At 32.6% G+C, this 288,358-nt stretch overlaps 2 protein-coding genes, 1 long non-coding RNA gene and 7 other non-coding genes across 10 annotated transcripts; 6 read left to right on the top strand and 4 right to left on the bottom strand.

The window, feature by feature from the left end:
* Nucleotides 1–51,197: 51,197 nt before the first annotated feature.
* LOC149900391 (uncharacterized) lies at nucleotides 51,198–52,322 on the top strand. Its single transcript, XM_090112845.1, has one exon. The coding sequence runs from the start codon at nucleotides 51,198–51,200 to the stop codon at nucleotides 52,317–52,319; it is 1,122 nt and encodes a 373-aa protein (XP_089968971.1). The 3' UTR covers nucleotides 52,320–52,322.
* A 13,814-nt stretch (nucleotides 52,323–66,136) lies between these two features.
* LOC149900382 (hemicentin-1-like) lies at nucleotides 66,137–231,344 on the top strand. The gene is made up of 8 exons (XM_090112835.1): nucleotides 66,137–66,328; nucleotides 133,431–133,608; nucleotides 217,630–217,775; nucleotides 221,049–221,259; nucleotides 225,625–225,666; nucleotides 228,018–228,135; nucleotides 229,280–229,467; nucleotides 231,196–231,344. Exons 2-8 carry the CDS (start codon nucleotides 133,536–133,538, stop codon nucleotides 231,303–231,305), a joined length of 888 nt encoding a protein of 295 aa, XP_089968961.1. The 5' UTR covers nucleotides 66,137–66,328; nucleotides 133,431–133,535; the 3' UTR covers nucleotides 231,306–231,344.
* Nucleotides 178,416–182,530, top strand: LOC149900390 (uncharacterized). Its single transcript, XR_016457778.1, has 2 exons — nucleotides 178,416–178,868; nucleotides 181,775–182,530. It is a non-coding gene; the product is annotated as an uncharacterized LOC149900390 (long non-coding RNA).
* TRNAS-GGA (transfer RNA serine (anticodon GGA)) lies at nucleotides 189,649–189,724 on the bottom strand. The gene has a single exon. It is a non-coding gene; the product is annotated as a tRNA-Ser (tRNA).
* On the bottom strand, nucleotides 189,958–190,033 carry TRNAS-GGA (transfer RNA serine (anticodon GGA)). Its single transcript has one exon. It is a non-coding gene; the product is annotated as a tRNA-Ser (tRNA).
* Nucleotides 190,267–190,342, bottom strand: TRNAS-GGA (transfer RNA serine (anticodon GGA)). Its single transcript has one exon. It is a non-coding gene; the product is annotated as a tRNA-Ser (tRNA).
* Nucleotides 190,576–190,651, bottom strand: TRNAS-GGA (transfer RNA serine (anticodon GGA)). The gene has a single exon. It is a non-coding gene; the product is annotated as a tRNA-Ser (tRNA).
* On the top strand, nucleotides 190,986–191,061 carry TRNAS-GGA (transfer RNA serine (anticodon GGA)). The gene has a single exon. It is a non-coding gene; the product is annotated as a tRNA-Ser (tRNA).
* Nucleotides 191,295–191,370, top strand: TRNAS-GGA (transfer RNA serine (anticodon GGA)). Its single transcript has one exon. It is a non-coding gene; the product is annotated as a tRNA-Ser (tRNA).
* TRNAS-GGA (transfer RNA serine (anticodon GGA)) lies at nucleotides 191,604–191,679 on the top strand. The gene has a single exon. It is a non-coding gene; the product is annotated as a tRNA-Ser (tRNA).
* Nucleotides 231,345–288,358: the final 57,014 nt, after the last annotated feature.

The raw sequence follows: 288,358 nt of genomic DNA, 5'->3' as shown, positions 1-288,358 counted from the left end.
GTACAATCCTGATTCAATATGTTTGTGAAATCTTTTGAAAACGAACATAACAACCATTGAAACATTGTGCTTGTTTTTAAACGGGCTGTTTAATAACAAGCAGCATGTTTCCTTATTTTAATACATTACGAAATAAACATTAACAAACTCATTATCTCGTCTCTTGTAAAACTAAACTGTAAACTTGTTAGTTGTCAGCAGCTCCTACACTACGGTCGGCTATAACGGTTAGTAGATGCGGAAGTTTGGTCATCGGCAAATTATTTAGACGTCATAAAACTTTCACTATATTCCACTTTACTGTGGCATCAGCATCTAAGCGATTCATCCACTTGCAGATAGAGAGATTAGGAAAATTATAATAAGTTATTTTTATTAGATGTTTGAATAAAAGGTTATGATAATTTCATTATTTTTGAAATTGTACTAAGGTAATTTCATTGACATTCTTGTCAAAGCATTAAATGAGAATCCGATTGGTATAAAAAATTTATACGAGAGCAACATACTAATAGTAAAAATGGAATAATTTCGTATCGTTTTGTCCGTGTTGTTTTTGTTCCTTGTGCATTTTAGTCAAATTCTCTTACGTTCTGTATCCTTTCTAAGTCATATTATAAACGTGAACGTTTGTGAAGAATGAAGATTTATGGATTGATGTTTTTTGCTCCTTAACGGAAAAACGGTTGATCTGTATGGAATTCGGTACTGATTAGAATATAATAATATGAATATGATTAGATTATGGTATAGATTGTGATACAAATACTACTTTTTACCCGGTACAACACGACTGAAATCTCGAGCTCTATCTGCTATTTACACAAATAACAAATGAAAGAGAGACTTTTGCACGCCTCATAAGCGAAGCGTTGAGGTGGGTACTACTGTCACTTCGCGCAAAACATCTGATTTTTCAAACTTAAAATGTCCTTATGTATTATACATTGCACTTGTAAGATAATACATACACACACATATTAAGAAAAAACACTATTTTTAACGTTCATGATATTTTTGATGTCATTTTTGTTATTTAAACTAGTTAAAAAACAGTTTAAAAAAGTTCTGTCTTGGACGTCCGTGTGTCTGTATGTGCGGATCCTTTTTCTTGTTAACACGATAGCGACCGAAATACTTTACTAATCGAGTCTTTTTTTTTCTCTTACGCTTGAGTATGCTCTGCAGGAATAGAACCCTTTCATTTTTCAGGGTCTGATTCGATGTGGTTTAATTGTTATTAAATAAACAAAAATAATAATTAATAAATATTTATTAAAAAAAAATTATGAGGCGTGCACTTTTGGATTTTCCAAATTATTCTGTATTCTTCCTTCCGTATGGTCTGTAATGTTGTTGAGCTACAGTGATGTTACATCTTGTTACAGCTATTTGCCAAATCTAAACATACGTGTTAGTTAACAATAAAACGCAATATGTAAAAAGAGTTTTTATCATTTAATACCTACGTTCCAACTTAATGAAAATGTGTGAAAAATCACTTTGTTCATTATAACGCCAGATTCACATGCCACTTTGAATAATGACTTTTATTAATAACAAAATGTCAATTTGACAAAATTAATTTGAGTAAAGGCCCAATGTGAGCGTTCCTATATCACGACGTGCCCAAATTAATTAAAAATCGGTTAATAAAAACAGTAAATTCTCGCCATATCGCATCGAGGCCCAATTATTGGGAACACGTTTCATTTTAATAAAGCAATTTAGAAAAAGGGTGATTTGCATCGGAATGAGAAGGGTAGGAAATATCGGAGCAGCCGAGAGCTCCAGATTCCTTCCCATTGTAAATTATATGTGAATTAGTATTATGTTGCGGCCAGCGGTTTGCGTTTGTGAAATTTTTAGTCTCTAATAAGCATTTTATTGCTTACGATTACGATACGAATGCGTGTAATATTACTCATATTATAAATGATATATTGATTTGGGACAGCGTTAGCTAAAGCAGTCTCTTTTCGGGTAAAGAAAAGTGATTATTTATTTAGGATTTGTGTAAAGACAACAGTGATCTTACATTCTTATTCTATCATGCTTCTAGAGTCTCAACTTGAATCTATTTGTGAATTGTGATGGACATTTAAGTGGCAAATAAAAGATGTAAAATGGCCGATATTCGTTACTAAATTGTGTTTATGATCTACTTCAGATCACAAAATACAATAGAAAGTATGTTTCTAATATTGTATTTAATACTACGTCTAAATGAAATTTACATAGAATAAGAAAAAAAATATTTAATCAAATCGTCATTAAACTGAAGGAGAATAAAATTGCTCTCTGGAATAATTTAAAAATAACCAAAGATAAATCATGCCTATGAAGCAATTAGAGGCATAAAGGATTTTAATTTTTAATATGATCCTTTGTTCAGTAGAAATAATGAAAAGGAATTCCATGAAAGTGTTGTAAATGAAATTTGGCCGCCAGCGATGTTTAATGAGAGCCGACAACAATATTGTTTAGTAGAATTTGATTAATTTGCGACCTGACTACAAATCATTTATATTTAACGTCTTCAACTTGGAAATTAATAAACACAAGCCAATATAATAACCTTTATTTTCATAGGCACAGAATATTTCCACTTGTTCTCTTATAAAATAAGTAGATGGGGCAAATAATGTGAGCCTGAGGGATGAAGGTTGCAGTGCGTTTTGAATTTGCGTATTTTCAATAATAATTTAAAATATATAATAATGAAAAACGTTTAACGATAGACTTAAGTTTTATTTGCTGCGTATTATTTATTTAGTTATTTGTTAATTATTACAAACGCGTCTCAAAAGACAATATCACTCTGATTCTAGCCTTTGTATCAAAACATCGTGGCGAATTAAATGCATCGAAATTTGAAACATAATAAATAATGCATGTTCCCAAATAAGATATTTGAATAATCGTTGGACTCGCACTCGCGTATCGAGAATTGCTTACAAAACGTGATTTCGGCTCGCAAATAATTCGATATTGCGCCGCGAAGCCTTCCAATAAAAACGATCCAGATAGGTTTAGTTCTCTCCATTTCGGTTGGGAGTCTAAATTGATCGTCATGTGACATTCGGGGCTTAGCGCCTCTGCTCTCTGCCCCCCTCCCTCCCCGCGCCCGTCCCGCGTCCCCCCCGCACGCCGCGCCACGCACCCCGCACCCTCCTGGCTATCGTAAAGCGAGATATGACCGAATCACCCGCTCCATTGCATAAGTTTCGCGTATAATTTCCGATCCCTTCCAAACTATAAAGCGACTTTGAAACTAGTGTTCGTAAGACGGTACGTCATTGGGAAGCGTACGAAAACAATCTATTTCATAAATTTATTGTAATTCAAGTAAAACTTAAGTAATTGGATTTGTTCGATGGCAATTCTAAAGTAATAAGTAATAATACACTTTCCCACTTTCAGGAGACTAATCTGAAAATATTGTGTTCCTAGATTTGCTCTATCATAGATGCAAAACTCTTTAAATATTTTGTTATACTCTTTACTAGTATCAAAAATATCTGTTTTACTTGGCAATTCAATTGTATAATCCGATTTATTTTAAATTCTAAAAATGATATTTACTTTTTCTAAACGCTTATTGAAGAAAAGCTAGCAGAAGCTTGTAAAAAGTAACTGAAGTGAACTTTCTGGCGCTTAGAAGTTGGCGAGTCTTAGCAAATTCATTTTTTGCTATCATCAATTTTCTTTATAGCCGTCCCAAGATACCTTCGTCGCAGCGGTCAATGTCCCAAATAATATATAAGTTTTAAAACTCTATAGTTGTTTTGTGCTTGCTTCGTTTGATAATAAACATAAAAATATAGAAAAAAATATTAATTTTATCTATAGAGTCTGCATGCATTTCAAACTGAATAAAATAAAATTATTACGTAGAGTCTTTCCGTACGAATTTGAGAGAGTTCAGTACAATTATCATCATTTTTGTTTTGCAGATGCAGTTTTGTTGAATGCATGTTTTTTTTTAATATTGCGTAGAAAAAAGAGACTTTTCGTACATTTAAACAATAAAATTATTAGATTTTATTACCTATTTCTGAATAGTCATCGAGAGCTTTTAGCTCGCAACATTTTTTTTTAGATTTTGATTAGAATATAATCAGATAAAAACTAAATATTAAAATAATATAATATAATCTACCAGAAATATAAGCTATATTGTACCTAAAGTTAAATTCATTTTACATAATATTTATCTAGATAAGATTTATCTTACCTAGATAGAGTCAAATATTTTATGGAAATTCTATAAAATGAACACAAATGCAACCAAAACAACCTGTCGCTTTTGTTTTTTTCTTTAGCCCCTTAATTAATCACCTGGTCAATGAGCCACAATTGTGTGATTCATTTTAGTACTAGAGTAAGAGGATGCAGAATGTAGACAACGCCTGTAGCTGGCTCGAAGCGAGCTGGTCCCGTGATCTCCGGCCGTCCCTCAGAACAATTTATTGTGTGCCATAATTTAAATTTTCCCTCTCAACTTGTTTTCATATTATCCAACAGGAATAAATTAGAACAAGGGCTTCCCCGCCCCGCGTTGTTGCCTTGTTTTATATCTTCATTCGGATTTTTGTTATTCCTTTAGTTGAGAACTTTTAGTTAATTATGGCGGTCTTATTTCCTGCATTTGTCTGCGATTCTTTTGTTTTTTATTGACTTGAGTTAATATGATATTAAGTTTAATAGTATTATAGATTTTAATTGAATTCAAATAATTCAAATTCAAATTGTCTTTATTTGAATTTGAATTTAATTGAAAGATACGATTACTTTTGACTGTTTTTATTAACATTACTTTTGAAGAAACCACCCATAGAAGCAGCTGCCTTTAATAAACCCCAAAACACATTGTCAAAGTGAAATAATAAGCGCGGATTGAATACACACATTGCATTTATAAGAATCATCTCGTACAACAAAATGGCGAGTGTTACCCAAATTTTATCTCATTAAATTTCCCGCTATAAAATAAGCACTGAGTTTTTATGCGGCCGACAAAATTAAGTGGAAATTTCATATTAAACTCGCTCCGAAAAGCCCGTTTAATTAATTTATCACATTTACTGTGCTTTCATGGCTTTCGACATTGAATGTCGCGATCCTTAAACTTTATGAGATATTTAAAAATAAACTATTTTAACGATTAATCGGCGTTTATCGTTTAATTATTTTTCTAAAAATAGTATAATATGCGGTACATTGATTAACATTTTAAAATTATGATTTATTGTGTTCAAAATAAAGTGTGTAAGAGCGTGTGTACCGAGCACATGTGTCACAAGTGAAACTTTTTTGGCATGATTCAAAGATACCATAATCTTACTCCATGACGTGACGGTATTGACGCGACCTTGAAATTTTACTCTCATCGCGCCTAAAGAAGTTTCACTTCAAAAGAAACGCCGAATAATTTTTGTAGTATAATTTTCCTATTAGAAAATATATAAATTTAGTTTTATCTGTTCTTTATATTCTGATGTTTTTGTTTTCGTTCCATTTTTTCGCTCAATGGGGATTTAAAGGTACTTCTCGCTTTTATTCAAGTGAGATGAAACGAACGTGGAAAGTAGAATATTTTGATATAACAAGGCGAATCAATTAACAGTTGCACTGTTGAAAATATCGGCGATACATCATTTAGCAGGAGCGATTATCTTCAAGTGTCATAAAACTGAACATGCTCACAATCAGTCTCCTGCCATTAAATAAAATGACATTGCACGGGATTCTCGCCTCTATCACCAAGGTATAAAGGTGGTATTGTTGGGGCAGTGGTATTATTATGCAGCAACAATTTGCGTCGCTCGAGGGCCGCTGATGGCGCACTCAGGTACTGTGATGACGCAAATGTAAATGGATGATAGTGCTTTTTTAATTCTTTCGATGTTACTGATGGTACGATCTGCACGTTGATCCGACTTCCAAAAGTGCCTTTATTATCATGCCAGCGTCGTGAAATCCTCTATAATATCATCTGTTTGGGTGGAATTTTATGTCTAAGAACGAAAAAGTACGCTAAAATTTGACATCCACCCACGAGCACTTGGCCATATTGCAGACATGTTACCATACAATGATAACAAATATGGGTCAATGTTCCTACGACATGTTACCGCATTCTATCAAAGTTTAATTGAATTTTGAAAAGAAAATTATGTAACTCGTTCACATAATATTGTGTCACATCTGCAATACTGGGTGTCCTAAGCCATGAATTGATTTTCATTGTTTAACCTTAGGGATTGGGTATATCTGAATTTGCTTATTTTGTCCCCGTGGTTCAAAAGTTATATCCCATTATACTATGGCGGAATAAATGTTGTACAGTAACATAACATTTATTATTTTACTGTTATAGGAAATTTATAGCGAGGAAGAATTGTTTTATTTATAAACAAACATTCATTTGTATTTAAATATAGGATTGACAATTTACGTTGTAGTTCAAATAATACAACTTCATTTTCCACTGCTTAAACGATACATACATGATATTATTTCATTCAGTTACACGACTCTGTACAATATAATAATTAAAACGTTATAGCCGTTGGCAAATTGGATGTTTCGCAGTTGCAGCTACAAAAAGTCTCAAATATTCGTCCATTTGTTTAGTGGTAAGTCGGGCATTACGGGAATGTTGCGAACTATTAAACTGCAGGTTTTAATGAGCGCATTCACTCAGCCTTCTATTGAGTCAATGGCAGAGCATGTACACCTCTTTGCGTAATGACGATGCATAATATGTGCTCTGCTCGATGCTTTATCTTCTGTTCAAAACCCAACTGTTTATTATTTTGCATATAATTCTTTAAATGTTACGAGGCTGTGGAGTGTGGAGGCCAGTTTTGGTGGGATAACTGCTGTAATTACAATATGGATAGGTCGGGGCTAAAGTAGAGTTAGTGTGCAATGTTATTTGAAGTGTATTTAAATCGAGCCCTGTTGGTATTTTGCAATGTATGTCAGGTACGAGATAAATTGTGTATGTGTACTTATTTAAAATAATACTTTATGATGTTTAAATTTATTAATTATGCGTGAAGTCGGTACTTTTTATGATCTCTTGTTCCTTGTATAAACTTCTCTACATCATTTATTGAACCCTCTTCATATTTTGGTTCCACGAAATTCGATTATCTTTATGTCAATTTATATAAAACAATGTTGATAACGCGGATACCGCTTCAAATATTGATATTAATTTTTAAAATAATCCAAACAAGCCAAAATTATCCTCGTTCTCAGAATTAATTAATAAATTTTATCACAATTCACGCAATGATTATGGCTACCGGGAAATATTTTAACATTTTGTTCATTATTCCAAAATTGTATAACAGTGACAAAATGCGCTGAACGCTCATAAACGTCTCCGGTAAAATAATTATTCGTAACCGTATTCTATTGGTATTTATTTTGATATATTAAATCCATAAGAGTAAGTGAGGCGTCGCATAAAACACTCGAGCCTCATTAGCGTGGCCATTACTCGGAGGGCTTCTCTATAATTATACTTGCCTGTACTAAGGTACCATGGGGGAATTATTAATGGAGCCCTATTTTTAGTTGTAAGGTGTGATGGGAGAAGTAGTCGATAACGCTTTCTGATGTACCTACAGGGGCTATCTTAATAATTCTCCTGATAGGTCAATTAAGATTAACCTTCTGCTTATTTTTTATCTCTTCGTAATAAATGATGAATCCATGAATTGAGAAAAATATTATGAACATCTGTTATTTATATGTAAGGTTCGTTGGCTATTAATCCGTAGAAGTGGACGATTTCGGTATTGCATTGATAGAAATAAAATTTTTGTTAAATACAAGACAAATTAAACAACATTGCGTATGTTATGTCCTCACTCTCCAAAATGGATGATAAAAATTTATGAATCTTAGGGTTTATACAGGGTGTCCCAAAAAGTAGTGATATACTGAAGCTGGGAGGTAGAGGACTTAGAGGGCTATCCGAATCACCCCCATGTGTGTTATGCGATTTTTCGTATTTTCGGAGTTATTACATTTTTTTCAATTTTTCATCTATCGCCGAGTACGATGAGATTTTTATTTATGGTGACGTGAATTATTGCGCTAGATGCTTGATTTTTTTTTGTGTGCTAAGCTGAAAGATAGGCCAATTCAGTATGGTAACATTTACTATCGTTAGATCTTCGAATGGAATAAAAAAAAGAATTAAATGCCAAGAAAGATAAAATTACCCAGTATGTTCATAACTTCAAGGGCCCATAAAAAAATAAAATCACATAAAAAAGGTTTTCCATTTGGCTTTTAAAAACTTGCTCTATCGATCAGGTAGCTACCCTAAAAATTTCATTTTATTATTCTGAAGGCTTCAATTGAAAAATTGAAATCTAAATGTGGTAAGTGCAAAATTTTTATTAACATGATGATCATTAAAACCAATAAATAGGTGTTTAAAATGAATTTTTTTTAAATAGCCCCGCTGTTGCTCAATGCAAGTGCGACATCACCGTAAAAAGTTGTCTTTTTAATGTCTGAATGCTCTTTTATCATATTTAATGGTTTCTTCTGCTACTATGAATTTCCGGATTATTTCGTCCAAATTGTGGCAGTCTCTCGTCTTTGTAGTATCCCCACGGAAAAAATTCAATAGGGTTATGTCCGGAGACCGTGGAGGCCAGGCTAAAGGGCAAAAATACCCTGAAAGATAGATTGGTCGTTGCAGCCTGCGCATGCGCCGGTGACGCCTGCTTTAAAGGCTGGCCTCCACGGTCCCTCGACCTAAACCCCATTGATTTGTTTCAATGGGGATACTAAAAAGACCTCGGCTACTTGAGAGAATGCCCCAATTTGGACGAAATAACCCGGAAATTCATAGTAGCAGAAGAAACCATTAAAAATGATAAAAAAGCATTCAGACATTTAAAAGACAACTTTTTACGGTGATGTTGCACTTGCACTGAGCAACAGCGGGGCTATTTAAAAAAATTCTGGTAATTAAACACCTATTTATTGGTTTTAATGATCATCTTGTTAATAAAAATTTTGCACTTACCACATTTAGATTTCAATTTTTCGATTGAAGCCTTCAGAATAATAAAATGAAATTTTTAGGGTAGCTACCTGATCGATAGAGCAAGTTTTTAAAAGCCAAATGGAAAACCTTTTTTATGTGATTTTATTTTTTTATGGGCCCTTGAAGTTATGAACATACTGGGTAATTTTATCTTTCTTGGCATTTAATTCTTTTTTTTATTCCATTCGAAGATCTAACGATAGTAAATGTTACCATACTGAATTGGCCTATTTTTCAGCTTAGCACACAAAAAAAATCAAGCATCTAGCGCAATAATTCACGTCACCATAAATAAAAATCTCATCGTACTCGGCGATAGATGAAAAATTGAAAAAAATGTAATAACTCTGAAAATACGAAAAATCGCATAACACACATGGGGGTGATTCGGATAGCCCTCTTGGTCCTCTACCTCCCAGCTTCCGTTCATCACTACTTTTTGGGACACCCTGTATGTATGTATGAAAGCTTAGGGTGTTCAATGATATAAAATTTACACAATCAAAATATAAAACCGTGTTTAAAAATAAAATAAAATATGGAATGTGGAACTGTGCAAGTCATAAATTACAGCATAAACTATACACCTCACTAGTTTCACTTACTTTTTGTTTTAATTTAAATAAATTCATTATTTCGACGTAATTCGATTCATTATTGTAAGCCGGTAATTTATTTTGGGCTTACCATTTTTGCTGAATGTCGGAAGAGTGGTTGAAAACCTCAAATTAATGGTATGTATAAAAAATAAGCAGTATTTTTTAAAGTATGCAGAAATATCCGTCCCATGCCAAAAATGTCTTTAATACACTTCACAATGAGCTTAAGAAAGTATTATGATTATAATTAAGTACCTACTCAATTAGTGCTAACTCTTTAAAACATTCCTACGAACTAACCAAATTATATTTTGTGAATATTAAAGACCAGATACATTAGCTATCTCATGTATATTTGGTTAATTCATGTTTTATAAACACAAAACGCTTTTTTATGTGTTTTGTTGACGTAATCTTTCATGTAAAACATTAAACTAGCTTAATAATAAGGTATCTAGAAGTTATATATTTTTTTTCATTTTTTGTAGAGCAAATATTATTGTTAAAAATTCATTTAACATCCATAGAAAATGTGTGTTTTGTTCATTTATTCATATCAGCTTCCTAGACATTGGTATCTTGCAACTTTCTTATCAAATGAAACTATTACGCAGTGGAGTAGGTAGACTCCCGCGCTTTTTGAGAATGGTTCGAACTAAGAGCGTTACATAATATTTGGAACTTAAAACTTAAGAGTGTTACCCACGTTACATTCTCCCAGGTGGGAAGCGATGTAGACAATCCCAAGAATTGCGGACGGGTTCGAAGGGCGCGCATTACGTGGCGTCAACACCCCGCAGGTGTCCCGAGCCCCGATCGCGCGGGATTGCTTGCGCTGATTTATGGCCCCGGGATACGGGGAAGGACTTGATTCGTAATGTTCTGTAGTTTCTATGGTTTCGGTTAGCCTTTTGTTATAGAAAGGAAACTTTAAAGATTCTGGTTTGTCAATCATTTATTTCAAATACAGATTTTGGCGTTAGGAAAAGATATATCATGAAGGATGTTAGGAAATTCAATTTCATGGTTAAGAAAGATAAAAAAACCTGCACACTGCTTTTATAGATTTTTTATGTATGCCTATTCAGATGGCATATTTAATACTACATATTATTACTACACCAAACATTGTTATTACTTTGTATAATTTGAAAATCGTTAATGCTAGATACAAAATACGATTAAGTAATCTAAAGTCTACCCCATGAAAGCGTGTCTTAACTACAACAATGCCGTTAGTGATTCCACTGTATCCAATCTCAGGCGATAATATTCTCCACACAGAAGCAGTGTTAGAACTCGATTGTAATAAACGTAGCAGTTATTTATGCATCAATTCGTTATTTGTGCTCTGTTTATTGGATCCGCGATGAACATTAACCTTGCTTTATTACTGCATTTTGCTCTACAAATGGCGTTAGATTTAAACTTCCGACCTCTGTGTAATTTGTTCTAGTGTTCGTTTATCTTGCATTTATTTATTGTCAAGGAGAGCGAATTTGGGAATATTTATTTTTGTTTCGTTTTTAGGTCAAGTTTTTTTTTCAGAAATTTTTACTACCTATTTGAATAGATATTGAATCATTTTTCTCTTACTAGGAGTACCTATATATTTAAAAGTTGAACGAGTGAAATAAAAAACAAAGCATACATAATTTACTTTATTAGATACAAACAAACAGCTATAAAAAGAAAAAATACAACGCAAAATATAAAAGAAGTAGACTGTTCCATAAAGATCACTTCAATTCGTCCGCAGATATACGAGAAGTTGAAAATTTACAACCTGAAAATAACTTTCCGAGTCAAAAATAGCCGACAAACCGAAGCTGTCTAATCTTCGGACTTTAGACCATCTCGCATTCCGCTAAGCTCACGTGCGAGTGGGGTCAATAGGGGTCAGGTGAATGGTCAGGCGCGAGGGGGGGTGCGGCCGGCCCGTGGGGGGAGGGGGGGGCGCTATTGAGATGAGTGACGACACACGACTTCGAGTGGGGACTTTACTTGAGAAATTCGAAGATCTTTAAAATGTGTATTGATTTTCAATTTTAGTGAAAAATGAAAAGAGGTTGGTGGAAAGTCGGATTTGTAGAAAATAATACTCGTAGAAGTTAAGAAATCCACTTTCTTTTGATACTATAACAAAACTATATTGTATTTTGTAGACACAATAATAATATAAGCTACAGATTAATACAACACGATCGTTAATTGACTTGATAACATCAAAAAGCTGAAGCTTTCACTGCGCTAATGCTATTTTCATTCTTACACGCTTTGCTATCTTAATTTTATCGCCATTTAAAATTAACTTCATTTCTAAAAACGTTTCCAAATAGCAATATCAATAGCTACATTAAACGTGCTTATCTAACTGTTACATAAAACAGCAATTAAAACTCGTTTTAATAACATTTTTGTTTATTCGCCCAATAGCTAGATTGTGATCATAATAGCGGCGCAAATCAAAATAATATTTGATGCGGCGGTCACACAGCAGCCTGATAGTGGGAATTATGAGGAACCGAATAATTGCTACTCGATTTACACTTTGATTACACTTGCACTCGGATAAATGCAAATATTAATTTAGTAGATTATTAGATGGAATTAGATATGGTAAATGGTTGAGATGAGGTTGAGATGAGCTCTAAAATAATACTTGCTCGTTAAATGTTTGTTAAACTTTACGCGATTAAATAAGTATTATTGAGTTTAAGTTTCTACGACATTTCTTAAAGAGAAATAGAAGAAGATAATGTAGCGAAATCATGTTTTTCATCTTACTTTATTGTATGTATTCCACAGTTTTATTTGGAGAAAAAAATTAGTATCTACATACTGGAATAAAATAATACCAAATTAGAATTGATAGAAAGAAAATTTGACTAGCAAACACGATATAGTGGGACGGTTACAAAGTTATCGCAGGTTTAATGTTATTACACCTACAAGAGTCGTCCCCTGGCAGCGGTGCGTGAACTTAATTGTGAACTAAGCGCAAATAAGCTGACAAAATGAATAGAACGCTGTGAAAATTGGATAAAAATTGCAACAACCGATTGCGAACAAAACGGTAGACTGCTTCTCCACTGTTAGCGACGCTATGAAACAGTTTACCAATTTCCCTGTTTTATACTTGACAGTGCAAATACAAATGTTAATATTTGATGATACTTATGCTAATGCTATTTAATATAATATAAATATTTGCTTTTAAGAACATATTCAGTGAAAAATCATAGCATATGTAAATAAAGCCGGAGAAAAGCGGAAGAAATGTGATGCTTTTGCTTTACCAGCGTGCGCTGACTAAACGGTTCGTTAAAATGAATATAATGTGTACTTAAAATATTGATCCTTTCAGTATTTCAAGACAATTTTAATGGAGTTACAATTGGTTCTTTCAATTGTTTCATTTGGTTGTGTAATAATAATTATCATCCAGTAATGTAAACACGGGTCGGCTATTTAATACATCTCGAGTTAGCCTAGTAAAGCGTATCTCCCAGTGGAAGCAGCGTCTCCATCGCGAAGGGATGCGCAGCTATGACAATTATTTCCGGTTTCCATTCCACTAGCTTCCCTCTAAAAGGCTCTCGAGCGTGAGCATCCACCTCGCATTACGCGAGTATCTAAAGATTTCATCAATACTTCGCACAATGTGTATCACAACATTTTCTTTCGAAGGCTTTGATGGAACGCTTAATTCCGCAACAGTGGATTGAGTTTTTAATGTTTAAGATTTACGCTTTCAATACATTATACCTAATATGAAGAATAGGATATAGGATATTAAATGTTTTATGTATTGGCATGTTTTTAATTACAATAACATTTTCTTCAATTCAATACTGGTAATTGAAATTTAAAACCTTATATTATTTTGTGTTAGTTTGTATTAATTAGCAATTCTATTCTAAAAATTTAGTAAATGTTTACTACCGTTTTATAAAAAAAAATAACTATTATTATTATAATATGTAAAAGTGAAATAATTGAGCATGAAATATCCTAAATATTTTATAAACACACAAAATACAATGGTCTTTGTTATTGGTTGTTTCGAAACGTGATACTCATAGTAACAGCTTATATAGAATATCCCAATTCCCCATGTAAACGCGTTTTATTATATCCATCGTATTTATTATTTTATTTCACGCAAGATTTAACGATTACATAACGAAAAACACCATTCTCTTTTACACCCGAATACACAAATGTCGTTGACACGTCATATAGCTGCGTGATATCCAATGAAATGCTAGGGATGACATCTTGAGGAACCATTTAATGTTGGCATGTTATATCACGCTTGTGACAAGGGAGTAAAGGCGATAATTGAATATTTTTAGGTCGCTTTAATATGGTAGTAGTTATAATGCAGCAAATGTAGCGTGGAGTTGTCGGTCAAGACGCATAATCCTTTTACCAGTGGTCGTGATAGTGGGCCAACATTTTGATTGTAAGAGCCGATAAAGCATTTTCATTTTCTATTTATTTGGTTTCCATCTTGGAAATATAATTTATGAATGGAATAATTTTAATTTAACTTAGATTTATCTTCAAAGTCGCGCTTTGAATCTTGCTTGGACTGAGGATTGATGCGATTAATAACGTTATATTTGTACGTTTTTTATTAATAAGATATAGCCTATAAGTGAATTTACGATAATATTAACGCTTTCTTTCAATGTTTAAACGAGTGTAATATTAAAGGACTTATACTTCATTGTAACAGAAACACCGCCCTTACATTACTCGCAGAATTACCAAAGAATATTTCATTGTGTCCATTAAGGTGCAGTGGCTATATCGTAACATTAATCATGCCGGGAATCGAATGGCGACCGTCGCACAAAGGAGTCATCCTTGAGCGGCAAGGGGACGAAGAAGTAGGATCCTTTGGATGTTCTCGAAATTTTTAGAACATTCTAGAGACTTCGAAGAAAATGAAAATTGGAAGGATGTATCATGCTTCAAGCATGTTTAGGTTAATATTATAATATACTAGTTACCTAGGATATTTACTACCTGATATCTGGTATGTCATTTTAGTGTAACAGATATTGATTTGAGCTAGTGAAATGTAGGGAATCTAATAATTTATACTGGTTGCTTAGGAAGTTTCAGTTGAGGAATAAATTTCTTAAGTTGTGCATTTCTCCGATTTTTGAACGAAGATATAAGCGTTTGAATTCAATATAGCTTGTTGTGAATTAAATTTCAAAAATCATATCAATAATTTCGAAACATTGGATCCATAGAATGTGGAATAAATTATAAGGATACGATTGGTTATATTCTGCTATATACAGTCCATTTCACCAACCGGCAAGGTCCAGTGGGTTATGACTCGAATAATCTAACTAGAATGCCGTAGCAAGCACAATCGAATACAATGCTACGAAGTTTCGTAGCGTGCTACGAACGAGCTACGTTTCATAGAAATATAGGCCGGATGAAATACAGTGATGTTAAATTTTTCAAAACAAAAAGCAGATTTCACAGCTTCTTAACGTGATTTACTTGATTAATATCTATGTGTCAAAATGAGAAATAAAGTAAATAAATACATGACAAAAAGTGTTAGATAGGCTATTATTGCATCTTTTAACATGTGGTGAAACTGATCTACTACTACAACATACTAATAAATTTATATTAGAGAGAGAATAGAAACATTCCGATGCCTTTTAAAAAAGCTTTCAATCTAAATAACAAAAGAACTGCAACCTGCGCAATGGTAAAGTTCCCTTCCTTGAAAAACGCAGGAAAACATCTGTTTTCTAAAATTCCTTGGAATGTAAGAAATTTCACGAAATCATTAGCATCACTTTAAAAATAAGATATTTAATTCCTGGTAAATTGATAATGGATCCTAGCTGATTCTTCTGATTTTTGTTTATTTTTCTAATTTACTTTAAGTAGATATTTGATATTATGAAGGCTAGTTTCTTGTTCTGATCGTACTTTATCTTAATATTTAAGCTTAACTAATTTTCCATGATGGTAATACGTCACGACGTTAAGGACGAAGGGTAATTGAATACAAGCATGACATGAAAGCAGTAATTAGGCATGCGGTATTGTGCGTAATTGCTCTAATAATGTTCATTGTGATTCAAGTGATAGTAGCACTTAAAAACAATTGTATGATTTTTTGTTAACATAATTTTAATAATGTTAGTTCATTTTATTTTATAAACAAAAGAAACGGAAAATACGTTATTATGTAACTGAATGTTATTTACATAGTGTTAAGTGTTTATGTACTAGTTCATTTTAAAGTGAATATTAATTATCATGTTTTTTTTTATTTATGCTTAAGCTAACAAAAGGTGCATAACTAGTTATTGGTGTGTTATCTATACTAATATTATAAAGAGGAAAGGTTTGTATGTATGTATGGTTTTCACGCATAAACTACTGGACCGATTTTGATGAAATTTGGCACAGATAATCTTTAGACCCTGAGAAAGAACATAGGCTACCTTTTATTGCGAAATATGTACCACGGGCGAAGCCGGGGCGGACCGCTAGTAAGTTATAATACTTGGTATATTTTTTATCAAGTAACATCCAAATTTCGTACATCCGGTATGGGTCGACAAAAAATAAATGACCCCTCAGCGGGGCGGGCTGATTTACGCGCACCTTGCTTTTTGTCGCCGGCACATAACGTCACATAACGCACATTGGACCGTTACTTCCAAGTTTAGTGATGCTGGAGTAATGTTGATACTTCATTATTATAATAATAATTATACTTTAAAATGCCTTTGTGAGTGATCGTAGGCAATGAGCTTTAATGATGTAACCTGCAATTTTTTCCATTGTAATTGAAATACCTATGAATATGTATTTAAATTTGTTAACATGAAAACGCTCTTACATAAATATTTGCAATTAGGTTACCTTTATAAGCGGCAGTGGTAATGCGGTGGCCGTGGCAAGTCGCTTTTCAGTATTTGGTAAAAAGCGCAAATGTTCATTGTTATGTTAGATAACTAAATAATATAATTACTAAACTTTTAAGTCGAATAGCGAGTAGAGTACATGAATAACTTATAGAACAATAGATGTAACTCTTTATTAATGTTATAGAACAAAAATAAACAAAAAATAAAATTGTGATGAAGAGGAAATGTTATGAAGAATGAGCTATTCAAAACAGACTTGTAACAGAAATGGAAATCAACATCTGACAACACTACGGTAAATATTGGCTGTAATACAAGAGTTTGTTCTGAGATGGAATGCTCGAAAGAAATATAATTTATAAAGAAGTTTTAACTCAATGTTTTGAAGCTGCTCTTTATTTGGATCTCTTGGATCTTCCGGATTCCAATAATTTTAAGAATTTACGGCGAGCGCCCAAAAATGCAAATCTGTTAATGGGTTTAAATATTTATGAGACATTTTATGTAACGGTTATGTTTTTTAATTTTTAAATGTTTTTAATGAACAGTGTTATACAAATGTGATCCATTAAATATGACAATAGATAAAGCGTATCCACAGTTTGCTCATTGGTAGTTGTAATAATAAATTTCAGATTAAATATTACTATATTCTCTTTAATTCAAAGTAAATTCAAAATCTATTCGTAGACCTATAATGACTATCTGGGAAAAAGTAAATTATACATAATTTCAATACAATCATTACCATAGAACATATTAAAACCAAAACCACAATATTTAAACTGATACATCATTCAGAAACAAAAAGCATTGATTGATTAAAATATGTAATCATTATTATTGTATCTAAAACAATGGACGCAAAGTTTTCAATTGTAAGGTTACAATGTTGAACAAATTACCGAGGCTTGAGTGGAAAGTAATTAAAAATATATAACCCATGTTAGCATTGACGCGGGTCCCCGGCGCATCACCTGCTCGATACAAAACACGATTACTCGTTACATTATCAATTAAATTTGTTTAATTACATTTCCCTAATGTGTGAAAGTGTAATTATATTGAGGGTATTTTCACTAGATGTTGTAGTGTTTATTTGTGTTTTGTGTTGTGTAACGTTGCAAAAGACATAGCAGCTCCTTTTTGTATAGTATAATCGATGGTTTGTTTCATCGTTTGCAAGAAGATGCTGCCTTGAAGATCTGCCAGTCTTGGTGATTAAACATTGCTATGATCTCAGGTAATATTATCTATCTCCAAACTTTGGCTCAATTTCTGTTACGTTTCTATGGTTACTCAATAATTTTTACTCGTTATTTATTGGACGAAGTATAAACAGAATTTATAAAGGAAAAATATCCTGATATAGTCCAATTTGTGACCCGTTGTCCTGACCGTCTCACACCTGTTCCGGGCTGCATTGAATTTAGTCAGCTATAACGGAGCCTTGCGTGCAGCTGTTATAAGGAAAATGGCCAAGTTTGGTGCACGGAATCTCAGGTGAATATATACTACACATAGCTGAGATTTAGGTCAAAATTATCCCTAAATAATTATTAGCAAAATTTCAACCAAAATTGCCATAGTCATACGCAGAAATGATTGAACCGTTTTCTCGTATTCAATTTTGTTGGTATATGTGCCAGTAAGCAGGAGCAGTCAGGACAGGCTCTACATAATACTTTTTTAAATTGACGATATATTCATAATAGACATATTCAACTTATTCGGCTGAAATTTTAATCCCACTAACAAATTCATAGAGACTTGTGAACTACACCAGAAAAGCTTATCCTCTGGGCTCTGACGCTATGGCGAGGAATTAATTTTATAACAAATCCAATAAAAAGCGTATTATCCTTAACATTAAGTGTAAAAGTTACGCTTTACGATATTTTAATATCTTTATACTGGTTTTGTTTATTATGACGACAGATTATAGCACTAAGACGCGAGTGAAGCTAACTTTGGACTAATCAGAGAGATTACGGCGAGTGAGCGCCTCAAACCGGAATTCGTAAGTACTTTACAGTTTGCGCCAGAAATATTTAAATTCTTCAGGTGTTTGTTTAGTCCATTGTGATGGTTTAAATTGCGACTTGTTTAGCATAACTTTTATGAGGATTACGATAGGACAAGTAAATCGGATTTTGAAGCTCTCAAAACTTATTGTCTTAATGCTGAATAATATTAAAATGTGAATTTACATAATATTAAGTGCTTCGTTTGTGTAGTTGTCGACTGTAAAGCTAGAGATGCTGTATTATAATATATACAGCATGTTAATGGCTTTTCCTAAATGTATAATAATACTTCCGAGGTAGTTATTCTATATGATTCATGACAATTGATTTTCCCCTGTCCTAGGAAAGTTCATGTGGAGTCAACAATTAAAATATATGTTTTACTGTTACTTAATGATTTATGCAAATGTTTAAATTATTATAAACTCAACAAATAATGTAGTCGGTAAGATTTATTCAACATACTCACCATCATTCAACATAAAAGCATCCATGCTGTCAATTACGCTACGCGCAAAGCAATACTTCTAAGTATTGCTATTTTCCTAAGCAATAGTATTGAAACTATACATATCCATGAGAAGCCGGTACTCCTTGAGGACAGATCCGCAGAAAGAGATCTTTCTCTGAAACATGCTCCAGCCCCACATCGACTAGGCGAGCTTACAACTGAAAATGATCGTCGATAATGAAACAAAATGCCCCACGTTCTCATAAGCCGACCGCTATAAGGCCCAATGAAGGTTTTATTTAATCCGTCAGTTATTAGCCCAAGTCAGGATAATTATCCCTCGTGAGGAAGTGGAATGACCTTTCAACCTGTAATGAGATTAACTATAGCTTTTATTCCTGAGATCGTTCGGCACGTGACGGTGTCTTTTACCGTGACCTACTTGTAAAGGTGGAAATAATGGCGTCATTGTATTTAAATTACTTAAATGTGTATGGGAGGATGTGAAGACTTTGTTTCGTTGCCCATAATGGGGTTCTTTACATTCAATTTTATTTTGGGATATTTAATTGTATTTGTTTGCAGTATTATTTTATTACACAATACATTTTATACACAAACTATAAAATAATACTACATACAAGCCCTTTATTCTTCATTTAATTTGGTGCTCGGCGTAAAACTTTATTTAGTATAGTAAATAGTTTAATAAGAAAAGTTAGTGTCGATATAGTTGGAGACTAGAAAAGCAATTAAAGTTAACAAATACAAAATATCACATTTAAGCATTCGCAGAAGGTTTATATTATCTACATGTTGTTTTTAACTAACAATTTGGAAATGAATCCTCCAATATAACAATTGAAGTGAAAAACAAATGTGACACAGTGCTCAGGTTCACTAACCACTACGCACATAGAGCTAGAGCATCGGAATTATGTAAATAATACAAAATAAATATGTTTTATGCAAAAAAAATTTGGAGCAAAAGCAATAGGCGAGCCGCTTGTCATACGAACAATGAAATCGTCGGAACTTTTTCCACGTTCCCGTAATTGCACTTTGAAGACGCTCCAATTCATTCAGAGACAACCCAATTAAGAAATGTTTATGCAAATGCCCTTTCAAGTATATATTTCCAAATATTAGCGCTCTAAGTATCGTCGAGGGTAAAAAAGGTTCAAATATCCATCCAATCTTAACGTTTTCGAAGGGACGATATTATGCTGGGGCACGGCTTCTTCCATTCTTAGTGATTTAATTTCCTCCCATATTACAAACATATTTTAGCATAATTTAAAGGAAATTGATCTTTGCAGCTTTATGAATAAGGCGGAGGTTGCGGCAGCGTGACGCGGGTATCGCTTAGGATTTGTTATTGACAGTAATACGCCAAGTTTCATGCTTGTATCATCGGCGAAGGGGTGAAATATTGGAGATTGCTTACTTAACGTGAAATGTTTCCATTTTTGAAGGTACGACATTGTGTACCTGCATTTTATAAATCTATTAAGTATATAGATTATTATTAAAAGAAGGTGAGTTAAGTTTTTTTTATTATCAAATTAATTTCATAGCGAGTAACGTCAAGAACGCTCTAAATAACATACTATATATGTACAATTATGTAATTATTTATTTATGCTTTCTAGAAAACATGTCAGAATATTTATATTTCACAAAAAAAATGTATGTAGGTAATGTTTACCGCCGTTTCACTTCAGTGTCTGGGTTGCCAAATATGGATTTATTGCGAAACTACCTATATAATACATATTTATTTCATGTAAATGACTTTTTCAATTCAACGTTACAAATGATACTAATAAATTTCAAATAAATAATATATCATCTTATTATAGAGGTATGGCTAAAAATAAGAATATGTAAGTAAATCAGGGCGTTGAAAATATTATGGAAATAATTTTGTTTACGTATGTTTTACAAATAGGTCGTCCAAATAATTTTCGTTGCCATAGCCTATCTTTATAGCATTTTTTACAGATGATCAAAGATAGTAGGCTTATGATATTCATAACCGATAGCTTCGATATAAAACAAAAACCAAATAGGTATGTATACTTTTTAATTCCAATAAAAATAGATTACATTAGACCTCTCCATAAACTAACTACGAATGCGTCGTTGTAATCAGGTATTTATTGCGTCCACAAAATTTTAATAAAACATATTTGTTTATATTTTAATCACAGACAGGTTTAATCACTTTATAATACACTTCTGTTGCTATAAATTATCGTTACAAATGATATTAATTAGCCGTTAATGAAAGGCTAAACGTGGGTTATTTAATTTGCGGCGGACGCGGTGAACGCTCTGCCGCTTAGTGTTAACAAAACATAACATTTTTAATTATTTACATGCAAACATTGACAATATGTTATAAAGTATCTATAAACATTAAATATTGTATTTTAAATAAATAAACGGTAACTGTGTGTATTTAATCTTATATTAATTAATAGTGAAATACGTAATCCAGTGTATTATATACGTTTTGTTTACGTCTCGGTTCTATTTGAAAACAATGCGTACTTGAAAACAAGACTAACGTACATATTGTGTCCCTAAAATTATACATGTCCAAAAATAGACGTATTATTATATTGCATTCGACCGCAAAATTTTGTCAATAACGTTTTTGACTGAGGGCATCGGTCAAAAACGTTTTTTGACTGAAATTTGCAGTCAAAAGTGGTTTCGATTGGTTTCACTATCTCTAGCTAAATTATTTGGCAACGCTTATAATACATGCATTTAAAAATATTAAAATTAGAGATATTTCAAAATTGTCACTTATATAGAGCTTCAAAAAGCGCAAATAAAATATTTTTCTTCTTCCCTATAGATTAGGTATATTCTCAACATTAACATGTAGATTTCCACGAGTCTCTCGTAATCCGGCTGAGCAACGGAGAGTAATGCGATAGTTTGTTAGTTTTCAATAGTCTTAAAACGATAAGTTGGTACGAGTCAGATGTAAGACACAATTAGAGGAGAAACAACAAGTTGCTCGCTGCAAGAGAATAATGGAGTGGAACGCGACTCAGCGGACGGGCCACGAAATGGGATCTACTTTTTAATTGATTAATTTCTTGTCATTTTTAACGCTTTTCTTAATAATTTTTAGTGACTACAAATTCTGAAAGAGATTTTAAGATTATTACCGATATAGAAACTAGTTTGCATTAATAGTCCTTATAAGAATTTAATCTTGATATTTTAGTGTTTCTTATATTATTCGAACATTATTAATTAGAATATTATTTAAAAGTTACATTTCAGTCAAAAGTAAGTACAATTAAGTACATAGTTATTGTATACAAGCAATCTTACATACTCATAAAACGATTACTACAGGTGCGGTCTACCTACATATCGCTGTATAGAGCTTGTACAGTAATCGCTCGTACAGATCTCTCGGTTCGTGGCATACAGTGAGCTTAAATACCACGTAGAGAGGTTCTGTAAGTGTGTTTGCGATGTTTTGTAAAACTTGCGTGTTGTGACGTCGAACCGCCGCGCGCCGCGTCTCAAGAGTTTTGCTCTATTTATGTATCGAAAAAAATGTTAACATTCTCTTCGTAATACATTATATGAAAATAATATTTGCTCCGATTTCGCTTGGCTTCAATTATAAGACAAGTACTCATTACTTGTAAATTAATTGATGTCTATGGAGTAAATTTTAGCTTTATGTTATTGAGTAATAAATATCCAACGATTAAATTAAAGCTATGTTCAAAGAACTCAGTATATATAAGAAGATTAATCTATAAATATTTCAATTAATTATGGATGAGTTATTAACTCAAAATTAAAACATTGAACAGAAAATAAGCCCTTCTATTTAGTTTCACCACTGCGCTACTATTGTACATAATATAAAAATAAATAAGTAATGAAAATTACTTAGGTACTTCTAATGAGATAACTAATACCTAACCAAATTTACATACACCTAAATTTGGTTTTAAATATATTTGAAAGGACTTTTTAAAAACATAGACTTAAATTCTACAGATTTTCAGGCAAAAATCTCACTTTAAAATTGAACATCTCTTAATCTGCGAGAGCTTATAACAAGCAAAGATGTATATAAAAATGCTGCTAACAGTTATGTTATTTGAAAAAAAAAAGTTCATATTGTGCTTTAAGAACATAAAAGAAGTGCATGTACATTGTACACCAATATTCGAAAGAAAAAATAACTTTTCCCCTGTGTTATTTAATACAAATCTTATAATATAAAAATGAATCGCAAAATGTGTTGGTAAGCGCATAACTCGAGAACGGCTGAACCGATTTCGATAATTCTTTCAAAATACACCACTTTAAAAAATTAATTCACATTATTCACTTAACTGTCATCAGACCGCCTAAATTTGAAACGATCTAAATACGCAGCGATGAAAAGTTTTCTCAAAAGTGCTTGAGAGCGCTGTAACAAAGCGAGTGTTCAAGTGAAACCGTTCCGTTTATTTCTAAGAGCTCTGATTAACCTTCCAGCGGTCGCGCGCGGTCTCTGAGTCCGCAACGAACTTGTTTTAGTCAATATACTGAAACTGTAAACAATAGACGCTTGCGCTTCCGTGATACCTTCGAGAGGGTGAGGTAGCACCTCTCAGTAGCCCTGTGACATTCGTCGCATGTACACGTGCTTTCTTATTTGTGTTTGCGGTCTCAGATTCCGCGAGCGACCGATTGTGTTCCAGAACAATCCAATGCTATTAAACCGAATCCGATATAAAATTTCTGAAAATGACCAAGGAGGATCGTCTTCAAACCAAGTTTTACGTGTCGCAGGTCGTTGTTACTATTGCGATAGGAAAAAGAACCGCAAAACAAAGTATAGTTGTTTCAAATGTGGAAAACACATGTGTCTAGAACATGTGATTGTTATATGCCGAGAATGTTCATTTCCAGTAGATATTATGGACACTAATGACGAATAGTTTATTATAGTTATTCTAAACAAAAATTAGTTGGTTTTAGGTAATTTTTCTTTATTTCATTTTATTATAATTTAGATTATTCTAGAACAAAACGTAAAATGATCTCAAAAATAGATGTCATTTTAGAGTTCCTATTACACAGTGCCAATTGATGATGAATGTGATTTATTTCTAAGATAATTATAGTCAAGTTTATAAGTTGTTAATTGTAAAAAAGAAAATTGCATTTTGTTTTGTATAATGTTGATTTTTATCGGTGATTTCCACCCAGAGTCAAAAATTTTGAGTTTTTATAGACCTTTGTTCTATTAAGTACAAATAAAAGAAGTAATGAGTAATTAAGTTGTTTTTATTTTATTTCACATGTTTAAGACCTCTTTTTAATCATGTGCTATACAATAAGTCGAAATATTCATTTGTTTTCCCAAACGAGACACTTAAATTTGCGGAATCACAGACCGCGCGCGACTGTTTGTGTTCGGCGCAAGGGTGCGACCGCTGAAAGGTTAACTCGAAAGCAGCAACAAAAGCGGTGTATCGGGGGCGCTTTTTGCGCTTGAAATGGCGCGGAAAGCCCACTATCGGCCCTCGTTCATCCAGGATGAATGAATGGAAATTTCGTGCACCGGCCCCCATCGAGGAAGCATTCCAGTGATACATTGCCCACTTTGTGTTTGGACGCCATTCTTTTCACCTGTAAAGTATCTTAAAGATATTTGTAAAATAAATTATTGCTGCTTGACTGCTTAAACGTGTTTTACTGCATCAGCCATCATCTGCATAATATAAATTATTTTATATGCCCTTCACATGTGTTTACATGAAAGGGTTAATAATTCTAAATAAAGACGAGAAATAATGATGAAAGTTTCTGAACCAATTATTAATATAGGCTAATTTCTGAATTTCTGTTGAATTTTAAGTCAATTAATTCTTTATAATCAATTAAACAAATTGTTTATTGAATGTATTCAACTAAATTGTAAGTATTTATTAATCTTCATTTTTCCTAAATAAATTCTTGACGTTTATAAGCATTACGCCGAGACCTTTGTCCAGCAGTGAACGTCCCACGGCTGAAATGACGACGATAAGCATTACGAGGAGCAATTTTAAATATTACCTAAGAGTGACACGATGTAATTTTAGAATACTAACACAATATCAATTAAAAAATTTGGCTGAAATAAAACGAAGTTTTTATAATAAAATTATGCATTTATTGTTAATAATATGCAGTTGTTACTGAAACTACTTCTCTATCAGGTTCACTCTTTTTAAAGAAAATTCTAAGTGATCTAAATACTTACAATTAGTTCAGACATGGGTATCATTCTCCATTACCCAGCAGTGTCGCGGGGTCGGAAGTCTTACATCCATCATGATCCATCAGACGTGTTTGCGTCACTACGCAAATTATGTGGACTTACGCATTACTAGGACCACTTGGCTGGTTTTGTTTTGTAAGAAGAAATATGGAATTGATACTGAAAAGCTGGTTTTAAGAAGCTGTGATAAGAAATTCTAGTAGTTACTGGTATGAAAAAAGTAGTACAATGCTTTCGATATTATTTTTCAGCTGAATATTTAAAAAAGTTAATTAACTATACAACGCGATTATTAAATTCAATTAAGGCTTTTAATTATTAAAATTAATTCATAGTACTTATCTATTATAACTTACAGGTACATTTGGATGTAGGTAACAAATTAAGAAAATGTGATTCTATAATATAATAAATTACATCTAGAATCACATTAGAAACACAATAGAAACATAATATTAATTTTATATTGGTGTCTTTTACCATTCTGGTTTTTGATCATATAATATTTTATAAAGTATTTTCAGACGTAATTTTTGATTTTCATTGGCTCCAAATTAAGTCAGTTCATTTTGATTATAATATTACTTCGCTTACAACATAATATTAAAAGCAGCCATAGTTTGAATATTTTAATAAGGATTGCTGTCGAGCTTAAATTTTCTTTGTGCATATATTCTGTTCCAAGGTAAATTTATAAAAGCAGAAGATATAACGACGTGGCGAATACGAGTAAGATTATTTACATGAACTAACCGCTTATTCCGGCTTCGCCCGAATTAAGACAGGTAAAAAATGTGGCCTACGTTGTTCGCTTATATAAAATATTATTTAATCAAATTTAGTTGCTTTTCAGTTCAGTTTCAGTTTTCATTCTTGAATCATAATAAATAACAAAATTCATAAGCTCTTATCAGTCTTATCAGTTAAAATAAAATGAATGAATGCTATCAATGCATCAAATAATAAATCAAATTACTTACTTTTATTTAAAATCAAATAACACAAAACAAAAACAAAAGCTGACATCCAGTGACATCGATACGTCTTATTTATGTATTTATGACTAATTGGTGTGGAAATTAAGATATATCTGACTTGGCAACGCGCTTCATTCCATTTCAAACCCAAAGCTCGTCACTTAAGGTATAATATCAAACGGAGTTATGCAAATGGGAGTCAAAGGTGACGTTACATTTTATGAGTTGTGTGTTGGAGAGGAAAATGTTTGTATGTTTGTTTGTTCGAGTGAGCCGAGCTGTAAACACGCTGTTATTTGTGTGCCGAGGAGCTTTCGCGTGGAAATAACAATAATGTTATGTTCAATAGGCACTTGGAAGAAATTTCCGTGTAATTTCATAAGCCTCGAAATATTTGATGAATATATTTTCGTGGGATTCTGTATGAGTGGTACGTATGTTGTGATATGAAAAAGAGTACTTAATAATAATATATACGTGTATATAATCATAATGAAGAGGCTGTGAATTGTTGCGTAACGCAATATTTATTATACAATTCAAAATTCTGGGAAATTAATAAATAAAATCAGTTCAATTTAATTTTGAAGGAAGTTTTAAATCCTAACGTATATATGAAATCATAAAAAATGAATAGGAAAATATAATGCTTTAAATTAAATTCCTGCACAAACTATCATGACCTATAAAAGCTCTAATCAAGCTTTTAAAATAGATTCTTAAATAGATAAAGGTTGTGCGTAGTTAGAAAGAGGAGTCAAGTGTCCTAAAAATAAACGTTAGCAAGGAGATTAGATAAGATATAATACGAATATAGGGATAAGTTTTGCCTTCCAATCATATCAAATAAGAAGTCTATTTTGTTTAATATGATATTCAAGTACAACTTAATAGGATATTTTCAATGAACATTATTTATTGAATAGTAAATTATTATGTAAGCATAAGGTTTTGTTGAGTAAAGTTTATACATTAGGTACCTATTTACCTATTAAAATTGTATCTCAGTGTCTATATACCCTGTACAAATATGATCACAAACATCTACCACAATATAAGTGAATTTAAAACTGTAAAGAACTAGCAACAAGCAGTATATCAACGAGAAACAGTATCTATAAGAGCTGATGGACAACACAGCGAGTGTTGACGGGTCGAGCGATACGACAATTTATGTCTACAATTGATGATCAACGCGTTTAATAGCAAATCCGTCACTTTGTACACGGGAGCGATTACCATGGCAACTGTAATGGCTCTTATTGTATACGGTGTGATGGGAAATGTTAACTATATGGTGGCAATATACAATAGGACTATGTCTAAATAAGTTAAAATATAAGCTTTATCTTACGACTATGATTATGATTACCAAACGAAAAAATTACTAAAAGTAGCCAAGAGAATATTGTTAAAGAGAAATTAAAATAAATTAATATATTTTATAAACGAATATTTCGATCGAACATAAGCTTGGTTATACACAAAACATAAAACAACAAAGAGAAATACGCTTTTATACTAAAAGGACCACAAGCTAATATATTAGGCAATCACTGCACCGGAGAGCTCACGCTGCAGTAAGAACAATTTGGTCGAGGACACTCATACAATATGCATACAAATCCGGTTCGATCCGGCTCAAGGTAATATCCTCCGAAGGGCCAAATTGGCAATCGTGTGGACGAAAATATACAGAGAATCCGCCAATGATAGGGGATATTTTATTCAATGAAACTTTGATAAGTAGCATTTTGTATTCGTTTTTGGCTTGGTTTAAGTTTTATTAAATTGGAAATGTCGTGGTCACAAATTAGCAGAGATTATTTATTAATATTGTGTGTCGTTTTTTATTCTGTGCTTATTTTCTCGCCAATATAATGTTAAACTAACAGTTCTAAATTTTCTTCTATTTATTCTAATTATCTTAAACAAGAACTTCAATTGTAATTTCAACGTTTGCGACTATTCAGTGATTAATGTGTCTTATGTTATTAACGAATTATTATTAAAAAAATGTTGATAATCAGCGAAGTCATTTATTTAGTTGATTAATTTAGTGATGTAGGTAGCATATAAAAAAAATAACATATAGCATAAAAATAAAATATAGCCTAATGCATGCCTCAATACAATGCATTAGGTTAATAAGCCCCAATTTGTTAAGAATAAAATTGTTAAGAAGCAGTTCGCATCGAGTACATTAGTCGTGCGGAGCGGGACAGGCCAGTTGCGAATAAATCCCGAATCTTGCTCTCAAAGCGCTCATTTTTAATCAAACGCAAGGCATGGGTGGTCGCGGTTTTAAGGCAATAACATTTTATAAATGTTGTGATTGTGGTCAAATATAAATCATTTAATATAATATTATTCAACCAGTCATGTATACCTACACTAGGTATGCGAGATATCTTTCTAACAATAAATATTTTCAAAATACACACGCTTTCATTACTTTACGATTGAAAGACAAATGCTTGCGTCTAACGTAGAATCAATTAAAACGGCCATGTTGCCGCGCCTCACGAAGAACTTATGATGAGCGGCTTTCGCGACGTTGCCGTGCTTCACGATGAAAACATGAAGAGCTGCTGACGCGACGTTGTCGTGCCGCACGTCGAACGCATGAAGAGTGGCTGATGCGACGTTACCGTGCCGCACGATGAAATCATGAAAAGCAGATGACGTGATATTGCCGCGCCGCACGCCATATAAATGAAAAGCGGCTCATGCGACATTGCCGCGCCGCACGCCGAATGCATGACGCGACGTTGCTGAAAAACGCAAGATGAGTGCGTACCCGCAAAATGCTAGATTCTTGCAATCTTTAATCGTGCGTATATTATGTGGTCTGTGTTCATTTCATATAACGTATTATTTACTTAAATATTATTAACTATTGCTATATCTTACAAATTGCGCCACAATCAGATGTCCGCTCGGAATATTAAGTCTCCATTGGAGCCAATAAGAGAAGCAAACAGCCTCCGTAAACCAGATTGCACTTTTGTGTGCTGCTTACATAATTCCCATTCATTCCGACTGTAATCATTATGATCGCGTTAACACCGGTTTATGGGACGCTGTTATTACAATCGTTTGTTGTACGCATTTGGGCATTTGTGGTTTGTGTCAAATGAAAAAACCTTTACGAAGTAACGATAATATGAGCATTGAATACGTAATGAAACATTGATAGTGATAATATTGTGATGAATCTATTGAATTTTTTTTTGTCCAAATTAAGCATTCAAGTTACAGTAGATCCAATTATTGTCCATTAACGTTGTTAACGTTTAATTGCGTGCCTAAAAGATAAAGAAGAACTTGTTACTAAGGTTTTTTCATTCTGAAACTTATTTCATGGTAGGTATTTTACTTAGCCACTAAAACCATACTCTGTATAAGTATAAATATATTTTGTTAATATTTATGTCTCGGTGTTTCTTTTTATTCGAGATAACTACAAATATGTACACAGATTTTATAATTTATGAACTACGAATATCTAACTTATCGCATCACAAAAGCATATTGTAAATAGGAACGCTATAACATAAATAGGAACAACCAAATTTATTCGACTGTCCTCAAAAGCATTGTACTCGTAAACCGTACTGCTTTTCATATAATAACTAAAATATAGCCACACTCGAAGTCACCTGAATGGCAAATAAAGTACTGGTATTTCTCGTTGTTTCTTGTTACTTAAAGTAAATCCGGTTTCTCAACTATCTCGGTTCCTTCCTTGAAGCAGGAACTCTCTTGGACCTGAATTTTAGAACATCTTCGTTTAGTAGACTGCTTAAAATATATTTGTATGGCGTATTTTATAGTTAAAAGAGCAAGTATAGAGTTTCTTGCTGGTTCTTATCTGTAGACACTGTTCTCCGAACCGGTGGTGAATGCTAAGAATAATATGTTACGCAAAACTTCTTCTAGAGGATAATTTTAATAAAAAAATATTACTAACAGACAATCATTTTGTTTAAAGCAACAAGGATTTCTACACTAATATTATAAAGAGGAAAACTTTGTTTGTTTGTTTGTTTGATTGTAATGAATAGGCTCATAAACTACTGGACCGATTTTAAAAATTCTTTCACCATTCGTAAGCTACATTATCCACGAGTAACATAGGCTAGGTTTTAAATTAAATTTAAATTAATTTATTTGCCAAAAAACATGGTATACATAGATGTTAACAATTGAGTTCCAGCATGTTCAGCCGTTATTAACAGCATGCAAATTATGTCACTTAATTATAAATCAAAATTTCATTTATTATTTTCATTATCATTACATTTACATTCAACAATCATTATTATCAAAGTCAATCAATCAAAGTCAAAATTTATATTTGAAGTATTCTGCCATTGCCATTTTATCCCGGAAATCCCACGGGAACGGGAACTATGCGGGTTTTTCTTTGAAAACGCGGGCGAAGCCGCAGGCGGAAAGCTAGTAATAAATAAATATAAAACCAACACTTCCCTGGGGCTATATATTATTTTGTATAACATATTTTTATTTTGTTGATGATATTGATATTGATACCTTTAATTTGGTTGATTTTACGAGTAACACACAATTCGATTGTATTTTATTTTTATGCATTCCATTTCCGTTAATTATTCAAAATGCATACGTGTTATTTGAAAGTAAATTTTAAATATCTGCTGCTGTGGTTACTTAAATAAATTAGTAGGTAATTGAGATTTTTTATGTACATATTAAAAATCACTTAGGACAAATAATATCATAATATATTTTAATTATTTTATGTCGCGATTAAAAACATAATAATATATCTATAAAATACATACATGTATATATATTATGTAGATATAATTTAATTTTAATGTTCCCAATAAGAGGGGAAAATTTTCCGCCGATCGAAAAGTAAATACAGACGCAGTAAACGAAGCAGAAACCCCATTTGTGACACCTCGGGCCCCGGCGACGCCTCCCAATAACTGCTGATATCAGATCATAATCCACCGACCACACTACCACGACCCTCACGTTGCTATCCCGCACCCCTCTCACGCCTTGAAACTAACGCGCAGCAAGCGGCAGGGTAGGTCTTGCTATTCTGGTTGCGGTGCCTTCAACTAGACCCGAGGGAGCATCAACGACCAACGTGATTGACCCGTCGCTTTCAAGCAAGGCCACTTCAAACGCCCGGCTGTCAGCGGCTGGCGCGGGGCGAGGGGGCTCTACCGCACTGGACGTCGATCCTTCTAGTATGGTCGAGGGACTTGTACGGATGTGATCCTTCGTGAGGATTGGATCCTGAGTTCATAATGAGTAAGAAATAAATACAGACGGTAATATCGTGTGTGTAAATATTTACTTTTATTCGCTGTTTATGATGACTGAGGAAGGTCCCAAGCGGTGGAGAGGTTAATCGACAGAAAAGATATTGTTTTGTGATATAAAGGCTCGTCTCGACGTCATTTTAATGAATTAAAAATGATCGGAAAAGTGACATTCAGATTTCAGTGATTTTTCATAGAAAATGCTATGAATTAATAAGGTTGCTTTTGCTTTGCATTTAATGACTAATTTATAAAAAGTTTTCTCGTCTCGTCGATCTGTTAATAAACAATGTTATTATAAGTGGAATAAATAATCATAATTGCAGAAAGAAATGCACATTACTTGAGTTTTATATGTTAAAACAACCTTCAAAACATATAATATATTAAAATGTCCTTTTCTTTATTATAAAACCTGATTTGGCAGAAGAAAATTGTTTCGAAGTGACCCAAAGTAAACTAAAAAATGTTATCACTAAATGAACCTGGATTGAAATATCAATAAATTTTACACATAGTATTTAAATCTCATCGCCTCCTATTATCAAAACTACTGATATCCTTCATCAACTATAACAATAATCAGCTTATCGAAACTAGTGCTCAAGAAGAATCCAAATATCCATATACCAAAGATATTCGTGCATTCACCAATATTGCGTGTCCATTTGCGCTTCCCGGGAGACTTGTATCTGATCACGTGTGAGATGGAATCGCCCGGAACTTTATTACCGATAAGGTTTCCTTGATTGGATTTCTAGATGCTATTGATCTTTTGGTTTGTTGCTAACTAATGGAGTACTAGTGCATTTTCATTATCAACGTAGCATTTACATCTTAACTTGTTACGTGTCTGTCTTTTTTAATTTTTAATAGTGCTTAAATAATTTGGAAAATCCAAAAGTGCACGCCTCATAATTTTTTTTTAATAAATATTTATTAATTATTATTTTTGTTTATTTAATAACAATTAAACCACATCGAATCAGACCCTGAAAAATGAAAGGGTTCTATTCCTGAGCATACTCAAGCGTAAGAGAAAAAAAAAGACTCGATTAGTAAAGTATTTCGGTCGCTATCGTGTTAACAAGAAAAAGGATCCGCACATACAGACACACGGACGTCCAAGACAGAACTTTTTTAAACTGTTTTTTAACTAGTTTAAATAACAAAAATGACATCAAAAATATCACGAACGTTAAAAATAGTGTTTTTTCTTAATATGTGTGTGTATGTGTTATCTTACAAGTGCAATGTATGATACATAAAGACATTTTAAGTTTGAAAAATCAGATGTTTTGCGCGAAGTGACAGTAGTACCCACCTCAACGCTTCGCTTATGAGGCGTGCAAATTGCAATACAGTGATGATTAAGACTGAAACTGATCCTAGTAGCAAGCTAAAAATCGCTTTTTATAATAATGATTCTATGATATTATCTTGTAGTACGAAAATAAATTAAAATTTAACCCCAAAACTGATAGAAATCAGCTTATTTGTTGTCACACACGAGCCCCTTACTTCTCCGATAATCGAACCCGAAAAGTTGAAATAAACATCACGGTACGACGATTACTTACAAATCTGTTTCAAACACTGCCTTAAGTTGAAATTAATGTTCAGAAGTTACAAAACTACAGAAAAAGCGGCTATAATTCCGAACGTAAAAATTGTAGGTGAAGGTAAGACGTACAGAAGTCGAAACAACTTTCTACCTACAACTATTTATTTATCGTACCCAAAGGCTTCCCGACTTAGTTTCCAAGTTTCCTCCGTTCCTACAGTAAACCCTACGCCATAGTGTTACGGCTGTAATTGCGTTGCAGTTGGTTCTCTGCACGGAGTTACCGACTCTCGCCTTTAGAAGTTACCTCAAAACACAAATAAACATATTTCCCGAATGAAGGTAGCGTCGTTAACGCTCGCTGATTCGTTATAAATATTCATTGTTTCAAACTTTCTTTGGGATAAACTTGCAAACTCTAGTATTTGTAGAGTTCTTGTTAAAATGTCATTCTTGAATACATTAATCATTTATTTAGATGAGATAATTGAATACAAAACTTGTGATGTTTTAGTTTCAAAATCGTTCGGTCGAAAAACGAGAATATTTAATGAACAAATTAAATGTCGAGTATAATATAGATACAGCGCTTGTGACCAGCCATGTGTTAAATTCAATTACTCCTCTATTTTAATTATAAACAGAATGTAAAAAGTAAATATTTCAAAACGCTCTCCTAACCTTTGTTATTTATTAAAAAGATCGTTCTGTAGACTATAGGTTAATGAAATTGCAAGGCAATTATGTGTTTGATGTTCTTTTTTAAAACCATATTTACACGTTGAAGGTAACTGCATCATAGCGTACTCAAAGTTTTGAATTATCAATAAAATTTTTAACGTTTCCCTACGTCGAATTATTACCTGATTCCATGGATCGTATTCCGCAACCAGTGTTCGTTCCCCAAGGTTGTATTTACTGATATTTGACATGTATAATACACATTGTATTGTGTGCTTCATGAAAAGGTATGTAAATAAACGAGCATTGATTAACTTGAAAAATGCGTTAACACAAACAAGTATCTGGTTTATTTGCGCCATTAACAACGCCATACTTGCGGTGGTCAGGTGTCAACGTGTGAGCGGAGATTAATTCCACGTCACTCGCAGAAAATGGCTAAATGTGCTAACGGATATTACACAATGTTTGCAGAAAAATTCCGACTTCATTTTAGAGGTAATGAATGGCCGAATACGTCTTTGTGGTCGTTGCTATGAATACGAGAAAGCTGTGCATTTCTACGAACAAAAGTACACGGAACGTGGTGTGTTATTGTAAAGACAATGACGGTAGTTTTGGAAAGTTGAATGTCAATTTTTTCTTAATCTTCACATTCCTCTTCTTCAAAATATTGTTAAAACAAGTGAATCCAGTTTAGTAAGACTAAATTATGCACTATTTTGTTTCACTAAACGTCTTCTCCTTTGTCTGATTTTCCTTCTCACTTTGTAGGCATTACCAATCAGTTGTTCAATAATGAAATAATTTTCGTTACTTTTCCAACCCCCGTGAAACTTGAAAATAATGTATATGCATTTTTATTTAAAAAATTCAAATCGTTCCCAAAGTTATCCTAACGGATAATAAGGTGGACAATAATGGCCAATAGTATATACTATCTCGCTCAAACTGGGTACATGGGAGCGAGATGCAGAACTGACACAGTCACACCTGGTATTCATTAAAGTCGTGTTAGAACGACACTACAAAAACCCGGAATATCGTATTCAGATTCTGTAAGATTTATCGCGTAATGCCTTTTGAATTACAGCTTCGTTACCATGGCAACGCGTTATTTATAGATCAATGGATAAAGGTAAATGGCAGGTCACCTGATGTTTCCATCACCCAAATGGAGCTATTGTTGAACTATAATATCACCCATAATTCTTATGAATCTAATAGTACGATTTCTATTTTTATAAACAGGTGATATGATAGATAAAATATCAATAGCCATTATTGTATACAATGACGGAACAAAACGTAGAGTAAGGGAGAGCCTAAGGGGAGAGCATTAATGTAGCTCTTTATTAATATATTAACAAACATAGCAATCACGCGTTGATTACGTCATTATCACATAAGTTTCGTAGAAATGAAAAAAAGTTCTCCATACACAATAGGAAGTAGCAATTTGGAACTAGTTCCGTGCGCATTTGGAACCAAATTCGGTCGCATTATTATAATCTAAGAGACTAACGAGACCTCAACTCTAAACACTTGCAGAGCGCACCTGCGTGCTGAGCTGACGAGCTCGCGCCACCTAATGCGATACTGCAGTGTGACCACAAGGTACAATTTACTGGGATAATTTTTATAAGTTTTTCGAATGTGTATCCAAGCATCCAAGAACGTAACCTCATGTTACGTTTACTGGGATAATATATTTAAAGCAAAAGTAAACATTATAACATCTATTTTGATTCAACGTGAACAGAAATTTATGTCTTGGTTTTGTACGAAGAAATTGTCTGCAAAATTACAAATAAAATAGTATATCTTTATCACACAAATAATTAAATACTTTTTTCATGAGGGCATTCCAGTTAATTCTTTTATGTTGAATTTTCAAATTATCTAAGACAAAACCATATTAGAAAACGAAGAGTTTTGTGGGAATGTTTCAAAAGTTTTATTTTTTTTTTATTTATTTATTTATTAAGGCTCATTAGCAGCTGTACATCGATGAAATTACATAAAAAATACACAAAAAACATAGAACATGATGGACAACCAATAAAAAATGAGCACTGCATGCACTATAAAAAATATGTTACAACACATTCAATACATTTCAAAATTATCAGTTAATAAATTATAAACAAGTACATACTTAAAAATTAATTCAATTCAAATTATCCACAATCTTAATTCGTAAAAAATAATAATCAACTACATAATAATTATAATTTAAAATAAGTAAAAAGCGAAACGTTACTTTAAAATACATCCTAAAACAGTCAAGTAAATTCATTTAAAACACAGAATTAAATTATTTTTTTAAACTTAGATAAAATACAATATCATAATATTAAAATTATGCGGTAGTATTAATTAAACACTGACATGGTTGATCGTAAGTAAGGTATTTTTAAAATTCCCAAATTTGTCAAAATGTATATCCAGTGTGTGATTTATTATTATTCGATTGTAATTTCTACATATCCGCGGTAAGGGAGAGAAGGAACCCAACTTGGTCCTCATGACGGGTACCGATAACAGAGGGATTGGTTTCCGTGGGAATTTACTAGGCGTTCGGAAGCCAATCAAGGAAAGCAGTTGAGGGCAGTCAATATTATTTCTAAGTAATTTGTATAAAAATAAAATATCAAAATTATCGCGCCTTCTCTCTAAAGATACCAAATTAAAATATTCCAGACGCTTCGAGTACGAAATTAGACTTTTACTTAAATTTTGACTATAGGCAAGGTGCCATATAAACCTTTTTTGAACCCGTTCTAATCTAAGTGAATGTGTAGCAAAGTGAGGGCGCCACACTACTGAGCAGTATTCTAAGACATTACGTACAAAGGTATTATAAAGAATAATTTTAGTCTTAGGACATTTGAATAATCTTGCGTTTCTGATTACGAACCCAAGCATTTGGTTGGCCTTTTTTACAACATTTTCAATGTGGGCTAAGAAAGTAAATTTTTGATCAAAAGTAACGCCCAAATCTTTGATACTTTCAACTCTGACTAATTCTTGATTGTTGGCGTAATACTTTGAGTTAATGCCAACATGTTTTCGTGAAAAAGTTATATAACAGCATTTTTCAATATTCAATTTCATGCCATTTGATTCACACCAAAATACAAGGCCATTCAAGTCCTGTTGAAGGAGAAAAGTGTCTTCGTCGTGAGTTATTACACGCATAAATTTTAAATACTTTGTTGTTTTTAAAATCCATTTCAAGTATCTGCTTAATTACTATCCACAAAAATAAATGTCCCGAAAAAACAAAAATCATGTAGCTCTAGTAGAGTCGTCTAGACTGGTGTAAAGCAGTTAGGTGTTCAGCGCAACATTACATCTTGTTTCCAACGTGTCTTGGAGCGAAATTTCGTCACACACGGCTAAAACACTCTATTTAATATTTAACTACGTGCTTTATGCGAACTGCGATGCTCGTTCCATTTCCTATTTCTCGAATTCTTGAACTACTACAGTTTAGTTTTGCATTCAACATCGCTTTGCGTATCTTCTAAAGTTACGATTTTAAACCGATTTTGTTTAGACATCTGCTTAGGGAATAGTTGATGGCAGATCTGATTTATGTTATTTATTAAACTGCGCCAATAATATTTGAAAATAATTCTGACGAACGACCAGCGATATTATTAGACGCTAGATTACATCCACGTATTTTCATTTTAATTGTTAAATGTCATTGTGCTGATAAAAGTTAAATGTCACAGAAAATCGATCATACCATTGCGGAAATTATTAAAACCGAAACAGAAACAAAATATATTACAATATTAAATTAAATAAGCATTTATTTTATGAGATAGTTGTTTTTGAGTTCGCAGATATGATATATTTTTAAGTTATACTTTCTTAAAACGTGATCTGATGAAAATATGATTTTTCGCTCAGGCACAGTTTATTATATGTACATAGTTGATAATGGGAATTGCAATCAAACATTTCTTCTTTATTAGTATATAGATGAGAGCTTTTCTCTCGAATTACCACTAGTAACGTCTCGAACATTCCAAATTTGTGATGTGCTGGAACGTAAAGTCAATTTAATTATTCTCGAAAGAGCAAGAGACGATACAGTGAAGTTCATTACACAAATGATTTAGTAGAATTCTAACCCTTTGGCGGCAAAAGTTTTAACCTAATTGCCTTTAGCTCTTCAACTTCTGGCTAATAGCTAACTGTAGAACCTAAGAAATCAGAGACTGTTTAACATTTTCTGTAATAAATTGACTTTCGGTTCCGTGAAGTTTTAAATCTTTTTAAGAAAGCGCTGGATGAAAAAAACTTAGTTTAAAAAAAAGTTAGTAGGTAAAGAGTGGTAAAATTATTTGTTTTTAAAAGCAACGTTGTAAAAGGCTATTTCTGTGAAACGCTTAATATTAAATTATTTATGAATACTGAGATTTCATGAAAATAATACTTACTGTTATAATTTTGTAATTTATAAACGCACACATTTCTTTATCAAAGATTGCGTTAAATTCGCACTGCGTAGATATTACAGAAAAATAGTAAGTTTTTCCTGTCTATATTTTTTCATATATCATTAGGTAATACTTTCTGAAAAAGTGCTGATCCGATCTGGATGATATTTAGTACATAAGCAGATTACCTTGAACCACACAAGTAGTACAGTCGAAAACTAAATCTAGTACAACACCGTTTTTTTCACAGTAAACGTAGTTGACCGTGGAGGCCACGGCGAGTGTAAATTACGGCAGCCGTCCGGAATAAACTGCTCAAAGTGTCAAACAAGCAAGTTTTGCACCTGGGGGCATACCGGGGCAACGCGGGGCACAGAGCGACAGGCGGTGTAAAGAACGTGATCTGGCGGGGACTTGAAAGTTCAATCTAGTCTACGTTTTACAAAAAAAGGGTAACGTATACGAGATCTTATAAGAATAATTAAGATAATTATAATGCTTTAGAATTAAAAATAACTTGATACAACGAATGAAACAGTGCAACGATTAATAATAGAACACAACATATTATAATATATTATGTGACACTTGAGTAAAAATGACATACTTATAACTGAAATAAATGAAAAAAAAGAACAGCGAAACCATCGAATAATATTTAAAAGGAAATAATTGCTAGAGCTAAGCTACACTTTGTTGCTAATCATAATATGCAATGCCGCATGCCATTATTGGTGATACACATGGATTACGACTGTCATCCGCTTTGAAACGCTCTAACAATGTAAATTACATCATAAATTATGTAAGTAAAGTATAAAATTTCTTAGAAATTTCATAATATTTGATGTCAACATTCCGAATATTCCATTATCCGCTCTCCGCCACTAAATTAAATCAAGATAAGGTTACTTAAAAACGTTTCAGTGGATAAACAAAAGTTGGGGCAGTCTTTATAAGATGGAAATTCGGTTTAAACTCTCACTAAACTTTAATTTAAACAACTTCACAATGTCTCGGTTATTATAATGAAACGTTTGTTTCACCTTAGCGTAGATTGAAAAGTTAAACAGTAATTGTGAACAGAATTGTTATTTGTGATTCCTTTATTGTTTGTGTCAGGTACATAGTCACCAAAATATAATTTCTTTTATTGTTAATCCGTATAAAAAGGTATCATAAAAATGTTATTAACAGTTCGGTCTCTAATATATATTTATACTTTACGCTGAAATATTAATTCTTTAGTCTATACTAATATTATAAAGCTGAAGAGTTTGTTTGTTTGTTTGAACGCGCTAATCTCAGGAACTACTGGCCCGATTTGAAAAATTATTTTGGTGTTAGATAGCCTATTTATCGAGAAAGGCTATATTATATCATCACGCGAAGACCTACATAAGCGGAGCCACGCGGGTTAAACCACGGGGCGCAGCTAGTTACTAATAAGTGAACATAATAGTTTGGAAATTCGTTTTACCTTTTATTTCTCTGACGTAGAATGTGGCAAGCTACATATTGTTAAAAAAAATAAACTTTAATGCTTAATGAAATATAATTAATGAAGACGTAAAAACAGTCTCACATTAAATGTTATCTAAATCTGTAATAGCAAAAATAGAGCAGATATGTGATAGTGTTATTTCCGTGTGAGGTTATAAGTTTGTTTATCAGATGCGACCGAAATCGGCCATTCATCTTGCGAATGACACTTTCATCTGAAGATTGTTAGATTTATATCGGCCGGTTCCACTGGGTTTGACATTCTTTTGTGCGGTGAGCTTCGACCATGTGAGATACGTTTTTGGAACGGGTTTTAATTTATTTTTAGAAAAGCGTTATAAGTGGTAAGATTAGCACGATATACACTAAGGGCCGATTTTTCAATGCTTGGATAAAAGTTATCCGTCCAATAAAGTATTACACGATAATATTAAAATGTCACGTAAACTGTCAAATACGGGCAATTAGAATACGTTTTTAGAATGGTAGTTTTATACATTATTCGACGAATAAGTTTTATCCAAGGATTGAAAAATCAGCCCTAAATTGCTATATTCGTTTTAATGAAATGTTTTTGTGAGATTAAGTTGCATAATTTTATGTTGTAATTCTGAAACTTATATAGTTTGAATTCTGTCAATATAAAATAAAAAGCTCTTCCTTGCATATTTCTAATAATACACTTGGTTTTCCGACTGGAGAGAATATCATCGACACTCTGGAATATTAAAAATAATAATTGCAAAACGAATTAATCCGTGTAAAGGGAAGTTAGTCAATAAGGAGAGGAATAAGCAAAGAGATGCACGGACGTGGTATTCAATAAACAACGCTTTTACGGGGAAGCCGAGTTATTCTGGAACTACGCTATTAACAACGACATTTACCTTAGCCTGTAGCTGCTGCTTTAGATTCGGTGATTACAAAATGGAAATTGTATATTAGTGCCCGTTATAGCAATGTATTTATATTATTTTTAAATAAATAGATGTATAATGTGTTTTTATGACGTATTGTCCAAATCTTTCTCTATTTTTTTAAGTCCACTCTGATGTATAATTAGTTTTGCTACTCATTTAAATGCTATACCAGAAAGAATGTAAAACTATTTCAACTAGTCGTTTGTTTTTAACCTACAGGAATTACGATTTTTCTAGATACAGGTATTATATATAATATTATAATCAGCCATTTCATTAAGACATGATTGCATAATAATTAAAATATTAGTAATATACAATTAAAAAATAAATGTTTTATCAGAATAAGCCCTCTCGTCGTCGAAGTTCGCTCATTAAAACGCATTTTTGTGTCGCGTCGGGATAAAACGAAGTCCCTCTTTGTCCCTCCGCTGGCCAAGATTAGTGGGACCACCGCAACACCCTTTGTGTTGCATGCTTCATATTGTATGGTATCGTGTATTGTATGGAACAATGTGTGTGTACCTATGGTGAAAAGATCGCTTGATTGTAATCTAGTAAGGTGTAGTTTTTATTTATGGTAGCCACTAACCCTGGTACGGCCCAGGCTAAAAATAGCAGCATGTGCACCGAGTAACATTGTTAAATTGTAAAGATACAAAAGTTTCCTTCTAATAATATTAGTTAAGATTAAGAATAGATGAATCTAGACTGTTAACATGATTGTAAATTGTATATCTCTATACGTGTTTGTTACGTAAACATCAACAAAATATGTTTAGATTATTGAATGTTTACATTATTAACCGGGAGATATTGACACAAAATTTCGAGTCATTTGTAACAGGATGGCGGTTCTACAGGGGTCTTAGTACGCAATGACAAAAAGAAAAATGATGGTGTGAACGCTGGTACCGGCGGCTTAGTCGCGTGGGCGTTAGTCGAACTCGTCGGAAAAATAGCGAAAGGTCAGTAACAATGCAATAAAGTGAATTAAATCGGTTTAATTTCCCGTAATATCTGTCTCTCCGGGCTGCCGACCGCGTGACGTCACATTTGGCAAGATTTGATTTATTCAATGTAACAAATATACAACTTGTATTGGGATAAGCTTGAAACAATTCCTATTTATGTAACACATTGAAAACAATAATATACAATTTTTGAAGTGAAAAATTCTTTAGCGGCGTTGAGCACTTTTTCTGTAATGGGTATAAAATCTTAAACTCGCGTCAGGACACGTTACCTGATCGAAAAAGCGTAAGACGGATACCATTCCAAAATATCAAACATGCTTAACGATAATAATCAAGTTTTCACTTCTGCCGGCACTCCCCCAGTGCAACCCGTCTTTTTTTCTACTCACTTTTATAACCTTCGTAATATAATATGTATTATTAAATTATGGTCGAAAAAAAGTGAATTGAGTTTTATTTTATTTATTTAACACTTTATTATACATATTATTATGAAATTGAAAAGTGAATACCAAATCTCCTCATACAGCTTTAATATGTATAATGGGGTTGCCTCATCACTTCAGAGTGATCTCTACCAGGAATTGAGCTTTATTAAAACCACTTTAATAATGTTATCTATTATTATGTAATTGCAAAACACTCATAGTTCGTTCTCCACAAAAGAAAAGATTTGTGTGGTTGTTGAATAGACTCGAAAACTACTGGACCGAATAGAAAAATTATTTCTCCAGCAGAAAGCTACGTTATTCATGAGTGATATAGACTACATTTTATTTTGTTTTTAGTCCTGTGTCAACACCGGCGGGGCCTGGATGAACGGTTATAAAACTGTTATGTTAGTCGTTTTTTAATATTTATAAAGGTTATTAATTGAAGAACTTGAAAATTCTACGAAACTGATTGAAATTTAAGCGTTGATAACAGTGTGTGTGTGTGTGAGTGTGTGAGTGTATGTTCGCAGAAATCCAATTATTTTCGTATTTCGTATCTTTTATTTTTCTGGTTACTTACCAAGGGTCCATGTATCGATCTGGTTGTCCAACTGCAACCCTATAAAGTTGTGATGATGGATGTGTATTTGTTACTCTTTCATGGAAAACCCTACCTTGTTTGTATGAAATTTTGGCCAAGATGTAGCGTATAATTTTAATACGCATCGCAACTGAAACCGCGGAATCGAGCCGAAGTCAGCTTGATTTTTTCGGAAGTTAGCTTTCTCTTTAAATAATAATAAAAAATAGATAATAAAAACTTAAAAAACACTCATTCATAGATAAGATAAAGTCATGAATTCACTGTTTTGTTTTTGTCAAATCTTTCCGTATAAAGTGTATAATCGAGTCTTAAGAAGTTAAAAACATACAGCTCAAGCTCATAAAAGCGAATTAAAAGAGATTCATAATAAAAACAAAGTAATTAATATCGCAAACAGATCTTTCACAACTCGTGCATCAATCATACGTTTGAAATTAAAAACTCGATTAAAATTGCATAATTAACTCTCCGTTTGTTGATAATTCGCGCGCGATCGGTTTCCAATTGACGTTTCACGGAATAAGTTTATGAAATAGTTCAATAGTTTTATTTCTATGAAAGCTTTATTATGAAAATAATGGATGTTAATGGAATACCTATGTGATTATGGTAGTGAATGTTTTTAAGAGACGCCATTTTATTTTAAAAATTGTGATAAATTAAAGTTTCCTTGTTAGGTAATGGATGCAAAATGCATAGAGGAAGATAATTACTATTGAGTCCATTAAAAAAAAACTTACATAAGACACCTTTACTTCAAAACAAATACTAAAGCATTATTTTCATCATCAACAAAGTATCACAAAAGCATACGAAAACTACTCCATTTCATACAGCATTATGTTAAACGCGTGGTCTGATCAAGACTTGTGTCTGCAGCATATTGTGCAACCACGCATGGCCGCTACACAAATCTGACGGGCACAATGTAAATCCGATCTGACAATTGCAACTAAAATAGGCGTGTATTTTCCACTAGAATACTGAGAGACACTTTTGATTGTATTGGTAGATTTAGATACATATAAAGCAATAATTGTGATCTTAATGATCATTGTATTTAAATATATATGATTAGTAGGTAGTTTTAAAGAATTTATGTAGAGGAGCGGCTCAACTAAGATTTTAAACTTCGCTTCGATCACATTCAGCATTTAGTCACAAAGTTCAGACGGCACTGGGTTGCCTCATTTCTTGTTATTGATAAGTACGTTTTTATAAAAGTATGAACTTTCTTAAAACCCTTTATTGTTTGTTAAATATGGTAACATAAGCTTTGCTTTGTATATATACTTTTAAAAGAGTGTGATAGGCACAGCGTTTTCTTTAAATGCTTTGTTTACATACACGTAATTTCTTATATCGAAAATGAGACAATTTTATGAAATTTGATTTTAAATATCTATAAGGGGTGAAGATTTTATAACCGAATAAACAAGCTTTATGCACCCCATCTTATAAATAACTTGACTCAACACCCCTGCATATTGAATAATCCGCAATTATTTAAATTGAAATGCGCTCAGTAATGCATTTCCTTAGATTGAGCAGTCAACGAGCGTGAAATACGGAGGGGTAGGGGGAGGGGGAGGTAATTATTTAAATTATGTTATAGAATCTTAGTTCAAAGCTTTCTTGTGTTCAATAACTCATGATTTCTATTTGTAATCGAAGGGGGCGCGGGCGGGGTAGATGGTTAAACAACCATCAACAAAAATAATTGTCAGTATATAAAAATATTTAATTACAAAATAAATTGGTTTAAAATGCTATTGATAATAACTAATCATAATTAATAAAGGGTTTTATGTAGCAGGCATTCTCCAGTTTTTACTCGTACAAAGCATCGATATTGAATATCCATTTCAACGAAGTACTTACAAAAGAACTTACCACACTCAAATCTATTCAACCATTCAGCAGCTCATACATACGTAAAACTAAAAGCGCCTCGCAGCTCGCTTTTTCGTGATGTTCTAATACAAAAGTCTATATTTATATTAACAATATCAATGTGCATGTTTGAATGTTAGTTACTTAATAACGCCAATAAAACAAGAGGAGAGTGAACAGGTACCTTCTAGGGAAGCGCGCTCCATCTTAGGCCACATCTCAGCTAAATATCAGGCGAGATCGTGGCCAAGCGCTCCCCTATTGCAGCGTAAAAAAAAACAGAGCGAGATTTTCTAAACCTAGGAAGTGGTAGGTATAGCTGTATGTTTATTGTAGCTTCCATATGGGAACACAATATTATGTCCTGAAATAAAACAATTTTATTTATTTATTTATTATTTATTTTTATTCGTGGCTTTAAAAACTACTACATGAATCGAAAGACACTACAAGCAGCTACTACAAATAGAATAAGTGTGACAATACGAGTTATTTCCTCAATAATACTTAAACAGTTCCCGAAAAAAGTGTATGAAAACTATCACATAAATATCGCTAACCATTATGAATGCGGTTCGATTCCCGCTAACGCGATAAAATATTCATTAGGCGTGACGTCACAAGCCTGCCAAATTCAATATGTCTCAATTTGATGCCCCACGGACGCGTGTGCCATTACAGGTACATTACTGAGTTCTGCTTTTATATGTATGTTGTATGGAAGGGTACATAATTTGTGTATGAAGTCTCGAACTCATAATTTATTCTAGAACGTAAAGCGAGAAGAAGAACTGAAAGAAACATGAATATTCATTTCAAAGAACTGCTTATTTTAACTTTCTTTACCGATCAAACAAAAATTTATATCTATATTCTAACATCAATGAACTTATTAGTGCAGTTCACAAACCACTGGAATTCAAAAAGAATATCTAAATTGGAAGCTACAGAGGTATCAAAGTATATCGTTAAAGAGTTTTCAGTTGGAGGCGATGTTAAAGGCCGGGATTAAAACTAGGCAGACGGAGTCGGATTATGCAGTAGTTATTAAATAACTTCGCGAGGACCAACTTTCGAAGCTATTCTAACTAATAGTCCGATCGTTTAAGATATTTTTAAATTGAAACGTCAATAATTTCGAATTCGAATTGCAGTTTTGAATATTAATTCTTCGTACTTTTATGTAGTTATTTTACGTTAACTTGCAAAGTTTTATAGTTTCACGGAATGAGTGGATTGAATATTGAATGAAACTGTTTCCAGTTTTAATTTATTTGCTGAAGTTTTTTGTGATTTATGTATTTTACAGGTTATCATATAAATTATTTTTTATAATATTGTGCTACCTCAAAACACAATTAAAAGAACTTTTGCTTGTTTTAATGCTTGTAACAAAAATGTTTGTTGATATAATATATTTTATATTGAAACGTTCTGGTACATATTGTTTTTGGTACCTATATCGCTTGGATTGATTTGCATGAAATGTATGGATAATAAACAAATTATAATATGAGCTACTTTTGATACGAGAACTACGCTATTTTTTGATATAAGAAATACTTGTATACAAGAACTACGCTTCTTTTGATACAAGAACTACGCTCCTTTCAATACAAGAACTACGCTAAAATAATTGTTCTTTTTGATACAAGAATTACGCGTTTCAATACAAGAATTACGCGCTTCAATACAAGAACGACGCTACTTTCGATACAAGAAATACGCTTTTTTTTTAATACAAGAAATACGCCACTTGCGATACAAGAACTACATTACTCGCAATACAATAAATACGCTATTTTCAATACCAAAAACTACACTACCTACTCTTGGTGTAAGTCCTACGCTTGTACAAAGCGTGAATGATTGGCTCATTCACTCAATAAATGTGTGAAGATGTATAAAACATATTGAAAACTTCAGTCTTTTTGGTAGCGTCGTTTAAAATCAAATTCATTATGCGTGCGGCACAAAAATATCTAAGTGAAAGCCATAGGACTACAGTTAAAGGGTGTATCCAATAACATATCGTTACACTACAAGGGCAGCAAACCTTTTAGCAAAATTGCATAATAACTTTATCTACGGATTGAGTGCTCTTTTTATGGACGCCGCCTCAGCATGTGAGCGTAATAGATAAAGTTTGTGAATTTTAAGTAAAAACCTTCATCTTCGTTAGCCTTTTCATTGTATATAAATTAATACTTTATAATCATCTAGACTCTAGGCTGTTATAATTAATACATTATTGAAAGAAAACAATTTTGTTTTTGCTTGATAAAAAAAAACCTTTTTTTTTTAAGGCTTTAATTTTAAAATTTGGAGGATGAGATGTTACGTGTAATAAAAAAAGAAAACTTATGATGATAGAGGAAGTATTTTTTTTTATTAAAATCAATCAGTATTTAGCTCTACGAAGTCCATATCTAGAGCCGAGTCGTCGCGCGTAGTCCTGAATGCAGATTCACAAAACGTGGAGTTTTATTGAATAAATTTTATTGCAAAGAGAGCACATGTCTAGGTCTAGGCTACATCTGTTCTCTTTGATACTAAACATAAAATCTAGACTTTAAAAAGCCAGTATAAATCGTATTGATTCCACTCGCTGTCTAAAAATATATTGGTTTTGTGTAAAGTCGTTTGCAATAGACTTTTATACAAAAAGGATTTTATTTTGGACGTTTTTACATTTTTATGTAAAAATAAGTGTGTTTTTTATTTATTATAACTGACATAGAAGAGCTTAAAAGCTTACGGCGCGGCTCAGGATTCAGAGATATAAACTTAAAAAAATATAGAATAAATTGAACTAAATCATATTTTATTTTTACAGTTTATTCAAGTAAATGAAAAGGTACTTAATTTGAATATTATATTTATGTTTATCTTTGTGAAAATAATTTTATTGAATAAACATTTTTTTCTCATAACATGGAAGCTTTATGGTAATAATAAATTAATTGTTTGTGGGCTTGTGATAATTAGGGCTTATATTTTTTTTTGTGATTATTCTGATCAATATAATTTTCAATGCTATCAAAACATATAAGCCCATGTGCTTACGAAAATAAATAATATCACAAAACTGCATTTAATGTAGCATCTAGTTAAAAATACATGAAGCGGTCAGAGTTATTAAATAAGTTCCAAGTCCACACTTATTTATCGGTATTTTATACAAGAACGACGCGTAATGTCGCCGTACAGCTCGCGCTATTTAGGGGCTTTGGGCATAGCATGATTTAATGTTAATTATATGGATAATATTGTGAGTTTAGAAAATTTTACCCTGTTTTATTTTCTCGTCTAGAGAACGCGGTGTTTGAGTGGCTTTTTGTGTATTTATTGGAATGTGGGGAATATAATAAATACAATACTTACTGGAAATTTTGTGGAAAATTATTAGAGAGTTAGCATCATCATCATCACCAGCATTTGTTTGTCCACTGCTCGACGAAAGCCACCTAGAGAGTTATAGGTACATTTATTTCAAAAATATTTCATTTCACTTTACAAAAATGTGTTAAGAAAATTACATGATTGACATTTCACGCGTTAAGCATTCGCGAGTCAATGCCAAGGTAGGTTAATAAGTAGGTAGAAATACCTATTATATCATATTTTAAACCTAATATTGCTAACTAAAAAAAAGTTATTTATATAGGTAGTAAATTATGCTAGAAATTTCATTAAAACACGCTTTATGTTTGTAAGCTCAATATTGCGAACATTTACATCGTCGTTACTTTAATTTGACCTCTGCGACACGGTAATATAACGCCAAATATCCTTAATTCGAGTCAGCTTAAAGCTGTCTAGTCTCCGTCTAGACAATACAGTTCGACAAAAAGTTAGCTACCACCAGTACATTTACATATTCAGTTTCAATACGTCTTTATGAGCGGTGGGGATAACGAGTTGCAATCGTATGTCGCCGTAAAATAGTGGGTTATAGTGAAGAGTGCATCGATATAATAGTTTAGTGCTATTTTGTTGCGAACATTGCATGTAATTCGAGCGATGTTAGAGAGAATGCTGGTTTGGTTTTGTTTTTCAGTTACACAGATTGTAACTGAAAATGCCCATGGCTTCCGTAATCGATAGTTAGGTATTGTTTAATCTTGTTTTTACGTTACTGTTATACTGTATTTATAATATTAAAAACATCAAGCAGTTAAGTTGAATATTCTACATCATTACGTAGATAAATATAATAATGTAAGAGTAATATACAACATTTATATTGTTATAATCGTTTACTGATTTTTATAATTTAAATTTAAGTTAAATACTTGTAATAATTTAATTTTAAAAGGTTTCAATGATCATGAATAATTACGAATATATAATTGATATGAAATATATTGTATTCTATTTGTTTAAGTACCTAATGTTCTGTGAAGTTTTTCTAGGATTTATAAACATTACACATTAATGTATGTTCAAATATTGTCCTATAATATAATGTTTTGACTAATACAAGTATTGCTCAATAGTCGAAATTCAACATTCTTACTCACTTACTCTTACAGATATCACTAGAGTTGCACTGCATGATTAATCGTAGATTTGATAAATCTGCATTGTGCTACGAAAACAAAGATATTGCAATATGTGAGGGAAACACTATAAAATATATACTGTTTGACGACACACTTAATGTAGATGTACTGTGCTTACAGTACGTATATATGTAGAATTGCACTGGCTCACCACTACACTCAATAGTGCGGGAACACGTCCATTCCAGTCCGGCATCGGCCGTCGACTGACTAATGACAGCTATAAGCTGTCCCCACCACTGGTGTACGTGAGACAATGTATATATCTATTTCATAGATACACTACATCCCTTCCTTTTTCAAAATTAATTAATTTTCGCTCCAAATAATCACATAATGAAAAATTATAGAATTATACAATTATCAAGTTATTAATCAATAATTCCCAATAGAACTTTGAAACCTAAGTTAATGAAGAACTCTTAAAATCAGAACATACTTATCAAACCTACTCGTTTGATACTTGATAAACTCATTCAATACTAGCTTCCACCCCTGCCCTTCCTTTTCAAAAAATTTTTTTTCTATTTTCAAACGAATATTGTATAGAAGTGTATAACATTATCCAACATTTTATAAACAGCGTCTGTCCTTCAAAATGATTAGACATTTTGTAGTATTCGACAGTTCAACAAAGGAGAATGACCACGGGTGGCATCGGCAAAATTTTAGTTGTGCCACGTATTCGCGATATTGTTAATTCCTATTTGCATTTACAATGATCATATGTATCAATGATCATATGTCTAAATAATACCGAATAAATAGAAATAAAAGTAAAAGTTTTTGTTTTGACACATATATCTATCTCTCTAGCAAGCATCCTGCGTCATATGTCATAGTATCTATTTGAAATGAATGTTGAATGAATGTGTTCGACGCATTGTTTGACGTTCTTTTGAAATAATGTTTATTACGATTCACTTTTCACATTTGTCTTGTAAATCAAAATATTACCTATGTAATAAATGTAAAACTTAACGTTCATCGTTAGTTTAAACTCGATAAATCATTTTTTTAAAGAAAACTTTAATCGTTTCTAAAAGTACCAACATCAAACTTCAAATTGAGCTATATTTCATCTTGACACAACAAGTTTGATTGCGATACCAAGTGCCATAGTCACTTGGGCAATCTCCTTTAGACAATTATAGAAAATATGACATTGTTATCTAAATTTACAAATTTTGGCTTGCTCAAAAAATAGTACAAAACTTATTATTGAACTTCATGTTTTTACTACCTAACATAAGTTTAAAGTATCTGCATATCTTCAAACTTATTAACTTTATTCTTATTCTTATTTTTTTTTTTTTTTTTTTTTTTTAATATCAGCAAATTTGTAAGTGGCCAAGATTCCGTACTGATGAGTGTACACCACCAAATTCAATGCTACATGTTTATATTGATTATTACTCAAACTGCAAATGTCTCAATGTTTAGGATTTGCGTTCTGAATTCTAAAGCTACACAATTACCTACTAAAAACGTGTTCAGTTTCTCCTTTAAAACAATTGACTTTATCTGACGATAATATTATTATGTATTATGTATGTAATGAAATAACATTTCATCCATATTCAAATTTGCCGCGCTTCGCGCGTTCATATGATTTTCGGATTGACGTAGCGGTAAGACAAAATGGCGAGAAAGGATTAAAGTATTGTGTGTTGGTGTGCAACAATGTGCAAGGGATATAATTGGGGATTTATTATTATATGTGGACTTTAAATGTCGTTTCTTTGTATTTTCAGGTGAGAATAGTTGTTGTAGTAACAAACTGCTTGTATTTTAAAATTGTGAAACTATTAAAATAAAAACTTTGTATTTTCAGAGAAACAAATTGGTTTTCATTGAAAATCCTCAATAATATATCTTATAAAACGACATTTAAGTTAATTAAAAGAAGATGGACCGATTGCAATTTGAGTTTACGATGATAGCTTCAAATGATGGCAAATCCAATGTGTTAGCCATAACCTCAATTACTACAGAAGAAGGAAAATGCTATGTCTTACCTGATGATCTGAAACCGGTCATTCACCATACATATATTGTTAAAATGAATACATTCTCGAAAATAAAAAACAGCATAAAGAAGAGGCATCAAAGCCGAAAAATTTGGATAAAATTAGATGAAGACCAAAAGAAAACATATACAGATGAGGAAGGTAATATGCAATTTTTGGATCAATACTTGGAAGAAATTAGCATCATACAACCAAAAGACAAAGATAGTAATTTACAAAATATATTAGAAAAATTAATTGAAACTACCACGAAGAAAGAAAATCAACATAACCTAAAACATGTCTCGGAGAAATTTATTATTGAAAAATTCACAAGTAAGAATTGTAATGCATTGCAATGGATAGAGAATTTTGAAAAAGAGTGTGACCGCTTCAGTATTACAAAAGATGAAACAAAAATTGAAATATTGAGATTGTTTTTAGAAAAATCTTGTTTGGATTGGTATAGCTCGATGGCCATCAAACTAACAGTAACTTCTGAATGGAAGGAATGGAAAAACAAGTTTTTGGAAACATTTAAAAACCAAGGATGGGACATGGTCACATATGCTTTTGCGTTCAAGTATAAAGAAGGATTATTAATTGATTATGCAATAAAAAAAGAACGACTCATACTAGACATAAACAAATCAGTAGACTCCAAAACAATAATAGATCTCATTGCAACAGGCTTACCCGGGTTTATCTTAAATAAATTAAACAGGGATGAACTCAACAACACTACTGATTTGTTCAACGAGATAAGAAAATATGAAGGTATGATGTACAAGAAAAACTCACCTATGGTAAGAAGTGCTACTTTTCTTCATAGAAATAAAATTAATGAGAAGAAGCCGTGTAAGACCTGTGAATCTTTAGACAAAGGAATAAGATACCATCCAGAAGAGTTGTGTTGGTTCAAGAAAAATAAAAATGAATCTGAAAGGGGTACCAAAGCCAGAACTGTGAACAATAATTCAATTATTGAAGTAGATATGAATACTAATAAAAAAAACGAGTAAGTACACCATTAATCAAAATCAAGCTTTTGTTAGAAAATAAAATAGAAGTAAGTGGAATTTATGATTCAGGCTCACAGATCTCTTTGATAAATTCAAGACTGATAAAAGTAAAAGAAGATAAAGATAATGTTAATGTTGCATATATGAAAACGGTTAATGGTGTGAAGAAAACAGATGGCTTGATAACAATTAAAATAAAAATATTTGATTTGGAAGAAGAAGTGGATGTATATGTTGTAGAAAATGAAGATTTTGATGATTTTATAATCGGATTGGATATGATACAGAAATTCAGACTAACTCAAAATGAGAACTTGCAGATAGAACAAAAGAAAATAGTAAATAAAAAAGACAGAATACCTAAAGAGAACGAAAATAAAAAAAAATATAAAAAGACTTTTGCAATAAACTTCAATGAACATATAGAAACAGAGGAATTTATAAGTATGATTGAACACTTAGATACTGAAAAGAAAATTGAGATAGAGAAAATTATAAAGGAATTTAAAACAATTTTTGCTAAAGACAAGTATGATATAGGATCAGTTAGAAATTATGAAGCTCACATAGACTTATTAGTCAATAAATACTGTAGTAAAAGACCATATAGATGTACAATAGAAGATAAATTAGAAATTGAAAAGCAAATATCCATGTTACTAAAGAATAATTTAATAGAAGAATCTTACAGTCCTTTCGCTGCTCCAGTGACAATGGCATTTAAAAAAGGTGACAATAAAAAATCCCGTTTATGCATAGATTTCAGAGAGTTGAACAAAATTGTTGTACCGCAAGCTCAACCTTTCCCATTAATAGATGATTTAATTATTAAAACTAGAAATTGTAAATATTTTACTACACTGGACATAAATTCAGCATTTTGGGCAATACCACTAAGGGTGGAAGATAGAAGTAAAACAGGATTTGTCACACAGGAGGGCCACTACCAGTGGACCTGCCTCCCTTTTGGCTTGAAAACATCACCAGCAATTTTCCAGAGAATTTTAAGCAATATTCTAAGAAAACACAATCTTACAGGATATGCAGTTAACTTCATTGACGATATTTTGATATACTCGTCCAACTTTGAAGAACATTTGAGACACATAAGAGATGTATTAGAGGCAATAATAAAAGAAGGCTTTAGATTGAAGTTGCAGAAGTGTACCTTCGCTTCAGACTCGGTAAAGTACCTAGGACATGTAATTCAGCACAATTCGGTAAGACCACTTAAAGACAATCTGATCTCAATAAAACATTTTCCAACCCCTAAGACACAAAAGAACATTAGACAATTTTTGGGTAAAATCAACTTCTACCACGAATACATACCAAGAAGCGCAATTATTTTAGACCCATTACATAATTTATTAAGAAAAAATGAAAAATTTGTGTGGTCAAAGAAGTGTGAAGAATCATTTAATCAAATAAAAAATTATTTAAGCTCTCAACCTGTGTTGGAAATATTTGATAATGACTTACCGATAAAAATTTTTACAGATGCATCTTTAGAGGGTATTGGGGCAATATTAAAACAGACACAACTAGACGGCAAAGACAAACCGGTGGCATATTTCTCAAAGAAACTGAATGAACCTCAAAAACGAAAAAAAGCTATATATTTGGAATGCCTTGCAATGAAAGAAGCGGTTAAGTATTGGCAACACTGGCTCATTGGAAAACAATTCACTATTTATTCTGACCACAAACCTCTAGAGAATATGAATATTAAATGCAGGACGGATGAAGAATTGGGAGACCTTACATATTACCTATCTCAGTATGATTTTACAATAAAATATATACCCGGCAAAGAAAATGTTGAAGCTGACTGTTTGAGTCGAAACCCAGTATTAGAATCAGAAGATAACAAAGAGGACCTATTGAAAATAGTTAATTTAATACAGATAAAAGATGTAATTGAAGATCAAGAGAAAAATGCAATAATAATAGAAAATAAACAAAATCTTATACACAAAAATGAAATATACTACAAAAAAATAAAGAAAGATGAAAAGATTATCCTCTCAGAAGAATTCAGTAAAGAACTTATTAAAAAGGTGCATGAAGATTTATGCCATATTGGTATCAGACAATTGCAGAAAAAGATAAGCCCTGTATATACAGCTAAAAATCTAACAAAAAATATATTAAATATTTGTAAAACATGTGAAATATGTATAAGAAATAAATCGAGATGTCAAGGAAAATTTGGACTAATGTCACAACTGGGACCAGCAACAAAACCGTTTGAGATAATGTCAATAGATACTATCGGTGGCTTTGGAGGATCTAGGTCAACAAAAAAATATTTACACCTTTTAGTAGACCACTACACCAGGTATGCATTTATTGTAACTTCTAAAACACAGAATGCAAGTGACTTTATTAAACTAACAAAGAAAGTACTCGAGACAGATGAGATTGGAATAATTCTAACAGATCAATACCCGGGCATCAACTCCAGAGAATTTAAACAATATTTACAGGAAAACAACATTACATTAATATTTACAGCAGTCAATACACCATTCTCGAATGGCTTGAACGAAAGATTAAATCAAACAATAGTCAATAAAATAAGATGCAGAATAAATGAGAAAAATAACAAGAAAACATGGACAACAGTAGCAAGAGAATGTATACAGAAATATAATGAAACGGAACACTCAGTTACAGGATTTGCACCAAAATACTTACTTGATGGTACAAATGTCACTATTCTACCAAACGAAATTAAAACAATACAAAAGGAAGACAAGTGGATTGCAGATAGAAGATTAGCATTAGAGAATACAATAAAATCCCACAATTACAACAAGAAAATATTTGACAGAAATAGAAAACCGCTAGAATTACAAATAGGGAGCGATGTATATGTGGAGAATGGAAACAGATTAAATAGAAAAAAATTAGACGAACTATTAATAGGCCCTTTCAAGATTTTGGAGAAAATATCAAACTCCATCTATAGGATTGACACCGGAAATAGAAAAACAGAATCAACACTATTTCACATAACTAAATTACAACCAGTAACAGCAGAATAATATGAAGATTACGTTTAGGATATAGATATATTATTTAGAATTTTCACTTTTGGGGGGGGAGATGTAATGAAATAACATTTCATCCATATTCAAATTTGCCGCGCTTCGCGCGTTCATATGATTTTCGGATTGACGTAGCGGTAAGACAAAATGGCGAGAAAGGATTAAAGTATTGTGTGTTGGTGTGCAACAATGTGCAAGGGATATAATTGGGGATTTATTATTATATGTGGACTTTAAATGTCGTTTCTTTGTATTTTCAGGTGAGAATAGTTGTTGTAGTAACAAACTGCTTGTATTTTAAAATTGTGAAACTATTAAAATAAAAACTTTGTATTTTCAGAGAAACAAATTGGTTTTCATTGAAAATCCTCAATAATATATCTTATATGTATACGCCAATAACCGTGCTATTTTTGTATTTTTTGTGTAAACAATCTAAATATGTATCTTAATCTTCAACAGACCCAAACATTCATGAGATCTAAGTACCTTTTGTTTGAATTCTAAATTACCTTAAACAATACAATAAATGAACAACCTTCAAAAACCAATTCAAGATACGTATTCTAACCATAGGATTTACGTTATGTCAGCTGCTTATCTAAACACGTAATTATCTGTTACATTTTATTATGAACTGCGTAAATAAGAAAGTATTAAAATATGCGAGTATTAAGTGTTTCGATTTACCTTCTATTCGATTAAATTAAACCTGCCTCTTTTTCATAGTCAATTAGGCACTGTACATCACGTTTTTTCATTAAGTATGCATTAAAGTCAAATGGAAATCACGCCTTAATCAAAAGTTACGAAAAACTTATTAAATCTCTTGATGCAACTATGTACTTAACGCATTACTTTTCATCTTTATTCAAGTAGTTATAAAGCTGTCTTTGCATAGCATGTCATTTCGATTTGTCAAGGGTAAGAGCGTATACGCATTATGCGGGTAACCGCATTGCGGGTAGCCGTCCGGCTGACCGCAAGCACAATTATGTACGCAACCGCAGACCGCACAGTGCGCATAGAAATGAATATTACGTACATAATTGTGCTTGCGGTCAGCCGGACGGCTACCCGCAATGCGGCTACCCGCATAGTGCGTATACGCTCTAAGATCTGTTGACTAGTACGTTGGTAGTCAAGAAATCAATTCAAAATAATTCGCAAATGGTTTTTCATTATAATATATGGACAAATGAATGTTTATCGTTTACGTTCAATTCAATGACTTTCGTTGCTAGTGTTAAACTTGCTAACTACAAAACCGTTAAGGTATATTTAAATTCATATTATCATCATTATTTGCGGAATGTAATTACAAAGATATTACCTATACAGGGTGTACCAAAAAGTAGTGATGAACGGAAGCTGAGAGGTAGAGGACCTAGAGGGCTATCCGAATCACCCCCATGTATGTAATGCGATTTTTCGTATTTTCGGAGTTATGACGATTTTTTCAATTTTTCACCTATCGCCGAGTACGATGATATTTTCACTCATGCTGACGTCAATGATTGCGGAAGATGCTTGATTTTTTTTGTGTGCTAAGCTGAAAGATAGGCCAATTCAGTATGGTAACATTAACTATCGTTAGATCTTTGAATGGAATAAAAAAAAGAATGAAATGGCAAGAAAGATAAAATTACCCAGTATGTTCACCACTTCAAGGGCCCGTAAAAAAATAAAATCACATAAAAAAAGTTTTCCGTTTGACTTTTAAAAACTTGCTCTATCTATCAGATAGCTACCCTGAAAATTTCATTTTATTATTCAGAAGGCTTCAATCGAAAAATTTGAATCTAAATGTGGTAAGTGCAAAAATTGAATTAACATGATGATCATTAAAACCAATAAATAGGTGTTTAATTACCAGAAATTTTTAAAATAACCCCGCTGTTGCTCAATGCAAGTGCGACATCACCGTAAAAAGTAGTCTTTTAAATGTCTGAATGCCCTTTTATCATTTTTAATGGTTTCTTCTGCTACTATGAATTTCCGGGTTATTTCGTCCAAATTGTGGCAGTCTCTCGTCTTTGTAGTATCCCCACGGAAAATAATCAATAGGGTTTATGTCCGGGGACCGTGCAGGCCAGGCTAAAGGGCCAAGATACCCTGAAAGATGGATTGGTCGTTGCAGCCTGCGCATGCGCCGGTGAAGCCTGCCTTAAAGCCTGGCCTCCACGGTCCCTCGACCTAAACCCCATTGATTTGTTTCAATGGGAATATTAAAAAGACTTCGGCTACTTGAGAGAATGCCACAATTTAGACGAAATAACCCGGAAATTCATAGTAACAGAAGAAACCATTAAAAATGATAAAAGGGCATTCAGACATTTAAAAGACAACTTTTTACGGTGATGTCGCACTTGCATTGAGCAACAGCGGGGTTATTTTAAAAATTTCTGGTAATTAAACACCTATTTATTGGTTTTAATGATCATCATGTTAATTCAATTTTTGCACTTACCACATTTAGATTTAAATTTTTCGATTGAAGCCTTCTGAATAATAAAATGAAATTTTCAGGGTAGCTATCTGATAGATAGAGCAAGTTTTTAAAAGTCAAACGGAAAAATTTTTTTATGTGATTTTATTTTTTTACGGGCCCTTGAAGTGGTGAACATACTGGGTAATTTTATCTTTCTTGCCATTTAATTATTTTTTTTATTCCATTCAAAGATCTAACGATAGTAAATGTTACCATACTGAATTGGCCTATCTTTCAGCTTAGCACACAAAAGAAATCAAGCATCTTCCGCAATCATTGACGTCAGCATGAGTGAAAATATCATCGTACTCGGCGATCGGTGAAAAATTGAAAAAATCGTCATAACTCCGAAAATACGAAAAATCGCATAACATACATGGGGGTGATTCGGATAGCCCTCTAGGTCCTCTAGCTCTCAGCTTCCGTTCATCACTACTTTTTGGTACACCCTGTATACAAGTTATAAGATTCTTAATCCTTCCACTCGTAGTTGAACGAGAAATTATTTATATTTTAAATTACATTAAACAATATTAGGTAGGTATGTCACTAGTGTTATTTCGATACATAACGAAATTACTCTTATAATATTATTATTGCAAATGCATGTCCAATATGATGTCAATAATTAATAAGTAAGTAAGTGAGTAAGTAATTTATCAACCCTGTTTGCAATATATTTATAGGTAGTTGTTTAAAACTGTCTGGTATTTATGAAGGTAGATTGTAATACTTCTAGAATTTAAACTATTTTTGCAGTATAAACTTTACACGTTGCTAATATAGTTTATTCTGATATTATCTGGTCATCATTTGAGTATTTATTCCTCCTTTTTTTCGTGCAATTAATAATATGAAAGACGTGCTTACGCCACAGGATTTATTTTTTTGAAATATGTATCATGAATTACTGATGTAGATCATCAGTAGGTTCCAAACTACGTGAAATACTAGTAATATCACACGAGATAATAATTATATAACTACGTCAAACGTTGGGTTAAATTTAATGTAATAAGATTTAACTACACACTGGTTTTGCACGTTACAACCTACAACAAAATCTGTTCAGTATTACCATCGCATCATTGTGAAGTTACTACAGTTTGAAAACTTATTTTATTTTCTAATTGCACACTCAATGTGAAATTATATTATCTACTGGCCGTTTTATGTGAATGATTGCAATACAGATTAGTTTGGTACCAGTCACCCAGTTATACGTCACCCTGGATTCCGATGAGCACCGGCTGGATGTGTTGACACGTTGCTCGACGTGGTAGCGGACACCAGGCATGGTGTCGCGGACACAGATGTGATGTCACGGTACCTAGGATATCGTGTTGCGTATCAACGAATGATACTCGATGCATGACGCTCGAAGCTCGACTCCTGCGGTGCACGACGCGATGACATGGCGTTCGAAGCGGTGGTGAGAGCGGCAGCGCCATCCATGCTGCGCAAAGTGAAGTTGCCGGCCTGCTGGCACTTGTCGACCTCGACAGTCGACACCTTACCATTGGCACCAACCAAAGAGTGACACGTAGAATTACTGTTGGATACATTTTCCCATTGAAAACGTTCGAATGTAAAGTAGCCTCGTCCCGATGGCACACTTCCCATTTAAGGAATGTCAATTTCTCCTATTCAAAGGAAATCCATACCTCCTTTTAAAAGGAAATCGATACCTCCTATTTAAAGGAAGTCCAGACCTAGGAAATCAATACCTCCTATTTAAGGGAAGTCACTACCTCCTATTTAAAGGAAGTCCATACCTCCTATTTATAGGGAATCAACACCTCCTATTTATAGGGAATCTATACCTCCTATTTATAGGGAATCAATACCTCCTATTCAAAGGAAGTCCCTACCTCCTATTTAAAGGAAGTCCCTACCTCCTATTTAAAGGAAGTCATCTTTCTTTCTTTCTTTCATACCTCCTATATATAGGGAATCAATACCTCCTATTCAAAGGAAGTCCCTACCTCCTATTTAAAGGAAGTCATCTTTCTTTCTTTCTTTCATACCTCCTATATATAGGGAATCAATACCTCCTATTCAAAGGAAGTCCCTACCTCCTATTTAAAGGAAGTCCATACTACCAATTTAATGGAAGTCCATACTTCCAATTTAATGGAAGTCAATACCTCCAATTTAATGGAAGTCCATCTATTTTCATTTCAAATAGAATATGAAATTCAAACGAGTTTACTCGTCGTCGTCGTTTCAGCCATGGAACGTCCACTGCTGGACGGCCTGCATCCAGTGACTCCCAGCCACTCGAACCAGGTCATCTGTCCATCTTGTGGGAGGTCGTCCCACGCTTAGCCGCCCAATTTACATGTAATGTCATAATAATATAAAATTATAACCATGGCGGTTGCGAGTCCATAATACTTTGTCACATCTTGGTACCTACAGGTTACTACAGGTTACCACTTGTATTTATATTGTGGCTTTTTATGCATTAAACAAACATGGATATATATTAATTTACCCAATCTATTTATAGTCTAACGACATTTTAAATATTTATTTCTAATTTCTAATTTAACGAAATTAGTTACAGATAAGTAGCAGTCGTGAAAACGTTAAGACACTTAAATAGTTTGCCACTTGAATAATATAATAAAACTAGGTGTGGCTAACACACAGTATTTTAGTGTATGCATTTTTATATATTACTCAAACAAGTATTTCAAATATTTTATTTCATATTATTTTATATTCGCATTTAACGAGTCGCAGTATAAGCGTTGTATGCGTTCTGCGGCTAAAATATTCATTAATGTGCGGGTAGTTCTAAAATGTTTCAATACAGTTTAATTCTGTTTAAATTTAAAATCGTTCGTTCTTATTCCTTGTCTATTTGTTTTTATCAGCATTTATTGTTTAATCTCTAATAAGTGTATTATGAATTCAGTGTGTACATAGTAAGTTTATACTTATTTTTTCTCCTTCTGAGTGGAACAAATAAGCGAAATTAAATAGTGAGTGAGTAATTATTTACCAACAACCTAAACACGGTACTGTTCATTAAATATCTATTATCACAGAAGCCTCTAAACTAGGTTTCCTCAATGTGAGTGTGTGACCATATAATTAACTCAAAATAACAAGAAGTTTAACCTCTCCTGATTACATTATATTATGCTCACAGGATGTCTTGAAAATAAATTACTTAAATTCAATAAATTATATTATATTATATTCAATAAATTATTCAAACCAAAATAACTGCGTATTCTAATTACTAGATTAAAATTCGAAAGATTTTATTTTTATTTTGTCGTTCTATTTTAACTTGTGAAGGATTTTGGATAAGATTGAAATTGCATTTGTATTTAATATGAACCAACGGACGTAACGGTTATTCTGTCTTTAACATTTCAAAATGAATTCTGGTATGTTACTACATACCCTCTCCCTTTTTTATTAAATTTCTTAAAACTTTTTATTGCACGCGTACTCTTTATAATATTGTAACACTGACCTTTTACCTCGTCGCCACTTTTACTGTGCTTACAGTACGTATATATGTAGAATTGCACTGGCTCACCACTACACTCAATAGTGCGGGAACACGTCCATTCCAGTCCGGCATCGGCCGTCGACTGACTAATGACAGCTATAAGCTGTCCCCACCACTGGTGTACGTGAGACAATGTATATATCTATTTCATAGATACACTACAGTAGAGATTTCAACTTTTACTATATTTAATACTTGCTTTCGATATTTTATAGCGTGACACCCCTATTTGCATTCTTTATATTTTCACTCACACAAAATTTTGTTTACTAACCAAAAAGTATTCCATGTCCTTTCGCAAAGTCTATCACTGTTCCAAATTTCATCAAAATTGGATCAATAGTTTCAGATAAGTGCTAAAAGCCAATAGAATTAGGTACTTACATTATTCCAGATTATTATTAAGTGTCTATAGCTGGTAGTATAAATAAAAAAATCTCAAAAACATAGCATTACACAATGAACAACCATAATGACTTATTACCATCAAACACAAGAAACACACGTGACGTTTGTCTAACTTGCCAACTTGCATCTGTTTGCGCCAACTCCCTTGAAGACCAACACACTCACTGTTTGCTCATTGGTTATGGTTCACTGAGTTGTTCAGGTAATTACATCATGTTAGATGTAGTTGTGTGTGTGCCTTTTGTACGGTTAAGTTGAATGAGAATTAATATAAATTGATGTAGAAAGTAGATGGATAATATGCGTAGTTCTGTCTTAGTATTTGAACTTATTTTAAAAGACAGATTTCAAGTAATTCTCGAAATAAATTGAAACTCAATAATTATGGACACAAGCGGGCGCCATCATTTTTAAAGTATAATAATATAGTAAATGATATTTCCAAATATTCATATTCCAAAGTCATAGTTCAAATCATTTATTCATACGGCTTCGGTTCACTTATGAACGTCAACCTTAAACTAAGTTTACAGCCGTGTTCGGAATCGCGCCGAGTTTTTAGCAAAAACTGTCAAGAAACTCCCGAGTATTTTTATTTATCTATATTCTACTAGTATAATATAATGCATATAGTACACACAATCAATATACAATATTGCTTAATATAAACGAAGTACTAGTATGAACACACAATTAATTTGTGTACTTATATTAAACAATTAATTATTGAAGTTAGATATTTTCTAAAAATCGTCTCTCAGTACTCCTCTAAACTCCCTGAGAAACCTTGATACCAAATCCCATTTCCTCGCTCAGAAGTTTCGGATGTGCGTTTTCCGTCAGTCAGTCAGTTACTCAGTAACGGGAGAGTTTTATGTATATTGATTTTCCAGAGCTTATTTGAAATCGTTGCCAATTACTGAAAAGCAAGTATTTAAACAATAGTAAATTAACACAATACGAATTAAATTTTCAGTCTATAAAAGTTTGAAGCCGGGATTACTTTTAATTAAACTAAGTAAACCAACTAAATGCAATAGTGATACAGTTGTTGAAGTTATAATGGGTGCAATGCAGGATTGCAGGGCTCGTAGTTTAGTGATCATCTCTGTAATTGTATGTTGTAAATTTTGATTGCGCATACTACATCAATTTCATCAATCTACATCAATTTAGTTTTGTTAGAAAAACTTAAAAAAAAAAAGGATTTTAAACGAAATAAAAAGGTTATGAAGTATGACGACAAATGGAAAAATCCGCTACAATACAATAACAAATTTTAGAAAATAGGAAAGACTCGAATCGAAATGTTCATTTTTTCTTTTCCATGTAATAATTTTAAAGTTCAAAGGACTATAATGCATTTACAAATTGTTTATCTGATTCAAAATTTTATTTATTTAGATTCATGAACTCTACGTAGGATTAAAATCATAAATAAAAGAAATATCGTACCGTATTTTGCTTTATAGTTTTACTCTACAAACCTTTACTTCTCATCGGTTTTGAATTGCATCATTTAAAAAGCGGAAAGCTTAGAGAAATTGTTTGGTTTCAAATGAAATAAACGTAAAATATGATCAGGCGTGCTGCGGCCAATTTGTATGAAGCCCACAATCGCTGCAACGGCTATTGTTGCGTAAAACTATATCCACTGATAGTTATCAATTTAGTTTTATTTCCATTTTCAAAGCTCCGCTGCTGTAAAAATGTATTACAGTTTTCGATATACGTGATTGGACGCGCTAATAGTTTTTAAGGCAGAGGCCAAGGGTCTAATGAACAGAACTCGGCTCATTGACTTCTAAATTTTGTGAAGGACATCTTATTTAATTTTTTTTGTAAGTAGCATGTAAGAAGCATGAAGTTAATTCAATTTCAATATTTTATAGATTATATAATGAATATTATATATTTTACATTATTTTAATGTAGATTTATTATTTTAAATATTTTGTTCGAAAAAAAATACTAAACTATTATAGCGCATTTCATCAATTATTCTCTGTACAAAATAAAATGAAGTAAAATTACAAAGTGAATAATTAATATGATTATTATCATTACTTTTAAAACAATGACTTTTAAATGATATAAAATTCGCAAACAATTTCTGCACTTCAAATCAGTTAAATCTCATCGAGTTTCACTTACGACAGAGTTAAAAAATAAATCGAACAATTTACTTTCAATCCGAGGCTGGATAATGCGATAAAATAGAATGGTCGGCACTAAACACGTATCACGTAGCGTGTAAACATACCACTTTTTATACGGGATTATGTGACGGTGCAGAATTCTCTAAATAGCTTAATTATAGCTTTAGGTGCTGCGTTCCCGTAAGAACTCCATTTGAGCGCAACCTCACGTTTGAGATATCGTGAAAGCGGTCAATGATTGTACCGAAATGGAAAAATTCGATATTAAGTCCAAAGGGCTAAGGTGAAACTATATTATTCATGACGCTTTTAATATTCATTGTATTTCTTAGTGTGTCTTAAAAATTGATGGACAGAAGTTATGCTGAACGCACTGCTGAATATTGGATGGAATAATAATATATTTCGTGCAAAAATAATGGCTTTAATCGTTTTGCTAATAGGTCCGAACAACTGAAATATAAAGCCTTGTCGTATATCTCATAAAATTGAGATTTTTATTCTTTACAGTTTTCTCTTTTTTGCATTTTTACATTTGAAATTAAATTGGCCAATCACCGCTCTTTAGCCGAAATCGAATGTTCACAATAGTCGTGACCCTCAATAAAAGCTATAAAATTTATATCTACTCTCAGTAGAGAGAATACGTAATGAGCATTAGGAACAAAAGCGTGAGGAAACGCCGATAACCGGTATAGGTGTGAATTGGGTCCGATATCACACTCAAAATTTAACTCTAAGAACATTACATAACGCTCAAACTCGAGAAAACTAATGTATTTCAAATGATGCAACTGTAGAGACAAGGAGAATTAAACTTAATTAGGACAAAATAAGGTCAAATTTGCCCTGAAGGCAAGTTGAAGTATCGAAGATAAGCTGCAAGCTGAGATATTAGTGTTGTGATGGTTTTCTTTGGACTGCAGTGGACCTTTTGTCGCTCCGATAGCTACGACGTAGCGCTACGCTGCTACGAGTTACGGCGTAGATAGCTTGAACAATTGTAGCTCTGATCCAGTTTTGTTTTGCCATTTGCTACTTTAGCATTCTTTTTCATACTGTTTTATATTCTCGATGCAATAAAGGTTTTACGTTATTTATTTAGTCTAAAATGATAATGAAATATTTTCGATTGCGTTAACCGCATTCGTATTTAACACGTGGATGTCGAAAAGTTTAATGGAAAGCTTTCAGAATTTGGTTTCGAATTTATAATATATTATTTGTATAAAACAAATTGAATTCCTGAACTGACATATTCATATTTCTATATTTCATATTATTATAATAATATAGTTCCGTAAAGGTTACTACGATTTATAATGTACTTTAGAACTGTTTAGTTGAAGAAAGGCTTAATGTCTCTTAGTTACAACATAACAATGGAGGATGCTGAGTTCGATTTCCACTTGAGATGAACAACAAAACGACTCAGTCAGGAAAGCCACAGGAGACTTATCATTTACTTATTATTATTATTGCACAAAATTACTAGTAGAACAGGTATAAAATACATTTTACTTTTTTTAAGATGAAAACTAGGTGATAGTGATAACAATATGTTTTGTGGTATATAAAAATCCTGATAAGTAAATGTAATGAAAAAGTCATTTCCACTTCACATAATCTGTTATATTGGCGATAATATAAAAATGGGCCTAGAGCCTTTCAAGTGCAAGTAAATACAGACGCGTTCTAATGATCGAAACTTGCGAAGTAAATAAAAAAGTTACGCGGAGCGGGCCCGGAATAATATGTGAAAATAAGAAAAAAATCTCTTTGAACTCCACCGTTTGATGTTCAAGTGTGTTGAGATGAGAAAAAATTCCTTCGATCTACCTCCGAACGAATTTACATAAGCATTCGATTCAAAACGTTATAAATTAGCTGGCGACGCTAACCGCTCCACGATCCGCGCATAACTCAGACTAACTACGTCGTTTGGTGCCGCACTGGCGTTAACTAACAACTGACACTTAGGACTTAAGGTGATCATTGGAGCTCACTGACAGGAAGAGGTTTCTGATTTGATTTTTTTTCGTGTGCCGAATCGCAGGAGAGGTGGGGGCCGGCCGGGTCCAGGCGTGCGCAGGCAGCAGTAGCTGGCCGACCGCCGCGCCGGACGGACGCGTTTACCCCGCAAGCCCGCCGCACAGCGCCATCCTTATCACCGCGACGAACGTATTATCAGTGATCTGTGAAACTAAAGTGATGTGATTCGTACAACTGTATTGTACTCGAGTAACTTGTGATAAAATTAAGTGCGGTTTAATCCGATAACTGAGTGTTGTGTCACGTGACGTCCTCGGGGACTCGGGAACGAGTAGTTTTTCTTGTTTGCAACTTGCCGATAGTTCATAGACTTAGTAAGTATACTTGACTTCAACTTACGAGAGCTCTCATTAAGAACATGTAAGAAGTTCTCGGCAATATCGACATCTGTCGAAGAGCCGATTTATAATAGTATAATTGTGTTTTTTTGTAATTTTTATTAACCCTTATATTGTAATGAACTCTACATAATTTTAATTGTACCATTTAAGGGTGCTGCATTATGAAATTTCGTAAGGAGTTCACGCTGTCACAGTGAATGTACGAATTAAATTACTGGAGGAAGTGGGCGAAACGATTTCAAGGGTCTATTTTATTAAGTTTCCTGTACTCACGACCAACTTTATTCTCTGGGACAGTTAATTATGGATATTATTATACAATAGAATGGCATTTATGTACAAATATACTTGTTTTGTATTTACAGAATAAAAATGAGTTGTAGGTAAATAAAAGTGATTTTATGCTTTGATGTTGATTCAGAGAAATAATAATCAATTAATGTTTTAATTGGTTCATTAACAAAGAATATCGCCGGCCAATTATCTCTTGAACCTGATTAACTCTTTCAACAATAATTTATATAAATCGTTAATATAATGGAATTTATATTTATAAAGTACTCTACTTATCTGTTTTATAACTGTATCATACATAAAGAAATCAAGGAAATAATAATATGTGCTCTATACAACGTAATATACAATATAGAGAAAACTCTACATTCCGTATGTTTTCTTATAAATTCACGTATCTGTATTATCTGATTAATTTATTAGATATCGATAATCTATAGGCATAATAGTAAGTATACAAGTCCTATTCAGACGATAATCAACATTTAACGTAACCAGAATAAATACATACTATATGCAGCGGTACCTACGACAATTCTTAGTCAATAGACCCTACGCTACCTAACCTATAAATGCTACGACATCTCCCAAACCTTACACACAGAATTATTAAAGTGGGCAGCCGATACATCGTTATATATAGTTGTTTAGTATATAGCGTATAAGTCAATAAGCCGAAAGAAAGCCAACAAGCGGTTTTGAGGCGAGATCTATCACGAGATTAATACTAAGAGCTTTTTGCTCCAGCCTCCGGACAGAGAGAGGATCGAAAGCTCTTTGCATGTGCGTGTGCTATTGATTACATTGTGTGTGTGTGTGTATGAACCACGTATGTACAAGGGAAGAGTTATTGAGACGAAATACTTTTAATGATATTTGATAGCTATTTGTTATCTTATTTCATCAGAAATGCTACATTTGTGTAGCTTTCTCGCTACACAATAATTAATGTACATGTATACTGTATAACAAAGGATACTGCGAATGTGATGAAACTTAATTATATTTGAACGCTTATAATCGTTAAAGAAATTTGAAATTTAGTCGAGCATTAATGTGAGATTTTTCATAACATAATACGGTAACTGTGATTCTATATACTTTTTATACATGCGTTATATAACCGTTGATATAAAGGATAAGTATCATTATTGAATGAAAATAATAATGAAAATAATAATGAAAATAATTGATTGCAGTAATAATCTTTTATTTTTAGTCTTAACCCAGCCTCATACGTGGAAAATGATAATTTTTGATTCCGCACCGAACTCCGGGTTTCACACACCCCTTGGGAACGGAACAAGATAAAATATAGCCTTGGTTTCAGGCGAGCTTACAACTTACACATTGAAATGCTTTTATCAATACAGCCATATAACAAGTGTGTTTGTGCGTGTTGGACAGCGTCTATGGCATGAGATGTCTTTGTATGAAATTCTTTTCTTCGTACCTTCATTTTTCAGTTAAGGAATTATTAAATGCATCTTTTTTTTCAGTAATAAAGGTTACCTTTTTTCAGTATCATTCGAAGCTATTATATTTTTAAGCGATTTTAAACGTTACGACATGAAAAGCAAGTTTCTATCTACGAGTATATGAAGGGACTCTACATGGACTCTACACAATATATATGTATAGAGCCTCGTTTATCTATGTGATTTACTAAGGCGCAATATATCTCAAAGCCTTAAGATTCACATAGTCATTGTATCTATATATATTGACCTTTTTACTTGTGTGTATTTGCTTTAATAACATACGTTTTGAAATTATATAAGTAAGAGAATTATTTGTAGCATTGACGTGTAATACGGAATACAAATCTACTTTAACCTTAATTATTCTGTACATGTTCTCAAGCAATAAAAGAAAGCAAATAAAACAAGTGATATTTAGACCGTTTAGGCAGTACCTCTAACAAAGACAGAAAACTTATTTGAAATTTTCATATAAATTTAATTTCCTCCATGTTCATTAAACAACTAAACTTTTCACTCCAGCCTCATTGCATCACGTAATTAAATCATCACATTAACTCACGTCTTGTGATGTCGGAACTCAAACTAAAACTCCGAAGATAGGCTTAAACGTATTCAGTTAAATTACTCGTATAATGTAGAACGAAGACGGTCTGTTTCTGGCCCACTGAGCTGATAATGTTGCGCGATGGAACACTTGCCTGTATTGGAACTTAAGTGATTACCCCGCCATGTGTAAAATGCCGAATTAGAGGGAATAATTAAAGGTAGATGTGGACGCTTTAAAGTCGCCGCGTTGTGAATTAACACATTGAAGTTATTGCTATTGTATTCCGTTCCATTGAGTGCGAATCGTTTGTTGGGTTTTGGTAAAGGTAACGTTTATGTGAACATACTTGCGTTATATAAGGTAAATTGTATACACAAATATGAAAAAGATAGGAAAATGTTTTCACAAATACTATATTATAGCATTCTTTCCTCTGCAATAATCTCAAGACTTAGATGGACATAATTATTGTTGAGATTTAACGCCTAAAAAAGGTTCTTTAAAAATAATTTTAAATGTGTAGTATATTTTTACAACTCTGTGCCATGTCGGCTGTTTTAATAAACTGTATTTTGATTTGGTTCAATTTTTTTTCCTCGCTCGGATTTTTGTAAATAACAAACATTTTTATTTTCATGTTATGGAATATCTTTGAAATAATTGAATCATCTTATTTATTAAAAGTATGAAGTATTTATATAATATGTTTTTATTAAAATGAATGTTTATTATTTGTACGATCATACGTACGATGTATTTTCGTATTGAAATAAAAATTTGAAAACATATTTTGGAATCGATTCAAATCCATCTGAATATACAATGAATGCGCAACTACCGAGTGAATGTGGTAGCCATTTTTATTTTCAAAGTAAAACTAAAAATAGTACTAAAAGACCCTGTACAACGGTATTTTACCTTTTCACCTTTTTACGGACTATTTTCCGATCACGGCTGCCGCAGTAAAGCAATATTGAGGGGAAGTATTCAAATGATACGGACGGTATATAAATGTGAGCGAAAATAACTATTTTTGGATAATTAAATACTTTTAGAGTACTAAATTAATGAATAAAAGGAATGAATACACAATCAAAAATAAATAAACAGTGGTTGTCTTCTATTGAAACGAAAACGAATGTATAAAAATTCCAAAGCTCTCTACCTCCTTTTAAGACGAAAGAATAATATATATAGGATAAGCCATTGAAAATATTTAGTAATTTTATCAATTCCAACTTAACTAGGTAACAGCCTGAAGTTTAGTTACCGTCCAGTTAGTTCATAATATTATCTTCGTTAACAATTAGGAAATTAGATATCAGCAGATAACTCCAATAAAATAGTAGTTCAGAATATTCAAGAGATACTGAGGTGTAAGACCGTTAAATTGGGATTTTACCCTGAAATTTAATATTTGTAGCAAAATGTAGTGTAATATTGTGCAAATTCATTTGATAAACCTAATTTTAAGTAATATTGTATTATTTTAAAATTGAAGTTATAAAACTGTAAGTGTAATATACGCAAATGACTTCACAGCGCGGATAATGATTACACTTTTATATTAATTTTCAATTAGAGGCACCGAGATTTTAATTAATTTATTTACCTTTTTGATTTTTATCCGTGTGAAATATTTTCACCGTTAAGGATAGATTTATCTATTTAAATATTTATTTTATTAACCTTTATGTTTTGCTTATTAGCATTACAGTAAATTGAAACTGTGTGTGTGTACCAAATATCAAATAAGAATTTAAATATAAACAATGTGAATTAAAAATATTAACTGTACAAATGAAAATGTAAATAACATTTTTAATTTAAAATTGAAAGCGATTTAAGGATTATCAACAGCACATCCTCGTAGCTTGATTTAAACCGTCAAAAAATGCATAATTTTTAAAATAGAAGTTCAATATTTATGTCAATTTAATCCATATCGTTTTATATTAATTGGACGTGAGCTTTTCAATATTTGCGATGCAGTAAAATTACTAGTGTTTTATTTCTTAGTATTTGAAACTTAATAAAAGTGTGTTAGTAAGTAAATAATACTTACGATCAATTAAACAGTAGCATTTAACAGTTTTAATGTATTTTAGTTCCAAGTGAATAATATAAATATGTATGTTGAGTTGTTTCTGCGCACTGTAATAGATATTTTATAAATAAAAATAGATTCATGTAAATGAAAAAAAAAATGCTTCATAATAATCTACTTAAAAAGAATGTTCGATCTATCACACTCGTACTGAAAAAGCTAAAAACGGGAAAATAGTAGATTTGACCCTCGACGTCCAGCGCACTCCATAAAGCACATTTGATCTTGAGCACGAATTGATAGAGTTGTATCGAATGATATTCGATCGCAATCCTTGCGAGTCGATGGCCACTCCATTCGGCTATGAAATATGGACGCTTGTCCTGATTTACAACCGTTCTGCTTGAAAAATGACGCCTCCATTGTACGAATACCGACCTAGGCCTTGCTTCAAAAGAATCCGTTTTTATTCAAATCGAATTGTAATGGATCGTTTCTTTTTATTACGATGTGTTTTGTACAATATAGTTTATGGATGGTTCTGGAGCTTCCATATTGTATGGAGTGCATTTCGCAGGAACTTTTTAGTTGTATGCGGAAGTTGTTTGAATTTTATTACCTGGTTAAATCGTTTTCGTGCGCGTAAAGAACATTGTTTCGCTAATCAGTTTTATTGTTCTGTAGATAATTGGTTAATGGTAGTTGTAGCATTGTACTGTTGGCGTTTTTTCTTTATTACAGGGTTATTGCAGCCAATACATGACCTGAACTATTTTGATGTAACATTATATTGTAGTTTTTGAGTTAACCCTTATGCTTATAAATCACTTCATAGCATAAGCAGGCCCTTTATCAAATTAATTAATTTTATTCAACTATACGTCTGCACACCATCAAAATTGATTGATCCCATCCCTACCTGATTAATTTCATATCTTTCCCATCTATTACACTAACAAAATATATTCTGTAGAAGAATACAGGCAAGCTTGTATTAATATGGATAACAATATACGAAACTTGTATAATCCGAAACTCAGAGTGGGGGCAAAATTTTTACTTTGTAAACATAGTGGTCTATCTGTCCCAGTCATAATTCATAACGGCACGCCTCTCGGTCTCCATAAATTACTAGGAGGGTTACTTCGATAGAATATCGACGGGGCACGTGACCACAATACGAATGAGCCTGATAGAAGTTGATCAAATTGTTACGTGGATACGCGTATGTCACGTTATTGTGTTGGGTATTATAATTGTTGTGCTTTTTGATTCCTCTTTCTGCTGTGTTAATGAGATTTGTTACTTTATTTTTGTTTCATGAAAATGACCTTAAAGCGTGAGATATGTTGACACGGGTGCTGTTTATCATCGCATGATACAACATGATTTTAATTAATTCATTTTTCTGTTATAGAATTGTTTAAATATTGGATGTCAATGCGTGCGCAGGTCCAAAAATTTTACCTTGTTACGGTGCTAAATGCACGAACACAAATGATCAACATACAAATGATCATACAAATGATCAAACGAACATAGAGCTAGAGCTAGAGCAAGAGCATTCTTGATCTTCTAATGTAAACGAAAACTAGGGTATTCAGTGTTGTTCAGTATTAGAAAGTTGCATATTATAATCTTTTCGAACGCACTATGAACAACGAAAGCATCGCGCCTGTTTACATTAAAATAATTTGATATAGAGCTAGAACACCCAGCACATTTGCCCGTTTGATCTAAATGCACCCTTACAGCATTATTTAAAGAAGGTTCTCGTTCATTTTCTGTGGAATGATTCTATACAAAAACATAATTCCAAATAGATTTCACATATATTTTTGTAAATCTGATGGCGAGTGCAGTTAAATATAAATTACGATCAATATCAAACGCATTCGCTACCCGTGACCACACCAGGGTTTAATAATCAGAGTTAACGAGTGGCACGGTCTAGCTTACGTCCAATTAAGGGTCTGTGCTGATCTGCGGCGAGGCAATGACTCCCGCGTACCTGTAGTGATAATCGAGCTATTGCATTGTACAACACTACTAGAGCGCGATTATAATTGTGCGTGGTTCTTGTATCAGATTCTTTTTTTTATATTGCGTGTGAAAGGCGGTTTGATTTGACATACTTATTGAAACATACTTCATACTTCTTTTTATAAAATTTTATTGAAAACAAAAGGTTTTTAGGTCACGTTTTATTACACGTTTTGCCGAGAAAGGTTAAGTTTTTCCCTTTAAATAACTCAGTATACATTTTCCAAGAGAATGCACAATTATAAGAGTAGGGACTTATTTTATGATAGTATTTTATTGAAAACGTAAAATATTTTATATTCAATTTACTGGAATTGTTACTTATAAGCTGTTACTTATAAGCTGAAGACGAGTCGCCAAGCGTCCGTGTTCCGACTCGATGAAGCTGATGTAGCCTTAGTGAAGACGGGTCGAGTCAGTTGCGCTTTGACAATCGGGACGATCTGACACACACTGATGTTGCTGCATCTGGTGCCTAGTCATGGAGGTTAGCGGGATCCGAGGCACGGTGCACCGCTGGCCGACCGCTGGTCAGTAGGGGGCCCAAGTAGCGTGCTAGCCACACGCGAAAGGCTGCCCCGCCAACCAGCGAAAAATCCCAAGTTGCGTCATAGTGCCGGTTGGCGACCGGATGAGAGGGCCCTATGGACAACTTGGGGGGGCTCGGGCGTCCCCGCAGTCTCCAGACTAGTCCCCAATAATGCGGCTACTAAGTGTGTGTCCCGGTCCTGATGTTAAGCGCCTCGACTCACTGCCGTCTTCATACCTACTTCACTCTCTTATCAATCGATCATGAAAAAGGCAAGATACAAGTATAAGGTTGCACAGCGGCAGCACTCCCTCTCGCTAAAAGTGGACCTAACCAACATCAGAGGTCTCCACTCTAATCTCGCTGCAGTCCACTTCCACCTTGAGACTAGCAAACCGTGTATCTTGTTCCTCACGGAGACGCAGATTAGATGTCCGTCTGACTTGGCGTACCTATCCTATCCCGGCTACACCCTGGAGCATAACTTTAAGGCTCGGTCAGGTGTGTGCGCGTACGTCCGAGATGACATCTGTTGTCGGCGTCTCCGACATCTTGAAGACCCCCATTTTTCCGTGCTATGGATGCTGGTGGACACAGGCCCAGAGAAACTTCTCTATGCCTGTGTCTACCGGGCGCACAGCGGAGACCAGGAGACGATCAGGCTCACAGAGTACCTTAGTGAGGTGGCGGATGCTGCTCAACACAAATACCCTTCCGCTCAGCTTGTGTTACTGGGGGATTTTAATGCCCACCACCAGGAGTGGCTATACCCATACCAGTGCACTGACCTGGCTGGGAGAGAGATGCGTAAACTCTCCATAGCATTAAATCTCACCCAGCTGGTTCAAGGAGCGACGCGGGTTCCTGATGTTGAGAGCCATACAGCCAATTGCTTGGACCTTCTGCTGACAACAGATCCAGACCGTTACTCGGTGGCGATTTCTTCGCCGCTTGGCAGCTCCGATCACTGTCTGGTGAAATCTGTATCTGTCTACTCGCCGCCCGATCCCAGTCCTAGGGGCTCTCGGCGCGTGTGGCGATACAAGTCAGCAGATTGGGATGAGATGCGCTCCTTCTTTGCGTCTTATCCCTGGCGACCGGTCTGCTTTTCTTCTGATGATCCTTCGACCTGCGCGGATGCTGTGACAGATGTGCTGCGACAGGGAATGGAGTATTTCATCCCATTCTCAGACGTAGCTATGTCCGGCAAAGCTCAACCCTGGTTCAGAGCCGACTGCAGACGCGCAGAAGCGCTAAAGCATGAAGCATACCTGGCTTGGGTTGATGCTCGACACCGCAAGGCCAAGGACGTGTCGGAAAAGAAGAAAGCCTTCAACCGAGCCGCCAAGTCCTGCAAAAAGGCTCTACGGAAAGCTCGATTTGACCATGTCAGCCGAATAGGGAACAAACTGGCTTCTTACCCCTCTGGTAGCAAAGCGTTTTGGTCCCTGGCTAAGACGGTTGAATCGAATTTCTGCCGCCCCTCACTTCCTCCACTGCTGAAACCGGATGGATCGCTGGCTCACACCGCCGTAGAGAAAGCGAACCTCTTTGCTTCTCTTTTCGCGGAAAATTCTCGTCTTGATCCTGCAAATGCGAAACCTCCCAGTCTACCTGGATGCGAGGTGAACATGCCCGAAATTCGCATCCGTCAGACTGAGGTTCTTAAAACGCTGCGGAATCTTGACGTGAATAAAGCCAGCGGCCCTGATGGAATTCCAGCCATAGTACTTAAAACCTGTGCGCCTGAACTTGCTCCTGTTCTGACACGCCTCTTTCGTCTCTCGATGACGACTGGAATAGTACCGAAATCTTGGAAACTTGCCAACGTGCAGCCCGTGCCCAAAAAAGGCAGTCGTGCCGACCCCTCCAACTATAGGCCAATTTCAGTCACGTCCATACTCTGTAAGACTATGGAACGTGTACTGAACAGCCGGCTCCTGGCACACCTAGAAGCGAATGACCTCCTCAGTGACCGTCAGTACGGGTTCCGCCGAAACCGGTCCACTGGGGATCTTCTAGCGTACGCCACCTACATCTGGAGCGAGGCCATCGAGAATCATGGTGAAGCACTTGCTGTCTCCCTTGATATCTCGAAGGCCTTTGATAGGGTCTGGCATGATAGTCTTATTGGCAAGCTTCCATCCTACGGTCTGCCTGCTGGTCTCTGCGCCTGGATCTCAGATTTTCTGAGAGACCGGTCGCTTCGGGTAGTCGTCGACGGCTGCTCGTCCGACCAAATGGCTATTAATGCCGGGGTCCCTCAGGGATCAGTTCTCTCCGCAACACTCTTCTTGCTACACATCAACGATCTGCTGAAACCCGGTATCTATGGGTACGCAGACGATAGCACTGTTGTGGAGAGATATGTATCCAGCGCGCGAACCAGTACGGCACAAATCCAGTCTCTACGAGAGTCGATGGTCGATCGCATGAACTTGTCCTTACAGGCGGTCTCCGATTGGGGCGATGCCAATCTGGTCAAGTTCAATGCGACTAAGACCCAGGCGTGTCTATTCTCCGCTAAACGGAGTCCATTCCACCTGACTCCGACTTTCCAGGGTGTATCCGTGCCGATAACCAACCACCTCGAGCTTCTTGGCATTACCCTGACGCCTACTCTGAACTTTGGTTCGTATATAGAATCCAAAGCCCAAGTAGCCTCAAAAAAGCTTGGAATTCTGGCGAAGGTGAGACAGTATTTCAGCCCGGGACAGCTGCTCAACCTTTATCAAGCACAAGTCCGATCGTGCATGGAGTACTGCTCTCACCTCTGGGACGGTTCCGCCAAGTACCAGCTGGAGGCGCTTGAGGCGATAGAGAGGCGTGCCAAGAGGCTAATAAACGACGATGAGCTAGTAGGCAAAAAACTCCAGAGCCTCGCCCACCGTCGCAGAGTGGCAAGTTTATCGGTATTTTATCGGATACACTTTGGTGAGTGCGCTGCGGAATTGCACGATTTAATTCCGCCATCCCCGTTTTTCCTTCGATCGTCGAGGCGCACAGACTCTAGGCATCGCCATATGGTGGATGTTCCATGTACCCGGACAAAGCGGTTCGGATCGACATTCTTCATCCGAACCGCGAGGGACTGGAACATGCTTCCTGAGTATGTGTTCCCCGACGAGTACAATATGGGGGTCTTCAAGCGAAGAGTGAACGGGTACCTTCTAGGGAAGCGCGCTCCATCATAGGCCACATCTCAGCTTACCATCAGGCGAGATCGTGGTCAAGCGCTTCCCTATCACACAATAAAAAAAAAAAAAAAAAAACTTATAATACAAACCTACATGCAAAATTTATAACATCCCATATAGAATCGGTTACAGCTTTTTATGCAGTATTGATTGAATCAACCTTTGTATATACGAGCGAAAAAAACGACTCAATTCATGGAAAGTGATGAACTATAAAACTTTAATCAAAAGATAGGTGTTACCGGCGTTTAAGGAAAGTATATTATATTTTCTTGTAACCATAATATCATATGTTCAGAAACATCTCACGAGGAAGCTCATACGTCAATCTCCAAAATGTTATTACGTCGAAATTTTGAAATAAAACACAAGCGAATATTGTATGAGTTGATATCCAGCGAGATGAGATCTCGGAAACTAAATTTCCTGTGCTCTGGATGCAATTTTATTGTTCCTTTGATTTTGTTATTTCTCGTTTCGTATTTCGATGTCTTTGAGTTTTCGAGCCTTTTGAAGACGTTCGCGATTTAAGCCTATTTCAAAATTTTTATAGCCTAGATCTCATTTGTTTGGTAAGGAAACGAAGAAATTGCTTCGATTGGAAACCTTTTAAAGTAACGTAATTGTGAAAGCAATTTTGAATATCTTTGAATTTTGAAGTCTTGTACAGTCTTTTCTCAATGTTCATCACTTGTATAGAAGTATGATCTATTGCGATTCGATTGGAATGATAACAGCAGATATTTTTAGAATAATATTTATATTGGCTGTTTTTATAGCTTTATTAAGTAATATCTGTATAGTTTTGCTATAAATATAACCTCGGCTATTTCTACTTAGTTTAAGAATACTTAAACTCAGTAGAAATAGCCGAGGTTATCGAAACATGTAACATTTAAAAATAACCCTTTTTTACAATTGTCGCCTAGCTGATTTTGAGTTGGTTACATTAATGTATCTTAGAATTATTAACAAACAGATAATAATTTTCTATCTACAAAAAGGATTCCTTATGTTAATATATTATCTACTTAATCCAATTTTGTACCTATTGATCTACAAACTTCTACCAATTACAATATGAAGGAACGTCCAGGTCGAACCCAGAAATGTTTTTTCAATACAGAACTCACATAAATACATTAGAAAGGTTTTTATAAAGAAAATATATGGAGTAATTGAGTTGGGCGTGTTTCAATGGACACAGCTGTGCGTCCAACGTTTATATTATGTTCTCGAAAGTTCTGCTCTCTTGGAAACTTTTCGTCACAATAGTATGATGTATATTATGTTCAAGGGACTTTATGTCATATAATAATTATAATATAGAGTCGATTTTCATACGATAGTCTTTTTGAATGATATTCTGGGAAAATGTGCGCAAAATGTTATTTTAAATAGCGCTCTACCATTACTCTACCTATTTTCGTTCTTGCTGATTAATTAAGGCACTAACTAACCAAATAAAAAAAAACTATAAAAGGAGTGTAATTAAAAAAGCATATTGCCATAATATGTCAAATATTAGATAGCAATACTGATGTATTGCTATCTAATATTTTTTTAACTAAAAGTAAATAATATCATCGCAACAAAACAACACAAAATCAAAAACATTCAACTTTAACATCACATTGGAAATCCCGTTACCCACAACAAACAACAGCTTACACAGAATTTATTGTGTTTTATTCAAATTTGCATACAGATGCGAAATCAATAGGAATCCAAACAATGACGCATAATCATATTTCTAGGTACACTTAGTAAATCACACACAGCATTTGTCCCGCGGGTTTGTCTGTTGCAATGGTTTGATCGATAGCAGTTGCGATCGTTGTTTAGGCACGAACGGATTTACTGGTTTGTATTTTATCGTGGAATTAATTTAATGTTGTGATGACTGTGATTCATGATTGTATGATTCTTTTTAATTTTCTTCGTATTGTATGTAGTGAAGTGATCAAGGAATATGGGAATTGACGTATATTATTATACTTATAGGTTTTTTTACTTGCTATTATTACAATTTGATCTGCGATGTGAAGAGGTAAAAAGTCCTACAATGTGGACCAAATAAAGAATAATATTATAATGGTAAGTTTGAAACAATAGCGTTTGCATAATAAATATACCCACATGTACAAATATACAGAGTGATGCAAAGATAAAAATCTAAAACTTGTACATTTTATAGAGCCACGCAAATTATTGATTTAAAAATGGCTAAAGGATAAAGGAAAATGCCAAATACAACTAACGAATACTTTTTATTAGTAAGTCGAAATAAAACTAGGCAATATTTAAAAAATATATATGAATAATGCTTTGAAAGCACACGGTTGACCTGTTTTGTATTCAAGTTACTAAAGGTAGTACTAATACGCCTCTTTGATAAAAAAATCGTTCAAATAGTAGGTAAAATTGGAATATTTCAATGGAAAGGCCTTACATTTTTTTTATATTCTTAAACACGCTTTTACGAATGCCACAGATTAATACACGTGCTACGTGGTATGAAAATTAAATTAAATAAAAAAAAATTGGTTGTCTGTAAAGTCGGTTTACTGACGATGGTTGAACGTGACAACGTCCGATTGTGCTTCTTTGTCGCTCGTTCCGCGCTCTCGCTTACACTTCAAGCCTATGGAACGCCTCAGAGCGAGGTAACGCCGCATGAGTCATGTTTTTTCGTGCGTGCAGCCGGCGCTATCGAATTATAAGACGTTGTCACGTCAAAAAACGATTTCAATCTGATGATAAATTTAAAGTAAGTATTTTTTTTTCATAAATTCATCAATTAAATAACTATTGGAACAAGAGAAGTGACTGCGTTTTATTTATGTAAATTAATCGTCAAAAATGCAGTTCCATTAATATGCAACAATACAAAATATAACATACTAGCGGTCCTCCCCGGCTTCGCCCGTGGTACATATTTCGCAATAAAAGCCTATGTTCTTTCTCAGGGTCTAAAGATTATCTGTGCCAAATTTCATCAAAATCGGTCCAGTAGTTTATGAGCCTATTCATTACAATCAAACAAATAAACAAAGTTTTCCTCTTTATAATATTAGTGTAGATTATAATGTTCATTAAACCTACAGCGCATATCGAAATGTATATGATTGAAGCTCAAAAAGCTTCAATTCCATAAAAACGCACAAAAATGTCACTACAATATATGATTAATAGTTAAATCCACGTCGAGTATCGTAAACCGTTATTCCATAATCTTTATGGTGATGACAGCAGTCAGGTATACCGGCAGTGAGCAGCGTAACGAGGGCTTGTCTTGCCAAACGACTTTTGGTTGGATTCCAGTACGGTTGCTAGATTTCCTCTGTTAAAAGATAACTGGATTCTGAATATGCTAGCTTTTTAGTATTTTAAATTCTTGTGTTATTAGAACTTTTGGCGTTGGATTTAGGATTTAGAAAGCTTCATTTTATTTGACTGTTCGAGTGAAAGTGTGCGTAGTTACGGATATTTCATATTACGTTAATTTTTATACATTTTTTTTATAGTTTAAGAGCCTAATCTTATATTAGTGTACCTTAAAATATATACTTTCTTATAAAATATTAAAGTAATGGAAAATCAATATTCAGAACGTGATTACGCAAATATAACGAAGTAGGTACACATAATATTCGAAGGTCAGAATACTTAAAGTTATTTACTTATTTCATGAAAAAGTCTACAAGAGCTTTTTATTATATTTTGCATACAATAAACGTTATGATATCCGTTATTATAGTGACAATGTTAAAATATCCAAAATTATTTTTGGTTTTCATCATTATATGCTTGTTTGATAACTACTATGCACCTTTAAATTTCGAAAATAAAAGCATTATCTTTATTTCTTACTGCTTAAAGTAGATTATGGTAATAATAAGTTTTTATTAAGTTTTTTTTTAATGTTTAATTATTAATTTATTAATTAATGTTGTACTAGAACTACAAGTACCATAGTGATAATAGTTATAGTAAGTACAAAAGGTCCGATATAAAAATAAGTTTAGTGTTTACCCAATCAGACATAAGTTTCCGAAATTGCAACGTGGATGACCAAAACCGCAACTAGACTGCGAACACAGCTCACTTGAAGCCTGTAGTCCGAACTAGTCAAAGGATAACTTCTAGGATTGTGCGGTTAACAGTATAGTTGTTAACTTTGACCAGTTAATCACGAATATTTATTTATTTATTTATTTATTTATTTCTGATTACTTGCAGCTATTCTTACAATAATTACATAATAATTGAACAATACGCCAATGAAAAGGAATTCCAATAATATATAATAATAATATTAATATGTATATTAATATTTTACATTTAAATTAAATATTTGATCAGCAGAATTATTTACATCGTACCTGTATGAAAAATACAACATCTCATAGTTTTCTTTAAGGAAAGAATGATGATAATAATTGATGATAACGACGAACGATTAGAAGTTGATAATATGAAGGTGACACGTAATATTGATTAAGAAACATTTTTTGAGTACCTAGTGCGTAATACATTCAATATGCATTAATAGAAAATAACCACCTCTCTCTACTGTTTAAATCTCCAGGATCCAAGTTTGTATCGATCGTCCCTATTATTATCAAACTCAACAACATACCATACATATTATAGTAGTTACACAAAGCTACAAACAAACGACAAACAAGACACCCAACACTAATCATCAATGCATATGATCTCAGCATTGACCCACAAACAAAAGGCAATTACGCCGGTATAATAATAAAGGAAATATCAACCCGTCAGTTTGTTCGCTAATCTCTGTCTGCGAAATGATGGATGGTGCGAACGACTGTTAAATAACCATTTTAGCTTCATGTAAATAAGTGTCGCCAACAGATGGCGCTGATTACGAATTCGTTTCTATTAGTATTATTCTGAATGCATAGTTATTCGGATTGACTCGTAGGTAATAAAATGTGAGTTATACTATCCTTAATCATATTATCATAAAGAGATTCTAACGTTCACTGTTCGAAGGGTTATCTTCGGAAGTACCTATCGACTGATCATGACAATTCTTTCACTTACAGACCGTTCACAGTTATTTTACCTCTGACAGATGACGTTTTATCATTTCTATGTTGGTTCATATGTTGGTTTTTTTATATATTAACTAGTAATATACTTCTTCCACTACTCTGAATCCTTTTCGGCATGATTGCAGAGGAGATAATCACGCACAATATAAAAAAAACCAACAGAGAAATGATAAAACGACATCTGTCAGAGGTAAAATAACTGTGAACGGTCTGTACAGAAAGCTACACTATTCAGATATGACTATTTTGCCAGTGTCAACCCGAGAGAATCTGAGACTAATATATTATTACAAAATTATGATATTGTTCTGTTTTCATTAATATGCAATTTTGTCGATTTCGTTTATTTGATTGTATCTCAAATATGCCATGTTAGTGAACTTAGCAGATCATTTTTAGCAGATCAAAAAAAAATGTGAGTTCTTATCGCGTGCAGTTGAGTTCTACAGTTCCTGATACTTTTTAGAAATAGTTCTGGCGTTTTTACCTTAAAAAACGACATTTGAAAAAATGATCTGCCAACTTCCCGTAGCAGATCATTTTTAGCAGATCAAAAAAAAATGTGAGTTCTTATCGCGTGCAGTTGAGTTCTACAGTTCCTGATACTTTTTAGAAATACTCGCGTAAAATGAAACACTAGAAAATTTATTTATGTCATATTTCATCACGCCGTAGAACCATGCCGTAGCATCATGCCGTAGCTTCATGCCGTAGCATCATGCCGTAGCATCATGCCGTAGCATCGCGCCGTAGCATTACGCCGTAGCATCACGCCGTAGCATCACGCCGTAGCATCACGCCGTAGCATCATGCCGTAGCATCATGCCGTAGCATCACGCCGTAGCGTCATACCGAATCATCATGCCGTAGCATCACGCCGTAGCATCATGCCGTAGCATCATGCCGTAGCATCACGCCGTAGCATCATACCGAATCATCATGCCGTAGCATCACACCGTAGCATCATGCCGTAGCATCACGCCGTAACACATGCCGTAGCATTACGCCGTAGCATCACGCCGTAGCATCACAGCGTAGCATCACGCCGTAGCATCACGTCGTAGCATCACGTCGTAGCATCACGTCGTAGCATCACGTCGTAGCATCACGTCTTAGCATTACGTCTTAGCATCACGTTAAGCCGGGTCCAGGTCGGGTTTTTTCAAATGTCGTTTGTTAAGGTAAAAACGCCAGAACTATTTCTAAAAAGTATCAGGAACTGTAGAACTCAACTGCACGCGATAGGAACTCACATTTTTTTTTTTGATCTGCTAAAAATGATCTGCAAAGTTCACTAACATAAATATGCCTTCCTATTTCTATGTTTTTAAAATACCTTTAATTGGCATACACTAGTCCACATATTCGATTTCACCAATACGCTCCTCAATCAAAATATTGTTTTATACGTATAATATAAATGCATCCAGCTTTCCGTGCAATTTATTCTTCGTGTTCTGCATCCTTTTTTAAAAATACATTTCATACGACTGGCCGTATCAACAATTTATTCCATAAATTCTTCTATACGTGAATCCCGGACAATCAATATGGTGAAGCGGCCTGTCAAAACACACCCGAATGTTGTTCAAAACAAACAAGGATTTCCATTATATTCCTTGCGAATTTTAATTGCCGTTGCCATGGAAACCAACCCATATTTGCGCCACATGGGTGTTGAATTTCTCTTTCTTGGAAAGAAATGAAAATTACGTGAAATGAATTCGGTAATTAATTTTCTGGAAAGTTTTTCATAAGCTTTTCATAAATAATGAAGTATAGTTCGTATGGTTGGGTATGGAATAAATGATATTGATTTTAAAGGTATAAAAGAAAGTCGTGTTATTTTAATTATTATTCCTCGTCATGAAATTTTTGAATTGAGAAAACGGCATATTACAATCTTAATACATTTTAACGATTAGTTGAATGTGTCCGCTTGCATTGAGATATTAATAACTACTTAAATATATTTTAAAACGTTCTTTGACCCGAGCGGCGCCCGGTCAAGTTGCTAGTTAATAATATTAATGGTAATCTGTTATTCACAGATAAAGAAGTAAAATTGGTCCAGACTTGGGTCTGCGCAAAGATAAGAGTTTCTTCGCTCAGATAAACCTCAAATTATTACGTAAATCTTACATTTAATATATTTTGTGTTTCAACATAAATGATGTTACGAATAGATATTAAGGGTTAATTAAACGGAGGCTAAATTATCATATTTTAATTTGCACATGCTTAATATAATATTTTTTGATTTAAAAATGTCCTGTGTATTTTATACAAGCCAGTTAACACATAATTTACACTTGTTTTAACCTTTATATTTACCTAGTAGCTATTCATTGGTTTGACCTGAGACAGCCTCTGCTAATACAGTTTAGTTTTCACAATCCTTTCTTCTATAATATTACCATCTTTCTTAATAAATTCATAAGATGTAAAACTTAACATAGTTTATAAGCCAACTGAACACCCCACAGTCTGTAAACTATTGAAGAGAGAAACTACCACATACTGCTATAGTAACCTTGAATTAATTGCTCATCTATTTTTCGAAATAAGAGCGGGTAATTTTTGAGTCTTCTTTATAATACCTGGAAGAGATGGCTCTGTAGCCATAAGGTCGCACATTTTGCAATTTATATGTATTCTATTTTATGTAATGTCTGTAATTTGGTGTGCACAATAAAGTTCTCATTCATTCATTCATTCATAATATCCGACTCTATTATTTTGCTCATTGTTTTAGTATTTTCATTTTAACCAATCATCAAAACACGTGGTTCGTTCAAAATTTTATTTTATTAATTTTACGTTCAAACATTCGTAATAATTTATGTCCAAAGTTATAAACATTTTTAGGACTTTAGTTAACGAATAAGGAAGTCCGTACGGAAGAAACTATAAAAACTTCAATCTACGTCCGCAATTGAACTAGTTATTGTTCTTTATTGGTTTAATTAAATACATGATCCAATTTTCCTCGTAATAAATAAACATGATTACTGTTTTACTCGTGACTTTCTTCGTTCCTGTTTAATTTTATTTTTTGCCATCCTGATTTGCACCCTCTATGTAAGCGTTTAATGCATTGGTTTACACAAAAAAGTAATTTTAATAGAAATTGTACTCGATTGAATTTATTATAAAATATTTGACTATTTAGGCTTGATACATAATATCAAAATCATCATAACTCATAACATAAAAATGCTTTTAAAAGCTGTAACGCTTTTCTCTCTAACTCTTAAATAACTCCATGTAGTTATATTATTACTAACTAAAAACGCACCAAGGCCACAGATCGTTGAAATTAAACTGGCCAACAAATAGAATATTAAATATTCAGTAGCATCGACACTAGGACAATAAACAAAAGAGCAATAACAATGTGACCTTATTTATGGCTGACGGCTCCTCGCATCCTTCCGCGAGTTTTGTCTATCCCTCTGAATTATGTAAACAAGGATACTTGCTAAGTTAAATAGGTTTTGTTAACGTCTATGTGACCTTTGCGTGTTGTTGTCACGGCGACGCCTATGGTGGTATGTCTCGCTATTTAATGACGTAAGAAACTTTTGAAAGTTTCCTAATATTGAATTAATTGCAGTGTAATAAATGACGATTTCTAGAAACAATTTTTTTGTTACTATAATACATACACGAGTAATATTGTAATCGTGTATGATTGCACTCTATCATACATAATATTCTTGTACAAACAATATCCTTTCAAATATTTCAAAGCTCTCCTTTAAGCGTTCAAAACCACAACTAAAACAAATGTGAAACTTAGGCACCCATGGTATGGTAAATATTAACATAATTATGTATACAAGCAAATATTATTGATAGTTTTGCTGGTATGTTGGAAAATCTATGAGGTAATTTGTTATTGACGAGAATCTGGAACACCTAATAATACGTCTTTCATCTATAGGCTCTAATCCTTAGCTATGGTTGATTAGCAACGTTCCGATAACACAATACATTTCTATAAATAGGCCACAACGATACGGTAATGGTACGTTAATAATTAAATTAATAATTATGAACACGTGTTTGACTGTGGAAATAACCGCTTTCTTGGTTCTGCGCTTGAGGAATACGTGTGTACAAGAGCTGAGAATTATGCTCTAAACTAAGTGAAACCGATTTTAAGCGCATATTATTATCCACAAAAAGATACAGGCTTCTTCTAGTTAGACGTGCACCTACATAGATGGCACACAAAAAAGAAACCGTTATGAAAACCAACAATTGAATTAAATCATTCAATTTTACACGCCTATATCGGACCTATAATATTATCAACAACAAGACCCGTATGAATTCAAAGCATACAGCGGTTGACAATCCCATTTAAAATTGATGCTAAACCATTGTAGATTTACTCTAAAACTATGTAACTATGTGGCTTTCAGAAGCCACAAGGAGTTGAAAATTAACCCTTGACTTCATTAGCGTCTTCCTTTTGTTAAGTTCTCGAAATTTCCGAAGCATTGCGAAGTCCCCGATTGTTTAGCGATAAATCAACTTGATAGAAGCATTCCGAATTTTCCGTAACTTAATTTGCAATTTATAATTGCCATTTTGCTTCTGTTATGTGGCTACGGCAATAAATTGGACTTTTAAGTGTTAATTATTGTGAAGCGAAATTTAATTTGTATTATTTTTATTTTACAGATTGAATGATAATTTTATGGTATTATGAAAATTAATGATGTAGTAAATAAAATTATATTTTTATTTATTTCATTGTAACATGGTCATCACATATACACCGAAAATGAATATATTATGTTTAAAAATGCATGGCAATTTTATATGAAGTAAAAGAAATATAAACTTTTCACACAATTATAAAGACTCAAATCTAGTAAATTTACAACCAAAATCAATTAAATAATGTGTAACAAATACACGTATGCATTTAAATCAAACCATTAAAACATCCATAAATCTAGAAGCATCACAATAACATAACAGAATACGAGCATCAACATAAGCAGAGCGTTCGGCTCTACAAAGGCGAACTATAAAAGTAAGTCCCACTAAGCGAACTTCATATGGAAAAAGTTGGGGACACTTTAGTAAATGTGCCGATTTCAACACCACTGGAGGGAATAACAAAAAAGTTTTGACTTATTACCCGCGTCGAGTTTGTAAACATGTTAGCGATGTTTTTACCGGTTTTTTGGGGCATCTAATTTGGAACCATTCAACCTAGTTTCTGTAACTGTTCCTGGTACAGTTTCCTAAGTAAATAGCCAAATTATTCCGCGATTGTCTTCCTAATGATATTATAACGGTGGGTTCGAGTTGCGTGGACGTGCAAGTTCTAATGTTTACTTCCAAATATGAGGAAATACAATTTACAATTTCAATTGAGGTTCTTAAATAATAGATGCGTTTTATGAAATTTACGTTAGAATATGAATGTAGGATATATTTATTAGTCATAAGATTGATTAAAAGCCAAAAATTTTTTTTTTAATCTGACATAGCTTAAAGTACCAATAACTAAGTGTGAATTACGACTAGCTAGTTTACAATCATAATAAATCTGACTCTAACCTAAAATCGTATTCCATCTATCCACAATTCCAGCATTATGTAAATTCAGAAATAACGAAGTCTCATAAAATGAAGATGATTATAAAAGCTAAGTAAAAATTGAACGAAAACGTAATCAATTTATCTGAAAATTAAAATCAAGGTTTTACAGCTCAGCCTTAATAGCTTAAATCTTAAAAAGGCAGTGTCCCCGCGAAGGGAGCGTTAAAAATGTTTTCATTTGTTCACGAAAGGTTCCCCTGCTAACTTCCGATGACGTCATTTATATTGTGCTAATCGACGCTAAGATTTCCAAGTCAGTATAAAGCTGCAAAGATAGACGCCTTCTGAATGTTCAGCCATGAATCTTTATGCCCTAGAGAGGTGTATTTGGGTGTACGATGTTAAAAATTGTTTGCTGTAATCATTTTGGAGTCTTACGTATTGTATGATTTGGGATGAGGTATTTGACACAACGATGTAATTTATTAGATTTGTATGGGTCTCGATAACTATAAAATTACATCTATCAATCTAATTTTATAGTTAGCGTATCGTCCATTGTTATGAAATATTTTTGTTCTTATCAAAAGAGCTTCCTTCGATAAAATGGTAATAATGACAAGTATTACTGTGCTAAACAGTTCTTAAAATATAGTCTTGATTAAAGTAAAATATTAAGTACTAGATTTCCGCCCGCGGCTTCGCCCGCGTTTTCAAAGGAAAACCCGCATAGTTCCCGTTCCCGTGGGATTTCCGGGATAAAACCTATCCTATGTGTTAATCCAAGTTACCCTCTATATGTGTGTAATCGGTTCAGTAGTTTTTACGTGAAAGAGTAACTAACATCCATACATCCATACATCCATATATCCAAACAAACTTTCGCCTTTATAATAGTATTAAGATATTAAGATAGTAATATTACAAAATTTACCGTGTAAATTTTCCGTAAAATAATAACAAACATCCATCATAATATCTTTACAAACTTTTATGCTTATAATAGTAATTTTAAGAAGAGGCAAAGTTTATTACTTTTTATACTGAATTTTATTTGTGAGAAAGCTGATGTAGTCTTCGTAAATACTAATTTGGTTTTAGGTCTGTTTATTGAAAACGTGATTATAATTTATATTACATTATAGAGGCTGAATATTTAGCAAAAAATATCACAACGTAGCAAATTCGGATATAGTCCTAAAATAACATTATCAATAAGAAAATCTTTATGTTCAGATGTATTTACTACTACTACGCAATATCGGTTCTTGTATGGCTAAAACTTTGTACACACAAATCAAGCTTAATAAAGAAAAAATATTGTAAGTTTCGTTTTGACGTAAAGATGTTCATTAATATTTGAAAATATAAATACATCGATAATGAGGCGGAATTTGCAAAGAAGCATTTTTTATTCCTGCTATTGTCCGATCCAGATAAAGCGATCATAAAATAAGGGGAAGTAATGCGAAGGTATCAAAATAATTTGTTTATATCTAAATATCGAAGACATTTGTCTCTCCGTCGTAGCCGTGTAGCGAATTTAGGTCAAATAATTAATGTAGGCATTCTGTGAAGCCGTGCTACAAATTACGTTGTCTACAAACTGCGTATTTTGGCTTTATTTACATGATCATGAATAATTTGTGCGCGCACGAAAGATTCCCTAATGGTTTGTTAGCTTTATTTTATAATTACTTAATAAAACATGCTAAAATATCATATTTATTCATTAGTGCTGAGGGCTTTCTGTTTTGAGGTTTAAATCAAACTTAAAGTTTTCGATTTTACATTTTGAAACATAGTCTAGACTTTAGATGTTCGTCACGTGCGTGAAAAATATAAAATTTATGAGTTAAAATTATGATTATGTAAATAAATATGGATTTTATAAATAACATGATGTTACTAAAGTATGGTAGCCTTATGTATAATATGTAATATAAGTGTTGATCATTAATAACATCTAAATACGTAAAAGAGCTACGCGACTGCTACGCGGGAGCTACGCAGTCTACGAGAATTTTAGTTATTGTTGTAGAAGCTGTAGACGTCGTAGATAATGTTAAATACCAACTAACAATGAAACTATATCATTTAAACGTATTCCTTAATGATAACAATAGCCAAATTAGAAACGTTAAATAACAGATATTATCGAAATAATATTTTCATTTAGTTTGGGACTCACTGTCGTTCATTAATTGTAAAACATGAAATGGATAAATAAATTTATTTCATTTCATTTCATAACTTCGTTATCTTTCTATAGGTAAGGAAGTTTCTAGCACTAAAACCTACCACGAATCATTTCTTAATATCCTCCAGAATATATCATACCTACTCATACCTAAATACGGATACCAAATCTCACATAGAACGAGTACATAGCTAATTAAGCACCATTCCACATGGAACTAGTGTCACCAGCACATATTGTATAGTATATAAGCTCGTGAGTAACAGATAACGATGACATGAGATCTGCATAAACAGCCTCCTAGCCTTCCGTATTGGGGACAAATCATTGGTTATTATAAGAAGTTATTTTAAGATATTGATAGAAACTGTTTAAACATGCTGGGGCTAATTACTGTTTGATAAAAAATATCTGCTTGTAAGATAGTGTTGCTTTCTTTTTAAATGAATGACTTTTTAAATAACTCGTACTAGTCATCCGTATTGCTCCTTCATTAAAATTTTGTTGATATTTTTCCTTTGCTTATTTGTTAAAGCCTACGTCGTTTTTAAGTACAAATTACTTCTTCAATAAATGACCATCGTTATTGGTTTTTCATTCAACAATAGAATTGTTTTTCAGCTGTATAAAACATTTAGATTACATAATGTTTGCAGTAACAAATAAGCAAGAACGACACAGCACGCTATCTTATATCGTCTTAATAAACATAAATCCAATGAATTTCAACAAAGTGAACTGTTTGGAGTGTGGCTTACCGAAGATTTGTAAGCGGCGCTAGATATAAATTGTGTACAACTCCGCCCCGCCCCGCCCTGTCTTTAGTGTTACGGAATTTGGAGCAAGCTATCGTCACTGTTCGTCGTGGGGTAATGATGATGCACTGGCTAGTTCTGTGTGGTAGCAGTTGTGAGTTCGATGTGCTTCGATTAATTGTTAGGTTGGTAGTTAGATGGTGGGTGGGTTAAGTAAGACTGGCAGTTGGCTATTGCTACTTATGTTAGTCATGGTACAATGATTATGCAATTGGTAGGAGATGTCAGTGCGATATGCGCTGTGAAAGTATGTGTATCTATAATATCTGGTAGGTAATTGGCTTGTAAATATGACGATAGAGCTGAACAAGAAATGCGAGGAGAAAAAAAAGGTGTGTTGTATAATAATTATTTTCACACATATTATGTTCATGAAGTAATTATAATTTAAGTATACATAATTATGTAGAACCTTCATAACACAATAAAGTGAAATATAATAATATTATAAAAGAAGAGATGATCATACGTTTGAGTTACAACTAATGAGTACTAAATCAACACTGCTTCGATACAATAATACTACTGAATCGAACAATTCAACTACGTCAATCGACAAAGTGATACGATAGACATTATCTGATGCGTCACTCGCGGAACTTAGTATTGAAAAGCTAATTAATTATCAAGATTTATTATCTCAAAGTATGTGTACGACGTATGACGAGCCCCACATTGTAGAGATAGTCAGATAATCGTAATTGATAGCTTCGCGGTTTAACAAAGACGAGTAAATAATTACGTACGATATATTGTGTTTAGTTCGTAATTATCTGGTTATTGTATCATGATCGTAGGTTGTAGTAATATTTGCGTGGGTTGAGGAATTACACACTGGCTTTGCTATGTATAGCTTTTAAGCCTTTTTGATAGAGCTTTTCCAGTGTTTATTTATATTATGTCCTTGACAAGCTTTCTTTCTATCATTCATATAACAGTGTTATTTATATATTAGATATATTTATAGTACCTTTCTCAATGTAAGTATTTTGGGGATCTTGAAGATTATTTTTACTCACATATTAAATCATATTATAATGTTATTTTTAAACATCAAACTATATTATTTGTAACTACACCTTTGGTTCTATTTAAACAACGAGATAGCAAATATTCCGATAAAAAGCACGCAAGCTTCAGCACGCATAAACAGAATTTCGCAGATCATTCGGGAAGAATTTATAATGAAATTAGGTTTCGCTTCGTTGTCAAGGCGTCACAAAGCCACAATTTGTTCGTAGAATAAAATTACATTCGCTGTAAATAACTGAAAATGGCGTGTCGCCCAATCTTGGCTGATAATTACTTTACGAGAATGGGGAATTTGTTTCTGCGATACGATTGTTCAAGCGGAAATTTCGGCGGCAAATTCTATTTTATTTACACAAAAAATATTTTAATTAGTGTGTGGGCCGTTTGAGTTGAGAAACGATCGCTATGTTCTATATAATATAATGTATTTTATTTTGTTGTTGGTGCTTCGTAATTTTCATCAATTTCGATATGTTTTGATCACGTTTTGATGTAAAAATAATCGAAGCAATTATTGTCTCAATATTTAATTTGTAGTTCCTCTTTGTTACGGTTTATTGATTTTATCGAGTATTGTACAATAACAATTACTTTTACAATGATATTATAGTAAATATATGTTTAAATTTCACAAATTAATTATCTGTTACAAAAAACATTGATGTACTTACCATTTGGTAATCATTTATCAAAAAATAATACTAATGTAAGTCATAAAATCTTAAAAAATGAATGAATAAAACTTACATAGAAGAATTACACAAAAGAATTAAAGAACAACATTTATTTTACAACATAAAAAAATGCAAAAAATAAATAAAATAGTAGCCACTAGCCGTGGTATATAAACAACGCAAAGAGCATGCCTGTATCTGACGTCAGCATAGCGATGACACGACCTCTGCTATCGAGATTCATCTGAACATTCGTGTTATCTCGTTTGTTTTGTGATAATTGTTGCTTTAGTAGGAATTGTGTACTCAGTGGAAATGTTTTCGGTACATTTTTGGTCACGTTATTTACGGAATAATGTGTTTGTGGTCATATCTTTGTAAATTTAATAAGAGTTATGTCACAAAATGATTATAAAATGTACGTTCAAATCTTCCACAAGCAAAGACAATAAATAAATTGTGTAGGAAACCATCCTTATACTCTAGAGGGCTCTATTAAATTTAATGTGACATGACATAGGCCGTGACTTGACCATAACCGACGGACAATTAAGACGCCTATGGTACCTCATTTGTCAAATTATGATAGGAAGTTATCGAGCTAAGTACCTTAAGATCGAGTGTTTGAAAACTTTATTTAGATTAATTTAGACGAATTTACTTATGCAAATAATTGCAAATAATTGGTAAGTAAAACATTATTATTTTAGTACCCAATGTGATTCTTTGTCTTTTTCGTTATTCCGAATTAAAAATAATACAACAGCAATTCAAATATCGTTTTATTGCACCTAATACTTAAAAAAACTATCAATATAATGACATAACTGTGTACATAACCCATATAACAACACACCTTTTTCCTCCCATCGACTGACTTAAAGTGTAAAGTTTAAAGTCGGTTACAGTCAGATCACGTGCGCTCCATACATCATAGCGGGGATGAGACACACGCGGTTCAGTTAAATTCATCTTTAAACCTTCGTATTTGTTACTCGTGTTCCACGTACGTTCAGATCGGGGCTTTAAGATGTAACTTTGTGTCAAATGAAGCATACTTGATTTGAGGAGGATTATAATTGCATTGTGGATGACTTTTAGCAATTACTTCAATGTGATAGAATCATATTATAATTATAGCAAGTATTTTTAACAATGATATCGAAAACCTTACTTGTTTTAAGTAAGTATAAAGAATAATTATATTTTAAAATTATTCGTTGCACATTATTAAATATTAGCGGTCCGCCCCGGCTTCGCCCGTGGTACATATTTCGCAATAAAAGGTAGCCTATGTTCTTTCTCAGGGTCTAAAGATTATCTGTGCCAAATTTCATCAAAATCGGTCCAGTAGTTTATGCGTGAAAACCATACATACATACAAAGCTTTCCTCTTTATAATATATTAGTATAGATAAATTTATGTAGAACGATATTTAAATAAGTGCAACGAATAGAATTATTACCAGGTACACCAGAAATTTTATTTATTTATTTATGTATGCTCTATTGCTCTAGATAAATTACAAATTGAGACTTAACCTAGGATACATTGTAACAAACGGCGGCCTTATCGCTAAAGAGCGATTTCTTCCAGGCAACCAGTTATTTTAACGTTAAATTATAATATAATGTCTTCATTCGTGTGGTTGATAGATAACAATCTGCTTATCGTAAGTTATTTCAAAGCTTCCAACTCTATCGTTAAGGTGATGAATTAATTTTTCTAACATTTACGGCCCTTTTTAAACCTTCGTAATTTTTATATTATTAAAGTTGTCGTGATGAAAATTCTTGACAAGAAAGTTCAATAGTAACACAATACGTCTACCGTTTTAGAAACATGATTCCATGATATTTTCTCGATAGAAAAAAAATACAAAGTTCTCATTGTTATTTTTTTATAATCTCTGGCATCTTCAAAATAACAAACGTAAAGTTACGACTTTTTGGATATTAACTATAAAACATACAACCCACTCCTTCGTAAGTACCTTTATTCAGTCAAAAATGTATGTTATCAACGTTCTACTGGTTTTATCGCATGATTCCATTTTTAGCAAAAAGCAACAAAGTGCAAAGAAATAAAAAATCATGGTGAACTTAGTGGAAGTATGGCGGACATAATATGGAACAGGAGCTCATTGGAGTAGTATTATATTTAAAAAAAATACGAAATAATTTCAAGAATTACATTTCTTAGAAGGTGGTAGATAAGTATGTTGTATAAAGAATTTGATGTTGATATTTATTTCATTTATACTTACTACACCTGTGCGGGAAATTGCTTAGTAATAAAACAGGTTTATATTCATATTTACATAGTAATGTGAGTTTTCATTTCGAAAAATTTTGTGTAAGTATATTAAATTGAGTTCCTGGGTGATCTGACATGAACCGATTTGGATGAATATTTGTGTGCACATTTCATTTTTGTGGGATGATTGGTTGATTCGCTTTCACATTAGCTAATATTATGTATTTTTGTTGTTAGAAAGTAAACTTAATTTAATGTTTATAATACATTATTATTGGTATAAATAAGCCAGTGTTCGTCTCACATTGCTGTACCTGCCTACCTACCCTACTAGGGCCTAACTTTGTTCTGGCTATTTTATTTTGATTATTTGTAATGAATAATTACAATTATAATAGAGTGCAAAAAATAAATACATGCGTCAATATATTTTGTGTTTTTTTTTAAACAATTTTTTTATTTAAAAAAATATCATTCCGACCGCGGCTTTGCCCGCGTGGAATTAGGTTATATCGTGAATCCTGTTTTATCCCACAGAAGTGTTCAGTTCGGATAAAAAGTATCCTATGTGTAAATCCAGGCAATTAGCTATATTTTATCAAAATTGGTAATGTAGTCTTGACGTGATTAAGTAACAACTAACAAAAAAATATACAAATTAACATCCAAAGTTTCGCATCAGTTTTACTGTATTAGTGATATCTTCCACTCTTGACTTTGACTGAGAAGAATTAGGGTTTATAACTTCTTTCAGAAATAGTACCTTTCATTTCTGGGCATGATGTAATATCTACGTCAGCATCAAATTCTATCTAAATCAATTCAGTAGTCCGCGTTATTGAGTACCATTTCATTTTTTCAGAGTAACAATATTTTTTGTTATTTTAAAGATTATTTATAACCTGTATTATTTTGTAATAAAGTAAACATTACGAAATAATAATAATTATTAATAATGTCTAAGTAGTTGTTGGAAAGAAGATTATTTGTTTATAAGCAAGAAAATAAAACCAATAAATCAACAATTGAATAAATGTATAACAATATTATAACTGTATGACGACTCCATACATGTTTGTCCCGAGTCGGCCAGCGGCAGCGCGGCGAGTTTGCAAGAATGACTTCGCGCACACCGGCGTTCGCGATAGCGAGCTAGACTCCGCCCGCCAAGCAGTGGATTTTTTTTTGTGTATCGTCTTAAATATGCACAAATCAAAACACATGAATTCCATATAAAATTTTACGTTCAACTAAGTTTCCACCACAAGTTAGTTTTCGTAAAATTCTTAGAACAAGATAGGATCGATATAACACAATAATATGTAATACACCTATATTTAAGTTATTGGAGATATTTAAAGCTAAGAACACGCCCCGACGCCACAAGTCACGAAGGTGGACGATTCATCATAAATTAACAATGCCGCCGTTTCTGCTAACTCGCCGTGATTTGTGCTTTCAAAGCTTTGATTTTTATCAAGAAATATCGTGTATTGTGGATTTCTTTATTAAATATACTTGTTACACGAATATGAACAAATCGGCAATTATTTTTTACTTTTATATTCCGAATATTTTCTTCATATAATGTATTCAATAATGTGCTATTTAGATTTATGTTATATATAAGAAAAATGTGTGCGACCTGCGTGCTAATACAACTATAAGTGACTATAACCCGTATTGTATTAATCTTCTATCTATACTATCTATAACAAAGCGGAATTCTTATTCAAATAAATATGAATTTCGAAAATCACAAGAACCAATAAAAATTCTAAACAACGACGTCGCAATCAAAAAATCCCTTACAAATTCATCACGCAACCATAAAGCCTTCAAATTAAAAAGACATGTATCCTCGGGCGGGTTCCAACGGTTTTTAACCCTCTAATTGCTTCATCGTTTCGTGATTACAATCTGCTCGAGTGTGGATAATGTAGCCATTAATGTATGTAGCAAGGAAATTACGCGGAAACTCACCACCTTATTTATTCATCCCCTTTTTAGGTGAATTATAATTTTAGTAGCGATTGTGAAAGAGATTGCGGGAGTTTGTAATGGGATTCGTGATGGATTGCTTCAATTTTGTACATTTTTTAGTGTTTGTTTGATTGTATGTATTACAGAAATATAACCAAACGGTGTAAATATCTAAATAGTTATTACAAAGTATTTTAATGCTAAACTTAACTGAGATAATTTAGTTAACTTGGTTATTACATTGTTCACAATCATTTGTGATTTAAGTGCCATATCACACTAGCGGATTGCGAGCGGTTTCAAAGCGGAGCGGGTGCGCAACGAATACGTTGCGGGCGCGCAACGAACACGCCGCGGTTGCGCAGCGAATTCGTTGCGGACGCGTCATTTTGTATACTCTCGCACAAAAGCCAGCCCTTCCGCCTTGCCTAACTTCCATTCAATATTTCCATCGTTTCTGTAGCACTCAATTTTTTAACCGTACTGTGGAAATGCACTTACTTAACAGTTAACTAAAGATGTAATAACAACTGGAGTTGTTAAAAAAAGGTGCTATAAAATTGAATTACTAGGACTTTTAGAATGTACCATACATTCCAAAAGTATGTAACGACTGACCAGTATAATCTCTCCCATAGCAACGTATGTTATAAAGAGATTTTGTGAACCTAATTATGAGCAAAGTGATAGTGAGTTGCTGGTTGCTTGATAAAATTTTCTATTCACTGCTATTTATCTAATAATAAGATAGCCCTGTTTTAGTTAAGGAGCTTTAACATTTATTTCACTAATGAACTTTCTTAATGAGCAATTAAGTTATCTGATTGCATTTCGACCAAGATTTAATAGATAAAACAATACCCTAAACATTAACATGTTATGAAACTCGTAAAAAATAATGATCTCATAATTATTATACTATCACAAGTTATAAGTAACAACCAGCACGGATTCCATTTTGTTAATGAGTGTACATGACTGCGACGTAAACGTTGCGCATCTGCCACGCGTCCGCAACGAATTCGCTGCGCAACCGCAACGTATTCGTTGCGCACCCGCTCCGCTTTGAAACCGCTCGCAATCCGCTAGTGTGATATGTCACTAAGAGATATTCGGCGTAAAGTTATATTCGATAAAAATTTCGTTGCAACAGCTCCAAGTCTACTTATAATTATTATAAATAACATTAACCCAATTTAAAAATTATTTAATTAATTTGTCCCTGTAAATTTTCATCAGAAGGAAGTCGATATTCTGTAGGTCTGAAGAAATCAATCAAATCGAATTGGGTCAGCCTAGTGCACTGAGGCTTCTCTATTAGAGCTATAGGCAATAGGCTATGGGCTGTAGCTGTGATAGCATGCGATGACAACTATAAAGGAAAACCTATATTGAAGATTACTCTGTAGTTGAATTATGTTTTCTGTATGCCCTTTGGATAGGAAAGAAAAATATGAGTAATTTTATTGAAGTCTTGATACATAATACCTATAATAATATAAAGTTTTAACGTTCTTAAGGTCACGACAGATGCGTAACTGCGTCCTCTTCCATGTATCGTCTAGTACAATCTTCAAAATTTCAATGCTACAAAAATGTGTTTAATTAATAACGTCTGGCCGTGCCAATTGTAGCATTATAAAATGAAGATAGAGCATAATACGCTAATTATTATAATAACTTATAACTAATAAAACTGAATAAACAATTAAATCATACACTTCAATATTTTTAACTTTAATTAACGCGTAAACTCAATAATTCAAGTACTTGAAAGCAATACGTAGTTAATTCGCAAAACCAGGATCCCATATTACGTTCTAATCCAATGAACGAAATTTACAATAGCGCCACTCGACCACCTGAAGTGGTGTGCTGAAATAATCAAATTATACAAACCCGCACAACATAATGTTATCTGTGCGATCGTATCACGAGTTGGTATATAATCACGTGCTTGTGTGTGCGTGCCATTAGTGATAGAGGTGGAACGCTCACAGATAACAGATGGGGAATATGCCATGAGCGATAGAGCAGTAGAGGGTTCAATTGTAAATAGTTGTTTGAAATTGATTTTATAATTGAAATGATCAATTAATGCAAAGCATTGAATCATTTCAAAGGTACATAGAGTTCTTAAGAGTTTCAAATTACGTTCTGACTCAAAAGTGTTGGCAACAATTTTGTCAACGGTTTAAATTCTAGTGTTTTATTAGCTAAAACATTCTCTATCTGTTTTAATTATCCTCATTATTAAGAACTAGACTTACCTATATTAAATATTTTTTTTTGGTTTTAAAGATTTGTATGACCTACAGCCTACTAAGTTATCTACTGACCTAAATCTTAGGCTCTATACAATACCATTCCCCGCTCCCGCCTCCACCTCACACCAAACGCTCCGCTCATCACACACGCACCAAGCGCTCAAAACATGGATTTTAGCGATATCAAACGGTAGGCAATTAGTATAGTTTGCGAGCGCTCTATTGCCAAATGATCTGCAAGTTACTACCGACCGGGTAACTGGGTAATGACAATGTAATAGTGATATTTATTGTGGATACCATGTGCGAATGCGTTGTTAATGTCGCTGGGTTCAATCAAAAGTTCATTACGGTACGGGTTTTAAGCGTTATAGTTCTTGGGTAGTGTTTTATAATGTATGAGGACGTGGGAAATATTAGACATAAATTAGATAGAGAAGGACGTTAGGTTTAAATACTTCACATAATTATTAATGCAATATGGAAGTATGAAGTAAGTTTTTCATTTTCATTAAAGTAGACCATAAGTCAGATGAAAGCTTTTGATTTTTTTTTCTTTTCGCTTTTATGTTATTGGTAATATGCTTTTCAACATTTCTGACATGACATTATACAAGAAAGTACTTTTCCTTTGATACTTGAGCATAAAACTGTAATTATTACGGTATTTAAGTATACTTGAGACTTGTTAATTGGGACGTTAATTCTAATTAATATCGAGTTAATTCTAATGAATATCAAGATCGAGAAATAAAACTACGAGTATTCATCTCATAGTCAATTTAGTTATTACATTTTTGGCCAAAATATTTCATTTCATTCTTATATTGGAGTGCAATCAGATTATAAAAAAAACACATTTTTTTCATACTATAATTGGAATGCATATTATTAAGTAACATTAAGATATACATAAAGATAAAAACTCATTATTAAACGAACAATGAACACAATTTACTCTGCAATAAATAGAATTTTTACGACTAAGTAGTTTTAAAATTTCCATACAACTTACATGCTTTCTCCATTAACTTAACTTGTTTAATTACTTTGATTCAAACTTTTCGGAGTTTCTCAATCCGTCCGGCTAAAGCGATCGTATTTTGTTATTCCAAAAACGTTCTCTGTGTATTTTTTAATTTTGTTTTTAAATATTCGCTGAATAAACATAACGCGTTTTGTTTTTCAAGAGGTAAAAATATAAGGAAAATGGTGCAGTGAAAAGCGAGGTTTAAGAGTGTAAGGGAAATTTAATTTTCATATAATTTAATTACGGGAGGGACAGGTGACACACATTTTGAGGAAAATTTTGTTAAACATTGACTTGGGAGTAATTTAAATTTGAGACAATGATCCTTTATCTATGAATAATAATACATTGCTCGAGGTTATAAATTACCTACCTTTTTCTGAAATCTTATCATAATTTGTTAATTCGTGAAATGGTTACAATTTAACAAGGTTTTCAACATCGTTAACATACAGTCTTTCTTCAAATGTTATAAATAAACAAATGCTGTACCTCTATAATTTAAACATTTAGGTATGAATGTCTAAACACTGAAATATTAACAAAAGTATAAGTAAATAACCACTAACGATACAAAAAGTAATTTATGTTAATAACTTGAAGCTGAATTTTTAACACACTAGCTTTCCCTTCCACGCTCTAATTTACTTAGATTGTGGAGATTTTATGATTCTAGCTTGTAATTTAATTACTTTACCGTATAACAAAAGCCTTATGTATGTTTTTTACATTTTCTGTGTGTTAATTGACATTTGTGATTAAAAAATAGTTTAAATGGATGCTTATAACAAATCAAATAATATTATTAGCTCGACATCCCATACTATATTTATTATAATATAATGTTATAATGCGATGTGTTATAACAGCTATGATCGTGTTTTCCAAGAAAATCTTAAATTTATTATTATTTATTAACGTGCTATCTGTGAAGTGGTAAACGTTTCAAAATATAACCTTCTATAGGTAACACACAAAAGAGCCTCTGAAAATCGAAATATTTTACGATTTTCAGTAACATATTGTATATTCCACATATTTAAATAACTTACCCTTTAATAACTTACCCTTTAACCACAATACACTAAAATATCTGACTCGTACACAGATTTTTCTAAGAATTTAAAGGAAAAATGGTATGGCTTTATCCGAAATCTGCGTCTAGTCTGTATGCAGACGTTCGCAATGATAAGCGAACCCTGGAGCAACCGCTTAGCTAAATGTTCACTGGAGCGAGACGGCGCGTGTGGGGGATATCAATATTGTATTTTGATAGTATTACTATATTTCATAGAATAATAACCTAATGCTGTAATTTAAAATGGTGAAACTGTATAATCCCGACAAATTATTATTGAGAAACTAATTGATTGCAGAACATAATATTATTTAACTATTCATTAAAAAGTCTTGATTAATATACACTTCATCGTTACATAATATCATTTCAATTTGTATTTCTTAACATTATTTTACTATAATTTATAAATGGACGTGAATTCCCATTTCCTTTGTGACGATCCTATTCTCAATTCTCTATTAGTAAAATTTCATTACAATATTAAAACAATGGTCGCAAAAAGTTGAAGCTTAAAGAAGCACACGTGTTCAAATGTAATTCATTTACGATTTACCTATTTCCAACGCCATAGTAAAAGAGAGCTACATAAAATGGAGTGTTCATAAAACAGCAATAACACATAGAAAGACCTTTCTGACTTGTTTATAAAAGAGCATGAATCGTAAATGTAAGGAAAAATAGCGTTGCTAGGTTAATAGTTGGACTTACACAAAGCCAAATGCAAATTAGCACAAAGTTTAATTTAAAATAACTCTTAACGAATACTAATCGTGTTTCTATTACGTGCACTAGCTCGACCCGCGGCTTCGACTGGTTAATGAAGTTAATTTTATTCACATGGTGTATTTTTCTTAATTTAATATGGAGATAAATGCAACTAGCGAAATGTATTTACTTGGCTGAAAAAAAGAACTATTATTGTAAGACTTGCTTTGCATCTTAACCAAATGCAATCCTTATGTACTAAGGGAATTTGTATTTTTGGAGCATTAAAATATTCAATAATATCCCTTTTAATATCTAAGGGCCCTAAGGGCCGATTTTTAAATGCTTGGTTAAAGTTTATCCGTCCAATAAATAGACTACAAGCCCGCATAGGACAAAAATATGGGTCAAATGAACCACCAGGGGACATATCTAGAACGATAGCAGAGCAAAAAATAATAAGATTCATCACTATGCCGTCACTTGTAAGCTGTCCAACTGAGTGCATATGAGAATTGAAAAGTACAGGTAGACTCGGTAAATTTTGGTCATATATTTTTGTACGGCATTCTTAACCATCGATAGATCCATTAAAAATAATAAGAAACCGCTCAGTGCCGTACAAAAATGGTGGTCCACCAAGTCGGAATTTTTATTTAATTTCCGAGAGTTACCGGGGGTAAATTTGGTCATTTGACCATGTACGGCATCTGTGTCATACTATTGCTATACTGCTTTTAATCCATTATTCCGCAACGCCGTACAAAAATCATGGGGACAAGGGGAAAAAATCGAGAGATGCAATCCCCTCTCTTTCCCCACTCCAGGGGGTCATTTGACTAAGTACGGCTTCGGTTCCAAAACATTATCTAGCACTCAAAAGTACTATTAAAAGCAATGCCGTCAAAAAATAATTGTTCTTTTAAATAAAATAAAAATTCTTTTAAATAAATAAATCATCTTAATTTCATCTAATTCTTGATATAAAGAGCTGTAAGGTCATTTGACCCTGTACGGGAACTTTTTTTTTAACATGATATTGTAAAATTCAATTGTTGTATAGTATTGCCGTTCAAAAGAAACCGTTCTAAAAAAAGTTATAGAGAAATGCAAAACCAGAAATTTTGTTAAAGTTTAAACATCGTAGATTAATGAAATATAATAGTTTTCTACACTTTATCCGTTGTTTTAAATAGTATTAACATAGATAAATTAGGAAAAAACGATGCCGTACATTTTTGTGCAGACCACATCTTTTAGGCTGATGAAAGCGACGAAAGCTACAATTTTAAGAGTGCTTTATGGCCATTTGATACAGTACGGCATTAACATATTTTTACCCAACTACGGCAAAGCAAAAGGAGGGTTATGGTTGTTTACAGGTCATGTATGTATGTTCATCTATTCCCTCGTAACTTCTAAACTACTTATCAGAATTCGACAAATGACATATCATTAGAAGCGTCTGAATTGTTCACTGGATAACCAACGACCAGCTAGCTAAAGGCTATATTGGGTTTCACAAAATCTAATGTGGCGTCCTCTAGTGGACAAAACATACAGAGTAAAAAAATAAAGTTAAGATAAATATGCAGTGTTTGGTATCATTTGAAAGCGCTTTACTTGTACATTTTGAATATGTATATATTACTAGCATTTGCTTGTGACTTTACCTGTATTCATGGACTGATTGCATATAATTCACATCTTTTTTATTAGTTCATCAATTTAACGGAGTCCATTCCACCTGACTCCGACTTTCCAAGGTGATAATTAACCACCTCGAGCTTCTTAATATTAATGTATATTTATATTTTATTATAAAAATATAAAGCAAACATTTCGTTATATGGATTTTTTTCTTTTTCAGATTTTTCCCCTTTGAACCAACGAAAATGTACGGCACATGAAAAAATATTATCTATGCATAAAATACTTTAAAAATAAATTTATTTCGTGTTGTGTCAAATGACCCCCTGGAGTGGGGAAAGAGAGGGGATTACAACTCTCGATTTTTTTCCCCTTGTCCCCATGATTTTTGTACGGCGTTGCGGAATAATGGATTAAAACCAGTATAGCAATAGTATGACACAGATGCCGTACATGGTCAAATGACCAAATTTACCCCCGGTAACTCTCGGAAATTAAATAAAAATTCCGACTTGGTGGACCACCATTTTTGTACGGCACTGAGCGGTTTCTTATTATTTTTAATGGATCTATCGATGGTTAAGAATGCCGTACAAAAATATATGACCAAAATTTACCGAGTCTACTTGTACTTTTCAATTCTCATCTGCACTCAGTTGGACAGCTTACAAGTGACGGCATAGTGATGAATCTTATTATTTTTTGCTCTGCTATCGATCTAGATATGTCCCCTGGTGGTTCATTTGACCCATATTTTTGTCCTATGCGGGCTTGTAGTCTAAAAGTATTACACGATAGTATAAAAATATCACTACGGTCAAATACGGGCAATTAGAATACGTTTTTAAAATGGTAGTTTTATACATTGTTCGACGAATAAGTTTTAACTAAGTATTGAAAAATCAGCCCTTAGATGAATAAATTTGAAAAATAGATGCATACTCTAAAAAATAACTTATGAATAGGACTACAATTAATTACCCCTAATTTTAAAAGCATTACCTGCAGTAAAAACCACATCACATGCTCTTCACAAAATATAAAATTTGAAAAGCGTTCATAACGCGCCAAGGAGCATGGTTAATAAGGAAAGATTTGCGTACAAGCCATTTAAACCCCATATTTCAACGTGTTAGCATATGGGGCAACAAATCACGAGCGTTTAGCGAACTTGGCCACTCTACCATGTAATGGAGGACCGCTCTTCGGCACACGCGACTGCCCACTGTATCTCGGATATTATATTATCCACGGGATTATAGGGCTTATGTTGAACGTATATATGATATGGAATTGCATGTGTGTTATTGCTTGATGATTTTGTTTTCATGTGTACATGTAATATTTCTGTGAGGCATGATCATGTTCGTTTCAATTGTGTATTAATGCTTGTAATTGTGTGTGTGTATGCTTGCGCTAATTATATTTAGCTCAATATAATCACGTGCAAGTCGCTCATATACATAGTACTAGCTTTCCGCCCGCGGCTTTGCCCACGTTTTCAAAGAAAAACCCACATAGTTTCCGTTCCCATGGGATTTCCAGGAAGTTACCCTCTAAGTATATGTGTTCTAAATTTCATTGTAATCGGTTCAGTAGTATTTGCGTGAAAGAGTAACAAACACACACATACACATTCTCATAAACTTTTGCATTTATAATATTAATAGGATATAGACTTTATGCTCAGGGCCTGTAGACAAAGTAACAATTACAAAACGATAACGAAGTTAGAAATCGCAAAAATGTATGGGATTGACATTAGATAGACCACGTGATCTAACGCGGCGTATGTCAATCCCATACATTTTTGCGATTTCTAACTTCGTTATCGTTTTGTAATTGTTACTTTGTCTAAGGCCCCAGGTTGTTCAATTATATTAAACTCAAACTCAAATAAAATACTATTAATTGAGATAGACAATAAATTTGGATCATTCCTTACAATAAGCGACTCCCAAGCCTCTATTATAATTTATGTACGTAAGTTAATTATTCAGTATTAAACAATTGCTATTAAAGACTGAGCATAAAATACATCTTAAAACTTACTTTAACAACTTTGTCCAGAATTATTGTTTTATTCGCAAAGTACATTAATGTACAGAGAAAAGTTTAGCTTACCAAAATCATGATATAATTCTAAATCATTTGACAATTTTAATTATAGCTTCAATTTAATAGAAAGTCGAAACAAAAGCCAGATTATCTAAAGCGCTGATATTTGCAATTAAACGGACTATAATAATTATTATCTAGTTTCATTATTAAGTATAACAAAAACACTATTTCTTGTTTCCTCACTAGATATAATTACATCAGGCTTAAGTTAAAAACGTTTCTTTCTCCAATTTAAAACAAGATCAAATAATCTATCACTATTAACCCGATTCAGTTTCACAATCAGTAAGTAAATAATGAAAAGTACTCGAATAAATTCATAATCTGTGTGGTTTCGCCGTCGGAATAACCGATATAATCCAAATCAGGATATCCCAACTATAGCCGGGTTTATTTTATTAAGTACAAACATTCATATCTCGCTCGTTAAACCCGAAATATTCGAGTTATTTCATTACCCGGCGGGAGCTAACGCGTCTGAATTCGGTAGCTTATAAATTGTGTGTCCCCGAAATTAAAGCAACTATCAGACAATCGGGATTATTTGAAATTAATAACCCCGGGAATTATGGAGGAGAATTACGAAGAACTATTCCTAGAATCTGATATTGGGAGGGATAATTGCTGGCTGGATTTGTCGCTCCGTCTTGGTTGTGCTTGGTATTTGGTGGTGACTTTCTGCGAAGGTGGACGGTGCGGTGATGAGATTTGATTGTGAAGTTTTGGTTGTTATCCATAATATTATCAGCTTCTAAAATGAAATAGAAAATCATTATTTAACTTTAAATTCTTCGAAATGACATAAGCACACGATATTAACAAAAATAAAGACACAATATACAGCTATAGTTCAACGACGTGATACAACAACAACCCTTCTTGTTAGAAAAACACTGTTAGAGTGTTGTATAATCGAAAGTGTAAAATAAAATAAAGTGGTACATCTCATCGCAATATTATTCAGTGAGACAAACGGTATTAATAAATAATCACTGTTCTTTATTAGTTTGATACAAATCCCTACTCAATGATAAAATACAAAACACTAATTAATAAAATATTTTATAAATAACGCGGGACAAACTCTATCTCTACAATATTATAATGATTTATCAGAGCCGTTATTAAGATTTTAAAAATAATCTCAAAACACAATTTGTTAGCATCACGTTCCACAAGAAAATGTCACCTTTATTAAAATCTCTCGCCATCAAATAATTTATCAACAAACGGCACTACACAAAAGCTCTCATAAAAATGTGCAGGCTTGTTACGCTGTTATATAAGAAACTCCTCATAATTCTCACAGAACTATCTGGAACTTTGCTGTACGCAAATATTTCATGCGCTGAAATTAGGTTAATTAAGATTTCCAGTAAGGCGGGGTAAAATAAACCTGATGCTTTAAAGCGCTTATGACGCTGTTTTGCTTTTGATCGATGGCGGGATTAATCAACGTTGTGCGGGCTTCGCGAACATGTGACATTGTCCTTTTGTGCCTTATTTTGTTTTACATGGCTTTAGTTAAAATTAACAAGTTAAACAGTTTAGGAAATTGATGAATATTGTACTTCGTATGTGGTTTTACTTCTCCTAGAATAAAGAACAGTGGATGGTGTTACATATAGTGTTTGGTGTAGGAATAATTTTTCATTGGAAATAGAAAAAAATAAGACTGAAGCTTAGATACAAAAAATGATAAATTAGGATTGAAATTTGATCAAATAATATACTGAACACGGACATAATGAAATAAGACTTTAAAATGCCTTCCCAGCGAGTTTGTTGACTATACTATATCCGCCTCTATCTACTTTCTATTTACTAGTACAAACATTAATTCACCTAAATTATGTATCTCGCTTATATAATAAGTGCTTACTTGTATATTTACAGTTTATATTATCTCATAAGTAATCAGAAAGGTCGAAATCGAAAGAAATCAGGTTTTCATCGATCCATTAATATTAAATTTCTCTCCTATTACACTTTGTTCTAATAAAACTGAAAGGCAGTAGACTATGAAGACAATATTATACTGTATTATAACTGAAGAGCACTCAGAGATTGAATTGCCTCCTAATAGGGAAACAATTTTCCAAATTACCTCAGTTATATTGTATGTTATCTATATTAACTTAAAATTTACCCATTTATATTAGTTTATACTTTATATTAGACCTCTAGAATGTGAACCTGACAAGGAAAAGTAATTAATAACACGCGGCGTATTCAACATTGTAAAATATAGTCGAAATTTAACTTTAGCAAATTGTTTGGGATCCCATTTTAACGGACTAAATTAGGACATCGCAGTGTTCCCATCCTTGAGATTTTTAATAAAATTTCCGTCCTTCGACCCCTATTAAAGCTCACTTCGTTAAAAACTTGGAAAAATATTACAAAGAAATCAGATATTCGAGAGCGTAAGGCTATAACGTTCTTGTGTTGTCTTTCAACAGTTTTTCTTAATAAATTGTTCTTTATAATTTGAGAGCGTTTACAATATAGATTATGAGAAACAATTTTAAGTACCTACTTAATAAATACGATATTATTATGCAGAGATTCTTGTATCTTAGTTGCATTTACGCCAGTCGATAATACTCTACATTAACGACACCTTAAAATACTGAAGACGAATTTGTTGTTTCCTAAATATTTTAGGTACGTTATTAGGTACGTAATTAGGTACGTTTTTACTTTTATCGTATTTTTTTTTCATTAAACATTGTTACTATTGTATAATAAATGTCTACAACAATAAAATTTATAATATTTTATTGTGAAGTAGCACGACTTGAAAAGACACTCGTACTTATCAAGATTGTGAGCCCGACACAAAATATAAAACATTTTATTAAATTTACGTGTATTCGGTAATTGTAACTGCGGAATAAAAACATCCAATTAAGAAGCCCATAGAGCTGTCCCACGAAGGGTCCTCGTCTGTTCTTGCATAAGTCTTCAATTCTCTTATTTATCCGCAAACCATCAAAGTTGAGAGAAACGGGCGGGTTTAATTAGTTCCCTGTCAATTTATTGCGTCTAGAAAACGTTTCCAATACAGGTGCTACGCTAATAAATCGTCATTTATTTACGGCACGCTTTATATGATTGTACTGTTTGTGGCTTCATTAAAACTTCGAGTGATGATGTTAAAGTGTGTTAAACTCAATACTATACTTTCTTAACAATACTTCAATATCTTGGAATGAATTTACTGCGCTTAACTTAAGTGTTAAGCGCGTCACACACGGTGAAGATACTATAATATTATTTTATCTTAAGATACTGTAATCACTACATAGTATAAAACAAAGTCGCTTTCCCTGTCCCTATGTCCCTATGTCCCTTTGTACGCTTAAATCTTTGAAACTACGCAACGGATTTTGATGCGGTTTTTTTTAATAGATAGAGTGATTCAAGAGGAAGGTTTATATGTATAATAAGATCCATTAAGTAGTGGAGAAGTACTGTTATTTTTGAGGTTTCTAATGTGATGTCGTAAAAAATTACATTTATTCCGCTTACATTGCAAACGCAGGCTGAACCCTACGAGTTTTATCAAAATAATGTACTAAGTATTATACACATTGAAAAGGTCTACAGAAAAGTCCGCGATGGTATATGTCTATCTCTTATGGATAACCCACAATAACTTTTTTTTGTCATTTACTTTTTACGACAAATAATGGCTAATTTTCGAAGCGATTTTAACCAATACAGCATTAATCCTTAACCAATTAAATACCATGGATACATTGTTCATTTAATATAGATCTATATGGCTCTTTACACCGTATGATTTAAGTGAATATTTTCGAAGATATTACAGATTTAAAAATTGCAGGACGTAGCGTTTGCGGCCGCCCGGCTATGTATTTTATACCCGTGCGATGCCGGAGGCCGGAGCGGGCCGCTATATTTTTATACCTATACAACGTTCACAATTTTTCTGTAGTGTATTTAGTATCAGCATTGCACCCGTGCGTAGCCGGGGCGGGTCGCTAGTATAAAATATAACAGTATCTTAAGATAAAATATTATAGTATCTTCACCGTGTGTGACGCGCTTTAATTCTATCAACATCCGTCCATATACTGGAATATAAAATAGACTGCGCTTTCTTAAACAGAGGTATAACTGAATTTTATTATCATTATTCATTGTAAAAAATATTACAAGGTCTGTTTAGGGCAAAACTGCTGCTTTATATTCGTGTGAGTAAAGGTGATACACACGACATAGTACTTTATAAATATTTGCGTGGGTAACCAAATTATGACGTGACATTTGACACGAAAAACTCCATGTATGTAATAAATCACCATCCATTAATTCAGCAAATAACAAATGTTATGGTTCAATTTTGGACTTTACTGCGTTGCCTTTTATTTCACTTTTGATTGGCCCGTTTCGCTCATATTAAGTTTGTATGTACGTTAAGAATTCACAGCTGTTTTGTTTGCGGCTAAAATTAAGGTTTCCCGTTCTGAAATATGAGCCACGAAGCCTTCGTCTTGATAACTTATTTAAGGCTGTAATAAGGTTTGACTTTTTCTCGTCTTTACGAGTCGTGCTCAATTTCTTTGTTTGCGTTTGTTCTGTTGTGAAGATAATTTAAGGATATTAAAACGAAACCCCGCGAAGGTTTTATTATTATTTTAATAAAATTTGTTAAAGGTTAGGTTCTTGCTTTATAGAAGAACTAAATTAAACAAAGTTAGTTTGTAGACGACGTTATTAAAATAACAAGCTTGAGTGAGCAAGTTTTATTTGAATGCTAAACGAGTCAGTTGTCGTTCGGTTGTGTACATAGCTAGCTTCACGGCTTTACTCCTTTAATAAAGAACATTCATTTTAAAGCATTTTTATATAAAAATAACTTTTTATTTGCTGATTTCCCAGAGTTTGAAAAGTAAAGCTCAGTAATTGTCTAAAGCTGGGTCACTGACTAGTGTGTATTAATTTATTTGCCCTATTGTGGTCCAATTTTAGTTTTAAATATTTAGTTCTTTTCATATTCAGCAACACATTCTTCCTCATTTATATCAAGAAGTATAATTTGCCTTTGCAAAGTTAAAGTTAAATTAACGACGTTACTTATGCTCTACCTACACTGCACGCGGTTACGAGTTGCCTGACCTATAATTCCTTATCTCTTGTAAAACCAAATATACTCCTAATTATAATAAAACCAGAAAAGCATCAACATGTTAAAAAATTCAAATAAATCATCATTTAGCAGTCACGCTTCGAACGCGTCACGTCGCCAAGTTCCGTACAATATTCGAAGGTAACAAACAAAAATTCAATTGCCTGTCGTTGTTCAAATATCAAGTACGGTCCCTTTCAATTAGGGGCTTAATTAGAAACCCCGGGTCCGTTTGGGTCTGAATTTTGGGTCCATTACGGGCCCTAATCCTATATTCTCGATTAGTACGCGTATTTTATGTATAGTTTATTTTAAAGTTGGTGGTTTTGGTAGTCGGCACGTATTGGGGTTTGAGGAGATCAGAGGAAATCAAATATTAGTAGAATACTAATGGTGCGTGGATTTTGTGACACGTAAAGACCTGTTATTTGTAGTGGTGTAGAGTTTTGTTAATAGAATAAATAAAAATTATTTATTGACTATTTTTAATACTTTGTCATAATGAAGTCACCGACTCTCAAACTAGATAAACACCTGCGTGTCAGGAGTCAGCACCCTCTTCCGTGGAATGTTCAGGAAATGCTTATGAAAGATAAACAAAAATAAAAATAGAAATAGTTTTATCTGCAAGTGTGTGTGTGTTTAGTTGTCAATAATGTTTAAGCCGTGTGTGTGTGCACTGCTGCATTTCATATAGGAAGTTGAATGAAACTTATATGTTACGAAAAAGAAGTATTTTTTCACCCACACATACACCCACGTATTTATCAAGGAGGATTGAATAAAATAGCCTACTTTTATTGAAACTCGTATTTGCATCTATTCTGGTCTCTATAAGATGAATAATACTATCTATTAATATTCCAATCAATAATTTATACCATGCTACCTAAGGGATATGGATTCTGCGAATATAAGTACCAAGAAACTGCCTTGAGTGCAATGACAAATTAAAATGGCTATGAAATTGGTGGTCGATCCTTGAGAGTTGATAATGCTTGTACATGATAACTTGATGAATTTATATTGTTCTTTGTGTAATATTATGCTTTAAAACATTAGAGCTGCCTCGAGAACAACAAAGAACAAGTCAATAGGGAAGAGTTCTTAGGAATGTCAAGAATCTTTTAACCTTAATGCGATGTTGATAAGATCCATTTTCGCATATTAAGCAATATTATATAATCGTAGTTTCCTTTGTATATTAAACATGAAGAAAAAATCTACTTACCTTTAATTTGTGAATAACAATATTTATATACGAGCTCATTTCATAGAATATTAGAGTATGTTCTTTCAAGAGTTTAGGAAAATACGCAAAGAAATAAACTGGAGTTTGCTCATGTTTAATCGAATGTAACCAACAATATGTTTATCTGTATGTACCCATTTGTGTATACCCAACCCAGCATGGTCTCGGATAAATGCGTACACGCTATTATAATATTTATTCCTTAGAGCCACGCATGGAAATCGCTTGTAATATTTAATAGGCTGTTAGATGCGTAGTACATAACACATCGCTTATTTTACAAGTATCGGGTAATGGATTTGGGGTTTACTTACATGAGAATGTATTGAAGGAATGTTATTTGATTAAAAATTCATATTTTTCTCTTTAATAATATATATAACTTAGCTGGTACTTGTAAGTTTACGGATTTATAAGCACCTATTTGACAATTTAGATGTTATGTAGAGTAAGGCAAATTATAGACAGTTTTGTTAAAATTGTGATTCAATTTATTAGGGTTAAATATATGTATTGTAAATTACTTTTGCTATACAACATAATATTATCAAATAATTTTTTTACGTAGTTTTGCCTTCCCATAAATATCAATTTAAGCTGAACAAATAATATCATTTTTATATTATGGCTATAGTATTGCCTTACCTTAACAGTATAGAAATAAAGAACCAATAAATAGAAAAACTTGAAGCCGTAATAACGAGTATTACACCATAGCAATAGGATGACGAAGCGTAGCTCTCGCGTCGCAAATAAACTACACTTTGTATCAGAACGGAAATTTAGGTCTATATTGCATCGTAGGCTCTGGTTATTAACATTCGAGGTTGGTGACAAAATTGCAAAGAACTTGTATTAAAGATACTGGCTTGACAATACCAGATAATTATAGTAGATACATACCAGCTACATATTATTATATAGTATACTAGCGGTCCGCCCCGGCTTCGCCCGTGGTACATATTTACGTTTTCTCTACATAAGAACCATCCTCGTACTTCAAGGAATATAATAAAAAAAGAATTATCGAAATCGGTTCAGCCGTTCTCGAGTTATGCGCTTACCAACACATTTTGCGATTCATTTTTATATATATAAGATATATTATATTTATGAAGATACAAAAGGCAATACTACAGGTATTGTCTTTTGTCATATTATCATTTTGATTATAAATATATAATTCGCCATATAGTGCGGTCAGGCTCGCGAAGCAATTGCTGCGTGAAGTAGCATGGCCAAGGTAACAGTCTACGCGCTTTATAACTACTTATAGTCAGTGTCGGTAAACTTGCTCGATTGCTTGAAATGTCGAATCAAATTTGTATCAAAGTTATCTTGGTACAATTTTTATCCAAAAATAAGAAAATTTATTTCGTTATTTTTTTTCAAAAATTGTCCTTTAATAACCTGCACGAATTCGGTATATAATTAAGCAATACATTCGCCCACACATTCGCCGAACGTCAATACAGTAATGGCCTCTCTAGATGAATCAATCATGCGTAATTTGACGTAACAAAAAGGAGTGACAAGCGCTGAGGCATTATGTTGATGAAAAGAACCCTTTATTGTGTAGACGCTTTGTTTTTCACACGTAAATACAATGTATATTATGTATCTAGTGTCAACATTTTGGGAAGGGTAATAAACATCTATCGATCTATATAAAATTTCGTGCCACGGTGTTTATATAATTTTACTTTGTAGTAAAGTACCTACATACTGTTAGGGAAACAAAGCAAAGTATAAAATTATGTTATTTTTACAAAATATAATAACGCAAGTCGATAAATTTCTATCAGATCAAAAAAGCCATATCGTTGATACAACCTTGTGTACTGCCACGTACATAGGCAAGTACCAAAGTATTATATTTTATAATTTTCATTTAAGTAGACCATAAATATACATTAAAATTTACACTCTTTACTTTGTCTTTAAAATGCTTGTGTTTAAAATTTTGCTTTATGCTTCATAATTTAATTTTCAACCTAGCTTCTAAATGAAATAATATAACATCCTATTACGACTGTAATAGTGTAATTACACACTAATACAATGCGACTAAACGTAATGATTTCACGTTAAAGGCACTTTGCATTAATATTATCCAAATTGTTCGCATATTGTGCAGCAGACATCCCGTTTCACAATCTATTTACGTTGGAAATTGGACCTTGCTCCCAATATATTTCCATACAAATGCATTAACACGAATATATTTTAACCGACTTTAAAACATGAGCATTGGAATTTGAGGTGTTGTGTTGTTTGGTTAAAATGTATAATAATATTATGTAATGCTATGACGTAGTTTTGAAAAATGATTTTTATGATGATTTTTTAATATTGTAAGTTTACGTAACTTTTTTCAGTCGTTTTACTTCGTTGGTTTAAAAAAACAAAGTATTAAAGTTAGCAAATTATATTAGTTTTACTATCTATTACACATTCTTAAGCTTTAGAAAACTTGTTCTTTGCTATGTAAATATTCTAAACAAATGTAACTTAAAGCCCCTTTCAAACTAGGTGCGCATGTTCTTCAATAAAAATAAATGAACGTCAATATAAAAGTTAAATTGTAATTCCCAACTCCTGAAAAAGAAAAATTAATTTACACCACTTCTTAAACAAAAATACTTATTTTCCTTAAAGATAACAAGGTCGTTTGTATGTCGCCAATCAAATCGAGTTTAAATCATAGAGCGTGTAAATTTAACGAGTCCCTTGTACTTGTGTCGTCTAATTGCGAATTTATCTGTGCCATTTATTTACGATTTTGTTCGATTGGAATTACAATGTTTTCTTAAAGGGCGGATTTTAATGGTGATACTTTTATTGGAGTTTTTATTTTGTTGTTGCGTGTTTAATTTAATTGGATTGTTTCTTTTTTAATGGACGCTAGATAAATAAATTGAAATATTTATTAATTAATCATTGTCTTTGTGACACAGTTGGTAGCAAACAAATATTACAGATTAATAAAGCAAGAGAAGAAAGAAAAACAAAGTAGGGTAATGAGATTACACTATTATAAACAAAATACTTTAAAATTACGAAATTAAACTTAATATGTAACAGCACTGGGCCGTACGGCCCTGTGCTGAATAATTTGTTGAAATGTTATGTTAATTTGTATGATTTACTATCTCGTATTAAGAGGACATATTTTGCTGTTGTATATATTCTGTAACTTCTAAAAATATCGTTTTTTTTTCAACAAACTATGCGCAATTTGTTCTGAATTAAATTTATATCTAGACCAAAGTTCAGCGATATTTGAACAGCCCTTTCTGCGTGAATGAATAGCAATCATTCATCCATCCATACATCTACATTTATACAAACTTTTATGTTCAAATGTAATTTCAAAAATGTAGACTATTATTACTTTATTAGCAAAAGCTCTATGGCATGTATCTATAAATACATAGATGTCTGTCAATATAATTATAATTCTCGTAAATCTAATATTCGCCCTTCATCCGTGCATACTGTATAAAACCATAACTTTAAAAGGTAGTTCACCCTTTCAAAGTGGAATGGCAGCAGTGTCGCCATAACGGACCCTTTGTCCCTGCGTGGCTCGATAGAGAGTGGATAATTGGACCCTAAGCCTTTTCTGGTCCAAGGGTATTGGAACTATCATTCTAGTCATAAATGTAGAGCAAACTTTTACCGGGTGGGTAAAAGAATGTGAACATTCACCATATTATCTCCCACACACACACACTCATTCATGGTAATTTGTGAGTGAAAACATTACAATATGGCTTGAGTACGATATTCTATTTTACGAATTATTATTCCTAGATATATAAATGACATTGAAGTTAAAATGACTGATAACCAGATTGGACATTGGAAAAATAGAGACACCAGATATAGAGTCACCAGATTTTTTTTGCGATTACAGAATATTCAGTAGGTATCTACCTAACTATATTTTGTATTGCCAAAATATTAGTCCGTTTTTGCCAATCTATAAAATTGTACAGTAGATCTGCAGTAAATTAACAAACGTAGAAACGTTGTTTTGAAAGTGGCTTTGAATAGCTTTATTAAAAAAACATTAGCAAATTAAAATTGTGCTGTGTGAATTTTTAGGCGATAAAATCCTATTTTTTCAACGGATTATAAGGGCTTGTTAATTCAGGTGTACCTACTTAGTAATATTAAATAAATACGAAGTACTGTAAATATTTTTGTGAGCACAGTATACGTAGTAGTTATTATTACATGAGGAGTATCATTTAAAGCTGTTACTTTAAAACACTAATTTATTTTACACTTCAACATCAAACTTATTCCAGGCAAACAAAAAAATGCTGTCAGTCTCACCCGTGCCTAAAACAAAAATTCCCCATGCATAACTATTAATACATTTTTCTGACGTCACTGTTCTCATCTACAGCGCGTCGAATGTTAATCCGTGCGGCAGATTATTTCAGTCGGATCCATTCGTGCGTGAAGACGCGTTATCGTCCGTATAAATATCAACACTCCTGTCTCTACGTACCTACGTCGAGAAAAAACGATTTGCGATCAGCCGCACGACCTGCTTCTGTGATGTGAATCAATGCTGGCACGATCAAATGTGATGTTTAGTTTTATGAACGGTATGGATTTATTGGGAATGGTGGAACATCTTATCTTATCTTATAATATATAAAATTCTCGTGTCACAATGTTAGTCTGCATTCTCCTCCGAAACGGGTGGACCGATTCTCATGAAATTTTCTGTGCATATCGGGTAAGTCTGAGAATCGGCCAACATCTATTTTTCATATGTACCACGGGCGAAGCCGGGGCGGACCGCTAGTTTTTTATAAGATACAATGGGAATACAAAAGAATATAGTCAAATGTATTACAAATTGACTCTACAATAAACTATTCGTTTGTGAATTTGTTTTTGTATGTCGGCTAATCGTCGTTTCTTATCATATTATAAACAAAAAAAATGTGTGCGTGTACACACGTAAGAAGTGAAACTTTTTTAAGACCATATTTTTCAAAAAATAATTTACTATATTTACGTCGAATCACGCGTGGTAGGGATAAGAAAAAGGTGGCGCGTAACGGAAAATGTCACGCGTAACGAAAAAATGTTACACTAATTTTTTTCTAACCCCGATAAAGAAGTTTCACTTCAATAATAATAATCAATAATAATGATACCATAATTAAAATAAAGAGCGTATGATCACATATTCCCACCAAAATGACATGCACCATAAAAATAAACTTCATACACGAGCATTAAAAGCGATTTAGAGCCCCAAGCTTCCGACGAAGTAAAATTTCTAAGCGTATTCAGAACATAACATAACTGTAACGTACAGCTGCAGCTGCATCTCGAGCGAACTTTATTCCTCCATTTTCCTGAATCTCGAATATTTTGGTTTCATACGCGATAAACGTTAATTGTAATCCTGGCACGTTTGTAAATAATTTTCAGAGTCAACGCTTTTAATTCCGTGGAAAATGGAGCGATACAAAAATCCGATGCAGCGGGCTAAGTATAGCCGCTGTGCTTAAGCCGGTTATAAAGAAGGATTAACAGATGTACGCGCCGAGCTTTTCTAGATTTCGCGAAAAATTATACGGATTTCAATTTTAAATAGAGTCCCGTGATCATTTTGCACTATTTCTTTAAGAGTGGAGTGGCCCTTGTGGAATTTTCTGAGGAGTTTACAAGATGGATGCTTCTTAACTTCATATTTCATAGATGTAGACGGTTGCTAGCTTATTTTTATTATTGAACATTCACAAAATTTTCAATTTATGCGATTTGTCTATGCGAAATATTATGCTGATAAACAATGTTTTAATTTACCGGCATAGCAACATACTTCGGGAGTTTAATGACCAAACGAGAGTTTAATGTATTTTAGAATCCATAGATATAATCTATCAAATTTAATTATTGTAGAAATAATATCTGAACTGCTATTATGCAGTTGTATTATGTATTAACATCACTTCCCACCAGGTCACATTCCCTATTCTTAACCATAAAACATCTAATACAAATTGAAAATTACAACCTAATTAATAAAACGAAACGTCCCGTAAAACAAAACATAAAACTTCAACCTGAACGTGAATCGAAATTAAGAATGGACTCACTAAACTAGCTTTATTTCCACCATAACTCTAGTAAGATTAAAGTTTTAAACATTTCGGCGTCGGGCGTCTTAATTCAACTCCTTTCATAAGATGTGATTTAGTGAGCCTTAGCACTATTTATCACTAAGTTGCGTACAGTTGGATTCCTGGGATACCGGCACCTAGGAATGAGCCAAGTTGTAAGTTACCGCCCTAATTATCACTTGAAATGTCCTTGATTTAAACATTTGTCTTGCGCTGAATCGTTTTATTGCCCCGTTTGTTTCAATATGAACGCTCTGTATTGTGTTCTGAAGTAATTAAGGTTTTGTTTTTGCGGAAGGAAAATACATTAATTTAGGAATAAGAGGAGCCATTTAATTTCGGTGGCAAGTATAAGGAAAATTTAAGTTTTATTGAGATTTATGTTTTCTAATGTTCAAATAATATCTTAGTTTCATACAGAATGTAAATTTCTGATTATAAAAAGACGCTTTTTAATATAAAAATTGTAATGATGTTGTCTAGACTGTAACATAAATTAGCGATGAATACGCTCATTAAAACTGAAAGTTTGTTTCATATTCTCTTAAAAACGGATAATCATAAACCTAAAAAGGGACAATATTAAAATATTTGGTGAATATTTTTCAGAAGGAAAATATAAAATGAAGATACGGCGGATAATAATTATAGGAGATAAAGAAGAGTCGGTCCTGTCATTACGTCACAAGCTATATTATAATATACCTCTCGTGTTTCATTCAACCTAAATATTCGTTTTTGTGAACCGCCGAGTTAATATTTATTGTTCTTTATCATATTTATACATAAATATAACTAGATTAGAAAATATAATGTATCTAGTTGCCGTCGACACCTATATTATGTTTATTTTCTTCAGTTAAAACTTATAACGGATTTTAATAATATGCATTTAATTATGATTACTCAGATTATTATGAGTATTGAGAGAGAATAAATAATTTTTATTAATAATTTGTGTGCAAACAGGCGTAGAGCATTCTTTCGTTGTTCTTAGTGCCTTCGAAACATGCAGAACATTGCATAGATACTCTATGCAATATTCTTATACTGAACAACACAATACGAGTTTTCGTTTACACTAAAAGATCAAGAAATAATGCTCTTGCTCCATGTTCGGTTGATTTAAAATTTTAAATGCACCATTTTATAAATTATAATAATGTTATCAAGAATAACAGTCATATCCAAAGAAAACAATGAAATATGGATTTGTACATCACAAAGAGCAATCAGTAAGCTATTACAAAGCTATTATGAACAATACAGTATTAATCCGTATTTAATTAAACACACGTTAGACGATCTAGATTCAATATGCTTTAGAATTATTGCCCCATACTAATAAAATGAATGTCTTGGAAGTAATAACAAATTTCAAATGATTTATGGATCGTGGCGAAGCGGACGTAATGGTTCTTTTTATTTAAATGCATATTAATTGGAATATTATTGTCTCTGAGGCTAATTTATTTTCCAATTTCAAAATATTCTCTATATAGAATAGAGTAAGTATGTATTCTACATAGAAAATAGTGCATCGTTAAAGAACTAAGGCATCAAAATAAGTGAGAAGTAATTAATACATTGAAGATGAAAATCGCTTTGGAAACGTTTTACATCGTAAAATATTAGGATATTACCATTAGGTAAGTAAATTCAAGATTATAAAAACGCATATTTTGCTGCCAACAGTAAACAATTCGTCTACATTTTAATTCAGCCTTCATAAGGTCCTAAATGAAAAATATGTATGTACGCTATGTTATGTAACACGCTTATAACATCCCTGGGTCGGTGTAAACCTCCCGAATTCCGCAAAGCACCCACGCTAGTGTAGCCGTGATGTTTTAACACACATTGTTAGATATTTTTATTACACTATGCGCACTATATCTTCGCACCTGTAAAATGAAATGTACTAGCTAGATGCCGGAAATATCTCGAGAAATATTTTTATGAGACTTCGCTAGAAAATGCTTAAAATGCTCTGAGAAAATGCAATACTTTCCGCTATGTGTGGCGCAGTTTCTAATCTTTCTGGGTTATACAGATGCGAGTTTGATGGATGTTACGTTCAAGTTTAACATTTTGAAACGATACTCACCGAAATATATTTATTTAGTACATTTTGTAAGAGGTTAAAGATGTATTTTTAGTACGTTGAAAATGTTGCTTCAAAACTTTGTCTCAAAGTAGAGTGGTAAAGTTTGTATAGTTTGCTTGACGCTTTGTCACGATATTACCTATGTGCATATAAATTTTCATTTGGTAAGTAATCGCTAATCAGTCCCTTCGTCCCGCTGCCCCCGCGTACCTTCCAATATCTTAAATGTTTTTCATTTCCGATTGCTATTTAGGAAATGTACATATAGATTTCCTGTGTAAGTATAAAATAATTTTTTTCACACATTTCCGTGCGATTTTAGGAATTACATACATTTCCTAGGAATTGTATACAATGACGGATTACATAAATTTCCGTTAACACATATAACATACAAGGCTAGCAGGTTGGATTGAAAGCTGATTGAAAGTAAAGAAAACAAATGATTTTCCTACCATTTTTATTTAAATTATAGTTACTCGTTTCAAGAGCTATAGAGAAGCTGTGGTACATTAAAGTGAACTAAGAAGACTAAATGCATTTCGCATTTATTCCACAGATAGATTTTCCAACTGATTACGCAATTATTCAGCTATACTTATCTCATTTTTTATTTTTTACTGAGCTTCACAGTTAGATCACCTTCAGCAAACCTACACAGATATAATATACATATACTAGAGAGCTGTCTGTGCCTGTGTGACCTGTGTCTACGGTCCCGTAAATTTTACGTATCGTACGGAAGCCATTACCCATATACATTATAAAATTAAGTACATAATATTATATCTATCCTCTGTTTTTCTTGCGATTCTCATAAAATATTCTTATTTTATTTACAAATTATAAACGTGAAACGTCATCACTCATCAATATCGGTTCACTGGTTTATGTGGTAAAGCGTAACAAATAAAATTACTTTCGTATATAATATTTTTAGAGATAGTACCAGGGTAATATATCTGCTGAATAATTATTTAACTCGGCCATTTTGCCGTAGTTTCAGTTTGCTTGCATTCTGTGGTGATAAAATTTACACCTTGTCTTAAATGTTGCCAGCGCATTATTTATATTTGCACTACAATAAAATGGACTCTTCACTCCAGTTTATATTTTGAGAAGTTTTACTGGTTTCAAAGTGTTGAAGTGTGTAAATTACAGAGAAAACGAATTGTTTAATGTTTTATGTATTATTGTTTTATTTTTATTGAAATATAATATTATATAACGAAATATTATTTCGCATCTAATTGGAAAATACCAAGTTAAATACCCGATAGGTATTTTCCGAATATTAACCGTAACTATTATCACTAAGCAAGAAAGCTATTAAAGTTATAATAGTTTTAAAAGAAAAGTCAATATTTATATGTACATGGATATCCAATAACTAATAACAATTTTCTGAAATATAATCACATTTGTATCTTCCCGATTCCTATGAAAAAATGAAAAAGAAAGAGATGGCGGACTAAAAACAAAACGAACAGGCCATAAACACAGAAGAAAATATAAAAGTGCTATCTAGAAATACCTAGATTAAGATAAACAAATACAGGTATACTATATTTTCAAGAAAACGGTACGTATTCTTAGTTTCATAAAATAACGCATTGGTCATTCAAGCCGGCTCTTAGCGCACAAATTCTAAGACGCTAAAATAGATTTAGCTTCAGCCTTTGATACCGTTAAGCTTGATATAAAACAAGCAGCTTGAAGACTGTGAATTTTATTAACTTGCCGGAATTTCTGAGACGGCTTCTTGACGAGCTTGTGCTTCTTAAGTAAACTATTTCATATTGAATTTGTACAAGATATATTGTAGTGAATATACGTCACTAGCGGTCCGACCCGGTTTTGCGTGTGGTACATTTATATAGCTTCAGCTTTTTTTATTAATGCAGATTATGTTTTATTCCTTTCGTGATTTGTAAACAAAATATATTTATGTTTTTAATTAGTAATAGAGATATATCACAATGGTAATTGCCTATTTATATAACATCGTAATATAAAATATTTTTCGTCGAAGTAAATAATACTATTTAAAATATCAGTGAATTAGTTTTATATCAATCCTAGTCATGCTTTGAACAATAAGGAAATGTACCATAATACTGTATTCTAGATGTGGTTCCTTATACAGAAAGATAAAACATGTTATCTAACTCACAAAATAATATAACATAGTAACAATAAAATTATTTATATTTGACGCAGAATATTTTGCGCAGGAAGAGAGAAATCAATTACTCATAATTCCTTCTTTCAAGGGATTGTGATGGAACATGTTTTGTTACATAGATAGATGATTCATTCTGTTAATAAGAGAGATATAATATAATATTTTATTCAAGTAAATTGAGACGATGTTATGTTAAAGAATAGATCTGAGCTAGCTCAATTTCTATTGCTACTATGTTGTTTAAATTTATACTTAACCAGCTGTGCCCCTATTCGTCTTTGTGTGATCGTATAAATATGTTAATGCCTTCCTCGTTAAATGAATTATCAAACAGTCATTTTTTGAAACGGCTCCGTGGTTACTGAGATTAGCGCGTTCAATCAAACAAACATACTAAGAAATTATTCGGCTTTATAATGTAAAGATTGATGATGAAGTATAGAAGAAAAGAATGAAGATGTATTTTAAATATAATATTAAAATTGACTAGACCATAACTGCATTTAAAAATATAAGCAACACTCTTTCACTTACCAACTTACCACAAACACGAGTTAGAGTATTTAAAATTGTATGAAATTTAAATAATATTTAAATTCGCACACACGAGGGAAGAGCTGAAGTTGTAGAGCACTCAACGCCGCTAATGGCGTCTTTTTAAAAGGAAACGAAAATAATAAATTATTGACATCAGCCTTTTGCGCCGCACCGCTATTTATTTTATGTTACCATAAAATTTTTACCGTCCGACCACGACACGACAGCGATAATTGATGAAGTGCTTTATAATTAATGTCCGTGGGTATAAAGTGCGAAAATTGCACGTTCCGGAGTGAGTATTATACAAAATCGTTATGATTTTAATAATCCGTTTAAGCTTATCGATATATGAATTTGAATTTACCACCCAGTTAAACCTTTGTTCGATTTAAAAGTAACAGTCACAATAAATTTATTGAGTGCAGTGCAAATAATTAAAATATTTTATTTTTATTTCAATAATCAATTATCATTTAGCTATCTTATGTTACATTTGTAACCTTTTTAAGTATTCAGAATGCTTTCTAAAATGAAACGAGCAACCATTTATGAACAATCATCATCGCTTAATCATCATCGTCTATTTTGACCATAGAAATCTAAATAACAAGACACATAGAAGTGCTATAATGTCATAATTCGTATGAAAACCGCTGTCGCCAAAATCAACACATTTAAACCGATAGCTAAACAGTACACACAAGTAAACTATGCCTTTTATTGGACAGCTTGATTTTAGTGAAAACTAACTTAAATATTAAATTAAGCTTTTTAATATGTATCCTAACGCACGAATTTACGGTTTATTTTAGAATAACATCCCTAAGCATATGAGACGTTTTGTTTATTTTTGCTCCAATACGCAAAAATTCGGCTTTTCTACAACAGAGGTTGTCAATTTTCAATAGATATAACTTTGAACATAAACTCATAGAAATAAGGTTGAAATTTGTGTTAAACGTGATAATAAGAATGGTCATGGTCATGTGGCATGGTAACCACCTGAGCGGCGACAATGTCACGCGCGCTTACCACTTCTATTGCCTTGTTATTTAGATTTCTATGATTTTGACTTTAGTGTAAAATAAACTTATTGATGATTTGATCTTGTTATTTCCCATGACGTACCTATGTTCATTATATAAATTATTTTAGCAATGAAGAAATGTTAAAGTAATAAAATAAATATAACATAATGACATCGCGATCGTCACGTAAAGAGAAAGCGGCACGAAATAGCTCAGAGTGGTCAATGAATCGGAAAGAAATGGTGAATGTGTGAAATGCTAATGGGTTCTGAGTCTCGCACGTGATTTATCGAAACATTTTATGTTTATTCTCGATATTTCATTTAACCAATATTTTATTAAAACAATGAAAACATCAAACTGCGCAGTTTCATTGGGTTATTGCAGAGTTTGTGGCAGATGCTGTCCTAGTTAACGGTTATGGGATTTATTAGATAATTATCATGGGATTAATGTGTTTTGAATACACTTGTCAGTATACATTATTTGAGTTTGTACTAACGTTTTATGCTATTGTTTTTACAGTTCAATTATTTTATAAAACCAAAACAGCAGGTTCAAATTTGTGGAAATGAAGTTTCAGAAATATTTAAACGAAGAAGACTATCGTTTATTAATTGTAATCTTCGAAGTTGGACACATGTGTATGAATTTAATTTTATAGGCAAAGCAATGAAAAATAAACCGTATCATGATATGTTGGTAAGATATTATATGCCCATAAATTATCCATTCCAGACCAATATTTACGCTCTCAACTAAAACAGGAACATGCAAGCCAACAGACCACGTTATCACTAAAAATAAACAAGACGCAGCGAAGTGCAAAAGTTGGAAATTCAAACATAACCACAAGCACACGACAGCGTGATTAAGGCTCCAGTTTCGAACTAACAAGAAACATTAACAGATACAATCTGTATGCGAGACGCAGACTCAGTAACACTACTTAAAACTACGTATCACTAATAGTGTAAACAATGTGGTCTTGCTCTGACGATCACAGGTGGGTATGTTGGTATTAAGATGCGAGTATGTTGGCCCAGGAACGGAGGTAAAGCTCGTGCAGTGTTTTAGAGATAGTTTAGATTATGTTTTTCAATTTCATTTAAGTATTGAACAAATTTTAGCATGTAAAATGTGAAGTTTTGTTAATGTATCTTCAATTTTTTGAAGATATAATCACTGAAAACTAATTTGAAGCTGAGTCTTTTTTATGGAATCGATTCCAAACAATCTTCCAATAATAGACGTTTCATAATAAGTTTTCTTTGCCATGGTATAATATCACGTGTATAATTATTGCGTTTAGCGTTATTTTACTTAATAAACAGAAATAGACTTTCTACTAAAATCACGCACCGTACCAAATATAATATGTAGGAAACAGTATGCATTAACCTTTACAAACCAGGCGAATGTAACTATTTCGGTCACAAAGGAAGCAGTGTATGATATAACAAGGGAGAAGAAGAGGCCCCATTACAGTGCCTTGTGGTACACTCTTTAATGAACGCGACGGACGTTTAGAGCTCTTAATTATAATGATTTTACCTTCCCACTTCTATTTGCAATGTCTTGTAACAACGTTCTTAAGCCATTATACTTGGACAAAGCTTTTAACTCTCGTCTATTTGCGGTGGTTTGCTCTGTATTATTTTAATGTCTGGCATTTAAGACAAAGCAACATTGAAGTATGGCTCGAGTACTGATTAAAATTTAAACGTATTTTAAAAATACTAGATGAATGGCTGTTGAATAAAGCAATCGCGAAATTAAAGAGCACTTCAAGTTCAAACAATAAAATAGAACAACCGATGAGGTGACCGAAATTGCACATTTCAAAGTGAATTTTGTTTGCGGACTTAATAAATTTGGGGAAAAAATGTGCGCTCTTGTGCCAAGTGGAGGGGGAGACGGAGTGGCGACGAACAATAATCGCACTTTGGCACGCGGCCGAAACCGGGGCCCAGCTTGTATTTGGGATAACAGTGTCTCTGTGATAGATGACGCTCACTTTACTATTGCTTCGGAATAAACTTTAGCTACACTTTTAACGCTGGAAAGGTTTTTAATCAAGATAGTTTCTTGGGCTTGCAATTTAATGTTGCATGATCTTTCAAATAAGCAAGTAAAAATATAATAATCGCCATAATCAACTAGTTATTATTTTCAGGCTGCGGGGATATTATCTATTATTATATTCCACATATTTTAAAACTGTTTATTATAAAAGTATATCATGAAGCACAAGTAAAACTATTATACGTAAGCATGAGGAAAAAAAAATTCTCATCAATAGCCAATATTTCAAGACTCTCAAAGAGACGTGGGTTAAATTTAACTATTCAAGAAATCACTCAGGGAAGATTAGTGAATACGCAGAAGCTATTTAATCAGCAAGCACTTGAAACTAATGGTAGTGCTCGAAGTACAAATGGAGCCCTTGGATAGTAATCGGGGAGATTAGGCCGATATCAAGAGGTCATCTGACGAATCTCGATTGCGGATCTCTGACATGTTCGCATAATGGATGACTGATGTGACATACCCGTGGATTGTGTGTTGGTTGGATTTAGTTGTGCGGTTTGGAAGAATGGGTGCTACGAATTGTGTTTGGTAGAATTATTGTTGTGTGTGTAAGCTAATAATGTTTTAATACGTTGTTAATTGTTGATACAAGTGGGAGTAGTTTTGGCCTGATGAATTACATAGGCTTTATTGAAAAATAACTTTGATTAAATATGCAAATCGGAATTTTTCATATGTGTTCCTTGTTAATAATGTTGCTTTACAACTTTAAATCGTTGTTGAGAATCTACTGAATTCGAACCCAGTGTCTTTTAAAGATCGTGCACTTACCACCTCTTTCGCGTCTTGATGATAATCTATCTGGAATTTTGTTTATTGTGTAGACATTATAAATATAAATATGAATAAACGCAGCTCTGATTACATTCCAGCATTTAATTACACAACATTATTTGAAATTCCATTAAAATAATTCACGTAAACTCAAACAAAATAGTGCAGGAGCGTAAAGGAAAATCTCTAAAAAGCAATGACACTCGACGAACTAGTCGCAATGTGCAGACCGTAACTATTTCATTACGAGTTCGCTCCACGGCTCTCACAGAAACCATTCAGTAGAATTCAATTCCCGCCGCGCATAAAATTTACTGCGACATCAAAGTAATGCCATTGTTTCGATGTAAACGTGATCTTTTTCGTTACTTCAATTAAACGAACTTCACTTATTAACGGTATCGACGTCTTTGAAACTCGGAGTCTGTGTGTGGTTTGTTCCGTAATTAATGTTCGCGATAATTACTTATGGATTGTTTGTATGTGATTATCTCCATATTCGGTAAATAGTTTGTGCTTGTAATTATAATGTTTAGCTTACTATTATTACCAATTTGCTAGATTGTGGTTTAATCTTACCTTAATAAATTATGGGTAAATACCGCATTGTGTTTCCAAAAATATGCCTTCAATGCTTTACGAGAAAAGCTTTTTTGTAGTCAATCAGGAAAAATGCGTCATTAAATAAAAATAGAAACGATGAAAATATCTACCGGAAAAGTACATAAAAATATTCAATAATTCAAGATAAGTTCTCGGCCTTTCAATAAAAGTTGGGAATCGCTTAGATGGGGATTCCTCCTTAATTACCACGTCCAGTTAAATTCAACTTATATAAAGGCTTATTAGGCAAAGATCTATCGAGTGATTAAGTAAAGTCCGTGGGGTTTGAATCCGATTACGGGGCAACTTCGGATCGAACTAATTTCGCTCCATTGAAGTATGAAGCCGGTTGCGTAAGCAGTTCGTTGAAGAATCGCGGCGATGCTTTAGTTCGCTAATTCTCCACGGTTTTGTTGTATACAAGGGGATATAGATGTGAACTAGTTTAGCAGTTGTAAAAAAATACGTCACATACTTAAAACAAAGTCGCTTTCCCTGATCTGTCTGTTCGTTACTATGCCTGCATGATCTTAAAAATTATGCAACGGATATTGATTCAGTATTTTTACTAGATAGATTGATGCAAGAGAAAAAGTTATATCCATAATATTACTATATTTATATATTGCATTTGCCGGTATAAAAGCCAGTACGGGTTGCTAGTAGGCATACTCTATATTATGCTTTATTTTAGATATAGCTTACGAGCTGATTTTTAAGACTTATGACTTATTTAATTAATTATTTTAAAATGTTTTCTGTGACTGTTGCTGGGAATGTAATACAGCGTACGAACATAATTAATGCAAGTTTAATAACTGTCTTCTTTGCTACGAATTAAATCTTGTTACGTTTCGAGAAATCCTATAACTTTCTGTCTTCAATTTTACATTCCACGAAATATTTTGTATCTATTTACGTACATAATATCAGTTAGAAATATTTCATATTCTAAATTTGAAGTATTGTTAAGGTCCGTCGAAATTAAAAAAAAAAAACAGAACGCAAAAATACTATAAAATCTACATTTCAAAAGTGATTTACTTTTCGTATGTTCATGAGAAGTTTAATAAACGTTATGTTAGACATAAGCTAACTATAATATGAATAAATTGAATTTAAAATCCGTTATCCAGTCTTAACTTCTTCAATTTACAATGATACATATTTGATAATATATTATATTGCTCGTATAAGTTATTCTGAAATCACATGTTACAGTATAACGTAGATATAATTGAAAAAGAGATCATTGATATAGAAAAAAAAAGTGAAATGGCTATGAATAGATGAATTTATCTACATACATTTTGAATCAATGAATAACTTCGGGGTTTATATTCTAACAATACTTGTAGTTCATTCATGGAATCAGAGTACCTACCTATATATATGTATATTACATTAGGTATGTAATATTTTTTTATTTATGTATTATTAATGAATTTATAATTGTTCCTGCCTCAACTAAGAACTTGTTTATAATTTGAGTAAATTTGTTTATAAATTTGTTTCGTTTTAGTATGCTTGAGTTCATTTCAGAGGTAGGCTTAGATAGACTGTCTATTTCATTTAGACCTCTTTTATTACAGTTAATTACTGTAATAGAAATTTACGAAGAACCTTTTAATGAATAAAAAATAATATTTTCATATAAATATACGTACTTATTCAATTTTTACAGCGCCTGAATGAAAATTCTATTTACGACTTGTATAACTTATGTAACGATCTGTACTTTATCAATTTGTAATAATGTTTTAACCGACTTCATACAAAATAAGGATTTCAATTAGACATGTGTTTTTATTACAATAATGTTGTTCTACGTAGTATATTCTTATGTACTAAATATGTGTTAATTCGTATGTAACTGGAACGCTCAAGATTTATAATTCAATCCAGTTTTAATACTAAGCAACTAAACGTACGACATCCCGTCAGCAAAATAAATGGGGCGTTCCCCGGGAAAGTAATTAATTCCGTTAATTTATCCTTGGAGGCCTCAAATTTCTTTTCAAAACGAACCCAATCCACTATGGAGCATCTCTGTAATCTCCCGAATTAAATTAACGTGACACAAAGAGCATCTGTCGAATTGTATTTCGTTTCTATTTCGGCGGTTTATTAGTCGGTTTGTTTGACAAATAAAGGTATCGGAAAGAACTGGACGAGCAGGCTGCACGTCCAGCATTAGCTGACCCCGCATCCTAATGCTACACCAAAGGAAAACGCTCGAACATTCGGTATACTTGTATTTTCCACAGGTCCAACTGCCTGGTACCGATATGCCGACAGCGATAAAGTAAATTGGGAACATTCGCTCCGTTCCTACCGGGATCTTTATAGCATCGATAATGTTATGGGCAGGTAATGCTCTGTTTCTGTATAAATGTGTTGATTATTGCTTTATGTACGTTTTATTTATATTTTTGTGTAAATTACGATTTGAGAAGGGAAAAGTGCTCGTGAAATTGTTTAGGGATACATCAATTGATAATTTTCTGACTAAGTTATGGAAATAAATTGTTTGAGAGCTTGCTGCGGCGGATTGTTGTATAGTAACAATGATTTTTTCTAATAGTTACAGAAATAAGTTTATAATAATTGCTATAATTTTGAGGTAGGTACATTTTTGTGTATTGTGTTATGCATTGGCTCTATACATATATTTATTTATATACATATTATATATATACATATTATATACATATATTTTTTTATGTATTAGCGGGCAAACGAGCTGGCGCGTCACCGGATTAATGCGATGATTGGCGCCGCCCATAATCACCCTCAAAACCTGTAGGGTTGCAGGTGTGTGGCCGGCCTTTTAGGGAAGAGTACGCTCTTTTGAAGTACCCTAAGTCGTATCTATCCGGAAATGCTGAGCTCGAGAGGTCGTTCCACAGAGGAGTGGTGCGCGGTAGAAAGTTACTCCTAAATCGCACAGTGGAAGAGCGCCAAGTATCCATATTTAACGTTATAATTATGTACTTTACAAAATACATTAATTCATTATTAATTGTTTTTCATTTTCAATAAATATTATAATTATATCATTTACAATGTTAATATAATACAGAACTTAATATACGAAATAAAAGGGCCATAAATAATGCACATTTAGCTTTATTATCGTGAATAAAGTTTCATTACAATTAGTCGGAATTGAAACAAATAATATCAAAGCTAATATGAAATTTGTATAATTCACTGGGATATAGGTAATTAAGTTGTAACGTATTGTGGCTTTTATAATGATATATGTAATGACCGCGTGTCGTTAAAATAGCATTTGGATGAACAAGTCTCTTGGTACCGAATTATTCCTAATTTATCGGCCTAATTTACACGATATTTTGGGTAATTAGTAATCAATTTATTTGCTATAAATTATATAGTATAATCATAACAGATAAGTAAATAGTGTGTAATTATTTTATGCACATATTATTTCATCAAAAATGTACGACGTATATACGTTTTCAGATTTCAACTTAGGTATATTTTAAGTAAAAAATTGATTTCTAATAACTTGAAAATCAATTGTATTAACATTGACGTAGAACTTTTAAGCCGTCTGGACATTACATGCTTAAAATAAAAAAGCCTTTTATAACTGAAAATTGGTATTTATTATCTGTAGCCATCTTTAGTTAGTTATAGAATCCATAAATGAACGTCAAAAATCTAGAGGAGATAATTAATTAAAACTTTATTCGAGCATGGTTTATTTACTCAAAATTTGCAATTCCCACTCTAAAATATATCTCTATAGCCGTTATTGGAAACAAAATAGCGCTCCATTATTTCCCAAAGACGTCGATACTACAAAACGCTTCTAAATACATACATAAATAACAGTGACGTAAGTGAATTAATACAAACGGTCCCAGTGAAGCCGTGAGTTGCAAGTTCCCATATTGTATTCAATGACCCAATTTGCCGCCATATTTCGCCTGTTATTATGCAAGGAGACAGATTTAAGTGGACAATTTGGGCGTGATAATCATGTTTTATGAGGTACAATGAAATAAAGGAAAAATTGTATAATTTGTGTTAAAATAGGCTTCTCAGCGTGTTTGTTATATTATGTTTGTGCTAAAAAAATCACAATTTTTAATCGTCCCAATACCTATTTTTCCTCTTTATAATGTTAGAAAAGATATACAATATGTTACAGGACGCTTTAAATTAATTTAGCAACAGACAAAATGGTTCTGTTTTTATTGATTTCGGTAAAAAATAAGGAGAGGGAAAGGAGGAAGCTTTTCAAAACAAAAGAAAATATAAAATTGATTTTTCTACCGAAAAATACGAAATACCCTATTTGTTTGTTAAACGTCGCTTTTTATGTATATTGTATTAGGGTAAGGTTGCTCAAGTCGTACCACGGCGTTAGTCGTACCCCACCAATATCTCGTCTCATACCATTGAATTGGGCCATCTAGTGTTGTTAACGTGAACTATTTAGTCGCGCGAGCAAGCGTAAACAAGCGGTCAGGCGGTCGGCTTCGTGCAGCGAAAATAATTCAAAAAATAAGTTTTTTATCACTTTTCATGTAAAATTAACGACTCATTCATAAGCTTTTTACGGCAGGAATGTTATCTTTATATTTTGTCTTTGTTTACAACGATTTTTAATGCTTATCTGTCAATCGTTTGGGCATACTCAAACAGGAGAAAATTTTTAGGTGGTGTTAGTAATTTTATTTTTCAACCTCAAAGATACCGCTGCTTAAGTCGTACCTGTTAAAAATTCTTAACTCGTACTTCTATTTAGGTCTAAGATTTTGTTATTCACTAAAATAATTACCAAATAATATGCTTAAGTTAATCTCAGACTGAATTATTTGTAATTTTAACTTACTTAAAATTGATCTCTTATTATTAAGAATTTTTCTATATAGTTTATTATATCTTCACTAAAGTGTATTTTCTAAGTACGACTTAGGCTGTATGTGGTACGAATTAGGCAACTAGGCGCCTTAATCGTACCGAAGGTATGTTTTTGAAAAACGTTAAAATATATATTTTAATATTAAGATTGTAAGTTTCTGTGATTTTTTAATAATATACAACTAAATAAAGATTCAGTAAATGTGGATTATTTTGTATTATTTCAATTGTCGTGAATATTATAGCATAATTTCCTTAGGGGGTACGACTTGAGCAACCTTACCCTACATAAACAAAACACAACGTCAGTGAACGGTCGGGCAATTAATAAAATACCGAGGAATGTTTGGAACAGCAGCACAATATTTTTAATTCCCATATTTACCTTTGTACGTCTCATTTGCAGTCAACAATTACGCTGCACCCAGTGCCATATTAAATTTCATTTTTGTTCATATTTTTAAACGTATTTTATTTATTTATTTTATTAAGGCTCATTAGCAGCTGTACATCGATTGTTTTACATAAAAAATACACAAAAAATATAGGACATGATGGACAACTAATAAAAAATGAGCACTGCATGCACTACAAAAATTAATTACATTAAAATAATAATAATAATATACACATTAAATACATTTTAACTTAATAAAATACATTTTAAAATAATCACTTGATAAAATTTAAATAACAATATAATAATCAAAATGAAATAAAATTAATTGAAATTTAAACAAATAAAATTAAAAAAGTTACTTATTTGAAGTATATCCATAGGTATGTATTTGTGTGAATGGTTCAAAATGATACAAAACATACAGAATTGTGTTATGTGGTTAATGTCGTACCTTATCAATTTTATAAAATAACTAGCTTTCCGCCCGCGGCTTCGCTCGTGTTTTCAAAGAAAAACCCGTTCCCGTAGGATTTCCGGGATAAAATCTATCCTATGTCCTTTCTCGGGTATCAAAAAATCTCTATACCAAATTTCATGCAAATTGGTTCAGTCGTTAAGGCGTGATTGAGTAACAGACAGATAGACAGAGTTACTTTCGCATTTATAATATTAGTATGGATTTGAACATGAATGTAATACTATTAACAAGATCGTTAGTATGTGTGTATTCGCAGTGATTGTGTTGATGTTTCAGTTTCCTCTAACTTAATATAGATTAAAATTTAGCATAGACAATAGATGTAAAAGCTGTCAATTTAAATGGAAGGCAAATAGAAGTGTGTCCGTAGAGAAAATAGAGCAATGAAACACATGTGCATTGTGCGATACATCTGGCCCAAAGGACACGGGATTTATCTTTATACATAATACAATAGAATGCAATCTTATTACAAGAGAAATATAGAAAACGCAATCTTATTACAAGGGAAATATAGATTTAAAAAGATACAATAAAACGTTTATTTGATTATGTATTTTATTATTATTCCTTATGATAGAGCTCTATGTTTTTCTAACATATAAAGATATTATTATGAATTTAATAATATTTTATTTTAAATTCAAATATTTATTATTAAATATTCAAATTCATGATAATGTTATGCAATTGATCCATATTTGTATAGGTAATTTTTGTATTATGATTTATTTTTAAGAAAAATATAAATATTTAATATAGTTTAATAATAATTACTTATATTTTTGTTACAGGTGCAAATACAGTGCAAATATAATGTGAGAATCATGGACGAGAAATCAAGAAGAGTGACAGAGAAGGGACGATATGGGATGAGAGAGTGCGAGTGAGTTGGCACGATGGCTACGAAGATGCTGCTCTCCTTACTGCTGCATTGCTTCTATGTGACCACCGCTTCGAGTCCCGGGACAGGTAAGTTATAGTATATTTAAGTTTTATAATAATATAGTATAACAAAGGTAATAATAATGAAAAAAAGGTATCGGATAAGCTTTTTGAACCTGTATTTTCATATAATTCGGTGTGATTAAGTATTTATTTAGTTTGTTTCATTAAAATTGGTATTTTAACGTTAGATAGATATATTGTAGATTTTGATTCATCTATAATAGTAATATAAAAAACTCTACAAAAAGCTCGCAGAATATTTATACCGTTAAATCACTCCATACTAGGTTGTATGTAGTAACCATCAATAAAAGGAATAAAATTTTCCAGAACCTTCAAAAAACTCACTTACCTAATATGGACGAATATCGAAGATATATCTAACAAAGCCAATACACTTACCATGTTTCAATATGTCAAGTGCATTCGGAGGGCACGCGTGTAGTTACCTCACATAACTTGGTTCAATCTTTTATTGTATTATTTTTTTCTTGCGTTGAAGTCGTAGCTGTTGGAGTAACTTTTCTTTCAAGTGTAAGTCCTCATGTTAATACTTAAATTATAATGTGAGTTATGGTAAAATATTCTACCTAATATTGATTATAGAATCTTCTGAAATAAATAGTTATAATATTTATGAGTACGACAGTTAGTTACCAGTCTTAGTTTATGGGATTGGAATCCCATAAACTGAATTGGAATTCACCTCGTCTTTTTGGAAGATATAGGAATATAAGAAGTCATTCACTATTCAATACAATGTAGAATAGACATTCAAATATAGGCTGACAAAGGGAATTTTCGCTTTATATGAAAGAACAAAAGAAACGCTCCGATCTGCATGTTACACAAGAAAGCGAATAAATACAATCCCCTACCCTTTAGCACACCGCTCATTTACAATAACATACATAATACATCGCATTTCACATAAAACAATTCCTCATTCGGAATCACGCTTAAATATTCCCTCTAAAACTGTGAAATTTATCCGCTAAGATAAAAGAGGGAATGGCGTATTTCCACATCCATTGCTGGTTTACTGCGCCGCACTGAAATACATTCGAAACGAGAACAGTGATTTAATATAAGACGTTGGATCGTATGTAAATAGTCGAATGTGTCGAGTCGTGCTTCCGCGACATGCTACAGGGTGCTAAGAGTTTGCAGTCTTGAATATATTTCGGCAAATAAGTTAGTGTCAAAGTTGTCGCGGTTTTGGTTACAGCTGCTGTGGTACTAACATGATTCAAGATGCCTGTTCCTAGTTTAATATAATTACTTCGATTTCGGCTTTGGAACATTAATTTGAGGGATGGAATTGGGGAACGTTCCAGAGATTCTGTTAGTTTGGATATCGACCGAACTACGAACTTGGAGCTAATTAAATGTGTAAGATAAACAAGTCGGTCAATAAATTATACATGAATGGAACTATTGAATATTATGCTCATCGATTTGATCATGTGAGCTTAAGGAGAAAACACGTTACAAAGTTTTAATATTCTGAACGTTGGGACCGTTTTTCTTCTCTTTACAGTTTTATTTTATAACTCCTAAAAGAAACGGATTTACATACATTTATTGAACAACATTCTTTCAGGTACATCTTATTAGCCTGTCAAGCATCTATATTTAGGCTAAAAGACTTCTAAAAATATTCATTAGTATCAGTATTTATTCAACATAAGGTTATTAAATATTGCATTGTTTTAAAATTGAGCACCTTATTTTTCAAGACAAAACATTTTAAGACTTTCACGTTTACGTGAGGCAAAGCAAAAACTGAAGCTATCGGGCACTACTCGCGTAAAATCTGTCACGACAGAGTTCACATCAGCGCTATTGAGAGCAAATCAGTTGGAAACGCGTGTCTACGAAATATTGATAATGTACCAAATGTGGTTAAGATGAACTCAGACGCCCAAAAGGTCACCTTTTAAGAGCAATTCTCAGAAAATCGTTCGAAAATGAACTACTATTGAATGCTGAATGGAAATTGTAGTGACAGCAACTTACAGTTTCAGACCTTTATTAAAATTATCATCAGCTATTTCCAATACTCTAAGAGGAACAGTGTCTTTCTGTAGAATGTATTTCAAATCTCAAAGCATCATTGTTTAATTTTTCTAGTAAGACGACTGGTCCGCGGCCTTTCAATTATTTTGTATCCAGTTTACTTTAAAAAAATGAATTTTCACAGCGAATGCAAAATCCCGAAAGTCAGAGCTTTTAACTTTACATAATATGAAACTTTTATAGAAAATACGTGATTTATAAGAACATTTTGACGTCCATAACTTTCTGATTTATTATCATAAATTGAATGTATTTCTATAAACATAAGAACTATATAAAAAGACGTGTGGCACTCGGGGACTGCCGCGGTAAAGCTATTGCATGCTATGCCTTCAAGCCACACCTCCGTGTCCGTCGGAGTGGAGAGCGTGAGGTTTTTTCGTTACGGAATTTCTGGATTCGGTCCCCGCGCTCAAGGCCCGCGATAGAAGATATGCAATAGCTTAAAAATAATTAATGTATTCGCTTCGTAAACCTACAATACAAGAAAAATAGGAGTATCAGTATCTTATAAATTATTACAACATCAGCAACGGGAGCAGATAAATTTTTAAAGAAATCCAGTCACTAAAAAGTTAGACCAACAGTAGACATACTAAACCTTCAGGTAACTTTTAAGGATTTTCACAAACTTTGTCTGAAGAGAAACTTTCTTCGATTTATTTCTACGGAATATCTCATTTCATTTTGATATTGATAGTTTATTCTAAAGTTTGAGATTAATAGCGTTAACATTCTTATTTAAATAATCTGATGTTAAATATTTTGCTTGATACACAAATATTTTGAACCGATTATTTGTCATACACGTTGAGTCTCCAATACGTTAAGGTATAAGATAACCTACGAAGATGCAGAGATAGCAACAGCGGACATAATCTTTGTAAAAAAAGGAAAAAACAATCGAAATTGTAAAATGTAAAATAGATGTTACTATTCATGATGATAACGTTAATTTAAAAGTATTGTTTTGTGACTGAAGTAAATAAAGAAGTTAAATATTGATATCCGTATGTTGCTGTTAGATTCTTCTAACGTATGTAGCGATTTTAATGAAAATCCCTTTTATTTTCCTTAACCCATTTTACTCAAAGGTTATCTAAGTGCGCTTTATTATGTTTTTGATAGCAGTCAAAATAAGTCTTAACATCGAAGTAAACAAATATATTTTATTATAATGAATAAATAACCTCCTTAAAAACTTACAAGTCATGCTTAGGCATGACTTGAAAGCGTCACTGTATTAGAGCTATACTCTAGGCGACAAAGTTTGTTACTTCAACTTTTGTACATTATTGTGAACATCATCTTCAAGATATACTATTAAATAAAGACTAATGTTTGTCTCAGAACTAGGCTATTTACTATACCTACATTGAGACCTAAATACTAAAGGTCGAGTTTCACCTAAAACTATTCGGTCTTTCACAAACTTAACCAATTCCAACTTTGGTATTGTGTAAATCTTTACGGAAAATTAATTGAAAATTTCAATCTGATTTATTTAAACATCTAATGAACTGTATTATTTATTAAATTCACGGAAACGTATCGCAGGATAATTTAAGCTTAATAAACGAGTAAGATAATATATTATTAATTAGTGGAGTCTTTTAATATTATTATATACTACTCTTTTATTTAATATTTTATTTAATATGATCACTTTATCGAAATAAAATGAAAATTCAATCGATCATTCATTTAAATTATGCAATATATTTTTAAGCTATTGCATAGCTTCTATCGTGGGCCTTGAGCGCGGGGACCGAATCTAGAAATTCCGTAACGAAAAAACCTCACGCTCCCCACTCCGACGGGCACGGAGGTGTGGCTTGAAGGCATAGCATGCAATAGCTTTACCGCGGCAGTCCCCGAGTGCCTCACGTCTTTTTAGGGTTCCGTACCTCAAAAGGAAAAAACGGAACCCTTATAGGATCACTTTGTTGTCCGTCTGTCCGTCCGTCCGTCCGTCCGTCTGTCAAGACCGTTTATCTCAGGAACGCGTGGAGGTATGAAGCTGAAATTTATATCAATTACTCAGGTCTACTGTCCCTTGAAGCTGTGAAAAAATCAAACTTCTAAGCCAACGCAATCAAAAGATACAGCCGTTTATGCCGCAAATTTTCGACACTTGCAAGGGAATCAAAACCTACAGGGTGCTTCCCGTGAACTCAGAATCTTGAAATTTGGTACGAAGCAACGTCTTATAGTATTGATAAAGGAAAAATTACGAAAACCATAAATTTTTAGTTACATCACATACGGAACCCTCGGTGCGCGAGTCCGACTCGCACTTGGCCGGTTTTATTTTATTTATAACTTACACAATACGACATACATAGACTGTATATCAACACAATTTTGAACTTTGAACTTACAAAACACCGCAAAAACCTTTCATACGAACATTAAACCACAACTAAAACGAAATAAGTCATTTAAGTTGCAAAGTAAAAAATTGGCCCAAATCCATTACAGATCAAAGTATTTCTGCTCCAGGTAAAAACAAAGGGCAAGGAATCAGTGCCATCAAAGGGGATGATTGTCTAAGGGTTGGCTGAACGTTGAGTTTTTGTGAGTGAATTAATGGAAGGTCTGAATGCTTTAAGGGTACATGGGGTGGAACGGTGGTCGCGATCACATGTATTTAAGTTTTGGGGTAGGTTGTTGCTTCGTTCCTTTGAACCTATAAATAGAAACGGTTAAAACTATGAATTTTTAAAGTAATCTATTCGGATTTTGGTTAGTTATGTATGGAAGGTGTGAAACAGTGTATCTCGACCTAGTTGATAATGAATGATTATTATTTTCATATTTTATATTATCGTGTTGGAATATAACTTCAACAGATAAAATGTAACTAGATTAAGCGAGACAAAAGGATTTAAAAGCCCGATCTCTATCTCATAAATGATTTGATGATTAGTTTTATACCTGTAATAATCATATTATCTGGAAATATAAATTCTGGAGATGAAAATATGACTAAAGAAATGCTTAAAAGCAATCGGCAGTCAAATAATTTCACATTTGCTTTGACACTTGAATACTTCATTTATAAATGACGTCTATTTTGAGAACTGTTATATAAATACATGAGTTACTTCTAGAGCTTCGCTTTTTGCTCGAGTCGAGTTGTATCTTGAAATTTGATCCCCATAGATGCATACATGCGATCATTTATACAAGTTGAGTGGAGTATCCAGCAACTTGGCTAATCCTGATCGATCCACCTGCCCTGTTTGTGCCTCGTGTTTTCAATCTTACTTACTCAATAAACCTGCGCCAAGACCCTTAAAGTTTTATTGGTGTTTCAAACGCTTTGACATCGCTAGGGCTGCTTCCGAACTAATTATGGTGTCATTATTGAAGATTTGATAACCTTAACTAGGTTATGTGTCGCGATTGAAGGCGGTGTATTGAGAATAAATTAGTCTGAATTCTTCATGGTGATTTTGATTCGTTTGTTTTTTTATGATTCCAATTTTTACAGTGTTTTTTATGTGTAGTCTATATAATGTAGTAGGGATGTCAGAATACTTATAACTAAATCTGTTTATTTAACAATAAGAATAACTCACACAATAAATAGTTATTCTTTTTCATCTCAGTCAAATACCAATACAAAAAATATCATTTCTAAATAAATCCTATTTATATTTACCACTGTATCAAGACTCGATAAATAAAAACAAAATCATTCTGTAAAACCACCAGGGATCAGCCCTATACGTTCTTATGCGTATCATAGTGTTAACTTTATTACCATACGAATAAGGCACACTTTCCCGTGATGATTCGATACGAAGTATGAAACCTTCATACGTTTACGTCAAAACAAATTCGTTCTCATTGCTTTCGGTATAAAGTTGCAATTTACTTGTCAGGAGTGGATAGTTTTTCGATCAATTCTTGTTTGCGTTCGAGATTTTCGATTTAATAGAGCTAGTGGTGAGAAGTTATTTGTATTTGGGATGTTTATGTTCGTATTAATGTGGGATCGGGTCGCTGGAGATTGCAATCATCACTTGACTCTATCGGAGCCTTTCACTTTGATATCTAATGAGACTTCTATTGACAAGGTGAAGCTTTGTCCTTAATTGATACCTTGAGAATGGCCAAAGGCATTTCAGTTGAGAAGTCTCGATAGTTATTATCAATTTTGTCGCATTGTTTTCTATTTGAATAATGATGTGGTTAATTCATTGTGTTGTTCATAACAAAATAATTTAACGCAGCAAATGTATCAGATTGTCTATGATGTTGATGTCTTCGTATGGACATGAATTATTTTTTTCTTGAAATAACTGATTTGTATACCTACTTTTAGTGACATCATTAAAATTTACGAAGGGTATTTTTTAAATTTTAATTATGAAGACGTTTCCAAATAATATTTTTAACCTGAAGTTAGGTCACAATAAAAATAAATTTAAAGGAATTGGTGAGAAGGTAATTTGGTTTGGTAACTTTTAACGTAGCGAAGAGAACGCACCGCTCTGAAATAAAATAAATTGAATTAAAAAATATGTAATTTACTGAATGTTATCATTGTTTGCAACACGTGAGCATTTTAAAAGGTTTTCATCATGTTGCTTACACAAGACTTAGCAACTCGCAAAATGCGGTTGTAGTACAAAACGCTATTCTGTTTTATAACTTTTGTTTGCTTTCAAAATTGAAGCAAACACTTTCTTTGTTTAAGTAATTGAATGTGGAAGCGATTTTTAGTGCGGTAAATTGATTAACAGTGTCGCTTTTTCTGATTCCGTCTGTAATTATTGTGTTCTTCTCTTTCTGTGCTAGATTTCCATCAAAATCGCCAATTTTACTAGTGGTTAGCCCTTTGTGAAACATTTGGTAACCGGTCGAAGGTCTTTCATTTAAATTGTTTTAATGAAAGCGAGTTCTATTTTCATACTTACAATAGCCGAATTATTTGAGATCTACGCAGAGTGACGCCCAATGCTGGAGTGAAACAAAAGGTAACCTTTCAGAAAGCTGACCACTTTAAATTGCATAACTTAATCCATAATCTAAAGTGTATTATCAATTACTTGTGAGTGTTGTTACACGTGCCTCTTATAGGTAATATGACAATTGATTGGTTTGTAATTTAATAATTGAGAAATTAATACGACTTGCGCTTTCATTAGCTTTCTACCATTATAAAAGCCTTTTAATTTATATTGTAATGTGCAGCTTAAAGAAAATAATCGTTTCCAAGGATAAAAAATTACAATAACAATGTTACGATAATTGATTAATTGTCAATTAATTGATTCAAGCTTCGATGTTTAAGCTTCAATCACGACACGTGCCTCCATTCCATTAATATTGTAAAAGGAATATTAAAATCGTACAAAAGTTTATGAAATTATTCACTATTCTTAGAACCCATTCTCTGATTATTTCGTTGAGGCCTCTATAGATATTTCGTGACCCGAATTTCGTTCCGTTTATTTTATTTTCAGAATTTCTAGAGAAGAAAAATATGATTATATTAATTTTATTTACGTTTTTTCCTTTCATTTCTTTGGCTTTCCGTTGTATTTATTAAGCCATGTGAGATAATATTACTGTTTATTAAGATGTTGGATTCAGTAAATAATGCTTCTAGTTTATACAACAAATATTATCTGAACAAACATAAGTTCTGGTCGTAGAACACACATATTCCTAATATAATATTATGTTCATAATATTATGTATATTCTGTTTATCGGTCTGTGTGTCTCTTCCTCACGTCTATCGTCGATTTGGATGTGATTTGTTACTAATATGTATAGTTTGAATCCTGAGAAAGTATAGGTTAGGTATATCTCAAAAATTTCACGGGGATAGCTGTGTGGGTTAATCTTTAACTACGCAGGCGAAGCCGTGGGCGGAAAATTGATTTATTTATTTTTAAGTCTAAATAAATTTCGTTTTCGTTAAAAATTATGAACGATTATTAATTAACCCATTGAGCCCCGAACGGCCCGATCGGTCCACGACACAATAGATTTTCTATTGTGTCTGTGGTTCCGGGGCCTGATGTTATTAACGTTTAGAAACAGAAGAGTTTTTTATTCATAAAATTTAAAGCACAAAATAATAACTAAAGCTCGCAATATTATGAACAAATTCTACACGATCCTTCAAATGAATATTCCCAGCAGTTTCATTCCAACAAAAAAGGTTGTAAATGTGAAATTTCATACATTCTCATGTCATTATATTATTATCATGTGATTGATGGCCTGCGACCTAAAAACTGTCTAGATGTTCTAGATTTTGAGCGTATCAATCTTTGACAGGACCTTTCTGACACTGAGTAATGTGGCGAAATTTGTAATCATAATAATGTTCATTTATATGCGTTTATCTGTATAATGTTAAAGAAATTATAATAGATACCTACAGTTTTAAAATGGCAATATTTCAAATATGATTTAGGCGTGCAAAGTCGCTGGATTTATAACTGTTTATTCAATAGCATCAATTTATTTAATATTTTCTGCTGTACAAAAACATAGATTTATTTCATCACATAAAAATAATAAAGGTCGCTTTCATCAATTCAATTTGTATAGAGATCTCAATTTTTCTAGAAATATAAAATAAATTCTCTATTAGGCGTTTAGAAGCAAATACATTCGATATCTTAACATTTTCGTCTCTCATTGAATATAAATCAGAACAATCGTATGAATATTTCCAATAAGTTCTCAATACGATATAAAAATGTATGAATCTATCAAGGAATATATTCTAATTCTGTGTAATCTGCTTATTTGATTGACATAAAACGTTATGGGCTCTCTTCACAATGGGCAGCGTTGGGCGAGTGGAGGCATATCACGATAGTGTATGCCTAAAATATGTCTATGATGGGCCGTCATGATATATGTTTATTGGCGGCAAACATCGACGATCATTTGTTGGGCCAACGTTGTCCATTGTGAAGAACATTACATTTTATACACAAAAGTCGTAAAGCAGGTAAAGTTATGCGCATACACGAGGCTAGAGATATTTGGCGCGGCTGCCCGGTCGCTTGTAGGCCGACATGATAGCAAATAATTCCCGCTAGGCCGCTTGTCTGTTCTGGCTTAACTAAGAATATAATATATATTAGCTGAACTGGTAGAGTAATTTGGAAGGTCATTTTTGAGATAGTTGGTTTTTTTTTTTAGTTATATATCAAGCAAAACAAAAGGTTTATTTAAATAATTAGAATACTTGTAAATATACCTGTACATTTAGTTTCTAAGTCAAAATCTATAATTTTAATAATATTATTATAAATCAAATTTAGTTCCTATTACACGAGTCGAAACCATTCAAACTAATTAATTAGAAAGCTCTACCAGCCTTAAAGATTTATGGAGATCGGAACCCTACATAGAATAATGAATAAATATGTACAATGTAAGTATTTACATGGTATAAAATTAACTTACATTACAAAAAAACAACTCTCAAAAAACAAGTTTGATTGACTAAACGAATTTGAATTTGAACTTTTAAAAAGCTCTCCCTGGCATATCTAGTATTATATTATCTGTGGCTCTACTAAAAAATTTAGTGAATCTATGAGTTCTTTAATCTAAACATTTTGAAAAAAAAATTGCTTCAAAGCATTAGCAACATTTTACATAAATAAACTATACATAGTTTAATGCGGTATTTACATATTAGCATGGCGTCCATATGGCCTATCGTACGTATATTTTAAAGCATATCCGAGCATATTATAAAAATAAAACCTTTCCCTAATCCTGTGACGGTTACACGATATAATAAAAGGCGTAAAATTCGTTTTACGAGTATATTCCGTATTCGCCAGGGACATAAACACGCATTGTTTGGCGACACGCTCGCCTTCCTTCCTAACGGCCAACTAGCTATGTATATGTTATATGTATAAGACATATTTAGCAGTATCGAGAATTTAGTTCCATGTTTTAAAAATTGAGATCTGTCGTTATCTAGTTCAAAATTATTTATATGAAATCGCAGAGGCTGCAAGAATTCTCATCAGTTCCTGCCATCCAAAAACTTATAAGACAATAATATGATGTAATTATGTATAGTTTTTGTCGCACTCAAGCACAGTTGCGGGACAAACTTGTATTTATAATCAGTAAGTAACATATTTCTCTAAATGCTTATAATATAAGTACGAGCTCAACTTACTAACCTTTAAAGCCTATGCCTTTGTAAGTTGGCATGAATTGTTAATATTTAATTTAAAGTTACTCACTACTGAATATTAAAGATAATATATTATTTATGATATTCAAATGTTTATGAAGCCTTTATACATATTATATTAGACTTTCAGGGCGGAATTGTTATTTAAATAACGAATAAATTCAAAAAGATGTCACATAAGCAAATTCGAAAAATATATTTCGTAATTTTAATTTTTCTTATAAAAATTAATATAATGGTGTTTGCATGAATAATAATTAGACTAACTTATATAATATTAGAATCATAAGGGCATTAGAATTTAGAACTATTATGAATATAGAGTCTTAAAACAACAGCATTTTCAGGTGTTCAATTAATTATTTTTCAAGTTAGTAAATTAATTAAAAATACCAACACAACAAAGCACTTACAAAAATTCCTAAAGCAAAGCTTTCACACCAATTTGGGGAATGGAAAATGCAATAATAAAAACAGGAGCCAGAAGCATCTGTCGCCAGCCATGGTGAATATTTAACGAGAAATCACGTGGCTTCAGGTGAGCAGTAAAGCAATTTAATAAAAAGATGGCGCTGCGTCAGCTTGCTAGTTTGCATTTCTGTTGTTTGTGTGAGTGCATTCTGCCTAGAATCTTTTAACGTTAAACTTTAGTTAACTGTTTTGAAATTGTCTGTGTCTTTGTGTACGAGTGTGATCGTGTTTGTACACACGTTTCGAAATAGTAAATTTGGTCGTAATTCAATGAACGCGCTATTCAACAATATGCAAGGCGTCATATCCGCTGTGTTCAAAGGGCTATGTTACAATCCGCTAACGAGTTGTACGATGAGTGACGTTTGTTAAATCAACGTTCGGTCTACTCATTCAATTGAATATCGTCATTCAATTAAGGCGCTAGTCTTTCAATAAAATAGCAGATTCAACCAGATGACGGCGAAATATTTAGGTATATTATAGATACAAATATCGTTGGAAATACATCGTAAAATCTAAACGTAATTATGAACAATCCATAAAACGTAGCACGCTCGAGTGAAGCTGGGGCGACTACCAAATATGGTAAAGTTGAAGGGACATTTATCGGAATTTCTCGCAAACGAACGTGAGTGCAGAAATTCAATAACTTTGCGAATGTGGCCTGCTCCGTACGATAATTTGATTGTACCGCATTAATATCGATTTAACTGAACAGCGGCCACTTTGTTAAGTGTTTCAGTTTGAATGGCTACAAAGGTTCCGCCTTTGGGAATACCTGGATTATTGGTTATAATAGCGTGTGCTACTTCACTTGGTTACGCTTTACGCTCTTGTTGATCCTGGACATTGCGTGAAGGTTTGACCTCGCTACGGGATAACAATTTGTTTGATAATATGACTGTGTTTCTATTCTCTATTGTGCATATTATAATTTATGATACATATTATGAAATTATTTAATGTGAAATGTGAACTTGTACAATTTGTAGTGAAATTCGTTGCTGTATTACTCTGTAATTGTATCATGTAAACGGCCCGTATCACTTATATTATATTATTATCTTGCGTATAATACTCTGTAGGTACCTAAAATATAAGTTTAATTTGGAAAACATGTTATCATTTCAGCTGACAACTGAAATGCTCAATATACCCTCTCCATTAATAAAACTTCAACTGATTGAAATTGGGCAATTGAAAGCGAGTTATAAATAGAGTTCCTTCACCGTTTAATGGGGTTAACGCATTTCACAGATGGGTTTTAAGAGTGACGTTACCCCGGTATTCAGCTCGACCGCGACATTTCCTCTGGGAGTCGAAGTTGGGACTCCGGCCCTACGGTTGTTAGAACGATGCGCTCCGATAGTTATGAAGTTTACGGTTATGAATTATAATACGAATTCCATAACTTTTCCAACCATTTAACAGTTATTGTAATCTATATTTAACTATTAAAAGTTTGGATTTCAAATTTAAATTTATGTTCTCATATAAAGCTTTGTGTTGTAATTGTACTATTATTACCCTAGTAATTGTTAGGAATAACGAACTATGTCTATGAATAATGAAGTATATTAATTTCTACGAGTACTATGTATTATTATGTTCATTGTAGTTGATGAGACAGGTGCTCGTTAATATTAATATTCCTTCACATTAATTGTAACACTAATTAAGCGAGCGATAGAATGGAACATAATATAACCTTTTTGGTGAGCCCTTGTTACTTATTTTCGGTCCTACGTCACATTGTATATAGAGTGCGTTTCACGAGAGTTCCCCTGCCGTTATGTTGGCATACCTGACTGTCTGACTAGGCAGCCGACCCCGTAAGATACGGGATAAGGCTAGGAAGAAAGGAGAATATTTTCTCTGTCATTTTTGATTAAAAAAAAATATTTTCGTTTTTGACAGTCAGGTAAGCCAACATAACGGCAGGGGAACTCTTTCGTGAAACGCACTCTAATAACTTTTCATCCTGTCACCACCTGAGCGACTTTAATTTATATACCGTATATACCCAAACTAGCTGCGCTCCGCGGTTTCGCCCGCATGGCTCCGCTCCTGTTGGCCTTAGCGTGATGATATATAGGCAGCCACAGAACAGTAAAAACGTTCTGTGTATATGTTCTGCCTATAGCCTTCCTCGATGAATGGGCTATCTAACACCGAAATAATTTTCAAATCGGACCAGTATAGTTCCTGAGATAAGCGCGTTCAAACAAACTCTTCAGCTTTATAATATTAAGTATAGATTAACAGCCACCAAGCAGTATACAACGTATTTATTTGGATGTATTTCCGTGTGTACACTTATAAGAATCTATTACAAGCAGGCAAACCCAAAGGGGACAGGCGAGATTTATTCCCGCATTAGTTTTCCGTCGGTCTGTCCACTCAGAGGCATGTTAACTTATTCGCTCCAGGCGTTCCCAGTTACTTACAATTTCCGCTTACCCTCAACTTTATTTATGTGTCTTACAAAATAAATTTCGTTTAAGTGGTATTTGTGACTGGGCCCTTTGAAGGGACTTTTATCAGAGCTGATAATAGGTTTATTTTGCCGACATGTTTATAGATTTTGCTCGCTTGTTTATGGTTTTTATTAACCTAACCAGTCTGGATAATCGGATAACCTTATGTTATTCTTAACTCAAATCTATAGTTTACTTATGAATTTATTTAATTTAATAAGTTAAGTAACATGTACGTGATAAATCAATATACGTATGGATGTAGAGCGAATAATTATTGTATTTTAGATATTGGTGAGATCTAGTAGTACCTACTCCTTGTAATAATAATACGGATAAAAGTTATAAATAGAAAAGAAAATGATTATATATTTTATAAAAGTAAATCTGGGCTTCATTACGGCAAACCTTTCTCGTTTGCTGAAAATAGTTAAATAATTTATTCATTAAGTTTGAAATTCTTTAAGATTGAATGCCAAAATATGCTAAATAAAGCCTTTATTAGATCTCTATTATACAAGTTTGATAACTTTATTAAATCGAACGAGGTACTTATTATGAAATTATTTTTAACGTTGATACTTTAGTAAAATATTCAAAAGTATAGATATTATTCGGTCTTCAATAACAAAAACTATAAAACAATCAACGCAGCTATCGCATCAAAGGAATAAAAGATATTATATTCTCTACAGTCATTAAAAAAATATGAAGATGAATAACCGATCAGAACGCAACGCAATTGTAACAAAAACTTTCTCGTTCATTTTATAAAAACACGGTCAAGTGTTATTCCTATAAAACTCGAACATCCGCGTTTTATTCAGAAATAATAAAATATCCTTACCCTTTCGATGTTTTAAATTATAAAATCGATTGGCCCAACCCTTTATCAGGCTGTATATTTGTGGGGCATATAAATAACAGTGTCGGACAAGGTTCATAAATATGTAGGAGCGGACATACAGGACAGTACAGTCTACACGATATTATATACCGCCCTAATATACATTCCTAATAAGGTTTTTGCTCGGTTGTGTCGGTGATATTAGGGTTTGCAATTTGCTAAGTTTGAGCTGTTATGAACTGAACAGAACTAGTTTCGCTGCTATAAACTTGTGCGATGTGAAATGCAATTTATTGTTTTACTGGCTGATGTGAGATTGTCCATATAACTATAATTTAACATTTCCATTATTCCATTCTGGGATTTTTATATCTAGATAACATACTATTAAAATACTTTGATGGCTAAATAACGAATCTAATTTTGATGAAATTTTTAATGAAAATGATCAAAAATAAGCTGTTTCTCGTGAGGCACAGTTAGTCGCTACGTCATAGTACAAGCAAAGTCCTGCGTCTGTCCCAATGTATGCTTAGATCTTTAAAACTATGCCATGGAATTTGATACGGTTTTTATAATAGATAGAGTGATTCTTGAGGAAGGTTTTTGTATATAATTCATAAGCGGGCGAAGCCAAGGGCGGAAAGCTAGTAGGTAAGTAATTAATAAAACACATGTAAAATAGTTTTCCCCAAACCCCAATAAGGAAATCAAAATTCACTTTAATTTGCGTTTTACGATTTGAACAAGACTTCTACTTCCATTTAAACAAGATTGCTTCAACGTTTGCGCTTTACTAGCCAGCGTCCGAACTTTCGCAATTATATTACTAGCTGCTAACCCTGACATCGTTCATGTTTAAAATTTATTATGTATATTGTATTTTCTTTTTATCGTGAAGCAGTTTATTGATAAAATTTAGAAATGTATGTAAAATTAGTCTATGACTCATAAATTGCAAATTTAGCGTGCTAGCGCGTAAAGTAATAACACACGTATCCAAATATTTGCACACCTAATTAACGATTAAATAATAATATAATAACATCATCATTATTAGCATTATATACAAGCCAAGAATAAACATGAAACCTACATTTAATATAAAATCCCTTGGGCGGCCGTCAAAGAAAGCTCGAGTACCACAAGTTCACTATAACGACGATTTCTAAAGACCACTAAGCCTACGTAAATGTGTGAAGGTATTTTTATTTTCAAAGCAAGTGCAATTTGACCCGAGTACGCGGGGCGAGCGCGGGGGTGCGGGGTAGCGGGGAGCGGGGATCCGGCTTAGAACCGCCCCTCCCACTGCCCCCCGCACTTAAGAAGATTTATGTTCCTTATAGTATTTATTTCTGAGATTTTTAAAGGTCGCAATCACGGGCGAGATCAATGCTTTGTCACATTCGACGGAAAATTCTGGAAGCGTTCCGCGCTGTAAAGGATTGGAGTTTTAAATTAATTGAAGAGTTTCACGAATTTAACGTTTACGTCGTTAGTCTTTGAGTATCTTAGGATTTTAGTGAAAGTGAATTTTACGTAAGAATAATTTGCCAGTGGTAAGTTATTTACAGTGTTATAGCCAGTGGCGTGCATTCCATAAAGACATAAAGACACTGCCTACCCTACCATTTACCAAACTCTGATCAATATTTAATATGCATAAATGAAATTCACAGCGTCATTAAATTTTATTAATTGTGCAATGTAGTTATGAAATAAAAATACAACATTATTATCTAATTTCTATAACACCGGCTCGGCTCAAGTCACTATTCATGCGCTGCACTAGCGCCGCCACAGGACCCAGTACGTCACGGGACGGCAAAGACACAAACTATCCGTGTCTAAGTTTTTATATGTGTGCTCTGCGTGTCTACGCATATTTTATATGTGTGCGTGCCTATAAACACGGCACACTGATGTAATAAAACCACGCACACAAACACACAAGGTAGGCAGTGTCTTTTTACGAAGATATACGAATTAGGTACGAACCGAATTCGGAACTACATCGAAAGTCGAAACTGAAGTTGAATATGCGACCAATTTAAGAAGTGTGATAATGTATACAATTTTGTAGCGGTAAAGACCATCTGCAAATAGTATCATTATTCGTTTGTTTTGTTTTGGAAATAACAAACGTTTACTTTGAGGTTAAATTTGTTTTTTGAGAAAATTAATAATGTTTACTACGACAATTTGCAAGTGAAGTGTTTTGAGAGTAACTAAATAGATTATGTATATCATCAGTGTATTTTGTAAGATAATAAGGCATATCTAATTTAACGAAAAATTCTTATTTTTGTTTTATGAATAAACTTTTATCAAACAGAGAGTGATAGGAAAAAGGCCGATCTATACCGGAATTTGTAATACACAAAGGTAAAGTTAATCATTAATTACATAATATAGAATACTAGTTAGGATATCATACCTACTTTGACAATTATTTTATAGATAATATGACCTATGTTCGTGATATGTTTTCCATTATTTTGCGGAAATACTATGTATCTCCAATCAAATATCAGTACTGCAATATAAATATTAGTTTTTATGACTTATTATCATTGCAATATTTCTGCCTACCCTGTCCAAAAACTCTGTGCACGCCCCTGGTTATAGCCAAGTTAAGATGCTGCTCTTATATGCAGTGCAAATAATAGTCATATCCTACGAATATACTGCAATAACAGTGGTAGGTATTCTTTGCTAGAAATCAGCAATCAAATAGGTATTGATATTATGTAAGAAAGTTTATAATATGTAGTTACGTATTTAAATTAACCATTATTATTGAAATAATGGACGGACGTAGTACAAGTAAGCAAGTAGGTACATAAATAATTACAAAACACACACAACTGTGGAAACAAACATACACAATTTATCGTCAATAAAAATCTACTTACGTACAAAGGTTAGACACTTCGCTAAACACGAATTAATATCAGCATTCAACTCGTTCCAAATAAAAACTAAAACTGCAATGTTATTTCGCATTCAATAAAAAAGAGTACAATATGCATTTGATTTTATATTCACGTACAAAACGGTACGATTAGAAGTTTATAACAAACGGTTATTTATATAAGAGTCAATTTAAAGAATAAACGTTGATGACTATGCCTTGTTTTAAAATATAATAAAAATGACAGAAATGAGAGCTGTTTACATCTTCTTCTATATATATAAAAATGAATCGCAAAATGTGTTGGTAAGCGCATAACTCGAGAACGGCTGAACCGATTTCGATAATTCTTTTTTTATTATATTCCTTGAAGTACGAGGATGGTTCTTATGTAGAGAAAACGTAAACATGTACCACGGGCGAAGCCGGGGCGGACCGCTAGTTTCAAATAAAAATTTTCTAAGAATTTATTTATTTTAAAAACAACTGCCATGAAATACACTAAAATATTTCTACTACGTGCTCTACAAAATAAATGCTTATTTATTTATTTTTTAATTTATGTATCGATTATTGGTAAAACACCACGCGAAGCAGCGGACAAACAAGCTACCAATAATAAAGACATTCCAACACAAGATTATAAAACACTAATAAAATAAAACCAAAATAATATAATTATTAGATTTATTATATCGTCAATAACATTACCAATCAAAACAGACACAAATTAGCATAAATCCCAAACATACAACAAAACAAATAATTTCGCAAAGCAGTCCCAGTGAAACAGAATTGAAATTGGACAGCAGTTATGTAATAAATAAAATTATTTGCACATACTAGCCGGTCTGTAATTAAGTCATGTCACTAACATGCAAATTAAACTGTATAAATTATGGCGATACATGGACGGTGTTAAAATATACAAACGATTGTTTTACTGATTGCTGTCCGCTGCAGGGCGTATGGATGATAATAATATTATATGATTGACTAGCCATGCTCCACGGTTTGAAAGCGAGATGAAATATAGCCTATACCCTTCCTCGATAAATGGGCTATCTAACACAGAAAGAATTTTTCAAATCGAACCAGCAGTTCCCGAGATTAGCGCGTTCAAACAAACAACTCTTCAGCTTTATAATATTAGTATAGATACAAGTATAGAATATTTTATCTCTATCCCTATTGATATGCACTGTAACGTGACGAAAATGTTATTTATGTATTCTTAATATGTAAATCGAATATAATATTATACATAATATCTGTTATAGTATTTATGTACTTACCAATGCTATAAAAGAAATCTTTCAGGAATCTGTGTACATAAATAAAACTGTGTGTAGGACGTTACCTCTTCACAATATGCATGTAAAATAATGTAATAGGTTGTTACATAAATAGGAAATAGGCCACTTATTTCCTATTTATAGACATAATACGTATTGTTAAAGAAAATAATTATTGAAAACTTATTGTTACGTGTAGAGTTCAATAATAATTTCTCTGCATACTGCATACATATGTATAATATTATATGAGCATTAGAATAATATATTCCGTCTGTTGAATAAATAAATAGATTATAATATAGTTCATTAGTTTTCGAAAAAAAAATCCTATAATACATTACTAAAGTTTAAGCGATAGTTATCGAAGCTTTTCAGCGATTAGGTCACCTTTTGTACTTTACCTCGCATCCGTACAAACATATTATATACTGTACATTGTAATGTTAAATGGTGTGGTACAATAAATGGTTAAATAAATAAATAAAGTTTAACAAAAAAACGAAATTTTTCATGGGACCTATATTAACACCCATTACAAGATTTACCACAAAAAACATGACATAAATACAAAAGGGCCTACAAATTCACACTTCAACGTTTACAGAGACATCTATCTGTAGACAAAAACTCGTGTATTCCCGTCACGAAGCATTATATTATCAGAACCATTGCAGACACGATCGCGCGATAAAAGATTTTAGATCGTAATCTGTTACACATAAATAAGAGAATTGCTTGATTTGCCGTGTGATGTGTTTGAGGATTTAATATGGAATGCTATTTTGAAAGAAAATCGGCTTAATAGTTGTGTCTGGTTGAAATATACATAAGGTAGTAGATATAAATGTCTGTTTAAAATATTTTGCCAAATACTAGGTACTATAGGTACTTAAATTTTAAAGTTTAGTTACTTTCGTCGAAGTTTATTAGTTTAGGAATAGGAAATTACTACTTTAAGTAGGTTAAAATATTTATACAATCAACAGCAATACTTTGCGATGTTATTTGGAAAGTAAAAGTTTGTAAATATTTCGCAAGAACACTGCATTTTCACAGAATTTAAAGTATGAGATACATAATATCATAATATATAATATGTATTATCTAGGACCAATTTTGGAACAAATTATCAAATCCATTCAATCGTTTAGCTTAGAAATGTTAACAAACACACACGCAGAAAAAGCTCTATGTAGTACTATCATATGCAATTTCTTCACATTTACCATTAAATTAACATAAAATAGTTCACAAATTACACACATTATAATAACTACAATTAAAGCAATTATACTTGAAGTTAATTCCACATTAACTTCCCTTGCAACTTACCCAAGCAATAAGGAAACCCTTTAACATAACCTAAACTCGCAATTTCAATTAACGTCCGAACATTTTGCAGAACGCCAAAACAACTAAATTCTCTCAACACCTATCCCCTTTAATTTGCATAAACAGCCTCTAAATCGACGTAATTGCTGGTGCTAGTGAGTCGTTGAATCGTCTGTCGGCTCCCTAATATACATTATAAACGTTTTGTGCTGTCCAGCATTTAGTTATGTAGGGGAACAACGTGCCCCTTGTTGGATAAGATGATGCTACGATTAAAACCAACAAATATTGTCATTGATGGTCCTTTAACTTTGAAATCGTATGTTCTAGGAAGCATTTGTTGTAGTTAAAATAATAATAAAATATGAAAACAAATAAATGCAACAAATAGCACCCCTTTATTTTATTAGAGATTAATTTTTGATATAAATTATAAAATGTATGTTTTTCTATCAAATGCATATTTGTTAATAATCAGACTAGCATTTAAAATATAAATTTATAAACTACGTTAATTCAATCTAACATAATGCAGCAGATAAATATTAATGCAATTAGTAGACTAGAGTGTAATAGGTATAATTAATCACTCCAAATAATTTGATTTGAAGGAAGTGGCTTGACATGATGGCCATAGATCAACAGTAATAATAATAACTACTCTATTTGAATTTCTGTGCAGCATTTCAATATGTTACATAATCAATGTTCATATTCACACAGCGCATACGATTTCCAAGGCCTGTATAATACGAAACATCAGTTGCATTAATAATGTCATAATTAACAGTGTACGCTATGCACAATTTTAACAGGAACCAAAATATTTAATCCTATAAGCTTCGTAATGTCCAACGCAACTCGGTCGGATATTACCTCTCATTATTTCATATTGTAGCGCTACATGAAACAATTATACATTAAATTCGTATGCATCCATGTTTTTAAAATTGTATTCATAATTCCCAATTTTGGAGATTTATATTGTTTTGACTTTGAATAATTTTTTTACTTGATTATTAAGTTTTTGCGCGGAATATGCGTTTTAACGTCATGTTTAATTTGCTGGGTATTTATGGCATTTATTCGGTCAGCGTTTCCAATTTATTCTTGGGCTTTGGGTTGTAATGAGCCGAATAATATATATGCAATGACATATAGCGTATTTAATTGAAAAACATACGGATATTGAATCGGCTGATGTTTTAATGCCTCAATTAATGGATAAGGATCGTTAATATTAATTTGGACGCATTCGGCACGATGTAATACCGTCAATAAATAACCCGGAATTGCCTGACACCTGCATTCATTAATTATATTGGATCGCATTAAAGAGATGCAAATTCTTCATGATATACATCTGCCTGCTTATTATCTTTTAATTAAATTTTGGGACCCGCGTTTCATTCCCTGTTTCAGTAATGCAGTGTGAATTCCTCTAAGTGAGAATTTGTTTTAGCTGTTCGTAACAATTTTATTTTCATTACCGTTTTAATGAAGTTTGGAACCTAAGCGCATATTTCTGTGTTTGCAGTCACAATTTCAAAAGGATACAATTATGTCCAAGTTTGAGCTATCGTTACTAATATTTTATACTGACTACTCATAATTATAATTACATCAAAATGTATTATAATATTTGAATTTTTACCGTCTATCTTGGTGATATTTCTATTGGTGGATAACTTTAACTCATCCACCAATGTAGCTGATGTCTTCGTATCAAACCGAGTATTACAATCACAACAGAGATCCAAATTACAATGACGGTCCAGTTGAATGAACATTTGAAACGTGATATCAGAGTCAGTTAGGAGCGTCATTTGAAAATCATATTCAACGACAATGTACAGCCTTTGGACACTTTTGTCAGTTCCAAACCACGTTTACACCTCACGAATTCGAAACCATGTCAGAAGATAAAAGGATCTCAAACACTTTGACGCAGACATGGACTCAATACTGGAACTTCCCATGTAGATGTAAATTACACATCCAAATACTAGTCAGCGTGAAATGGTGTTTAGGGCTTGGTAATAGGGACGATATTGCCGTGAGAACGGCGCGCGATGTCACACAATGTTATACGAACTTTGAAGTTGTTGATATTTGTTTTGGAAACTCGGTGTTATTACGTCCGTCGACGTCTTTAGTGTGTAATGGCCGATTTAGACGAGGAGAGTTTCTCGCCCCTCACGATAAGCACGCGATTATCGGATAAGAGATTTTTATACGACGATTTAAATGTTAAGATTTTTACGAAGGTCGTATTTTACGCAAATCTTCTTTGAGATTATTTTAAGATGTCTTATTTTGTAGGTCTATTTATCAATGCTGAACTGAAGTAAATTTTACCGTTACGGTATCGTTCATTCTTTCTTTTTTCGTTTCTCAAATAGATTGATTTTACATCTACTCGCTCGAGTAATTTTTAAAATTTGTAATAATGGTGAATTTACGCAAGGACAGCATTAAATTGGCGCACAAAGATCTCCTCCGAACTATGTTAACAAAATAACGACTTATCTTTTGCCTATTAGTTTGAACTTGGCATGCCAACTAGCAAACAGCTCTCGATAAATCCCGCTCAAAATGTAGCGAAACTTCCCGAGACGGTTGAAACTATAACTGACGTCGCACACCGTGAAAAGAACACGCTTAACCGAAGTTTTAATTAATTATGGCTAACTTACACATTGGAATGCTGAATCGTTTTGCGATAATGAGCCGCCATGGACTGTGGCCAAGTTTTAATGAACGGGAAATTTTACACACAATGGAATAACTAACGAGCGATACAAATGTTATGTAACGTGATGTAACTAACTGCAGGTTAATATTTGTAAGTGGTGTATGCTATTGCAATTTACATGTGTTTAATTTTGTGTTATGATACGGCTGATAGATATTACACTTTTAATAATATAGGTATTTATAGTAGAGCCATTTTAATAGGCAACATTTGATAGTTCGTTTTTGTGAATAAAAATCATCATAAATTAATAAATGCGTTGTGTTTTTTAATTATGTAGATACTTGTCTTAATTTGCTCCTTAAATTTACTAAAGAAAGTATATTACTGGGACAGGGATTCGCCTGATGAATAATAAAATTGACATGTGTTTTAAGTTCGATTGACAAATGTTTCAAGTCCGTACCGATTAATTCACTTTAATCGATGTTTTTAATCAGGTTACCTCTCTTCGAAGATAAAATTGATAGACGTCAAATGTTGCCTATTAAATTGGCTCGACTATAACAGGTTGACTTAGCTTTGCAAACCACGAACTATAATAAAGATATGTGTAAATGTGTAGCGTAGAGTATAATACAAATTGTGACTGGAAATTTGTAGAGCTGTTACATTTTTCTAATAATAGGGTTGGAATTATATTTTTGTATGATTGATTTACTATAGCCACAGGAATCCTTACATTTTGTATCCCTATATTATGTTATTTCCATAAGATTAATTTAAATTTACTTTAGTTTATTGATTAGGCTCTAGAAATTTGTTTGTGAATTCGATTATTAATTTGTTTACGAAAATTAATAATATAATATACTGCTACTATCTATATAGATGTATCTATATATAGAAAGCACAAAATCTACTAAAAAGCAGATTCATGAAGTCATGAAATGAGTAAATCTTATTTTAAAATACGTAGTTCTTAACTTGTTGAGCGCTTTTCCTATCTGAGTTTAATATCCTATCCAATTGCCATATTTTTTATAAAAACTTTTATTTCTGAGAATCTAACTATTAGACTTGCTCTACAGATTTTAATTTATTAAGCTTTTAACGGACTAATGCATTTTATGGTTAGGTCCTTTACGGAATAATCTAGTAATATTGAGGCAAAATATATTTTAAGATTTAATCTTTAAATTCGCTCATATATTGCTGCTACTGATGTTATCTCATATTATAATATCCGCTTTCACTTAGTTGTTTGGTACTTTTAAAAAAGTTTTGAAATATTTTTACAATAAAAAATTGCTAACTTTATTGAAAATTTCAGTAATTACAATAAAATAACAGTTATCGAAGTTATAGCTGTTAAAAATCGCAGTTAGCATTCAATTGTTTTCAAGTATGTTGAAAATATTCTATGCAGCAGCGGTATTCGTAATCAAATTGGGATTTTACGATGTTATCTAGGCTGCATGCATAAAGTTCTATGCATTTTTTTAGTTTTTAGATCAATATTATAAATACTATATTTCAAGGGTTTGTAGGTAGGTACTATATCTATTATTATAGGTATCGTAAAATGTGCTATTTTTGTTACATTATCTTTTTCGGTAATCCTTGTAGTTTATAACGTTTTAAAAAAATAAAATAATAGAGAATAATTTTATCATAACATATAATTATAAATTGCGTTTCTAGATTTATAACTAACGGCGTTAATTGAAATGTTACAGTTAGTTACAAAAACATTGGTACATGTTATAGGTATAATTACTTATTTATTAAGGTAATGGTACGTTTTTAGTTGCGTTGCGTGTGAAATAATATTTTCAACTGTTACCTATGCTTAATTTATTTTACACGAGACTTGAAACATTAACAGCAGATTTATTAAGAGAAGTTTTTAATTTTTATTCACACTTATTCGCAGAACGAATTAATCAATTGCTTATATATTAAAATATTCATATATGAACTCAAATCACAATAATATCACTATAAAAATAAAAAGGTACAACATATAAAATATTAGTTATCTCAAACAGCAAGCTATTCACATTTAAATAATGCTTTGTATCGACAATACTGTACCAACCTTTATCCATTGCATTTTTATTCCAAACTAGTTTTACTCATGGATTGGTTTACGATTGCACCGTGAGAGGAATAACTCGCTAACCCAGTTATTGTAGTTAAATACTTGGCTCTAATACAAAATACAGATTTATTTCAACTAGTTTGCGCGTCTGAGTTACAAGAAAAAGAATTAAGATAGTTGGCAATGTATGGTGCAGGGAATGCTATTTTCGCATAAATATAAGGAAAAATGTGAAATTTTATGTTTGACTGGTGAATGTGATGTTCAAACTCAAACTCAAATGTGTATCGTAGTTAATAATGAAGTTTTATTGATGTTGTACATCTACTATTTGTTTTTAAAATTTCGAAAATTTACAATCCGTTTTGAGCCCTTCCAAACTGAAATAAACAGACGATGTTTTACTGAAAACTTTTTTTAAATAGAACCTTTGTGTAGAAACGTACTTTACTTTGAAATATTATTAGGTTGTCATTTTATTTCGTTACTAGCTGTTGCCCGCGACTTCGTCCGCGATTACGTCGTTTTTCGTCATTCGTCGTTTAAAAAATACGTGACACTTTATTTTTGAATGTTCTTAATTGTCTCTTATAAAAATTAACTACATTAAAATTGAATACTCTGATAAGAAAATCTTAAAATCGGAGGACATCGAAAATCTGAGGAAAACATGAGTGAATTTGATTTAAATTCTACATTACTTAGTAATTCAAATAATAATCTAAATTAAATGTAGATTAACAGTTTGAGCGCATCATTATATAATATGTACCTCAGTATTAAATTACGTTATAGTTTACATGGTAATTTTACTAAAAACACGATGACTTTCTTTCGCGCTCGGTACAACAAACTAAGCATGTTTGTGGTACGTGGCCCGCGTCACTCGACCCCCCGTGAGTTCCCCTCCGTTACTATGCGAAAATACATTCGTCGCCCTACTGTAGGAAAAATTGTAATATTTTAAATTCGAGAAATATTGATTTCTTGTATTCGACTATTCGTTGTAGTCGAATACAAAATATATTTGAAGAAACTTAGGTTGGCCTTCAGGCAAAAGGGATCCTATCAAATGATAAACTTGACCTTGTATCTTAAAAGTAAGCATGAAAGGATCCTCTGATAATTGTTGAGCACCAAAGGATCATTTAAAACGCACTACTATAAGAGCGAATATTGTCTAAGAACTGTTTAGATTGCACATGTTCCTCTAAAAGTAGTGATTTCAAAGGTTCTGGTATATCTTCAAACGAAAGCCGACTCCTTACTCTTCTTTAAAGCATTACAAAAAGAACATACTACGTTAATATCGCCTATACAGAAGATGATCTGTAATCAATTGTGAGGTTCCTTATAAGCAAACCCACTTTTATATTTGTCGGACCACACCACCGAACTCGTAGATTGATCTTCTATGTTTACCTCTAAGTCATTAAGACTGTCGAAATCTGTCTACAGTAAGTCGGGCCTCTCGCTATTCGTCCGTTTCAAGAGACCAAATAGTTTCAATTCTTAATCTTTCATTAAACAAACTTATTAATCGTACTTGTCTCAAATAATCTTGTCTCAAATAATGGTAATATTCGCGTCCCTACTCTAGTCATTGCTTATGCTCATGTTCATCTTCAAGAGATCGAATAATATTATGGTGCACCCTATTATTTGTCAAACGGTCTTCATATTGAGTAAAAGTTTCAGATTATCGAGATAAAATATGCCATTTGCGATCAGCTGTGAAACGTTATACCCTCTCAGTGAAGGTTTCGGTCTCACAGGCAATTCTCGTTGTGAAGCGGTTTCAGGTTCTCGGCATAACACATGTTGTTTTCGGTCAATAGTAAGCCTCTTACCTCTAACGATCCTTGAGAACTCTTATTTCTCATTTTCTTAGCTTTGCTCGAATTTCGATATAAAGATTTTTTAGGTGGCACTGATGCGAGTGAATAAAAATTAAGTTAAAACGGACTGAGAGTGTTATAATCATCAATCATCATCATCATCAATACATATAATAAAATTGTGGAAAAGCGATGTCTGTACAATGAAAATATGTAGAAAAAAATTAGCAGGTGTTATTATTAAATCGATCTTGAACCCAAAACTGTAGTTAAAATTTTTTTTGTCTGTTTGTCTGTATGTTTGTGCACGCTAATCTCAGAAACGGCTTATCCGATTTAGATGCGGTTTTCACTAATGTATTGTGGTAATTTTCATTTAACATTTAGTGTTTATTTCATATCAATCGGTTCATAAATAAAAAAGTTATGACAATTTATAAGTAATCACGGCGAACATTTGCTAAGGCATTCTATTGTACACTGTACAGTGTACGATAAAACGTAATTTATCTGTTATATGTACGCTACAGTTATTCCTTTACATGTCCAGGTGATCATATCAAAATTCCCCAAGGGTTTGGGGGTAAGCTGAGGTAGTAGGGGGGGGGGGGGGCGGGGTCAAATTAACATTATGGTTACTTCTAATAGGTAAATTTTCCACATAAAATGTCCTTTAAATTATGTCGTATTATATTTTTAACCCCCGACGCAAAAAGACGGGGGTTATGTGTTTGACTGCTATGTATTTCTGTGTGTGTGTGTGTGTGTGTGTGTGTCTGTCTATGGCACCGTAGCTGGCTAACAGGTAAACCGAATTAGATACGGCTTTTTTTTATGTTAGGCAGCATATTTTCCGACGCTGGTTCTTAGATAAATTGTATCAAAATCGGTTCATCCACTTATTATACCTACATAGGGGTAAAAGTGGGAATGAAAATGATATAATAATTTATTTTTAAAGATCGTCGGGAAGTTTATGAAATTATTTATTCCTTTTTCTATACACTTTTCTTCGTCTAAACGGTTTAGTTACGTGCTCCCTCTCTCTCTCTTCAGCCTTTAGTTACGTGCGTGAGACAGGAAACATCTAATTTGGATTTGTTCCTGGATTTGATAAAAATTAAGTATCGATTAAGCTGATCAGTGGCTACACCATACATTATTAAAAACATCCATTTAAGAAAGGAAGGAAATAGAATTTGCTACTCTCCCCCCCTGGTTCCAAAAAAATAATATGACATAATTTAAAAGAAATTTGACGTAGAATTAGTTAGGCATTTCTTATTTGATTTGCCATATTGTATACTAATCATAATTTTTAATTACAATATTATGTAGTAACTATTTGGTATAGGTTAGGCATTTCATTTCTTGATTTTCTTTAATAAGTTGGTACGTAAGTTTTTTAGCTCAGTTTAGTAAGAAATTTTAATAAGTAACAATTCTTTTAATTATATTTTATGGTAGTACGTATTTACTCAATAATTGTATGTTAAGTAGTAATTCAGCATGGGCGTAGCCACGGTGGGGCTGGGTGGGGCGCTTACCCTGGCTTTGATCTGGTAGGTACCAATTGTGAAGGGGAGTGGGCGTGGGCGTTGGCGTGGGCCTGGGAGTGAACGTGGGAGTGGAAGCATGAAAATAAAAACAATTATTGTTGCCCCACCCTGAGCCCATGGTCATAGGTCCCATAGTCACTATTCCACGCGGACGAAGTCGCGGGCACAGCTAGTAGACAAATATAATCAGAAAGCTTTGAACTCCTAAGCTCAACCATAAAAGATAGACATTTATGATGTCGGGAGATATTTTTTATATAATATGGAGAACAGAGTTACTGCTCTGCTCACGAATATGAAAAATAATTGTACCAAGTTTCGTTTAAATCCGTCGAGTAGTTTTTGTTTCTATAACGGTTATACAGACAGACAGACGGACAAAAATTTTTGGCGTCAGTGTCGATCCCTAATCACCTCGTGATAGTTATTTAGGAAATATATTTCATGTACAGAATTGACCTCTACAGATTTAATATAAGTATATAAGTATACATATAATTAGATTCCAATTTCCATGTAACGTTAAATTCGACTATACAATAACTAACAGACAACGCAGGTTACTCTCGTTTCCGTAAGTTGAGGCGGCTACATATTCGGTCCTCATAACTTCACTTTTTGTGAACGAAACGACAGCGCGGTTTAATTCGATGCCAACATCATCAAAAAAAAGGAAATATTTTTAATTGTGAAAAAATATTATGATTTACACTATTAATACTATTTTAACATTAACACAAAATATAAGACTGTGAGTGTGTAAAAATAAATCCAGCTAGTTTCACATCAAACTTATGTTTTTAATTAGGTATACGACATGAAAATATATTAATTACCAAGCAATAATCATACAGGTAAATACTGAACTGCTGCTTTGTATTAACAGTCAAAGTATATTTTTACTTACAACATGTAAATGATGAAGGAATAATAATTATCAACGAACTAACCTTTTTGTATTATTGTTTATAAATATAAATTCATAAACAATAAATTTATAAAGAATAGAAAAAATTCGACCACTAAAGAATGCTGGTTCGAGTCCCGCCTCGTTATCCAATTTTTAAAACACGAAGATTTTTAAAAATGTAACCAATGAACACAATCAATATTTTTTTGTAATGGTGTCTAGTTTGACTTAAAATAATAAACATCTACCCTCACTTTTAAAAATGTAGTATATTCACACGAATTATAAGCGCACCTTATAGGGAAGGGAAGATATTATGGGTTAAAGAGTTAAATAAATAAATAACATAATTATATTTAAATTATTAATTTTTAACATTGTATTCAGTAGTGTTAACATGTAAATTGATTTGATTTTTACGAAATCTCATAGATGGCGCTGTTTCAAATTTGTATACTAATAAATTCATTAAACTGATTCTCTGCCCAAATTACGTAAATGACATACTTTTTATTGTGTAAAGCTAGATAATAGCATGGCTTACCCGAAACCAACATTTAAACATGAATCTTTAGATTGTACGCTGTCGTAATACACGGAATACGTAAGAAAAAAAAAGGTTCACAGCTCCTCCCCCGGAGGTGATAGCATGATAATATGTTTAAAAAAGCCTCACCCGACCTGTTAGTAATATTCATGCAAAATTTGAAGTCAATCTATGCAGTACTTTTCGAGATTAGCCTGGACAAACATACAGACAAACAGACAAACAGACAAACAGACAAACAGACAAACAGACAAACAGACAAAAATTCTAAAAACTATGTTTTTGGCTTCTATATCGATTATAGATCATGGATTATGTATTCTTTTAAAAAAATATTCAATGTACAGTTTTGACTTTCCTACGATTTTATTATATGTATAGATTTTGCTTTTACCTTCGTTGGATTGAAAGGTGATAAGTTCATATCAATCAAAATTATTTAGTTATTTGATTGACTGATGAACAGATATTGATAGGAATATAATTGAATAATATATTAAAATGATTTAAAATGATTTCTGTAAATATTTGTTTTCTATATTTTTTAAACTAACACAAAAATCCACATCCACACCTTATAACACGTTAAAATAATATACACACACACATTATAGTAAGTTTAATGATATCGTAGAGATAAAATAAATATTTCAGAAGCAATCGACAAAAAATTGTAGGACCATTCTACTTTTAGAAAATTATACATTAAAAAATAATGCGAATCTATTGAAGCTGTCTTAAACATATTACTTGACACATGTCCCAGCGTTAGAAAACACCAATCAGTCTGAAGAGCAGCAATTGCTGAGCAAGTGAATAGTGCCATTAAAATGTGGGTCGGAAATTAATTATGTTTTCAAACGTCTGCCCGAGTGGAGGAGCAGAGTGTGACTGAATGATGTTCCAGGGGATTTTGATGTAAGTTTGCTGTTTAGTGAACTCAATATATAAATAATATATAGTATTGATTTTGATAGAGATGGCATAAATAATATTATTGATTTCGATATTAATGTTGTATGCGGTTCATATAAATTTACCAAAATAGAACACCGAGAATTATTATAGAATCATAATCTTGTGTTTATGTAAAAATTCACACACACATGCACAGCAACGCAAAAAATCACATCTAATTCGTACGTAAGTTCTTTTAAATCTGATCAGCCGATAACTGTAAACTCAGACTCAAACTCATGTAAACTTTAACGTGCTTGCAATAGCTACAATAATCGGAACTATTTTCATTTTAATATTATTAAGTGATCATGTACCTAATGGTCATGTACCTAGGGTTAATACCCTATCCAAATTATTAATTGTCTTACCACAAAAAAAACTTTGAGCGCGGGTTCTCTTTATTCTGGTATTGTCGTATTTTACATAGAAAACTATTAAAGAGACAGATCCCTGGTTTAAAGTTAGACTGTGTTTAAATTGTTTTGTGGTAATACCATAAGTGTTTAGTAACCAACGTATTGCGTAGTTTCTAACTAAATACTTAGTACATCCCACTTTTATCCCCATAGCTGCATAATCTAATATCTATGACGTGAATGCGCTTTTCATCGGAGTGCTTTGTAGTTCGCGCCGCTGCTCCTATTGAAGCGGCTTTGAACCGCCTTGTTCCGACTCTCTGATTGTTCGTGATTTGTTTGCTTTCGTGTTTTCCGTGCGAGCGACACTGATATGGGATTAGATCACCTATTCACGTTGGGATATAGGCTAGAATTCCGTGGGAAGTCTGTAAATACAGTGACGTCGGATGATGTCCTGTGTTTGATTGAGACAGCGGCTGGATGCTATGATTTAATTTACACTTTGGGTAGGTAATTAATATTGTGCTAATTGATCATCATTGTTATAAGTATGTAAATGTAAAAATTTTATAAAAACAGTGATTACCAAACAACCATGTGTGTTTAAATAGCATAGAAATACTAATAAGTAGAAATAATTAGCATTTTACAAAAAAGTCACGGTAAAACATATTCCAATATAATATAATATTTGTGTATAATTTTCTTCTATGTAGAGATGTAAATGTATGCGCGATAGTAACTAAAGATTTCTGTAAGAAAATCAATATTAAGTATATCAAAGAAAGAAGGTTACCTAAATCGTAATATTATACGATATGGCTAAAAGCAAAATGTCTCTTCAATTGTAATATCTCATTTTTAAAAGTACCAAGAAATATTTCGGCTAAACTGTACATTATAGGGCGTGGAGTTGAGAGTCGTAATTTTTTTTGTGGTTAGCTATTGTGCTATGGAACCTAAATCTGAAATTTCACAGCGCGAAAACTTTTTGTTTTTGAGTCACGAATTTTTGAAAATCGGAAAATTTTACTCCATTTTATCTTTGAAACGCGAACTTACTGTTATGACAGTGTCAAATTGACCTACAGCGATTGTCAAACGCGTTTCATTTCAGGTAAAACATTTCTATCTAACAAAAAAAATATTATAATTTAAATTTTATTTATGAAATTTGTATATTTTTTAACAACAACATTAAAAATAATTATTATTAAGTATAGTTTTTGTAAAATAGATTAAATAAAATAAAATTATTAATATTCGCAATTTATAATTTAACAAAAATATTAATCGAAGTGTCTAGTCGTCCGCTAAACGGATGAATAAAATAAATTAGTCGTCCGATTACCGGATGAATAAAATAATTTAATCGTCCGATTATTCGGATTACTAGATAACCTTTTAACACTAAAGCTAGTTGGGTTGGACTAAAGCAAAGGGGGCGCAGGACTTTTGATGGAGTTGGTGTCATTTTAACACCTATTTATTATTGTTTTATCGTAAAGATAACGCTAATATAAGCATGTTTTATAGGAACAACTTTTCTCTAAAATCAAAAATGGCGGAGATATTCACCCTCAATTCGTTAGGTTAGGTTTAGGTTAGGTTAGCCTTTAGGTTAGGTTAGGTTAGGTTTCTTAAAAAAAAACTACACAGAAATAGGAGCCCCGCGAAGCGGGGCTCCGTCGACGCGCAAAAAAAATCAAGTTAGGTTAGGTTAGCCGTTAGGTTAGGTTAGGTTAGGTTTCTTAAAAAAAAAAAAACTACACAGAAATAGGAGCCCCGCGAAGCGGGGCTCCGTCGACGCGCAAAAAAAATCTAGTTTAGGTTAGGTTAGCCGTTAGGTTAGGTTAGGTTAGGTTTCTTTAAAAAAAAAACTACACAGAAATAGGAGCCCGTGTGCCCTCCTCCCCCCATAAAAAACCTATAATACGTGCGGCAGTTCTCTAAAGAAACCCCGATAACCTAATTATATAGATAAATAGATGTTATCGAACGATTAAATTATTTTATTCATCCGGTAATCGGACGACTAATTTATTTTATTCATCCGTTTAGCGGACGACTAGCGCTGTCCAATATTAATTGTACGCTTTGTACCGTGGAACAAAACAATAACGACGTCATTTTCAGTTACCGTTCGTTTGCTGCCTTTCAGTCGAGATCGTTTCGTGCGTACTCCTGTTAAGCCCTAAAACTGTACAAAACTATTAAACTTTTACTTTTAGCATACAAATAGGTAGCGAGGAGCGAAGCGACGAGCGTGTTAGGTTAACATTTGAACTGCCGCACGAGCCGAGCGAGCGAAGCGAGCGTGCCGCGGCAGCGGCCGGCGAGTGCCAGAAGTGACTTTAGGGCGATTCCCACTCAAACAAAAAAAAAACTACAGGTCATACTAATGTCTATTACATTAAATCTGTCATATTTCAAATCAAAGAGCTAATGCAATATTACTAGTATTGAAAACTATTATTGTAAAGTAATAAGATCAATGTGGAACTGGAAAAAAATACCTAAAGCAAAGGGGGCGCAGGACTTAGAAAATTTTTGATGGAGTTGGTATCATTATAACACCTATTTATTATTGTTTTATCGTAAAGATTACGCTAATAAAAGCATGTTTTGTTGGGGCAACTTTTCTCTAAACTTGATAATTACCAAGATACATGACGGATTGTAAAATGTAAATTTTTTCAATGATGGAATATTATGTATTCAATATTAAGCTGCGAAAGTCCGAATCTAGCTAAAAAACGTTACGCTAAAATAAGCATTGCATTATCATAAGACTTGCCACAGAACCGAAGCTGTCAACCCCGAATTCCACGTGGTCTTGTCTGCCCTACCCCTAGAGTGTATGTAAAAAGCCGGAGGCAGTGTCTGAGACAATATAAAAAAGACATGAAGAGATAGGGAAAGGGTTAGGTTAGGTTTTATCATCAATCTTTGAGGGCGAATATCTCGGCTATTTTATATTTTAGAGAAAAAGTTTTTTTTTATAAAACATGCTTATTTTAGCGTTTTGAATAAAAAAAATTGTATTTTATGATTCCTATACAATTTTCACTTTAGATCAAAAATTTTCTAAGTCCTTACTTTGCGCCCCCTTTGCTTTAGGCGGACCAAAACTTAATTTGTAAATATCTCGAAAACTATTAATTTTCGCGCCCCCCCCTTTACAGGGGAAGTTCCTAGTACCCACCCCCCCTCTCTCCACCCCCCACTACCCCCAAATTCCACGCCCTATAATGTACAGTTTTACCAATATTTCGATATAATAATAAAGAAACTCTTGCAAAGAAACACATTTGGCTTATTTTATATTTACTCACGTGTCATGGAAATATTTTATTTATGGAACATTTATCAAAATTGAAGAAAGCTTTTACTGACACTCTCCGTAATAAGTGTCATTGAGCTGTCACTGTCAGTCTGACACTTGACAGTGTGTTGACAGATTAAAAATGTATCTTAGTTTATTTGAAAAAAAAAATACTATCTTATTTTACATAGTGTGAGACAGTATAAACTGTGACTTTAAAAATATGTATTAAGGACCATTAAATGCATTTAAATGCGTTCTATGCAATTATTATTTACGAGACTCTATACATAGAAAATTAAAAAACTTAATTACTGGATTAGCTTTAAAACAAACACGAAAACGCTATTTACTCTACTTAATAGATTCTCGCAAAGTTTTTCTTACATACTTTCAACATTAAAAATATTTAATTACCTCACACTGTTGCTTTTCCTTAACTCATAATTTTAAGTAAACACAGAACTTACTTTTCATCCTGCACATTTTTGTACGGTAGATTTTAATTTTACTATTTTGAAACCTGGGCCAAAGTCTTTTGTAAGGGGTTTCGGCAAAAATGCAGGTATTGTTATTTTTCATTACAACTTAGGAAGCGCACAATGTGGTTTTATTTTGAAGACAGCTTGCTTTTAGTGCGGGAAGATTAAATTCAGTAAAATATTATGTGGTTTATCTTGCCGTGACTTCAGTAAATGGGTTCGTGTAATTTAATGAAGTTTAGCCCGTTTCTTATTGTTGCTTTAGAGAACATAAAAATACAATTTCACATTTAATATAATTTATTTATTAATACTAAATTCTACATTGATTGAAGTTATTCATATAATATACAAAAGAGAAATATTTCAATACTGAAGTAATTTACAGAAGTCATAAACGAGTACCCGTGTTGTTGAGCAAATCATAGGTCGATCTAGTTGTCAATTATAAGATATAAACAATCGTTTATACTATATCCTTAACTCACCTTTATAACCTACGAAACTGAAGTTATGTAAAAATTTCTAAATAACATCACTCACACACCTAACATCGTAAACATTTACAAACAATTTTATTAGTTCGTCCGGCCCTTCGGGAAAAGAGGAAGTTAGTAAAAATTATAAATTTACCCGGTCAAGCAGTGTCCGGTAATTAGACCATCCGGGTATACCCGGAGTGTGGTAATGGGACTTCAAAGGACGACGTTACAGTTCACTTTAATGAATTATCGGTTATGTGATGTTGATAGGAGATGTAATTGATCGTAAATGTTTTTTGTGCCGGTTTTTTTTAGGTACATGCAAAAGCAATTAGATTTAAACTGTGTTTAAACCAGAGCATGGAATGGTAATAAAAGTTTAATTTATATTATGTTGCTTTGTTAAGTAAATATTAAAGTAGATCCAAGTATTAAATTCATAAAATATAAGGTAACACAAGTAATTTTACTTTCCAAGAAACTGAATTTCTAATATTTTTTTGTTTATGATTATAAACAGCAGAAGCAGAAGCCCATAAAAATCAGCGCCCATACAATTTTACGTCAGACTAAACATTATACAATTTAAAATTGCTACCTGTTTCGCGTTATGAGAATTTCTTGAAACAACAAAAATGCTCATTTTTAAATGAAATGAAGCACAAAATGTACACGTCAGCGTTGACTTACGATAGCATCGAATGCGCTATTTTCAACTTTCATTAAAAACTACAACATTTATTTTGTTGAGAACGGAAAAAACATAAATTCAATGTTCATTTGGAGTTGGATTGCATTTATATTGATAAAACTTTGTTCAGCGAGAGATATTGTCAGCGTGCTGACGGGCTTTCAGCGGGAGCATTATTTTGCGAAACTGCGGGTGTGAAGTTATGAAGATTTCATAAAATTATTAATATTGCAAACGAATAGTTATAGAATTCGTGTCCGTGTTTCTTATAGCACTATTATTAAATAGCACCGGAGTTAATATAATACTGATATAACTTTATTTAGGCCTTGAAAAACGACTCAATTAAGCCGCTTATGAGATTTACGTTGTTTCATTATAAAGCATACGTACACACTTATTACGTAATCAGTAATGTAAATGTATAAAACGGTTCGCATTCATAGCATAAGAAAGTAAAGTATTATTAGTTTTCTCTTGAGAGCGAATCAGACTTATAACCCTTACATGCTAACTATGCCATGAAAGTATTATGCAAAACTTTCATCGTATAATAAATAAATCTGCAAGATATACGTCTAAGCATCTGACCTACTTCTTGTAAGAATATCAAGAATCTAGATCCCTTTTTACGATAGCTTATACAGACTGTACATGCTTAAGGACCTAGTATTTCAAGATAACATAATAAAATTCGTCCAGTCACACGCAGGGATAAGGACTTGCCCGTATGTACCTATTCTTAATTTGTTATACGGGTAAAAAGGTTTAAGGTGATCTTATCTTTTATTTACAAAACGTAAAAGTATTAGTAAAACGTTTTATTTGTTAAATATTATATTATGTGAATATATAGTACATAATGTTTATAAATAATTGTATTTCTTTACATTATTAAATAAATTATAAGTTGTGTTATTCGAGTGTCGTCTTTAAATTGTTACTGCATCATAATAGCACAATAATACCTGTAAGTTACGGAACGAAAATATACGGAACCCTTAAAACAAAAGCCTTAACTAACATAAATATTAAAACAGGCATGTGAAGCAGTATTTTCCAGCTCTCGAATCTTCGATTACCCGTTAAATGCCCGAATTCGACTTGTATTGCGAACAATCCATTGTTTTGCGAATTCCGATAAAAACTATTGCTTTGTTCTGCAACGCAATATTTCCTTAACTTCGCTGCTTGTAAATAGTTAGAAATGTACGTGACAATTAACTATAGTCCTTTTCATTTAGGATGATTCCTGTGACACTTCATCGTGTTCCGAATTACGTATTTTATGTTTAAAAAGTCAAAATAATTTTAGTGCATAATATTTTTATTTTATGGCGGCATTATTACCAAAAATATAAAAATGAACAATCTTAAGCTTATAAGTCAAAAACAGTATTGTTTAGTTTAATATAATGAAAAATAAAATAAAATAACACAAAAATATAATACCTACGTAATTTGTGTACATGAAATGGATCGTTGAAAAGTCATAGAGTTGGAAAATCATTTAATCGGCGCCCATCTTGTGATCGTTTGTCAATCGAGTCAATCGTCTGTACTAGTACGTCAGCCTTGTATTTTTATATTGATACTTTACGTGGTATTCTGTTATTTTTACTAATTTTTATTGTTGACTTTTTGTTGCTGTTGTTTGCTAAGTTTCCTTAGTTAATTGTTGGCGAAATGCCGAAAAAACTAATTTTGGTACTTTATTCAAATCGATTTCATTTCCACATATAATATTATCGATTATCGGAAACAATTGATACGATTTCAGTAACCGACATCTCTACACGTGTCAAAAATCGATGTGTCACAGAACTCATCTTAGGTGGAAAGGACTATAGTTTTTGTAGGTGATTTTTGCACGCCTCATAAGCGAAGCGTTGAGGTGGGTACTACTGTCACTTCGCGCAAAACATCTGATTTTTCAAACTTAAAATGTCTTTATGTATCATACATTGCACTTGTAAGATAATACATACACACACATATTAAGAAAAAACACTATTTTTAACGTTCATGATATTTTTGATGTCATTTTTGTTATTTAAACTAGTTAAAAAACAGTTTAAAAAAGTTCTGTCTTGGACGTCCGTGTGTCTGTATGTGCGGATCCTTTTTCTTGTTAACACGATAACGACCGAAATACTTTACTAATCGAGTCTTTTTTTTTCTCTTACGCTTGAAAATGCTCAGGAATAGAACCCTTTCATTTTTCAGGGTCTGATTCGATGTGGTTTAATTGTTATTAAATAAACAAAAATAATAATTAATAAATATTTATTAAAAAAAAATTATGAGGCGTGCACTTTTGGATTTTCCAAATTATTTTTTAATTCGTATAGATATAGCTGTGTTTGTAGGTAGAGATAATTTAATACATTGAAAATAATACTTGAGCTAAGTAATTTTGTTCTAATTTCAGTACTAAAAAACAAAAAAAAAATGCTGTTCTTGAACAATAGGTACATACTGCAATAACAGAATAGTAGTCTTTATATTCCAGTACCGCAATCTAGCGAGTCTCGAGTATTATAGCCTTAAATAGTTACTAAGTAAGTCGTAACCTATAGCACGTTCTTTCATTCTTCATTCTTAAACTCTACTCTATTTATTTATTTATTTTTTACAATAATTTTTAACAATAATATTATGTAGTAGTTAATAATATCAAATCTTTTTTATTTCTTACTTTTCCGTTTTTGAAGTCGGTTGTTTTTAACGCAGTTATTTTTATTTATTACTTTTTAGTGTATTTTTCAACACGAATCAAACGAGCCCAAATTGATAAAGTTGAGTCAATATATTACTGAGTTCCTATGGCCACCTTCCGATTCCATCATCAAATCAGCTTCATGTCATGATAATGTTTCATCGCTATCAAATTTACATACATATACAAAATTTCAGCTCAATCGGTTACCGGGAAGTGAATCAAAGTTACTTGCTACATATCAACTTAGTCATCGAGTACAGACAAAAATGCTCATAAAATAAAAACTACTGGGCCTATCCGAAAAAACATACGGTGTACGGTGTACATACAAAAAAAAATATACCGGCCGAATTGATAACCGCATAAAATCGCATGGAGAGCTTAATTTTCATTAAAGGCTCTAACCGCACGGAAAGCTAAATTTTCACAAAAAAGCTCTAATCGCACGGAGAGCTTAATTTTCACAAAAAACTCTCATCGCACGGAGAGCTTAATTTTCACAAAAAGCTTTAATCGCACGGAAAGCTTAATTTTCACAAAAAGCTCTAATCGCACGGAGAGCTTAATTTTTACAAAAAGCTCTAATCGCACGGAGAGCTTAATTTTCACAAAGAGCTCTTATCCCATGGAGAGCTTAATTTTCACAAAAAGCTCTATTCGCACGGAAAGCTTCATTTTCACAAAAAGCTCTAATCGCACGGAGAGCTTAATTTTCACAAGAAGCTCTAATCCCATGGAGAGCTTAATTTTGACAAAAAGCTCTAATCGCACGGAGAGCTTAATTTTCACAAAAAAACTCATCGCACGGAGAGCTTAATTTTCACAAAAAGCTCTCATCGAACGGAGAGCTTAATTTTCATAAAAAGCTCTAATCGCACGGAGAGCTTAATTTTCTCAAAAAGCTCTAATCGCACGGAGAGCTTGATTTTCACAAAAAGCTCTAATCGCATGGAGAGCTTAATTTTCACAAAAAGCTCTAATCGCACGGAGAGCTTAATTTTCACAAAAAAACTCATCGCACGGAGAGCTTAATTTTCACAAAAAGCTCTCATCGAACGGAGAGCTTAATTTTCATAAAAAGCTCTAATCGCACGGAGAGCTTAATTTTCTCAAAAAGCTCTAATCGCACGGAGAGCTTGATTTTCACAAAAAGCTCTAATCGCACGGAGAGCTTAATTTTCACAAAGAGCTCTAAACGCATGGAGAGCTTAATTTTCACAAAAAGCTCTAATCGCACGGAGAGCTTAATTTTCACAAAAAGCTCTAAACGCATGGAGAGCTTAATTTTCACAAAAAGCTCTAATCGCACGGAGAGCTTAATTTTCCCAAAAAACTAATCGCATGGAAAGCTTAATTTTCATAAAAAGCTCTAATCGCACGGAGAGCTTAATTTTCACAAAAAGCTCTAATCGCACGGAGAGCTTAATTTTCACAAAAAGCTCTAAACGCATGGAGAGCTTAATTTTCACAAAAAGCTCTAATCGCACGGAGAGCTTAATTTTCACAAAAAGCTTTAATCGCACGGAGAGCTTAATTTTCACAAAAAGCTCTAATCGCACGGAGAGCTTAATTTTCACAAAAAGCTCTATTCGCATGGAAAGCTAAATTTTCATTAAAGGCTCTTATCGCACGGAGAGCTTAATTTTCACAAGAAGCTCTAATCACACGGAGAGCTTAATTTTCACAAAAAGCTCTAATCGCATGGAGAGCTTAATTTTCACAAAAAGCTCTAATCGCACGGAGAGCTTAATTTTCACAAAAAGCTCTAATCGCACGGAGAGCTTAATTTTCACAAAAAGCTCTATTCGCATGGAAAGCTAAATTTTCATTAAAGGCTCTTATCGCACGGAGAGCTTAATTTTCACAAGAAGCTCTAATCACACGGAGAGCTTAATTTTCATAAAAAGCTCTAATCGCACGGAAAGCTTAATATTCACTTATAAAAATAACTGCGTTAAAAACAACCGACTTCAAAAACGGAAAAGTAAGAAATAAAAAAGATTTGACATTATTATTTCCTATATAATATTATTTATATGTGCTATTTATTAAAAAGGTTTGATGTCGGTGCACGGGCTTAATACTAAGTGCTTAATGTTCGGCACCAACTTCAAACCTATTTAATAAATAGCACATCCATACTAATATTATAAATGCGAAAGTAACTCTGTCTGTCTGTCTGTTACTCAATCACGCCTTAACTACTGAACCAATTTGCATGAAATTTGGTATAGAGATATTTTGATACCTGAGAAAGGACATTGGCCACTTTTTATTGCGAAATATGTACCACGGGCGAAGCCGGGGCGGACCGCTAGTAATTAATAAAGCAAACAATAACCGTAACAATGATGCTTCAACGACATGAAAACACATTGAAATCGTCACAAAAAGCGAAGTCAGCGTTACACGGATAATTCTTTGTTAAATAATTAATCTTCGATAAGCGACACAGCTGACGCGCGAAGTCGACAAAGTGGTGACGTCATAACCCGTCCGCCGCCGCCATGTTTAGAATGCAATTAGTATTGTTGTCGCGGCACAAACGACCCTTGATAGCAAATTAACTTTGATACGCGGTGTTTGTATTGCAAAGGTTCATTAATCGAGTGATACTTTGCGTTTTTGTTTTTCAGTCGAGTGTCGTTTAAGCTATGTTGGTTGAAAGGAAACAATGTGAAAATGAAATTATGAATAATTATTTGTTAAGAACTCTCATTGGAATCACATTGCATAATATAATAATAATAGCTAAGGAAGATAATACTTATAAAGCATATACCATTTCTCAAATTGGATTCAATTCATAAATTCAAATTTTAACACAACCCACCATCGACTATTCGCAAATCACACATCAATCAACTGTAACACGAAATTTGAAGTCACTTAAAAAAAGAACTAATAAACAACTCATGCCGGTACGTGATGGGATCGGAACGTGCCAATAAAAGTGCGAAGACCGGTCACCAATCATTTCATTGGATATCAATTCGTTAATTGTCAGCTATTTCGGTCATGTGACGGGCACAATTGTCGCTCGAGCGCTATCGCTGACGGGTTAGCGCTTTACGTCTCTGACAGTTTGGTTTGCGAAAAGCTGCCTACTGTTGTTTCAATTTCTGTTTCAAGTTTGATGGATTTAAGGGTTGACGGAGATTGTATCTTGCTGATGAATTTTCATTCGGAGCTCGTTTTTAATTGATTGCTGTGGGGCGGAACGTTGTTCTATGCGGTTATTAAATGCTGGTGTAATTCTTGAAGATTATATTTCTCTATGAATGACTATGAAAGACAATGGTTGTTTATTTGCTCTTGTAAACTTAAAGTATGTTTGTTTATAAGTCTTACCAAATAAGTATGTAATTACTTTGTGTGCATTATAAACTCGATCGTAAAGTTCGAACATTCCTTCTAGCAACTAGACTTCTTTATGTGTTCAAATTATATAATTGTTAGTTATTCTAATTGTTATACCATTAAAACTTTAGGTCAATTTAATATATCACTTTAACGACTTCGCAATCACATAAATAAACATGTCCACTTATTTAAAATAACTAGAACATTCCTGTTTATATGTCCATTAACTTTGAGAAATATAACATTCGTGCAGCGGCATACTTAAAAACTTTTAACATAAAATAATTTCTGGCTCTTGTAATTTCTGACTGAGAGTACGGCAAACATTTATATTACAAATTTTTGTATATTACTTTAACGTTTATTACACTTTCATACGGTTATGTTATTTTTATTTTAATTATGCCTGAGAGCTCCGAATAAATACCATTGTGAGACTCGACCTAATGTTGTTTTCTTAAGCTTTGGCAAAATTCCAAAATAGTTAGCGAATAACACTAAATAACATCTACTTTTATTTTAATAATTTACTGAAATAGCGCGTTTGGGGAAGTTTTGCGCAAAGAATAGGGGTAGAATAGGCTCTAATTAAGCCCTAAAGAGTATAACCGCCGCTTAAAACTTTCGTGAAGTACTAATGATAAAACGATATCGCTCTCTGTTCGCTTGTAATTTTCATTTTTAAATAACTGAAATATTGAGTCTATTGAATTAAATAATAAACTATATTTTCTTTGTGCTGCAAATGTTAGAGCAAAGCATAAATGGATTTTTGGATATTTTACTCGTGGCTTCATTAACGTGGAAGTTTCGAGATGGTAAGGTTATTGGGAACGTAAGTTACGCTAGTGCATCAATTCCCCTTCATCGTATGCCTGTAAAACCGTCAATAACAGATATTATGGCCTTTAAATTTACTATATTTTTATACATGAAAATTATTTTGCATAAATAATATTACAATTTAATTGATAAACATATTGGAAAATATCTCTATAATTTATTTTACGTATTCAATCCACGAATTCATCATTACCAATTAATCATATTGTTTAATTAAAACATTTATTTTATATGTACTTTTACTGTATAATATTAAATGAGATCACGGATGTCCGATAGGTCAGGCGTCGCCCCTGTAAGGCGAAAAAAGCGGATTCGTATCCCGCCTCGTGGTCGAATTGTTTCCTTTACCACTTTAAAAATGTATACGCTAAAAACTAAAAATCACTACAACTACAAAAATTCGCAAGTCCGCAAGTCACGACGTGTTATTCAGCACTAAGTCGTGACTCGTGACAGATGTCAGATCACGCGCGTGTGAAATGACAGAACAATTCGGGCGGTGTCACACCGGCCGGCAGTGACGGGTTGCCGCGCGAGGGGATGCTTTCAAATGACGTGAGATTTGAATATTGTGGGTGACCTATTTGGTACAGTAATATTATGTGGTGCGTTTTATAATTGATAGTTAATTTAATTTGTATGATAATATGTATTTATTAGCTTTAGTGATGTCGTGGGAAAATATTTACGAATTGTGGCAAAAATGACCAGTTGGCTTTATTATTATCTAACTTAATGCGAAAGTAATGTTGAATTGATAATGAACAAGCTTCAGCCTACAAAAAATAAATTTTATAATTAAGTAATGGTTATTATTTAGGACTTATGCATAAACGTCTATTATTGAATGGAAATTCTATTCGAATTTCCTCTGTCAACGACCATGCCAGGTGAGCTAAAGTTACGGAATATCTCGTCAAAGAAATAGAAGCAGCAGGAAATTCACAAAGGCAGTAATGAGAAGGTGGTCCACAAACATGCGGGCTCAGCGTTAGCAATACAAAACTGTTTACCGTGCACAGTCAAAGGGTTTTTATCAGTGCTAATTTAACTACAGGTGCGCTTGAATTGAACGCCGAAATGTATGGGAATTATTGTTTGAATAGATATTTTATTTCTCTAGTATGCTCGTAAATATAATTATAAACTGTAAATGTAACCAATGGGAACTTAGGTTCGTTCCATGATTGATACATTGTTGAAATATTGATTTCATTTACAAAAGTTTCTCTCTTAAAAAGCAATTACGTTTCTTACACTATACGTGTGATTTATTGCAACGACCTTTTTTTCTTATCATGCACATTTGGTAAACCTATTGTGAGTCCTGTATACACTCAACACTTGGTAACACATGTTAAACCTTGTGAATATTTATTGTATAGATTCCTAGAAGTACGGGTAAGAAATACTCGAAGAGGGTCATAAATAAAGGTATAATTTTGAGTGTTATATAGACCCTAAAACAGTTGAGTTATATAGCTCTTTGTGTGTAGTTCACTCGTATCCTTCAGACTGTTAAGACATACCTTCGATACTCTATTTGAAGATAAATAAAGTGACTATCTTCCTACAACAAAGTGCTTGAATTATTTACTAAAATTAATCACACCACTATCTAAAATCCCAATAGGTTATGGGTCCAGGCTACGTTGTTGATTAATTTAAATACAAATTTTATTGAGAGGAAGAAAATTAAAATTTCAAAGTGCAATTGAAAATTAGTGAATGTATCGTAAGTAAAACATTCAGAGTGAAGATAAAGATTTTATAAACAATATGGAAACTATAAAATCTAAAAGAAACATCCAACCTTTCAACGGTGAAAATTATAATATATGGAAGTTCAGAATCCGCAGTCTCTTAAATGAACTTGAAGTGATTCATGTAATCGATAAACCAGCACCAGCGAATCCTGACAGCAAGTGGAAGAAATCGGAGTCAACCGCAAAGAATGTGTTAATTGAATATTTGTCCGATTCGTATTTAAGTTACGTGAAACCAGAATCGTCGACAAAACAAATTTTTGATGTACTAAACAATATCTTCGAAAGAAAAAGTGTAGCAAAACAAATTGGAGCTCGGAAGAAATTATTTAATTTGAAGTTGGAAGAAGACACAGATTTGTGTAAACATTTTATGATGTTCGATTCTTTGATATCGGAGTTAGCATCAGCCGGTGCGACTATCTCAGAGGTTGATAAAGTGACTCAACTATTGCTTACTTTACCACCTTCTTACAATGGTGTTATAACAGCCATCGAGACTTTGTCAGAAGACAACATCACGTTAAGTTTCGTGAAAACAAGATTATTATATCATGAAGTTAAACTTGTTAATGAAAGTCTTGACACAAGTAAAATGGTTCTACATGTTGAACAGAAAACTAATGAAAGAAAACGAAATAATAAGGAGCTTAGAAAATCATCGAAAATACGTCGTGGAATCGTCAAGCCGAAACAAAATGGTATAAATTATAAAGGGCACATTAAGTGTCACAATTGTGGAAAAAGAGGACATTATAAAAATGAATGTCGTAACTTCTCGAAACGCTTTAAGTCCAAACCAAGTACAGAAAGACAAAGGACAATTCAAACCATTCAAGCTGAGCCAGTGATTGAAGACAGCTTTGCATTTATGGCTGGAAATTTTCAGTTAACAAATGAAGGAAGTGAAATATCCTTTTAGCAGTTAGTAAGACAGCTGACAGTGAGGTGGAATGGTAAGACGGCAATGACTGGTAAGCCGAAATACAATATATCTATTCTGGAATTTTCGGTAAGTTAAACTTTATTAATTATTAAAATAAAGATTCTAATTCCGAATAAAAATATTAGCATCAGTGACGAGGTCAAATAAGAAAAGATAAATTTTAAATTATCTATTAAAAGTTTGATAAAGTTAAATTATCTAGTAGCTAATAGATGACATTAAATGAAAAGGTAGATTACCTGTTTGTGTGAAGCTTGTATAAACAATAAACAAGTGTAAATGTCATTTAATAAAATAATGTTGAAATCAGATGTTTATGGTTCTCATGATTAAAAGAAATGAATAAATAATAATAAAATTATTTTGTAATGTTTAATGATGAATTCACTCATAAGAGTGTAACATATTTTATGAGAAATAAATCTGATGTATTGTAAACCTATTTACTGATCATGTTAAAGAGAATTTATCTTACTACTTAAAAGGTAGATAAAGGTATCAGTTATCATCTCACATTGCCACGAACTCCATATTTAAAATACCTTTAGGTTTTCGAATCAGCCGTATGTTGAAACCAGTAAAACAAATTTGATGAAAAGTCATCAAAGGTAAAATGGGTATAGAGCGTATAAAGTGGAGAGTAATAAATATGTGGTAGAAAGAGATGTAAATTTAAATCAAAGGCAAAGGGAGACGAGGTTGATTCAGGTTTAAATACTGAAGTCCCTAACGATTCGTTAAACTCAGTTGACAACCTTATATATTCAGTTAAAAATAGCTATATGGGTTAATCTCAGTTGGTTGAAACTGAATGAATAGCTATATTATGTTAAACTCAGTTGGTGAAAACTGAATGAATAGCTATATGTGTTAATCTCAGTTGGTGAAAACTAAATGAATAGCTATGTGTTAATCTCAGTTGGTGAAAACTGAATGAATAGCTATGTGTTAATCTCAGTTGGTGAAAACTGAATGAATAGATATGTGTTAATCTCAGTTGGTGAAAACTGAATGAATAGCTATGTGTTAAGCTCAGTTAGTGAAAACTGAATGAATAGCTATGTGTTAAGCTCAGTTAGTGAAAACTGAATGAATAGCTATGTGTTAAGCTCAGTTAGTGAAAACTGAATGAATAGCTATGTGTTAAGCTCAGTTAGTGAAAACTGAATGAATAGCTATGTGTTAAGCTCAGTTGGTGAAAACTGAATGAATAGCTATGTGATAAGCTCAGTTGGTGAAAACTGAATGAATAGCTATGTGATAAGCTCAGTTGGTGAAAACTGGAAGTAAATAGCAGCTATACGTTAAACTCAGTACCTAGACGAAAAACTGTAGTCAATAACTTTGCGTTAAACTCAGTAGCTAGTCATCAATAAAATAATAAGGCAGAAGGCTATCGAAGTATTGAAAATACAAACAATACAGTGCCTAAAATTTAATGACACAGACAATTAGTATTGACAATGAAACCGATATATCAGATAGATATTAAAAACCAAACTTCATCTAATGAAGATGATTATTAGCCGTTTCATTATTTACTGTGCGCATAATACATTGTATATTTACTCCTAATTCACATGAGATAATTGAAAATAGGAATGATGCTAAACAATGAAAAATGCAATTAATGATGAACTATATTCTTTATTTGTAAATAAAAAGCTTGGACTTTAGTATCAAAACCAAGTAGTACAAATATTGTATATAATGAAAATGGATATTATAAAGTACGATGAGTTCGGAAATCCATAAAAGTGTAAAGCCCGTTTAGTTGCTAGAGGTATTAGTAAAAATATCGGTTGCAACAATTTTGAACTTTCTTTTAACAGCAGCATGGCTTGTTAGTTTACCAGATTGATTAAACTGCATTTTAAGTGGTCAGTTAATCGTACAGTATATTAAAATACTTGAGGGTGTGAAAAGTGAAAACACTTGTGAACCCCGATTGTAAATTAAACAAAGCATTAGGTAGCATATTGCTTAAAAGGTTGCCAGATGTTGGATTGAAATATTTGAAAAGACTATTAGAAAAAGGTTTTACAAATGATTTTAAGGATCGATTCATGTACATACTGAATAGATGAGATATCTCTAATAATATTTATACTGAATTAAATGTGGACGATCTAGTGATTATAGTGAGTGACTATTGTTGAAAAACGATGCAGAATTTAATGAATTAATTTAAAATGGGTGATTTAAAAGGAGGTTAAATTCTTATTAAGCTTTAGAATCACGAGACAAAATAATGTCGTAACACTAGATCAAAGCACATAAGTAAATATTAAAACCGTATGAAATAAACTTAGTACAATGGGTGATCAAAATCTTCTTACATAAAATTCAATTTAGATTTTGAGGCAATGGAATCCAATGAGAATGACGGTATTCCATTTCGAATTCTTATTGGAAATCTAATGTATTTAATTTCATGTACAATGATCTGACTTTAACTATAAGCAGACATGTGAATGAAAATAAACAAGAACTCGGTAATGTTTAAAAACAAGTAGATTAAAATTAAATATGTAAAGGAAACATATAAGAACAAATTGATAAGATACTTGATTCTAATTAGACAAATTGATAAGATACTTGATTCTAATTAGACAAATTGATAAGATAATTGATTCGAGTTAGTATTTAAAAAGAAAAGTACAACGGGTTACTTCTTCTAGTTGTATGATTGATGTACAATATGTTGGAGTACAATAAGGCAGGTTCTTCTACAGAAGCTGAATATATGGCTCTGTATGAAGCTGTTAAATGCAATATGGTTGAAAAAAACTTTAGCAGCAGGTATAAACCTGAAAACTAAAGAACCTATCTTAATATTTGAATAGTAAAATGGATGTACTAGCTAACAATCCAACAAGCCTTATTAGATCCAAACATATTGACATCAAATATTAATTCCTTTGGGATCAATATGAGAAATAATACTAAAATTATTAAACATATGTCAACAGGTGTTCAAATTGCAGACATGCTGACAAAGCCACTACCAGGGAGGTTCCTGGAGTTAAGAGCGAAAATGGCATCAGAAGATTGATTAGTAAATAAGTTGTATCTTGATGTAAACTTATATATTTTTAATGATCTGATAAGGTTTTCCTGGGTTTCCCTTATCGTGAAGACAAATGTCGGATCACTATGTATACGGTTAGTAACAACCGTCCCAGACAAAGAGTAAGCGGAAGGTATGTCGATCAGTATTAAGAGTATTGTATTCAACTTTAGAATTTTGGTTATCATGATGTATTAATATAATTGTATATGTATTAATATGTAATTGCAATTAAAATTGTAACTTGGAAAAGAGATTAACTTTTGAGGGGGCGTGTTGAAATATTGATTTCATTTACAAAAGTTTCTCTCTTAAAAAGCAATTACGTTTCTTACACTATACGTGTGATTTATTGCAACGACCTTTTTTTCTTATCATGCACATTTGGTAAACCTATTGTGAGTCCTGTATACACTCAACACTTGGTAACACATGTTAAACCTTGTGAATATTTATTGTATAGATTCCTAGAAGTACGGGTAAGAAATACTCGAAGAGGGTCATAAATAAAGGTATAATTTTGAGTGTTATATAGACCCTAAAACAGTTGAGTTATATAGCTCTTTGTGTGTAGTTCACTCGTATCCTTCAGACTGTTAAGACATACCTTCGATACTCTATTTGAAGATAAATAAAGTGACTATCTTCCTACAACAAAGTGCTTGAATTATTTACTAAAATTAATCACACCACTATCTAAAATCCCAATATACATGAAGCAAAAGCACGCTTTTTCTTTTACCATCTTGTACTATAAAATGATAATTTAATATTTAACTTTAATTTGCCTGAAATTAGTATAAACCACAATTATTTCGATGTGTGATCATTGCAAATAAAACATTAAATTTGAACGCAATAAAATGTAAAAAAAGTAATATCGTCACCAAACCAACTGATAAAAGCCCTTGCCTTTTCGTTTGGTACATATTTCCAAATGTTATATCATTTTAAAAAGAGCTCAATTGCATTCACCGAAAGTCGTTATTGGCTTAGCTTCTGCTTCGTCGATTTTATTTTTATTTGGTGAATGCAGTTCGTTCTAGTAAGGCTAGTAATTGAGGGTCGATGAACCGTCGGTGTCTTTGATTTTCTTTTAGGGTTCCGTAACCCATCAGTTAACTAAACTTGACAGGCAAACTTCTGTCCATAAATTTACTCGTTTACGTCGTTATTTCGGTATATTTAACAGAAATGTTTTCCTGAAAATAGTTGGAAATGCGCATACGATTATCATAATTAACAGAAAATGTTACTGATATGGAATATTCAGTATTATTAAAGCTAATTGCCTTATCAACGCAATTAAATACAGTGGCGACTGTGATTGCAATCATAACAATAATTATACTTGCAAACTATTCCTTACATTGGCTTACGTAATACGAGCTACACGTTAATAGTACTTTTACTATTTACCTTTAAAGTATACGTTTATTTTCGTAACGAAAAACTTGCTCATTAATTATACCAACTGTCTAATTTATCGTGGTCCTGTCCCGATACCATGATGTCTTAAAGCAGTATTATTATTATCCGTACATCTCGTTAGGTCCAACACTTTCCCACATTGCAAATAATCCATAGTACTAATATTATAAATGCGAAAGTAACTCTGTCTGTCTGTCTGTTACTCAATCACGCCTTAACTACTGAACCAATTTGCATGAAATTTGGTATAGAGATATTTTGATACCCGAGAAAGGACACAGGATAGGTTTTATCCCGAAAATCCTACGGGAACGTGTTTTTCTTTGAAAACGTGGGCGAAGCCGCGGGCGGAAAGCTAGTACTTTATAAAGACATTATGTAATGGTAACTCGCCCGGTTCGGAAAAACGCACAAAATTTTCTAACTTTCCGCGAATCTTTTTATTTCATAATAACCTTCTGTTAGCAATAACGATTAAAACATTTTGAAGAATTGCTCTAAACATAAGTGACCATATGGCATATAATAGGAATACGTCTTTACATATTTCGACAAAGGCATGATGTCGGTCCAGCCCAACACAGGCTTGGCAAGTTTTTTACCATTCCCCTTTGCTCTGACGTTTAGTGGTCTTAGGTACTTGTGATTGATTGCATCTCGAACGGGGAGTTTTGTTACCTTTTCTTCTATTTTATCGTATTTTACTTTAACATTTTCGTTACAGACAATTTCTTCTGTCTGATTTCTTACTCGAGCTTGCTTGCGTATCGACGATTTATAATTTTACCTCTTTTTAAGGTTCATGATGATCTTAAAAAAAAAACATTTGATAGAACTCAGTATACTTTTTTAAAAGTAAATACTGTAATTTTTATAGCAAAGATAAAAATTACCTTTATAAACATTAAACATATTCGGATTCTATATCAAATTTTATCAACGTTGACACCTACATTTATTTGTTATGAAGAAAACAAATTGGATCACTTGTAACTTTGAAAAATTGTGATAATTTTGTTATACGATGATAATATTATATTTTACGTATGTACTATATTATGAACAAACAGACCGAAATTTGGAATTATCAGTTAAGTAATATAAGTAATATTTATTACTAGCGGTCCGCCCCGGCTTCGCCCGTGGTACATATTTACGTTTACTCTACATAAGAACCATCCTCGTACTTCAAGGAATATAATAGAAAAGAATTATCGAAATCGGTTCAGCCGTTCACACGTGATGCCGTGACAACGCGAGACGGGTGCAGACCCGCCGCCTTTTTATAGCTCCCGCCGCGAAGCGCGTCGAACGCGGCAACTGATACACAAAAATAATCCTTATGGCATGATTCTGTATTCACGCGCGATGACTTATAGCGTATTTCATGTATAACTTTGGTGTTTCTACACCGATTTACATGATTCTTTTACTATAACCTGCCCAGGAGTATGAAGAATAATTGTGCCAAATTTGGTTAAAATCCGTCGGGTAGTTTTTGTTTCTATAACGAATATACAGACAGACAGACAGACAGACAGACAGACAGACAAAAATTTTACTGATTTCATTTTTGGCATCAGTAGCGATCCCTTATCACCCCTTCATAGTTTTTTTTTTAATATATTTCATGTACAGAATTGGCCTCTCTACAGATTTATTATAAGTATAGATAATGTAAGGTGAGTGAAAAGCTAATTAAGAAGTTTGGATTCTGACAAACCAATCAGTGACATTGTGAAAAAAATATTCTGAGAATTTCAACATGGCTCTAGTTCCAACTTTCGAATGCAAATGAAATCTAATAAAGATTGACGCTTAGTAAACGCTTTGTGAAGCACTCAAAACCGTTAACATGATAATATAAAGCTCAAAGTCTTTAATGAATTACTTATAACATAAAACGTTGTATAGGGTTATATTATTTAATATTTCATAACATTATATCAAAGTACTCAAGGACATTGTATTTAGAAGGAAGAAGATAAAAGCATTCTCAAAATAAATATTTATATCCATTTATCCACCAAGAAAAGGAAGCATCTCCTTAACTCGTTTAAAACAGTATTTTTCAACCTTCTAAGATCTCAATAAATTGCGACTATATTATATCCAGTTGAACTCAATGTTTCAAACGTTGAAAATACGACGATGTAATGAATTATGCTTCATATCCGTTAAAAAATATTTATCTATAATATAGAAATCGCGAAATTGAATCGATATTTAAAAAAAAGACGGGTTGCACTCCGGGACTGCCGGCAGAAGTGAAAACTTGATTATTAACGTTGAGCATGTTTGATATTTTGGAATGGTATCCGTCTCACGCTTTTTCGATCAGGTCACGTGTCCTGACGCGAGTTTAAGATTTTATACCCATTACAGAAAAAGTGTTCAACGCCGCTAAAGAAGTTTTCACTTCAAAAACACCTAATGATTGACCATGTACCTAAATGTTTCAAAAGAAGAAAAAAATAAAATCTACATCGAAGGTGTCTCGAAATAAGAAATAAATGCAAGCAACATTGTAAAGGTACTCGTATATCTCGCCGCTCACACGGCGAGCTCGATCAATCCCGAGGCGTTTAGTGAGCGACGTCCTTAAACGGTTTGCACATCTATGCAACTGATAACTTGCCAACCACTATCTCCTAATGGAAAATGGCTTCTCATGAGCGTTTCTTTGCAATAATCTGACATTTTAACCGGTGGAAACCGAGGAAAAGTTTTAGCATAGATTTCTAATTATTTAAATAGGTACAAATACATTGTGTTATGGTGATACCATTTACTATTTGAGAAGACGTTTACTGAGATGAATCAGTCATAATATTTTATTTATTACTAAACAAAAAAAAATATGCCTACCTATGTATTTAAATTGAAATTGCGAATATCAGATACAATAGATAGCGAATCTAGAAACACCGTTTAAATATGAGAAAAAATCAATACAAAATCTGCAGATTAGCATTAATATTTTGTTACACATCCTTAATTAAAATATGTTCGAGAATGATAAAACCGTCAAAATTTACACTGTATTCGTAAACGTCATCTTTAATCCACAAATTATGGATCTGAGTTTGATATGGTGTGAAGCAATAGATCAAAATTAAACACACTCTAATGCACTCTAAACATATAATCCGCCTTCTTGCAAAATTAGGTTATAGAGGGCTAAAATACCTGGTTTTAAAAGTAGCCATATTTTGAATATCAAATACAATCTCAATTCTCAATAGCCTTAATAGACTAGAGTAGATAATTTTTGAAACAAAAAAAAAATCGCAGTCGGATGAAACCCATTAGAAAATGAGGGGAATATGATAAAAATGTAAGGAAAAATAAATTACGGTCAATCCGAGTTTGGGAAGCGGGAGGGGGGAGCTTTTAAGAGAAAAAAATGGTTTCTCTCGATTTCCGACAAAACTACAAGTCTTATAGAAAAAAGTTCAATGGCAAAGTTGTAGGTAATTAAAAGTTCTACAACTTTTGTATTCACAATTTTTTCACATAACCTCAAAATTTAGGTGAAAAATTCAAAAAACCAAGCTTTTGGTCTTTTATTTCTATCTACTTCAAAATTTATTTTTTTTCTACGAAATTTGGTGGAAACTTACTTTATTATGTCCCAAATACACTGTAATTTATCTGATTGAAAATATTTATTTTTTCGCCTTATTTTGAATTAATACCAAAAAAACAACCTAATTTTCAATCGAAAAGTCACCCGTCAAAATATCAGCTTTTTTCAAAAACTTGGGGTCCCTTTTATTCATTGAAATCTCTACTTTCATATGGTGTAAAAAAAATAAACACCACCATAGTAAATGTTCTCAGGAAATGCATACAAACAGTCTGAAAATTAGCTTTTACTAAATCAGGCACACTTCTCGAACTACCTGAAATGTTTTTATCGACATCATTTTGCTTTTGAATATGCTGTAAAATATTAAACTTAGAACAGATAATTATTTTTCTTTTGAAATATTACCGAAAAGCCGATACAAGAGAAGATATAGAGTTCAAGAAGTGTGCCTGATTTAGTAAAAGCTCATTATCACACTGTTTGTATGCATTTCCTGAGAACATTTACTATAGTGGTGTTTAATTTTTTTAACACCATATGAAAGTAGAGATTTCAATGAATAAAAGGCACCCCAAGTTTTTGAAAAAAGCTGATATTTTGACGGGTGACTTTTCGATTGAAAATTAGGTTGTTTTTTTGGTATTAATTCAAAATAAGGCGAAAAAATAAATATTTTCAATCAGATAAATTACAGTGTATTTGGGACATAATAAAGTAAGTTTCCACCAAATTTCGTAGAAAAAAAATAAATTTTGAAGTAGATAGAAATAAAAGACCAAAAACTTGGTTTTTTGAATTTTTCACCTAAATTTTTAGGTTATGTGAAAAAATTGTGAACACAAAAGTTGTAGAACTTTTAATTACCTACAACTTTGCCATTGAACTTTTTTCTATAGGACTTGTAGTTTTGTCGGAAATCGAGAGAAACCATTTTTTTCTCTTAAAAGCTCCCCCCTCCCGCTTCCCGAACTCGGATTGACCGTAATTTATTTTTCCTTACATTTTTATCATATTCCCCTCCTTTTCTAATGGGTTTCATCCGACTGCGATTTTTTTTATCTTTTCATTATTTTCAAAGGCTTCTACCCCAGTCTATAATGACATTGAAAATCAGAGGGAAAATTTTATGAATTCGGAATTATTCGACCAGCTATTTTGTCTGCAAAGTTTCTGTGTAAGTTGAAATCTCGATTTCGATATCACAATTATAAGATAAGATCTTTCTTAAAAATTTCAAGGACTTCGAACAATGGTGCGGAATTTGAATCCATGACTTTATTAAAGACAAATTTAAATTTTATCATGTTATTACGAGATTATAAACAAACAAAAATAAAACAATTGAAAATTAAATGTTATCATAGTATTATGTGTATTGTGCTTACTTATTACTGAAATATTTCAAAAAAAAAACATCTAAGTATGGAATATGTTTCATTACTCTATTTATTTAAAAATACATCTAAACCTGTGTAAAGCCTAGCTACTAGTTCTTATTCTGTGGTTAAGTGAATTTATATCGAGCTATAATTTTATAATTATTGTACTTATTGATTACTAGCTTTCCACCCGCGGCATCGCCCGCGCAGTCAAAGAAAAACCAGCATAATTCCCGTTCCCGTGGGATTTCCGGGATAAAACCTATCCTATGTCCTTTCTCGGGTATCAAAATATCTCTATACCAAATTTCATGAAAATTGATTCAGTAGTTTAGGCGTGATTGAGTAACAGACAGACAGACAGACAGAGTTACTTTCACATTTATAATATTAGTATGGATTATTTTTACTTTCACACTTCACACACAGAACATTATCTTCTTCTTCTTCTTCTATTTTTAAAATTATCTACCTCATACAAAAATAAATTATTGAAATCGTAAAACATTCATCGCTATCGTCATCAACCTGTATGTGCGATAGTGCGAGAGATCCAGTCGACAACTGGGCTGACAGCTGAACCGACATCAGACGCGGCCAGAGCTAAGGAATGCTTATCAATCATTTCTATACCAAGAGATGATTCACAGTCGACCTTGCTCCAAGAGTTAACTCCAACTATCCCAGATGTATGTATCACGGGTCCACCGGAATCGCCTCCACAGATCATCGCTAGAGAGCCACATGCTGGGGTAACACAAATAGAACTGAAAGAGGCATCAGATTTCTTTTCAATACAGCTACTAACCATACCCTTGAACACTTGCAGCGGTTTGTTAATGTAAAATGTCAAAGCCACTTTTGAAGAATCGTTAGTCGTTCCGAAGCCAGCTACATACACCTCTTGGCCGATCAGACTTAGGTAATCAACGGCGCTGAGTACGGCATATGTCTTTATTATAATCCTTTTAGTGCGTAAGAGACAAATATCGTTCATCAAATTTGCACCTTCTTCAAAGTCATAGTTAGGATGTGCAATAGCCTGGAGTACTTCAGAGATCTTTCCTGGTACTGTTGGTAAATGAGAGCCGTAGTGAATACTTTTTTGCGTTAAAAGAGGTGGCTTTTCCATGCAATGTGCAGCAGATATTGCCCATGTTGGCGAAATGATACTGCATGTGCAACAAGGTTCGAATATCCTTTTTTTGCCATATTGTTTAAGGCTACCCCAACTTGCGACATATGGAAACTCTCCCGGAACGACGTCCCGACCTTGGAATATTCGCCGTCCTGCTTCACACTCTCTGTTTAGACCTATCAAAGGGAATAATAAACAATAGAACATATAAATTTATAAAGAATAGAAAAAATTCGATCACGAGGCGGGACTCGAACCCGCATCCTTCGCGCCATTCCGGGGCGGATGCCTTACCAACTCAGCCACTCGTGACCCGCCAGAGCAATCGAATTTATTCTATTCTTTCAGTTTTATGTGTCTGAAGGGACACACCGCGCGCCATCTATTGAGATGATTAACAACCATTTCAACCAATATGAAGCACTTTTCAGTGAATACAATATTGTAACGATGGAACACGACCTTTTTTGTTGAATTTATATTTTTGGTTTTATGGCATTCAAATGCTTTATAAATATAAATTTATAAAGAATAGAAAAAATTCGATCACGAGGCGGGACTCGAACCCGCATCCTTCGCGCCATTCCGGGGCGGATGCCTTACCAACTCAGCCACTCGTGACCCGCCAGAGCAATCGAATTTATTCTATTCTTTCAGTTTTATGTGTCTGAAGGGACACACCGCGCGCCATCTATTGAGATGATTAACAACCATTTCAACCAATATGAAGCACTTTTCAGTGAATACAATATTGTAACGATGGAACACGACCTTTTTTGTTGAATTTATATTTTTGGTTTTATGGCATTCAAATGCTTTATAAATATAAATTTATAAAGAATAGAAAAAATTCGATCACGAGGCGGGACTCGAACCCGCATCCTTCGCGCCATTCCGGGGCGGATGCCTTACCAACTCAGCCACTCGTGACCCGCCAGAGCAATCGAATTTATTCTATTCTTTCAGTTTTTTGTGTCTGAAGGGACACACCGCGCGCCATCTATTGAGATGATTAACAACCATTTCAACCAATATGAAGCACTTTTCAGTGAATACAATATTGTAACGATGGAACACGACCTTTTTTGTTGAATTTATATTTTTGGTTTTATGGCATTCAAATGCTTTATAAATATAAATTTATAAAGAATAGAAAAAATTCGATCACGAGGCGGGACTCGAACCCGCATCCTTCGCGCCATTCCGGGGCGGATGCCTTACCAACTCAGCCACTCGTGACCCGCCAGAGCAATCGAATTTATTCTATTCTTTCAGTTTTATGTGTCTGAAGGGACACACCGCGCGCCATCTATTGAGATGATTAACAACCGTTTCGTGATCGAATTTTTTCTATTCTTTATAAATTTATATTTATAAAGCATTTGAATGCCATAAAACCAAAAATATAAATTCAACAAAAAAGGTCGTGTTCCATCGTTACAATATTGTATTCACTGAAAAGTGCTTCATATTGGTTGAAATGGTTGTTAATCATCTCAATAGATGGCGCGCGGTGTGTCCCTTCAGACACATAAAACTGAAAGAATAGAATAAATTCGATTGCTCTGGCGGGTCACGAGTGGCTGAGTTGGTAAGGCATCCGCCCCGGAATGGCGCGAAGGATGCGGGTTCGAGTCCCGCCTCGTGATCGAATTTTTTCTATTCTTTATAAATTTATATTTATAAAGCATTTGAATGCCATAAAACCAAAAATATAAATTCAACAAAAAAGGTCGTGTTCCATCGTTACAATATTGTATTCACTGAAAAGTGCTTCATATTGGTTGAAATGGTTGTTAATCATCTCAATAGATGGCGCGCGGTGTGTCCCTTCAGACACATAAAACTGAAAGAATAGAATAAATTCGATTGCTCTGGCGGGTCACGAGTGGCTGAGTTGGTAAGGCATCCGCCCCGGAATGGCGCGAAGGATGCGGGTTCGAGTCCCGCCTCGTGATCGAATTTTTTCTATTCTTTATAAATTTATATTTATAAAGCATTTGAATGCCATAAAACCAAAAATATAAATTCAACAAAAAAGGTCGTGTTCCATCGTTACAATATTGTATTCACTGAAAAGTGCTTCATATTGGTTGAAATGGTTGTTAATCATCTCAATAGATGGCGCGCGGTGTGTCCCTTCAGACACATAAAACTGAAAGAATAGAATAAATTCGATTGCTCTGGCGGGTCACGAGTGGCTGAGTTGGTAAGGCATCCGCCCCGGAATGGCGCGAAGGATGCGGGTTCGAGTCCCGCCTCGTGATCGAATTTTTTCTATTCTTTATAAATTTATATTTATAAAGCATTTGAATGCCATAAAACCAAAAATATAAATTCAACAATAGAACATTTTGACTGGTAGTTTTTATCAGGAAGAAATAAAAGTTTTGCGATACACTGAATTGCTTCACATTATTTTACTGCATCGATAAGCAAACGTTATAAAAAATCTTATTATTCAAAATTGATCGAGTGTGTATTCACTTATTAGTTATTACAATGCTTTTGAAGTCAAGATTAGAAAAGAAAAAATATAGTGTGATTGTATTTTCATCGATTAAAATTAATAAACTATAGAACGATATGAAAACATGGAATGATATGAAAACGAATAAAATAAAATCTTGCGTCTATTGCACCAGATAATAAACTTTCGATTCCAACCACTGGAAAATATTGTTTGACACAAGCATAGTCTTTTCTATTCAATCTTAATAGTTTCATCTAGGTAATCTGTTGCAACACATTTTATTATACGACATGAATTTACATAAAGTGTTTATTTCTTATTCATAAATATTCCAAGTACATATTAAGACACGTGCGAGAATGATTTATTATTTTTTAACCTGCCTATTCGTAGTTTTGAGCGGCGAATGTGAAGCGGGGCGGCGCATATTTCAAGGTCGAGACGTTCTTCTTGGAGAGTTTCCATACGTCGCTAATTGGGGACTTTTGAAACTACACGGTAATAGAGAAACATTTAAACCTTTTTGTACGTTAGCAGCATTATTTCGGCCACTTGGGCGATATCTGCTGCTCATTGCACGCAGAACGAATCCCTGCGTTCATATTTTTTTCTTTATTACGGGTCACACATATCGGCCGTTCGGGGAAACTTTTCTAAGGTGCTGGATGTATTCATTCATCCTGCATACGAATTTGACAACAGTATTAATTTACGCACCATCGACATTTGCCTTCTTCGCACACAACGGATACAGATATCGGAATATGCTGTTATCAGTGCTCTCGATTATAAGACGCTGATCGGACAAGAGGTATACGTAGCTGGTCACGGGAGGATGAACGTGTCTTCGACTTATTCTTTAAAAAAACCATTACAGGTGTTCAAAGGCATGATTAATGTATGTTTGGAGACAGAAAAGCCAATTGGATCCTATTTGATATGTGTTTCATCACAGTGTGGCTCCCTGGCGATGATATGTGGAGGCGATTCCGGTGGACCAATAATACATACTTCTGGAATTTTGGGTGTTAATTCTGCGAGTTTAATAGATTACAAATACCATTTTTATAATAAGGAAATTAATAAACACACTTTGGCTCTGGCATCGTCTGCTCTCATATCGCCTGTAAGTCCCGTTCTTGACTGGATCTCTCGAACAATAAACAACTAAATCAAAATTAAAAAATAAATTTCTTATCAGACTGTTAGTTACTCGTTGCGTTATCTTTTATATATAAAAATGAATCGCAAAATGTGTTGGTAAGCGCATAACTCGAGAACGGCTGAACCGATTTCGATAATTCTTTTTTTATTATATTCCTTGAAGTAAGAGGATGGTTCTTATGTAGAGAAAACGTAAATATTATGTACCACGGGCGAAGCCGGGGCGGACCGCTAGTACTATATATTATTTAATAGATTTCACGTTATAGTTGACATTAAGTTTTTATCACTATCGAATCGTCTAAAAACAAGAAATAAATTTACTATCAATTTAGCTGGAGTTGTTTTGGCATATTAATTCCAAAGACAGAATTGTTTTTAATAAGGTACCATAAGCTTACCCCCTCCACTTAATGGGCAATATGACCTTACCAGAGGGACCTCGCTTCGACTACGGTAACGATTATAGCCAGCTTCGAACGTCCGTTTCGGCTATATTCGCAAGTCTTATAGCCGGCTTAATTGAGAAATCGCCGTACAATCGCCGCAGCCAATGAAAATTACTTGCGCAGCAGAAACAATATACGCGATATAAATATTAAGTGCTAGCTCATAATAAATGCTATTTTTTTGCAAATGATGCATTTGTATTTGATTTGCATTTGTATAATAAATTTAATATTGTGATAATATAATGTTCTTTACCTGTCTCTTGCGGCTTTGTAAAGAAAATTGACAGACGTCATACACGTGACATTCTTAATATAGCGCCATCTATTGGAATTTATTAATTTCGTAGTAATTCAAATGCGCATCTAAATGGATCGTCCCTTGGGAATGTTTAACTGCGATATAAAGTAGCCTCAATCACTATCGTATGTGTATGAAGTAAAAAATAAAAACTTTGTACACACTGAATTGTTTTACATTTCCTGTATCGATAAGCAAACGTAATCATGTTTAAAATAAAGAGTTGATATATATTATTATATTATGATCTGAATATAAATACAAACGATAAATAGTGCATCAGCGAGACAAGGAAATAAAGTGGATTGAGGAATAAATCCCAGGACACCGGGTGTAAATCCATCGATAGTATAACGAGCTGTTATAAAACGTTTGTTCATAAAAGCAAATTATCTATTTATTTGACGATCCAAATTATTTAGTTTGCACATGAAATTGGCAGAGAAATAAGGAGTGATCAGATAATTTGTGGAATTATGAAAAAGGGACTTTTTAGTTAAAACGCATGTTATGGAAATTAATATGCGTTATACAAAGGATTTGTAATATATTGTAATTTTATATTAATGCAATGCATGCAAAATGCATACCAATATTATAAATTAAATTATAATATTCGCATGAATTATCTCTGCAGTCAGGGGGCGTGTATGAATTTTTGAAATCGATCCAATAATTCCTGAAATTAGCGCGTTCAAACAAACAAACTCTTCAGCCTTATATGATCAGAAGGTTAGATGTATTTATAAAAGATAACAGGTAAGTTTATCCGATAATTGCTCGTCCTTAATTATTAGTGACAAAGACACATTTCACAAGCGTCAACAGCAAGCATGTCGTAACTTCAGTAATCGTGTTTCAATGGCCGCCATTCGCTGGATCTATTGTGGCCGGGACAAAGGTAAATAACAAGAATTATCCCCGCTTTTAGATTTTTTCCCCATTGTAAAGGAAATTTGTTCTTGCTTCACAATGCTCTATTATTAAAAGCACTCCAGATTGACTTGACTTGGAGTTTTTAGAATAGGCACGGCATCTACAAGAATAGTATCTGATGCTGGAGCTATTTAAATTTGATCTGGTTTGTTGAGCTCGCCATTATTTCCTGGTGTAGTGCTTTTATAGGATTTTATATGCATGTGACTGTTATCTTACCATTCGCTTAACAACGAGGGGATGATAATAATGATCCCTTTTTAAAGTGAAACTTTTATTACATCGTCTCAAACTTTTTGGTCTGTGTAGCGCATGTCGCGTGTATCGCGGCTGCCGAGTAGGTATACCTACTCGGCAGCCGACCGTCACGCGACATGCGCTACACAAAGCAGTGTTCGGAACCGTTCGAACAGTTTCACTTTTACCGTGGTTTCATAAAACCACACAACATTTTTTTCTGTTTTTGAAAAGGATATATTATGTTTTCTTTATAAGCAGGATGAATTAAATTAAAAGTATGCGGTAAAATTCAGTAGAATAGAAATTAAATAGAAAATTGTAATATACATACGTAGGTAATTTAAATCAGTAAAGAGTGGAAATTTAATTATTATTTCAACTGTAGGAACACGGTATAACAATGTGGAATCAACATTTAAAACAATTGATGGGGATGATGATGATACTCTTATACTATATCATGATTTTCATTTTTACATTCATTGTTTTCCTTAGTTATTTCATACGTGTTATAATATTGTATTAATACAGTACGAGGAACTAAGCTTATACTTCTCAGAAATTAACAATAAATAATATAATTAACATTTTCAAATCAACGTAGTTCACTAAACAATCATGGAAACTGTCATCAGCGCTTCCAAATCTCCCTTCAGAATCGACCAAAATTACAGTAAATATTAGCATTTTCTAAAGTTTTAAAGTCCGTTTGACTTGAGGTTCCTTAATTTATCACGGTGAGAAATTCCGCGGTAATTCTATAAGGAACTCGCTAACCAACTTTACCAATTACAGCTTCGATTTATATTACTAAACGATTTTCCCGCTTTTGTGTTAAGTGATTAGTGTATTATCTAAACATTTTAATATTTATACAACAAAAAACTAAACTTACAAGAACAGTTAATTATTTGTAAATAACTTTTGTGAAAATTCGTGTTCACAAGAAAGTATGAGAGCGATAGAGATGGCGCTATGTCGCCGGACCTTTCACTCTCCTCACAATCTATTATCTAGATTCTAGTTTACAGAATCATACTCTTGGTGATTATTTAATTATATAATAAGTAATAAAAATTAAATTTGCATGAGTTTCAGCTCTATTTTTAATTATATTAAAACTCGGCATAACTATTTTATGGCATTAGGCATTTTTATTGCAAATTGTCACTTTGTATTAACTATTTACTCGGGTGATAATTTCGTCATTGGCCTTTGCATCATGAACGATTAACTATGTTATAAAGCAAGGTTTAATAAAGTACACCCGGTTACGTAGTTGAATAGAAAATTAAAACAAATGAGGTCAGGTTGCTTAGCAACCGTTAATCTAGCTGAATCCAAAGGGTCCAAGTACTCGGTAATTTCGTCTCTGTCGGTCTGAACGTTTAACAAGGAGTGTTCAACTGAATTTTTCATTTGAAGACGTTTGCGTGACAACAGTATACGGAGTAATGAAAGTACAAATTTTGTTCACTACTTGAGTAAATATCACCTTGTTTTATTTTGTACTGTGTATTTAACTGGGTTGGTTTCAAGAGCCTCACCGATTTTAACATAATATTTTGAAAGTCTATTCACTTACAATGTTAAAAAAACGTTTTTGCTACCCTTCTACAGTACAATTACCTACTAAACTGATTTTTTGATACCCGGACCAATACCAGATAAGTCCCAGCATTATGTAAAATGTCCAAAAACTTAATATTTGTAATTTTCTTTGCATGCTTCACTGAATAGATAGAGATTAGTATAAACACATGGGGCTATTTCTAAGGTCAAGCCAGAAAAAGCATAAATTCTGTACACTAATAAAAATCATAAATTTTTAGTACATTTTCCATTTGTAATGTATATTCTTAAAATTTACATTTATTTGCTTTAAAAACATTCAAAGTTTGTATAAAAAGGGAAACTTCGAGAAAGCATTAAATAAGGAGAAATGAAACGTACTTATTATTTTAATTTGGGACTGTAGCATCTTTACAAAGAGAAAATATAAATTGAATTTCTTACTTTGGTAGGTTTTAGTGTTATTTAATCTTAGCCATAATGAATTTTAGCGACGAATAACATTAAATAATTAAAAGCTTTTTAACAGATTTATAACGAAATTCTATAAAAAGTGAAAACAGAAACCCAAAAATCGAGTTGCCCGTAAAATTGTGATTTTCAACGCAGTTGATATTGCAAACGACATCTAGTCATATGTTTTTTACACTTTAAATGTATGAAACTTAACCTAAACTAGATATCTATATGTCTCACATAAATATTACATTCACACTCTAAAACTGCAAATCGAAACCAGTTCTATTAAATTCAAACACAGTTTAAAATAAATCCCTCAAAACGCTCGCTACAATAAAGTTTACCCACGAATGTATTAAATCTCACACGACTAGATAAAACAATATTTAAATAAAGCAATTTTCTTTTATAACAATAACTCTTCCACATCTGCGGAGTAGTGCATCTAACATGGCTAATAAATTCTGGATCGCGAAACCACTGAATTTAAGATGTACTAGGTAGAATATTTTATAGTGTACTATAAACTCTGGGATCTGTGCAAGCAATTTGGTAGCGAGAGATACTGTCAAATGTTATGGATATGACGGATTGTATATATTTTGTTGTGACGTCACGATTCTATCAAAATATTAATGCCGTTAGCGAATACTATGTGTAACTTTGTATTGCGTTTACAAATGATATTTCAATTGCTTGTATGTATGTGGGGTGGTGGTTATTGACTCGGAATGATGCATCAGAAAGTGGATTCGATCCCATCTACTGTTTTATTATGGTTATGAGGATAGTTTTCTTAGATAGAATAGAAACACATGAAATATAATCTGAGCAAAATTTGCGATATAATCATCTCATATTTACAATACTACAAGTAGGTTGGATTTCCTTTTTCTTCAGAATATTTTTTTGCCTCCTTAAAGCTTTAAACGCTATCCGTATAAAGTAAGTCGAGGTATATTTTTAATTTAATTGGCAAAAGGAAAAGATAAACCATTCTTTACCTTTTACGTTTGAAAGATCAAGTCGAAATCTTTCTCACACTGTTGTTTATGTACTTAATAACAACTAAGATAAATGCTTAGAATTCATTTCAATGCGTTTGCATATATTTTCCGACATTAAATTATGTTTCCTTCCGTGGAAAATATAGTAAACTTTATCAATGTCTCCATTTCTCGCCACACTATTTATAACTTGTTCTCCCGGAGCGTTATACAGGGTGTTGTTAAATGCATTCATTCAGTATTTTAATAAAACACAAGAAAAAGTAATTCTGAATCAGCATAAAATAAGTCAGAATAATTCACAGTCAATAAAATCATTGGTAGAGTAGAGTCGGTTGTCACTTGTTATTGATTTTTCAATATCTTGCAAATACTATCAAAATAAATGTAATATATTGGAAAAGTACCTACTATTTAAACCTAAATAAAAATTATTTTGAATCATGTACATCGTATTAAATCGTTTAAATTATACCACTATTCACTCGTATGCTCATTTTATTCATGTTTTGAGTCAAGATTCAACCATCTAAATATTAAGTGAAAAAACTTGCAAATGCAAACATTTTATCACAACAGACATCAGGATTGCAGTACATTGAACTGTGAGCATAATATTGTTAGCAGAGTCATCACTAAGATCGCTCCATCCATAGCCAATTTACATCGCATCTTGAATTATAGTACAGGGTGTTGTAAAACTTACTAGATTTAAAAACAAGTTTTGTAAAGCACACAATTAGTGAACTGTCTCATGAATGAATTTTATGTTCATCACGATTTTTTATTTTAATAAAAACACAAAATGTTACATTAAAACATATTTCAATGGGATGTGTAAGTTGTGCCTGAAAATTATCATTAATTTACAATTTTCAGGCACAACTTACACACTTTTATAGCCCGGCTTCTCCCGTGGTTCACATATCTACACCCAAGCATCGCGTACATTTGAGCTGTTGAAGATTTTTGAAATAGGTCTATCCAATCACTTCAACTTTATATTATAAGTAAAGATAAAAAACTGGTCCGTATTTGAATTGATTCGGCTATAAACGTTAATGAGGTACTGACGACTTGAGCAACAAACAAAATATCCTTATCTAGCTGAGCCATAATTATGTTGATGCTCTCGAGATTCCAATTTGAGATTTTTTTCCAAATTGAGCGAGACGATTTCTTTTGATTTCTCGAAGTCATACTGTTATAATCAAGAATAATTGTGTAGTTTAATCTTAAGTTTATGAAATTGATAATTATAATTGTATCTAACTATCTAGTCGCTACTTATTTTTTGTTTGTAGATTTTTGTCTTGTTTAAAAAAGGACATTGCCTGCTAGATCTGCAGAGTATAATATTCAATTATTCGGCAATAGGTGAAACCGTAACAAGGATGCGTTCACAATTATTATTATTCTAACACATCATCATTAATCTTACATCACCATTAATCTTATATCCATTTAAACTAAACTTTTATAAGTTTTATTTAAGACCTTTAAGTCACCACGTTACAAGATCTTCATACAATATATTCTAAAATAGTTTGGAAAATCCAAAAGTGCACGCCTCATAATTTTTTTTAATAATTATTTATTAATTATTATTTTTGTTTATTTAATAACAATTAAACCACATCGAATCAGACCCTGAAAAATGAAAGGGTTCTATTCCTGAGCATACTCAAGCGTAAGAGAAAAAAAAAGACTCGATTAGTAAAGTATTTCAGTCGCTATCGTGTTAACAAGAAAAAGGATCCGCACATACAGACACACGGACGTCCAAGACAGAACTTTTTTAAACTGTTTTTTAACTAGTTTAAATAACAAAAATGACATCAAAAATATCATGAACGTTAAAAATAGTGTTTTTTCTTAATATGTGTGTGTATGTATTATCTTACAAGTGCAATGTATGATACATAAAGACATTTTAAGTTTGAAAAATCAGATGTTTTGCGCGAAGTGACAGTAGTACCCACCTCAACGCTTCGCTTATGAGGCGTGCAATAGAATCTTAAGATATTTAAAATCGTTTCTATAGCCAACATAAATGTTACATAATTTATATTATCCATAGCCGGTTCGAATCCCTAGCCAGTTTAGCAAAGCTGGACTTATCGTAGGATGCCGTAATACTTTCATATATCTTTCACCTACTTCGGAACGTGTTTTGATTCACAACTACTTGAGGAAATATTGCTGTACTTTAATAAATACTTACATCTTTAAACTTTTCAAATAACATTTGATAGAAGTCATGCGGTATTTTAGTTGTAGTGTGTTTGTATTTATTTTGTAAGTTATGTTGTTCGTTTTATTTGGTTTACAATATTTCAAAAATAATATTAAACTATTTTGTTAAATTAAATATAAGATATTGGTCTATTTTCATGAACTTTTCATTTTACTACGTTTCCCCGCCGTCGTACCCTTTAGATTTTTCAACTAGCAGCGCCAAATAAAGATTTTAAAACATTAAATATAATCATAATGATACCATCAAATTGTCTAGTACATTCGATATATTCCACCAACACATAAAAGTACTCGAATATTCTCAAATACAATACAATTTATTTTAAAATTCATTCCCATTGAATAAAGGATACTAAGTATATCCTTTATTTCAGCTCAATTCTCACACTCGATAAAGCGATACAGCGAGATGTGATCAAATGAATATTTCAGAACGATTCTGAGGTAACTTAGACGTGTTCTGATCCGACGATTATCATATCCTTTTCGCTTCCCAATCTATTCCATTATTCCCGTCTTCTATTCTTTCCCTATCCCTTACTCCTAAAGAGGACAACGCATTCGCAGCGGCCTTACATCTGCAAACATTCATGGGCGGTGGTGATCACTTACCATAAGGCTAACCAACAGTTCGATTGCTCGCTTTTGCACCCGCATTGCTCCGCTCCTGTTGTTCTTAGCGTGATGATATATTGCCTATACCCTTCCTCAATAAATGGGCTATCTAACACTGAAATAATTTTTCAAATCGGACTAGTAATTCCTGAGATTAGCGCGTTCAAACAAACAAACAAACTCTTCAGCTTTATAATATTAGTATAGATAAAATACTGATAACTGATAGTAAGTAACTGATAGTGAGGACTTGGTATTATTTCTAATCCTTCATTATGTTGGTAAGATGATACTGTCGATGAGGATATGGACTAATAGGGTGGGGTTCGAATTAAGCCATCCTTATCATATTGCACAGGATAGAAAAGGTAACAATTTCTATTATTCTCTAGAGTTATTATAATCTACGACGGACGATACGACGACGATATCAATATACCTAAAAAACATTTTAAGAAGACATTTATTTATCGTGCGATGAAACTTATAAAAAAATAATGGAACGATTGTATTATGCAGTAGATCTAATTCATTTCCATTACAAATAGGTACAATTTTATTGAATACAATTTTTTTACTTATAACAAAACTTTAGATGTAAGATCATATTTTGCATATATTTTACTGCTTCCTTGAAATAATCTCGACACTATCACACTGTCGAACGAAATTACAATCCATCATCAATATCATGGCCTTTTTAAACTGGACTTTGAACATTAAAACTTATAACAATCCTTTAAACAGAGATTTACAAATCTCAACATAAACGCGTAAAACTTGGCAGCCTAGATAAACTTTAAATTGGCTGATGAGCCATTCCGCGTGTATGATGATACACGCGGAGTATTCACAAACAAGATATTTGCTCATTTCACACGCACAACCAACGTTAACTTTTATCTCCATTTACTCAGTGATTCGATAATTTACTTGGGCAAGGATTTTATGGTCGTGTAGTTTGATAGTTTTTGTTTAATTTTCATATTGCTATGTTGTTCGTGTGCTTCCTGACTTGAGGGTTTTAAAAGTTATAAATACAGTTTAGACTATGATTGTATGTGAGGAATAACTTGATTAAGACTAAAAAATTGGTTGTCTGTAAAGTCGGTTTACTGACGATAGTTGAACGTGACATCGGCCGATTGTGCTTCTTTGTCGCTCGTTCCGCGCTCTCGCTTGCACTTCAAGCCTTACATGGAACGCCTCAGAGCGAGGTAACGCCGCATGAGTCATATTTTTTCGTGCGTGCGGCCGGGTTATACATTTATCATCATTTATGTGAATAACTTATGAAAATCAGATAGAAAAAATAGTCAAAACTAACTTCTATAACAATCATACATAAAAAATACATACAAAAAGTATTCGGTCCCGAATTAAAATTTCAAAACACGTGTGTTTCGAAAAGAGAGAAACCACAAAGCGTTTTAACAAAACGAAATATAAATAAAGTGGCGAAGTAAAAAAGTCGACGCGTCCACGATGTGTCGTGTGCGATGGACGCGGGAATTGTAATTGTTAAGTCTGTTATGGACTGTTTTTTTTACGAAAATATTATTATATAAATATACTTTACGAAGCTGTTTATTAACTTAGTAATATAATATGCATATTAATAAGCTGTTTATAATGTAGAGTTTCAATTAAAAAAAAGAGACGGTACAATTGTAGACTTAGCAATGTTTATTTACGCTGAATAGTACAAAAAGTAAATAATACAGAATAGATAACGTTCAAAGCAATCACATATATTATATTATGCAATATAAACCGAAATGTTATGTAGAGTAAATTCAGGAGATATAAAATTCATTCCCGTTGATAATATATTTAAATAAAATATCTTAATTCTAAGCGAAAGTGTCGAGCTAATTGTAGTTTTTCTTATTATATTCAGTGCCAAATTTCAACCAATCCCTTCCGCTTTTATTTTGTGTATGTTATACGTATAATTTTACGGAACGACCGCCTCCTCGGTACAGTGGTTGACGCGTGAGCGTAACACCGAGGGGTCCTGGTTTCGATTCCCGGTGGAGACGAAGAAAAAAAATGTTTTGGTCTGGTAGGACACAGAAGGCTGATCACCTACTAGTCCCTAAAGAAAATCGATCAGTGAAACAGATGTATAATGCATCTGCCCCTTACCCCACTAAGGGACACGGGACTTCACTTCACTATAATAAACAATCTATCTATCTTCACAAACTATTTCCTTAGTAGTAATAGAATATAATTTGTTACCTATACGGACTTGCAATGAAGTCTAGTCGGTACTGAATCGTTGTTATACACACGATGTATGAAGTAGTTAATTCAAAGCATTTCCTACAAATTAAATGTTACGGCCGCTTTGTTTATTGCATTAGAAATTATATTTACGGCTCGTAATGCGCTGAGAATTAACTTAACTTCAAGGCGATTTATTTTATTCTCCTCATTTTAAAGCGGGGACGGTTTAATGTGCATGTAAGGCTTTATTTCAATGAGAGAATAATATAACACTGTGAAGTCCCGTTCCCGTGTGGGGTGTGGGACAGATGTATAAATATTATATTATATTACCATCATCTTACCAAATGCTATGTGCACTTTTTTATAAATAGACTATCTGCGCTCCGCGGTTTCACCCGCGTCGCTCCGCTCCTGTTGGTCTTAGCGTGATGATAATATATTATAGCCTATAACCTTCCTCGATGAATGGGTTATCTAACACCGAAAGAATTTTTTCAAATCGGACCAGTAGTTCCTGAGATTAGCGCGTTCAAACAAACAAACTCTTCAGCTTTATAATATTAGTATAGATATTAATGCAAAATTTGTAAATTTCGGAATGAGTTCATTCCATAAATCGAAATTAATAAATTTGAATATAAAATCATATTCGGACTATGCTGTAAGAATATCTCCTACTGGAAACTAGATTTAGTTTTCTTTAGGTTTAAAGATCAGCCTTTTCAAAAATACGTGATAACGTACAGTGCAGGCAAGTAAAGCCACAGTTAAGATAAAAGAGTTCATATTTCAGTGACCTCCGTCAAGCGGACATCGGGTCTGGTTTCAAATGGGTTCCGTACAATTGTATGATGAGGGTTTCTGGATGATAATATATCGCCTGTCGGTTGTAGTATCGATCAAATTATCGGACTAGTGTGTTTCCATTTGTTTGGTTTTAAGTGTATCTTTAAAATGCTATTTATTAAGCTATTGCATATAGCTTCTATCGCGGGCCTTGAGCGCGGGGACCGAATCCAGAAATTTAGTAACGAAAAACCTCACGCTCCCCACTCCGACGGGCGCGGAGGTATGTGCTTGAAGGCATAGCATGCAATAGCTTTACCGCGGCAGTCCCCGAGTGCCACACGTCTTTTTTTTTTCATCGATTTTCAGTACTCCCTGTGTGAATTCATATTTTCAAAAGTGAAAAGCACTTTATAGTTATACTGTGGTTATACATCAAACAGTTAAATTCATTACAGTGCAAGTACAAGATACGTTTAAGCTCCGGCTAAATTCTAATAAAGAACATACCACAGATTTATATCGCACTAGATAAGGTAACTGTGTTTAATATGACGTTTGGAATATGATATCAAAATATTATTTTGAATATAGGTTGTGCACATCTGAAATACATTTCAATTTGAATTACAACATGATGCTTAAAAAGTTAAAAACTATCGAAAAAAAATACTGTAACTAAATTTATTTTATTCTCTTAAATAACTTATCAAAATCTGTTCAGGTAAATAATATTATAGTCAAAACAGAAAAAAAAACCTGAACATCGCAGATCGCATGCCATTTCTTTTGTATATATTAAAGACACATCCAGCAACCTAAGTCTACACTGCGGGCAATCCCATTTTATTTGCTCCTAGTGTTATTACGGGCAGTGTCCCGCATGTCACGAGTTCTTATGTTATAATGTAAGCTCATCTCTAGACGTGATAGTTAACTGATTGTAGACCCGTGTAAGGGAACGTTTTACGAGTCTTCTATGAGATAAGTTTAGAGTGAGTATTCTGGTTGGATTGTGTTAAACATGGTTTTGATGGAGGGGTATTACCGTTATTATTATATTATATATTACCGGGGTATTCTAGTGGAAATACGGACTATAAATAAGGACTAGGACATCTATATAATTAAGGAGATGAGACGGAATGCACAGACAGATAACAAAGTAATAATAATTGTTATTTTATAGGCGTGCATAATGTATTATAGAAGATAATATCATGTAAATTGGAGATGGTCTATAGGTACTATTTTTTTTATTGGTAATAGGGAAGCGCTTGACCACAATCTCGCCTGATGTTAAGCTGAGATGTGGTCTAAGATGGAACGTGCTTCCCTAGAAGGTACCTGTTCACTCTACGCTTGAAGACCCCCATATCGTACTCGTCGGGGAACACAGATTCAAGAAACATGTTCCAGTCCCTCGCGGTTCGGATAAAGAATGTGGAACCGAACCGCTTAGTCCGGGTACATGGAACGTCTTGTAACTAGTACAAAATAAAAAGCTGCCTTACAATAAGACACTTCAGTTTTATTAAAATTCTCCGAAACAAAGGAAGATGAAATATTCTTACCGTTTTCTATGAAACAATAATTGCACTGCTTATTACGTAAGATCCTTCATCTTGGAATAAAACTCAGACAGGGCGATTCGATGGTAATAAAGATTCGCAGATGTTGGGCTCGGCCAGTATTTCTGAATAATGGCCGTCAAATTTGGGTCTGTCCTATTAAAAGTTACGAAGATTATGGGTATTAGCTTCAGGGGAGAAATTTAACTTTTCCATAATACGCCGAATATTCTTTTTTCATCCATTCATCGTAAGGGTTCATTGAGTTTCTTTTGTGATATTCTCGCTTTATTTTTGTCACTATATTTTTGGGTGGATCTTGTTTGTATAGTCACCTTGTTTGTGAATTTCAGGAATTTGTTATCAATGTTAGACCTTATTAGAGTTGGATGTTTATTAGAAATTTATACAAAAGTTTACAATTCTTTTAAAATAATATGTTATCTTGTCTACAACTAAAATAATACCAGCGAAATGTTTAATATTAATATAAAGAAAACTACATTGAGATGTATCATAGTAGCAGCACAGTACGTTTACGCCATTTATTTAAAGAATTTATAACATTTAGACGAGCTAACACGAAATAATAACACAATATTTGAGAATACAATAACTTCTTTTAGTTTAAATTCAGACATAATATTCAACGTTAGGTATCTACTTATTATCACTATTATCTTAGCGATATTTCTATAACATAAAATTAGTTATTTTCATAACAAACGAAGCATGAAATCATGTGTATCACAACAAATTAGCTCTCCCACAGAACCTAATTATGAAACCTTTGGTGGTGAATCTATAAATGGGATAATACTAAATTGAATTGATATTGAACCACTGAATTATCTGGTTCGTGGTAATTTAGCTTATATACGTGATCATGTGAGCGAAACAACTATACCAATACTAATATACTAGATAATAATATTATAAAGCCAAAGAGTTTGTTTGTTTTGACGCTAATCTCAGGAAATCTCAGCTAATCTCAGAAACTACTGGTCCGATTTGAAATATTATTTCGGTGATAGATAGCCCATTCATCGAGGAAGGCTATATATCATCACGCTAAGACCAACAGGAGCAGAACCACGCGAGACAAACCGCGGAGCGCAACTAGTTATAGGATATGATTGAGGTGGCATTTGGAGACTATGTATCGGGGAATAACTATCTGACTGACCTGTGATCTTTGTATTATATTTGTAGTGTAATACTGTTAGATTTTAGTAAAATTTGGTTGAAATTCGTGGAACAAGCATCGTTAAGAGAAGGAGGATAGATACGGAATCAATATTCGTAGATTTATAGAACTGTAAATTAATTAAAGACTCGGGAAAACGTTATTGGTGAGAAAATAATATTATTTACGCTTCATGTATTAAATAGCAAGGTTTTCACTTATTTATGTTACAGAAATTTAGTTATAATCTTATATATAAAAATGAATCGCAAAATGTGTTGGTAAGCGCATAACTCGAGAACGGCTGAACTGATTTCGATAATTCTTTTTTTGTTATATTGCTTGAAGTACGAGGATGGTTCTTATGTAGAGAAAACGTAAATATGTACCACGGGCGAAGCCGGGGCGGACCGCTAGTAGAAAATATTTTTAGACTATTCTTAACTTGATTATAATGAAAATACAGAAACAATATTATAACAGGAATTTCAATAATTACATAATATTTGATTCGAATTTTTCAACCAACACGAAGAGAATATAAGAACATAATTATTTTCTTGCTAAAACAAGTCTAAAAACATGCAATTTAAAATTAATAGTGTACGGAACCAAAAACAAAGGCTCCATCCTTATTTCCTCAAGCAGCCCCGAACTCGAGATCCCGCTTTTTAATATTTGAAATGAGTTTTTTCTTTGAATTTATTTACTTGTAACTTGAGAACCTTTTTAAAGGTTAATTTTCGACCGATGTTTGCGGAGGATGTATTTATTCAGGCATCGCTAGTTGGGGTCTTCTTGAATTATGTTAAATATGTTTATTAGGTTTTCATCCTTTGGGTCCTCTTCGTTCTACGAATTGATAGTCGCGTTTAGATGGTTAATTTAATTTAATTTCATAAGATTATTTGCAATCTGTTGCAATAATATCGGCAGACAAACCGACGCCAAAAAAGCATAGAATATTAAATTCATAATCGTAAAACAACACAATAATGTCAACTAAATACGCCATAAAGTAGATATAAAATGTTTATTCAGAAAGTTTCGGTGATAACTGCGCGGGTCAGAGAACAAAAGTAGTGGACATGGGAAGGGATGGCAAATTATGCCACTAGATACTGAATGGCGACATTTTTATACTCTTTGAAACTGTAGTTACGTGCTCTATGTTTATCGGCCATTGCGGTTTATATGTTAATGAGATTTGGTATATTTGTGTGACAATTAAAATTTTGGTAGATTTTACTTCTGAATAAATTCATTACCTGGGAAATATTTGAAACATAATTCAGTAATTAATCTCCATCGCATCACATAGAAAATAACATCCCAAATATAATGACGCTGCAAAAAACGTTACAGGTAAATCGACAGATACGTCAATCTTACAAGTTAGACCCCTCTTTATAAGTTGGTTGTTAAAAAAAGTTATAATTATCCCGAAATTATCGAATGCAGATACATTCAAAATAAATGGCTGTTAAAAAGCGCTCGCCATGATTTGAGCTGTAATTTAAAAATTTAAAGTTTCAAGTACTCCAGTTTTCCTTAACGATACTCGAGCAATAATTGCTTCAGAACATAAAACAAATCATTGTATAACAAGTGCTAACGAGCTGCCGTTAAAGTGCAAAACAAGGATTCCATCGAAACGCCCGGAGTTGCGAAAAAACTTGCGAGCTCTCGACGGGTGAACTTGACTAATGATTGTTGCATTATACAAGTTTATTGTTAATAAAGTTAACTTTGCCAAGTTACTGGGTCCTACTGGGCTATTTATTATGCAAACTGGGTGTTGCGGTTGAAAATACATTAATTCATTTTTTTATTTTAATAAATGCGCACGTTAAATAATATTAATAACTTTGAACGATTTACGAGTATCAAAATTAACATATAACGTAATAACTGTGGTTAATCTGTTGTTCAAATTAATTCATTTTTACGTTCTTAAAACATTATTATTGTGTTATCAATAATTGCTTGTAATTCTATGTAATCCCGAAGAAAATATGTATTAAGTAAATAATGTATAGGTTTATCTAAGAAAATATAGGAGAACCTCGTGTATTATAATAACAAATACAATAAGGATATGACTATTGAGGTCAAACGAAACTGAAGCAAAGGGCAAGCTCTCGGAGAATAATATAAATTGAGTTACAAGTAATAGATTCAGGGCAAAGCCAGGCTTAATCGATTACGGCAAGTTTATCTGGCTTAATTTCGGCTCATGAGATCCCACTTGGTATTATGTTTACGTTAAGCCTAGGCGTTATTAATTAAGACGATTATGTCTAACGACCGCTACATGAATTCTGTTTTTCATTATAATACGCGAAATACAAGGAATTAATAATTGTCAAGTTATATTGCGGTGTACAAATTTGTTTCAGTCTTTTGGTGAAGTATTTATTATATTTGTATTTTAAATATATAGTTATAAAATATGTAGCTTCGCTATTGGATGTATCATTCGATTTTCTTAGCTGTGTAAAACATTTTTACAGTAATAAATAGGACTATTACATTTACTAAAGCTTTAATAAATCACCGTTTCCATTAAACGAACGACAAGAAATTCAACATGGCGTGAATAAATAAAAGTTCTAGCTTCAAAACATGATGGCATGCGATAAAAATGTTGTAGAAATTTCGAGTACATTATAAGTTATTTATAAAATCAGGAGCTAATCGTGTCAGATGCTATAAGTGCCGGCCCATTAGTTGTTAATGGCCCTAAATTAAGTTATACACAATTTGAAGAGGGTTGTTTTGCTTTGAAATTATTTGAAGAATTTATTACAGCTTTTTTCTTGCATGTTGCTGATTTGATTGAATTTTTTGACGTAGAACTAAGTGTCTTGGAGGGTATCTTTTAGTTGATTTTCTTGTATATTTTACGTGCACGATTTTCATCGTAAGAATTTAAGTAATAAAAGTTGCTTTGTCTACAATAAGTAGATATTGGAATAATTAAACGTGATTAATGGTCAAAATTATGTCAATAGAGCAGAATCTGATATATAAAATTCTCGTGTCACAATGTTAGTCTGCATACTCCTCCGAAACGGGTGGACCGATTCACATGAAATTTTCTGTGCATATCGGGTAAGTCTGAGAATCGGCCAACATCTATTTTTCATATGTACCACGGGCGAAGCCGGGGCGGGCCGCTAGTATTATTATAAATCACTTGCGTCGCGTTATGTTTTGTCGTTTGTAGAGCACATGATGTAATGTATTACAACTGCTATTTAAAACACAAGTCTGTTTTCATGTTAAATGAGCGATAAATGTATTTCTGTAGGAATTAAAGTACCTACTCTGATTTATTTAGAGTTGGATAGGAAACTTTTAAAGCAATGTTATCAATGGAAAATTTTATTTAATTTCCCGACCTTGGATCTATCTCCGCAACATTTTTTCAGAATTATTTGATTTTTATACAACTTGCTCAGAATTACGGGCTATTTTTATCACAGAACTAGTTCATAAGGCTCAATAATGAGAAAAACTACTCGTGCTTTCATAGCTCAGGGATTTCGTATGTTTTATAATGATACTAAGAAAACTGAGGGCCACTTTTGTAAAAAAATACATATATAAGATAAATTCCTCTTTTTCACGAATCAATAAACATGTTATTTTTCCAATAAGAATATTTAACCGACTTTAAAAGTTGTTCGGTACACGCACGGTCTGCAAGTATTTCCATGACTACACTTTGGTACCACAGGTACTACACTATCATGTTTCATAAAATCTATTCAGCATCAAGCGTGATTGAGTAACAAGCATCCAAACTTTCGTTTTTATACTATTAGTAGTTTAATTAAGTATAGATAGATATACTCAATGCAAATAAATCAACTCCAAAACTGATACAATACTTGTTAAATATCCTATAGGCTATTTGATGGTGTAAATAGTTAAAATTGCGTTGGTTATTTGTCACCAAACGTCATTTATAAACATTCCCCCAATTCGGAGAGGCAACGAGCATATCGCCGTATATCCAACGCAGGCGACGAACCGCGTGACAAATGACAAGGAATACAGATAAAATAACGGGATAAAAAACTATTTAGGACCTTTATTGGCTATAAAGATGCCCCTTGTTTATAGTTTCCGAGGGTCCGCTGTGATTAACTCTGTTTGAGAGAAGTTAATTTGAAGTTGGGAAATATTACCCAATGCGGAGTTCCGACCGAACTGCGGTGGGAGGGTCAAGTTTGTATGGATTTGGGCAAAACTGTCTGGTTTCTTATTCTTTAATTATAAAATAGTATTATAAAGAGGTTGTAAATTTATGTAGAGTTCGTTCTAGAGAAAGTTTATACCTTCTATTGCACGCCTCATAAGCGAAGCGTTGAGGTGGGTACTACTGTCACTTCGCGCAAAACATCTGATTTTTCAAACTTAAAATGTCTTTATGTATCATACATTGCACTTGTAAGATAATACATACACACACATATTAAGAAAAAACACTATTTTTAACGTTCATGATATTTTTGATGTCATTTTTGTTATTTAAACTAGTTAAAAAACAGTTTAAAAAAGTTCTGTCTTGGACGTCCGTGTGTCTGTATGTGCGGATCCTTTTTCTTGTTAACACGATAGCGACCGAAATACTTTACTAATCGAGTCTTTTTTTTTCTCTTACGCTTGAGTATGCTCAGGAATAGAACCCTTTCATTTTTCAGGGTCTGATTCGATGTGGTTTAATTGTTATTAAATAAACAAAAATAATAATTAATAAATATTTATTAAAAAAAAATTATGAGGCGTGCACTTTTGGATTTTCCAAATTATTTTCACTTGTAGATATTGTCTTTTAAGTTTCAAACTATGATTAATATTATGTGATTGTTTTTTTTTTGCGACTAGGTACACATGCAGATTGTTAAATAGATACTGCTACTTGCTATGGGCAGATATATGATTAGCTTTATTATTTACAAAATGTCCTGATAAAGTTAATATAATAAGCGTGTATACTTACACACATACAATAAAAATCTCACATCTCAATCGATTGAGAATATTTATTCTCCACGAATCATTCGAGCATAAATAAATTGCAGGCACTCAAACAGATTAGCAGATATGAAATCACTCAGCCAATGTTCGGAGCCATTACGCTAAATTTATAGTAGTTTGAAGCTGGGCAAAGCTATTGTCCACTAAGACACTTTTGTGAGCACTTCCCTGCGTGATGGCCGTAAATTATAGTTCAATGAATATTGCTTTGGGTAAGTGATGGCCATTTTGTATTTTTATTTGAGTGACTGTGTAGAATAGCTGTAAGTAGTTGGTTATTGTGAATGTAAATCAGATAAGATTTAAAAATGAATAGAATTATATTTTAAAGATTTAGTGACAAAACAATTTTTTATAATTTATGTAGAGTTCGTTCTAGAGAAAGTTTATACCTTCTATTTATTTATACCAATTATACCATCAGTTTTTCTCTTCTTCTGTATTTATATTTATAGTAGAGGCCTCATCAATTGATGAATGAAGGGCTTTATGCTCTTCAATACATTGCCACAAATACACAGCATACCTAAAACTTGATGTAACCAAATAGACATATCGTATCAAAATCTTCACATAAACAGCTTCCACTTAAAAACAACATGGATCCTACATTTAATAGAACACATATAAACAAGAAAATCTGTTACCTTAAACTTGTAACTTATCAAATTTATGTTCGCCTCGCATAACGGTACAGTGACGCAATCTGGAGTTATTACTGCTTTACGACTGCTTCGTGCAATAACCGCTGTTTAGTGACATGACGTCATAACCTCGTACAGATTATATTTTAGCTAATATGAAGGAATCAGAGCGAGATTTGATATACGTTTGTGGTAGTGGATTCGAATATAAATGTTTAAGAAAATTATGTGACAAGGTATACATTTCTGTTATTTTTCAATATTGCCTATAAAGGATACATACTTAGACAGTACAGAATTATTTTCTCACAATATAACGATTAAAGAAGTCGTGTAACATTGTTATAATCTATTTGTATTGCCATAAAATACAGAAAATATTTTATCGAAATATGTGTAAGAAAAATACGTATGCATTACATGAGGTTATTAATTAATATGGAGTTCTAAATTAAATGTTATTGTTATAAAGTCTCAGTATTAAAATAATGATACTACTTCATAGTATAAATATATTTATATACATATATACTAACTAGTGGTCCGCCCCGGCTTCGCCCGTGGTACATATTTCGCAATAAAAGGTAGCCTATGTCCTTTCTCGGGTATCAAAATATCTCCATACCAAATTTCATGCAAATTGGTTCAGTAGTTTAGGCGTGATTGAGTAACAGACAGACAGACAGAGTTACTTTCGCATTTATAATATTAGTATGGATTACCTATATTAAATACAAACTTGTAACACAATGTTACTAAGTCAAACTAACGAATACAAGATACACTACGACCATGTTTCAGAGTTGGATTTTCCGAGCCCTTCATAATAATATTATTTCAATCCTAATTCAATTTAGTTTCTGAGAAGATTTACTTCATAATTATTATGATGTTTGTAAAGCAATGTTTAAACTTGATTTAAACGGACACGTTTTTATTGAAATATCTGGAAAAGCTTAACTATAATATTACCTACTACTTATTAAACTATAATATATGTTATACCTCGTAACTCGTAAGTGTGAGCGAAAACAAACTTAAATAAGAAATGTTTTATTTCAAACAATATAGCAACAGTGCTTATTTTATCGTTAGATTCTTTATGTGTATTCGTTTTTGTGATTTATTTTACCAGTCACTCCAGTAAAATATGTCGCATGCTTTGCATTCTCTTACTAAAAAGAATAGAACAATTTGGATCACAATTATGTCAACCAAAACATTAATGTTTCTGGAATTATTCTTAACTTAAAAATATATATTATTATTCTAAACTTTATAGAAATCAAGAATTCCACCCATATTAACCTTTATTCAGTTTTCAATGAGTCTGGTGTCAAAGCAAACATAAGGCTATTGACTGAAATTGCTTTTTTCCTGGAATATTCGAGATTTTTCTAGTTTCCTGCATGGAGCTGTCTTTATTGCTTCAAGTATTCACTTCTGGAGAATACAGAGGGCGAAATGAAAAATGCAGTGGTCAGGTGTGATCAGCATTTTATAGAATGGCAACTGTGACTTCAAGAAGGGACAAAGGGTCGGGGAAATGAACACTAACATTAAATCACGGTTTATAAAAGAAAAGTACGATATTTCAGCATTTAAAATGGAAGTTATTGAATGACAATATATCTATCTATAAATGTAAATAACCACTGTTCTACTGTTTATTATCAAAATAAATAAAAAAATGGTATCGTCTTTATAATACAGATAGAATGCATCGAACTAAACCAATGAAAACTGTTTAATATTTAAATACTCCACATTTCTATTAATATAAAAGAATATGTTGTTTCCTGTTTAGGTTATTGTAGTGGAGTGTATGCAAAATAACATCAAAAGATTTCATTCAATAAAACATGAAAGTGAGCTCGGAATATTTTCATTTCTGTAGCCATAACAAAGCGTTGAGAAACTTTTGGGGGTGGGAAAAAATCTCGGGTATGCGGCTCACGCTTGGCATATTTGGCGACATTCGGGTCACGTGCTGAGCCACGGACAACATTGCATATTTATTTATATATTTATTTCAGAATGTCGCATTTATACTTCGTGTTTGGATTTTGGTAATTGTAGGTATATGTTTTTGTTATGTCTTCTCGTTTTAAGAACTATTAAGAATCGTATTGAATTCTTGAATTAATTTGAATGTGAACATTATATTTATACAAGAAACATTATATTTTTACTAGATTTGTTTTATCTGGATTTGCTCCATACCATTTATTATTAGGTATGTTTATAAAACCTTAGTCTAATTACATAATTTGCAAATAATCTATTAAAACATCTAACATATTAGAAATATGTTACAGTACAGTAATAAAACCAGGCATATCACACAATGTCTATAACATTACTAGCACATATTGTTTTCGAAAGTATGTGACGTAAAATGCAGGCTATGAACACTATGAAGCTATTCAGTATTGGTGACATTCTAGACAGCTGTATTGAAAAGCGATTTATGTGCCAATACCTGAAAAAACAAATACCTTTTTTTTATAGTTTATGAAATAACCCGGGTTTATTTGGCAGCGTATGGAGAGGTTTTATTGATAGTCTATTTTTTAAAGTAAAAGGTTAAATTTGACTATGTGTAGGAATGATCTTTACATCTCTGTAGTATAATATTTATACAACTTAACTTAGCTGTTACTTTGACTCATAATAATACCTAAACACGTAGGTGCAATGTGAATGGTGATAGTCTTTTTGGTTTTACTACTACTCGCTTCATACTTCTAAAGTGTACTAGCTTTCCGCCTGCAGCTTCGCCTGCGTTTTCAAAGAAAAACCCTCATAGTTCCTGTTCCCGTGGGATTTCTGGGATAAAACCTATCCTATGTGTTAATCCAAGTTACCCTCTATATGTGTGCTAAATTTCATTGTAATCGGTCTAGTAGTATTTTCGTGTAAGACTAACATACATACACACATTTATAATATTAGTAGGATAGGATTATGTTTTTATACTCTACATTACATTACGCTTAACTTTGCGAAACATTGATACAATTCAGCATAGTTGAACATATTCTATAAGTTAACATATTTAAAATGTACTCATTTCCATATAGAGTTACAAAGGTAAAGTAACAATTACATATAACTGAAAGGTAAGTTAAGGTACATTCACGTCGTCATATTAGAGAGAAGCTTTGTGCCGTGTGAGATGCACGAGAGACAATAGCGACCTCACAAAGCGGGCCATTCCACGGCACTGTGGGGCCATGAATAGAGCGATATTAAATTTGCGCCCAATGTAGTAGGAGTATAAGTTACTTCATATGGTGTAGAGTTGTATAGGAAGCTGAATGGATAGTAGTAGTCTTCATTTTCCGTCTAACCTCACGATGATCACGTATGCTTTCAGGCATACGTGATCTAGGTTTATAGGAAACTGAATAGATATCTTTTGTAAATTTTGGGGTTGTCTCATCGTAATAGTCTTTTGTGAATTTTCTGCCCAATTCTGATGCATCTCTTATGTTATGTACACTGTAGTATGTAGGGAATGGGTACAGGGAAGGCCTGGTGTAATTGAATATCTCATAATAATAATTTTCTACTCATAGTATTTTGTGACTGAAAGTCATACGGATAATTACGTTGAAATTTCTTGCGCTTATGCAGGTGACTAAAAATAATTAAAAATGCATAAAAAGTCCATAAGAAGCTTGAAAGGCACAAATTCCAATTCAAAAGCTCATTAATTGCACTAAAATAGATAAAATCAATTAAAATAATCTAGAGATAAAGGGATAAACAGGTACCAGCATTTCAAAGAAACTATAATACCAGCACACGTGCAAAACTCAGAAACACGTGCAACTTTTTAATTAAGAAGTCGATAGGACAAAAGATCTAAAGAGAATTAAAGACAACCCGCTGGCGCGTTAATTTATTATCCGTGTCTCGGGGCTCCACGCGGTTCGCTGTCATAAGAGTACGGTTTCTTATTTCCGCTCTGAGGCGTGACGTCACGACACGTTTCCGTCTGATAACCGAGACATGACGTCGGGCTTAGCGACAGCACTGGGCGTTTGTGGGACTTTCGGCGTTTTTGCTGTTGACATGACGGTGGAATTAATGTGGCTTTTTGCTTAGAATTCTAGTTTTAAAGGTCATGTTGAAGAGTATGAATTTTTAATTTGTTTTCAATAGCTTTGTAAAATTGGAGTAAGACACGAGTTAGATGACGATGTCGTCAAAGTCAATTATTATAAAGGTTGTAATGTAATACTTAACAAATAACGAACGTTGGACTGTAGATAATATTACTTAGTAATTTATAGTTCGGGATTGATAATGGGTTTCATCTGTAGGTTTACACATTATTGTATTAAAGCTAATTGCTACATAATTATCAACAAATGTTAATTTTATAAATGGAGTGCAATTAGATACAGAACATGTATTTTAGAATTATAAATATTCATTTTAGCCTATGTATTTTCTTATTTTTAATGCCTCCCAGACAAAACAAAAGTATTTCGAGCCTAAACTTTCAATCTTTAATTTTCTTATAACAAACAAATATGTATTCAATTCGGCGAGATGTTTCAAGTGATTTCTAGTACTTTAGTTTCGTTCTCGTTCAGAATTTTAATCGTGTTTTCTCTTTTATATAATTTTGTTTATTTTAGATCTTGTTAGGTTTTATTTATTTATGCATGGAGTGTCAGTGGCCGACCGCAAGTCCTCTAACTTCAAAGTTTATTGGCTATCAAATACGTGATTGAAATATAATTTTTATATCAAATAGATTCAGTTTGTTGTTTTTGAAAATGTCCTAAGCTGGCTTTTGTTTTGCAAAATAAATATTTTTTTATTATTTATTTGTAAATGAATTTACACCGAGTTAATATAAGAATGCAACTGGTATCGTAAGATTTAAGTACATAAAACTTTAAATAATTAATTATTATTATATAGGTCTATTACCATCTGTATTGATAAATTATTTAAGAATTTTTTGGGTTTAATTTTTTTACCAATAACATAAATAAAACTCTCTTAGTGTTTATATTATATTATAGTTTTTATCTTTGAAATGAAAATTAAAATGATTTACATGTATTTATTGTAACAATGGCTCTATGTTTAGAGTCTGGTATTACAAATTGCTATTATATAGTTTATTTCGGTCATAAGTTGAAATTTATTTCAAAATAACATAACTTGAAGAAATTATAATAAAAAGGTAATAAATAAAACACACCATTTTACCAAATACATTATATTTAATACCCCTTTATTTTTCAGGCGTCGGCGTCCTCTCGGGTGTGAACGGTGGGGGGGACCGGGTGGAGCGGCCATACTTCGACGACGTGTCTCCCAGAAATGTGTCTGCTGTCGTGGGGCAGTCTGCTGTGCTCCGGTGCCGCGCGAAACATATAGGGAATAGAACTGTAAGTTAATTACATGCTTTTTTAAGCTATTATCTAGAAAATATAAAAAGATCTAATTGGTGCGATCGTCACAGAACTTAATTGATCACGTATTGCTATGAAACATAAATTTTTACGCAATGTTAATCGAAAACAATGGTATCTTAAATTATACTATTATGAATTATGTATTAGGAATGAAACTTAGATAAACATGGAAACATGCAAAATTAAAGACAAGTGAACGCACATAAAAAAGTCGAAGTAACTTCAATTCGATTTCCATTTACATTTTACGTAGGTACCTATATACTTTTCATAGCGTTTCCTTAACTACTAAAAACAATTAGTCAACTAACTTAACCGCTAACACAAATTAATGTTATTATTTAAATGTAACAAATGGCATTATTCTCCCAAACACTTGGAAATGATCTAATCACAGTGCAAATCTCGTCTCCCGCTCGTGTCATCTGTTTCGCCACTGCAGCGAGACATGCAGATAGATGGCCCCAGTTTATCAAGCCGGGTGCGGTCGTCTTGCCGATTTTATGGAGCCTTTAATCAATTTAAGCTGACCTATAAATTGTGGCCATTGTGCCATCAATGCCTACAGATATCTAAACTTAATTGTGTAGATTTGATTAGTTTTGTGATGTATTGGAACATTGGATTTAAACCTGGAGAGAAGAGATTTAATAAGGGATGGTTCGTTATTGTTTATTGTCGGAGATTATTGAGCTGTTGTTTACTTTAATGAGTATTCTTTGCCCATGTACATAGCTCTAAACAGTGCTATATTATGATTATGATAGGAGAATTATAATAGGAAATTTGAACTTATTGGTCACGAGCAAACAAACAATACAACCGTTACTATTCACAATATTCGTTTATATAAATATGCATAACAATAACACCCACCCAAGGGTCAAAGAAAATGGTCACATACAAACACTTCTTGACTCCAATACACGTTGTCATGAAGGAACAATTTTGCAAGGACATTTTGAGTGTCAGTTGATATTATACGGGTGTTGATCCCTTATCCATTAATATGCTGGCGACTGAAGCGGCTCTGAGGGCGGTTCGACAGTGAAAAATGATGCCGTGGTCTGCAGGTGGTGATAAGCTGCTAGGCGCTTGCATGTAAGAAAGGGTGGTGAAAGAATTGTGAGATTTGGTTAGTTTTCTTAGTGTTATAAGTAAATTTTATTGAAGTTCAAGGTATTTAAAGTTGGTTTATAAAGCACTATGCTGATGTATAATTCTGATGTGTAACTATGGAATTCTGATAAACTGCAACTAAATATGTATTTAGTGATCCGTAGGTACTATTTATTATCTTCTTATAAATTATTTCATAAATAAGCTAGTTACAAAGTATTCTCATTAATAAACGATCTTTAGTGATTTAAGTTTTGGTATATAAAAGTAATTTTCATGAGATAAGAATACGCAATAGGCCGCACTTCACAAAGTAAACGAAGTAAGATAATACATAAATTACATTAAAATTAATTTAGCTCCGTCCCGCTCCGGGCCCTATATTTCAATTTAAGTTGGAGCCAAAAACTTTCACTGATGGCTAAGAAAATAATAAAATGTCAAGGTTTTGAATACAAAAAGCAGATAAACTTTATATTATACCTTATATTTTGTAAATAGTGTTCAATTTCAAATGAGATGAATGATGAGTTTTAAATAATATTTTAGTACATTATTGATGACTTGATTGGCGATAAGAAATCCCGATAGAGTTGAAGTAAAGTGCTTTGGTTCAAGCTCCAATATGATTCAACTTATATTGTGCAAATTTATAATAAATGGATACGTACTTTTAAATAAAAACTGGAAAAATCTTTCGAATAAATATTTAGTACCCTTTTTTTCGAGTTTTTCAATATCTATTATGTGTTGATATTTTTAAACATGCATATTAGTACAATCTTTATATATTGAAAGACTGGAAAGCGGAAAAAGTGCTTTCAGCATTTATTATCTACTAAAGATTATGTGAGTACGAATGTGGGGACGAATCCGTCACTTTTTAGGGAAATGTGAAAAATCGTAATCATTACAATAATGGGCGTGGTGCGTTAACCTAAATGTAAGGGGGGTTATAACCCCCATCTTACCAACTCCCTTTAGCAAATTACATCACGTATACAACTAATTGTCGCAAATGCCTATGTATGACGTGTGTCGCTTCTCATTAGGCGAGAAATGTTCTTGCTTGTATCAAAAAATAATACATTTCGAGTGATTTTGTATGTAATTACGTAATCTCATAAACCGACAATCCTGAAGCCTTATCTCAAAGAATTTCTCGAGTCGCACTGAATCTTTAAATGCAGCCTTAAAAAGTCGCTTAGCTTTATTATTTTAAAGGCTGTAAAGTTCCCCCATTTTCTTAATTACGACTCCAAGCTTACTCTAATTACATACAAAACAAAAAGTGGACAAAGGAATGAATTTATTCTTGAATTTCTCAGAACCGCCGAATAAAAAAATATCATTTGGCGTTTATTTTTAATGTAATTTTAATCAAGAGGCTTGGTGTGGCTTTTGAACAAGTGGATGATAAATGTTTTTATAGACGGTTAATATTTTAATTTGTATTTTGGTAACTTCAATTGTTTTTCTTTAATAATATTTTAATACAAATATTGTAGACAATATACCAGTAAACTTTTCTGTTATTTTGTGATCATTAATGTGAGTAATAACTCATTTATAACTCTATGTCATCGAAAGGAAATGGCTTCCATTGCATAGGAAATGAATAGCTCATAAACTAGCTGCCAATCGGGAACGTTTTTATTTCGTAAATAAATATTAATAACTATATCGACTATATTGATATTTTGAAATTGAATATTATACTAACAGATGATGATCGGTTAGAGATTGCAGGAAATAATACCATTCTTTAAAATTCTACAGGCTTAAAGAAATGTAATTTAAAGAGATAAATGAAATATCGCTTAATTGTGTAAATGCTTTAATATTTGTTCAACAATTAATTACATCGTTAATTTTATACAATTTACAATTTTCTCAGTAAAAATTTTAAATTACCTACTTTTAAAATTACTATAATATGATAATACATACACTTAACAATGATTTACTTTATAAATACTGTTTTATTATTGTATTGTTAATAAACACACTTATTCATAAAAAAATAAACCTTTATTTTATATGCTTAAGATTTCTATAAAAATTACACCACAGATTCAAATTACATTTTGTAACCTGTCTCCATATAAATTCCTCATACTTTCTCAGGTATCCTGGATGAGGAAGCGGGACCTCCACATCCTGACCTCCCACATCTTCACGTACACAGGAGACGCGAGGTTCAGCGTGCTACACCCAGAGCCCTCTGACGACTGGGACCTGAAGATAGACTACGTGCAGCCTAGAGACGCTGGTGTTTACGAGTGCCAGATAAACACAGAACCGAAGATTAACATGGCCGTTGTGTTGAATGTTGAAGGTAATTAATTATTACCTAATGGTATAAAGTTGTTTATTAAGTAGACACAAGTAGTCGCAACACATTTCAAAATTCAATCATTTACTTATTTCGTTTATTCCGTATTTTGGCGCCAATTTTGAATATATTTTTTACGTAGATAGTTAAGTCAAGGATTTTCTTTTAAATGAAAACGTTTAGATTAAGCTAGAGATTATCTATTTAATATAAAAATATTTTGTTTTACCAAATCCAGTACCTATTACAAATAGGTAAAAAAGCTTAGCACTATTTCTCCGTCCGCTTTATCTCAAACTCAACAAATTATATACTAAAATATTTATCTTGAACCACTCTACTATTAAAAAAAACACATCAAAATCTGTTCCCTAATTTTAAAGATTTAAGCATGCACGCGGGAAGTGCCTTTATTATTTTTATATCGGTTAATATAAGAACCTCATTAAACAATTTCGAGATGTTATACACTAAAATAATTCAAATACCTTACTGAAAATCGGCAATATCTCTCAAATATTTAATCAAAAACATTAATAAGAACTAATTTGAACTAATGCTTCCCGCGTTAACACACGAGTCGAACTTGGTCCAATATTGAACACGTAACCAATACGTGACACTGCGGAATTAATGGCGGATATCTCGAAATATTTGTTTTATGTTGTTTGGTTGAACTGCACGTGTGTAAGGATTGTTGACAGGATAATAAATACAAGTGATAACTGCGTTAAAAACAACCGACTTCAAACTTGCACTTGCAACATTTACAAATACAGACAAAAATGCTCATAAAATAAAAACTACTGGGCCTATCCTAATAAAATTTTTATGGGACCAATTCGACACCATCCCGCATCGAACAAAAAAAGAATCACGTAAATCGGTTGAGAAACCTCAGAGTAATCGGTGTACATACATAAAAAAAAAAAACATACTGGCCGAATTGATAACCTCCTCCTTTTTTTGAAGTCGGTTAAAAACAAGCAAGGTAAATTATTTCAATATTCAGTTTTAATGTATATAAAATTTCTGAAAAAGCAAGTTATAGTTAATATTAGAAAAACATTTAATTCATCATACTGAACGATATCCCAAATAAAAATACAATGCAACAACAATAATTGGTTACAAGAAAGATAAATCTACGTAAATAACATACTTATTTAGAATCTGTATTTCGATTTATTCTAAGCACATGCCAACGTCAATCATTTCCAAGTAATTTCTTCCATTCAAGTCCTTTACATATAAAAAGTAGGATAACAAATACACATACATACTATTAATAAATAAGACTATAAAAATACATCTTCATTGCATAAACTTTTCGGTTAACATCCACTGCAGGTATAAAATCGGAACATTCATTAACCGGAATCCGAGACGTGACTCGAAACTCTCAAGGAGCTATTTATTTGGCCTCACTCGTGAAAAGTGGGCAAGATGTAATCTTACATTCGTCTCTCGTCATATTAGGGAGAAGCTAATGCTACAATACAAACTACAAGCTATACGTCTGCCCTTATGTCTGGGAAGACGCCAACAACGTGAAGGATCGCCAAATATCTTGAGAGTAATTTTTTAAATCTTATATCTGGTGTATTCTGTTGTGATTTAGTGCTGAGATAAAATAATTTACGTGCAATGGATTGCGTATTAGCATAGCAATTTGTTCAGGCTTTGGTAATATATTGAACAAAGTTATATGCTAATATGTGTTAAATTATGTGTTTATGCAGATAGGCAAAAATTGAACTTTTTATGAAAATAAGGTATTTAATACGTTAAAATATAATCCGTGTTAAAGTAAGAAATGCAAATATATCTCTCCCTGCCTGTTGCGTTGTCACGATTAAACCACAGTTACGATTTTGATGAAATTTGTAATTAAAATTATTCAAGAACCAGAACCAGAAATAAGTTATCATTATTTTTCAAAAATCAACCAGCTGGTATGTATTTTTCATTTCATTCGAGATAAAAAAATATCTCCTTTACCTTTATGGAATAAAACGCAAATATTATTTCAAACAGATAACGAAAAGTCGTTCTCTTATTATTGAAATATGTTCATCGCTGTCAAAACCTCATTAATCCGTACCACGTGGATATGTTATATAACCAATATATATTCCATTCATCTCGCATTCATAAGTATCTTTGAAATCAGGGATTACTATTAAATGAGGTAATGATCAAAGGGCTCGAACATAGATCTATTAGAGCTGGATGCCGCAAATCTTGAAGCTATAAATCCGGGTTCTTACGTTAGTGGTGTGGTAATTTGATTGAATAGTTAAAACGCTAGTTTTGAATCAGTATTCTTAAAACTATAACTTAATTTTACGTTGCTTGTTTGTTTAAGTAAAAATTAAATTACCCTTTTGCAACGTTGCCTTATCAACGTCTTATTTTTGTTTAGTTCTTACTTATAAATATATTTTAATAACACATCATTTGATAAAATGTACTTTCTCGTCTAGAAAATAACGATTATCACCAGGTGTAAAGAGCCTACAATAATACACAAAATTAAAGAAAATACAAAAAAAAATGTTATAATTAATTCATATCTAGGATTATATTATATCCTTGTTCTGAACAGTTTAAAATTAAGTAGAGCTGGCGTCAAAAGGGACTTGAATATTTTAGTTGTTCACAGAGTAAAAATTAACAAGCCCTTAAAATTACACGCCGCTGGAGCCTGGAAGCCATTATGGTGTTAATGAATAGTTACTTATTTAATGTAATTAGAATGCGATATTATTTTTCGGTTGAAATTTTACGATTTTTTTCATTAGAAGGTGAATACTGTGTCTTGATTAGGTTAACATTTAAAAATATCCATCGCTGTACAGCGCTGTACTATAGCTGAGGGGGTCTAGTATTGCATACGTTGTGTTGTACGTAAAAAATACTTATAAAATTCCAGATGCATTTTTTTATATTAGGTAGATGAATTTTTGAAAATTCTAATCTATTAAACCTTATTTTATAAGTTGAGTAATAACACGCTTTAAAAAAAATGAAGAACATCAAAATATCAAATTCATACATGCAATATAATACAGAACTAAAAATATCAATATAAACCCAGTAAAATGTATCAACGAACTAACGAAAAATAAGTTATTATTCACAATCAGTTAGTAACATGACTCGACGGAAATATGAAATTGAAAGGCTTTTCCCATATCTGCGTAACATTTTAGTTTTTATCCGTAATTTGTGCGCGAGTAATTTATAACCAGCCAGCGATACATCAGCGCTTCTCAAATTCTGCTCTTTGCCAATTACAGCGCTTGTTACGCTGAAAAATGGGACGACCTCAGCTAAATGCGCATATATATCATACGATATATAAGTTATGAGTTACATTATATGACGTCATTTCGCTCTTTATCGCGTTTCGGGTTGCGCCCCTCTTACTTAAGAAACAGTGTTATTTTCCTTACATTTTTCATGCTGAAACAAAAGTTATCGTTTCGTTATTTCGCGAGGTTGAAAAATACGTTCATATTGGTAAAGGTTTGGAAGCTTTTTACGTTTAAAATTGCTAAATTGCCGTAAAGCGTTCTTAAAGTATGAAAAAATAATACATCCATATTAAATCTGTAAGTGCATAATATGCAGGCTTCAAGCAAATATATTATGTTTCTAATTTTTTCTCCCCGAGCAAGCAAATGAGCATGCAGGTCGCTTGGTATTATTTTACCAATTTAACTAATACATATAAATCGTCCATAAGGCATTTCATTTTTTTCATTTTTCATTTTCATAATATATTGACTAACCAACATGGTAGTATGCAACAATATAAGGAGTGTATTTTTTAAGCTTACGTGTAACTCGAAATTCATCGTAACAATCAAATCGGCTGAACCGATTTATATTAAATTTTAAAGATAGACACTTATAACGTGTACCTAACTATAGGATTAGCATAATATTATACTGTACTTTTAAACTCTATTCCATACGAGACAAGCGAGGGTGAGCAGCAAACAATTTAAATTCACACGCACCTAGATAATTATTAAAGACTCATATCCTTTTTATTCATATTCGAATCCCATATACCCCATGTGTCAGAAACACTTTTGTAATTATTACAAACGGTAACAACGAATATCGCTTACAAGGTGGCGCATTTTTTATTATTAAAAAAACACCAATTCCGTATCAAAAGTAATGTGCACTCTGTCCCTTATTATATTGAAACTACGTTGAACAGCGCATTCCGACAAGTTGGTCTTGTAAATATGAATTAACTACTAGTTTGACAAAGTAGATCCCTTGAATATCGTAATTTATGCATGATCTCTAATAGTTGATCCCCTCCTAAGCTGTTGTCTTGCATTGCAGATGAGTCTTACACCCCCGCGCCCCAGACACCGCCCCGCTCAGGTACCAACATTCCTTAGTTTAAGAAGCGACTTCAAAATGGCGCTTGAAAGACGTATAGATATAAACTACGTATGGTTTAGTTTTTGTAGTATATCTGAGAGATTAAAATATTAAAAAAAATATAGTTTATAACAACTTAAAAACACGCTATAATAAGATAACTCATGAAATATGAAAATGATAACTGTTCAATGATTAAATTAAATCGGTCCGCTTAAAGGGCGTCAAAATCGAGTATAAAGAATTCGCAAACATACAAACGTATAGGTGAAGAAATAAAAGCGTGTTCATGAAACAAGACTGCTTAGAAAGAAAAAGGTATTGTATTTTTGTAACTGCTAAAAAAACAGCCGCGCTCTACAATTGAATTACGAAATATTATTACAATATAAAGATTACAATAATAACGTATAGTTACTTATTAAATTATTTATACATTTCTATTAAATATTTTTTGAGCTACGTTACTAGCCTAGTAACGTAGCTCGAAAAATATTTAATAGATCCTCACGTCTTTCATAATTAATTTGACGAAAGCAGCGACGATAATTAATTTTTCTCCGTGTGTAATAATTGCGAGAAAACTAAACGTGATATTATCGTGAACGATTACCGATTATAATAAAATTAATAAAGTAATAATTGTGTTAGATTTAAAACTTATATGGCGGAATTGTAAAAGCAGGGAAAAGCAAAAGTGAGGAGCATCAAAGTGTGACAATGACTGAAAATTATAATGCCAATTGTGATGAATTCTAGGGCAAATAAATTTAATGTACATTGTACAAGTTATCCAAATAATTATTTTTTTTTATTTTGTCATTTTCAATAAAGCATCGATGATACCTTGATACATTTCTATTAAATATTTTTAATTAGTATTAAATAGTATAATCAATAGAACTTCAAGCGCCATTACATCGCTTCTTGGATGTCATTTTTGTTTGCATGTTGATGTTTGTTTCAGTAGAGATCATGCTTTTAAGTTATGAATTATATTGTAGGTATATTATCAAGTACGAAGAATTATTATGTACTAGCTTCCGCCCGCGACTCCGTCCGCGCGGATGTCGGTCTTCGCGTGGATGGTCTCCATTTTGTTTAACTCTGACAATGACATCTTATAAATATCTATTGGACCCAAATACGGCTAGGCCTATAATAATACGCAACGTGTGTTCGCGGTTCTACAGAACAACGTCTATGGATAAAACTGAAAAATTAATTTAAATTTTTTTTCTACGTATTTTTCCAGGATAAAAAGTATCCTATTTTACGCCCAGGATAATAAGGTATAATTACATTAGTTACAATTACATTACAGACAGACAGACAGACAAAAAATTTTTTAATCACATATTTGGGTTTGGTATCGATCCAGTAGCACCCCCTGCTATTTATTTTTTCAATATTTTCAATGTACAGAATTGACCCTTCTACAGATTTATTATATATAGAAGATAATAGATAATATAGGATAAAATTTAACACATCTTATATTAGGTTCGTTCACAAAACAATATGCTATTATTGGATGAATGGTTAGCTAAAAAATTTTAGTAATTTTACATACTACCTACGATAAAAATATAATGAAGCACCCATAAGAGTGTGCGATTTCAAATAGGTACATTTATTTGTATGTCAGAAACAATTTAAAACCTTCATCATTTAAAATTTATAAATAAATGTGCAAGTCTGCATTTAATTTATGACCGAATGGTACATAACCCATGGAAATTTTAAGGTCAAAAGTACATAAGTATTCAATATAAATCGTCTTAAATAATATCCTACTTTGACCAAAGACTTATGTATGAATTTGAAATAACTATGCCATTCATCCTTGAAGTTATAAGGGTCTGACAGACTGACAGCTTCCGTCTGGAACAGGCCTTGAAAATTGTATTGCCTTGGTACAGCGTAATAACTACGATATGGGTTTTGAACTAGAAAATATTCTTATAGTTTGTAATGTATTTAATATTTTGTAGTATCTATAGTAGTTTCATTATAAAACATAATATATGTCTTCGGTTCAGGTGTTAGTCAGAGATGAATCGAAACTCCTAGGTTTGGTAGGCAAAGAAAATGGACGACATAATCAAAATCTGACACTTTTATTTGATATCACTCTGTTAAGTGGTAATATATACCACTAAACTGATGAACCATAAAATCAAAACAATACTATCTCAACAAATAATGTTTCAAATATGTTACTCCAATTTAAATATGTACTTCTTAATAGCTACGGAACCCATCATACAGCAAATTCCGTTACACGTAGCTTTACATTAAAATAAATTTATGCCCTATTCCGTTACAATAAAGTATAATTTTGTCCACAGCGGCTGCGGCTACAATCTGGGGCTCTCAAGATGTATACGTGAAGAAAGGCAGCACGATATCATTGACGTGTTCTGTAAATGTGCATTCTTCGCCACCTTCAAGTGCGTCTGTGCTATGGTAAGATGGTCCTTATAGATAACTCCAATAAGATAGAAAATTGCTTGCACGTTGCCATTTTTTATCATCATCTACCGATACATGGGAGCCAAAAGAAAATGAATATTGTTTAATTGAATAAGTACATTGTCTTCGATTGTGAGGATGGTAGAGTTTTATTATTTACACGGAAGCACATTCCCTTCTCATTACAATACTTTAGAAAATTTTATGACTACCTATATTGGCGTCATTGATAACCAGTAGGTAATTTACGATCATATTTTAAGAGGCTCCTCAAACAAAACATAAATAAAATTTTCATTTAGATAGATTCTAACATCATTATAATATGTAAGAATCGACCCAAATAAAAATTAGGAACTTTTCCTAGTTATATGAAGCACAATAAAAACTAGAAAACTTTCCATACTTCTCTGATTAAATTCGATAAGCAAGATGTTTTCCCGGGAGATTGGTCGAGATGGATTACCTAAGCCAATTTGTATTTATAAACCGCTCTGAAAACCTTCATGACAAGGCTATATTGCTATGGGCTCTAAATTATAATTTATTAAATCCATTTTTCCACGTTGTTTTTTGATTAATTTAAATTAATGGTTAGGAGTAAATTAGGTGCTGGTTAATAAGTCGTAGAACAAATGTTGTTACTTATGATGTTAGCTATCTTGTCCTGAGAGGTTGCTGGTGTTTTACAAGTAACCCTGTATATTTATATACATTTTGTGCAAAAAATAATATTATACGACAAATGTTGAGTATTATTACTCTTCCTAGTATATAGTTATTATTTAAGCTCACATACGCTTAAAAAGCTCTCGCGTTAAGAAATAGTATTAAAAATTTCCATAAATTCCTACTCCAAAAAGCAAAACCTTCCACAATCTCAACCTTCAAACTATATAATTATACCACACTAGCTTTCCGCCCGCGACTTCACCCGCGTTTTCGAAGAAAAACCCGTTCCCGTAGGATTTCCGGGATAAAACCTATCCTATGTCCTTTCTCGGGTATCAAAATATCTGTATACCAAATTTCATGCAAATTGGTTCAGTAGTTAAGGCGTGATTGAGTAACAGACAGACAGACAGAGTTACTTTCGCATTTATAATATTAGTATGGATTAAAATCATTCCTTTCGCAGGTACCACGGCAACGCAGTGGTGGACTTCGACTCCCCCCGCGGCGGCATTAGCCTGGAGACAGAGAAGACGGAAGGCGGCACAACCAGCAAGCTGTTGGTCACTAAGGCTGCGCTGACGGACTCGGGGAATTATACTTGTGTTCCGAATAACGCGCACCCGGCCTCTGTGTCTGTACATGTTCTGAATGGTTAGTACTTGTACATGCATTCATAATTATGATATTAATATGGGTTTTTTTGTTTGGTCGAACGCGCTAATCATGTATACTTGGTTTATGAAGTTGGATTTGTTTGAACACGTTAATCTGAGAAACGATCGAATTGATATTATTGTGTTATATATAATTTGTTTATCAATGAAAGGATAGGAAAAATGTAATTTAAAATACATTGACTGAATAGGAAGAAAGTGACAGTATTTAATAGCTACGTAAGGCGATTTATCATTATTTATTTATAAAATTTAATTCAGGTGACGGACAATAAATTGTATAGATCCATAGAATAAATACCTTACAGACTAACATACATAATATAATAATTATTTATAATTAATTTGTGTAGTAGCTTTCGATAGATGACATAATTTAGAGGCTATAGAGGCTTTATAATCATAAAAGCTTTAGAAAACACGAACAGTATCGAATAATAATAAATAATCTCTATACGGATGCTACACTAGATCATATAAAAATAGTTCAAATAATTCGCACTTCTCATATACAACTACCACTAAAAATACACAATAAACACATATTTCAGTAATTACTACGTCCAAATAGTTGGCATTGTTCGAACGAACTCATTTCGTGCGACAATTTAACTAACAAATAAGGATAATGACTGCATGACCGCAAATCTAATGCCAGAATGTAGCAGCAAATATGGCCAGATAATGTTAAACTGATACAATACGATTTGGCATGATAACAGGATCATAATAATATGTTAGTAGGCGAAGTTTTATTACGGATGATAATAAGTATATTTGTAAATATGATTTGAGAGTATTTAATTGGGAATTAAACAAAATTTAATGGGCCACTTCAAACTCAGTGAACTCGTAAAGTCTGTCTCAAGAGTCATTATTTTTTATTGTTTATAGAAATAAAAAGACTTCTAATTTACCAAATAATGATATCTTATATGATAGAATATTGCACAATAAATACTTCACTATTAATAGATGTATAATAAAAAGTGTTTATTCGCGAATTTATTATCCCCTTCTTTTGTCTTATTTTTGTCACACTGTCTTTATTAAACTACTAGCAGTGCTCCGCTCCTGTTGGTCTTAGCTTATCTAACACCGAAATAATATTTAAAATCGGACCAGGAGTTCCCGAAATTCAAATTCAAATTCAAATTCAAATTCAAATTCAAATTCAAATTCAAATTCAAATTGCTTTATTTGCAGAATGTAGAATTACAAAGATGTTTGTAGATACAGATAATATAGATCCTTAAACATTCTGCTCGTAATTGAGCGTGCAAATATATTATAAACTACATTAAATACAATATTATATCCCACAACACTTATAGATCCCAATACAGTAGCAGAAAAAGATTAAAATATTAATTTATGTCCCGATATGATATCCATTAATTTTAAATTACTATTTTTGATTTGTCAAGTCACTTATATCATAGAATTGTTTTGTGATTAGCCAATTTACTAACTTCGTCCGGAATATATGTACAGGTAATTCTTTGAAATCGTCTGGTATTTTATTGAATATTGTAATGCTTCTAAAAATTATACTATTTTTCGCAGTATTTATTCTACACGCCGAGATTAGCGCGTTCAAACAAACAAACTCTTCAGCTTTATAATAGATATTAGTATAGATATAACGAGATCCTCTACTCTGTTTTTATCAGACTTTATTAATAAAACCAATTAATTCTCACAGGTGAACACCCAGCCGCGATGCAGACGAGCAACCGCGCGTCGTCCTACCTCACCTCCCAGCTGAGCTGCGCCCTCCTCACCTACCTCCTCTCCTCCATGGCCTGCAGATGATCACTCCACGAACAGCTATGATGAGATGGAACGGTTGTTGAGCTTATGTTGTGTACATGTTCTGATGTCTTTGGCAAGTCTAAATGTACGTGTGTGGGTCTACACGTACATGTGTACATTGAAAGATTTGTTTTATTTATAACATTTGTAATAATACCACTCGGTGTATGTATACATAGAGCGACTAGAATTATTTCGTTTTTATTATTTAGTAAATGTCTTACAGAAAATATAATATTATGTTACTTAAATATTTTGTCAAATACATTCTAGAGATTTTAATTAAAATGTTTTCGTTATTTGTTTTTTATGATTAATTATTATTGTTATCAAGTTTTCTAAACACCAACAATTGTTTCATCTCAATCTCCAAAGAGATTAAACTAGTCTAATATTCGAAGCGTTAGTAAAATTATTAAGAAATAAGATCTCAAACTTTAAACATCCAATCCTCTTATTTTCATTTTCACGAAACAGTAATTTAATTTCTCAATATTTTAAACATTTAAAAGCCGCGTATAACGAGATTGTTTTTATTAATTTGTCTTGTTACAAAACAAGCTTATTTTGGTTAATATCATTTATGAAATGATAATTTATAAATATACTTTCATTTAAAACTTGAAGCAGAATATAAACATCAATTTAAAACTTATAAGAGGATCGGATGTTGATTATAGATTAAGTGTTAAAGACGTAGTTACAAAAAGGTTATCTGAAGATCCAGTCTCAACAGTATTAAATTAAAAATATATACTTTATATACTTTTATTTTTTGTTTGTTATACATTTTTATTTTTTATTTTTCTTATTGGCATTTCTTGAATATTCTTTGGAAGAGGGCGCTGACTCCTGACATACAGGTTTTTACCTAGTTTGGGAGTCAGAGACTTCAGCATTTAAAAATGTTGTATTCTATTGTCAATAAAGAATTTTTATTTTTATTTTTTATTTTAATATGGATTATCAAAGGTTTAATTTTTCTTTGTAACTACGTCTACCGATATGAAGGTATTGTTAAATCTATTATATAATTATATGCTTATGAACATTAATTTGTGTAACGACTTTAAGTACTGCAAATATGTGATATTATTTTACATAATCAAATAATAATAAACAGACAGATTGAGTGACAAATGTTGTCGTTTATTTCAGTTTTATAAATGATAATTAATGAAAGTATAGATACTTCCATATCTAAATATTTTATTTTATAATCAGAGAAATATTGAATAATTTATTATTGGATTTAATTGAAATATTTGTTTATTAATTTTTAAACAAACATTTATCACGCAATCTGTAATAATTTAAAGCTAATCTATACGTAATATTATACTATGAATAAATAAACTATTCACACCTATTCCTAGATTATGTAATTAATATCTAGAGTTAAAAAACCTAAATAATATTTCGTACAGAATAGCCTAAGCCTACAATCTACATTCCATTACGAATTTGCAAGAGTGTAAATTACCAATTTGTAAATAAGGTAATACGTAAACATAGAAATAACGCGATGTAAATAGTCGAATTATTGTAAATAATTACTATGAGTTAGTAGTTGCCGATCCATCGAACTTGAGATATTTATTTGTTCTTAGAACATTCTAGTCAAATTTAAAGAAGACCCCTTTTCAAGTACTATGCTATATACGTACAAAATAACTGCCTACATATTATTATAATATTGAATTGTTCATAATTTTCTTTTATTTGTTTCCACTATTTATACGTATTTTCTTCGATTGTATTAAAAAGCATCCAATTTTAATTCGATGAAAACAACGATTGTAACAGATTCTATGTTATATTCACCGTTATTTCGTGGAGTTATTATTGAAAATTGTTTGTAATATAAAATTTCCAACAACAAATGAAATAAGTTCAAAATCTAAATCTAAATCACATCTCTTAAAATCAACAATATCGAAACTACGCCATTAATAATACTAACTACTAAACAATAGAAGCCGATAATTAAAATTTTAATTTCCTACCCAGTAAAATCTAAAAATACAATTTGTGTATAAAGTATTGACTATGTACCAAGGTATAGAAAGTACTAACAAAGAAAGAAAGCAGGATAAAATTGCAGAGCGCGAGTCAAACTGTTCTTGCACTATGTCACCCATTGTTTTGAACCCAGACAAAGCCGGGGGACAAAAGAGCAACAATGTGACCAACTCGCAAAGATTTCTCATTAAAACAAAGCTTCGTCGACACTGGAGATAAACAAATTTTAATTTTTACATTGATTGTACTTGAGACGTAGAATTTTGAAATACTGATTGTTAAAATATACCTAATTATGATGTGTATAAATGTATATTATTTATTTTTGTTTTTAAAATAGTATTATATTATAATTCATTTTGTTTTATTTTATGTAAGATGGATATTCCCGTAACTAACAAGGTAATAGTCGAAATAGTTTACAAAATATGTCGTTCGCTGTTTAATGTATCGTAAGATGTAAACGATAAATGAATCTATGAGAAATTAAATGAAGAGATTATACTTGATATTAACTAAGTTTAACGAAAAGAGGTCTTCGTGATAATTAGGAATTAATGACAAATAAATTAAATTATTATTAAAATTCTAACGACTGTTTTCATAATTATTAAATCATTTATTTAACATTCCATATTTTCAATTTGCGTTTTATGTTAATGTCATGTGATTTTCCTTAATTTTTTAACACTTAATGCACCAGAATAAAATAATTGAATACAATTGTATAAGCAAGTGTAAGCGAATCATTTAATAAACGATAGCTGTAAAACTAATCATTACAATTTTACTTTTACAAAACGGCTGACTTATCGCTAACAAGATTTTCTGTCTCAAGTAATATTGTGCAAAATTCATACAATTTCCCATTTGCTTTAAGAAAAGTCAAAGTGAAATGGGATTATAAGTGTCACACAGTTCTAACTCAGCGGTAACGTGTGCTACGTGATAAGCGGTATTGCTACGCAGAGCTACGGGACAGCTACGCAATGTAGCATGTTCTACGATAACGATAACTACGTGCAGCTGTGATAATTTAGTTATTAATGTTGTTTTATTTATGTTCATTGTAGAGTCTATAAGCTGTATATGTAGAGGTAATATAATGATAGAAATTACACGCGAGACTGGGTTAAATATTAGTTTGAAATGTAATTAGAATGTACTGCGATTCTACACAGCTACCTAATTGATTAACAAATCGCAGCAAGTAAACGACTATTAGCAAAGTGAAGGTAGTTGGGTCAAACGTCGTATAAACAACGTCCGAGCCCCTAGGCACGATTCGTACGAATGCGCCACGAGTCAAAGGAAAGCGGCAATTTATAGTATTCGACAGCTAAGCATGTTCTGACAGGTGACAGTGACAGCTATATTGACAACTATTCATCCACAAAAATATTAAATCAAAAGTTACGTCTAACACGGCCATACTGACAAACGTACGTCCTCGTACGCCTTTTTTTCGTATTACAATACAACGGTAGTTCATCTCGAGATTTCAAAAACACACTGCCTCGGCCACACTGACCATACTTTTCAACGCACTCGTTAGTAAAACAGCGACTAGACAATACCTCAACGCTCAAATCCGACTAGCGAGTCAACTCACTACGGACATACAGACGGCGACTTGACGGTATATCTACGCTCGTACGACTAGTGAAATACATCACTACGATACGTCAGCGACTAGACAATACCTCAACGCTCAAATCCGACTAGCGAGACAACTCACTACGGACATACAGACAGCGACTTGACGGTATATCTACGCTCGTACGACTAGTGAAATACATCACTACGATACGTCAGCGACTAGACAATACCTCAACGCCAGGGTTCGACTAGCGATTTGAATCACTACGAGCCAAAAACACTCATCGTCAAAAAAATTCGGCACATGCTTCGGGACACCACTCGCCACGCCAGGGCACCATATTATGCTGTGCCGCGGCTTAAATCTTCTTTCCGTAGTCACCACAACGAGTTTCAACTCGTATCGACCACTAGGCAGGATGTTCTTCGTAGGGCCCTCGCATCCCTGAATCTAATTTACCTGTGAACTGAGAGGTTTTTATTACAAACACTGGACCGCAGCCCAGATAGCACACACAATTTCTTCGATGGACTACATTCCCGTTACAATAATCCACGTAACAAACTTTTACTTTACATAACGCACGAAAAAAAAAAACACAAATGCCAGTTACAAAACTACGTAAACATAAACACATTTAAAAATAGTGGGCTTGAATTCTATCCCAATTCTGATGATAGAAATTACACGCGAGACTGGGTTAAATATTAGTTTGAAATGTAATTAGAATGTACTGCGATTCTACACAGCTACCTAATTGATTAACAAATCGCAGCAAGTAAACGACTATTAGCAAAGTGAAGGTAGTTGGGTCAAACGTCGTATAAACAACGTCCGAGCCCCTAGGCACGATTCGTACGAATGCGCCACGAGTCAAAGGAAAGCGGCAATTTATAGTATTCGACAGCTAAGCATGTTCTGACAGGTGACAGTGACAGCTATATTGACAACTATTCATCCACAAAAATATTAAATCAAAAGTTACGTCTAACAATAAATTATATTAAGAAGATGATTCTTAACCTCATTTTTTGGTACATTAGTTGAAAAATAACATTGTCGTCGTGAAAAATAATTTCATACGTTCAAAACGAAATAAGATGCCCAAATACAGTGATATTTATTTTTCTGATCGTATCTGTTATGTTGTTATATTTTTCTTGCATCTTAAAGGTGGAATGATTAATTAATAAAATATATTGTTTATTTGGTTTGTATTGTAGCTACGTTAAAAATTGTATCAAAATTATCATGCAATAATACATAAAGCGCAAATTGAAAATCAGTAAAATCTCTTCCCCTAAATCTTGTAAAGTAGTATAAATCTAACATAGTACAGTAGATGATTATACCTAGCTATGTTCCTTAACAAGTAGCAAGTTAACAATTGTTTATACGTAAATACGTTTTTTAAGCAAACGTTGCTCGGGTTATTTTCTTTTGTATTTTGTAAATATTGTAACGAAAGACGGAGGTATTATTAAATAAACATATGAAAATCTTATGGCCTTTTATTTGAAGCTACCCTACTAATATTATAAATGCGAAAGTTTGTGAGGATGTGTGTGTGTGTTTGTTACTCTTTCACGCAAATACTACAGAACCGATTACAATGAAATTTTGCTCACATATAGAGGGTAACTTTGATTAGCACATAGGATAGTTTTTATCCCGGAAACCCCACGGGAACGGGAACTATACGGGTTTTTATTTGAAAACGCGGGCGAAGCTGCGGACGGAAAGCTAGTTTCCCATATATTTTAAGAACTTATAAAATAAAGGAGATATGATATTAAGATAATATTTTGTGCGTTATTGTTGATTAGTTCTATTAATAATATAGTTTGTATTATGTTGATTAATTTTAAACTTATTTTTCTAATGCTGTTGTTACACATAAAAACATTGATAAAGTATATAGTCGATTTAAATTCACTTAGTATGAAAATTATCTTAAACAAATGAAATGCTAATATACTAATATAATATTTATAAAGAGGAAAGGTTTGTATGTATGTATGGATTTCACACATAAACTACTGGACCGATTTTAATCTTTAGACCCTGAGAAAGAACATAGGCTACCTTTTATTGCGAAATATGTACCATGGGCGAATCCGGGGTGGACCGCTAGTCTATAATAAATTAAACTATCATCTGGGTTAATGTTAGAAAAAAATTGACTACGCGTTAGTATTTTCTAGTGTTTGATTTTACGCGAGTATTATACATTTAGAAATAAATGATTTTTAACGGATTTTAAACGCGATTTATTCATTATATTATTTTCCCGACGTTTCGAACACTTTACAACGCGTGGTCACGGGCAGACAGTTCGAATTGGAAAATAATAATATAATGAATAAATCGCGTTTAACATCTGTTAAAAATCTTTAATTTCTAAATGACTACGCGTTATTTAACTCGGTAAAATAGAATAAAGATGAGTAAAATTTGAGGAAAACGAAATAAATTTTGTCTCCTGCATGTTTCTCTCTTCCTTATCATATATTTTTATCTAAATATAATAATTAGCTATTAGAGGCGACGTAATATAAAAATTGAGTGCGCACCAATCATAAGAAGCATATTACAGCGAATATCACAAACGTTCACAATAATTTCTTTAATAAAACCCGTACGAGCTCAATTTCAATTTGGAGAAATGCGAATTCGAAAAACCCACACATGAAAGCAAAATTCGCGTCATAATTACTTCGCTTTGAGGAAAAAATGTATTCCTTGCCCTCCGAGATAATGGTATATAAATTTGATAACGAAAAAGGCGTCGCAAATATGAAGAAAAATAAATATATTAAGAATGTAGGCGTTTTGATTTCGATCTGACTGAAAGGGACTTAAGCGGTAACAAATCTCTTCGCACAAACAGCAATCATTGAAAATTATATTTGGTAATCCTTTAAGTATATTTGCTTGAGATCTAAGAGTATCAAATACTTTCAGCGGCGTTGAAATTGCGGATTTTATGTCGAAAATACTTTGGAATCCTCTTTATAACGTGATTAATATTTGAACAACAAAGCATTACGGAAATTAAAAAAGTTGCTTACCGTTCCATTACGCATGTATATTGTGTACTCCAAAGCAATGATATTTTATTTCTATATATAATATTATCATTGACTCCAAAGGACAGAGGTGCAAGTCATTGTATTATCAAAAAGTCGTAAATTTGTGTATATTAGGTTGATCTTCGGCTTTAACTTATTTGATTGTTGTTTGATTTTTACTTAATCTAACTTTACATATCTTTTTAAACTCATATATAAGTCGACACGGGTATTTTAAACTGAATTTGAAGGATATTGGAAAACAATTGTGTGAGCATGTAAAATCTGCAGTATTTATTACAAACATAAATTATATTTCACCCACGTAAATACCTCACAATGATAATGTAAGTATAACGCGCGAGTAAATCCGCGGCTTAAGCCTAGTTCACATAAACAGTATTCCAAGTTAATGACCTCGAAAATCTGCAGCCACGAGCGCTTATCTTGGAGCCATCAACGGATTCGCGAAACAATTTTCGATTCCTTGCCGAAAACGCGACATCATCACGGGAAATCTTTTTTCTTATTTTATTACGTATACTGTGTGCACGCGGGCCCGCTTATGGTTCTTAAATTGCTTTCATGTTTAAGGGTAAGCGATGTATGTACATGTTTTTTTATTCAAATTGTTTAATGGCGGCCCGTCTCTGTATGGGTAAATGCTTGCCGGTTTGTGTTTTCTCAATTAAGTACTGTTACGTTTTATTAAATATACTACTTGTGTTATGTGTTTTATTTTAGTTGACCTTTAGAACGATATAATTTTTTATGGCTGATCCTAGGAGAAACAACTTAGCTCCTTGTCCTTAAGATTACGGATTATTTCAATTTTTCCCTCTGTAGCCATTAATGCCACGCTACAATAAGTAGACATTTTTTTATTTTTACATCTTTTAATGTAACTAATTAACATGTAGAACCCATAATATTATGTCCGAATTGATTTTAAAATATTCAGTCGTGTTTTTGTTTTAAACTTTTATGATAAAGCATAAATTTAAAGACGATTTATTTTATTTTTTTTTTATAACAGCGGAGATCATTTAAATTTGGAAAGCCATTTTTTTTCTTGAATATTTAAAGAAAGGTGAATAGCAATATACATAATAATATATAATAATCAAGTCATTTCGTTTGTAAAATGAAAAAATATTACATAACTTACTTATATCATTAACAGTATTTTATCTGCGCTTGTTTTATTTTTTTTTGTCACTGTCATTATCAATACCTACAATCTACTTATAGTTTATGGCTTCTATAAAAAGTATTCATAAAAATAAATAATTTAATTCTAAGGCTTTCCTACTTCGTTGTGTCAGCTAGCACATACATAAATAACCCACCGAACTTTCAGTTAGACGCGTATAGTTCCGCAATATTCCCCATTCCTATCCATCAATGAATATTTCCACAGCATGTACACTTCCCTTGATATTTACTCACACAGGATACATTAAAATTCATGCCCGATGCGCATACGAATCATAGGGAGGTATCCGCCAACTTTTCGTTTGGCGTTTTCATTTTTACCGCGTTTCATAACATATACACATAGACACACACCTATATTATAATATATACACGTACACTCACATTGGTTGTGGGGACAATTTTTTTGTATTTCCTGCGGTGTTGCGAATACCTTCTCTATGTTTATTAAGAGTTGTTTCCGTCTTACGATAGCTATATTGCATACTAGCTTTACCCGCGTGGCCCCGCTCCTGTTGGTCTTAGCGTGATACATAATATAGTTAATAGTTATATAGCCTATAGCCTTCCTCGATAAATGGGCTATTTAACACCGAAATAATTTTTCAAATTGTACCAGTAGTTCTTGAGATTAGCGCGATCAAACAAACAAACAAACTCTTCAGCTTTATAATATTAATAGTATAGATTACGTGCATAAGATGTTGTGTAATAGGTACATAATATATGGATGTTGAAATGGCTATGACGTCTCGCTCACTAGAGGTTGTGAATTACAGGTAAATAATGTTATAGGATACAATATATCGTTTCATAAGGATCGAGCCCGAGACTTCTCAACTACAAAACTTACAAAACAAACCATTTATTATTATTAAATTCAGTACAACGATTCATTAGAAGCCTTGTTCCATAATAAATAAAAATAACTATTAGAACTCGAACTTGTTGAGAAGTCTTTCAAAACTGGATATTTTCTTAGAACGAATGAATAGAATATGTCTGAGATCTAATTTAAGACCCGAAAGTTTTAGGATAGAGATGAGTTTCTGCTTATTTATCTTTTTGTAAATAGTAGATCTAAAAGTTTTCAATAAAAGGTCTTAAATAATTTTTGTACAGCGTAATTAGATGCTATATGAAATGAGATTTTCTTAATTGTTCAAAAATTACTATAAATATTTAATGGCCATAACTTGAATTCCCGTGTCCCCAAGTAAGGGTAAGGGGCAGATGCAATCTGTTTCACTGATCGATTTTCTTTAGAGAAAAGTAGGTGATCACTGATCAGCCTCCTGTGTCCTGCTAGACCGAGACATTTTTTTTCTTCGTCTCCACCGGGAAACGAATCCAGGATCCCTTGATTCTACGGTCACGTATTAACCATTGTACCAAGGAGGCCGTGGCGAATGGCGGGCCATAACATACCTGTTAGAAAAATAAATTATTCATAAGGTATCATGAGTATTATAGTTACCTGATATGCCATATTATCATTTCAATTATATATTCAGTAGAGATTCTCATTCAGAACCACATACACGAGAACAGCGACGAGGGAGTTGAACCTTTGACATTGTCAACATTGACAAGTAAGCTTCTCACAGTTGATGATATTTTTAATTCATTCATGCTTTAAAATCGATGATATTTTTTTACAAGATCATCTATTATTTTCAGTAAACTGTATCATAATTTCGGAAATGATCGAAATTCATCAAAATTTGCCTAATAGATATGTTGAGACTGAGTAACAAACATCCTTGTAACTATCTAAACTTCGAAATTTTCACACCTAAAATAAGCGGGATTTCTAGTGACACAGCATAAATTCGCTTTTGCTAACGATTCCGCTTCGCTTATCACCAAGCCACAGTCATACATATATAGCTTCTGCAAAAGCCTCAGAATGTTCTTGGAAAGAAATTCTATATTTAAATTATACGACTCAGCTAACGATGAGATTTAAGTTTCACAAAGAAAACTTTTCAGTCTCTCTTGTATATAGAATGTGTTCTTGAAATTTATTCGCAACTCACATTAGAAATTTTAATGTTTTATATATTGCGTTTTATTTGACAGCTTCCTTGAAATAGCAGCTCGTGTATTGAGAATTCTTCTGTTGAACACAATATAAAATATAAGTATGCTTCAGTATACTGTTTTATAAAATACTGTTATTAAAATAATAGGACTTTTAATAACGTTTTAACAAAAAATTGTCCAAACTTTATAATACTTGACTTACTTACCAAAAACTATAAAAACAAAATTTGTAGCACATATGCAAAAGTTTTACATGAACAACTTTCGAGTTAACGACTTTTCGATAAAGTTACTAAAACATTAGAAAGTTCTAGAAGTTATAAACTTTAGAAATTAGCACTTTGCATAATTATAGCGGTTGATAACATCGACCCTATATAATAAGGGCCCAAGACGAGTGCCTTGCGTGACTCCGGATACAAATGAAGTATTGAAAGGGCTCATTAACGTGAACTTTTAAACAAGTGCTGTGTTGTTTTCGTTGTATTTTAAAGGCCTTGAAATGTAGGTGATAAATCTGTGCCTCCAGTGAATAAGGGAATAACTCAAAAACAGCACTTTTCAGGAGAGACAAAAAACTGTATATCAATACTAAATCTTTAGTAATTCAAAATTTTAAGCTTGTATGTGTAAGATATGATGTCAGACTATATTTTTACATAGGAACACATATTGTAACAACCCTATAAATATACTTTTTTCATGTTTTTTTGTAGTTGTGGCCTTATGAACGAGTACTTCATGGAATAACTCAATGTATTCACATAATTTTTTTTTTACTCTTTGCAATATAACGACTTATGCCCTTATGCACTATGTTCATAATCGCACAACACGACTTATATTATTGCCAGTTTTGGTTTTATAGAAATGATGTGACTTATTATGCTTGAAATTTGTGTACTTTATGACTCAATTGAGGCATTTTAGTGGAAAAACTATGCACGTAGCTTGAAAAACGAATGAAATCAACGGGTTTTTTTTCGTTATTAGATAATAAAAACAAAGCAACATTTAGGTATTTATGCATTTAACCCTAGAAGTCCAATCTACGTAAAATTGACGTATGAACTCTTCTATATTTACCATCGAATCGCTGCAAAATCCAGAACCAACTTATTAGCCGTGTAGACCTAGCAGTACATAGTTGGCTCATCCAGGTAAATTCCGCCATTTGGTTGTAAAGAGGATGTTGTGCGTCATTTTGACGTATAATTGGGCTTTTCGTAACTTTTAAGATTGTTTCAAATTTTTATTTTGTGATTTATTTGAATAATTTTTTTCCAAGTCACGTTTCACATGATATCTTTTATACTAGGGCGAAAAACCTTCAATTTTAGTAAATGACGATTATTGTCCTCCGCTGGATTTGGACTTCAAGCAAGGGGATTGGGTGGCTGAAGATGTTGTCCGGAGTAAAACCGAATATGTTATGGGGTTTTGTTACCCATGTATAATGAAAGTCGTAGATTGTAAAATAAACGTTTAATCGATCTTTCAATAATACAGTATGTACTATGTTGTTAATGCTATACAATGTTTCACCAGTCACCACAATGAGCCTAGTCTGTACAGGTTAGCAGGAGACAATCATTGAGTATTGGTATTAAATACGTATCAACTGCGTATTGCGTTTTGCGTATTAACTATTGTCCTAGTGAAAATTAATTGTCGAATCAATTTAAAATTCGATCAAGTGCGTTTCGTTTCGTAAAATATAGATAATAAAAGTGGCAACGCCACAATGTCATGGTGGTATACATTGAGGATACAAGCACTATAAAGAGATAAGAGAAGACCGAAAACCATATTCCTGTATGTTCAGTTAATACAGGAAAAGTTATAGGTGGTCAGTGGCGATTTTTTACGGCATGATATAGAATTTTAACAATGTCTATATCATATAATATCAATATAATGTAGATAAATAAAGAAAATACAATGAGCCGCAAAGATTTTATGCAAAATTAAGCACAGATTTGAAGGTGCCTTGGATGCAAATACGACTTGTGGCACGCACTTTGAAGAGACTCTACGTGACAATAGCCCAATTTTTTCAAAATATGTGGTACCAGAGTATCCATAAAATGTTTACGAAAATGCAGGACCAAAGAAGTATCGATATTGCGGATTTTTTTCCTATAAAAAAGGCAAATTACCAAAGCACAGTTGCTAAAACGCTATATGCGGAGAAAACAATATTCATAATTAATAATTATTGTCAAGCCTGGTTATAAATACTTTTTTTTTATGCGACTATTATAGACTATAATATTATTGTCTTGATTATTGTAGTTAGATAATTTAAAAAAAAAAATAAAAACGAGTTTTTTTTTTTAAAACTTACCCAATTATTTAAGAAGAAAATATAAGTTTAACATTTTTGTTGGCTTTTTTTAGATGATTCAATTATCGTTCTGTATTTATATAAACAAAGAGTATAATATCATTAAATGCACTTAATGTGTTAACTGTATTTTTAATATCTATTGCAAAAAATAGTTAATTTCCGTAGAAATATATTAGTATCCCAAGTTAACTGATAAATACCTTTTTTTTTAAATATAAAGATTTGTTGTTGCAGATTTATTGAAAAAAACGATTTAAAAATAATAAGGAATAGTGTGTGTTGTTTCCGTGCAGTATTCAATTAATAGACCAATAGCAACACGGCATTAATGCCAAACTGTCTCATGTCGTCACTTGAACCAATGACACTAAAAGAGTTGTTCCTTTATGCTCATGTTAGAAAAATGACACAAATGCGTTTATACTAAAATAGTGTTAGGACTGATGGAACAAAATGAATTAAGTCTTTATTCAAAAAGTATAACTACACATACGTCTTTGTGTTCGTGGGTACTTTTGACTCGAGACGAATAGTTCCTTTGCGATTGCCTAAAATGATGGATAAGGTAACTTATACCGTTAATCACACCCTACTTATACCGTTTGGGTCATTCGAAAAAATGGGTTAGGACGCAGCTAGAGATATGACCTTTTGATATGTTGTGTATTTTGACGAGCTGAATCCAATGGTGCAATAAAAACCAAAGGGAATAACTCGTCTTACTCCCTTATTCACTGGAGGCACAGAAATATATTATGAGTAGAACAATAATCTTAGTAAGTACAACAATACTACGAATCTGGAATTCCTTAGTGCCTGTTTTCATTTTTTTTATGTTAACGTAAAATATTGTTATTTGATATTCATTACAACATTAGCAACATTGTACCTTTCAGTCACTTTACTTATTACAAAAATAAAACATTTAAATCCCAATAAAACCGTCATCCACTGATGTTCCGATCACGGGACAATAAAAATACAGGCATTAACGTCCCTAACACGTACATCATAAAGATTATTATCGCATGGGACATATAATGGGCCAATCACGACTCTTTTATCGCTGCTATAAAGCAGATATTAAATATGTATGTTACAATACTGCTTCATTTCAGTCGAATAAAACCTTTATTGTATTACAGAAAGGTTGATTATGAAATTTTTAAAACGTGCTTTTTCGTTGAGCGATATCAACGATACTGGTCATGTGATTAATAATAGATTTTAGTTAATGGTTTGGAATAACGAAGAAGTAAATTGTGCATCAATATCTCTAATTTTTTGAAAGTAGAGTAGGTATTAAATTATTTTTAACTAGCTTATTACCCGAAATTACGTTTCAAGTTTTAGCTTCAATGTTCAGAAACGAATTTTCAAAAATGTTGTTTAGTTTACAGTCAGTAAGTAAGTAAGTATCCTTTTTTATATATTTGAAATAATTCCTATGTATATTTCATAATAATTCACGGAGAACATGTACATTAAACTAAATATATCGTTAAATAACAATTCATTCCACAACTCACTATAACGCGCAATAAATTTCAAATTAAGTCTCCGATTTAGAATCTTACAATCATAAACCCAACTAAAACCTCTGTTTACAATCTTGGGACATCAAAACACTCCAGTATTACAATTCATTACTCACAAATGTATTTCAAAAGATCCTTCAAGTTAGCTCTTAATCCCGCAACCCTTGCTTCTCCCCCAAGCTAGACAACCCTTAAAGGACAAGTTTTTATTGGCTGAACGCTCTCAACACTTTATGAGCTATCATACTATTACAATCGTATTATATTGTTGACAGTTTTTATTGGATACGCTTCCGTAGTTTGTATAATGGCACATGACATTGTCGACTTATAATGTTGTTAATAAAAAAGTTGTTCAGATAAACGAATAAGATTGGTATTTAACAGGAATTGATGTAGAGGTTTGATTGAATATTAGTTGTTAATGGAATCTATACTAATATAATAAAGAGGAAAGGTTTGTATGGATGTATGTATGTATGGTTTTCACGCATAAACGAATGGACCGATTTTGATGAAATTTGGCATAGATAATCTTTAGACCCTGAGAAAGAGATTATAAAGAGGAAAGGTTTGTATGTATGTATGTATGTATGGTTTTCACGCATAAACGAATTGACCGATTTTGATGAAATTTGGCATAGACAATCTTTAGACCCTGAGAAAGAACATAGGCTACCTTTTATTGCGAAATATGTACCACGGGCGAAGCCGGGGCGGACCGCTAGTATATTATAAAACATAATAAGCTTTCAATCAAAAGCGCTAATAGAAGACTAGTCGAGGATAAAAATGTGTGAGTTTAAACATTTTTTGGATCCAAAATATAAAAGTAAAGGTACGGTATATTGTGTATGAATGTGTAGTTTCAAATATTGTTTTTAAAATGTAGAGTTTTGTGAACATTTTTACATATACCTACTTATTTACCAAAGGAGTTACGGTACTCGAAATGATAAGTACTACACAATCAGAATATTAAATATATCTGAAACTGGAAGTAAAGCAAAACAAAATGAATCCAAAAGAATGTGCCTTATAATTATGATAGAACTTTCATTGTCATCAGATGTAAACAATAAGTAAAGAAATTGCCTCTTCAATTGTAAACTATAAATATGAAAGATTTTTACTACAAATAATAAATATCACGTTTTATTTTAATTTGCAATGTATTCATATTCGTAGGAAAGATAACATGAATAGCCAATATGATGTTATGTTAACAATTATGTTGTATTTCAAACAGCTCTTGTTTTTAAATTATCTTTTATGGAAACAAATAATGTGCTTTATAACTGATTGAATATTTATTTCATTTAGCTTGTCCTATTTCTGTGATTTGAACTTTAATAAAGGTAAGCAACCATTTATGTTATTTTTAGTTAGCATTGTTTTTATTAGAGTGGTACTAAAATAAACGATTTGATTATAATCCCGGAATAAATCAGGCCGTAGAATTTCTTAGCCTTCAGAACAAAGCTAATATTTTTAACGTTCCTCTTCATATTATATAGTTAATGATAATGTGGTAAAAAATAAAACACAAACTTTAACTGCACGCAAGTGAAGCCGCGAATGGTAATGTTTTTATTTGGTTTTCACAAAAACACAATAATATAACCTGCTTTCCAATCCAATAATTACTTTTATGTCGGTTTCTCGTGTTCTGCAGCCATATTAGATTTCAAATCTCAGAAATAATGACGATAATACACAGTCATTACACACATTAAGCAGCGAGTCGATCCTTAATTTGTTTTTCACGTTATTATTATGAATATTTGGTTAAAATTAGTTTTCTTTGAGCTTTATGTGTTTATTCTTAATGGCTGAAAATTCTTGGAAAATACACTAATGCGTATTAAGTTACTTGGATTGAAAAACAAGCTCTAAAGTACAAGCAGATTTTAAATTTATATATGACAATAAATTACAATAATATGTAAGTATAATATTATGATTTTGATTAACACGATAGAAGTTTTTGGTCAGCATTTAAAAATTACTAATCACAATATGACATTACAATATCTAGGAAGATATTACTGTCCTAAACCCTTTAAATATTTCCCAGAACAAATTTTCATGCGCAAAGGGAAGCAAATGTTATTTTATATTAAATATCATGTCAACCCATGTTTGACCTCGGATATTGAACTATCTAATTTTCATCGGTTCTTAGAAAAGCTTAAAAGCGATGCTAGTATGATATATTACATCATGGTATGTTTCCATCAAAATTAAGGGTTATAAGGATTATGATATTTGCAATTCTTCATGTATGACTACGGGATGCATGCACGTAGACCTCCTCCTTCTTTGGTATTCGGTCAAAAATCCAGCTAAACTCAAAAACCATTAATTTTATAAAAATATCGCGTTTCAAAAAATGAAGTTATTTTATAAAATATACCCGAACTTACGACCTCAACCCAACTCAGAAAAAACAGGGACATTGTTAAAAATTTATCAATTTAACTTTATAGTGATAAGGTTGGCGTGGACACCCTTTCAGGGACGCCTCGAATTTCATATCGGAAAGTTTTATGATGGATCTCTTTGAAGCCGTTCCTGTATATTTTATAACTTGTATTGACACTCCAGTACAGTGGTCAAGACGTTTTAATAGAGACTTAGGTTCAAATTTATAAATTGCATTTACGGTAAAACTGAAAATATATTCTTATAACTACGTAAATATTTATGATAATAGTATCTACAGGTTATGAAAATTTAAATTTTAAATTAATATACTTACATAGTAAAGAAAGACAATTACGAATTTTATTTAGATTTATTTTATAAAAAGTATATATCTCAAAATAGAAAATCCTGTTTTTAGTATAGAAATTTACATCATATCTTTTATTGAAAAAGTATTAATAATCTGTGGTTTGAAATACACTTTTATAGCATAAATTACAGACTATAAATAGCCTTAGTGAAAACTAGAAAATCAAATTTCAGTGGAAAAATTCCAAATTGAAACGTTTACTGAAGATTGTGTTATTGTTATGAATTCAATAACATTTCTAATCTATTCAAACGTAAACATTCACTATTTCAATAGTAAGATACAGTTCAAGTATCTTTAAGTTGTCTTAATAATAAGTTATTACAAATAAATATTTCTTGATTATCTAAATATCTTTCGAAAAATAGTTTTTACAGATAGTCAACCGTTTATTTCATTTTTTATTTTGTTTATAGTTCAATTTAAGAAATGGTGTTGCGGTCTAGTTATATTATTTGTTTATTGTTCGTTTTAAAATAAAATACAAAGCCCGACAAGATCCAGACGATCGCGCCCTGCGGCGAGGATTGCCTTCAGACTACATCTCATTTTGTTCTCAATTATGTATTTATAACCAATAAAATAAAATTCAGAACAGTTTTAAGGATGGATTTTTTATATTTATGATTTTACATTGACTTATCTACTAATGTACCATCTTGTAAATTTTCCTTAAGTTTTCGTTAAGTTTTCGTCATTTTCTTGCCGTTTAAATTAATATTTAAAATAGCCGCTTTTTTAAACTAATTACTCCTGTTATTTATCGTAATTGTGATATGCATTCTTGAAACTACACACAGTGCAATAGAGCCAAGATTTATTAAAATCGGTTCAGTAAATTATGAGGACAAACGACGTGATTCGTAACTTAAATATTTACGTCACACAATAATCCTTCATATACCCCTTCAATTTGGTAGACCCAGAGCTGTTTTACCAATTTAAATATGCAATTTGTTCTTAAAATCCAGTAAATTCACATCACAGATGTAATTGATGTAGGTACATATAAAAACATTTGACGTCATGACTCTCAACGTTTCGACTAAACACCTTACGCTCTGCTTCGCGGTTCGCAAAGAAAAGTAGGCCAGTGTGTCGTGACTGACGAAAATCTTGGAAAAATTGCAGCTAATGCCGAAGTAGCTCATTTCTGGAGCCGTGTTTAACGTTCAGCGTTTATGTGTGCTGTATCGTTTGATTAAACCTGTATTTCGCTGTTTCGCGTAAATATATGAACGTAGGTTAATATTGGACATAATTGGACAAATTTCAGAACTTTGGACTGATCGATTTTCTCAACATTATATTTTTTAGGCTAGCTACCTATAAATGAATCGGATATTTTATGTTAACAGTACTTTAAATTTGTGTTATCTTTAGCATAACTATCGAGATATCTTTCTCAACTTTCAAGACTTTATGAAGCTGTGATATGAAGAAATCCATATTTTTTATCCGACAATGATGAAACTATAAAGCTAAACATTTTTAATATTTACAAACATTAGCTCATAAGCTCACAGAACAAGAACATAGCAATACAACAGGGGGCTTATTGCTAACAAGCAATCTCTTCCAGGCAACCTTTAAATAAAGGACATGTACGACGATAATTAAATGCGCAGCCTTTATAGTGATAAATATGTAGAAACCACGAATAAGATTGACATCGTAAATCCAAATCAAAAACGTAGTTAATGACACCATTGACCCATCATCAAATATGGACGCAATAAACGCACCATGATTTATTAAAACGCGGTAACTCGTAAGGGAGTCGTATGTAAGCCGTAAATATTTTATTTGAGCTTCGAAGTGACTTCAGCTAGTTGTCATAAAGTTTTTATTGTTACTACTAATGGACATTTCAGTGGACGACAAAGTGTTCGGAATGCTGTTTTGTGGGGAATGGTATATATTATATGGAATAGACAAAAGAAATTCATTTATACTAATACATACTTTGAACAAGTACATGCAAATAAACACGCTAAACAAACGGCAGAAATCAATAGGATATCAAAAATGACCATTATTCAAAGTAGCATTTTAGAAAAAACCTTATATAATTTTTTACAGTACCTTATACAAATGAAAATGTTTTAGATTATATTGTTGTACTTAGTTATACTTGATTTAGAGATTACGAGACGCGGAGACCGAGCCTATTGGGTATTGCTAAGCTATAAATCTATGTATTAACCCAATTTCAGGCAATTCGGTTGCGTATTTTTTGTAAGAAAGAAAAATAAACCATCACATATTTATAACTAGCTGCTCCGCGCGGTTTCACCCCCGTGGCTCCACTCCTATTGCCCGTAGCGTGATGAAATATAACCTATAACCTGCCTCGATAAATGGGCTATCTAACACCGAAAGAATTTTTCAAATCGGACCCTACTGGTCCGATTTGAAATTAGTGCGAGATTCCCGAGATTAGTGCGTTCAAACAAACAAACAAACTCTTCAGCTTTATAATATTAGTATAGATGTTGTATATTAGTAGTGTAATATTATATGATGAGTAAATATTTTATCAGAGAGCTCTTATGGTCAGGAATTCAATTAATTAAATGAATGGGAATGAGTTGCATGGCTAATAATATTTAGCCATGCAACTAACAGTGCAAATCTCTATACAGTAGGAGAAAACAACTACAGGCAGTATGTTCTTAAACAGTATGAAACAAACTATAGTAAATCGATACAAACATGTTCTCCCGACTCTAGTAAAACACAATATTTATTACACAATAATTATATGATATAGGTGCAGAAACCCTATCCTTTCAAATCAGCAAAGACAAACCAACTCAGTTACCCACTCTTACATAAAATATCACTACCTAATCGAACCCACAGCAACCAGCAGCAGCAGCCACACCAGTTATTTCAAGCACAATGAAAGCCGTCATTACGTACTTCTAACAATCCGCGACATTTAAACAAGCTGAATCATTAATCGCTGTGAAAGCACTCACGTTACAATAAAAGACTACCTAGTTTCTAGTACATAAATCAAGTGGTCCATACATCACATCGTTAATGGTCCCGTAATCTTTGGGACGACGTGTCTCTTTATATTTCAGTCTGCCACGAAATATTTGACAGCCTTTGTATTGTGGTCAGCTAAATGTTTCGGCTCTGGAGATATTGATAAATAACTTGAGATGTGAAGGTTTTCAAAGAGAGCGAATATTTAGAATTTCTAACCATTTTTGTTAAGTATCGTTTTAAAGATATAACACATACTTTAATCTCAATTAGGGAGAGTTTATAAGAATATAATTTTGTTTTCATTAGAAACTTTATAATTGCAGTGGTATTCAAGGCTCATTAACTGAAATTGTTACAAACTTAAACTTTTAAAATACTTAATTGTAGAGAATTATAATGGTTGTGAGTCTTTAATTTGTTTTATTTTTATACAGTATTGTTTTTTTACATTACATTCTAATTAACGACTACGACATTGGCCGCGTTAATTCTAAATGTATGCTGACTTATTATTATCGTATTCTTTTGTTAATTTTGATTTGTTTATAATGAAAGTTCCGTCGATATTGCATCAGCTATTTCGGCTATATGCTAGCTTATCCGATCTATATGTTTTGTTATATGTAGTTATAATATTATGTTAGCTCATATTGATAAAAAATACAATGTATAATGTTGTATTGATGTTAAGGATAATTCTGAATTCCGGTCAGCATTATCATCGTTATCAATTATCCAAGCTACATCTTTCAACTTAATTCAATTTTCCCTTAATTATCTGCTACAGCAAAGTATCCATAGTGATTTAAAACCCGTTTAAATCTAAGTTTCCCTCATGATACACAACAATACATTCCCATACAATGCTAAACGCTTAGGGGCGATCTCAGAATCGTATTTAACGGTACATGTATTAACTTAAGAGGATAACACTATTTCACGCCACTCCACTGAATAGCTGAGCTTTGATCTGAAGCACTAATTCTCTAAGAGATCGCAAACCTTTGGGGATAAAGTTTTACTTGTATAATTATAGCGGTATTCGTTGTTTATATTTTAGCGAATCTGTGGGAATGCCACATTATAATAATAGAAGTATTCTATTATTATAATGTGGCATTTTTTAATCTGTGATATGGTTACAGAAACGCATTAGTGCATGTTGCAATGAAAGCCAAGGAGCGCAAGTTAATACTGAATAGAGGTAAGATAAAAAAAAACCCGATGGCGTGATAGATATTAAACTTAAGTTGTTATCACATTTAGAATTTACAATTTCGTATAAGCTATAAACCATACATAAACTTAACAAAAGAAACCTTTTGCACAGAAGGGGTATTGAATCTAGACAAAATCATAGAAAAGGTTGAACACAACTGTACCGTCTCTAATTTACTAATCTTTTTGCAAGACTCAGAAAAACAAAAAGTTTGCTGCTTTAACAAAAACTAGTCTGCAATAGAGGGTACAGTACTTAACACCTGTTACTTAGATGGATCAACTTAATATATAAAAGAATAATAATAATAATTAGAAATGTAATGATCATGTTATTACTTGAGCTTGTTACTTACAAACTTGATTAAACAACATTTTAGCTTAACACTCATTTTTAACTTGCTTATTTACGTAAATGTTTCAAATAACTTCAACTTCAAAAAGGCTTAATTAAGTTAATCAAAGTAAATTATTTTCAAGGCTTCTAGTGCTCATTTTGTAATTACTTTAATATGAGTCATGTGTAATTTTATGAATATACTTCAACATGACTCTAATAAAGTGTAATTTTACGCGTAAATCTTTAAATTATTACCCCTTCAATTTATTCAAGTTTACTTTGTACCAACGATACAACAATCGAGCCAAAAAGCAAAACACTATAACGATAAAAACTAGTTATCTCTCCCGCTACAAACGCTTTCCTATGACGTCATAATTCAATTGCGCTGCCCTGAAAATACCGTCAATAATGGCAGTTTCCGTAGCAGGTGACCCTTCTATTTTAATGAAAGCGATGTCATCGCATAAAGGCTCACAATAGGCTATTAAAAATAGCGCATCCCCAATATTACAGAATGTATCATACAACATTTTAGTGCTTATAAGGGAAATGGGAAATTCTGAATTGTGACGTAGAATTATGGATAGAAAGCGATGCATTTTATGTTGAGTTAAAAGTGTGTATTGGACAATAAACGTGTATGTATGGGTATATAATGTATGTTGGTCTTAATGTGGTAGATTTTAACCAGTTGTTTAGATTATTAAATTTATGAAAAGGCGTTGTTATAGTGGGATTATGCAACTACATACTTATAGAAATATTGTAGCGTATTATAATACTAATGATTACTTATTATTGAACAGTTGACATACAAGCAATGTTTTCATGACTTTTAACAAGGATATTTTGCTTGTTTAAAGAAACATACATCACATATCTATTTAAGTGCTACGAAAGTGAACAATACTTAACATGTTGCATACACCAAAGAATTTCACTTCTCTTTACTATTATCTATAAAAATGTCGACTCTATGACGTGGACTATCTGTGAAAGCCCACATCTGAGACTCAGAACCATCTTCATTGTAAAAACAACTGTATTGTTTGCATTTAAGGTTTCTATTTGACCATCACACCTCTCTATTTCAAGTTATGGAAAAGTGAATTTTAAAACGTTGCTATTGAGTTGAAACTGTATTAAAAGGTGTCATTTATCTCAAAGGAGCGATTTGAAAGATGTCACAAAGGCTTTCTTGGCAGTGTTTCGTGCTTTTGTTTTAAAATTGTGAATTATTCTTGTAATGTAAGAATCGTGTACTTGAATTACTCTTGTTTGCATGTTATTTAGATTTTAATGCTACTTTTGCGAAGTGCAAATATTTTTAAAACAATAACAGTGTTATAACATTTTGCGTTTTGTTTCGAAGTAGTGGCAACTTTTACACGCTTTTGTTCAATGTTGTATAGTTCGTAAATAGCTATATTTATCAGATTATGCTGTTATTTTATTTGGTAAAAACTTTAGCATGATTTTATTTTTAAATTAATTTTTATCACGAGAATGATAAAGTTTCGCAATTTGATTAGACAATTTAAATACTCACTATCACAGTACATAAAAACTTACTAAAAGTTTTAGTGCGCGAGTCAACGCAAAAGAGCGGGTAATAAAACTAAGGCAAATTTAAAATAATTCCTCCGAGGCCCTCAGCGAAATGGCTCAAACGTAAAAACGATAAATGTTCGCATATAAGTTACAGTTGGATTTGATTGAATTACGCTTACGTCGCAAGTCTGGAGAAGCAGTAAAAAAGGTTTTATCGCCAGCAGAGGACTGGATTGATGTATCTATTTCACTTGCTCTGATAAACTTTGCGTGTTGGAGATTAGGGGGTTATGTTATGTGATATGTGTGTCATTTTATGTCAACATCATCTTAAATTAAACATTATATTTATAGATCTTTTGAGAGGTTGTGCAATTTTTAATGATGCATCCGAATCTTGTCTACATAATTATTTTAATCAGAGAGAGCCACCAGATATGATTAATTGATTGCTTGAGCAAAGATCGATTTAATTTGCACTTGTATTAATCGAAATTAGGCTTGTACAATTAAATACAATATTCATTTACATCTGTAGGTATTAAATCCGAATAACATTCTTATACGGACCCCTAATTTTACAGGGATTGTCTACTACTACTAGAAAAAGGAGTCCAAATCTTTCGCAAATTTACATGATATATTTGAAACATATTTAAGTTGTCTTCTGTGCTATCTATACAGCAATACATAACATCACAGTTTAATTAATTACACGAGCGATCCAGAAAACCTTGACGAGATAATTTTCAGTTAAAAACTATGTTCAAGTTTGCGATCAAAGGTGAAAGGGTTGCGCTTTCTCCAGTTAATAACGTTTTCTCAGTTTGCGCAGGAATGTTATTAAATTGAAGTAGTAGGACGTTGACGGAGCGCCTCTCTGCCTACTCCAGGAGCGTGATTGAAAAATAACATACGGGATTCATTTTCGAGGGATTATCTGGCTTTGCTTTACTGACAACTTTATAATGAGGGATAGTTGTTTGTTGTTTTATGAAATGGCGAAATGTGATTAATAAAACGTAAAATATCATCTTTATTTTAATCGTAAGATACACAACAAGTTGTGTGTATATTGTATAATATTAAAACTTTGAATAAAACCTTGTTTATCAAAAACTTTATCTCAAATTTTAATTGGATAACTATCAGCCTTAGCTATCAGCAATTTTAATTAAAGAACAATTTTGATAGCTAAACATTATCTATAAATTTGATCGCTGAAACATTAATAGTGTTCAATATTTGATGTAATTGCTTTACATATTATTATAATATCAGAACTTTCATCAATATAGATAAATTATTATTTGATAATAGTAAATTCTGTTCCTAATCGTAAATGATAATCATTCACTACATAGTATTGAATTATATGGAAATGATTTAAGCGTTATTCCATTAGCTATTGATGGAAATTTATTTATTTTATATTACGGGTTATTGTTATTATTTTTATATTTGTGACTGAGACAGAACATCTACCAAGTTGGGCATTAAAATATCGAATAATGTGCTTGGTAATTGTTTTAAGTAAATATTTTGAAGGTTTTTTAAATTTTTTATTAGTTGCTTCCACCATGCATTATTTAATCGCAAGCACTTTTTATAACAAGTTCGCTTGTCTGTCTGTCCGCCCTAGATTTTTTCATGCACCGTGTGAGTAAAATAAATAGCTTATTTGTACTGTCACGAGTCCGACTAGCACTTTTTTATTATTTTAAACCCACAATTTTCACGCTCAGATAAGATACATCATTCCACAGTCGTCTCTCGGTCTATCCCAGCTCGCATCTGGCTCGCATCCAGCCTCAGACTGAGTCGTATTACGTCATCCGATGTTCGTCTGTTACAGCACACCCTCTGACTTTACACGCGCTCCTGACTTACCACTCAGCATTACTTTTCGTCTAGCCGTTATATTTATACTTAAGTGTTTATCTGTATTTTTTGAATTTGCATGTGGAGATGTTGTTGTCGTCTTTCTGTTTTAAATTTTACAAAATTTCATATTATTATCATTTAGTATAGACGTTGCCGTTGTAATTGGTAAACTAATGAAATTTAATAAATACTTTGAACAAGAACGGTGAAGTAGCTGATAGACAAAATAGTAAGTAAAACACGCTCTATTATATTTCGTGAAATTTTCTCACTAATGGAAATAAAAAAAAACTGGGTTGTCTGATGAAAGTTAAAAGAGGCTTTCGATAGACTCAAAATAAATCTATACTATTGTTTTATATTATAAAGCTGAAGAGTTTGTTTGTTCTAAATTCAGGATCTACTGCCCCCCTAGACAAGTGGCTTTCTATTAGCGTAAAGTTCAATAGAATAGATTATGAATGTATGAGATTGACGTAATCAATCGTCGTCGTCGTCGTAATCAAACGTCAATTTCATATATTCATAATCTATTCTATTGAACTTTACGCTAATAGAAAGCCACTTGTCTAGGAGGACTGGTCCGATTTGAAAAATTCTTTCGGTGTTGTATAGCCCATTTATCGAGGAAGGCTGTAGGTATAGCTGATTATTACGCTAAGACCAACAGGAGCGGAGTTTAAATTTTTTTAAGTAGGTATATCTTCGTTAAAAAGGACTTTGCTTATAGATACATTTTAAGCTTATCTTTATTTATTTAATAAAATGTTTAATTACAAATTACAAATTAAACATTTTATTACAGATGCAGCTGCTGTTTATAATAGCAGTAAGATAAGCTGTAGGCTTAAGAAATAAAATTTAATTTATCATACATTTTCCACAGGTAAGTTTTCCTGCAACAAAAAAGGATGCAAACTACAAATTTTAATGTGTTTGTATGATAATATATTTAACCCCTTGACCACCGAGCGGCCCGATCGGACCACGAGTCACGACACAATAGATTTTCTATTGTGTCTGTGATTCCGGGGGCTGAGGGATTAATACGAATTTGTAACATTAAACATAATATTTTACATTAAAAAACACTAATAGGAACCTACACATTTCAAATAATCGCACAATTTTTTTAACGAAATATACCGAGAAAAACAGTAGAATCTAAACCAATTAATTTTACTACTCGCTTATTTACTCAATTGCGGAAATTATAATTCAAACTGTTGATATTTGTGAACAAATGAAGATATAAATAGCAGTGTTAGTAGACTAAAGCTCGGTATCGAATGCCTTGAAACAGCACAAGTCATAGGAGGTATATTATATCGTAAATAATTATAGTTTTATCTTATTTATAATAGCTTACTGCGCTTAAAGGGTCGTGGTTCACGCTTGAACTTTACCTAAGTTACTATATACTTATTGTATTTTTTTCACACGATACGATGACTGATGAATATCTCATGGTAGTGGTTTTGATAAGGTCTTACATGTAGGAATGATTAAACAAGGTATCCATTTTTAACTCCTAAATAATATAAATAGGCACACATTCTACACAACATATAAAAACTATTTCTTGTCTTTTCTTCTTATCTATGCATAATATAATCCTATCACTAGATGTTCACACGGCTACACTCAGCCTTTTCCGATTGCCAGTATCTATCACAGTGCTTAAATTGCATCTACTCATTTTCATGAGTTAATCAGACATCAAAATCCTTTCAGTGGTTTTCTTGTGAAAGAGTAACAAACATACACAAATCAAAAATTGGATAGTTTGAAGTATCATGAATATAATATTGTTTACTTATTCCTTGTACCACTCGTGGCACAGATTTGCTTTCGCCATTTGATTCAGAGCGATAACTGGACAAACAGCTCTTTGCTTTTCACAACTTCTGTATCGATGTCTTACTTAGCATATTCTCTCAGATTTCTCGAATACAACTGTTATTCCTTCATCCATACTTATTGTATAAATTTAGTGTTCGCTGCTTGTTTGTTAATTTTTATGTTTGTGTAAGCATTTTTTATAGCATTTTATAAAAAGTTATAATAACATGCTTGTGATTTATTTTAGATTTAAACATTTTTTATAGTAGTAAAGGAAAAGAAAAGGAAAAGAACAGCGTACAGTAAATTAACACTAATTTAATTTTGACATAAAAATTGTTTTGTAACTTTACACATTTGAAGCTCTCTTTTTATTTTATAACATAAATAACGAGCTAAATATTACCTATGTTGTTCGTTTGAGTATAAATTAGTTATGTTATAAAACTATTTTTTACTATACTTACTATACTATACTTTTTTTGCTAGCATTAAAATACGCTTGATTGTTGTGTTCAAAACTTGGACATTGTTTTTGTATAATTTTAAAAATACTTTGAGTTAGGAATTAGTTATCAGTTTTATATTCCACGATTTTACTAAGCAAAACACCTGCTCGAGCATAAAACCTTTGCTAAAAACTTCGGATATAAATATATTTGTAAAAGTACTGTAAAAACTTTTCCTAAAAGTATTCTAAATAAGTCGCAATTTTTTATTTTAAGACTATTATAAGCTGAGAGTAATGATCGCTTGTTGAAATGAAAAATTGAATTATCAAATTGAAAGGGATTTCTTTTTAAACGAGCTTAAGCAAATTTAAAGGGTTAACATTATTTGAGGGCTAAAGACAAAAGGCTGTAGTTATTAAATAAAAGAAATGATGTTTTTTGGGCTCTGAAACCATCGGTGCGAGATTATTTGTGTTTTACAAGGTTTCAAAAGTATAGGATGGTTCAGGATGATTTGAATAATCAATACGTGTTTAAACAATCTTAGTGTATGAAAAAAAAACAAGAAAATATTATGTTTTTGAAATTAAAGCCCGGGATGCAAGGCACGATTTATTAATAAAGTTTATTTTTATTGAAATAATTAATATAAGTGTTAAATAAACAATCATAATAATATAAGTTACATGTTTTGTTTCATACGTTTCAATTTCTCAAAACAATATAATACACATATTACTATAACCCAGATTAGACTGTGTATATTCATAATAATATAATACTTAGTCTGTACGAATTACGTATAATAATAATATTATCTCCATAAACAAAAGCCGGGTGCAAAACTAGTAGCAATATAAGCATAGTACGTTATACGTTCGTGATCAGAATACAGGCCGAATTCCGAATATTTCCTTTTATCTCGGATTTTGTTGGGTTATGGATTATCTATAATCATTCACTTGGGAATATCTTTATTAACATTAAGTGTTTTTCCCTTTGTGCTATTTCGGAATTTTGTTCGTGGAAAATGAATAAAATATGTACTTTTTTGGTAATCACTTGAATGAGCAAGGTTAATTTTAAGTTTTATTGTTTACATGGTTATGTAAGTAGGTCGGAAAGTAAAGTTACTTGTTATTAAGACTGTGCCGTCAGCAGATTACAGTTTACTTATTAGGTCATGTGTCATGTAACATTAATATGTATTGCCACTTGTACTTTAGTTGGTAATTGGCTGCAATATAAAGAGGTTGTCAATACGTTGTTTCATTTAGCTATCCAAAATACAAGCCGCTACAAAGATTATAATTTAACTCAATTTTTTAGGAATTCTTCATTTGTTATGTGTATTTCAAACTCTTGTCTGTTATTCTTAAATAAACTGAGTCCCAAATCGAATAATGAAGAATACTCAGAAAGCATTTATTTTGTCTACAATCTACAATTAAAATGCCGGAAATGCTTGAAGTATATCATCACAAACTTTCACGCGAAAACTACGCGAAACTAGTTTCAATTCAGTTTGGTAAGATATTTTACCTTTGTTACCATAAACCCAACTTGCCACTCGGCTGTCAGAAACTCTGACAGATTCGTCTCGACGCCTGACAGACTGTCAAACTTCGACCACACTCGGACGTGTTCGCGGAAATGCTGGGAAATAAAAATCAAGTTATGAAATATTTAAATGGGATTTTTTTGGAAATATTGACTGAAATATGACGTCATTTATTTTGAGGTTGTTATTCACTATGATGCATAATTATTAATGTCATGATTTGATGTAAGTACCTACTGGCATCACGATTTTACATCATTGTATTGAAATTTTGATGAATTAATAAAGGATTTTTTATTATGTACTGCAAAATTAAACAATTCATGATAATATTGCATATAATAATATTAGGTAAGAAAGACGACTATTGATAACAAGCTTTTCCACCTCTATAACACACGCATACCTAAACTTGTAAATTATGTGTTTAATTTAAATTATAAAGTACTTCTAAATACCTACCTTTAAAATCCAAAATTAATTTAATATTTTACTACAATATATAAGTATTCGCATTTGATATAGCAAAGGAAAAAACATGCAAAATTTTTATATGAACTCCTTAAAAGCGAAGGAAATGTACAGTTTGCATACAACGTTATAGTGTAGGAGAATAACGAGAACACCGGAACGGCTAGTGTTTGTCGACTGGAAGGCGTGTAGTGTAGGAGCTGATGATGATTATTATTTTTTTTTTTGTCAAACTTTTCATTTCATTTGTATTGTCTGTTTCGTAGTTATAAGGCCATCTATTTACTAATAATATGTGTGATTGTTTAGATGTGATTGGATTTTATGAAATCAAAATGGAATGAAGAACTGCTGTTACTTATTTTAAGACTCTGTTTGTTATAAAAAGCTAAATGAATTGTCAACATACTATTTGTGGAAGTTGCGTGCGTGAAAATACGTGAGCATCTATTTTGATAAAAGCACACATACTACACACTATTTAGATGTTAATTTAATTCGAACATTAAAATGTATAAGAAAACATTACACAAACTATTAGTTCCATAAACACTTTAAAAGCCATTGCACTATTTGAAACAATAAAAGCACTAACTCAGCAGCTCCTGGACTATAAAAGACAAGATATACAGGGTGAGGGTACAAAGAATCAATCGGCCAAGCTGTTTTCTTTTTCAATCAGTGGCCGTCCCTTGAGGGCCGGGTGCACAGAGCAGCTTACATGCTTCCGTATTGTTTCTATTTCTATACGTTTCACTGAGTAGCTGGGTAAAAAAGCTGCAAATATTATACAGGGTGTATAAATTGAGAATAATTAGTTTTTTATAAAGATTTGTGATTATCTAAGTTATAGTTAATTTACGGTTACGATTAAAAAAATGGGCCTAATTAATTAATTTTTGCCTTTGGAAATCTTCATCTTAGCGACAACAACCCACGAGTCTACATGATGTAAAAGAAAATCGACGACATTGAGAGGGTGGTATATATTTTATAATTCGCATTTCGCATTTCCTAATGTTGCTGAGGTATCTGGAGATCTATATCTCTTTAAACCTTCTATATACTGTTTAGAGGTAATCCTCAATTTGAGAATGCAATCACGTTCACGAATAAGTGTTGCTGATGCAGCGTGACTTGTCTCCCCAATATAATATAAAAAGCAAAAAGTCATCACGCAATCGTTTCTTTTATTTGATGGCGTTTTTGAAGATTTTATCCCGATATATTTTTCTCGAAGTTGTGACAAAAGATGGATTATGTTTATCGAATAGTAAAGTATCTGGCTCGAAGGACCAATGTCAGAATACATCTATAAAGTTATTTGAAAAAGAAAATATAAGATTTGGTAGTTCTGTCTTAATTAGTTACTTACAAAAGATGATTGATGTTTAACTTTGGATTGAATCTTTTTCTCTAGTTATATAATTTAATGCAAATACTTTTACGATCTATTATCGTTACAAATATCATACACCTCGAAATACCAAAAAAATATTTGAACTATATCATCATTAAATACATATCTGTCACCAACCAACATTAATATTGTTATGAAACTCATGTCGAACTGAACATGATTTCACTATAAAACTAGCAGACATCACGTAGAATTTAAAACCGCGCAGCCAACTTTCTACCCTGTGGTTACATAGTTTGAAGTCACAGCAGTTAGAAAATAAATTGAATATTGGTGGCGGTGTTTTCCACCAGATTGAGTTATATTTTATCAACGCCGTAAATTTTAACTGGAAGATTGCGGATAGCTGTGCTGTAGTTTGGAAATATGGAGCGTGTAAATTAATTGACATAGGTTTTTGGGAGCGTTCGGTGTACCACGATTATCTTTCGATTGATAGATTGATTGAGTCGCTTGGAAATTGGAATGGGAAGTATGATTTAGTAGTAGGCTACTATTGAATAAGTATAATTTAAATAATGTATAAAATCTGATTTAACTTCTAAACTGGACTTTGATGGAGCCTCCACTAACGGCCTACGTATGTAAAGTACGTCTACGTAGGCAAAATGTACTTAGAAAAATAATAAGGTATGCTCGCAAAGAATCATTTAAGGCGAACAAAAATTATTTAAATACCTACATTTGTAAATTTTTACCGATCAATCTTAACAATAGCAATTTTATCACGTAATTCCACGTACTTTCCTTTAACAGTTTATGTATCAAACACAGAAAAGCGAAAGAGAAATAATTACTTATTCAATAAATCGATTACAACCATCGCGATATCTGCTTAAGGATTTAACATTCCCGGAATCACCAATATTAAGTTGCGTTTCCATTATACAAGTAATTAGGATACTTAATTTATCTTGAATGTCTTTTTGGATTCGATCTCTGTCTAATAAAGTTTTCTATTTCCAAGAAGACCTTTATAAGAGAAAAAAAGTCTTTGTATTTTCTTATCGTATTGTCACTAAATAGCTAAGTTTTGTTTGTCTCGATCGATACTTCAGTATGAGCCTAGTAAATCCGTTGATGATGTAAGATACTACACAAATGTGAAAATTTTATTCGCGCATGTAATAATAGATGCAACAATTGCACGACAACGTCCGCATTAATGCGGATAATTATCCACTTGATTTCAGTCTGCTTTCTCATCTTGGTTAGGTCGTCAAAACTGGTAAGGTAAAAAGTACTACGTAGTTTATTGTTTATAATACGAAATATTATTATCTTTGGCTATATTCACAAGAAAAAGAATAGACTGTCGCTTCAGTGACGTCACACGCAACTCGCAAGCAGATCACAATGGAAACGCGGCCTTAACTCCGGGTGTTATTTGAATGAAATTGACGCGAATTCATTTTATTTATCACCGCCGCAAACATTCGCGGGTTTATGCCCCGGCACTGCGAAGAAAGTGAATTTTGATGCGGCTTTTTTATGTGTTTTCGAGCGTTTACAGGCTGCCTTTATCCCCGTTCTTTGTCTCCCGATGATATTGCCTATTCCGATTTTGCTTACATTTAAGATACGTTATTTGAACGTCTATTTGTGTTTTATTGGTGAGTTTGGGCAATTTTGTTTGGTCGGAGTCTTGTCGGAGTTAATAAATGCATTGTGTTTTTTATTTTAGGTTATGCTAATTGTAAAATTTAAACAAAAAAGTATTTATCTAATAGGTATTCAAAAACATATTATTATTTACGTAACAATATTTATTTTGTCATATAGTCATTATGAATATAGACTAGAGTAGATAATTTTTGAAACAAAAAAAAATCGCAGTCGGATGAAACCCATTAGAAAAGGAGGGGAATATGATGAAAATTAAAGGAAAAATAAATTACGGTCAATCCGAGTTCGGGAAAAGGGAGGGGGGAGCTTTTAAGAGAAAAAAATGGTTTCTCTTGATTTCCGACAAAACTACAAGTCCTACGGAAAAAAGTTCAATGGCAAAGTTGTAGATAATAAAAAGATCTTCAACTTTTGTATTGACAATTTTTTCACATAACCTCAAAATTTAGGTGAAAAATTCGAAAAACCAAGTTTTTGGTTTTTTATTTTTATCTACTTCAAAATTTATTTTTTTTCTACGAAATTTGGTGGAAACTTGCTTTATTATGTCCCAAATACACTGTAATTTATTTGACTGAAAATATTTATTTTTTCGCCTTATTTTGAATTAATACCAAAAAAACAACCTAATTTTCAATCGAAAAGTCACCCGTCAAAATATCAGCTTTTTTCAAAAACTTGGGGAGCCTTTTATTCATTGAAATCTTTACTTTCATATGGTGTAAAAAAAATAAACCTTACCATAGTAAATGTTCTCAGAAAATGCATACAAACAGTGTGAAAATGAGCTTTTACTAAATCAGGCACACTTCTCAAACTACCTGAAATGTTTTTATCGACATCATTTTGCTTTTGAATATGCTGTAAAATATTATACTTAGAACAGATAATTTTTTTTCTTTTGAAATATTACCGAAAAGCCGATACAAGAGAAGATATAGAGTTCGAGAAGTGTGCCTGATTTAGTAAAAGCTAATTATGACACTGTTTGTAAGCATTTCCTGAGAACATTTACTATGGTAAGGTTTATTTTTTTTACACCATATAAAAGTAGAGATTTTGATGAATAAAAGGCTCCCAAAGTTTTTGAAAAAAGCTGATATTTTGACGGGTGACTTTTCGATTGAAAATTAGGTTGTTTTTTTGGTATTAATTCAAAATAAGGCGAAAAAATAAATATTTTCAGTCAAATAAATTACAGTGTATTTGGGACATAATAAAGCAAGTTTCCACCAAATTTCGTAGAAAATAAATAAATTTTGATGTAGATAAAAATAAAAAACCAAAAACTTGGTTTTTTGAATTTTTCACCTAAATTTTGAGGTTATGTGAAAAAATTGTCAATGCAAAAGTTATAGATCTTTTTATTATCTACAACTTTGCCATTGAACTTTTTTCCGTAGGACTTGTAGTTTTGTCGGAAATCAAGAGAAACCATTTTTTTCTCTTAAAAGCTCCCCCCTCCCTTTTCCCGAACTCGGATTGACCGTAATTTATTTTTCCTTTAATTTTCATCATATTCCCCTCCTTTTCTAATGGGTTTCATCCGACTGCGATTTTTTTGCACTTTTTATTATTTTTAAAGGGATCTACCCCAGTGTAATAGACAGAAGTTTGAATTTTATTTTAATATTCACTTATAATACCACAAGAGCTTCAAAATTATCGGGTATTTTCCGATAGGTTCGTTGCAAACAAATGAAGGAGTCAAGGTTAAAAAATCACGAGCACGAAGCGCGAGTGATTTTTCCTAAAAAACTTGACGACTTTATTTGTTTGCAGGGAACCTTGAGGGAAATGCCAGATAATTTTGAAGCTCGTGTGGTATTCGGGAGATTATTTTTCCGTCCCAAATGTCGGCCAGTAATTTCACAATTGAATTGAACCTGTCAGTTTGACGTCAACGACCAGATAAAATTTTCAAAAAATTATCAGTATAATACCATGTAGGTTGTACCACGTGACGTCGAATGGTGCAATTCTATTGGTCGATATTTGGGTCGGAAAAATAATCAAAAAAAATGTTGTGTGGTTTTATGAAACCACGGTGAAAGTGAAACTGTTCGAACGGTTCCGAACACTGCTTTGTGTAGCGCATGTCGCGTGTCGGTCGGCACGCAGTAGGTATACCTACTCGGCAGCCGCGATACACGCGACATGCGCTACACAGACCAAAAAGTTTGAGACGATGTAATAAAAGTTTCACTTTAATAACTAACAAAATAATTTTAAGGTAATTTAATTGCGTTAGGAGCTGAAAATAAAATATATTGCTACATAACATAAACAGCAATATTATAAAATATCCATACTTAATAGGAAAATTCCACGCTCTACCTATAAAGAAATAAAATCTACAGCACTTCCAAATATTTAGGTTTTCATACACCAATTACACGAGCACTCTTTAACATGTTAAACGATTTTTCCAAAAATTGCTTAAATAAAACCCTAGTATATAACACTGCATCTAACCGTCCGAGTTTTCTGGCACCATTTCAATACTTGAACTATGCTACGTCAAATTTAGACAAACAACTATTCAGAGTATGAATAAAACATGAAATGGTCGAGCGATCCCCTATAAACCATTCCGAACCCTATCCCATTGTAATAGGAATTTATTTCCAGTTGTGGGTAATGATGAGTAAGGGTAATGTAATTTTATATTACATTTTTCAATACGTTATGTTCATTGAGCGCGTTTTATAATATATGAGGCATTTATATGTAGGGGCTGATGAACCAATTTTACGTTCTGTTGAAAAGCATCCGTTCTGTAATATATGAGACATAATTTTGTGGTTTCATGGAAATATATTTGGAAAGTAAAATATTAAAATTTTGTATGTCCGCATCCGAAGTGTTACATAAAAATTTTTTGAGTAGATTTCTGAATTAATGAAATTCACAGAATAACTTGTTTGTGGTTTTAAAACGTTGATATTATGAAAATTCGATGTTACAGGAAAGATTAATTATAATTGATGAAGTACGAGCACGATATTTTATTAAGATTTAAGTTTAATTTTTCATTTCATACATCATAATATTCATCCACAATACTAAAGAAATAATGGAAATGAAAAAGCAATCGTACAAATGTAATTTTTTTTAATTATAATATGAAATATCTATACTTAATATTATAAAGAGGAAAGGTTTGTATGTATACGTATGTATGTATGGTTTTCACGCATAAACTACTGGACCGATTTTGATCAAATTTGGCACAGATAATCTTTAGACCCTGAGAAAGAACATAGGCTACCTTTTATTGCGAAATATGTACCACGGGCGAAGCCGGGGCGGACCGCTAGTATTTTATAAATATGTATCTAGTTCAAACTTACACTATTTAAACTTTTCGACTAATATGAATCACTGTCCATTGAACTATCCCCCAGCTATACCACGAACATTATTCGCACAGAATTAACCCTACTGTCTTTGAGCAAAATAGCTTCATATAAATTAACTACCCTACTTGCATAAAGATGAGCATGATAATCGCCATTGGAGCCCCACTAAGCTTAAAACGATAATTACTGACGTAAAAGAGCATTAAGCTTTGCAGAAACTGGTCGGATTGTAACTAGATGCCGTCTAAACACGCGATGGTGTGTACTTAGGTATTTAACAGAATACATGCTGTAAAATTACGTTTGAATGAATTGGTAACGCTTTAATGCACCATTTTTATAGAGTATTTTATACATGGAGAGAGGATTACAGCGAGATTATGACTAGTGATAGAATATTAAATGAAATCGCTTTTACGTCTTGTTCTATTCATTATTATAGAAATACAAGACTACATCTTGCTTGTAAAATGTAAACATAGAGCACTATTAGTTACAAGTATAAGACAGATATTAATCGGCTTGCAAAAAATTAGAATACTGGTTTGCATTTAAGAATTAAATATTACTAGTTAAATAAAATTAAAATTTATTTATTAAAAGCACACATACACTGTACACATTAGAAAAATATTTATAAGACATGTTTGATATTATTTTTCTATATTATTTTAATAAAACTACAACAGTTCTAGTTTCATTAAGGTCCTTTTTTTTAACCTTAAATCTTAGTAAAAATACGACACCGTGACGTCAGCGTGTGACGTCATTATACGCACCACATAGTACACACGCGCGTTTTAGAATAAAATAATATTTTTTTTCTATAAATACCTAAGTAGTTATTATGATTAAAACATGTACCTAATCCTTCGTATTTATATGCGTGCTCGAATATATATTTTAATCAGTGGCATCACCATAGTTACTTGAGTATCAAATATAAATCAACAAGCTAAATGTTAGTAAGTCGTTTGATGTTTTAACATAAACAAGCCGTGTTTACGTAATTTGTGCCAAATCGAAATTAATGTTTACCTTTAGTAACTTGAGCATTTATATCGATATTTAGAGCACTCGTAACGTGTCAATAAACTTAGATTTTCGTTCTGTGAAATCATATTTAGCTTACATAATGATTAAAGAGATACATGAGAATGTGAAGATTTTAAATAGCAAGTCACTAATTTGTTGATTAGTATGAATGTGAAATTCGTTGATAAAGGTACTATACATATTATATATATATATGTATATTATTATGTCGCACGCAAATTGTATAATCTCGCCGTTTACAAATGCTCGGCATTTTGTAATATGCTGAGAATTTACTTTTTCCAAAATTTTACAAAAAACGGTTGCGAGCCACGGAGCCCCACTTCGTTTGGCTCCTATTTCTGTGTAGTTTTAAAAACACGAACCCACCCCCCTTGTCCAAACGAAAAATTTCTGATTACAAATTCTCGACATATTAATATGCCGAGCTTTTATAAACGGCGAAACAATACAATTTGCCTGCGACATATTATATAGCATTTTCAATGTTCTTTCTAAGTTTTAGTAGTATATTTTGTTTACTGCTTTTATATAGCTGCTGCTGTTATTGGTTGTCATTAATATGTACAATGATAATTAGATCATGTTTATTAAGTTTTTCAACACAGATTTGCCTAAAGTTTCCATCATATTCGCAGTGGATCGGAGACTGTCGAATGTCAAAAGGTCAAAGTCAGACCGACCTTTTGACCGGCCAAATTTAGAATTATAATTTATCTTCGTCAAGCGCTATACCACAGAACATCCTATGCATATAATTAAGTAACTACAATGCTACAAACACATACAATGCGCTGTTTTGCCGTTAATTTGTAAAAACGTTGCGAACGTCGCTCGCAGAAAGATTTCTTAATCGGAATAAGCTACATAGATTCAACAAAGAAATTATGACTTGGTAAATTATTCCCCGAGCGGCGTTCGTTCGCTCTGAGACAGCTATTAAATTATTTAGATGCGTCCGTGGAGAATGCGACTCGAGAAGTGGCCTTGAATTATCTTCAACAATAGGACGGATTTACTGTAAATCTTTCTGGGAAAATTTTGAGGAAAAGTTGCGAAAGTAGGCACGGAATTAGGGGAATTAAACATTTTTGAAGTACTTGCGTTGGGTGTTAAAATGTATTGGTTTAATATTGGCTGATAAATTATGGTTCATTAACTCTATGGCTAGCTCTATGGATCTATCATTACGTATTATAATAAAAATTAGCTTATAGAAACGAAGAAAAGTTACCAAATGTTAAATAGTAGCTTCTCCAGAAGCTCATATAAAAAGCGCTATTAAAAACAGGAGAGGTAAGTACCTATACGATTGCATTTTGTCAGACACAACAACGCGATGATATCGCTTCAAAAAAACGAGAATTAAAACCAAACGAAATTCAAACACATTCGAAAACTGAAATTCACGAAATGTACAAGCGATAATTTAACTCCAATAAATAACAGCGATAAGAAGTCAAGACTATAACAACACCTGATAAAAACATTTAGCCAAAGACGTTTATACGCGAACGTGTGAAGCATAAATCGCGGCCAATCTGAGGGCAGCCGCCCGAAATATGGCTCCGATGAGTTATGGCACCTTATCTTGCCCGACCTGCCCTATGGTCCGCTCCACTTGGTGTCTCGGTGTGGGTAATTAAACGTGAAACAATATGATGTGTTAATAAAAACGATGCTGATAAAAAAGTGCGATAAGAAAAGTGTTTATGGTAGGACAACAGTCAATGAATAATTTTAATAAGACAGGAGTTTAGGATAGGTAAACATCAGTATTGATTTCAATGTACGTTGTATGTTATAAGGACGAAATAGTACAATACTTCATACGATTGTAAGATTACAGGATGATCAGTTAAATTAAGCCTTTCTTTAGGTGTTTTATAACGATAACCAACTTTTGTACCAACTTTTGTAGTTTTAAGGAAATAATTTAACTAAATTTTTTTACGCAACATAAATATTTTTCTCACTGTGTAATGAAATATATTAAATACTATGAATTCAAACATAAGAAAATACCTCTACGATTTATTCATAAGCAGACAGTATCTTCTTACAGCAGCACAATACAATATTATCTTTACCAGCCACAAACTGTTACCTTTGTATTAATACACAGGTTATACTTAGCACCAAGCGGAACACAACACAACAATCGCGTTAAATTGAGCACGTATCTAGAGCATTAATACTGCGGCCGCGGTGTATCGCTGTGCGAATATTATCTCCTCTTTACATTTATCATTATTGTGTAACCTTTTGTTGAAACTTTTTTATGTGTGGAGGCACCAAGCTTTGGGTGCAAAGCAGAGGTGAGGTTGCCTTTTGAATGCAGGTTGTTTAAAAGGGTATAACGGTCTAATTTTTAGTTTGATTATACAGCTTCTACGAATTCTATACTTCAGGATAGAATACAGCTCAAAGATATAAAGCAAAGGATATTCTGTGCTTGCCGATTTGTGAGAAATATATTAAGCAATTTTCATGCAACATCCCTGCTTTTGCCCCTGTTTAATTTTAAGACTTGTAGTAAAAGGTAGTAAAAGGTCGTGGCCTATATACCTAGGTTTCTGATTTATTTTTAAGCTATTGCATAGCTTCTATCGCGGGCCTTGAGCGTGGCGACCGAATCTAAAAATTCCGTAACGTAAAAACCTAACACCCTCCACTCCAACCGGCCGCGGCGCAGCGATGCGATACTATGCAATAGCTTTACCGCGGCAGTCCTCGAGTGCCACACGTATTTTTTTATAGGTACAGATAATAAGGTACGTAAAGCTGGCGATGAAAAATTAGCGAAATTAAAAAAAAACAACACCAGAATTTGTTGCTTATTTGTTGCTAATTAGTTGCTATAATGACGATTTTGTTGCTCAACCCGTTTGCTGAAAATCAGCAACAGTTCTAGCTTAACGTTAAGGTAGCGTGAAGAAATCGGAAAAAGGGATGGATCGTTGCAAAAATGCAGGTGAATTTGTTGCTAATTTGTTGCTGCATAAAAACAGTGAAAATTTTGAATTTTTTTCATTGGCGCCAAAAATAACACAGGCCACGTCCACTTAATTGTCGATTTTCGGTAGTGAAACATAAAAAAAAATTTGTTGCTCCTCACATCGTTCACTGGCACAGTGTACAGAGCCAGCAACAAAATAGAAACCGGAAGTAGAGTTAATTTTGAAACCGGTTTGCTAGAAAATCGTCCACGCCAGCTTAACTGTCGATTTTCGGTAGTGAAACATAAAAAAAAAATTTGTTGCTCCTCACATCGTTCACTGACACAGTCTACAGAGCCAGCAACAAAATAGAAACCGGAAGTAGAGTTAATTTTGAAACCGGTTTGCTAGAAAATCGTCCACGCCAGCTTAACTGTCGATTTTCGGTAGTGAAACATAAAAAAAAATTTGTTGCTCCTCACATCGTTCACCGGCACAGTGTACAGAGCCAGCAACAAAATAGAAACCGGAAGTAGAGTTAATTTTGAAACCGGTTTGCTAGAAAATCGTCCACGCCAGCTTAACTGTCGATTTTCGGTAGTGAAACATAAAAAAAAAAATTGTTGCTCCTCACATCGTTCACTGTCACAGTGTACAGAGCCAGCAACAAAATAGAAACCGGAAGTAGAGTTAATTTTGAAACCGGTTTGCTAGAAATTCGTCCACGCCAGCTTAACTATCGATTTTCGGTAGTGAAATATAAAAAAAAAATTTGTTGCTCCTCACATCGTTCACCCGCACAGTGTACAGAGCCAGCAACAAAATAGAATCCGGAAGTAGAGTTAATTTTGAAACCGGTTTGCTAGAATTTCGTCCACGCCAGCTTAACTGTCGATTTTCGGTAGTGAAACATAAAAAAAAAATTTGTTGCTCCTCACATCATTCACTGGCACAGTGTACAGAGCCAGCAACAAAATAGAAACCGGAAGTAGAGTTAATTTTGAAACCGGTTTGCTACAATATCGTCCACGCCAGCTTAACTGTCGATTTTCGGTAGTGAAACATAAAAAAAAATTTGTTGCTCCTCACATCGTTCACTGGCACAGTGTACAGAGCCAGCAACAAAATCGAAACCGGAAGTAGAGTTAATTTTGAAACCGGTTTGCTCGAAAATCGTCCACGCCAGCTTAACTGTCGATTTTCGGTAGTGAAACATAAAAAAAAAAATTGTTGCTCCTCACATCGTTCACCGGCACAGTGTACAGAGCCAGCAACAAAATAAAAACCGGAAGTAGAGTTAATTTTGAAACCGGTTTGCTAGAAATTCGTCCACGCCAGCTTAACTGTCGATTTTCGGTAGTGAAACATAAAAAAAAAATTTGTTGCTCCTCACATCGTTCACTGGCACAGTGTACAGAGCCAGCAACAAAATAGAAACCGGAAGTAGAGTTAATTTTGAAACCGGTTTGCTAGAAATTCGTCAATTTATTAACTCTACTTCCGGTTTCTATTTTGTTGCTGGCTCTGTAGACTGTGTCAGTGAACGATGTGAGGAGCAACAAATTTTTTTTTTATGTTTCACTACCGAAAATCGACAGTTAAGCTGGCGTGGACGATTTTCTAGCAAACCGGTTTCAAAATTAACTCTACTTCCGGTTTCTATTTTGTTGCTGGCTCTGTACACTGTGCCGGTGAACGATGTGAGGAGCAACAATTTTTTTTTATGTTTCACTACCGAAAATCGACAGTTAAGCTGGCGTGGACGATTTTCGAGCAAACCGGTTTCAAAATTAACTCTACTTCCGGTTTCGATTTTGTTGCTGGCTCTGTACACTGTGCCAGTGAACGATGTGAGGAGCAACAAATTTTTTTTTATGTTTTACTACCGAAAATCGACAGTTAAGCTGGCGTGGACGATATTGTAGCAAACCGGTTTCAAAATTAACTCTACTTCCGGTTTCTATTTTGTTGCTGGCTCTGTACACTGTGCCAGTGAATGATGTGAGGAGCAACAAATTTTTTTTTATGTTTCACTACCGAAAATCGACAGTTAAGCTGGCGTGGACGAAATTCTAGCAAACCGGTTTCAAAATTAACTCTACTTCCGGATTCTATTTTGTTGCTGGCTCTGTACACTGTGCGGGTGAACGATGTGAGGAGCAACAAATTTTTTTTTTATATTTCACTACCGAAAATCGACAGTTAAGCTGGCGTGGACGAATTTCTAGCAAACCGGTTTCAAAATTAACTCTACTTCCGGTTTCTATTTTGTTGCTGGCTCTGTACACTGTGACAGTGAACGATGTGAGGAGCAACAAATTTTTTTTTTATGTTTCACTACCGAAAATCGACAGTTAAGCTGGCGTGGACGATTTTCTAGCAAACCGGTTTCAAAATTAACTCTACTTCCGGTTTCTATTTTGTTGCTGGCTCTGTACACTGTGCCGGTGAACGATGTGAGGAGCAACAAATTTTTTTTTATGTTTCACTACCGAAAATCGACAGTTAAGCTGGCGTGGACGATTTTCTAGCAAACCGGTTTCAAAATTAACTCTACTTCCGGTTTCTATTTTGTTGCTGGCTCTGTACACTGTGCCAGTGAACGATGTGAGGAGCAACAAATTTTTTTTTATGTTTCACTACCGAAAATCGACAGTTAAGCTGGCGTGGACGATTTTCTAGCAAACCGGTTTCAAAATTAACTCTACTTCCGGTTTCTATTTTGTTGCTGGCTCTGTACACTGTTCCAGTGAACGATGTGAGGAGCAACAAATTTTTTTTTATGTGTCACTACCGAAAATCGACAATTAAGTTGACGTGGCCTGTGTTATTTTTGGCGCCAATGAAAAAAATTCAAAATTTTCACTGTTTTTATGCAGCAACAAATTAGCAACAAATTCACCTGCATTTTTGCAACGATCCATCCCTTTTTCCGATTTCTTCACGCTACCTTAACGTTAAGCTAGAACTGTTGCTGATTTCCAGCGAACGGGTTGAGCAACAAAATCGTCATTATAGCAACTAATTAGCAACAAATAAGCAACAAATTCTGGTGTTGTTTTTTTTTAATTTCGCTAATTTTTCATCGCCAGCTTTACGTACCTCAGATAATAAGTTGTTACATTCCGTGCCTAACTATACAACAACTTATTTCTCAAACTATAATAGAGATCAAATTCAAGAATTGAAAGCTCTGTTTCAGCTATGTATGTAAGATAGTAAAATATATTCTATTAAAACATATTTAGAGACATGATCACATCTCCACATCAGTATGATGACAACATTCCAACAGCATCGACCTAAGAAGCGAATGCTAACACTCGATAATCCTACCAAAAACAATAGAACAATAGAATGATGGATGAAAACTCAAAGTAAAGGCCGCTGGAACACTACTCCGTAAAGTATTCACATAAAAGAGAATATAGTTAGTAAATTCCACGTCCCATTAATTAGCCGGAGGAGTGCAGCGGCGACTTAATAAGCGTTGATTCAAATTGCAAAACTGCCAACTCAACAGGCTTTTGCTCTGCGAGAGCGTTGTGCCAGCGAGACTACTGAAGTATACTTCTTAGTAAGCAACAAAAATAAGTTATTGTGCACGAAAAGATAGAAACGAAAGCTAAATAAATATACACATGCACACAAAAAACACAACAGGCGGTCTAATAGCTAAGGAAGCAATCTCATCCAGATAACAGAACAAGGCGGAACCCACGTAGTCACTTATATGATTCCTGGGTAAAAAATAGACCATTAGCAAATACAGATTATATTTTAATCTATAATCTAACTCCTACCAAATTTCGTATAAATCTAATAAGCTATTTTGCGTTAATGATTTGACAAACATCTATAAATTCTCAAAAAAAAACTATTAGTAATATGAATTGCGAAAAAAAAACGGGTCAAAAATACTTTTTTCATTAAGACTTTTCTAGATTAACTAGTTTGTAGCACTTCTAAATTATTCTGCCTTTATACATAATATTAAGAAGATAGCTATTGGATATTGTAGTTGAGCGTAAAAGATATAATATTATTTATGTATTAAAATTAACGTGTCTTTTGAATTCCTCTTTAAAAACTCCAAGATATATTTTAGAGAGTTGTGAAAGAATTCAAAGAATACCATAACAATAAAATAAATGAGTAATAATATCTTGCAGTCAGTAGTGCCTTGTATTTAAAATAAATAAACATATTCATTTTATAATAGGGTCATAAGGCTAAAGAAAACAGGCTAGCCATGTGATTAAAAAGAGTAAACTCGGTCAGGGGAGAGCTTAGCATCGGCCCTATAGCTATTTATGCTTTTGTACTTTTTCCTTTCTCATTACGTATTTATTATACTTATGTTATGTATGATGTGAAATATTATTGAAAATTTACATTTAAAATTACAAGTTGGATGCAGTATTCTAGTGCAGCAGTTTTTCTACGTTTTCTTAAACAAAATTCATAATTACTGAACGAAAAACGAAAAACTACAATAGCTGTTGCTATATATATACTTCTGTATTTCATAATTTTTGAAAAAATAACCCAAGCTTTTTATTGTATAAAATGTTACCGCCCTGTATCAATATTTTTTTATTAATTTTCTTTGATAAACTTCAAATTGTTTAGTAAACGTCGTCATTATGCTTCTGATTTCACTACCTTCACATTTTACCGATGTGGAAATGTAACTACCTATAAATAATCAAACAAAATGTCACATCACAATAAAGTCACATATCTCACCTTCCCACACAAAATACCCTGCCAACGTACAATAATCATTGCCAACTTTCGTCCCCATCAACCCTTTGACCTAATTAGTTAACAAACTGAGTTTCCGCTCGTTAAGACGTCGATTATTACATTAAACTGGAGTTCAAACAACCGATTGATGTATCCCTTTACTTGTTTATGATATATCGCTATGAGCTGTCAAACGAATATCGCCAAATTAATTATATATTACACGTGGATTCAATATTGTTAAGTAATTATGATTTAAAGACACTGTCATGGATATCGATGATCAACCGGATATCATGTTTAACTTTATTGTAAGAAAATCATAAGGAGTACAGTAAATATGGAGTTATTCTTGGTGCAGATGAGTGAGCAGATAACTTTATGTCTGAAACATTATTACTAAAATTTCAATATATTAAAACTATAATTTTATGGATCTTAAAAAAGAAATTGAACAATTTTTGGCAACATTTTTTGGTATCTCGCTGGCACAACGCACGCCACAGCAAAACTATTTAAATACAAAGCAATGCACGCCCGTTTCAGTCCGCTGTCGTAGTTTTTAACAACAAAGACATTACGTTACAACAGTTTCAAAATTCCATCCAAATATATTCATGGAGTCGAAAATTGGACGAATTTTTAAATACTCTAAGCTTTGTTATTTTTAATTAACGTCGCAATTTAATGTGGAGTTTTTAATATGGGGTGGATTTTAGGGGTTGAAATATGATACATGGATAAAGGATAGCCCTTTGTTTTTATAGTAGCTGATTACCCGAGGCGTTTTTAGTAAGTACCATTTAAAATAAATTAAAACAGCTTGTGATGATAAGGTAAAACCAAATTAAAACCTAGTGTAATAAAAAGAGAGAGAGTTTAACTAAAATTCAAAGGTTGTTAATAAATTTTATAATAAAATGGCATTCTTTTTTAATACGTTTTAAACTCTATGTATGCTTTTTAGCTCTATTAGCTACATGTGTTACCTTATTCCCTTTGAAATTTTAAAATAAGACAACATTGTGTAGGAATATTAAAATGCAATACAGATTATCTCAAACTTTTATTCAGTTGAGCATTTAATGAACGTAAAGCTTATGAAAGAATTAGATGCAATTTTCATTGATGAACTATTCATAAGCATAATAGCGTGTATTATCTACATTCATTATAAAAAGGAAATATTTGATTGTTTGTCAGTTTGTTATGAATATTCTCCGAAACTTCTAGACCGATTAGAAAAAATCCATCACCAGTTTATAGCTACATTATTTCTGAGTGACATATTTACTTTCTATACCGGGTCAAAGCAACCAGAATGATTAGTTTAAAATAATAGCTTTTTACAACAATATCATCATCCATTATAGCAATTTTTAACATCATATTGTAACATTTGATAAGGGTGAATTTAATAACATTAGAACGATATTAATCTTCTTATATATAAAAATGAATCGCAAAATGTGTTAGTAAGCGCATAACTCGAGAACGGCTGAACCGATTTCGATAATTCTTTTTTTAGTATATTCCTTGAAGAACGAGGATGGTTCTTATGTAGAGAAAACGTAAATATGTACCACGGGCGAAGCCGGGGCGGACCGCTAGTCGACGATAAAATTCATAATCGCGCGGCTGACGTCGCCCGTAGGTGACCGTCAAATGGGCCGTAGGCTTAGATGCTAATCAGGAAACTATGAGCAGTACAAGTTATGAGAGAAATGCTTATAATGTACGATAATATGATAAAAAACTTAGAGTTCTAACACACGAACGGCAAGTTGTGAACGGCAGAGGCTACTTCAGCCGTCGCCACACGTCGACGGCAGTCGGCGGCAGCAGTTAATATGACGGCAGCCGTCAACATTTAGAACTCTTAATTATTGGCCTTAAAAACAAAATATGTAACACTGACACACTGTAAAATTGTAATACTGACATGATTGTAAAAAAGCAACTATGGAGTTTCTTGCCGATTCTTCTCCATAGATATTGCTTTCCGAATCGGTGGTTAATTTTAAAAATATTATGTAATGACGATTCAAAAGTGCTCCTAGAAGTGATCTAATTGAATAAATAAATGTTTGAGTTTGAGTTTAACATAATAATATGAAATGTATTATTACAACAGCAGCTATTGTTTTAAATTAAATTTTAACTATAACATTTCAACATAGTCTGTTTTGCATTTGTATAATCCGTAAAATAACTAAATTGCATTATTTACTATTGGAGGATAATTAAATTGATTACGGTATTCAAATTACATTTGATTAGTTATGGGCGGGATATTATTAAATTAACATTACTCGTTCATGGGGATATCACTGCAATCAAATGTGTAATTTGATGAATTTCAAATGCAGTTATTCTCATGGTAGTAAATCAATTATAAAATGGCTGGATAAGTTTTCTTAGATGTTACTATTTTACGGGAAAAAACTAATCGAAGCTATCTTAAATGTTGTATGCAGATAGTTTATTTTGACGTGGATTGGCACAGAGGCTAGTTATTATCCGGGTATCTCGAATCCACAAACTTCAACGTACTACCACGTTTTGTTTTGATATTAAATATATTTTTAACAAATTTAAACGCAATACATTCAATATACCTATCTTTCATTTCGAACAATTTACATAAATAAAATAATAATAAAATTTGACTCAAAAATAGACAGAAAACGGGTTGAAAACATGGAGTGTGGTCACAAGCAGATACTCTACCGATCTTTAATTTCTAAATAGCATTATAATAAAGCTTTTTTGCTCTTATATAATAACATATATTCTCTTATATCTTAAACCGGAGGCCATCTAGATTAGGGTCCAGCGGTCACCCGGGATAACAGCGCATTCACGGAGCGACCCGGGGCATTGTTGTCCTTCGAATTTCATGCGCCATTTTATACTGTCATAACCTTATTATTACTAGTTTACGCTTGATTATAATCAATTTTTAATTAAAATATTGACGTCAAATTAAGGGATTCAATTAAATCAATTGTTAAACAATATTGAATGATAGACATAGCAATTGTAGTTATTTTATAAATATATTTTGTGATGATATATTTCGCGGAACTAAATTATATCCTTAACAAAGATTAAGATAATTAAAATAAAACGCAAAATTTATAATCGAGAAACTATTTATATGTTTAATATTTTGCGAAATCCTGCATTGAATTTCCTTGACCTCAAAGAAAAAGGAGCATGGAGATATTATGATCAAATTTCTGGTGAATGAAACAGCAGAGTACTGCAGCTGTCCGTACGTGTACGGCCGGCGTTCCATTTTATTGTTAAAAGCTAGCTGCGTTTCGCAGTTTTACCCGCGTGGCTCCGCTCGATAAATGGTCTAACACCGAAAGAATTTTTCAAATCGAACCAGTAGTTCCTGAGATTAACGCGTTCAAACAAACACAAATAAACTCTTCATTAGTATAGATAGCCTGTTCAACTCTATTCCATTCTTCAGCGAATTAAAACATTTATACCTCAAATAATTAACAATTAACACATTCAACTATATCTAAAGCCAAAGACATACAATTACTTCTCGAACTTTCGAAACAGTAGCAAATAATTGAAAAGCCGCTCCGTGTGTAATTGGCCTAAAGTTCGAGACACACGGTAAGATTGATGATGAGTTATCGTTTGGGCGTTAATTAGTTTGCCGACTTCCGCAAACAGTTCCACAATACAGATTTTCATGTTCCAAGCGGAAAGACTTGGGTTTTTTATTCGATTTGGACATAACTTTTAACGTTTTTGTGTGACTCGCGAAATAGTTTTTAACTGAGCAAGAAATACATAAAAATGTGTTTGAGCTATTCGTATAAAGTATATTATTGCTTATTTCTCTGTTTTTTCATACACACAAGTTTCTCTAACTTCGAACAGAGATTTTTTTGCTTGTTTCATATTTAAATACTAGATTTCCGCCCGCGGCTTCGCCCGCATTTTCAAAGGAAAACCCGCATAGTTCCCGTTCCCGTGGGATTTCCGGGATAAAACCTATCCTATGTGTTAATCCAAGTTACCCTCTATATGTGTGCTAAATTTCATTGTAATCGGTTCAGTAGTTTTTACGTGAAAGAGTAACAAACACCCATACATCCATACATCCATACATCCACACATCCACACATCCATACAAACTTTCGCCTTTATAATAGTATATTAAGATTAAGATTTAAACTTCTTAATACATAATAGAACTTATTCAAAGTATAGGTACAATAGTTTTATATAAGATTTATTTAAACAATTCAAATACGTCACTTAAAATATGAAAAATAACCTATAATAAATACCATTGAAAAAGGTCGACAAGCAAATCCTAGCTTTTTAATGCTGGGGATGAACAAAAATGAATTCACAACATTTTTCAGTGTACGCGATACGAATATATAATTGGCTTCTCAAATTCGTTACGCTATTTCAATATAAGTTTATCCGATGAACAGATTTTGCTTAGAATATTGTTATTTTCCTGTCTTAATATTTTTATGAAGAAAGCAATCTATTATGTTATATATTATATTATAGCTGACCCACGCAACTTCGTCTGTAACCTGAACTCTATTAATTTGAAGGTCTCATTCTAATCTTGTCGAATATTGATATTTTAATAATCTGAAAATTAGACGTGAAAATATGAAGCCATTATTTTCATAAATGAGCATATTGTAAGTTTTTCAGATCTTATAAAGTTTATCCCAATGCAAGGGAGACAAATTCAACGAAGCATAAATCCTTAAAATGCGTTTCGCCGTTGTGTGTCAGTATTGTAACTAACATGTAAAATATTATATTCCACCTGATTCCGATAGATCGATTGAAAATAATAGTACATTTTTACATCACCGCTATTTTAATTTCGACCAATGTGTATATTTATGAAAGGCACTCGATTCGTATGTTAAAACGCAAAAGTTATTCCAATGATTGACACCAAACACTGGATTATTTTCATCAAAAAAACGGAAAGCTTTAAAAGAATTTAATGGTGCATGCTTTTATATAAGCACTAAGTGCTGTTCAGCTTGTATTTTATTTGTGCCGCTTTTTATTTCGTTTTTAATTAGAAATGTCGGTTTTCAGCTACTTTCGCGTTGATATTGATTGTAAATATTATTTTCATTAGGTGTATGTGTTCATATTTTACGCTACGTTTTAAACCAATGTTTTAGTGTGTTGCAAATTTAATTTTTTTATCGCGTCAGGTTTAAATTGATAAAGCTTTTTATGTTAAATTGAGAATGAACGTTTGAATTTTAATTCTCAAAATTATTTATGTTTCTAAGAAATTTAATAATTAGGGACCAATATGAGGTATCTAATAATTTTAATTAGCATGTATCTGACGATATTCAATAATTTTAGTTACAGCTACTTATTACATTATTATTATAATTTTAATTAAGCAATAAGCTAACTTTATAATAATAACCAATACCTTCACCACAAGAAACGTATTTTTAAAATTCAATGTCTATTGTTTACGTACACAAACGTTTGACCACACCAAATATATTATATGCAGCGTACTCACACTATCACCTGTTCAGTGTTCACACAAATTGGTTCCCACAATTGGACACAATAAAACTGAAGCGGAACGCACTCGCGAAGGCTCAAGGCTCTAATTTCCGGTCCAAGGCCCTCCTGAGCTCCCGAGAGGAAATCTTTGAAGGTGTTGCGATCAATTAGCTCCGGCATTCGTATAAAATCTTTATTTTTTCTTTCCCTGAACTCGGAGCAATTTATATTTGCTCTTTGTACGTGAGTTTAGCTTTTATTTATTTTATTTTTGTGTAACTTTAAGGCGTGGCTGTTAAAAATAAGTTGGAATATCGATTCAGCTCTTTGACTGCGCGAGAATTACGCTATACTGTATTATCTTTTCTTTGACGAGTGATTAATTATTATACAATTCCTCAATGACAAATATTTTATTAAAAAATTTAGTTTAATTTACTTTAACATTTATACGCAATGTCCCTATCAGGAGTTTATAGTTTGTGAATAATTGACACCGTATCAGCCACGATATTCCCGAGCTTTTATATTACCGAAAAGTGATCATAATAGAGCTTAGTCACTAACTTCTGTCTCAAAAATACTTAACACTGTATTCCTCAATCAATTCGTAAAACCATCCATACGTTAAAAACACAATCACAAATTACCATCCCAAGACGTGACAGTAATGCATTTAACTTGCCCTAACGGAATAAGTGAGTCCAAAAAACGCGATTACCGAACAAAAGAGTCGGGTAGGCTTTCGGTGAAGCGGAAATTAGTGCCTCAAGGCGTTCTGAAAGCCTTTGGGTCCGGAAGACGCGAATTTCCTCAACGCAAGTGGCCAGCGGTGCTGAATTAGATGCTGTTTTAGACTGGTGTTTATTTGAGCCCATTGTGCGCTGATGGACGCTCTATGCCGACTTCACACTTCATATTTTGTTAAGGGGATTTTTGATTGAGTATTGGTTAAGAGCTATTGTGTCCAACTATTACATGTGATCATTTGCTACTTCTTCTTACGAACTATTGGATCTAAAGATCATCATAAGTAAAATCACGATGATGTATAATGTATATAACTCTATTGCTTTGGAGAAGCGAAATGTTTTACATCAGTTAAATGCAATGAAAACAGAGTTAAAATTAATCATTATAATTATGTGACTAATTGTTTAAAAAATCAGATTAAAATTATTTAATTTCACAAAATCGCATGATAATGCCTTCAACCGACTATGTCTTAGACGAAATGAATCAGAAAACCTGTATATTTAACATACAGAGCACGCACGAAAAGTATTTATTTATTTATTAAAATTACAAAAGTAAATTATTCTCAGTAAAGGCCGAATACAATATCGTCCATAATTTCCTTGTCCCTTAAGTAAAATTGATCAGAGAACACACAAAATGCATATACCCTTAACTCTCCGGAGGCCAAACTGAATGTGGATCCTATTCAATGGAATTTCCCTTTGCCTTTATAACAAGAACTTTATAAGGAAGAGATAATATTATTTATTTATAAGTTACATGATCTCGTGAAAACGTTAACTTAATTCATGTTCAAAATTTAGTTAAGAGCCACTATGAAGATCCTGTTGTCCTAGTACATTACTTATACCACATATTACTATACAGGGTGTCCTACTATTGGTATACTAAGCGGTTTTGCATACACTGATCACGTAAAAAATACTAAAACAACAAAATTACGTCAAAAATTTTTTGCTAAATTTTTCCTGAAAATCCATGTTTTCTTCTCTAGCTTCATGCAGCCGGCATATACCGCTTCGCTAATGTGAGCATTTTGTCTATGAAAACATAATCTTAAACGATAGCTCACGTGCTGGTGGCAAAGATGGGCGGGTTGTTTTTTATGGGTGCACACATAGAGTTTTAAGAATTCATCTATTTGAAAAAAAAATGCGTCTGGAATTTTATAAGTATTTTTTACGAACTCAGCATATGCAAAACTATAATCTCCTTTGAGCTTAGTATACCAACAGTGGGACACCCTGTATAGTTAGTAATTTACTTATGTACGCTAGTTTTTACTCAATAGGCAGGCATTGTAAGTATAGTAAATATATAATTATGTATATTTTTTTACTTATAAACAAATAATGGTGTGTTCAAAATAATCCATTACTTTAGTTTAAATGGACCTAATCTTGACTATTCCTTATTTATTTCATTTCAACCATTCATCTAAACTAAAATCTTAAACATATAAACCGTAAAACGTAATAACGAAGAAAACAACATTAGCAGTAATTTCAATCATATGTACGTCCCGTCTCGTGAGCTGCAGCTGTGCCCGCTAGTCTTTTATTTCTCTCCTACATTATACATTGTGATTAAATAATGCAGTTGTGCATTTTCTTATTGTATTACTAACTAGCGCCAGTGGGTACATGTTTACGTTTTATCTCCATAAGAACCATCCTCGTAGTTCAAGGAATATAATAAAAAAAGACGTGTGGCACTCGGGGACTGCCGCGGTAAAGCTATTGCATGCTATGCCTTCAAGCCACACCTCCGAGCCCGTCGGAGTGGGGAGCGTGAGGTTTTTTCGTTACGGAATTTCTCGATTCGGTCCCCACGCTCAAGGCCCGCTATAGAAGCTATGCAATAGCTTAGAAATAACTATCGAAATCGGTCTAGTCATTCACGCCTGATGCCGTGACCAAGGGAAATAGGGATTCATTATTATAAGTAGAGATTTATATGTTTATGGAAGAAACGTTGAATTAAGGCATAGGAAATACGTATTTACTTAGAAGCGAATGGTGAAAATAATAGATACTTAATAAAAAAATGTTAAAATAACACGCATAGCTTATAAAATTTTGTAAGTAGGCACCTTGTCACTTACGTATAGGTAAAAACAAAACGGATATATTATATACTAGCTTCGCCCGCGTGGTGTTTTGATAAAGCCTTTGTTCTTTCTCAGGGTCTAAAGATTGTCTGTGCAAAATTTCATCAAAATCGGTTGAGAGGTTTAAGCGGGAAAGCGTAACAGAGAGACAGAGTTACTTTTGCATTTATAATATTAGTAGGGGTTATACATCCTTTATATCCCACTAGAAACTTTGTACTTTAATACCTTCTAATTACATAGTGCATAGTTATAGTAAGTATTCCACAGCAAAAGATCGTTAAAACGGAATAAATACCGACTCACACAAAAGTTCCGGGGGTATATTCAAATTAAGCAGTAGAACTTAATTCTACTTTCTACAAGCGACGCTTTCAAGACGTTTAGAGGCTTGCAATGAATTTAATTACTTCTTATTTTTATGTTGCATGCAAGTTAATTGGTAGGATCTTAGTAGCTGAAGGAAGAATTTTTCAATGTAAACTTTACCGACTTCCTTCACCTATATTATATTTTTAGCTAAGGCTCTACATTTTTGCAGAGTCACAAAGTTACATTTTTTAGTTCAAGTTGAGCTTGTAGCTAGCTAGCTAGTATTATGTAAAAAGAGTACCTAATGTACATAATGTAATATAACTATGAATATAATATTAATGTCTAATATTATGTATGTGTTTTCCAATTAAATTGTTTGTAATGGGAAACATCGCATCAATAAAATATAATAAAAATACGACTTTGTAAATTATACATCAATTTTCAAAATATTTTGTACGATAATTTATATAATTTAAAATGATGAAACTGTCATTATTTTAAATTATATTCCGAAAGTTCAATCATTTTGAACTTTAAATAAACAGTGTGACAGAATATTAAATATCCATAAACATTCACACCTACAGAAAAAATAGTGAACGAATTACTTACTAAAATAAACCGACAGACATTTTATTCATATCGATTTGTCATGTATAATTTGTTGTACAGATGTACTATCATTTACATATTACTAAACTACGTATAAAACAACATTTTACTATAATAAACGACGCTACACATAGAAGTAACAAATGATTATTAAAGCGTTCATATTTTATCCAGGTTTTTGAAAAAGTTAAACACGAACCCTGAATGGGTAATGCCCGTATTACCCTAATCTTTCATGATGAGAGAAGTTGAATGAACTTTTAAATATTTATATGCTTCGTCGGTAATTTTGGTATTGTGGTACGAATGAATACGGAATGCAGATGTTTTACACGTGAGATTTATGCGTGTTATTTGGTGAAAATATTTATAAGTTATAGTTATTAAAAAATTATGCAACTATTTAAAAACGTAAATATTAAAAAAAATATTTATGAGAAACCTTAATTTAATTTAATGAACGAAATCCTTTTTAAGTAATGTTTTAAGCGCTGCTCTTCTTATTTTTAAAATAATAATTTAACGACAGCTCTCAAGGTATACTTAATCTGTTATTATTTTTTCCAAAAATGAAACATGAAATGTACTTACAGTTGAGAACATCATTCCTTTTTGCGCAGTTGAGTAAAAATTAAAATGGAACCAGAATGGGGGGAAAAAATTAAAGAATAAAGAGATTATTTTAAGTTATTCAGATTATTCAAAGCTGTATTACCTTCTTCTTAATCTTTCCTGCAATCGGATCCCAATATCAAATCCTATTCGAGGTTGACGTGTCTATCGCTTGCGATTCTACGGTTTAAGAATTTCTAGGAATACCTTGACAGAATTACATAAATATTATAGTTGTGCTGCTTAGAAAACATAATTTATTGGTTTTTGTAACATTTTAGATTCTTCTTTCTTATATAAAAATATAAAAACGTGCACGTTTAGATGTATCATACATAAACTGTATTAATAATTTAAAGATTACACTTTTTACCTTTTCTAAATATGTAGTACATAGTCAAAGACTCAAAGGTTGTTTCGGCAGTGGGTCGTACAGATTAAAAGTATTTATATACCTCATGATAATATAAATAAGAATAATGTGTCCAGTTATTAGAAACAAACAAACGAAGCGGTATATCCCATACAAAACAATCGCGTTCACATTACGACAGTCGCAGCCATAACGTAAAAATCAATCAGTCCTTCGCAACGCAAGTCGAGAGAAAATTGTAAATCATTCTATTTCTATTTGGGAGCGTCGCCCGAGCACCTATTATCATAATGTGATGGCGGCCCAATGCAATAATCAGATATGAGACCTTCCACGTTATATATATTTTATTATATTCTATTATACAGATATACGTTCCGTTTTGCAAATGATATGTTTTTCGATGCTTGCGGTCGCGCGATGGAAATCATTTTGACTATGGTTATTGGAATTGATTTACTTTTGATGTGTTATATTTTTATTGTTATTGCTATAATGAGTGTGGCTGCTTCGATTTGGATGAGTTATTTGTATTAATTCATTAGTTTTCTCCTTCTATTACGAAACTACGACTGCTGAAAGGAACTTGAAACTTTTTAAAATTGTATGAAAATAGCTTCTCACATTAGGTTAATAAAAGTGATAAGTTGTAAATTCACAATTAATTCATTATTTTGCACAAAAACAGGACATAATATTATCATAATAATTGTAACAAATATTCAACTAAAATATACAAATTAATTCTATTATTTTCTTAGTGTTGTTAAGTAAGTACTCTACAAACAAAAAAATATACAATTTCCACAGTTAATCGAAGCCTAGACCTCCAGATAAACAATATAACCATTACACCAAGCCGATAAAACAGACAATAAATATCTTCTTAAAACGTTTAACAGAGGTCCTCATGCATTATGTATCAAGTTATCTTCAGCGGGCTTACGTCTGACTCAGCCTTCGATCTCAGACACTTCGATTATATTCCTTCGTGATATTTAGTGCTGATGACAAATTAAAGATATTATTCGATGTTTCAGTTTTCCTAAAATGTAAGAAGTAATAAATAAATAAAAATGAGTTCATATTATAAAAAAAAACTGTATTATATACGAGTGTGTGCGTGCTGTTGATGGATTTAGTATGAAAATGATATTATTTGTATTGATATTTTTTAATGTAGAGTTTTAGGATTGTTTCATTTAATCAGATATCTTTACCTTGTTTTTACCAACGTTCGAAAAGTTTTTTGCACCGTAAACTATTTTATTATTCAAGTCTAGCTACTACAAAATATTTTAACAAATTCTAGATTAGATTAGTCTTTGATCAGACTCTGGAATTATTGTCCAAACTTGTTTTATTAGTTTTCAACAATTTATCCGAGTTTCTTGTGTAAGACTATTTTTCTTCGAGATCGTTCGATAGTTTGCTTCGTCACTTTAAGATCAGCCTTAGGATGTATCAATCGAACTTGTCAATATCTAAAGTAACTTAGAAACTTATCTGGTACCTTTTTAGAATATCGTATCTTGGAAAAAATATAATTCTTTAAGATAATTCATGTCACCGCTTATCCAACTGTCGCGAACATTAAGGGTCTCTTATATAAATCTCAATATAACGTTTTTTCTATACCATTGTACCATGAATTAAGAAAATATTTTTCTGAGTACGATTCGTAGGTAATGTGGCTGTGAATTTGCAATTTAAACGGTGTTAAAAACTACTCTCTCTCTCTGAACCAATACACTTATTTTAGCATGATTAAAAATTATTTGATTTTACGTTTTATTCAAAATTGTTATTAATTCATGGTTATTCTAAACCTTCAAGGTCATTTGGTCCACGCAGGCGTCGATCACAAGTCAGCAATTAGTCGGGGCCCATCTGCTCGTCATTTTAGAAGCCACTCGTCCTAATTAGGTCAAACGGGACCCTTTTCTCGTATACCGGTGTATTTAAAGTTCCGTTAAATGGATTTATAGTTATAGTTGTATGATTTCGGGAAAGCTGATTGCAAGTGTAAGTTACTTACTAATAATAATAGTTAAAAGTTCAAGTCTTATGGGAATTGGGTACGTTCTTTCGACGTAATCATTCGTGTAGAGGTCAGCTTTATTCATAACTGTCCAAGCCACCTGAAACTTAACTTTTTTGCAGCAAAATAAGATAAGCAATTATATATTTCAATAGATCTTTAAGCTGTCTTCTGAAAATCGTTTGTCCATAAATGATGCTCGCTACATCTTTTTATTTATATATTTACTGACATTTAGTTGTTCCTTTTTAATAAATGGTCATTAAATCAAAATAATTGATCACACACACACATAAGTATTTACCACTGCTACCTACGTAATTATTTAAAAAAATGGGTACGTTTATGAACTTAGTTTTTATCCCTCAACCCTAAATGAGGAATAATATTATAATAGACGACTTGACGCCCTAATCCTGAGCGTGTCAATCTGTCTATCTGTCTGTAGCGCCCGACGGGATGAGCCGTTTCAAGAGCGCGTGTTTTAATTAAAAGCTTTCTCTATTTAAATGGTTTTAAGCTATAATTTATAAAAATAGAATCGACTGTTTACCATTTTCAAATC

This window comes from Colias eurytheme, chromosome 19 (assembly GCF_061535395.1).
Source record: "Colias eurytheme isolate Ceu_HAF_F1 chromosome 19, ilColEury1 Martin Lab GWU primary, whole genome shotgun sequence".
Lineage (NCBI taxonomy): Eukaryota > Metazoa > Arthropoda > Insecta > Lepidoptera > Pieridae > Colias > Colias eurytheme.
This window is presented reverse-complemented; position numbering and strand designations above follow the sequence as displayed.

Excerpts from the sequence above, each read along its gene's own strand:
- LOC149900382 (XM_090112835.1), top strand. The coding sequence starts at position 133,536 with ATGGCTACGAAGATGCTGCTCTCCTTACTGCTGCATTGCTTCTATGTG. Across the intron at positions 133,609-217,629 it reads CGCTTCGAGTCCCGGGACAG|GCGTCGGCGTCCTCTCGGGT; the intron begins GTAAGTTATAGT and ends TTTATTTTTCAG. Across the intron at positions 228,136-229,279 it reads TCAAGTGCGTCTGTGCTATG|GTACCACGGCAACGCAGTGG; the intron begins GTAAGATGGTCC and ends TTCCTTTCGCAG.
- LOC149900391 (XM_090112845.1), top strand. The coding sequence starts at position 51,198 with ATGGACCGATTGCAATTTGAGTTTACGATGATAGCTTCAAATGATGGC.